This window comes from Peromyscus californicus, unplaced genomic scaffold (genome assembly GCF_007827085.1).
Source record: "Peromyscus californicus insignis strain IS unplaced genomic scaffold, ASM782708v3 Scaffold_17__1_contigs__length_78620276, whole genome shotgun sequence".
NCBI classification, from domain to species: domain Eukaryota; kingdom Metazoa; phylum Chordata; class Mammalia; order Rodentia; family Cricetidae; genus Peromyscus; species Peromyscus californicus.
In genome coordinates this window covers 32,961,153-33,249,510 of record NW_026294469.1, presented here as the reverse complement: position 1 = coordinate 33,249,510, position 288,358 = coordinate 32,961,153, and the positions used below count along the sequence as shown (strand labels likewise).

At 40.4% G+C, this 288,358-nt stretch overlaps 4 protein-coding genes across 5 annotated transcripts; 3 read left to right on the top strand and 1 right to left on the bottom strand.

The window, feature by feature from the left end:
* The first annotated feature begins 42,973 nt into the window (after window positions 1–42,973).
* CUNH5orf46 (chromosome unknown C5orf46 homolog) lies at window positions 42,974–60,014 on the top strand. Its single transcript, XM_052741445.1, has 4 exons — window positions 42,974–43,055; window positions 50,341–50,506; window positions 55,323–55,381; window positions 58,977–60,014. Exons 1-3 carry the CDS (start codon window positions 42,986–42,988, stop codon window positions 55,378–55,380), a joined length of 294 nt encoding a protein of 97 aa, XP_052597405.1. The 5' UTR covers window positions 42,974–42,985; the 3' UTR covers window position 55,381; window positions 58,977–60,014.
* An 8,427-nt stretch (window positions 60,015–68,441) lies between these two features.
* Scgb3a2 (secretoglobin family 3A member 2) lies at window positions 68,442–71,711 on the bottom strand. Its single transcript, XM_052741444.1, has 3 exons — window positions 71,657–71,711; window positions 68,830–69,029; window positions 68,442–68,465 (listed from the first exon to the last, which is right to left on the bottom strand). The coding sequence occupies exons 1-3, from the start codon at window positions 71,709–71,711 to the stop codon at window positions 68,442–68,444; spliced, it is 279 nt and encodes a 92-aa protein (XP_052597404.1).
* Window positions 71,712–97,426: 25,715 nt separating this feature from the next.
* Spink1 (serine peptidase inhibitor Kazal type 1) lies at window positions 97,427–103,141 on the top strand. The gene is made up of 4 exons (XM_052741443.1): window positions 97,427–97,478; window positions 99,216–99,247; window positions 100,040–100,146; window positions 103,096–103,141. Exons 1-4 carry the CDS (start codon window positions 97,427–97,429, stop codon window positions 103,139–103,141), a joined length of 237 nt encoding a protein of 78 aa, XP_052597403.1.
* Window positions 103,142–136,326: 33,185 nt separating this feature from the next.
* Jakmip2 (janus kinase and microtubule interacting protein 2) lies at window positions 136,327–284,929 on the top strand. Of its 2 annotated transcripts, XM_052742117.1 has the most exons (21): window positions 136,327–136,612; window positions 232,476–232,751; window positions 241,118–241,615; window positions 245,221–245,430; window positions 247,224–247,322; window positions 250,858–251,004; window positions 251,553–251,693; window positions 253,733–253,789; window positions 254,668–254,787; window positions 256,026–256,154; window positions 257,955–258,038; window positions 258,743–258,805; window positions 262,243–262,341; window positions 263,250–263,348; window positions 264,205–264,258; window positions 265,061–265,126; window positions 269,627–269,695; window positions 272,196–272,273; window positions 274,102–274,305; window positions 281,038–281,103; window positions 284,859–284,929. In XM_052742117.1, exons 2-21 carry the CDS (start codon window positions 232,623–232,625, stop codon window positions 284,907–284,909), a joined length of 2,463 nt encoding a protein of 820 aa, XP_052598077.1. In that variant the 5' UTR covers window positions 136,327–136,612; window positions 232,476–232,622; the 3' UTR covers window positions 284,910–284,929. The 2 variants fall into 2 exon arrangements, with proteins under 2 accessions (XP_052598077.1, XP_052598078.1); XM_052742118.1 differs by lacking the exon at window positions 258,743–258,805.
* Window positions 284,930–288,358: the final 3,429 nt, after the last annotated feature.

Below are 288,358 nucleotides of genomic sequence, written 5' to 3'. Positions count from 1 at the left end.
TAAGGATGTTGAGCAATTCCTTAAATGTCTTTCGCCATTTGAGATTATTCTGTTGAGAATTCTCTATTTAGATCTGTAGCCCATTTTTAATTGGATTGTTCATTATTTTGATTTGAATTCTTTATGTATTTTGGAGATCATCCCTCTGTCAGATGTGGGGTAGGTCAAGATCTTTTTCCATTCTGTAAGCTGTTGTTTTTGTCTTATTTACTGTGTCCTTTGCCTTACAGAAGCTTCTCAGTTTCAGGAGGTCCCATTTATTAATTGTTGCTCTCAGTGTCTGTGCTACTGCTGTTATATTTAGGAAGTGGTCTCCTGTGCAAATGTATTCAAGGTTATTTCCTATTTTCTTTTCTGTCAGGTTCAGTGTAACTGGTTTTGTATTGAGGCCTTTCATCCACTTGGACTTGAGTTTTGTGCATCATGATAGATACAGATCTATTTACAATCTTCTACATGTTGATGTCCAGTAATGCCAGCATCATTTGTTGAAGATGCTTTTTTTTTCATTATGCAGAGTTGGGTTCTTTGTCTAAAATCAAGTGTTCATAGGTGTGTAGGTTAATGTCAGGGTCTTCAATTTGATTTCATTGGTCCACGTGTGGGTTTTTGTTCCAATATCAAGCTGTTTTTATTACTATAGCTCTATGGTAGAGCTTGAACTCAGGGATGGTGATGTCTCCAGAAACTGTTTTATTGTACAGGTTTGTTTTAACTATCCTGGGTCTTTTGTTTTTCTATATGAAGTTGAGTATTGTTCTTTTGAGGTCTGTGAAGAATTGTGTTGGGATTTTGATGGGGATTGCATTGAATTTGTAGATTGCTTTTGGTAAGATTGACATTTTTACTGTGTTAATCCTACCTATCCATGAGCATGGGCAATCTTTCCATTTTCTGATGTCTTCTTCAATTTCTTTCTTTGAGAACTTAAAGTTCTTGTAATATAGATCTTTCTCAGGTTTTATGTGGATGTAGGTACTGGACATTTAGGTGCCATATGTAGTCAGAGTTTCTCTGTGTCCCAGCAGCAGCTCCCAGATAACTATTCAGAAACTTATTATTAATTACAAATGCCTAGCTGTAGCCAGAAAGTTTCTCCAGTCCCACCCGAACCTGCGGTCCTACAGCCACTTATAAAATAATCACTCAGAGGCTTAATAATATTTACAAACTGTATGGCCTATGGCAGGCTTCTTGCTAGCTAGCCTTTTCATCTTAAATTAACCCATCTCTATTAATCTATATTTTGCTGCATGGCCATGGCATTACCAGTCTGCTGGCATCTTGCTTCTCCTTCAGCCATAGGCCAATGCAGCTTTATTTATTAACCAATCAGAGCAACAAATATTCACAGCATGCAGAAAGGCATCCCATAGCACCTAGCCAAAAGCTCAGGCTTGTTACCAGCTAACTCTTACATTTTAAATTAACACATATTTCTTATCTATGCTCTGCCATGTAGCTCGATACTTTTTCTCAGTATGACAAGTTCATTTCCTTCTCTCTGCATCTCCTTCTGATTCTGAGAGACTCCTCCTCTACTTCCTCCCACTCTCTTTTTTCTGCAAGTCCCACCTAACTTCTATCTGTCCAGCTATTGGTCAGTCAGCTTCTTTATTAATCCAATCACAGTGGCACATATACACGCAGTCTAAAGGAATATTCCATAGATAAGTCTCTGTGTCTTTATTTGGGAGATGGTTGGCGGCCTATGGTGATATTTTATTTGTGCTAAAATGTGATTTTATTTGTATGTTAATAAATAAAGTTGCTTGGGGGTCAGAGCAGTGGTAGCACACACCCTTAATCCTGATCACATGGCAGGCAGAGTCTGTGTGTTCAAGGACATAACCAGCTTGGTGACACACGCCTTTAATCCAAGTACCAACCATAGAGACCTGGAGGTCTGTATAGACAAGCAGTGACAAAGAAGTCATGTGGTTGGGTTTAGAACCAATGAGAAGGCAGAACAGAAAGTCAATAAAAAATACAGACACACAGGAAGTAGTTCTCTTTTCTCAGGGGAAGGACAGCAGCGGCTGGTAAGCTAAAGGCTATTTGCTAGTGCCCTGACCTCTTGGGCTTTTAACTCTTTATTTGGCTCTGTGTTTCTTATTTAATAAGACTGTTTAGAATTACATCTACAGTGGCCCAAAGAAAATTCCAACTACAATCACCCTTTTTGCTTTTCCTTAAGTCACCATAATTACAATTTATTTGCATAGTCAGAACAGTTAATATAGAAGGATTTAACGTAAGACATAAGTTTGAGTCTTGGCATTGTTTTGCCTTGAGTCTGTATCTCCAGGTGTATTAATTAATCTTCTAAGAACTCATACATGCAGTCATTTATCAAAGAATAGGCACCACTCACATAAGCACATTCTAGGTCACTTTGCTTTGGAAGTTACAACTGGAGGGTCAAGGACGAAAGAAAAGAATAGACAATTTGGACTTCATCAAAGTTGAAGGTGTGTGTGTGTGTGTGTGTGTGTGTGTGTGTGTGTGTGTGTGTGTGTATGTGTGTGTGTGTCTGTGTGTCTGTCTGTCTGTGTGAAAGAACACTATAGAGAAAGTTAAAAGACTACTCAGGGTACATATTTGCAAACCATTAACAGTATTCTCTTCTTATTGATAATATTCTAAGTGCTTAGGTTTTAAATGTCTCTATAAACACCAAATTGATAAAGCCTGAAACACTGCCAATATGTGTATAGTGGGGGGCAGGAAAGAATATGCATATATTGTGCCGATTCACAACATATAATGACTGTAGTTTCTAAATTTGTGATGGTTTAAAGTGATTCTATTCAGTAGAATGTATACTTTAATATTTTAGATTATGATCATTTCTTGGGATAATCAGATGCTGTACAGTGTTCTCACAGGGCTGGCAGTGGGAATGAATCATAGATTCCAATGAACTGTGTTTCATTTCATTCACAACTAAAATTCTAGTAGTGGTGGTCAGTCAGTTGGGCATATTAAATGCATTTTCAATTCAGGACGTTTTTAACCAGCTGTGGTTTTCTCAGAACATAATCTCATAAATTAAGGAATACACACACACACACACACACACACACACACACACACACACACACACACACATATATATATATATATATATATATATATATATATATATATATATATTACTAAATTCTCAAAACAGCCCAGGGTCTTGGTATGTTCTTTTGTAAATGTGAATTTTACAGTTCATATACCATGAATTTCACTCCCAACAAATCAATTATTCAACCAAATCTGCAACATGATTGAGAGCATCAAATTCAGAAATAATACAAATGCCTATCAGCACATGAGTAGATAAACAAAATGTGCTTTATTTATACTCTGGACTAATCAGCCATAAAAATGAGGTACAGGCATCACTCCATATTCCAAGGAATTGATGCCAGGGTGCTCAGTGAATACCAAATTCCTCAGGCCTTAAGAGTCCTTCACATGGGAAGATACATTGTTTACATATCACTTTTATTCAATAAATTCCTGATTTTCATAGCATCCATTCCAGTGCAATTGTTATGCAAATAGCTATATGACCATATCACTTAGGTAATAATTGTAAGAAAAAGTTTGTACATACTTGGTACAGATCCATTATAATAAATAAATATATAATTATTAGTTGAATCCAAGGAAGCAAAGTTTAGGGACATGGAGGACCAAATGACATCCTGCAAGCCCAGACCATTGTGCTAAAGGAAAGAAACTCCTTATGAACAGCCACTTACTGTGTACATCTATGCATGTGAAATATTCAGAACAGGTAAATCTAGTAGAAAAAAGTGTAATAGTGACTCCAGGTACTATGAGGAAAGTGAGGACCTACTTAACAGAGAAATAGTCTCATTTGGAGGTGATGAAAAAATTGGAATGAAATAGAAATGAAGAATCTTCAGACTCTTGCCGAAATACTAAATGCCATGGGATGAGCAGACTAAAGTGACAGACACTAAGGTGTGTGTCTTTTGTAATAAATATGGACTACCAAATGTTGAGACTGAAAGCAAGGGAAAGATGGTCTTCATTCTCCAGGTGCCAGCATCTGTGACATGACAGTTTAGAAGTAATCCAACAGGATCTATTGCCTGCCGAGCGGACAAGGGGGAACAAAGGAAGACATGCCACAGACAGGAGAGAACTGAAATCCATGGCAGAAACATTCATTCTGGATGGGAAGGAGCTACTGTATTTTAATGGCTGTAATTTCTGAATTCTTACCTGTATATTTTTTCAGATACATTCTACTTCTCATGATGCTTATTTTGCCTTTCTTTCGGTGAGTTTTTATCTTGCAACTTGTGATCAAAGGCATCCACTTACAGCATGCTCCAGCTGAAGAATTCCGTGGACCATGGAGCCTACTGAGCCAAGGATTCCATTTTGAAATTTAATGTAGAAATTGTATCCTCTATGGGCTTTTCTGAAAGGATGTGAATGGAACCACTCAACAGATCATAAGCCAAGAACTCTTACTACCAAGTTATCAATTCACACTAAATAACTGTTATTAATAATGAGGAATTCATAGTCTCCATGGACAGATTAGTCCATATTTTAGCAACTGCAGCTAATGGAAAGTTACAGTGTATAAATGGGCATAAACCTAGTCATCCAAAACTGCTACTATATATATATATATATATATATATATATATATATATATATATATATATATATATATATATTGAATATATATATTCATTTGGGAAGAAAATATTTGTGTTTCTATAACAGATGTTTATTCATTTAGAGACCATGGACATGTGTCCCATATTCTGCCCTGTCACATGAACACACGCACACATGAACACCTATATGCACAATCTTCTTTCTACAAAATGATGATTCCACACCTGCAATGGAGAAGTAGAATGGAGGAAAAACCAGAGGGAAAGAAGGAACGAGTGGAAGGTGAGGAGGGAGTACCAGAGGGAGCAGGGGGGGAGAAAGACAAAGCAAAGAGACACAAATATGAAGAGGCCATGATGAAACTCATTACTTCATATGCTAACCTAAAACTTAATTTTAAAATGATGTTTCCAACCTAACCCTCTCACAAGCACCTCAGGGCAGTCTAGACTCCAACGCTGTTTATGTGACAAGTCACACAGAGCTGAGGTCTGTCTCAAGTCTTGTCAGTAAAGCCAATGTTTCCGATTTGTGAATTTCAAAGAAATTACACTATTAGTTTTTCAGTGAAAATCAGGTGTGGTGGTATACATACTTCATCATAGCAGGCATCTGTGGTAAGAGGATTGTGAGTTCCAGGCCAATGTGGACTTAGTTAGATTCTGTCAAAACAACAACAAATACTTAAAATAAAAGAAAAAATGCATCCATAAGAAAGATTTTTGTGAGCTCTAAATGAAATACTTCACATAAAGAATATAGCATTCAAGGTAAACAGTTAGTAAATCCTGGCCTTTAGTGTGCTTTATTGTTACTGCTCGTATTAGTTACTATGGTTACTCTTCTCTAGCAACCTATTATTTCTGTCAGTGTATTTCAAATTGAGATACATAAAGCTATCCTGCCAGTAGCTCTGTGTGCTTACCATAAAATCAGGTGACATGGGGTTGGTGAGTGTCCTCAGATGTATGAAAAAGCTGAGGTTAAAAAAAAAAAAAGTCCAAAGTAACCAGTAAATTTCAACACATGACCGCGCTGCTCATACTTATCCACAAGATGGCGCTCAACAACCGAGTGGCTTGTCCTGTTAAGCCCTCTCTCTGCAACAACTCAGAGCGTGAGTCCTACTTACCTTTACTAACAAAGGATCTTTCTTTTAAGAGAAAGACCTTTAACATTTGAGGAGGATATGTGTCTGTTCTTTTTTTAAAGCTAAATCAAAGTATTTAATCCAGGTTTGAAGAGAGTCTCAGATTGGGTGTCTATTGCTGTGATGAAACACCATGACCAAAGCAAGTTGGGGAGTAAAAGGTTTATTTGGCTTATGCTTCCACATCGCTTTTCATCACTGAGGGAAGTCAGGACAGGAACTCAAGGTCAGGAATCTGAAGGCAGGAGCTGATGCAGAGGCCATGGAGGGGTTGCTTACTGACTTGTTCCCCATGTCTTGCTTAGTCTGCTTTCTTATAGCACCGAGGATCACCAGCCCAGGGATCGCACCACACACAGTGGGCTGGGTCCTCCCCATCAATCAATCACTAATTTTTAAAATTTCTATAGACTTGTGTACAGCCCAATCTTATAAAATGCATTTTCTCGATTGAGGTTCCTTCCTCTCAGGTGACTTTATGTCAAGTTGAAATAAAACTAGCCAGCACAAGGAGGTTTGTCAGTAGAAAAGGTATTTATTTATTTAGGAAGGATATATATTTATTATATGTATGTAATCGATATTTGAAGACAGCATAAAAGAAAAAGAGTGATTATTCATCAAATGATGAGTAATTTGGTACAACTAACCCATATATGTCCCCATAATACAAGCTTTACACGAAGACATCCACATTCAATCATTCTTTGGGAGAGATGGAAATAAGCCACAAGAACTACAGCTGTGTCTGCACTGATTTGTACTTATTAACTCTGCTCCTCACAACACGCTAGGGTCAATTCCGCATGCTCTTTATTTTGTAAGTCTCTTTCCTTCTTCAACCTCAACCAACGGATTCAGAACACTCTCGGATTTGTTTCTGCCCTGTTTTTGAAGTAGAACTAGTAAATGAGAAGAGATGAAGACAGAATTGAAGAGAGAAAAATTTCACCAGGAAGGCAAGTACTTACAAAAGTAAAAGCATAAAGTTTAGGAACTGAAAGAAGAGAAATAACAAGAAAGGGTCAGTCAGGCTCAGTTTCACTATTGTTGCTGTGATGGAAACAAACGGAGACTTGTGTGATCATGAAGGTTCAAATAAATAAAGGAAAGACTTGGAATCACCACAAATAGAATGAGATGCCAGGACTGCGAGGTCTGGAGAAAGGTATGGTAAGATGATTTTAGTTACGTGCTGTATATGTGTTGTCCTTTACCAAAAGACTAATGGAAAGATCTGAATGATTTTCAGTTACTTTGAATGCTGGACTTACTTGGAGTCAAATAAATACATTCCTGCACCTGAGTTCACACAGCAACACTGTTGGAGGAACCCATCTTCACATCTGACTGATATGAACCAGTAGTTACCTCTTCCGTTCTTTTGGATTCCAAAGCAGAACCTATCAAGTACATCATTTTCAATATACTCATAAGCCAGATCTGAGAGAGGCCTCAGAGGTTAAGAGCAATGGCTGCCCCTGTAGAGGACTCAGGTTCAATTCCCAGCACCCACATAATGGCTCACAACTGTCTGTCATTTCAGTTTCAGGAGATCCAATACTCTCTTATGGTTTCTCTGAGTACCAGGCATGCATGTGATATACAGACACACATGCAGGCAAAACATTTATATACAAAAAATAAAAAAATAAATAAAGCTTAAAAAATACTAATAAGCCAATATTAGACAAGTGTGCTCCTTCACCACATTAAAGCATGTACTAAACACAAATCTTTGGTACATCTGCTGCTTCTTACATTGTTTTTATCGTCTGTTTCTGATCATCCGAACCTCACCAAATAGGTTGACAGCAAACAAGGGCACTGCTACCATTGGACAAGAGGCGGGAAAGCAGACTCAGAGGGTGCATGGCTTTCATGAGGCCACCCACAGCTTGCACAAGGTCATCCAGTCTGTAAGTGGGATAGCCAGCTTTTAACCTTGTTTTCTCATTGCAAGATGTTAATACTGAGGGGGAAGAGGAGTGGGTGGGGAGGAAGTGAAGAGGAGAGAGACGGGGAGGGTGGCTGTTGGAGGAGTCATTCATGAGTTGCTTTTATTAGGTACTTTGTCACAGAAATGAGAAAAATAATTAACACTGGATATATCACATTTTCTTTATCTATTCACCTGTTGATGAACTAAGACTGGATATTACGAATAGAGCTGTAATAAACATGAGTTTTCAGGTATTAACTCAGTGCCTCCTTGCCCATGCTCCCTTCTGAGCTGCCTAAACTCCTACATTAGTCTTTTGCTGTATGTATCACCAACTGTTTTTCATTTGTGTGGCAAACTTGTCAGCACACTGTCCATCTATTCGCACACAGGAAAATTAACCTCTGGTATCAGAACACGATAGCAGATGGGCTTTATTTGCCTCACCGAGAGGGCTTGTGAACTTTGCATGAGAGAATGTAAAACTCCAACACCTGTTGAGACAAGATGACCTCCATTCTAGATCATGTTTTGTTTCTGAAACACATGGTAAGCAAGTAGGACAGGTTTGGGCACTTAATCAAAGTCTGTGGGCCCTTGTCAAACCAAATGTAGGCCACCCCACCCTTACACTGGCAGAGGAAGTCCAGCTTTCACTGGGGAAAAACTGCTTCCGAGGTGACAGGAAGAAGAGCACCAGACATCGTCTTTGCCTTTTGCAGGCACCCATGCATGGCCTTTCGTTTACACCCAGGCAGGGAGGGGTCCTCAGCACTGATTTTTAAACAGCTCAGACAGAGACCTGGCCTCTTAGCTGAGAGGATGTTTCCACACCCTCTCACACCCTCTCACAGACACAGAAGCTGAAGACCAGAGACTTGCTTAATGTGAGACAAGTCATGAAGTGCTCACTCCGAATCCCTGCCCTTCTGCTAAGCCCAGTGCTTAATCTCAGTTATTTCTTCCTGTAGAGAAGAAGTGTGATCCTTGCTTGGAAAAGTTCTTTCTTCCTCACTAGCTAACAGAGTCTCAAACTACCATGTGTACAAATGGTCATAGAGAAGCAGTCCCACATAGCCACAACTTACTGTGACAAACAGGAGGAGGAGGGCAAACAGATAGAGAAAAGGACAGAGAGAGAGACAGAGAGAAAGACAGAAAGAGAGAGAGACAGACAGAAAGAGAGAATAGGGGATCAAAGGAGGGCTCTATCAATACTCTATTAATAAGTGACAGGAATGTTGGATTGCACTGTTTAAAACTATGCTTTACTTGATAGCTCCTGGGGCCTTTAATATGATTTAAAAGATATCATGACTCCCTGGTAGAGGATTAAACTCCCAAGCTTTTTAATCACAGTTGTTTTTCTGGCCCCGTCCTTGAAGAAGCTCATAAAGGCAGTGTTCTAGGAATGCTAATGTAGGCTTCTAATCTGGACGAATACCTGTAGTGATCACCGAGCTGAAGTAACTTGGTTGAACTTCCTCAGCATGCTTTTTAAATGATGCCCACCATCCACACCACGCGTCCTCCCCTCTGAGGTCAATATCAGGTCTACTACACCGTTCCATAAAACTTTAGTCCGTGAGACTGAAACCCAGCTTCAACTTCGCGAGGTCAGGAGCCTTGCCAGCCTTCTTAGCCCTTGAACCCACTGCATAGTTGCTGGCACAGTCAATGTCTGTATAATTTGAAAGAAAAACTTGGGTTGAAATTTCACACAGTTGACTTAGTAAGAATGACTCACGAGTCAGTCAGAGCTTGGAACCAGTGGAGGTGCAGAAAGCTGTGTTCTTCAGCCTGAGCAGCAGACTTCCACAGACAGAATACAAAGGCAGAGCAGAGGCATTAGATTGGATACAGGTGGGCGTTTGCCTTATTCATGCATAATCCAGGGGAGAGTCTCTAATTAGAAATTAGTTGGTAGTTTCTGGTTGTTTAGGCTTCTCTTTTGCTTTATTGTTCATATCGAGTTGGGTTTTGATTTGCTTGTGTGGGAGCACCGCTCACAGAGACAACTGTAGGCTAAAGTCTCCTTAATTGTTTTAACAGTGTTTGATTAGTGAATAATCGCTGCGTGACAATACAGAAATACATTGTCATCTTGACTCTTTGTGGTAACCTTGATATCATTGTAGTTGTCATATAGAAATTTGACATTTATAAGGAGGCTGTAACTTTATATATTTATATACAGCTGATAAGGACACACGCTAAAAAAAAAAAAAAAAGAGTCAACCTCAGTCCCACTAGGCATGCCATATCTATGTCTGCAAACGAACTCACTATTTCCCAAATTCTGGGTATCTTTTCTAGTGTAGATTCCAACACAATAAGTTCAGTGGTGTCTGAAATGGCATTTCTTCTAGTTACCAGAAGTTGATTTTTTCGTTTCCATACATTGCTCTTTATACATTCTGTATTCAGAGAATGGAAGAGTTTTAAAGTCATACTTAGGCAAATAAATCATGTGACACCTGATATTAAAAGTTGTCTCTCGCCGGGCGGTGGTGGCGCACGCCTTTAATCCCAGCACTCGGGAGGCAGAGGCAGGCGGATCTCTGTGAGTTCGAGGCCAGCCTGGGCTACCAAGTGAGTTCCAGGAAAAGGCGCAAAGCTACACAGAGAAACCCTGTCTCGAAAAAACCAAAAAAAAAAAAAAAATAAAATAAAAAAAAATAAAAGTTGTCTCTCTTTTGTCATTTATTGATACACATACTGCCACAGTAAGCTATAACTAGCCCGAATTCCATTGAGCCCTCCTACAGACAAGGCACTGTGGAGGGATACAGCCGCACATGATAACAGAACAAGCAACAAATTGAGAAAAGATAACCCACAATGCTTTGCTGCTGCCAATCAGTCACACTGAACAAATACAACAGGAAAACAGGATAAGAGGAAACCCATTGATAAAACCAACTAAATCGGCTTCATTGATCAAAGAACAGTGTAAGTATGGGTGGTAGATGGCTCTGGATGAGCAAACAGATGCTATCTGATGGGCTTTGGTCCTCTAGAGCAAGACCAGGTGATTTGTATCTCTTTGACTTAGAGTGGAGCCAATTTAAAAAAAAAAAGGAGTGTGGATAGGGAGTGTACTTTTTATTGTGTGTCAGTGGATTTTACCCACAACTGGACCATACTCCTGTTTGGGAAAGAAATACAACTTTTCATTTGGAACCTTTTTCGTCTTCCTAGCACCATCACAAAAACTCCCCTTATCCTTGAAACTCTCGGTTTGCTCCTTCAGAGAATCAACTCTTAAGTGTCTCCTACAGATAATCTTAGCACTTCTTCACAAATTTGTTGGTCATTATCTGTCCTTGATTTGCAGTGATTAAAAAAAATGCTACCTTGGCCGGGCGGTGGTGGCGCACGCCTTTAATCCCAGCACTCGGGAGGCAGAGCCAGGCGGATCTCTGTGAGTTCGAGGCCAGTCTGGGCTACCAAGTGAGTTCCAGGAGAGGCGCAAAGCTACACAGAGAAACCCTGTCTCGAAAAACCAAAAAAAAAAAAAAAAAAATGCTACCAATTCAAATTCACACTTTTTGTTTTCCTAAAGCTTTAACCATTCCATCTTTGGTGTACCAGTCTCAACACCATTCTTTTAGTTCCATCTGCCGAAAGAAAAATACCCAGATGTTTAAGAAAACACTAATCTCAACTCATATGACCCCCTGGAATATGCCCTAATTCCTCTGATTTCCCTCGCCTACTTCTTTTTCCTGATAAAGTCATTGCCATAGTCTTGATGACCAAGAACGATCAAGTCAGGCCTGAAAAACTCCAGTGCACATGCCACTGTTATCTGTATCCTCTACTTAATCTGCACAGTGAAGCCTGTTGATTAATTGCCTTTTCCCACTTTGTCTGAGCTCATGACATAATTTTAACTTATTTCACAGCTTCTTGCTGATTTTCTTCCTAGTCCAATTTTTCTACCCCATAATATTCCAATATATAATCTGATCACATTACATTTAAAAGATGTTGCAAGCCTCTGGACAGCTGTGGAAGGGAAAGGAACTGTGGATACGTGTGAACATGGAGGAAGGAAAGGCCGAGGTCTCTTCTCACTACTTTGGACTCTCAGATACTCTGCTGCTTTTCTCCCACACTGTTCTGTGGTTGGTGAATGGTGTATTTGTATTCCTTTTCTTGTTTTTTTTTTTTTCAAATCAGAGTTGCCACAGGATGGATGAAGGGATAAGTGAAATGAGAGATAAAAGAGAAGAAGGAAGAGATTCTGGCTGTTTATGGAGGTTGGTTGTAAGAGGACAAATGAAGGGATATTGATCACTGTAAAGAACCAAGGCTCCTCAGTATGACTGAAGTGAACTAACTGTGTCTACATGGAGTCAGAGGGACAATGTTGTTTCTGAGTCTGAAGCCTGGGGAGGAAATACCTAAACGCTAACTATTTCAGTCTTAGTGGAAACAAAGTCAAGATCTTTGCTTATTGGATGTTCTTTGGACACTTAAAAACAGTAACATATCACCTTACTAATTCCAAGGGGTGTCAATCCTAAAAGTTAGTGAGAAAGTATTTTAACTGCCAGCGTAGAGCACAGAGGGCTTTGGTAAGCAGCAGTGTGAACATTAACTCTAGAGCCAGGCATTTTTGTGAAAACAGCAAGTTTCTCTCTTACTAATGATTGTGTAACACTCCATGGTGTATTTGTACCACAAAAAATTTCTTTGATATTCTTCTGTTGATGGACATCTATGCTGATTCAATAGCTTGACTCAATGGTTGTGAGTGGTGCCACAATAAACATGCATAGGCGGACAAGTCTATGCCTATTTGGTTTCTCCATGTATATGCTCAGGAGTGGAATAGCTAGAGCTATGTAATATGGCTGTACTAAGTTTAATTAACTGCCATACTGATTTCCATAGCACTCATTTATATCACACTAACATTGTATATGGATCCCTTTCCTCTATATCCTAATCAACATTTGTGGTTCTTACATATTTTTATTTATATTTTATTTTAATGATAACCATTCTGACTGTGGTGAGGTAGATATCAACGTAGCTTTGGTTCACATTTCACTGATAGCTAAAATGTTGAGCGTTTTATTTCGTGCATTTATTGGCTATTTGTATGTTTTCATTCTTTTTTTACATTGTCCCAGTGAATTTGTCCATTTACTAACTGGAATATCTAGAGGTTTGATGTTTAATATTTTATCTTACTAATATCTCCTGTATAATAATCTCCTGCCAGATAACTAACTGGAAATGACTCCTGATCTGTAGCTTGCCTCTCCGTAGACATGGAGGCTTTTTTCTTTTTTGTTTTTGGCTTTTTAAAAATTTATTTTTAAAAAGTTTTTTTTTTCATTTTACATATCAATCCCATTTCTCTCTCCCTCCCCTTCTCCTGCACCCCACCTCCCCCAATCCCACCCCCCCATGCACTCCTCAGAGAGTGTAAGGCCTCCCTTGGGGAGTCAACAAACTCTAGCATACTAAGTTGAGGCAGGACCAAGCTCCTCCCCGCTGTGTCAAGGCTGAGCAAGGTATCCCACCCTAGGGAATGTGTTCCACAAAGCCATTATATGCACCTGGTCCCACTGCCAGGGGCTCCCCAAACAGATCTAGCCATATAACTGTCACCCACATTTAGAGGGCCTAGTTTGGTCCCATGCTTGTTCCCCAGCTGACAGGCCAGAGTCCACAGGCTCCCACTAGCTCGGGTCAGCTGTCTCTATGGTTTTCCATATCATGATTTTGACCTCACTTGCTCCTCTGATCCCTCTTCCCTCTCTTCAGCTGAAGTCTGGGAGCTCAGCCCAGTGCTTGGCTATGGATCACTGCATCTGCTTCCATTAGTTACCGGATGTAGGTTTTATGATGACAATTAGGTTAGTCACTAATCTGACTAGGTAAGTTCAGTCCCTCTCCATTATTGCTAGGAGTCTTAGATGATGTCATCCTTGTGGCTTCCTGGAGATTTCCGTAGCACCACGTTTCTCCCTAACCACCTAATGGTTCCCTCTACCAAGGTATCTCTTTCATTGCTCTCTCTGTCCATCCCTCCCTCCACTCAGCCATTTCAGTCCCTCCTGTTCCCATTCTTCATCCCTTCCCTTCTACCCTCTCTCCCAGTTTACCCAGGAGATCTTAACTGTTTTCCCTTCCTGAGGCCCTCCATGTGTCTCCCTTTTAGGATCCGCATGGAGACTTCTTATTGAGGATGAATGCTTGGCCTTAGATTATACTTGTTCCAACTAGCTCATAAAACTTAACCCATTTATATTAATCTATGTTCTACCACGTGGCTCGTTACCGCTCCTCAGCACTGTAAGTCTGACTTCCTCTGTGTCTGACTGGTGCATCTCTTGCCTCATATTCTTTCCCGGAGTTCCTTTCTTTACCCAGAAGTCCTGCCTATCCTTTCCTGACTAGCTACTAGCAAGTCAGCACTTTATTAAACCAATAAGAAAGTGCCTTACCAGGTGAGGTAAAACAAAAACACAGCTTCATTCACACGGTGCAAAAAAGATTATCTCAACACTATGAGATCTTTTCAGTTTGATGAAATTCTACTTGTCAAGCATGAAGAGGAAGAAGACGAAGATGGAAATCAAGTTAACAAAATTGAGGTGAAGGATGACTTGTTCCTCCTAGGTAAAGAAGAGGAAGACAACAGGACCACCACAGAGCCATCTCAGAGCTGGGGAAAAAGAAAAGAATAGTTAAGGGATAAAAGAGAAATAGGTGGTAGGGATAATAGCGAGAAAGAAATAACACAATAAATAACACATTTAAAGCCAGACTCCCCAGTGCTACTGGTTGTCAACTGCTTCTGTGCAAAGTAACATAGAACATTTCACAGAAAATCTGTTCTACATTTTATGATACTATGATTTTTTACAATAAGTTTTATTAGTCTTTTATATTAATGATGATGTTGCACATAGAGAAAAAGTTTCACTGATCCCATTATAAAATTCCATAGAAATGTATTCTGAATTCTATTTTCTTAATAGTGAAGAACAGAAAATGGAGACGTGTTTTTAAATGCAGCCAGTTTGAAAAGAGGGACAAAGGGATCCAGGGACCCTTCCAAGTCCATCTTGTGGGTTCTGACATGAGCCTAAGGTTTATGCAGAGGGCCAGAGCAATGCACAGCCAAGTATTCCTGGCCACAGTTCAGTCCAGCCCCTTGCTGTTCACTCATTGTCTCTCCAGTAAGGTTCTTTGGAAAGGTGTAAATCTCTTTCTGGGAGAATTTCCCCCTCTTCTCTAAGTATGAGATCCTGGAAGAATTCCAATTTCTTGGGATATAGTGTTTTCAAAATCCACAAAATAAATGGTGGACATAGTGTCTCTTTAGAAGATCTTCACCTAGAACAGGCTGATTGCATTTCTCTGCCTTCTCTTTCCATATTTCACTCTTGAGGTGGAACATGTCTATGTCTGAAGCAATACTATAAGCAGAATGCAAGTAGGGGCCAAAGTTGGAACACAATCAGTTAGTGCCAAGTAGCCCTGCTTGAGAGCTATTTCTGAATAACTTTTTGACTAGTGTAAGTAATTCCATCTCATTGGTTTGAGACAGGACAGGATCTTATCATAATGTCTAGGCTGGACTCAAACTTGTGATACTCCCGCTTCAGATTCCCAAGTAGGTGCTAGGATTCATCATTGCCAACACTAAGTGTCTTTGATTAGCTAGTTATGATAGGTCCCCAAAGCATGGCTGGTTTTACATGAGTTTCCCATGATTCATTGCATTAAGAATATGTTTGAGTTATCTTTCACAAAATGGAAAAAAGTTGCTACAGCATGCATGCAATAACAGTAGCTCCTCTCTTGAGTGACAACGCCATCATTTTCACTGCTGAACTGAAAATCTCCATTTGGAAGTTACTGCTGTTGTTGACTTACTTGGCAGGAATTTTAAATGATTTTTTAAGCACATTTTTTCAGTTTTCTTTGTCTTGAAGGGAAGCAGTAAAATAGTAACTGTTCTTTTTGGCCAGCAGTTTACAGGTTCTCATAGTGTTCCTATGGCAGTAGATATTTTATGTAGAAAGTTCCTGGAGAATCACACCTTAAAACATTGAATTTACTTTGTGTGTGTGTGTGTGTGTGTGTGTGTGTGTGTGTGTGTGTGTGTGTGTGTGTGAAATCTTGTTCTAAATAAAACTATATAGCATTTTAAAAACAACATAGCAACTCTGGTTGTTGTTTTTAGTGCAAAAAATTACCTTTTTTCTTTGTATTATACCTTAAAATTTTAGAAATGGAATCAATTCTCATAAACTCTGTGTGTGTGTGTGTGTGTGTGTGTGTGTGTGTGTGTGTGTGTGTGTGATTTGTTTGTTTTGTTTTCTGAAATAAGAGCCATACAGTGGTTTCATATCCTGAATTGCATTGCTAATTGCTTCCCAATGCCCCATTCAATTCCCACACAGCCTGGGTGATGGCCAGAAGGCTGATGGATGGGACCAGCTCCACCCTCCCAGCAGAGATTGGGTCTGCCAGCCTAAGCCTATTTACACTCCCTGTCATGTGTGCCATGCTAGATTTGTCAGGCACCCGTCAGCAAATGGCACTCCCTTAGCCATAGGAAAATCACACAGGAGTGGGCAGGCACATGAAAGGGCAAGTCTGGGAAAGAGCAGGAATTTTCTTTACTGTGGGTGGGAGGACGATATGCTGTCTCTGTCTGAACTGGGCCTTTTGTGAACTTAAGACTTACCCTGTGGGCTGGAGAGAAGGTGGTTAAGAACACTTGCTGTGCTTGCACAGGGCCCAAATTCTATTCTCAGTACTTACTAGAAGCTCAGAAACCATTTGTAGCTCCAATTCTAGGGTACTAGATGCCCTCTTCTGGCCTCTCCAGTCTCCTGCACATGCATGGTGCACATAAACTCATGTGTATAGTACACAAGCACACATTCATATAAAATCCACGAAAATTCTTCCTGCCCCCCAGACAATACAATTCAGCCATTTTTCTGTGGTAGAAAGTCAGGCCAAGGGTGAATGGAAAATGACAGTAAATAAATAAGAAGAAAAAAGCCCTTGAATGAAAGTTTTGAGAGAATTGTTTCTATAGCCTTTTAGATACCTGAAAGTTCTTTTGCTGTTCGTGTCAGATTGAATTGAGCATCCTATATTTTTCATTACCAAAAACATTTTGCTTCATCTAACAACACAGTGAAGTTTAAACTTTAAAAATCATGTGTGTGTGTGTGTGTGTGTGTGTGTCCTCTGATCACAAGCAATCTTTACAATTTCTCTGTGTGTTTCACCACTCCCAGGACAGCAGCAACAACTGAACTCCCTGAGATGTGTTACATGAGCAGCTGGGTTCTAATAAGCAAGCTGCTAGCCCTGTCTGGCTATTGAATGCAGAAGGGTGACAAGCATGGATGAAGAACTGTACTTTTAATTTGTGTGAAATAATTTTAATGCAAATGGTCACATGTATCTGGTGGCCACAGCATTCGACAGCCCAGCTTTCCCCTAGGGACATTTCCCTTGATTATTGCTATTTCCCACCTTCTTTTTCTATCTAGTTCTTTCCAACTGACCATAATCTTTGTGTGCTGAAATGTCACATAGGTGTAGCTCCCTTGTAAGTCAAGTCCAAATACAGAAATGTTAACACCCACAATACAGTGATTTATTGGTAATTTCCTGTCATTTATAAAGTTGTATAAAAGTGTTAATAAGCATGTTACTTCAAGAAAATTTTAAAAATGCATCCATTCCAAATATTCTAGGAAAAGAAAAGTCACAGTCAGCCCTGACCACACCTGCCACTGGTCCCTTTCTGCCAAATCACACTACTTACAATGGATTTCATTATAAGACCATTACCCTTTTTTTCTCTGTTTTTCTTTATGTAACACCTGTTATATTTCTATAATATGCAAAAATGTCTGAGATCATTCACCAGGAACAACAAGGAATTTAGTGGTCAAGTGAATAGAATTAGCTCCTCAAGAAGGTCTAAAATGGTCTTCTCATGGAGTCTTAAACATTTCTTTTGTTTGTTTGTTTGTTTGTTTGTTTCGAGACAGGGTTTCTCTGTGTAGCTTTGAGCCTTTCCTGGAACTCACTCTGTAGCCCAGGCTGGACTCGAATTCACAGAGATCCTCCTGCCTCTGCCTCCCAAGTGCTGGGATTAAAGGCTTGCGCCACCACCACCCAGCCAATCTTAAACATTTCTAATCCCAGAGCCTCATCTTCGCTTGCCTTGTCTCCGTAACATCTCTAAACAACTCAGAGCAAGTTTTTCCATCCTTCAGTTATGAGATCATCTGCATCATCTCCGTTCTGAATGGATAGGGATGCTCTAGAGCACATTTAAAAATAGCAGGAATGTTGTAAATGAACCTTAATGCTCATCTTTTGAGGAACGTTATAGGCATTGGAGTGAGAAGACTTAATGGTAGGAGAGCTGCTGTGGAGAATATTGTGTCCATTGCTCAGAACTGAGAGCAAGAGCTAAGGCCGGGAGATAGAAGAAAAACTCTTGAAACGAAAATAACCAAAGAATATTTGACCAGAAAATTGAAACAAAAAGTGCCCCTCGCAACATGATCTCTGTGCCAAAGCTTATGATGTTTGTTTTACATGTATTATCTAGTCTGTGTCTCTTAGTGAGTCTCAAGCAAGAGGCAGGTGTTTTAATTCCTATTTTATAGACAGTAAAATTAAAGCTTAGAAAGCTTCAATAACCTGCCAAAGATATCTTGGCTGATGTTTGGATGAAGCAGCATCCAAACTTTATTCTTTCTGACTTCCAAGTCTGTGCCATATGCTCTCAGTGAGTTTTCCTGGGAACCGCATTTATGGGGTGACTGCAAGTATTCCTGGGGAGCCAAAAAAGATCTGGACAGATGACTGGGAGTTACGGTCTCAACACTCTAGCCTTCCCAGTTGCCATGGGACCTGATAGCTTGAATAGGTTTTGAACATACAGAAATGCATTCAATGGGATATTGTGGATATTGAATAGGTAAGCTCCCATAGACACATATGTTTGAATGCTTGGCCCATAGGTAGTGACACTATTAGGTGGTGTGGCCTCATTGGAGTAGGTGTGGCCTTACTGGAGGAAGTGTGTCACTGTGGGGGTAGGCTTTGAGGTCTAAGAAGCTCAAGTCAGTCTCTCCTTGCTGCCTGCAGAACAAGATGTAGGACTCTCAGCCCTATCTCCAGCACAATGTCTGCCTGCATGCTGCCATGTTTCCTGCCAGGGTGATAATGGACTAAACCTCTGAACTGTAAGCCAACTCCAATTAAATGTTTTCTTTTGTAGGAGTAGCTATGATCATGGTGTCTCTTCCCAGCAATAGAAACCCTAAGACAGAGATTTCGTGTAGAAACAACAGAATCAGCACAAACAAACTTCTCCTGTTCTCTTCTGTGTGTCAAGGTTAAAATTCATCATATTCTGCCCAACATTAAGTCCTTCTCATCCCATAAGCTTCAGAAGAGGAAAGCAACTGTCAGGGCTGTGTTTCACAGACTCGAAAACTAATCTTCAAGGAAATGTTAACCCTGATGAAATCTGTCTTCTTGTTTCCTACAGACACTTCCCACTACCTTGATGACAGGAGGCTCACTGCACCACCACCTGACACTCCTGTGGGTGAGCAAAAATCTTGTACAACTTGGGAAATAGACCAGAGGATCAAGAGTTTACATTCTCCTCTGTATAGTGTGTTTGAGGCTAGGTTACATGAGACCCTGTCTTAAAAAACAAAACAAAATAAAAAATTTACAAAAACAAAACAACAACAACAACAAAAATGAACAAAAACCAACAGCACAACAGAAAAAGTATCGAAGTGAAAAGACTCCCAAAACAGGCTCCAGTCTACCTGTTCCTCTGTATCATCCCTACTCCAGTTCTATCTCACATTACTATTGTCCTCAGTACTGTTATGGTGACAGTTTATTACAATGAAAATCTTCTGTACAGTCCTGTTGCACTCAGTCTAGCTTACTGTCAGCTTCTGCTACAGGCGAACAATCTGAAGAATGCAATCGGGGCCACAGCACTTCTCCACTTAAATCCCTTTTACATTGTCCTGAACAGGAATCCCAGCTATAGAAACTAGCGTGCAGAATTCCAGACGCATGGAGGCCTGGATATTTTCTAGTGTGCACGCTACCCTATGACACTATGCTGAACTCCTTGGATCTCTTATCGACTTTCCTTTTCCTGCCGATAAATCTTGGTCTGCTTGACACTCCCCTTGGAACGTTCCCTGGCCTTCCTTTATATGCTTGTAGCAAGCTATTCAGCGATGATCTTGTTGAGATAGAATTCCCTCATCAGTTTGTGTACATCCCCAGCAGGTTCCATGACTGCTGGAACTGTGCTTGGCTGGGCCATGTCTGTCTTTCTTGAATATAGTGTGGCTTTTGGCACCTTATAGGTTAGTATCTGGGGAGAAAGAGAGAGCGAGACAGAGAGACAGAGAGACAGACAGAGACAGAGAAACAGAGAGACAGAAAGAGACAGACAGAGAAGTTAAGTCTAGGCATGGTGGCTTGAATGAAAATGATCCTATAGGCTCACAGGGAGTGGCACTATCAGGAGGTGTGGCCTCCTTGGAGTAGGAATGGTATTGTTGGAGGAGGTGTGTCACTGGGGGTGGTCTTCAAGATCTCAGAAGCTCAAGCCAGGCCCAGTGTTGTCTCCTTCTTCCTGCTGCCTGTAGATCCAGATATAGAACTCTTGGCACCTCCTCCAGCACCATGTCTGCCTGTGTGTCCCCATGCTTTCTGCCATGATGATAATGGACTAAACCTCTGAACCTGAAAGCCAGTCCCAGTTAAATGTTTTCCTTATACACATTGCCATGGTCATGGTGTTTCTTCACAGCAATAGAAACACTAATTAAAGCACCAGGTTTGTACAATCCAGGTTATATACCAGTTATCTGACTTTCCTTAACTGGTTTTAGTAACACACAGCAACAAGTGCACATCCTACCTCTGCCTGTTAGCAGTGGTGAGGCTGATTTGTGCATTAAAATGTCCACACCTTTAATCCCAGCACCCAGGAGGCAGAGCCAGGCAGATCTCTGTGAATTTGAGGCCAGCCTGGTCTACATAGCGAGATCCAGGATAGGCACCAAAACTACACAGAGAAACTTTGTCTCAAAAAAAAAAAAATGTCCACACCTCAATTTATTTTACCATTGTTGGTGTTAGATTTTTTTTTCAGTAATTACAAAATGAGGATAATTATACTCAACCTGACCTATATTTCAGGGTAGGGTAATTGTGAGGAATGCATGAGTTCCCAATGGGAGTGGGCCTAAAGAATGGAAATTATTCTTACTAAATTATTCGAGCTATTCAATCAAGAGAGGCAGAGAAAACAGAACACCTCATGTGCAAGATAATTGCTTGAGATTTGTTTTTGTTGTGTGTGTGTTTTTTTTTATTCATTCCCGGGCTCTGGATTGCTGATGACAATGTATGTTCAGAACTCAGTCATACACATCTTGCCCAGTCATCGATAACATACACCTACTTGCAATGTATGGTAATATGCCAGGACATAAACCCAGCCCAGACTCCAGCAAAAACATCAGTTCTCAAAGATTGGGGGAAAACAAAGACAACCTAAGAAATCACTTCATTTGCCATCAGAGGATGCCAAGGCAAGAGAGAATGCCAGTCATTATTCTTTCTACCCTCCTCTTTGGAAAACTGTAGACATTTGGACCCAAGAACAGAAAAAAAGACAAGTTCGAGTTCACACAACGAGTTAATTGCATAATTGGCACATAACATACCACCAGCCCACAATTATCCTAAACATTCCCACTATCCTCAATGTTATTACAAGTATCATTTTCTTTTCTTTTGTTAGTGTATAGTTTGTATGGAATAAAAAATTTGTGCATATTTTACACACATTTTTAAATTGTTAAGGTATAAATCCCAATGGAGTTTTCCAAACCCAGCAAATTTTGTACCTGTGTTCATACTCATGACACATTATGTCTCAGAGAAACCATTTCATGCTCACATGTACTCCCGTATCCTCCTCTCTCCCTACCAATCACTCACCTGTTTCCTCTAGCTACAATATTTTCCTTCTTTGGAGAAGGTTATACAAGTGGAATTCTTCATGCAAAGTTTTGCATTTAGATCCTATCATTTACAATGATGCTTTGAAATCCATTCGTACTGTCACATATGTAAGTAGTTCATTCTTGAGGCTGCATCAGCATCTACTTCAAGGAGCTATCTAAGCTTTATTATTCATTTACCTGTGAAGGATATTTGCATTCATTTCAGTTTGGGGTTATTAACAAAGTCACCGTAACTATTTATGGGTGTGTGCATCTGTATATAAAGTAATACACAGGAAAATATTATATATATACATTCAGGAAACTGTTTAATGGGTCAATATGGCCAAGGATATGCTAAGATACATATGTATATGTATGCATAGATATATATGCATAAAATGGCAGAAACAGGGCACCAGAGAATACGTTCCTATTTTACACTCTACCAACAATGCATATGAGTTTCTATTTTTTAATTTTCTGTTGCTTTTTGTGTTTGATTTATTTTAATTTAATCCAGTTTGATAGGTGGATGGAAAGAGACACCTTTGGTTTTAGTTTTAGTCTTCTAGGACTAAGGGAGCATGCTATCATTTCATATATGTTTTTATGTCCATGTTTGTACGAGACATTTGATCAGATCTTTTGTCCACATTTTAAAATTGGGAAATTTTCTAATTATTTCACTTTGAAAATAATGTGTATAGTCTGACTTTAAATTTTACAAAGAAATATGAGTTTTTCTAGTGATGGGATATTTTCTTTTCTAAACAGTGTCCCTGAGTATGTGTGTTTATCTTGTATTTAGGGTTATATCTAGGAAACTTTTGTCTAGACTATAAGTAAAAGATTTTCCATTGTAATTTTATTCCTGAAATTTTAAAGTTTTTGTCTTTAAGCAATGTGAACCTGTTTGAATTAATTTATACATAGAACAGAGTATAGCCCCAAATTGCTTTTCCTTTTTCCTTTTTCCTTTTAAGAATACCCACATATTTAACTTGTGCTAAAAGGAGTCTTTTCTCCGTTTGGTTATCTGTCTACATTCAATGTATACAGTTGACCACAAAAACAAAAACGTTGACATACTCCTGGACAGTATTCTATCCCATAAATAAGCTTAGCATATACACCACACACGCACATGCACGCACGCACACGCACACACACACACACATGCACGCACGCACGCACGCCCCCCCCCACACGAGCGCGCACACACACACATGCACATGCACACGCACGCACACACACATGCACGCGCACACACACGCACGCACAAGCACATGCACACACACACACATGCACATGCACACACACACACACACACACACACACACACACACACACACACACACATTCTGGTTGCACTGGTTCTTTACCTTTCTATTCAAACAGCAAGTGAAAAGTGTCTTCAGTGACCTGGCAATCCCACTCTTAAAATCACTTTACCAGCTTCTGTACAACATCCTCTTAGAATTATGAGTTACATTTAATTTATGGATAATTTGAGGAAGACTTTTTTTTATAACACATTAAATTTATTTGCTTATTTTTATTTATTTCAATAGAATAATATAAGTTTATGCATCCACGATATACTTATTTTCTTAGATGTATATTTAAATATATTGCATTTGGTATTAGGGAGACTGGTACAATTCAATTTCAGTTTCTAAGTAGTCCATGCATATAAATGCTGTTGGTTTTCAGGTGTTAATCTCCCTTTTCCCACTTGGTTGACGACACATTCATTCTGTGTTGCTGGCTCTTCTGCTGCATCGGTCAGACTTTCTACAAAGTCAGTGTTTCCATGAATAGAGTTAGTCTCAGTTCTTCCTACTTGTTAGGCACAGTTGCTTAGCTCACTGCTCTGGGGATGACTTCCAGCACAGCACCTTAAGGAGAAGTGAGAAAGGATATCTACACCTGGTTTGTAATGTTAGGGGAGAGGCTGTCATCATGACTAAGCATGTCAGCCGAGGGTGTTTCATAGACTTTCGTTAAGAAATTTCCTTCCTGTTTCTTGTTTACTAGCAAGTATACACACACACACACACACACACACACACACACACACACACACACACACCATATTGTATGTTTTACCTCTACATACATCTAACAAATATTAAACTGTCAAATGACTGTCACTATTATATTAATTACATGGATTTTTTCCTGTTTTAATAGGTCCATATTGTAACTATTGACCTCTAATTTTCTTGCCATTTCTTTCTCTTATTTTGGTATCAAGATAATGTTGGCCTCAAAAAATGACTTGGCTAATAATCACAATGAAATAGACTCAATGTCATTTTCTACCAGGATGCAAATCAAGATCAAACTCACATAGCACTTCACATCAGTTACTAAAGCCAGAACAAAAAGAATTAGAGCGACTGGGTTATAATGTAGAGGAGACTGTAGCTCTCAAAAAAAAAAAAATGCCTCTAAGAATGTAAAATGGTTCAGTTTTTAAGTTCTAGTCCTCAGACCACAAAACCTCCCCCTCTGAACCATATCCTCTTCACTGTCTCAATACATTCATTGACCTGTTACAAGCAACTGAAGAGGTTGAAAGTCTTCTTAAGGCTAAGGTGAGTCATGAGATGAGCAGGTAATTCTATTGCCATGTGTGATCTGTGGAAACTGAAACTGCATGTCCCCTAAAAGACTCACACGAACGCCCATCTCCTTGAAGGTTAACACTCAAACAGCATAAACAATATCTGCTAAAGTGTGACTTGATGATTAAAGTTTAGTATATTCATACAATTCAGGAATACTATTCAGGAATAAAAGGAAATGGCATATAGTTATATAAAATAACATCCAAGAACCTTGATAACAATGTAATAAGTGAAAGAAGCTGGATGCAAAAGCCATATATGGCATTATTCCTATATAAAAAAGACAGCAACAGGCCAGTCTGTACAGATCATAAGTTGTCGTTGCCAGGGTGAGGAAGGGAAAAGTTCAGAGGGAGAGGAGTCACAACTGCTAGTATGTATGGGTTTCATTTGTAATTGATGAGAGTTCCTAAAAGTGCCTGTAACAGGTCAATAACTGTATTGAAATAGTAAAGAGGATACTTCAGAGGGGTAGGTTTTGTGTTCTGAAAACTCTTAAAATTGGTTGGAAATTGTTTTATCCTCTTACATATTGTGAATGAGTTGTAGCTCTTTTATTATTTGCTTGTTCGATGTTGAAACATTTTATTGCTGAAGTCCTCCTGCATGCTAGGGAAGTGCCTCACCATTGTGCCCTATCACAGGCCCTTAGGGTGTTGTTCTTCTTGCTTTGGGTTTTTTATTTTTCAATTATTTGAGACAGAGTCTCACTAAGTAGCTCACATTGATTTTGAACTTACCAACAGGCTAATGTGGCCTCAAACCCATGAAATTTATGCCTTGTCCTTTCAAGTGCTGGAATTATAGGCATGTACCACCATGGATGAAGTTTTCAAGTATATGTTTAATTTCTTAATAGACACAGAAAACTCAGTATATTTCTGTGCCACAGAGCACGTGTGGTGGTCAGAGGACAATGAATAGGAGTCAGTTCTCTCTTTCTGTCATGTGTGGCCTGGGGGCAGCAGGTGACTTTACCTTCTAAGTCACCTCACTGGCCCAATCATTAAAGTTAAACCACACTTCATTCTGAGTACCATGATGGTGAAATCTCACATCATGCTACAACCCACTTGGAATGAGAATGGATGGGTTACAACCTTTCAGTCATTTTAGCTGACTGTATTATCAGATCAAGTGCCACTTGGTCACAGCACTTCTGTTCAAGTAAACTTTACTTTACTTTATAATGGTCCAGAGGGCAAGAGAAGCATGCTGTCAGTTCAGCTGAACTACAGAGAAGCCACCTTTAAGTGTAAAGACTCAATAAGGAAGGAAACTGTATGCTGAGATCATTATATTTCATTAACATTATCATGCATGTTGTTAGAAATTGTCTCTATCATTAGTTATCAGGAGTTACATGCCTCTTACTATGTTTGATTGGTGAATTAAACTTTATCATAGAAATGTATGGATGTTAGAACGTTATGTATAGACTGTGATACTATCTGCAGTTTTGTATATCCATTGGGGTCATGCAAACTATAGAAAAAGAGTATGGCTTTAGTAACTCTTCTGCATTCTTCTTGATGTTATGATCTGTGAATCACTGGGAAACTTGAGCTGTCATTGACTATTGGGTTTTGCCTCACAGATGTTGTAAATCTGTTATCATTTGTATAAACCAATCATATAATGTTTTCTTAGTTAATTAACTCTGTAGTTTTGTAATGCCTCTCCATGCCTTTGAATACTATTTGTTCTGAATACTATGTATTTTGATACTAATATAAAAAATATGGGTTTCTTTTAATTAGTGTCTGAAGCTACATCTTTTTATATTTTTAAAAACTTTTAGCATTCATTTATTTATTGGAGGTATGTGTGAATTGCACAGGGCATGTGAAGGTCTGAAGGTATTATATGGGAGTTATTTCATCATGTGGGTACTGGGGATTGAACTTAGGTCATTATGCTTGGTAGCAAGTTTCCTTATCCACTTAACCATCTTATTGACTTTTCTTGCTTTTACTTAATGTAATTAGTAATATATTTTCTTTTGTTTTCACATCCTTTTTTACCTACTTTCATATTGAACATTTTTGTAATGGTAATTTAGTGCTCTGGTTTTCAATATTTAAGAAAAAAATCACTATTTTCTGTAATTAATTTGGCAAATACATATATATATTCACACATACATGTGGAGAGAGTGGAGAAAGAGACAGAGAGACAGAGACAGATAGAGGACACACTGGAGAGGAGACTAAGGGGGTAGCTCTCTGATAGAATTAGTGTTCATTGTGCCTGAGGTCCTGAGTTCAGTTCCTAGAAAGATGATAGATATATATGCATGTACATTTGTCTCTCTCATTCCATCCCATTTGTCCAAGTGAACTATGACAAAATTCGTCTTCTGGAATGTCACCTCCACCCTCTGCCATGTTTTAGCTACTAGCAAAACAAAACCCACTGAACATCTAACCACCTTGCTTGTTTACACTGGAACCTTTAGCTCAAGCCTTGAATCTCATTCCAATGGGCGTCTGAAACCAGCTCTGGACTTAATTGTTATTCACACATTTAACAGGCACTCACTGGACACTCAATGCATTTATTCAACAGTCTTAACTTGCCAGTCATTGCCGAGTATTCAAGACAAAGGGTACTCAAGGATAAATAAAGCATGGCTCATTCTTGAGGCACCTGTAGCTTAATTGGTGTGGCAAATATATAAGCAATAACTCATGATTCAATACAGTATATGTTATCATGAAGGTGTGTGCAGAGTGAGCTGACAGAAGAAGTGATTGATTTGTCATGGATTAGATCAGTGACGTGATCACAATTTCTTTAAGAAGGATGCAATATTTAAACAATGAGTTGGTGGGAACTGGTTATTTCTAAGCCGAATATACAGAATGATAAACATGTAAAGCCACCTGGGGAAGGTGCTTCTGGTAAGATAATAGAGGAAGTGACATGGCTGGAAGAGATCAAAAGGTAATAATCATGATCAGAGAGTGCTGAAGTGTTAATAGCATTTATTAGAAACACACCATGCCAAGGTCTTCATTAGCATAATCTCACTTATACTTATAAAATTTGTATGAAGCTGATACTCCGATTGCTTTCATGCTGGAAATAGAGACATGAAGTTAGAGATCATAAGCTACTTGCCAAATCAAAACTCAGGAACTCAGAGAATGCTAAGTGATTTAGGAAGTAGGGTATGGACACCAACCCAGAATGTACACTGGATGTAAACAACCAGTGTGTACATTCCAGTACATACCAGACAAATTCTCCCTCTGGTGAAGTCACAAACTGATTGGTGGCCCTCTGGCTGTGCTTTAGGAATTATTCTACTATATTTCTGAGAGGAAGCCTCAAAAAGCAAATGTGGATGATACATTGAGAGGTCTTATCTGCATGTAAGGATCCACAGTATTAGGTGAGGGGGGTGACAGAGGATGTAAATGTAATTATTGTTTTAGAAATTTAAAAAATTGCACCAATGTGGAGGGCAACTTGCAATGGGGACTATCACAAAATAGAAACCTTAGGCTGCTCTCACTGTGTAACTGGATAAAGTTCCAGGGGTAACATTTACTGTGGAGGTAGGAGAAACAAATTTTAAGGATATCTGGAAAGAGAATCCACAGGACTTTGTTCAGAAAAATTGGTTCTTTGGTGATAAAGAGCTCAAGGAATTTCGCATTTCTAAGTAGTAATGGGGTGGTTGACAGTGTGCTTTTTAAAATTCTGGTTGGGAAAACACAGCAGGACACTAACAATGGGGTGGGGTTTTAATATTTAGTGAACTTTTTTATTCCCTACCTGGAAACATTGCTCTCTACTTCCTCCCCCCTCCTCTTTCTTCTCCCTTTCTTTTTTTCTTTCACCTATGCAGAGTAACTGAAGCACATTTGAGATTTTAGTCAGCTCCCTTTAATTGTTTCTAACGTGATCACTCCAGAAGCTGAGAGCTAATTCCTAGAATCAGGCTCTATTCCTCCAGGAACCTCTGCCTGTGTATGCTTCATTCCTTCTGCCTAGAGTGTCTTCTCTATACCTTGCTTGCATAGCCAACACTCATATAATTACCTTTCAACACCCAAATGACCCTCCATAACCCTTCACACACCCTGCTGATGTCCTGTAGGAATCTGTCACAACTCCATTAACATCTGTCTCTGCTGTAGCTATTGGAACTATTTGATTATGAGTTTGTCTCCTTAAGCAAAACAAGATTAGTGTTACGTATTTTCCAGTGCTAAGCAGAATACAAGGCAAATAGTACAAGCTCAAAACTGTACACTGAATGAAGAATTAATAAATGCATCTATGTCATGAGAATTAGCTATGTGACAAGTTGCAGACAGAAAGGTCTTTCAGTGACAGAGTGCTGGCACTCCTCAGCAACTGAGAATGACAGTCTCCCCTGCACTGTAAACATTCCTTCCAGGCCAGGTCTTGAACCTCAGCTGAATTGGAGCTGGGATAAGAGAGGGTCCTTGTGACTTCTAGATGAAGAATAGGGAGGCAAATATATTCCAGGGAAGATTCTCTTAGGGAATGCTCAGAGGAAAACACACTCCAGTTATTCTATTAAAGAGCATCTAGTGCCATGCATGATTTGGGCTTCACACACACTATTTATTTTTTATGTACTATTCCTTCGACATGTACTTGACTCCCTTTTGTCTTCAATGTAACTCCACGATATAAATTTTTATGTATGAAAACATTTTTTAGGGCATAGCCAAGCATAGTTACTAGATTTCACAAATGAGTATAAGAGTTCCCTATTAAATTTCAGTGTTGGCTAAAAGAATAAAGTCAGTTTTAGCTCAAACAATTAAGTAATTTTAATATAGCTATATTCTGTGAAATATCTGAGATATACTTCCTATTGCTCATTTGAACTTCAGTGGAATTAGCTATCTTGTGTGATCTTCAAGCTTTGTCTTCTGTTTGCCTTCTGCCAAGAATTAAGAAGGCATTATGGGCATTGAACATGCAGTATATCAAACTGAGATCAAGCTATCATGGGTGCAGAAGACCAACAATTCCTTCAGAGGCCAATAAGTACTGAAGAGGTCAATGCAAGGAACAGAGCAGATGCAAATAAACTAGTAAACTAGGCTGTGGACTACGGTGCCCTTTGCTTGATCTAGGCACTTTAACAGGGCAGCGGCTCAGTGGCCGCCAATGTAATATAATGTTCTGTTTACTAGCAGATTCTTGGGAGTCACACAACCTTGGGTCCAATCCCCTGCTCTGTCTCACAAAGAATTTGTAGCCTTTGACAAACTACCTAATCTTTCTAAACTTGTATTCCATTATATCAAACAAAGATAATAATGGCAGCTAAAAGCTGCTCTGTTTATGTGTTGTATCTCATTTACCATGTGACCAGAGTATTCTATTAGCAACAGTAGTCTTAATCTCAATGTTTCTTGCATGGTTAAGTGTCACATCTTTTGTGGGACAATCCAAGTGAACAGAATGAGAAAGGGTGGGATGGGATTACATGAAGTGGAATATAAGGGAAGGGAACACAGAAGAGAAGAAACAAGGGTAGAGAGGAGAGGAGAGAAGGGGTGATAAGAGGAGGTTGAGGGGAGAGAAGACAGAGAGAGGAAAGAGAAGAATATGCCCATCATTTATTTGCCCCTAGTGTGTACAAGGCAGTGTGCCACCTGCTCACATATATTTTCCTGTTGAGTCTACAAACAATCACAAGAAAATTAAATATTCTTATTTTTTAGACACTTGGATCCAAGGTACAGAGAAATTGAGGAATATGTCAATGTTCGTAGGAGCTAAAGTATAGTTCTTTCATTTGCATACTTGCTAACCAAGTTAGGATATGTTCTAGAAAAAAATCCACTGCTTCCTTTTACCAGCATGGGTAAAACTCTTTCATTTTCTCTTTATCTAAGTCAAGTTCATTTGCTTATGTCTGTGACTGACAAGGTATAGCCGGTTAATTGCTATTAGCCTGACATGCATGAAAGGCTCCGTACTGACTATCAGACATTTCATCATTGCTATTTAATGTACTGTGGAAACATAGGCCAGAAAACATTATGTTCTGATTCTACAGATAAAGAACCTGGAGCTCAGAGTGGCACCAGATACTGTCATACAGATACTGCTTGACAGAGCTACCTGAGGCAACCAGTTTAGGTTTCTGTTCTCAAAAATATCCACTACTGGAGTGCCCTTCCTTGCCCCGGACCCCATCCCTGGGCACCAGCCACTCCAGGGAAGACCTGCCCAACTTGGCCCCAGGTTCTGGCCACCGGGCAGGTTCCCTGCTAGCCCCACCGGGAAGGATCCCCTTCTCCAAGACCCCTGGCAGACCCTGCAGTCTCCACGCCCTGCCCTCACGCCCATCTGCCTGAGCCCCAAGCCTCTTCCTGAGACTTAGAGGCAGGCCCCCAGCTCCCATCTTGCTCCGGACTTCCCTTTTGGAAAACTGGTGAGTACCCTTCCTTGCCCCAGACCCCGTCCCTGGGCACCAGCCACTCCAGGGAAGACCTGCCCAACTTGGCCCCAGGTTCTGGCCACCGGGCAGGTTCCCTGCTAGCCCCACCGGGAAGGATCCCCTTCTCCAAGACCCCTGGCAGACCCTGCAGTCTCCACGCCCTGCCCCCACGCCCATCAGCCTGAGCCCCAAGCCTCTTCCTGAGACTTAGAGGCTGGCCCCCAGCTCCCATCTTGCTCCGGACTTCCCTTTTGGAAAACTGGTGAGTACCCTTCCTTGCCCCAGACCCCGTCCCTGGGCACCAGCCACTCCAGGGAAGACCTGCCCAACTTGGCCCCAGGTTCTGGCCACCGGGCAGGTTCCCTGCTAGCCCCACCGGGAAGGATCCCCTTCTCCAAGAACCCTGGCAGACCCTGCAGTCTCCACGCCCTGCCCCCACTCCCATCCCCCTGAGCCCCAAGCCTCTTCCTGAGACTTAGAGGCTGGCCCCCAGCTCCCATCTTGCTCCGGACTTCCCTTTTGGAAAACTGGTGAGTGCCCTTCCTTGCCCCGGACCCCATCCCTGGGCACCAGCCACTCCAGGGAAGACCTGCCCAACTTGGCCCCAGGTTCTGGCCACCGGGCAGGTTCCCTGCTAGCCCCACCGGGAAGGATCCCCTTCTCCAAGACCCCTGGCAGACCCTGCAGTCTCCACGCCCTGCCCCCACGCCCATCAGCCTGAGCCCCAAGCCTCTTCCTGAGACTTAGAGGCCGGCCCCCAGCTCCCATCTTGCTCCGGACTTCCCTTTTGGAAAACTGGTGAGTACCCTTCCTTGCCCCAGACCCCGTCCCTGGGCACCAGCCACTCCAGGGAAGACCTGCCCAACTTGGCCCCAGGTTCTGGCCACCGGGCAGGTTCCCTGCTAGCCCCACCGGGAAGGATCCCCTTCTCCAAGAACCCTGGCAGACCCTGCAGTCTCCACGCCCTGCCCCCACTCCCATCCCCCTGAGCCCCAAGCCTCTTCCTGAGACTTAGAGGCTGGCCCCCAGCTCCCATCTTGCTCCGGACTTCCCTTTTGGAAAACTGGTGAGTGCCCTTCCTTGCCCCGGACCCCATCCCTGGGCACCAGCCACTCCAGGGAAGACCTGCCCAACTTGGCCCCAGGTTCTGGCCACCGGGCAGGTTCCCTGCTAGCCCCACCGGGAAGGATCCCCTTCTCCAAGACCCCTGGCAGACCCTGCAGTCTCCACGCCCTGCCCCCACGCCCATCAGCCTGAGCCCCAAGCCTCTTCCTGAGACTTAGAGGCCGGCCCCCAGCTCCCATCTTGCTCCGGACTTCCCTTTTGGAAAACTGGTGAGTACCCTTCCTTGCCCCAGACCCCGTCCCTGGGCACCAGCCACTCCAGGGAAGACCTGCCCAACTTGGCCCCAGGTTCTGGCCACCGGGCAGGTTCCCTGCTAGCCCCACCGGGAAGGATCCCCTTCTCCAAGAACCCTGGCAGACCCTGCAGTCTCCACGCCCTGCCCCCACTCCCATCCCCCTGAGCCCCAAGCCTCTTCCTGAGACTTAGAGGCTGGCCCCCAGCTCCCATCTTGCTCCGGACTTCCCTTTTGGAAAACTGGTGAGTGCCCTTCCTTGCCCCGGACCCCATCCCTGGGCACCAGCCACTCCAGGGAAGACCTGCCCAACTTGGCCCCAGGTTCTGGCCACCGGGCAGGTTCCCTGCTAGCCCCACCGGGAAGGATCCCCTTCTCCAAGACCCCTGGCAGACCCTGCAGTCTCCACGCCCTGCCCTCACGCCCATCTGCCTGAGCCCCAAGCCTCTTCCTGAGACTTAGAGGCAGGCCCCCAGCTCCCATCTTGCTCCGGACTTCCCTTTTGGAAAACTGGTGAGTACCCTTCCTTGCCCCAGACCCCGTCCCTGGGCACCAGCCACTCCAGGGAAGACCTGCCCAACTTGGCCCCAGGTTCTGGCCACCGGGCAGGTTCCCTGCTAGCCCCACCGGGAAGGATCCCCTTCTCCAAGAACCCTGGCAGACCCTGCAGTCTCCACGCCCTGCCCCCACTCCCATCCCCCTGAGCCCCAAGCCTCTTCCTGAGACTTAGAGGCTGGCCCCCAGCTCCCATCTTGCTCCGGACTTCCCTTTTGGAAAACTGGTGAGTGCCCTTCCTTGCCCCGGACCCCATCCCTGGGCACCAGCCACTCCAGGGAAGACCTGCCCAACTTGGCCCCAGGTTCTGGCCACCGGGCAGGTTCCCTGCTAGCCCCACCGGGAAGGATCCCCTTCTCCAAGACCCCTGGCAGACCCTGCAGTCTCCACGCCCTGCCCTCACGCCCATCTGCCTGAGCCCCAAGCCTCTTCCTGAGACTTAGAGGCAGGCCCCCAGCTCCCATCTTGCTCCGGACTTCCCTTTTGGAAAACTGGTGAGTACCCTTCCTTGCCCCAGACCCCGTCCCTGGGCACCAGCCACTCCAGGGAAGACCTGCCCAACTTGGCCCCAGGTTCTGGCCACCGGGCAGGTTCCCTGCTAGCCCCACCGGGAAGGATCCCCTTCTCCAAGAACCCTGGCAGACCCTGCAGTCTCCACCCCCTGCCCCCTCTCCCATCCCCCTGAGCCCCAAGCCTCTTCCTGAGACTTAGAGGCTGGCCCCCAGCTCCCATCTTGCTCCGGACTTCCCTTTTGGAAAACTGGTGAGTGCCCTTCCTTGCCCCGGACCCCATCTCTGGGCACCAGCCACTCCAGGGAAGACCTGCCCAACTTGGCCCCAGGTTCTGGCCACCGGGCAGGTTCCCTGCTAGCCCCACCGGGAAGGATCCCCTTCTCCAAGACCCCTGGCAGACCCTGCAGTCTCCACGCCCTGCCCCCACGCCCATCCGCCTGAGCCCCAAGCCTCTTCCTGAGACTTAGAGGCCGGCCCCCAGCTCCCATCTTGCTCCGGACTTCCCTTTTGGAAAACTGGTTCTGGCCACCGGGCAGGTTCCCTGCTAGCCCCACCGGGAAGGATCCCCTTCTCCAAGACCCCTGGCAGGCCCTGCAGTCTCCACGCCCTGCCCCCACGCCCATCCGCCTGAGCCCCAAGCCTCTTCCTGAGACTTAGAGGCAGGCCCTCAGCTCCCATCTTGCTCCGGACTTCCCTTTTGGAATACTGGTCTGGCTGAACCAAGTGTGCTGATAAGGCCAGTAAGGAAGCACAAGGAGATGGGCAGACGTCAAGGCAGAAACATATACAACAAAATGAATAGCAATACAGCATCACCAGGCCCTAGCCCTCCTCCAACACCTAGACCTGAACATCAGAAATTGGAAGAAGCAGAAGAAAACAGCCTTATGAATGACATCATGAAGAAGCTAGAGGCTTGTGTAGAGGAAAAGACAAAAAAATGTGAAGAACGCTGTAAACAACTAGAGGAAAGGGCAAACAAATTAGAAGAAATCAATAAAGTCCTGGAAGAAAACAATAAAATACTGAGAGAAAATCAAGAAAAATCAATGAAACAAATGAAGGAAACAGTCCAAGACCTGAAAAGCGAAATAGAAAAAATGAAGAAGACACAAACAGAGGGAATGCTGGAAATAGAAAATCTGAGAAAACGATTGGGAACTTCAGATGCAAGTATAATCAACAGAATGCAAGAGATGGAAGAGAGGATCTCTAGCGTTGAAGATACAGTAGAAGAAATACATTCATCAATCAAAGAAAACACTAAAGCCAACAAAGTCATGAACCAAAATGTCCAAGAAATTTGGGACACCATGAAAAGACCAAACCTAAGAATAATAGGGGTCGAAGAAGGAGAAGAATACCAACTCAAGGGCACAGAAAATATATTCAACAAGATCATAGAAGAAAACTTTCCCAACTTAAAGAAGGAAATGCCTATGAAGATACAAGAAGCCTATAGAACACCAAACAGACTAGACCCCCAAAAAAAGTCCCCTCGCCACATAATAGTTAAACAACTAAACGTACAGAATAAAGAAAGAATATTAAGAGCAGCAAAGGAAAAAGGCCAAGTGACATATAAAGGCAAACCCATCAGAATAACACCCGATTTCTCAATGGAGACTTTGAAAGCCAGAAGAACCTGGACAGATGTAATGCAGACACTAAGAGACCATGGATGTCAGCCTAGACTAATATACCCAGCAAAACTTTCAATCACCATAGATGGAGTGAACAAGACATTCCATGACAAAGCCAGATTTAAACAATACTTATCCACAAACCCAGCCCTACAGAAAGCACTAGAAGGAAAATTCCAACCTAAGGAAGTCAGATACACCCTCGAAAACACAGGCAACAGATAAAGCCACAGCAGTAAACCCCAACGTATAGAAGTACCCACACATCACCACCAAAAAATAACAGGAATGAACAATCACTGGTCATTAATTTCCCTCAATATCAATGGACTTAATTCACCTATAAAAAGACATAGGCTTACAGAATGGATACGAAAGCAGGACCCATCTTTCTGCTGCATACAAGAAACACATCTCAAATTCGAAGATAGACACTACCTAAAAATAAAAGGCTGGGAAAAGACTTTCCAATCAAACGGTCTTAAGAAACAAGCGGGTGTAGCCATCCTGATATCCAGCAAAATAGACTTCAAACTAAAATCAATCAAAAGAGATCAAGAAGGGCATTACATACTCATCACAGGAAAGATCCACCAAGATGAAGTCTCAATTCTGAATATTTATGCCCCAAACACAAGGGCACCCACATATGTAAAAGAAACATTACTAAAGCTTAAATCACATATAAAACCCCACACATTAATAGTGGGAGACCTCAACACCCCACTTTCACCACTGGACAGATCTCCCAAATTGAAACTTAACAGAGAAATAAAGGACTTAACTGATGTCATGACTCAAATGGACTTAATCGATATCTACAGAACATTCCATCCTAACAAAAAAGAATATAGCTTCTTCTCAGCACCCCATGGAACCTTCTCTAAAATTGACCACATACTTGGCCACAAAACAAATCTAAACAGATACAAAAGAATTGGAATAACCTCCTGTGTTCTATCAGACCACCATGGTCTAAAGTTGGATTTCAACAACAACAAAAACTACAGAAAACCTGCAATCTCATGGAAACTGAATAATACCCAACTGAATCACCAATGGGTTAAGGAAGAAATAAAGAAAGAAATTAAAGACTTCCTAGAGATCAATGAAAATGAAGACACCACATATCCAAATTTATGGGACACTATGAAAGCAGTACTAAGAGGGAAATTCATAGCACTAAATGCCCACATAAATAAGTTGGAGAAATCTCACACTAGAGACTTAACAGCATACCTGAAAGCTCTAGAACAAGAAGAAGCACAGTCTCCCAGGAAAAATAGACGCCAGGAAATTATCAAAGTGAGAGCTGAAATCAATAAAATAGAAACAAAGAGAACAATACAAAAAATTAATGAAACAAAGAGTTGGTTCTTTGAGAAAATCAACAAGATAGACAAGCCCTTATCCAAACTAACCAAAAGACAGAGAGAGAGCATCCAAATCAACAAAATCAGAAATGAAAAGGGGGACATAACAACAGACATTGAGGAAATCCAGAGAATCATCAGGTCATACTTCAAAAACCTCTATTCGACAAAACTGGAAAACCTAAAAGAAATGGATAACTTTCTGGATAGGTACCACATACCTAAGTTAAATCAAGACCAGATAAACTATTTAAATAGTCCAATAACCCCTAACGAAATAGAAACAGTCATTAAAAGTCTCCCAACCAAAAAAAGCCCAGGACCAGATGGTTTCAGCGCAGAATTCTACCAGATCTTCAAAGAAGAGTTAATACCAATACTCTCTAAATTGTTCCACACAATAGAAACAGAAGGAACATTACCAAACTCCTTCTACGAGGCTACAATTACCCTAATTCCTAAACCAAACAAGGATACAACAAAGAAAGAGAACTACAGACCGATCTCCCTCATGAACATTGATGCAAAAATACTCAATAAAATACTGGCAAACAGACTCCAAGAACACATCAAAACAATTATCCACCATGATCAAGTAGGATTCATTCCAGGGATGCAAGGGTGGTTCAACATACGAAAGTCCGTCAATATAATACACCATATAAACAAACTCAAAGAAAAAAACCATATGATCATCTCACTGGATGCAGAAAAGGCATTTGACAAAATCCAACACCCCTTCATGATAAAGGTATTAGAGCGATCAGGAATACAGGGAACATACCTAAACATAATAAAGGCAATTTACAGCAAGCCAACAGCCAACATCAAATTAAATGGAGAGAAACTCAAAGCAATTCCACTAAAATCAGGAACGAGGCAAGGCTGTCCACTCTCCCCATACTTATTCAATATAGTACTTGAAGTTCTAGCCAGAGCAATAAGACAACATAAGGAGATTAAAGGGATACAAATTGGAAAGGAAGAAGTCAAGCTTTCCCTATTTGCAGATGACATGATAGTATACTTGAGCGACCCCAAAGATTCCACCAAGGAACTGATACAGCTTATAAACACCTTCAGCAACATAGCAGGATACAAGATCAACTCAAAAAAATCAGTAGCCCTCCTATATACAATGGACAAAGAAGTGGAGAAGGAAATCAGAGATACATCTCCCTTTACTATAGCCACAAATGGCATAAAATACCTTGGGGTAACACTAACCAAGCAAGTGAAGGACCTATATGACAAGAACTTTAAGTCCCTGAAAAAAGAAATTGAAGAAGATGTCAGAAAATGGAAAGATCTCCCATGCTCATGGATAGGCAGGACTAACATAGTAAAAATGGCAATCTTACCAAAAGCAATCTACAGATTCAATGCAATCCCCATCAAAATACCAACACAATTCTTCACAGACCTGGAAAGAATAATACTCAACTTCATATGGAAAAACAAAAAACCCAGGATAGCCAAAGGAATCCTGTACAATAACACAACTTCTGGAGGCATCACGATCCCTGACTTCAAGCTCTACTATAGAGCTACAGTAATAAAAACAGCTTGGTACTGGCATAGAAACCGACATGTGGACCAATGGAATCGAATTGAAGACCCTGACATTAATCCGCACACCTATGAACATATAATTTTTGACAAAGAAGCCAAAAGTGCACAATGGAAAAAAGAAAGCATCTTCAACAAATGGTGCTGGCAAAACTGGATATCAACATGTAGAAGGCTGCAAATAGATCCATATCTATCACCGTGCACAAAACTTAAGTCCAAGTGGATCAAGGACCTCAACATAAATCCAGCTACTCTGAACCTGCTAGAAGAGAAAGTAGGAAGTAGTCTTGAACGAATTGGCATTGGAGACTACTTCCTAAATAGAACACCAGTAGCACAGACTCTGAGAGAAACAATCAATCAATGGGACCTTTTGAAACTGAGAAGCTTTTGTAGAGCAAAGGATACGGTCAACAAGGCAAAGCGACAGCCTACAGAATGGGAAAAGATCTTCACCAACCCCACATCTGACAGAGGACTGATATCCAGAATATATAAGGAACTCAAGAAATTAGACATCAAAATGCCCAACAGTCCAATTAAGAAATGGGCTATAGAACTAAACAGAGAATTCTCAACAGAGGAAACTCAAATGGCCGAAAGACATTTAAGGAATTGCTCAACATCCCTAATCATCAGGGAAATGCAAATCAAAACAACTCTGAGATACCACCTTACGCCTGTCAGAATGGCTAAGATCAAAAACACTGAAGACACCTTATGCTGGAGAGGATGTGGAGCTAGGGGAACTCTCCTCCACTGCTGGTGGGAATGCAAGCTTGTACAACCACTTTGGAAATCAATATGGCGCTTTCTTAGAAAATTGGGAATCAATCTCCCCCAAGATCCAGCTATACCACTCTTGGGCATATACCCAAGAAATGCTCAACCACACCATAAGAGCACTTGTTCAGCTATGTTCATATCAGCATTGTTTGTAATAGCCAGAACATGGAAACAACCCAGATGCCCTTCAACTGAAGAATGGATAAACAAAATGTGGTACATATACACAATGGAATACTACTCAGCAGAAAAAAACAATGGCATCATGAGGTTTGCAGACAAATGGATGGATCTAGAAAAAATCATCCTGAGTGAGGTAACCCAGACTCAGAAAGACAAACATGGTATGTACTCACTCATAGCAGGATACTAGACATGAAACAAGGATGAATTGTCTGCTACTCACATCACCAGGGAGGCTACCCGGAAAACAGGACCACAAGAAAGACACAGGGATCGCCCAATGACAGAGAAATGGAATGAGATCTACATGAACAGCCTGGACATGAGTGGGGATAATGAAGGGTGAGGGTCGAGGGAAAGAGAGCTTGGGGGAGCGGGAGATCCCAGCTGGATCAACAACAGAGAGGGAGAACAAGGAATAGGAGACCATGGTAAATGAAGACCACATGAGAACAGGAAGAAACAAAGTGCTAGAGAGGCCCACAGAAATCCACAAAGATACCCACACAACAGACTGCTGGCAATGGTCGAGAGACAGCCCGAACTGACCTACTCTGGTGATGGGATGGCCAAACACCCTAATTGTTGTGCTAGAAACCTCATCCAACTACTGAGGGATCTGGATGCAGAGATCCATGACTAGGCCCTGGGTGGATCTCTGGGAGTCCAATTAACGAGAATGAGGAGGGTTTATATGAGCGAGAATTGTTGAGACCAAGGTTGGATAAAGCACAGGGACAAATAGCCAAATGAATGGAAACACATGAACTATGAACCAATGGCTGAGGGGTCCACACTGGATCAGGCCCTCCGAATGGGTGAGACAGTTGATTGGCTTGATCTGTTTGGGAGGCATCCAGGCAGTGGGACCAGATCTTGTGCTCATTGCATGAGTTGGCTGTTTGAAACCTGGGGCCTATGCAGGATTGTTTGCCTCGGCCTGGGAGGAGGGGACTAGACCTACCTGGACTGAGTCTACCAGATTGACCTCAGTCTGTGGGGAAGGCTTTGCCCTGGAGGAGATGGGAATGGGGGGGGGGGGGCGTTGGGGGGAAGGTGAGGGGGACGGGAGGGGGGAGAACAAGGGAATCCGTGACTGATATGTAGAACTGAATTGTATTGCAAAATAAATTAAAAAAAAAAAAAAAAAAAAAAAAAAAAAGAAACAAAAAAAAAAAAAAAATATCCACTACTTCATTTATTCATTACATATTTATTAGTTATCTTCTACACATAGACATGGTGCTAGCAATGTGATACTTATGACAATGCCATTTTCTTGCTACCCAACCAATAAAAGCAGTCCACTCAGGGTTTTTGCCTGATCCATGTCATTGAACTCCCAAGAAGCCAGCAGAATTCTATCATAAATCAAACTGTCTAAAGCTTTTGCTTTCCTGTAGTGCATTAGAAAAACATGCCCTTCTGGAATGCTCTCAAAAATTATTGTTTTTCCAGCAAACAGCAACATGCCAGAATCCATGACATGGTTTATGGACTATTCAAAAGGTAGTCACTGGACTGTCTTTTCTCCAATGACCCACAATACAAGCACAGTACCACATCATAAGCAGTGTACCAGATGGCATAAAACTAGCTTGATGAATTTTCTGATGAGTGAGACTTTCTGAAGACCAACCTTTCTTCAAGGAGATCAATGTCAGGTCTTTGGAAGAAATGGATTGTAAAACTTTGACAGTATGTATTTATTTTTATTGAAAATTTTATTTGTAGATAGATAATTAGAAAAAGACAGAAGATAGATAACAGATTAGATAGATAGATAGATAGATAGATAGATAGATAGATAGATAGATAGATAGATTAGATAGATAGATCAATCCATGGAATGAAGGAAGATAATTAATTAAAGTCATTAACTCTTGGGCAATGAAATTAAGGGTTCTAAGGGCAATTAATGAAGGAAGAAGTTCCAGCAGAAGTAAGGTACGATAGATATCATAGCAATTACATAGAATGTGGGCATTCAGACTTAAGCTTGCAGAATAAATTGCAATGCCCCAGGGAGAGAAGATGGAGAAGTTATCCCATCAACAAGAAAGAGTATGAGCAAAGGAACATGATCTGAGAAGGCATGACCACCTGTGAATAAGAAGTCAACTCCAAGCATGGAGAGAGATATTGATCTATATGTTTATTTTTGTGCCAGTAGGAGGCTGAATTCATCAGCTATTTAATATAACTTGAAGTCTGATACTGTGATAATTACAGCAATATTCATTCTTCTTAATAGAAGCTGTTTGTAATTGATAGCTTCTGGGAATGGGAAAATTCGTTTTCTTCAGTAGAGTGACAGTGGGTATATCAACCACACTCCAGGGCCAACCTCCTTGCTCAGGAGCAATCAGCCAGCAAAAATTGGACATCATGCTTTTTTTATCTCATTGTTTCTCTTTATTCAAGAAGGAGAAAGACAATGAAATTGGATGGGTATGGATGTGGGGGAGGATCTGAGAGCAGTTTGGATGGGGGGAAAGAATGTGATCAAAATATATCATATGACATTCTCAAATAAATAAAATCATTACTTAAAAAATAAACAATAAATTTAAAATACACTGTCTTTGCATGGTCTTTTCTATTTCCAAATAAATTTTTGCATTGTTTTCGTCTAGTTCTGTGAGGAAACTCATTGGAATTTTGGAGGGAACCGAGTCGTATCTTTAGCATCTGTTCAACAAACAGTACTGGGAAAACCAGCTATCTACAAACTTAGATCCACATCACTCACCCTGTACAAAAAAAAAAAATCAATTAAAATGGATCAAGTACATGAATTTAAAACCCCAAATGCTGATGCTCCCAGCCGAAAATACAGGGAACATACTTGAAGTTATAGATACAGGCAAGAACTTTCTGAACTAGACTTCAATAGCATAGAAAATATCCCTAAGTATCGACAATGGGACTAGGTGAGATTAAAATGTTTCTGCACAGCAAGGAAACTACGGTCAACCATTTTACCAGCGACATCTCAGAGATGAAACTGGTGTCCAGAACAAATAAAGAATAGCAAAAATTAAACACCTGAACCACAAACTGTCATTTAGTAAGTGTGCTGATGAACAGACAGTCCTGAAAAGATGAAACACAAAAGCCAACAAATACATATTTCAAATGTTCAATGCTCTTAACAATAAGGCAATATAAATTAAAATATCTTTGATATTCCATCTCACCCCAATCAATTTCGCTATGATCAGGACAACAACTGACAGCAAAGATCAATAAGAATATGGAGAAAGAGGAAACCTTTACTCACTGTTGGTGGGAGTGTAAACTAATGCAGCCAATATGGAGGTTCCTTCGAAATAATTCAAAGTAGAACTACTGTATGGCCTAGCTGTACTATTCTTGGGTATATACTCAAAAGACTATATATGCTACCACAGAAGTATGTGTACATTCTTGTTCACTGCTGCTGCACTATTCACAATATCTAGGAAACAGATGTCCATCCACAGAAGCCTGAATATTGAAATGTAGCCTGCTAAGAAAAAAATGAAATTGTGAGGTTTCTGGATGGTGGAAGGAGAATATTATATCAATAAGGTACTCTAGTCTCAGAAAGACAAAATTCACATGTTCTGTCTCATAAGAAAATCTAAACTTTTAATGCTTACATAAATGTAAAGCAGCAGTTGTGGGGAGGGGGGGGTAAACTATGAAACTAGACAGGAGCCCTGAGAAAGAAACAAAAAGTAACAAGAAAGTGGGATAAAGGCAAAAGTCACATATGACCTGAAAATTGATAGAAGGCTATTAGGCTAGAACAAGGGAGAATGGAGGCATAGAGAAGAGGTCAAAAGAAATGACGAAGGCAAATTTTGTTTGAAAAATGCCTAAATGAAACCCAATTCTTTGTAAGCTATTGAAAATTTTTAAAAAAAGAAAGAAATTGCTCTGATTTTGAAAGATAGGGCAGAGCCTATTGTTGGAGATCTCAGAGCAAGCTGTTCAGACATCTTGTGCAACAGCCTAAATTCCACAGCAGATGACGTCACCACAACTGTCCTATAAATGGAGCAAAGATTCAGGTGCATCTAAGCAATTTATCTGCACCAATACCCAGGTCAGCAGGAATGGCTGTCTCGGCTCTTCGGCTGATGGTTGTCCTGGGACTGTGTGCCCTAATCCTGACAAGCCAGGCAGGTAAGTGTTTCGGATCACAGCCCAGAAACTTTGCCATAGTTAGCAGTAATGGGTGGAAGCTGGCACAGAATATGAAGGGGAGGGGCATTTTGGCATTGCAGAAAGAACATTTGGCAGGGAGGTTGGAAACACATCTAATACAAAGAGCAGTTGTATTAAGATTGATTTGGGTTGTATCCTGCATCCTCAGTAAATTATGAGGTTTGGAATGAATCCTTTCTTATATTCTTAAATGATGAAGTGACACTATTACATTATAAATTCACTGAGAGGTGTCAGTGGGGTGATTTGATGATTATAACTAATAATGTTTAATGATGATGAAGATATAATTTTCAATAACACCCTATCGTGGTTCTACCACTAAAGAGAAATGTATATTTGGGCATGACATTTGAAACCTCTAGATGTGATACAAATAAGGGACATTAATTACTAACAGTCTCACAAATGTATCATGAAATTTAAACAAAAGAGGCAACAGTCTGGAATAGTGCCTGCTCAATAAAAATCACTAAATAAATATTAACTGTTATTGATATTATATATAAATTATTTTTAAGTTTGAGGACAGTTTTATTAGAGTTTAAAAGAAAAACATCCCAGGTAGTTTGTATATCTCAGCATATATATGTGTGGTGTGGTGTGGTGTGTGTGTGTGTGTGTGTGTGTGTGTGTGTGTGTGTGTGTGTGTGTGTATAAATATCTCAGTTTGTATATCTTAGGTAAGGAAAAATAAGTAATGCTATTTATGTTACCAGTGTGGAGATCAGACTCGTGGTGACTGGCAGACACAGTGCAGGGAGGCATCTTAAGGAGAGAAGTTAAGAAGGCCCAAAGTATCAGAAAAACCCAAAGACACAGAAAGGTGCATGCTTAATATAGAGACAGAAGAAGATGAAAAGTTACACTTCCTGAGTACTTCAGACAAACTGGCCGACTCACCAAGCTGCCTGCCTGTAACCTGCTGGGGGTGGGAATTCTGGGAGGAAAAAGTACAGTGTCATTAAAGTGTAGGAGAGTAGGAGAGAAAAATAAGACACTTAATCATCCTATCTCTTGGCATGGACTAAGGTGAACTCACCTTCCTTCTTTGGAAGGGGTGGTCCCTTAGCCAGGTGATTGACGTGGCACAAGTGGAAATGTTGGGTCTCCACCCAGGCCAGAAATTCTGTTCTCTTAACCAAAAGTGTCTCACATTAATGGACCTTTATTGCTACTCCAGCGCTCCCCACTAACCTAAGAATCATTGGGAACCATATCAGGGACCAGAGACTCCCAAACACTTCTGGCATCTTTGGCCTCTGCTAAAGATGAGGTTGCTAAGAAACCCAAATACATTGCTTGCTTTTAGCAGAGAAAGAACTGAGTACTTCTAGGTTTTTGTGTTGTTGTTTCTTGTTGTTGTTTAACCTTAAATTACTTAGCCAGTTTCTACCCCCTGTTCTCATTATTCATGCTATAGAAGACCTCTAACTCTAAATTGCTTTATGGAAGTATGGCAATGACCAATCTGGCTTCCTACAGCTGAAAGAGGTTGTTGGGCATAGCAGTTGGGATACCACTTCAGTGGGTCTATTTAAAAGACCCCAAGCGAGCATTGGTAATTTCAATAAAGCCATGTTTAGAGAGGGAAGTCCTTGATTAGTGCCCAGAAAGACCTCTGTGAGGGAGAAGATAAGAGGAATTAGCATTGCAAACCCTAGACAAAGACTCAGGAGAAGCCAATACTTTTAAAATACTCAAATCAAAACCCATTATAATATCTTCATGGTCTCACCAGAGCATGCATCCATTGGTCTGGTCCTTGTTTTCCCTTTTTTCTTTTGGCCTCTGGATTGGACTAAAGTGTAATGAACTCAGGATATGCTTTCAAGTGCTTCAGTTAACTGAGTGGCTAGAAGGACAGTGCGAAGTTCCTCCCAGATAGTTTCTAGAGTAGGAGAGAAGAATAAGACACTTAATCATCCTATGTTTTTCAGTTGAAGACAACAGTGGCGTGATCCCACCTCTCTTGGCTGCAAGTAGACAGTTCAGTGTTAAAATTGAGCCAACATCCTGATATCTTCTATCTTGGGTGACGTTTTCCTTACCAAGAAGAAAAACATTAGAGAGACCTGATTGTCTAAGTAGTGTCTCATGTACACTAAAGCATAATGTCCTTGAGTATGATTCCACGGACAGTCAACCAACATGCATCTTAACTTTGGCCGTACTTTTTTGTCAGGTGTATAAAACCAAGCAGATATTCAAAATTAATCATTTTCATTTTGTTTCAAGGCCAGTCAAGGTTCTGATCCTCAGGGGTCTCTGAGGATGGTAAGGAATCCCTGACTCCCTTGGCCTCCCCTTTATCATTTGTCCCACCTTCTGAGAAAAAGTCAAAGGCCTTGATTGTCCTTGCCTTCACTTGGAGTCACTAAGGTCATTTTTCCTTCTGTGTTGATCCTTCTATTTGTAGACTAGACAGGCCCATCCAATGTTGTCTCCATGGCCTCCTTGAACAAGAAGACAAGTGGCTCATCAGAGCTACAGGTCATTTGTAGAGACGGGCCAGGGGCCTAGTTGACCTGGGAGGGCAAGTGGCAAAATATTGTCTCTTTAAATCCCTCTGTCCACATGACTGCCACACTACATCATTGAACATGCAGAAGGTCAGTTACACCAGCTTGGTATTTTTAATCACTGTGTAATGTTTAGATAAAATATAACCAAAAACAAAACATTTAAATATACCTTCATTAGACATATGTTTTTGTTCTTTTAAGCCAGTATTTGTAACTAATACCAAGAAAGAAGATTAATAAGAGAACCCCACTAATTTAAATAGAAGTTTGACATCAACTAAATATATATATATTCTAAGTTTTATCCTTTACATACCTTAAATGATTTACCCAGATCCTCCATAACTTATTTAGTCTTTATGGTTTTCTTTCTTATTCTGGAATCATATATAATTGTAATAGACTCTCATAATAGCCCTACTAAGTAAACATGCCATTCTCTCATTTTTTTTGATTGGTGCAAATCCAAGATTTGCAGGAGGAAGTTTTTTTCTTTGTTTTGTTTTTCAGTATAGGCACAAGTGAAAGTTCTCTGTGAAATCTGAGTTTCTAGGTTCTTCCCCTTGCAACTAAGCATGTGTTTCTTTTGTATCCCATGCAAGCACACAGGACTGCAAGCAGCATGCAGCATTCTCACTTAGGAATTTATCATTTTGTCTGCAGAAGTTGTGAATCCTTGAATTGTCTCTGTTCAGGGTGACACAGAAAGCAGAGTGGGTAACCACTTAGCAACATGTCCCTTTGCTGGTAAGCCAGCAGATCTCACAGCCCCAGGTGACTGATGACATCACCAATAGAAAACACAGGTGATAGATGCAAAAGAACTATGCCAGAGGGGACATGGAATGTCTGTGCCCACTCTGCTTCTAAAGTCACCAACACAGGGATATGAAGGGTGAGATTTGCATTCTAAAAACAATTCTCATTCATCTCACAAACTGTGGAACTGGTTAAATAATCCAGTTTTGTGTTAATTTCCTTAACTGTAAAATTAAATAACTATTGATGTTACAAGATAAAATGAACATGCTTTTATAATAACTTTGTAAAATGTAGAAATCTATATAAATTAAAATGTTGTGTTTTTCAGAATTTTATAATCACATTCAATTAAGAAATTCAGCTGAACACTTAATATAAATAAAGGCTACTCTATTATATTCTAAAAGAGGAAATAATTTAATTATGGAGCTTGATGATTTGAGATTTCTGGATATTCCAATAGCATTTAAATTTTCATAATATTCTAAAATTCTAGAGGAAACTGGAGCTACTTATCATTGTGTTGCTGTTTTTGATAATAATGCTAATAATAACACAAATCAATTACTGTGAGCTTATCCTGAGTCTGAGTCTGTGATGAGTAGTATATACACTACGGATATATATCTATATACACATTATAAACATGAACAATATATACAATACTTTTCATCCTAGCAATATCACAATGAAAAAATTAAAAGACAGTGGTTAAATATGATTTGCAAAAGTACGTGACTAATATTTTGATGAAAACAAAATCAGATTGTAGGACCTTAAACCATGGGGCATACCACTCACTAACACCTATGTCTATGCATATGGACCAAAGACTGAGACTAATTCCCAATTTCCCATATTCTAATCCCCAGCTCCTCTGATATTGAAAAGCTAGTATTTAGTATTACATTAAAAGTGAATAAAACTGTTATATGTTGCAAAAGAGGACTCTTGTTTTGTTCAGGGACTTTCTGCACTACACTTGGCTGGTATCCTCATAGAACCAACTTATGGGGGTAGTGTAATACAACCTGAAGACCATATTCCCTGGAGTTAGACAGAGTTCAGCGTCATACACTGTCTCAGCTGAGTTTTACAGAGTGACTTTAGGTGAATTGTTAAATTCCCCAGAGCATCTGTGTTCTCCTCCAGAAACTGTGACTCCATCACTGAGTTGGATAAGGATACAGGTCTGTGAGGATGTACTAGTCCAGCACTGCATGGTAGGTACTCCACAAAGGCATCTGTTTCTTCTCACAATGAAAATAAGCCCATTCTGGAAACTTTGGTCACACAGACTTGTATGTGAGGGTCACCATCTTTAGTTTAACTCAAGTCAAAAGGTTCTGTACATGCTCTACTCTGAAAGAAACCAAACCAAAGCAAAATGTGTTCTAAATGAAAAACTCAACTGTTGGGTGGATGCATATTTGATTATTGTCTTTTATAAACCCCAGACTAAAAAGCCTGTCAAATATTTGATTATGACATAGTAAATAATAGACGCTTATGGAATTTAATGCCATTTTTTCTAATAGTTTCTATTTTAGAATATAACATAGATCACACATTTTTTCATCATTTAGTAGACTTAAAAGAGATGTGGCTACATGACCTTCAACTGAGTCTAGGGAAAATAGTATTATGCAGTTGAGACTTTATGAGTTAAAACTGTGTATCTTAAAAATCATTTTTATGCAAACAATGTTTAATATTGATCTTAAAAGCTGGGCAGTGTGGCACACACCTTCAATCCCAGTACTCAGGAGGCAGAGTCAGGCGGATCTCTGTGAGTTTGAGGCAAGTCTGGTCTGCAGAGTGAGATCCAGGACAGGCACCAAAACTACACAGAGAAACCCTGTCTCGAAAACCAAAAAAAAAAAAAAAAAAAAAAAATTGATCTTAAATTTCATAAACTTCCAGAGTCAGGAGGAAGATAAATTCTTCAATTCTTAAACATCACTTAAATGGACTTTTCTATAATTCTTATTGGGTGCCTCAATAAAATACTTAAAATTGACTTGCTTATAAATTTGAATTTTTAAATAAACAATGAATTATTGTTATTTTGATACTGTCCTAGATATCACATTTATCAGTTTTATCCTAAAAAAATACCTGATGTTCAACTGAAATTGAATAAGGAATCCAGTATTTTTTATAGAGTCTGGCAACATCATGGTTCTGTTAATAAAATGCAAAAATAAAGGTCCTACATCATCTTATTATCAAGATTCAGAGAGAAGGCAGGACACTGTGGTTTATATCACTCTCCCAGACCTTTTCATCTCATGAAAATGAAGAACATTAACACCCAAGAGACACATCTGAGTCCTATAGTCCCCATGCTTTCTTCTCTTGGATTTGCACAACCTTCTGGCCCTCAAATATTATCAGTTCCTCCAACTAATAAGCTAAAAATTGCATATCTTAAAGCATTACCCAGGGAGAAAAATTATACAGCATTTGTAAAATCATTGTTCATAAAATTAATAGGTGATATAAAAATGACAGAAATTATTTATCATTTATCTTCTGTTCATTCTCATAAATAAAGTGCAGGTTATATACTTTTCGTGCAAAGAGCACACAGTTTTATCACAGAATACTGTAAACATCTAGATTTTGTTATCAGACAAACATGACCTTGGATTATATTTCTATCATCTGGTAATTCTTTCTCTTTGAAACAGTTTTGAAATCTCTGTCCAACTCCATTTCTTCAACTTTGGATTGGCTTAGTAATTTTCTTACTTCATAGAATTGTGAGGAAAAAATGACAGTACATGTGAACTACCTGTTAACGGTATTGCACAACAAAACTACTATGAAGATTTTTATCTTCCTTATTTATATTACCATTGACACGAAAATCATGTGGAAACACCAGTGTTCTATATTATGTGGACAGCTAGGTTTTCTGTATTTTGAACCAGACACTAACATTAGTGTAATGTAATGTAACAGCTTATTGTTGTACCTGTACATAAGAGCATCTCTCGGTCCTCATCAGAGAAGCCTCTACTTGTAGTAGATGACAATTAACATAGAGACACACCCCACTACACACACACACACACACACACACACACACACACACACACACAACTTGTCAATCTGCAGAGAACAAAAGACTGTGGAGTGATCAGCCCCAAATAGAACATTCCTATCACAACATTCTTCCCTAAGGCTCAGGGAATCTTCATGGAAAAGGGCTTGGAAAGATTATAAAAGCATGAAGTGGTTGATAACATCAAGAAAACACTGTTTTCCAGACACACCAGGGCAGATACACATATAAACCCACAACAATTGTGACAGCATGCACAAGACCTTCACAAGTCCAGCAAAATGAAATCTCAGCCTAGAAGGGGGAGGCTGGACACGAAACACCACTGGCTGAGGAACTGACAGCTACTGAGAGAAGTCAGTTTTCTTCAACACCTCACCTTGATAGGTTGACCAGACACCAGGGAAAGTCCAAGTCCCAAAACTAGCTAGGAAACATAAACTGGACTTGATGGGGGAGAGAATAAAAAGAATCTCAATGTTGGATGGGAAGGGGTGGGAGAGTGCAAAGGATGGTAAGCAGGGGAGCTGGAGTAAAGACGCTTAAAATACATTGCCTGAAACTCCCAAGGGATGAATAAAAAAATTTTCCAAAAAGAAAAATAAAGGTACCTCTGTGGGTTTTGTTTTCTTGGTAACCAAATACAGCCATTGTCTACCAAAATACTTATGTCTGGTACTCATTTGTTTTTAGAAATAATGAGATAATGTTGTAAAGGATTCAACCAGACAAGCACAGGCTGCTCAGGGCCAGGAAGATGTAACTAATGAGTTGGTACCAGGTGGATACCCAGGAGCTCAACAGTTCCTGTATGAGAAACGGATTTTCCTTTTTGGTTACTAAGAATCACATCTGAGAATTTTTTCTGTTTATTTTTTGTTTTCAGATGACAACCCAAAGGAAGATGAGAACCCAGATGAGAAATCAGATAACAATCCAGATGACTCCAGTAAAAAGCCAGAGACAGAGTTCCCCAAATTCTTAAGCCTCCTGGGTTCAGAGATCATTGAGAATGCAGTGGATTTCATCCTTCGCTCCATGTCCAGAGGATCGTAAGTACTGAGATAAACCGATCTTGCCAGCATCACTGTAGATAATGAGCACACTCATGAAATGGAACAAATGCATTCACTTTTCCTTGAAAAAAACAAAACGTTTCCCTACCTTCCGGTGCGTTTACCCACCAACCTCACAGTTTCCCAGAGTTTTCTTGAGTGCAAGCAGCAGGAAATATTAGATAGAAGGATTTAGATTGTGGAGATAAACAGATAGAAAATAAAGGACAGCCTCGAGAAGGCCTGGAACCTATTCCAATGAGCCCTGACTGTCTCTGCCCCAGAGTATTCATAGAGAGGCCAAAGGGTGGAGCAAAAGACCCTTCTCCAGCACAGCCAAGTGCAGACCATCTCAGACACCTGCACTTAGGCCCATGGTCCTAATCATCCTCTCTATGCAGACCTTCTGGGTAAAGCCATGAGGAACCTGAAAACAGGGTCCCACACTACTTTAAGTTACATTTTACATATGAATGAATTGCCCTGAATTCTAGAGTGAGAGTGCTCCCTCCAGATCCTTCACACAGTATTTTAAAATCTCAGGGTCATAATAGAAGGGCAAAAGGATGCAGAACCAAAAAATGGAAAACAAGGCAAGGTCTCCCCTGGGGAGTCAGCCCAGCCTGGTAGACTCAGGCGAGGCAGGTCTAGTCCCCTCCTCCCTACACCAAGGCTGAGCAAAGTGTCCCAGCATAGGCCCCAGGCTCCAAAAAGGAGGTGGGAATGGGTGGTGGGAGGAGGGTGGATGGAGGAACCCGTGGCTGGTATGTGAAATTAAGTTAATTATAAAATAAAAATGTTTTTTAAAAAAGAATTTGTACTGTATCAAGCTGATAATCGAAAAAAATAAAATAAAATAATAAAAAAGTAGTCATGTTCAGCATTAAAAAAAAAGAAATGGAAAACAGGTTGTGGTCTTGATAATGAATGCGATAAGTCCTGCATTTGGTTTCTAGTTTGTGTAGCTCAAGAGGCCTGGCTGCAGTAGCTGATAACTCTCTTTAGACATAATGTGCAGAACTCTGAGGAGCAGTGCATTGACTGCCATGGAGGATGACCCAGCCCAGTCTTTCTAATGTTCTCAGCCTGCTTCTTAATACTCCTTAGATTTGACATATTTTGGATTTGACATGACCTCTCCTTATTCTTCAGAGTTCTTTCAGTCTGCACCCCTGCAAGTTACTGTTTTTAATTCGTTTTCATCTAGAAACCTAAGCATAGTTTGACAGAACTCTGATTTATTACCTACCAGTTTCACAATACAGCGGATAATTATGTTTGAATTAGTCTTCCTGCATTCCGTAGTAGAGTCACGCAAAGGCAAGGCTAAGAATGCAGGTTTTAACAAGCTTTCTGGGTAATTCTGATATGAAAGGCACACATAGCCAGGTGTTCAGCTACAGAGCAGGGCCCTAAAGTTCTACTGAACGTTGAAATTCTGTTTATATTCTATTTAAACATGAATTCTCAGGTTTCCCTGGGGTAAGTATACACAGCTTCTTAAACTCAACCAACAACAAATGAAGAGCCATTTTTATAAAGGAGTTGTTGGTTCTCTTCTTGTAGACTTTGATATGCTTAAAATCTATGTTTCGTTGTATAGGATTCTGTATCTGAGCCTTCTCCACACATTGTTAAAACTCAAAGATGATTCTATTTTATTGTTTCATTTCCTTTTGTGGAAATTTTATTTGCATATGTTGCCTCCTCATGATTATTAATAGAAAAAAGAAAAGTTATAAGAAATAGTAAATAAAACATTTGATATGTGCAAAATACAAAATAGCTAATAGTGTCACCTACAAAGCATAGCAAAGCAAGGAGGCAAAATAATTACTTCTCCTTCACTAGGAAAGTCTCCTTATGCAAAATGTCAAACATGCTATTCATTGTATTGCCCTGAAACTTTACTATCAGTTCCATTAAGGACTTAGAGGTTCTGAGCTCAGAAATGTTAACTCTGTGCCTATACTTCTCATCATATTTAGAATAGATTCCTGCTTTGTGATACTAGAGCCTTTAATGAGGTCAGGCGTGCTACCTTAGAGTTCCCTTCTGCCTGAAATGCTCTTTGTATTTCTCACTGCTTGCTCCTATAGCTCATCTTCAAGCTCCTCCTTAGAAAACAATTCTGTTATTCTTTTATTACTATTCTCTCCCTCCCTGATTACTGTTCTCTGTCACTTTGCTTTGAGATGGTATAATATTACTTACAACAGTCTAAAATTATTTCTTTGTACTCATGTAGCTTAATGGAACACAGAAACCAGATAGGTCTATCTAGTACAATATAATATCATAGCATATTTCCCATGGTGTCAATCAGTAAATAATTATTCATTTGATGAAATAGTTAAGAAAAAAGATCTTAGAGACTATACTTAAAACCCACCTATTTCAAATCAGCTATGGAAACCTAAAGGGTCTTTGTTCAAAGACAAAATATTCCTTGTTCAAGTGATCAGATGTACTTGAGGATGAAGTCAGGATGCAAAACATATCACAGAGTTCCTGTACAAAGGAAGAACACCACAGGTGTTATGGAGATGCTTCATAGAAGGAGGCTTCCAAAAAATCAATTCTAGGGTCTTAATATATAAAAAATTGGGATAAAAATTATGAAGAATAAGATCTAGTCTATAAATTCCTTCTTAAAAAAACCTTCAGTCTTTAAGGTTAGATAACATGAACTGATACAAAGACAACTATAGATGCCTAGCAAGATAAATTCTATCTGAATATCAAAGATTACTTCCAGAGTAGGCAATGGGGAAAATGCCCATAGAAAAGTGTTTGGGGGAAAAGTGAACTATAATTTAGACAGTAAAATTAGATAGCTAATAAATTTAGATATTTAATAAGAATAGATAAATATAGATTTGCACAAATTTCTCATGTCATCATCAAAAATAAAAAACCCACAAATTTGCTCATTCATTATCATTCCTGAAACTCTTCCATGAATTTCTATTGCCTACCCAGTGAAGCATAAGCCTAGGTTTACTGAGGTGGTGAAGGTCTATTCGTGATGTCCTTGTCTTTCCTGTTAATTCCAGCATCCATCTCAGCAGACACCTAAGCCTGAACCACTGATAATATGTGTATGAACCCTCAATGTCTTTGCATGAGCTTTTCCTTTCTCTGCCATCAGTTCAGCCTGAAATCTACCATTCTTTATTTATTCAACAAACCGAATCACTTTCTAAAGCCCAACTCAAAAACAAGCTCTGAGAAGAAGTTACAGACTCCTACAACTACAAAATTCAGGATTTTGTTTTGTTTTGTTTTGCAATTTGGAATTCACAATACTTTGTGTTGTGGGTGCAAAGTGGCTGCTTTCATCTTCAAGGGAGTAAGGAACCATTTATCCTGGAGCCATTTTGAGTGACCATGGCCTGGGAGCACAGATTTAGGTTACCCCAAATTCCATGTTCCAACCTGAAGGCAGATTTATAAAGTTTTTATAATTTTACAGAGCAGAAAAAGTCATAAATCAAGGCAAGTTTAAAATGTTGATGTGTATATCACAGAGGCAGCTACATTGAGATGGGAGAATATTCTGTAGGCTCAAGATGCTATCTGATGACATTCTTAGCTTTTGGATTGGTAGAAACTAGTGGTCTTCTAAATTAACAGATTCCAAAAGGATTTAGTATACTGTCACAAGATAATAGTTCACATACAGGGTGGGGGTGGGGGAGTGGGGGGGTAATAAGTAATGGCTGTTCTGGAAGGCTAGAACTAGCTCAAGATAAAGTAATTCGCCTCTGGAACTGCAATATTCCAATCTCTCCACACTACTGAAATTCTCATTAACCAGTCAGTCTCTGCAGACACAGACTCCTCTCGGGAGTTTTCGTTCACAGCCAATTGCAGCTTCTTGTCAGGAGCTGTCATTCTCAATATGGATCTGTATGACAGTATTCCCATGTTTGTTGTAAAGACTGGTTCCTGAGTGTGTCCCTGTTCTCCACTAGACTACAGTCTATTCAAAAATCATGTTTGCATCATCTTTCATCTTCTCAAAGACTACCCTGGTTTCCACCCAGCCTGTGAACTATAGAGGGCAGTATGCCTGGCATGTAGTCATCACTCTAGAGAATTCACTTTTGAACTTTGCAGTCTATCAGCCATGTGTTGTGAAAAGGTGGTTTCATCTTCTTTTTTTTTTTCTGCTTGTAAAAGAATTATAAAAATTAGTAAAACAAATACACTCAAATTCATACTGGATGTTAGATCCCATTTCAAATGCTAGCATAATACATATGTGTGTATGCATAGCTAACACACATATATGCATAGCTAGCACTATATATACATATATATAAGCACACACACACACACACACACACACACATATATATATATATATACACACACAATGCATACTACGTATGAAGTTTTGTTTATTAAAGGACCGCTAATAGGTTTGTTACTGAGTTCAGAGAAAATCATGTCTAAATACTTTGACAACTATAAACTATTGCAGAAATCTTGGGTCTTACTTCACTTTCATATAGGAAAATCTGGAACAGAAAATTATGCCTCCACTATGAGAAAGCTTAGTTCTAGGCACAGCAGCACAGGCCTGTAGCCCAGACGACTTCAGACGCTGAGGCTGGAGGATCACAAGTGTGAGGCTAGCCTAGGGAACAAGTGAGACTCAATTTAAAAAAAAAATAATAACAAAATTAAAATTTTAAGTTTAAGAAAATTAAGTGAGAAAAGGGAAAATGAGACAGTGTGTAGTGTGCTCCTGCTAACAATCCCAGAAGTCTGCAAAGCTCCTGATTTTTTTCTTCTCTTTTTCAAGAAGTTTTATGGAACTCGATGAGGACCCTGGACAGCCATCTTCAAAAGTGACCTCCTAAGGTGATTTTAACTTATACTTTACAGGTAAAACAATAGCATTTTAGAGACAGGAAGCAGAGGTTTGGGTAACCATATTCATAGATTTTCGGGAACTCATGCATAGTTATAACCATTAGATAGGGCTTTTTGGTTCCTTCTTTGTCCTAATTGTAGTTTGTTTCTAAAATTACGTTGACATGTCTGTTATCATCTTACTTGTCAGCTTACCAAGAGGCTCTTAAGGGAGGAAGCCAAAAGTGGCATGAAAGAATGAACAATGGGAACAAAGAGGTCGGGTCCCTGCTACAGTCCTCCTAAGAGCCTGCTGTTAGATTTCTGTCCCCTTAACAAATGCCGGACACAATCAGGTTATACAAAGAAATTATTTATTTTGGCCCTCAGTTTTCAAGGTTTCATTCTCCAATGGACTGGTGCCATTGGGCCAATGGTGAGGGCCTCATTACTGCAGGGGCCTGTGAACCCTTCAGCTCACGGCCTGGAAGAGAAAGAGGAGCAAACTAGAGTCTTATAATCACCTTCTGGTCACACTCTCAAGGCTGCGGACTTTTCACCACTCCCAATAGCACTGAACTAGTGATCAAGTCTTCCACGCCTGGGCCTGTGGGGGAGTATTACACATACAAACTCTAGCTTGCTTTGTACAAGTCCACCTGTGAAATAAGAGGGCCATGCACACTTAAAAAATATAAGACTCATGCAATCATAGAGTTAGTCTGTCATGGCAAGAATGGAATATGCTGTGTTTAATCCATGGAAAAAGCACCAGCGATTTCTCTGTCACACACACATATCTTGTTTATGTGCAGACCATATGGTTTGAGTTCCCAGAACTCCCATTCTTTCTTTACTCAATTATCTCCTCAGAACTTAGGTTGAGATATAAAAACAAACATTTTAGAGAAGGCAAACTTGTATCAGTGCCTGACTTGAAATGAGTTACTGCTCCATTTAAGTGCTGGATATATGCCTAATTTATAGTCTCTCTGAAGACAAACATCATTATCTTACATTTCACAAATGAAGAGATGAAGGCATGGGAAAAATTGCTGATATGGTCATATTAATTAGGAAGGAGGAAAAGACTGGAAATGAGTCCCATGCCAGAATATGCGTCCAATAGCTAAGCCATATATCACTGCTAGAGAGCAGAAAATGGCATAGGAGGATGCAGCAGAGGGTAATGATTAAGCCATGATGCATGCTAAAATGAAACACTTCCCTCTTGGTTTGTTGATTTGCCTTATGTACACCTCCAGAAATCATGGCCTTTCCCAACTTCTGTTATTATCTAAGCTGGGAAAGTTCCTTTTCTCTACTGGTTTCATTTCATAATTTAGGTGTGGCCAATGTGAGTTCAGAAAGCTACTCTTACATTACCCTAGAACATAGCCTACTCTTTCATGAGCTTTGATGGATGGAAATAAGGCTTGGGCATCATAATCAAGATATGCCTGACACACATAATCCCGACTCTTGCTCAAAGCTAGATAAGCTTCTAAAAACACTCACTTGCGTGTTCATGTTTCCATTTCCTCCTCAGGGAAGAACTTTCCTGTTTCAAGTGCCCAGTACTTTGTTTTCCTTCAAACTGCTACAGTACATCTGGAATCATTTGTGCCCATATCCCAAATCCTTGAGGGCCAACCTGGGCTTCAGTGTAGGAGGAATAATGTAGATGAGGCATTATGGAGGAGTCAAAAATCAGTTGGCATCATGATAATACAAGTTCAACCTATACTGTGGACACCTGCTGTCTGTACCTCCATGGGTAGATAAGTGGCTTCACCTCCTGAAACCTCATTTCTCTCCTTTTGAACTTGAAACACTAGAGGAATGAAATGGTTTCAGATTGTGATGGAATGATTTCTTTTTCAGCTACCCAAAAAATCTTCAGATAGATTTCTGAATGAACTCTAGATAATTTAATGACCCATGAGGAATGGTTCAATATGGAAGTGTAAAAAAAAAATAAGCAAAGGAGTTTTAATAAGTGTACAACATGGTCACTTATGGGTAGCCCTTCATGGGTAGTTGAAAAGTTTTGGTTCTATGGTAATTGTCTTATCTAATCAAAAACACGTCATCACTTTACAATTAAGTGATTCACAGCAATGTCTGTTTCTCCAGCTCAGAAAATTTGGCCAAATTTCTATTTGTTTCTTAAATTAAGATATATAGACTAATATATATCTTTAAAATGAGCTGGAGAAGTAGCTCAGCAATTTGAGTGTTTACTGATCTTCAAAGGACTTGTTTGGTTCCCAGCTCCCATGTGGGACCTCTCTCACAAGTGCCTGACTCCAGTTCCAGGGCAGCCAAGAATTCTGGACTCCCTAAACACATGCAAGCACACACAGAGAGACATACGTCTACAAATAAGTAATAAAATAAATCTTTTAAAAAGATACACAATTAAAGGTAATTGACAGAGGATCAGTAGGTTCCTATGTTTCTCTTCGTAGTGTGTTTAGCACCATTTTTACACCATTTACCATCTTTATTACACACTCCTTTAAAGAGTATTTATTCCACTCCAATTAGGTGTTAAACTTTGTCAGTGTTACCATTAGGAAGCTCATCATCTGTGCGAGCACTGTGCTCAGTGGACCCTGAGCGCATGCATGTAACTGATAGGTACCTGTGGGAAGGCTTGGGGAATGTCTTGGGACAGGGCAACAAGGAACCCCTGGAGGAGGGGTGAGTGTGACGAGGGCTTTACAAAGAAGGTGAGCTGTCTACACCCAGTATCAGGGGATGGAGAGAAAGCAGTATAGAGATCAGAAAAAGGATGATGCTCCAGCAATTGAACACCTGATTAAGCTGAGATCCCCTCAACCTCGGCTCCTCCACACTGATGTGACTTCTGCTAGACACAAGGTTTCCAAAAACTTGTAACTCTTATTGCCCCGAATTACTTGAAGCCACTTAGAATCAATTTGTCCCCTCTTATATCTTAAGTCATTGGACATAATTGGCTATAAACTGCAGTTTCTCAAAAACAAATGATAAACCTCATTAGATAATTAAGATCTTCAGATGAAGTAGTGGATGAGAATGTCCTTTATTAATTTTTAATTTTTATGCACATTACTTGGGTTAAGAAAAATACATATTTTGGACACACAAAGTCTTGTGCTTAGATTTACTATATCATGCCTAAAAATAACAAAATTAAATGGAACATTCTGATGCAACTAATTAAATTAGCTAGTTTAATAATTAAAGTTGGGCACACTATCGCCTCTTCTCAGGTCAGCTTGCTCTCCTCCAATCATAAGATGTATGTGATGGCTGTGTCTTTTCCATCTGCCAAGCATGCAGGTCACAGAGACAGTGATGTCTCTGTTCATCCTGAAGTTTATTCTGCATGCATCCCATCCTCACCCTTGGTGCTGAGCTTTTGCTTATCTACCTTGAGGGGTTTTTTCTTTGTTTGTTTGTTTCTGTTATCGTGCTTAATTATTTTCTCAAAACTGTTTGACAGTTGATTTTATCGTAAGTCCTCTCTTGCTTTAACATGAGATGTAGAAAGTCGTCACTCTATTTGTAAAATTGGAATGCCAATTGCTCACTTCTCTCTATCTGTGTTTTGAAGGGCACACCCATCTGGCAGCAGGACAAAGCAAGGACAGCCAGATCCTGAACATCCAGTTCTGTTTCCCAAAGTCGTCCAGAACCAGAGACCTCAAGGCAGCTCCCAGCAAGTTACTGGGAACGTATCCCCGTTTTCAAATATAATTCGAGCTTTTTGACCTTTCATTCCTCTTTCCACAAAGCCGGGAAACGGCGTCCTCTTAGAGTTATAGAATTACATACTTGACTTTACAGAGATTTTTGTTGTTCCTGGCAATTTTCCCTGGCATCTTCAATTTTGTAATGAAGCAAAAAATGAGATTACATATTACATATATAAATGTACATAAGCAAATTCAAGGCTTCTTTATATATACAATATACATGTATGGGAACATATTCTAAAAGATAAAGTAACACATTTAACATTAAAAAGCCAGTATGTAGTAAAAAGAGAATTTAATTCTTGCTCCAAAAACTAAGTTCTTAATTTCTAAACATATGTGAGGTTTCAATATTTTACACATTATTTTTAAGTTTTCCATTCAAAATATCTGAGCCTCATGCCCTGTGTTTGTGAACTCAAAACTGATCGACTGGTCTCCCTCTTTTCATTCAAATGTCTGGTTCTCATCCGTGGTCATTGTTCTGCTAGAATAACAGAGTGTTGAGGAGGGAAGAGTGCCAAGACTGAAGAGTGCAGCCCTTTCCCACTACCACCTCAGTGCACAGAGCTGAGTCCTCAGCAGCCATCGCAGCCCACTTGACAGACATATTCTCCCAAAACTACCTAATACGTTCAGGAGGACAAGACTGAAGTTGTGGAGCAAGGTGACCATGACAGGTCTAGAATACAAAGCCATTCTGTTTCCACTGTTCAGTCCACCAGATTTGCCCCTGGGTCCTGTCTTTCTCCAGCATTGCTGCTAATCCAGTCCCACCCTGAACGCAGCCATTGTATTTTCAATAACCAGTACTTGTCTGTCTTGATGGTTTTATTTATCAGTGGAAAATGAAAATCAATGTTGCATTTTACAGTGAATTGGGATGGCCCACTCTTTGCACTTTTTGGAGAAAGATGTAATTTTTCAAATACCCCATCCTTCCTAACCAAGTAACCTAAGATATCTATTAAACTCAGCATCTGACAATTAGAATGGTTTCTATACCAATTGTGCTCTTAAAATCTCTTTCAGGGTTTTTTTTTGGGGGGGTGGGGGGGGTGGGGGGGTGGGGGCGGGTGTTGTTTGTAGTACTGTGAATTAAACACAGTCTTTCACACTCTAGGCAAGTATTCTTCCACTGTGTGTGTGTGTGTGTGTGTGTGTGTGTGTGTGTAAAAGAGAGAGAGAGAGACAAAGACACAGAGGGGGAAAGGGGGGAAGGGAGGGAAGCGGGGTATGGAGAACAGGAGCAAAGTGAGAGCCAGAGTACATATACACCTCTGTGGGCACCAAGAGCCGCCCGTTGCATGGAGACCAGAAGAGTATGCATCAGTCTTCCCAATTTTTAGCATTCTCTGCTTTATTTCTTTGAGACAGGATGTCTCCTTGAACCTGGAATTTGAGTGTTTTGGCTGCTTGACAATCAACAAGCCCATATGAACCTTTTGTGTTTCCCTCCAAATGCTGGGGTTACAGGCCTGGGCAAGACCACACCCAGCTTGCTACTTGGGTGCTGGGCTCCAAACTCAGGTCCTTACCATTGCGCACCAAGCACTCATAGCCACTGAGGTGTATCCTTAGCCCCTTTTAGACTTTAATTCACTAATTTGTACCTGTGCAGTAATTTTACTACAACAATCAATGACGTACCCATGCAAGCCACTCACTTCTGTCATCCATCTTGAAGTGACTCTTTCAGGGTAGGACTGGAAATGGGAACAGGTACAATGTCAACACTGGATGGGGAGTAGGGCTAAGCAGGTCCTGCTCAAGAACTCTGGAAATTCTCAGTTCTTTACAGAACATTTTCTCTTTTCTGCCTCTGGTGTTATCTACCCCACTCTCCAATAAGATCCACATATTCAGGCAGCAAATATATTCATTTTGAAAAACAAAGCTTTCTTTCATATGAATAGTGCTTTGCTTTTATAATCTTGTGGCCTCAATGAAACTTCATAATCCAGTGTGATGGAAGAGAGGTAAGAGACTCCCTGTGCTCACCTGGGTTCAAGCACAGGATGCCAAAAAGCAGGAAGAGAGACTGAGTGAACCCCAAAGAAGCATGTGTAACTCCAAGCATAGCATCTGTGACACTGGTGGGCATGGTTCACACCACTGCTATTCTGACCTCACAAGTTCCTACCTTGACTCCACAGTTTGTGGGGATCAGCACCATGCCCTTCATGGAAGTGCTGGGCAGAGGAAGGAGGGCTTCTACTTAAATAGAATTCAAATTGTATCAATTCCTTTGACCACTGCCCATCTTTTCTTCTGAGAAAAAGCTATATTTTAGTTACCTTATGGTGGTGGTTAATCCCACCGAAGCTGCTCACCTGCCACCCCTTCTGCTATATCTCAACCTTTCATTTTTTTTCTCTCCAAGCATATTGAGGCAACCTTCAAGTATTTCTAGAATGTTCTTTTTCAGGCTTGGAATTTCTTTTTCCCTTATTTAACATTTTCCCATACAACATAGCCATGTAGTTGTGCTTTCCTTTCATTAAATCCTTTCTCCAATATAACCTTCTCAGAAAGATAGCCATAGGTTCTTGGATTTAAAATCCCATCTCCTGGAGAGTATTTCCCATTTGGGATTATTCATTTCATTCCATCATGTCCATCTCTTAACATGCTGTTTTAACTCAATTTATTTCATTTCTTCATTAGAATGTTGAATATTTATATTTATGAATATATATGTATATATGCACACATACATGAATGTAACAATCTTTAATGAAAAAAGGTCATGAATTTTCAAGAAAGCAAGGATGGGTAGATGGGAGGTTTGGATGGAGGAAATGGGAGGGGAAATCATGTAAATGCAATATAATCTCAAAAAAAATAAAAGAAATCATTTTTAAAATAAAAGAAATAAATCCAAAAACATTTTAAAAATAGAAATTTAATCTCATGAGATAGGAATTGTGATTACTTTGGTCAGTGTTCCTGGCCCAGTTGTGAGCAATAAAAACAGACTCTACTAGCAAATACTTCTCCAGTAACTGCTTCTCACATCCATCATTAAGGAAAAAATGGAAACCATAGAAACTTTCCTTAAGGTAAATGCATTACGAGTGCAAAGCAAATATCACTTCAAGTTCAATGTTGTTTTCAAGTGGCTCAGTCTCCACACAAAGGCTAAGTGAGTATCTTACCAACCGGTCACACACAGCACAGTGTAATCATGAGGCCATTCATGGCAATATGAGAGATGGAAGAACATTCCTTGTGCTCCCTGGAGAGATCTGGGAGGTCTTCTCAGAGGCAACAGTATTGGAGCCATATCCTGATAGAAAGTAAAGGAGAAGGAAAGGCAATTCAATTGAGGCCAGGCAGGTGAGTAGTTAGACATGAGAGAAACAAGGAAACAGCAGCTTATTGGTGGCTGTGTCTCAGTCAGAGGGCCTGTTTGAAACTGATATCTTCCTATACATCAGAGAGCAAGCACTGAGGTAAATTCCAGTTGTCATACATGTGCATTAATGGGGGATCTACATCTATTACCTTAAAAGACCCAGGCTTCATTACAGCATCATTTCCAATTTGCCTTTGACTACCCCTTATGGGATTTTCCTGAGGGACATTGGTGGTGCTTCATGGGTAAGTGCCCATTTTCAAAAGCTAATGAATATTGTGAGAAAGACTTGGAGGTACAGCCAATACCTTATTGGTTCAAATTGACACTACAGTTAAATGGTAGATTAAATCTGTATCTCATGGTGAAAAAGTAATTTTATGTTTATTGGATCAAGACTGATGTATTATAACCATAAAAATTTGAAGTATGCATTTGAGGAATTTTAATAAGTGTCTACCCACAAAACTTGTCATGTAAGATACTGAACATATTCATTGTGCCTAAAAGTTTTCTCTTGTCACTTGTAATCCATTTGCTTTTGCTATAGATTGGCTTGCACTTTGTAGAGTCATAAGATTGATTTTAAAGTACTATATAGGTAATTCTGTCTTAAGCACTAAGACAACACTTGACAGCATCTTGGGCTTAGTTGGCTTATATGAGTCCTAGGCTACCTTGGGAAATCCAAATCCATTGTTAGCCCACTTCCAGATTCAGATAAAGTGAAAGGGAAGCCATCTATCTGGCTTTTCCTATTGTCAATATAGTTTGGCAACATGGGTGGAGAACGCATTAACCTAAATATAAATCACTAGAAACAAAATTGAGAATAATTCATCTCCTACAATGTCTTCAAAGTAAATGTTTGGTAGAATGTCTAAAGTGTGGATCATTCAGAGTTTTATCATGTTATCCATTCATTAATAAATTTCATGATGAGTATTTTCATGCTCCATAGGCAGTGGTGGATGCTATATTCTGCTCATTTTGAACTTCCCCAAAGTGGAAAACAAATCACAACCAATCATTTATGAATACAACGTTCTGTTTCAAAAGAAATGTTCAGAAAGGAAAAACAGTGATTCTTTTTTATAACCTATTACAATTGTATCTTGCCAGCACAAGTGACCAAGGATATTTTAAAAGAAGTAATACTTGTGCTGATATGTGGCAGGTAAAAGAAAGAACTTGGCAGAATGGGGCAAAAATCTCAAAGATGATGAAGAGGAGACATTTAAAGCTGAGTGTGTGACATTTGTAATAGTGCTACCATGCTCTGGCCACAGAGGAAAGCCAAAGTAGCTGTAAGTGAGAATCCATAGAAGTCCAGGAGAAAAGTAATCTTACAGGATCTCACAGGTTATCCTAAAACTTTGCTTCCCAAACCTGAATCAAAGTGCTTAAGCAGTAGAATGAAAGTGAACACTGTTTTACATTTTAAACCTCCGACAGGTTGATGGAGAGGCCAGAGGAAAGTGAAAGCCTGCACAGGAGCACTTGCAAGAGATAAACAAACCAGGGCAAAATAGTGTCGGTGAAGAAGCTGTGATGTGGAGGAGCTCAAGAAAATAGGAGATGACTCCATGCAGATGTGGTGATGAGTCAGATGGGATCTGTCAGGGAGAGGGAAGTATCGATAATGACTGACTTATGTCTCAGTATGCATGGGACGTAGAAGACACTGGACACAAAACTACTCAAAGCTTTCCTAGGTTGTTAGAGAAAAAAGTGGCCATGATTCTGATACCCAGCTCTTGGTTTCTACTCTTCTATCTATACAGCCTCTGTTCATGTTCACTGCATCTGCTCAAATGACTTCAGGCACACAGATGTGGCTTCATTTCTTTGAAGAAGCCATGTTCTCTGCATTATGAGCACATTCACTCCCTTAGTAGCTTTCCTGAACATGATTTGGCTAAGATGTCACAATGTAAGACCTTTAGATGAGTAGGCCTTGTTGGTTAAACTTGTCACAGTATGTTCAGTATCAATCAAAAATACAGCAATCAATGTCCATTTATTGAACAGAATACACAAATAAAATAACAAATGACTAATAATTATTACTTTTAGTAACACAACACAGTAGACAAGTTTACAACTGAATGAACTACACATCTGGTGAGGGGTATTGCAAAGAGTGATCTTTGACATAAGTATGAAACTAAGGAGCGTCTATGTCTGTGTTATGAATAAGCTTTAAAATACTGAAAAACTCTTGAAGAATTTGAAGTTTGACTTACTTTACTGTATAAAAATATCTTTCTTGTTGTATAGCTGATGGATTGAAATGGAATCTTTGGGAATACAGAGAATTGGGAGATTAATACAGCAGCCTGGTAGCACTATTAAGGTTTAAAAAGAGTAGTTAGTACAACAAAAAATAGGATAAACAGGAAAAATTATTATTGACAGAATTTACTTGCTATCTAGAAGGGGACGTTGACAAAAGAAAATATTTAGCATAGTTCCAACCTTCTGTCTGAGTAAGCCATGAGAATTACTCTGTTATTAAACTGAGACAGGAAATTAGAAAAGAGGGTTATTTATTATTTAAAAAAAAGAAATAGGATTCACAGAAAAATCACAACAAACTCCAGAAGCCAATGAACAAAATAAAGCCTCTAAATATGTATGTGTGTGGTTTTTAAATACGATTGTCAACAGTTTTAAATTTTTATTTAAAAAATTTTTACATAAAACATATTTTGATCATATTGTCCCATCCCTCAACACCTCCCAAATCCTCCCCCACCTCTCTATGCACCCAATTCTGTGTTCTTTCTCTCCTCCAGACTCCAAAAAGAAACTAAGAACAAAGATCAAAACAAATAAAGAAAACAAACAAAAAACCCAGTAAGACAAAAAATACCAAAACAAAACAAAACATACACACAAGAAACATATCAATCCAACAACAAAATAAACAAACAAAAAACAAGCAATTAACCAAACAACAACAAAAACCTCAACAACATGGAGTCAATTTTTGTGTTGGTAAACTACTCATGATCTTGTCTCCTGGGATCCTGGGCATGAAGGCTGTGTTGGAATGTGGTTGATGTACCACAGATACTCCACTGGTGAAAATTTATTTTCCCTTTACCATCATGAATCAATCACAAGTAGATTCTTGGTTTGGAGTGGGACTTTGTGTTCACTTCATCTTCTCTATATTAGGATTTTTTTCTGATTTGAATGCATGCCGGTCTTTTGCATGCTGTCACAGTTTGTGTGAGTTCCTAGGTGTGTTAGCCCTGTGTTTTGAAAGAGAGAAAGTTTAAATGCAGGCCTATTGAGTTGAACCTTAGAAGGATCATCTGTTGGAGTTAGTTGTCAGACAAGTAACTAAATCTCTTCTCAAAAAAAGAGATAAAGACCAATGATAGATTTCAAAGTTTAGAACAAGGAGAGTCTAGGCATACTAAGACTTCATACAACATGAAATGAGAATACTCAAGTTTAGAATCCTAGGAAAATTGTGGGGAAAATCAGAAAATAAGGGCCATTTAAAGAAATTAGAATTTAATAATCAAATAAAAGTAAAGTAGATATGAAAGAAAAGATGAAAAATAAATAGAGCACAAAACTTTAAATATAATAGAATTGTGTCAGATAACAATTATCTTGAAGTGTGATTAAATATGTTATATTGATGCATATGTGTATGATACTTTTACTTCTTATTGAGGAACTATATACTATATCCCTTCCAAAGTATGTCAGCAGTGATCATTCATGACTAGCTTTGGACAATAAAAAGAATAGTTGGAAATGATATGTATCACCTTCAGGTAGAAGTTTTTAAAAACTAAGCATACTTTTAAATTTTCATCTATGCATACTGTATTTTACGTCATCCCCTGATCCTCCCTCCAACCTTCCCATATTCTCTCATCTACCCCCTCTTAAATTCATAGTCCTTTCCCTCATTAAGAATCCAACCATGATTTCACCAGTTTGTCTTTCACTGTGGCTATTTTAGTCTAAATTGCTGGAGAAAGAATTTGATAATATGTGGTAGACTATTGTCAACCAAACTCGGTCATATACTGTGAGTCAAATGTTGTGTATATACAACACTAGGATTTGAGGCTGCTTATTACTGCAGCTGGAAACTAATCTGTTATTACACATTTGGATAAAATGAGAAAATGAAACAGGAAGTTTCACCAGGTGCAACTACAAATTGTCCTGACTTCATGATTTTTCTACTTTACAATAGTATAAAAGCATTCTGTAGAAATGACACTTCAAATTTTGAATTTGAGAGGTCAACATTAACAATAAGATTCTCTCTGATCATCCTGGGAAATGGTCTCAAGCCACAGCTATGAGGTGATAATGGTACATATTAGCATTCCACACTGTCCTGTGAGGCCAAGCTATAATGTTCAGTAAGCTGGGAGTATTGAGTGCTCTTTTTGCTTACAATGGATGTATTATGATATAAACCCATACTAAGTCAAGAAATAATCCGTACTTCTGTACTTCAGTTAAAAAAAAAAGAAAGAAAGAAAGAAAAAAGAAAAGAAAAATGGCCAAGAAATGGCAGGAAATCAAGATTTGTTTTATTATTTTATTAGTCAAAATCCAACCAGGAAATAGAAGTACTCTTATGTGCTTAGACTACATAAAACGTAATGCAAGGAGTTGATTCGGATGTTAGAATTGACTGAGTGATGATAGAAGAGCTTCAAATCATGTCAGTATTAGGAAGACAATCTAGAAACTGACAAGAGGAAAAGCCACAGCCACATCATGCTCGCTGGAGAACGAAAATGCATATGCAATCAGATAATCAGAGTTCAGAGACTGGAGTCTCCTGGCAAAATCTGGGTTCATTGCAGTCCTAAACATCAGAACCTAGAACCTTGGACATGGTGCTCTCACTTCCAGAGACTTCCATCAATGAGAAGCAAAGAGATCCACTCCCACAATAGGTTCCTCTTCCTTCAACTCCTGTCTGAGTCTCTCAATGTCCGCTGACCTGGGACCCACAGAAACTCTATCTGTGGCAATCAACGTGCTATTTTCTCTCTTCCTTCAACAGAAACCAGAGTAGAGGAAGGACAAAGAAATATGTCTGATGGCAAACGTTTCTACGACTGTGATAGGCCCAATAGTGCAAAGAGAGTAACACTCTCCATAGGAACAAACTTAATTTTTCATGAAGGTCTGCTAGCACGAAAGGGGTTCAGTTATATGTTTCATGTGTCTGGGACTGGAGTACACATATAAAAATGATATTAATGAGATCAGATATTTGAACAAAAACCAGATCATTAAGAGCCCTGTGTGTCATGCACAGTAGGTTGAAATCTATTCTGCAGGTGATCATAACATAAGCAAAAATTCTGTCATGAAAAGGTAAGTTCAACATTGTTGAAGATGCTAGATTTAGCAGAAGAAATAGATAATTTATAAATGCTTTGCCCAAGGATTCTGTAGTAAAGGCTTGACTTAAGAGAAGACACAGTAAAGCTATTGAATGGTCTTAATGTAGCTACAAACTTAGTGGAAATTAGCATCATGGGGTTGCAATGGTATCAGCATGGTCTTAGTCTTATTTAACATTACTTGATCTTTTTTCATTTTTAAATGCAACTTTTTTAATGGGAGAATAGGAAGTTGATGAATCTAGAAACACCAGCAGATAAAGAATGGCAGGGAATGGAGATATTTGACATATAGGAAAGAGAAAGTAATGAGTATATCCTTCATATGCTAGACTATCTAATAACAGAGTCTCTAGAGACTGTGGACCGAGAAGAAAAGTGTCTACTTAGGTTCCAGAATGAACACAGGCTGAGCCCCCAGATCTTTTCATTGCTTTATTCATTCTTTTCTAGACTCACTATGCTTTAGGACATAGTCTCCGAATGGTAGAATGAGATTCGGCCAACCAGGATGTGCACATCCTTCTCTTTCCACTCCCACCTTCATTCTCTTTATGCAGATGTTACACTAGGTGTGATAGGGCCTCCTGGAAAACAGAAGCACAGAGATAAAGATGCCGGCCTATGTTACATGTAATTAGCAAGTTTCAAAAATATTCACTTTCACTCTCCTATTTGACAACGTTTGCTAATGTTGAAGTAAAGACTCAGTGTGCCTTATCAAGGATTTCAAAGCTGTGCAGTTAGATGAAGTCACACCTTGGACTGTTCAAATGTTCTTTGTATAAATGCAGATATTTTGCTTCTTGGAGTCACTGGGATATTATTCACATATTTCATGAGTATAATCAATGGAGAAGAAATAATACACTTATAAGCAATGAAAGGGCATTCGGGTAGCTAAGGCTTCTCCCCTGGAAACAAGACCTCCCCAATCCAAGTTGTGATTACCAGAAGCTTCTTCACAGCCTCTGAAGCCTCTGGCCCCAGTTCATCCACACACTTCTTCAGCCCTGCCACCAGATGTTCTACAGAGATTCCCAGAGTTTTCAGAAGCATCTTCAAAGGATCAAATAAGGGAAGAACATTGTCCAAAGGTAAAGGTAGGTTTCCAACAGGAAGAGGGGCACTGTTGATGAGGAAGGCAGTGGCTGCAGAGCAAAAGAGAACAGATTGAAACACAGTACTCCCATCCCTGTCTAAGACCCCATTTCCTTCATCTCTGTCCATCACAGTCTCTACCCTCCATCCATTCATTGGGATTTCCCGTGAATATCTATGCTTTTGGGAGTTTGCATGTGGCAACCCATCTCCCTAGAACTTTCTCCCTCCTGGTAACTGTAGTCATTTCTTCCTCTTGTGGTCTGGTTTCTTTTTACATGTTACGCCTTACAGAAGCCTATAGCAGCCACTACACTTGAATGTCATCTTCTGTTACTCTTTTCTCATATTTTTCTTATCACTACCTACAATATTATGTGTGTGTTATTTTACTACCTTCATCCTCTCATTGGAATAGAAACTTCGTGAGAGTAATGTATTTACTTTTGTTGCTGTGCCTGATGCTCAGAACTGACTGTGGCATGTAGTAAGAGAAAGTGCTAAAAATGAATTCAGTAAATACTAACGAGTGATATTGAATAAGAAAGTACTTTGTATATAGGCTGTCTATAGCCACAGCCTTCCAGCCAAAGGAGAGGTGCCATAAAGCTTCTCCATTCAAGGCCAAGCATAGATGCACTAGATAATGTCCATGAAATCATGTCAGTTCAGTGTAACACCATAATTGCCACCAGTTAGAGCAGGAACAGTTCTGAGACTAAGGAGAGAGAAAGCATTTAGACACAAGATCAATAAATCATTGAGATGTTAAAATGAATATATATATATATGGACACACACATATATATGTATATATGAATATATGTGTCTATGCACATACAAGATCAATAAATCATTAGGATGTTAAAATGAATATATACATATACACATAATACATGTATGTATGTATGCATGTATGTGTCTATACACACACAAGATCAATAAATCATTAGGATGTTAAAATGAATATATATATATATACACACACACACACACATATATATATATGCATGTATGTGTCTATACACACACACACACACACACACACACACACACACACATATTTAGTCTGGCCATCTATCCAGAGAGGAAGACCAGAGTGTGAATTTCAGTGAGTATGGTCAATAGGTAGATGATAGGATGGTGCTGTAAAAATTCATTAAAATCAGGTTTTTTTAAATGTCTTCAATGCCATACCCACAATTATGGAACTTTTTCCAGAGGACAGTAAGGATTTATCAAAGTTTTTTCATGGGGCAATTGCATTTTACATCTTTGGTTTAAGTCACTAGCAATAGGAAGTGGCAGGGAGGATGAAGGATAGAAAGAAATCAGAAAGGACATTTAGAGGCTGAGCAAGGTACTTATAGAAGGAGCAGGTAGAGATAAGGGAAACTGCTCATGATTAATTCATGATGTATGAATATGTGCACATATCATGTAAAGCCTATTAATTTGTACAATCGACAAGTTAATAAATTACAATTTAAAATAATGGTTTTTAATTATCCAGCTTAAAAAGGAGGGAAATTACTTAGCATAGAAAATAAACAGAATAGAAAAATATGTGATGTACTTTTTTTTTGGAAAACCAGTGCAGATACATAAATACATGCATGCATGTAAGCATTCACATAAGAATCTATACCTTACCAGCTAAGACTTTCCATAGTTCATTTTTTTCTTTGAAAAACGTCTTGATTCCTGATTCAAAGCATGAAACTGAGCCTGTCCCACACCCTGCCTCCATCTTCTATCACCTATTTCCCTCTCAAACATTCTCCACATAGGGTGATAGTTATTTTGATCCATGCTCCTTTCTGCTGCCATATTTGTCTACAAAACTTTCTTTGCATACCAAGGGACAATGAAACATTCACAACTGTCCAAATTTCTCAAAAAAAAAAAAATACAAAGAATGATCTTAGGTCAGGATCTTAATTGCAGGTAGCACTCAGCATCTCATGGTTAATCCACATACCATTCACATTAAAGTTTTCCATGAGTTTCTGTATCTTTCTGGGGGACATTCTTTGAATCTTTTGGCCTTGGTGAACAATGGCTACCATCAAGCATTTTTCTCAGGGATCCAAACATCTCATTCTGGTAGTTACAGTGGTTCCCTGTAAAAGGAGTGGCTCAGGTTCTGAGAAGCCAACTTCTGTACCTTATTAGAAAATTAAACACTTCAGGTTTCAGTACACCCACTGAACTCTGCCTGTGTATCTCACTGGATGGTGCAGTCCAATAATCTCTGCAGAAGTTTCATCCCATGCCCAACTGTAAGAACTTTTGCAACAGTTTTTATAGCCAATAAATGAAATTTTTTCAAGGGAATCTGCCTAGCAGTCTGACTAATTGGAGATAAGAGCAAGAATAACTTTAAAACACTGTTAAAAAAATTAAGGGAAACTGTGATGTCCATAGTCCAACAGCAGAATGGGCTTTGTAGACCCTCAGTAGGAGCTGGCTAATTTACTGTGTATTGGAGATAGTCCTTACATTGGGTTAGCTTGCCTGATAGAGGATCCCCACTATCTTCTAACAGTTACCAACATTTTCTGTGACTCTGAAATTTCTTTTATCGTGCTTCACTGCCAGTATGCCAGGCTTAGTTGTGTTATTACAATAGAAACAGAAAAGTAGAGAACTATTGATGCTCCAGATGGTAACTTACCAGTATAACCACAAATGCTGATGATCACCAGCAGAAAGATTGATATCACCTTCATAGCTGGTGTCTGTGATGGTTTCCTGGACTTTGAACAATCGGAAAGCCCAACGAATCCACAGGGATGTCTGCTTTGCCACACATGCACTAATATATGCACTGAAGACCTGAATTTCAACCATTGTCTTTTGACTCACCCCACAAAGAAGAGCATAAAGGGCATGCTTCCTAACCAAACACAGTGGAGAGCTTTCCACTTTTCATCACATTCTCATGAGGACCAAAGCCACACACGGAAGTAGTCTCAAGTAGTTCTTTCCCAAGCCCTCACATAGAAATGATGGCAGACTGCAAAGAATTCTTCTCCTGGAAGAACACTTAAGAAGAAGAAAAGGCTTTATGTCAGGATAAAGGCATATTTTCCTCCAGTTTGTTCTCTATTTATTTAAAGTTTAGAGATTTGCATTACCTGCTAGACTTCCTCGATTTAGCTTAATGACACTGCCATGTTTCTCTTGAATTTGCTCATTGATCAATATTAACATACTGACTATGACAAGGTCACCAGATCTCTGTTATCTTTCCTAGTGTCCTCCAGTAATCCAAGGACAATTCAGGGTATGTTTATCTATCATCATCTAATACATATCTGTGTCATCTATAACATTCAGTGCATTCTGAGAATCAATCTACATTCGGAGAACCAATCCATTTTCAAGGCTGTCTTCCAAGGATCCAGGGCTCAGCCATGGGACATCAGAATGACCACATCAGTAAACAACATTTACTGGAGTTCGTTAGGGGCATTGGCTAAGCACTGAATACAAAAAAAAAACAGGTCATAAGAGAACATTCAATAGGAGAAACAGAACAGAGTCCATGTGGTTCATGGAATGAGTTGAGAACCCATTGGTCATGTTTTACTGCCTATTTCCAATACCAGAAAATGCGAAGAAGACATGTGTTGTCAGTCTCTTAATATGTGAGATCAAACTTGCCCTAACTTTCCCCCATGTGAAGGTAAGGTATTACTATGAAGACTTAATAAATAGTACAAAGGCATATGTGTGTCAAATAAAGGTTAATATGTAGGTCATCTGTTACTAATTTCTATACATTGTTAAATTGTACTGTTTTACTGCCATTAATTTCAGCTACTTGATAAACTAAATGAAAAGACTATAGTTTGCTTCTGTGCAAAGTGAGTGCTGCTTTCTCTATGTACTGTTTCTAGTTCTCAGACATATTAATACCTATAATAATAACATGAGGTGGCTATGCTGCCTCCCATAAGTTTTATGTCATCATTTCTTTTGGCATACTAAACACCCACTGTCTTATACCAGGGCTGCCATGCCTAGTGTGATTTAAAAATCATCTTAATAGTGGTTTCTAGAGTTTCCCTCTCTGCTTCAGGAGACTTGCTGGCAGACACTGTGCTTTCTCCATGCCTCTAGCTCCTTCCCGCCAAGGCCTCATCTGTGCTTCTAATGTTCTGAACTCTTGTGTGAATTGCCTTTTTTATTCCATATTTCTGTTATTTAGGACATGTAGAATCCCTGCTGACCCTGAAGACAATGGCTTCACCCAATTTCCTAATTCCTAGAGGTTAGGAGCAACTCAACTGTGAGTTCATTTTTTTTTTTTCATGTGCAAAACAATTCAGAGTCCAAACATTTTCCTTGGGCAAGAGCTCTGTTTGTCAAGACACTCTGAATCTCTGTTTCCCCTGCCCTTATCACTGCAGTCATGTACTAGCTGACTAAAGACAGTTCAGCAGGACTGGAGCCCATTGAAACTGTTCAAACTAGTCATTCTTTAGTTCATTACTCTATTATTCTTATCATTTCCCTTGGAAACAGCAATAAGAGCTCTTGGCCACATTTTACCTACTCATCTCTCTCCCCAGGACCTTGTCGCTCCTGTGAATTCCTAGGCCCTTTGTCATGCCATGTTCCTGTACCAGATACCAAATTCTGTTGACACTGACGATCATCTCCTGATCTGCTGGTAAGAATATTTATAAAATAAAATCTTTTATTTTTAATTTGTTCTTTGAGAATTCTCAAACCCTTTCTTGCATGTTTTTTTTCTGACACTGCTAATGACTTTCTTTGCATCATGGATTGAAGTCTTCTTTCTAAGGTTTAGTTGTGAGTATCTTGAGAAGGTTGTTTCCTCATTTTGGATCCTAATACAGAGCCCAGCAAAGTTTATAATTATGAGGAGTCTCAATGCCAGATCCCATGTGCAATCATTTCAGTCTTATAATATACCCTCTATTGATAAGTTTTCATGGCATTTTTAAACAAATGACATGAAACCAGAAGCACTGAGTTAATTGTTGAGGTCACTTAATCAAAGACAGGATTCACATTATCACCTCAATAGATACAGATAAGCTTTTGACAAATTTCAGTCATTCCTTCTTGGAAAAAGCCCTAAAGAAACTAGGAATAGAATAAAAATGTCCCAACATAGTAAAAGTCTATATCCTATTAACCTTCAGCCAACATCACACTTAATGGTTAAAACCTCATTGAATTTCCATTACAATCAAGAAGGGGACAAGGGCCTGGCGGTGGTGGCACATGCCTGTAACCCCAGCACTCGGGAGGCAGAGCCAGGCAAGATCCAGGACAGTCACCAAAACTACACAGAGAAACCCTGTCCAAAAAAAGAAGGGGACAAGGGGACAAGGGCTCCTACTTGCTCTGCTTTAGCTAGAGCAATAAGACAAGAGAAAGAGAAGGTGTACAAATAGGAAAAGTAGAAGGCTAGCCCTTATTTGCAAATGATATGATCCTGTACATACAACATTATAAAGATTCTACCAGAAAGTTCTAATAACAAACACTTTCAGCAAAGTAGTACACTACAAATTCAACATCGGAAGACCAGTAGCTTTTCTATATACTGATAGCAAACATGTTGATAAAGAAATCACAAAACCAATGACATTCACAGTGGCTTCGAACAATCTTAAATACCTAAGAATAAGTCTAACTAAGGAACTTAATGACTTCTCTGACAAAAATGATAACACACTGAAGATAAATAAAAGACACCAGACTTCCTAGATCCATGAGTTAGCTGAATTAATAGAACGAAATACCTGTATTACTAAAAGTGATCTACACACCAAATACAATCAAATTTTATTAAAATTTCAATGACTTTTGTTTGTACCTGCAAACTCATGAATAAAAGCTAAACGAATTTAAACAAAAAAAAATTTTGTTCAATGCCTGGGACCCACCTAGGCCCTCTGAATGCAGGTGACAGTTATGTGGCTTGGGACAGATGTTATAGCCACATTGCCCTCATATCCAGGTAAGGACTTTCTTAAAATGACTCTAATCACTCGGGAAGTATGACAAATGAGATTATTCTATGAAATTCAAAAACTTCTGCATAGTATGAGAAACATACAAAAACCAAAGTAAGAATAAGTCCAGGCTGGCGGGCTGACCAACTCTACAACTACCCAGACCCAGAACCAGGGTTGTGTGTTGGCCCACCCCAACATCCATCTCAACTTTAATCTGTTGGAATGAGGGTCAGGAGGATCAGTCCTGAGGATCCCAGGGCAGGAACTCCAAGGCACAGGGAAGCATCAAGATGTCTGGGCGGGGGGTTTCGGGGGAGTGTGGGGGGTGCAAGAAGTCCCAGTGAGGGCCCAGTGTTGATGTTGTGGCAGAGGTCAGGGGCCTCAAATCAGACCAATGATTCTTTGGGATGAACGCCTGCATGTAAAAATATATGGATAAAGGGGTTTACTGTGTGACTCACTGTATTATACTGCAACTTCCATGAGGAGATTTTCCCTTTCTTCCTTTTTTTTCCTTTTTTCTCTTTAATTTTATTTTGTTTTATTTGGGTGGAGGAGGGAGATGGGTGGGATCAGGAGGCATAATATGAAAGATACAAAGAAATAAAAAGAAAGTTAAAAAAATTAAGTCTATAGAATGAGGGAAAATCATTACTAGCAGTTCTGAGAGAGAAGTAATATCCAGAATAAACAATGGACTCAAAAACACTAGATGCCAGAAAGTCGAACAACTCATTCAATAAATGAGTTAGTGAAATAAATAGAGTTTGTAAGAGATGAAATATAAATGGTCAAGAGATTCATTTTTAAATATTCAACATCTTTAGATACTAAAGAAAAGCAAAAATAAAACCATAGTGACATTCTATCTCACACTGGCCAGAAGTCCTATCAAAAAAAAAATTGCAAAGGCTATTAAGAAGGTAAATTAGTCTAACCACTATGGAAATGAATGTGGAGATTTCTCAAAATACCCAAAATAGAACTACCACTGAACCCAGTTATACCACTTCTGGTTATGTACAAACGACTCCAAGTCAACATATCACAGAGACATTACAGCATCGATGTTTACTGTTCACAAGATCTGAGTCTAAATGTCTATCAACAGATGGATAAAGAAAATGTGCTGTTGATATACAATGGAATTTTATTCCTCCATAAAACAATAAAATGATGTCATTGGCTATAAAATTGATGAAACTGGAGATTGCCATATTCAGTGAAATAAGCCAATCTCAGAAAGACAAGTATGTTTTCCGTAATTTGTGGATCTGGGGGATTCACATATGTATGTGAGTACATGTTAGGGGGGAATACATGTGAAGACCAGAGGACAACCCCAGACAGCACTCCTCAGATGTGATCCACCTTGCTTTTTGAGACAACGTATCTCATTGGCTAGGCTTCCTGGCCAGTGAGCCTCTGGAATCTAGATTTGGTTTTAAGGGAACATAATGCTATGAATGCCTATAAATTGCATGATAATAGAAGGGAAATTAGGAGGAGAAGATTAGGTAGCAAGGGAAAATGAGGGTAAGGAAGACAATATAGCCAAAATACGTTACATATATGAAAGAAGTTGTCTTTATGAAACCCTACACTGTATACAGTGACAATATGCCAATAAATAAATTATAAAAATTAAAACGCATCCAGAATTTAAGGTCTTTCTATTCAGGTTTGCATTTTGCTATGTTTAAATGTTTAAGATGTATTTCCACATAGCATTTGTTAAACATATTGTCATAATTAGTCTTCACTGTCAACCTGACTGGATTAAGAATCAACTCAGAGCTAAGCCTCTGCATACACTTAGAGGATTGTGTTGATTGTATTAACTAATGTGGGAAGACCCTCCCCGTCCCAGAATGTAGATGGCTCCCTCTCCGGCAGCAGGCAGAATATGAAGAGGTCCAAGATTAAAGTTCTTTTCTTTTCTTTTTTTTTTTTGTCAGCTTGCCTTGGATGGAGCCATACATGTTTCTACATTATTGATACCTTGCTGATGAATTCAGCTGCGCTGTTACTACTGTCACTATGGCTATCCTTCTCAGACACAAGAATCTAGCTTCTTTGGCCTTCCAACACGGGGAAGAGATCAGTGACTCTTCCTCTATTGCAGACCAGCTCCAGGCTGCAGGCAGGGCTCAAAGAGAATGCCCCAGTGTCTCAAAACTAAGACATTTTTCTGTCTGAGGGGTTAGAAATAATACACATTTCCATCTATTTTCTTGGTGGTTACTTTTCTTTATTCTCTCATGTTTGCTCTGAATCCCTTTGTACACACACACACACACACACACACACACACACACACACACACACACGTGCGTGAATGTTGTATATAGGAGTTATATTTGAAGGTAACATTTTATTTGATAAGAAAGAGTCATCCTGACAACACACTTGTAATAAATCTCAACTTCTTAACTGGTAGGGCTGCAAAGTGCAGCTGCAGCTGCAAAGAAAGAACAAGTCATTAAGTTATCTACCTAAAGAGATAATCTTATAAAGGATTAAAAGAGTGATAAAGGCAAACTATTGAGGAGTCTAAAAAAATAAGGAACTCGTGCATATACCCTATATTTTTTAGTGTAACAAACATTTTAAACTAACATTTTTTTTTTTTTTTTTTTTTTTTTTTTTTTTGGTTTTTCGAGACAGGGTTTCTCTGTGTAGCTTTGTGCCTTTCCTGGAACTCGCTTTGGAGACCAGGCTGGCCTCGAACTCACAGAGATCCGCCTGGCTCTGTCTCCCGAGTGCTGGGATTAAAGGCGTGCGCCACCACCGCCCGGCTAAACTAACATTTTTGATTAACAAAAATTCCAGGCTTTCTAGAGCTGGAAGTGTTTACAAAGAGAGCTGTGTCTTAAATGCTTTGGTTGGAACTCAGGTTTACCTTAAATCTCCTAATATAAGCCCATGTGGCGCGTTCCAAGGCACAGTGACACTGAAAGCATTTTAAATCCTGAAATATATTTTTCTGTCTTGTATGTAACTTTAGAGCATAGAAAAGGGAACTTGTAACTCTTTTTCACCCGTGCAATTTCAGGCTCCAACAGAAAAAAAAACAGTGAGTTGGCTGAATTTTGAGTTTTGAGGTTATATGCCCATATCAGAAAACTGAGGTTAGGAATCTGTGCAGAGTTAATTGCTCTCATATGTTATCAGCCAGACTTAGCAAGAGAGACTGGAATAGTAATTAGGGTGCTTTGTGCCTTTAACCTTGGCTCAACAATTCAGACAGCTGGCTACTATATCTTTGTGAACTGGACAGCTTTTCCTAGGAATAGTTTATTCTAAAATCCACTAACAAGGCACCTGGCCTAATCTAAATCTACTTTGAAGTTTTAAATCAGCTAATAGTTATCTTGGCAGCTGGGGAGATTCAACTATTTTCCTGTGTCAACCTGAGCTGTGGTATAAAACAGCTTCTCGTGGAACTCAATTGGTCCTGACTGTGTCAAAATTATACAGCATCTTCCTGACAATCCACAGATGTGAATATGCCCAATAGATGGGATGTATTCAAGAGATAAACACACTACAATACAGGCAGTGGGAGACTCCTCACATCATATACATAGTAGCAGCGAGCATGCAGGGACACAACAGAAGTTAAATACATTCTGGAGTCTTTATTCTCACAAGCCTTTCTTGAGCAATGACAACCCATCAGAGAGTTCCTCTTCTGGTGGGCTGACATCTGAATTTCACTTGTCATCTGCTGCACCTCTGATATGGCTACAGCCACCAGCAACTCTCCAGGACTTCAGCACCAGATTGAAACTGATGAGGCACCACCCACATGGACTGAGCTGTTAAAGGTTCTCAGTATCTCCAGTATGAAGGCAGTCATGTTGCTTTAATACTGTTTAGGCAAATAGTGCCATGCTACCTCAGGCTTCCTGCCAGTGGCTTTCCAATACTTTACAGGGAAATACCAATAGAATGCAGACCTGGGAAGCAAAAGCAGAGAGAATAATAGATGAATTGAGAGAACCAAAGCAGAACAGGAGGTAAAGTGCCACAGCTGACTGGATGGTTTCAGTCAAGACTGCATGGCTTCAAGTGATTCTTGAGTTTAAAGATTTGGGTGAGAAGACAGAAGAGAAAACCTAGAATTTGCAATGGCGTATATTAGAAAGTAAACTGAAGTAATTAAGTAGATTGATAACAAAAATGGGTGGGTTAGAGTCTCTTAATTTTCTATTCTTTGCATTATTATTCTCTTTCACAATGCATGCCCAGCACAGAAATCAAACACATGCTACACATGTTCACTTTAAATCAAATAAGCACTACTTGTGTCTGATAAATTTTCTGGGAAGTGTGACACTAATCTAAACTATGACTAACTGAATGGGATTGGTATTTGATCTGGGTAGAGCCGACCTGGGGTTTTGAATGAGAGAAGAAACTCATTTAGAAACAAAAGGCAGTTAGACCTGCCTGTGTCCAGAAAGACTTCATGCTCATGCATTGCCCATGCAAGCAGCACATATAACTGGCTCTCCAGCAACAGGTACTCCCAAACCTACCCTGTAGTCACCACTTCTTTTATGTGATCCTGTCCAGTGTGGGGGGCAATACCAGGGTACTCATGTCTTTGTTTTATACTTTTGTATTCTAATCCATAACCTGGAAAAATCTAACCGTGACTTATTCCTTTAGCCTTAGGCTTTGGCCTTGGCCCTGTCTAGTACTGTACAAGGGTGCTATGTTCCCTCCCAGTAGGTGTCAAACTGAATGTGACCACACTCAGTGACCTTCAGCAATTCAGACTGCACCTGGCCAAAGCACGGGCTGGTTTCAGTGTCTTAGCTAGGAACCATTTCCTTTTTCTTAAATGTTTACACTCACTGTGGTTTTGATGACCAAGACCCAGCCCTGGAGAGTTGCAGGGGCTCCTGGCCAGCATGGTATTTGCATAACATTTCTCCAGCTTCTTGAGACCTCCCAAACATTGAGGGAGATCTTTTTTTTCCCTTAAGTTCCTTGTTTTGGGTTCTTAACTATTAAGGACAGAGGTCCCCAGTGCCACATAAGGCAGGTTTGGTGTGTGGGTCTGTATTCTCAGCAGCCAGGAGACAAAGGCAAGAAGATCAAGGATTCAAGGTCATCCACCCATACAGATTGAGTTTAAGCCAGCCTAGGCTACATGAGACCTTATTTTTATTTTTTTGTTTTGTTTTAAAGTGGGAACGGAGGAAAAAGTAAAAGTCGAAACTACGGGACATCCTTAGAATTTCTGAAATTTGAAACTGTACAGGAATTACTTTCAAATTGGTGGTACAAGTGTGCTCTCTTGTGGCTAAATTTGAGATTACACTACAGTTTGCCTACAAAGCAAAGCCTTTTAAGAAGTAGTTGTCTTGTAGTTAGGAGAAAATAATTGATTATAAAGCTTAAAGTCGAAAAGGAACAATTTGAAATGGAAGACTATTGAGTTCTCTCTGATGTGTTTGTCTTGGCTTTAGACTTTACTGAAATGATAAGCCCATGAAAAAGAGACATCTGAAGCAAACCAGAAAGTCTGGAAGCTTTCTTACTGAGTTTAGTGATATGTGGGAGTGAGGGATGCTAGTGAAGAGAGTGTTCAAATTGGCTGTTGTTCTTATTGTACCAATTTAAAGTGCCTCTAAATAGTTGACAGTGTGGATACCATCAGAATCATTCTATCATGCCAAGACCTTAATAAATATGCAGACATTCTAGTGAACACAGGTTGTAATAGTACTTAGTCTCCTTTTTCATTCTCTGATCTGTAAATCATAGTTCTAAAACTTCAAGATACTGAAATTGTGGGGAATACTTTGAAAGAATATTATATATACAATGTGTGTGTGTGTGTGTGTGTGTGTCTTGGACAGGAACTTAGAAAGTAGCACTAGTAAGAGTGAAGAATCAAAGCACCTCCATTTTAAACAAGCCCCTAACCCCAGTTTGAAAAAGGTCTGTGTTTTGAATCCTCAGAACTGCTGACATAAATTCTATGAACCAGAACCTACAAAAGTCAGGGTGTCAGGAACAGCCATCTGGCCATCGGGTGACAACTGATTAACCACAGAATGTCCCAACCTGGAGACAGCTCAGGAAAAAAGGGTTTAACAAAGAGTTAAACTGGACATGAGATAACAGCAGAATTCTGGAAAGTCCCTAGGCACAAGCCAATCAGGATTGTACCTGTACTGAAATCCCCCTGATATGGTAACCTTGTGGTTTTGCCTTTAAAAACTGTGCATCCTCAGGGAGGGGCACCTCCTCTAGCCTCCACTCCATCAGTGTGCTCAACGAGGTCCCTGCTGTGGCTTGAACTGCTCCAATAAACCTTGCTTTTGCATTTCGGTGAGTTCGTGTCTCTGGTGGTCTCTTTGGGGTCTTGAGACTTGGACATAACAAAGAGAGAGTCACAGACCACATTCACATACCTATGAACAAACATTAGCATCCCCCATCACATGATGGTGAGTGTTCCAAAGGACAAACTTTAGACAAAGAATACCACAGTACAACATGGCACTTTATTCAGTTGGTCTTGATTATGTATATCATCTTGTTGAACTCGTATTCTTTAAGAGTACTTTGATACTAATAAACACCTACCTTTTTGAATGGTTAGTATAATCCAAGTATACGGTATGTAACAATAATAAAAACACTGATAAAAATGATAATGACCAGAATGCTGAATTTTTGCTCTATTAGATATATTTTTAAACATTTCTAAGAATTATCTCCTTAAATCCTGACAACAATTATTTATCTTTGTAGAGATGTGTTGGGCCCTGTCCCCAGCCCCCCATTTCTTGAGTAGCAGTTGCCCTGCTTGCTGACTTTGACCAATGTCCTCCATATGTTAATTTCCTGCCAGTTTCCTTCCTCCTGAACACTTACTGGAGGTTCTTTGTTTGTGTATCCTGCATTCGGTGTAAACAGCTAGGATGCTAGTATGTAAACATCTATAGCGAACTTCTGCCCTCTGGGGTTCTCCCATTGTGCTGTAAGCCTGTATTTAAGGCCTCCTCCCTCCTTCAATAAACAGCATTTGGCATTCTGCTGAGATGAATGACCCACTGTTCTTGTCTCTTCTCTTGATCCTCAGCCCCTCGCTCGGACATGGTGAACGGGTAGTGGTAGCGTTAGCATGGGCGTTACTGCTACAGAGATGAGGGTCTTGGAGTTCAGAGAGGATAGATTTCCCTCTTAGAGGATGGTGTTAAAATAAGATGATGCAAGTGATGCCTGACAAGGACATCAAGACACCAATTTCTAAAACCCAGACCCCGCTGTTAGATTCGAGCCACCAGGGGTAGTACATGTGCACTAAAATTCACCCACCGGAAAGTGTGGAAGGGGAGGCATCCCAGGCATCTCAGAACCTCACCAAAACAATGGAGGCATTGATAGGTTTGAAAACTGTCCCATCCTTGAAAGATTTAAAAATCAAAATGAGAGAATAGAACAGAACCAGATGGCAATGCCAGCACCGTGAAATGAAAATTACTAAGATTTCCATAGAAACAGAGAAAGCAGTAATAGCCTAGTCTGACCCTTACACCCAGATCCTAAGTGCAGCCAATGTGACCATCCTTCTCTAAGAGAGTGCGGAGGCTCACTGGGAGAGCTTATCCCGTTTAGGATATAGGCTTCAGGACACCTTTTTCCCATAACAGGAGAGCATGGTAGTGATGGGGACAAGTCAGGGTTTGTCCTAGAAAGAGCTGGCTCAAGACACGGTTGTGCTAGTAGTGAGGTGAGTTATGAAAACAACCCATCTGGCCAGAAGGAACTCAATAGTAAAACATGGTTTGCCTGAGCAGCATGAGATTCTGAGAAATGTTAGTGTGAAGCCCAGGAAAGCTCTTTGGAAACCAAATTGGGAATATAAGTAGGAATTTCTTTCATGTCATTCAGAAAGTGATATGCAGAGGGAACCAAATTGCAGACATCAAATGTGAATTTTAAATAATCAGAACTAAGCTCAAAATCCACTTCTATGACATTCTGTAACTTATTAACCTCTCTGAACCTGGGTTTTATCATCTGTAACTAATTCTACTCTGCAGATTTGTAGACAGGAGGAATTAAATGTGATACATGCACAAGGTGCTAGATAGGCAATGTTTGCTTAATTTATGATATACAATGTGAGTAAGTAATATTATAGCTGGCATAGAATAACAGTGCAGCCAGGAGGCGGTGGTGCATGCACCTTTCATCCCAGCACTCGGGAGGCAGAGCCCGGCAGATCTCTGTGAGTTCGAGGCCAGCCTGATCTACAGAGTGAGTTCCAGGACAGGCACCAAAACTACACAGAGAAACCCTGTCTCAAAAAACCAAAAAAATAACAAAAACAAACAAACAAAAAAGATTAACAGTGCAGCCAAGAAGATGGGTATAAACAAATAGGCAAAGGAGAAAGGAAATAGGAATGGTAGTGGGTCAGGAAGGGGGCACTTCATCAATGAGAATGGAGCAAGAAAGCCATCTTGGATTTTCGTAACACAATATAAGGTGAGAATTTAAACAGGGCACAGTTACAGGAGCTTGAGCCTAATAAAACCTGGGCTATATATATATATATGGTGCCATAGAAAATATGTGTGTTGATAGGTATCCTAGTTCCTTTTCCATTGGTGTGATAAAATATCCTGGCAACAAGAAATTTAGGGAAGAAAATGTTTTATTCAGCTTGAAATTCTAGGTTACTGACCATCAGAAAACTCACAGAAACACATCATGTCCATAATTAATTACTCTGTGGTATATATTTTTTTAAATCTTTCTATAAATTTAAAATTATTCTGAAGTAGAACACCTACTTTTAATGGCAAAATGTAGATCAGCTGATAGTGGTCTGAACTAGGGAATTGCCAGTAAAAAATATAACTAGTCAAAATTTTGGAAATTGGTTCATCATGGCTTGGTTAACTTGGTTTATTGTAAGAAGATGACCTTTGAGAGAAAGAGGCAGAACAACGATTAGCAGGAACAAGACACATACTAAGGTCCTCTGCCTCTCTGGGCCATTAGAACCATAGCCTCTCATCTGTCAGAGAGACCATCCTAACTCACTTGCAGGGATAATCCTGGAACGGGGCACAGTGGTAGAAAAGGAACCAGAAGGATGGAGACAAAACATACATTTGGAAAGCAATGACTGGTTTTGTAAAAATCCTTGCAAGGTCTGGGAGGAAGGGTGACTCCATGGGGTAAAAATGAGGCTTTCCACAGGGACAAATAGCCAAAGGAATGGAAACACATGAACTATGAACCAATGGCTGAGGGGTCCCCATTGGATCAGGCCCTCCGAATGGGTGAGACAGTTGATTGGCTTGATCTGTTTGGGAGGCATCCAGGCAGTGGGACCAGATCTTGTGCTCATTGCATGAGTTGGCTGTTTGAAACCTGGGGCTTATGCAGGATTGTTTGGCTCGGCCTGGGAGGAGGGGACTAGACCTACCTGGACTGAGTCTACCAGGTTGACCTCAGTCTGTGGGGAAGGCTTTGCCCTGGAGGAGATGGGAATGGGGGGGGGGCGTTGGGGGGAAGGTGAGGGGGACGGGAGGGGGGAGAACAAGGAAATCCGTGACCGATATGTAGAACTGAATTGTATTGCAAAATAAATTAAAATAAATTAAAAAAAAAATGAGGCTTTCAAAGGAAGTGGGGACATTCAGAAAAGGAGAGTTGACAATAAGGTTAGACAGACTTGCACTAAGTAGTACCAGTGAAGTGATTTCGGGACACCTAGTAGAAATGCTCACAGTAGAGCAAAGCCAGGTAGAGTCTGGAAACACACACTGCGCGTCAAGGATGTGAGAAAGATCCCGGGATTCACTGGTAAAGTGCAAGAGGTTGGTCAGGAGTGGCAGGGCCTGAGGGGGATCTCCTCCAACTGTTGGCAGTTACTTCTCATATTTACGCTCTAGCTGTACTTGCTCCCTGCCCCTCCTATGTTTTCTTATTTAAAATTTAGTAACTTAGTGGTTGATCTTTGCCCCTAGATATACATTATAATCTTTAACTTTTGAATTTTTTGGCATCTAGATAGCATATGAATTCCTTTCTTTCCAATAAGCGTTTGTGTTTCACAATTGGAATGCTTTCCCTTCTTCCTGCTGAGAACTTAGTTAATTATTGCTGAAGAGGATCCATGACTGGCGAGGGAACAGAGCATCTGGAATAAGAGACTGAGGCGCTACAGTGAAGAGCTGGGTGGAAGGCACTCACAGGTGATGTGTGTCTGATGCAGCTGGCTTCCACCTGTGCCATTCGGAAAAAACTGAGATAAGAGAAGTTTCTGGAGATTCACTTAAATTAAATTTACAAGAGAGAAAGACTACCCACAAAAAGAAAACAGGCAGGAGATTGATTGCAAATTCAATAAGAGTGGCCCAGTAGCAGCAGTAGTAACCATTTATTAAGCTTATGTTGATGTTTGTCATAATGAAATTTACATGCAATATCCTATTTATTTCCTGTGATAATTCATTAAATAGGTACAAGTTCACAGTCCTGATTTCAGTGTTCCAAAGCCCACAGAAATCTGAAAAATAAGTTTTTATTTTATGTTGTAGTTCAGATATAATAAAATCTATCAAGACATTTAGGATATTTATTTTCTTTGTAGACAATGCCCAACTTAAAATGGTTTGACTTGCTCATTTAACAATGCTATGATATTATCAAAGCATTCCCATATAGTCATTCTATCTTCCACTTTTATTACATAACTCTCTCTCTCTCTCTCTCTCTCTCTCTCTCTCTCTCTCTCTCTCTCTCTCTCTCTCTCTCTTCCTCTCTCTCCATATACATCTTAAGAATAAAATAGGCCTGCCGGGCGGTGGTGGCACACGCCTTTAATCCCAGCACTCGGGAGGCAGAGCCAGGCGGAACTCTGTGAGTTCGAGACCAGCCTGGTCTCCAAAGCGAGTTCCAGGAAAGGTGCAAAGCTACACAGAGAAACCCTGTCTCGAAAAAAAAAAAGAATAGTACAAATTGATACTGTTAGGGCTCAAACCCAGGACCAACTGCAGAGGTGCCTACTTAACATATCAAAGCAGACCTGGCCTCCAGGTTCTCCCAGCATTCCTCATTCCATTCCTGTTACAGGGTAGGGCTGGCATACCCCACCCACTACCCTGAACTCTCCAGCCTAGGGGCTGGGCTGCCCTTCCCCGAGAGGCTCTTCCCCTATAATCCAGACATTTCTGTTACCAGCCCCATTCTGTACCTTTGGCCTCCTGGCTGCTACACCTCCTTTCCTCTCTTCCCTTCTCCGTCCCCTCCCCATCTCCCTATCCCATAAGACCCAGCTCAACCTGGTCATGCCCACCCTGGACACTCCCAGATATCTCTGCCTCTGACTATGCTCTCCCACATGTCTATAGTAAACTTTCTACTCCACCATACCTAGTAGCAGGCATGTTCTTTCCTTTCCTTTTTGCTTCTTTTTTCATTCAGATAACTTAGACTAATATGCGTACTGTAGGCATGCTGAGAGCAGCTAGGCTCAGACAGAATGTTCTGTAGGTTAAGTAGCATACTGAATGCATTTTCTATATCAAGATTTTACCAAAACTGTGACTTTTTGGTCTGTGTTTTGCTGCAGGGTCACTGGCCTGTTTGATAAGAAGAGTCTCTGGTATTTTGATTAGATGCCACAGACAGATACACTTGAACTTTCTGTAATGTGCAGAGTAACTAATAAAATGTAGATAGATAGATAGATAGATAGATAGATAGATAGATAGATAGATAGATAGATAGATGGATGGATGGATAGATAGATAGATAGATAGATAGATAGATAGATAGATAGATAGATAGTAGATAGATATACAGACACACAGGTGTATGTGAGAGTGTACATGTATGTACATGTATATACATGTATGTTTCTGTATTTTCTTGTGTGTGTGTGAATTCTAACACTTGTCTGGTCCCAGGGATTTTTGCAGAAAGTCTTCGGAAGCTGAGTCCTGAGTGTGAAGCTTAGTTCACAGCCATGTAGACAGGCTTTGAGTTGTTGACTATCCTCCCCACAAATTGGACTTGGGGTCATCTTGTAGTACACTGGGAGCATTCATCTCTCAAAGGCTGGTAACACAATTCATCTGGTTACACAATAAATAAATAAATAAATAAATAAATAAAAGAGCTGTCTTTATAGGATGAGAGTCTGAAAAGCACCTGCTGGCATTACCTCATCAGGGCTGAGATGTTGTGGGGTTCTTCTGTAGACAAGAAACAAAGAACAGAGTAATCAAAAATGTGTGTTTGACTACTGCTTGTGTGGAAATGACCAAAGATTTCCAGGGAGGAGCACATAAGAGACTCCTGGGTTTTTTCATGCATTTTGTTGTCCAGTGTGTGATATTATCCCCTCAATTACATTTTTGCAAACTTATAAAATATTCTGTGCCAGAAAGTGATTAGATTTTGTGAATGGATAATGCCACCCCACAACACACACACACACAAATAATGTTGTTATTTCACGACATTGGCTAATGTGCTTGATTCTGGAGATAAAAGTCTTCACATCCAGGAGTTTAGTCTCCATTTAATGTTTTCTCATGGAGGCATGCATAAGGAGAGTGTGAATGTATGAAGACGTAATTGAGACTGACGGTTGACACTTGTTTCCCATCTCAAAACCCTTTTTAATCATGTCTCCTTCCAACAACGCCAAGTTTCCTATTCCTTTAGAGCTCCACTTCAGATGGATGCTATTCCTTATCTGATCTCTCTGGTTTCATGAAGATGAAATTTATGTATTCTATCTGCCAACACACCTAATGTACATTAGGTACAGATAAAACTTGTTGAATGAAAGGAAAACTCACTTTGAGTTATTGTTTCCACATGCTAAGGAAGTAGGAAAGTTGAGGTTCTTCTCCTTATATGGGGTGTGAGCAAAAGGACAGAATTAAGAGCAAAAGCAAGCTGCCATTCATGAAGAGCATGAAAATCAAAGAAATAGAGGCTCTGCCTATGCATAAAGCAAGTAAAAAGTATGACTAACAGGAGAGAATTAGTGCAATTTAGACACCATTATCAGAGTTCCAGGGGTGATGTGTAAACATTGCATTGTTCTAGAATAGCATTCCTCTTCAAAAATCACAAAAGTAAAACAACACCTTACAGATGAAAAGCTTTAAATAATGTCAAATGAGGAGTGCTTGCTACCCTAGCTCTTCTCAAAGAAGAGTTTAGGATGGACCTCAGACATTATTAACAAATATCTGAAGGCGTATCATGGAGACAAGTAGAATTGCTCTGATGTCAAAGATTAGATAAATGGCAATTTCAAAAGAACAAAGGAGAAGAGATAAGGCTATATCTTAAATAGAGTGTAAGTAAACAGACACCTTTGAGAATAAGGGACCCTAGTTCCTTGTACATTTCATTGAAGAGATGAAAAATTGCCAACCAACACACAAGTATTTAGCCTTAATACTGTTTGTTTTAACTTGAAGGTCACTAAGAGTTGCTATGAGTGTCCTCCAACTGAGGACATGTGTAGATGGAATAACAACTAGCTTCATTTACTATAATCAGTTTGCTTTCTTGTTTTTTGTTTTGGTTTTTTGGTTTTTTGTTTGTTTGCTTGCTTGCTTGGGATCAGGTCACATAAACAAGAGCATCTGTTGCTGTCAGCTTGTGCCAGGCCCTGCCATTGGTTCATCTAACCTTGCAGTTAGTTACACGCCTAGTGAACTCTATCACTCCCAGAGGTGTCGGCTCTGTGTCGGGATCCACTGTTTCCTATCATCTGAAGTAATACATTTTGGTTGATGACCAGTAGTAGATGGACAGTGCTTAAACCTCAGTCTGAGAGCCAGAAGCATGACTATTATCCTGCCCAATGCCATGGGAGGAACAGTTACATATATTCTAGGGAAAGCTGCAGACCCTGGAAAAACAGGTTGAAATTGCCAGCTAACCTGTGTTTGATCTTACAATGATAGTGTTAAAATATTTTTTAAAAGTCTTTGCATCCCCCTAAATGTGGCAGTAGATGTTTTTGTTGTGTTTTGTTTTTGGTAATAGCTTGTCCTGAAAATACCACTTGCCTTCAAAGAGACTGAAGTTTCGTCAGGTGTTGTAATCAAGCTAATAAATGCCCTGGGATCATTTAAAACAACGTACTCAATCTCTTGTCCTATTGTGTGCTCCATCTGTTGAAGTTTAACTTGCCTTTGAGAAAACAATGGAAGCAACCTGACTTTGCCATGCGCATCCAATGGAATCAGCTTTCCAATCTAAGTTAAATGCTGAGCTTTAATTTTAAACTATGTACTACTCTTCCACTCCCCTGGGCCAAAATAATATATGTATGTGTTTTTTTGTGGTAATCACTTATGGAAAGCAACCAGGTTGAAAACAACCACAAAACAAATGTCTGATAAATAACAGCAACAATCTGTGGCTGTATCTCAGTACATCCACCCCTCCTTGATGTCTGCACACTGATAGGCTCATCTCACTCTCTTCCACATTCATTGTCTCTCTAAAAGTGAGCCAAGGAAGGAGGAAAAACACCTCAACTCCAGTTAGCATGATGCTTAGATAAGTTCAGCTTACCTAAGGGTAGGTTGCGGTCTATTTTCCATACTGTTAAGCAATCTTTACAGAGTCAAAAACATCCTGGCAATAGCAAAGAAAGACATAGTAAAAGGATAACTGCCACCTGATGTGCATGATATTATGAAAGGTGGGGCAGTTGTGAGGGACAAAATGATGACAGAAGGGCTAGAAAGCATTATAGAAAAAGAAAGTCCCATGGACATGAGGTCCCATGTGGTACTGTAACCAGGGCATATGGGTCCTCCAGCAGGTTCTTCGGTCTGCAGATTAAGAAAATTTAAAACAGTCTCAAAAGGAAACACAATGATAATTTTATTGAAAACTGGGTATGCTGTGGTTCTTGGCAGCTGCCAGGAGGAGAAAATGATAAAAAGAGATGAGGGGAACCTAGAAATTAGGCAGGCAAGGCACAGAAGTTCTTGAGCAGCTGTGGAGTTGAGTCATCAGAGATACAGAGAATACCTGGAGTGGCAGGGCAAGCAGGCTTAGATATCTCACTAGTATTTGAGGAAAGGAGATAAAAGAAGAGGAAGAAAAAAAAAAGTTAAAGCTTTAATAGACTGTAAGTAAAAAGACATCTGCCTAGACAAGGTGGGAACATTGGAGAACTGGGTGCCCAGAGTATTTTTTTCCCTTGTTTTTATTGAGAGGATGAAAATTGTCCTTCTCTCTGGCTGATGTGGCCCTTAGGTATGAAAACAGTACGCCCCCATCTGGGGCCAACCAAGGAGGACATATTTAGTTAGCATTTGTCCTTCACCTTCCAGTTTAGTTAGCTTTAATTCAGGAATGAATAATTAACATCTATTGTTGTTGTTTCCTTTTGATTTGGTTAACTTTGGTCCAGTTTAAAGCCCCTATCATTGGCTCACCCATAACCTTATGATTAGTGACAATGGCTTAGGGCTCCTTATCACTTCCTGAAAAGCTGTTGTTGACTTGTTTCCAGTCTAGCCACTGAAGACCAGCAACTTAGAAGACAGTGCCACCAGCTTAGAAGCTGTCCCTCTGAAAACCCGTCTCCCTTGTAAAAACCTTTCACTCTCTGTGTATCAGGATGTTACTGATTCCTGATCACGACATTTGACTCAAAGGAGGCTGACATATTGATAGTCATATTTTCCAAAACATGACCCAGAAGTAGATGTCTGCAGGGGCCATTAATTCCCTTTCTTCCTGGCTAGCATCCTGTTCTAGTATCTCAGCAAAGATAGAAAATATTCACCCACACATGTAGCATGAATCTTAAAAGTTCTTATTAATAAAAAGAAACCTGAAGCCAGGTATTGGAGTCAATGCTGGAAGATCGGAGAAGCAGAACAAGCCACAGCTTCCTTACCTCGCCAATTCCTCAGCTGATCCTGTTTCCTCAGACTGGAAGCTTCTCAGTCCTCATCCAGAATGAATCTCGGCCGAACTATTGCTCAAAAGCCTAAAAGCTTAACCAGCTCTAGTTCCTGGTCCTCATGCTTTATATACCTTTATGCTTACTGACATCACTTCCTGGGATTAAAGGCGTGAGTCACTATGCCTGGCTGTTTCCAGTGTGGCCTTGAACTCACAGAGATCCAGGTGGATCTCTGCCTCTAGAATGCTAGGATTAAAGGCATGTGTGCCACCATTTTCTGGCCTCTGTATCTAGTGACTGTTCTGTTCTCTGACCCCAGATAAGTTTATTAGGGTGTACAATATTTTGGGGAACACAATATCACCACACACACACACACACACATATGACCAAATGGATTCTACCAAGAGTAACATTGCATTGCATTTGGAGAAAAGTTGTGATTTTAGTCATTAAAAAATGACCCCCAAATCCATGTTTTAAAAGTTCCACTGTAACTTTCATTGACATCAGTCACTATAATTAATTGATTTCCTTCATGATGGGTAAACTGTTTAGCAATATTTTCATTTATTAAAAAACTAAGAATAAGTGAAAATATTGGTAAACATAACTCAATATTAAAAACTGTCATGGAGCCTGTGAAAATTTAAGCATCTCATTAGAAGGTGCTTAAAACAGATATAATCGGGAAAGTGGGGGTGGTAGAATAATGTGAACCTATAAAACATAGAACATGTTGGGGTTGGAGAGATGCCTCAGTCATTAAGAATACTTCGTGCTCTTGCAGAGGACCCTGGTTCTATCCCCAGCATTCACAAAGCAGTTCAGAGCTGTTTATAACTCCAGTTCCAGGGGATCTGACTCCCTCTTCTGGACTTTAAGTACAACAGACATATACATACATATATATAATGTATGTATATATATGTATATATATATATATGCAGTCAAAGCACTCATACACGTAAAAATAATTTTTTTAATCAGACAGATTGTCAATGACAATAAAAGATTAGGAAACTTGGTTCCTAAAATCTAAGTCAGTGTTCTAATCATGTCATTAAGTTCAATTTTATATAAGTTCAGCTTGATCTCTGTGGCCAGAAATGAGAGAATCGAAATGCCTTGTGCCTCGGTTTCCTTCCTTATAACATGGGAATAAAAGTGTCATAGGGATTAAGATACGGAAATGAAGTACCACAGAGTGGTTGAATTTTCAGAAGTAGTAATTATATTTGTAAGGATGATGAGAATAATGCAGTGGATATAAATATCACAAAGCAATAACTTTATAAAGTGCTATAAGAGACCAGGAAGTCAAAAAAAAAAAAAAAAAAAAAAAAAACCATTACTGATCCAATCAACTGCCCAGATATCCTTCTAAGATTTAGAAGACAGGCCTATTAAAAATCTCTGGGGCTAGTTCCAGAGCATGGAGGGAGACAAAACCAAGTACATTTAATAAAAATGATGAGGTGGGGGATATGTTTCAAAGGGCAGGAGAGCTCACCTCATAAATATGAGACCTTAGATAAGATCCCCTGAACTCGCACGCCTTTAATCCCAGCACTCGGGAGACAGAGCCAGGTGGATCTCTGTGAGTTCGAGGCCAGCCTGGGCTACCAAGTGAGTTCCAGGAAAAGGCGCAAAGCTACACAGAGCAACCCTGTCTCGAAAAACCAAAAAAAAAAAAAAAAAAAAAAAAAAAGTGGGGTGTGATTATACAACTTCATTACATCCATCACTGGTGTTGCAGGGTTGGAGGGTGTGGGGGTATGGGCAGAGATAGGACAGTTGCTGAGGTTTACTGGTCAACCAGCCTAGATGTAAAGGGTGAAACTGCAGGGCAGAAACTGATAGAGCAGGGCACCTGAGGTTCGCCTCTGAACTCTACAGGTATATGCATGGACATTCATTCCTCTGTGTGTGTGTGTGTGTGTGTGTGTGTGTGTGTGTGTGTGTGTGTGAGAGAGAGAGAGAGAGAGAGAGAGAGAGAGAGAGAGAGAGAGAGTCTAAACAGTTATGAAGTTCCTTGAATAAAAAAAAAAGAAAACTAAGTTGTGTTACAGGAGATCCTGTTTCAAAAAACAAGCATGAAAAAGACTTGGCTATGTCAAGGGCATCGTCAAATATGAGATCAAACACCTTAGGCTTGATGTCTCTCTTTTCCTTACATGGGAAACCTTTGTACAGGATGTGAAAATCAACAGGTACCTTCCCAACACCATCATTCCAGGAAGTTTTGTCAGCATCCATTAAACAGTTCTCCTAAGTGTTGTTATCATTTTCTGTTTAGGTACATAATCAGTCCTTGCATCAGTGGGGAATAGGTCATGACATATTTGAGTTCCCAATGTACACCAAGAGGTAAGAAAGGGGAAAAGATTTCTACAAGGCTAGACAATGTAAGCATTCTAAACATGATCAAGATTGAACACAAGAGTATCAATTAGGGTTATTCCAGTCAAAGCCTGTACCATCCTCCAAGATAAACAACTGTTACTCTGTCCAGACAATGAGCATAGGAAGATGAAATACATTGCTCCAACTCATGGAAGAAGGATCATATTACTACCAGTCAGCAATTGTAATTTCAGAATAAATATCATTGTGCAATACTTATATACACATTCTAAGTCTATTCTCCTACCAAATAAATACATTTTGATGTATGTTTTTGTCCCTGAGGGAAGAATGTCACCCCACAGGTAAAATAGTAGACTTAGTCTTGAAACCATGCCTGCCTTGACTTCTGTGCAGACTTTCTTCACAGCCTTCAACATGATGCCACTAAAAGGACATTCCCATCCCAATTTCATGGCCAATTTCTAACCAGAACTGTGTCCCATATTGTACCATTCAGAATCACAAGATTACTTGGAAATCACTGCAATGAAGTGTTTCCCAAGGCACAGGTGGGGACTGGTGAGTTATGAGTCAGAATAAAATCAAAATACAAAGTCATAATGAAATTGATCTTTCTTTCTTCATGACTTTACTTATCAATCCTTCATAACACGATTTTTTTTTTTTTGCTTTGGGTTCAGAGTCAAAGAGTGTCAAAATCATTGTCAAGACTCTAGAATCAGCAAGCCTAAATCAGAATGCTGTTACTATTGCTAGTATTGCTTAAAGGATGCCTAGGACAAGATCCTAAAGGACTCCCTTTCCCACAGTATAAGACCTTCCCTTACTTTGTTGGATCAAAAGAAATAATCCTTTTCTGGAGGGCAAACTCTCCTTAACAGTGGCTATTGAAACTTTCTTGCTAGCAATATGGCACTACACAGTGGATGACAAGAGATGAAACGCAAGAATTTTACTGATTCAAATACTTCACAGTGGCAGAAAACACATCCATGTCCTAAACATGCAGATGAGAGTTTACAGACAGAAGAAAACAATATTTTATTCTATCAAGACTTGAATGAATAAACTGTTAAATGAACCAAGAACGGAACACCATATGGAAAAGACCGAAAACACACAAATGAACAAGACATAAACTTTGGTCTTTGGAAAAATCAGAATATTTACATTTTACTGAATGCGTATTTTCAGCAAATATTTATTTAATACCCAACATTTTGCAGGTACTTTGCTAGGTGCTAAACCAAAACAACCATATTTCTCCCCTAAAAGTAAAAAAAAAAATTTCTAGCAGTCATATGAGATATAGATTTTAAATTATTTTTAAATTGTTATGTATGTGAGTTTTTTTCTGCCTGCACACATGTCTGTACACCACATGCATGCCTGAGGCATGCAAGACCAGAAGAAAGCTTCAGATTCACTAAAACTGGAGTTACTGATGTTTATGTGGAGCAATATGGGTTCTGGGAAACTAATCTAGGCCCTTTGGAAGAGCAACAAGTACTCTTAAATTCTTAAATTCACCTCTCAAGCCCATAGAATTAAAATTATTTTAAGTGACATAAAGAATACCATGACCATTAATGTAAATGAAGGATAAAATTAAGGAGGATTCAGGAAAAGAGAAAAGGGAACATTTCATTAGAAAATATTTATTAACACATCTTAAAGTTTGAATGAAGGAGTTTATGTTTTACTTCTCATCCAGGAAGAACACAGAAATGACCAACATGGCTGGGAATATTAAAAAGGATGCCATCCAGAGGTAAAGCAAGAGAAGTAGAAAGAAGTCTAAATCCATTCCAAGGATCTTGAAGAATGAAAAACTGGAAAGAAGTATGGTCATAGTTGCATTCCACAGAGACTGTTGCATGGACAGAGCACTGAAGAAAGAAGACATGAGAAAACACCTAGAGGAATTGGGGGCAAGCCAAACTGGATGTAGTAATGTCATCTAAGATGCTATAGTGGACATGATTGGAAGTGTGTATAAGTTTTGGACATAGAACCAAGAGAGAGAGAGAGAGGGGGAGAGAGAGAGAGAGAGAGAGAGAGAGAGAGAGAGAGAGAGAGAGAGAGAGAGAGAGAGAGAGAGAGAGAGAGACAGAGAGAGAGACAGAGAGAGAGACAGAGAGAGAGACAGAGAGACAGAGAGAGAGACAGAGAGAGAGACAGAGAGAGAGAGACAGAGAGAGAGAAAGACAGACAGACAGACAGACAGACAGAGAGAGAATGAGAAAAAAATTGCAGACTTTTTTTGGCAATTGGTAAAGGAATCATCAAGATGAATAGTAAGGTTTTGGTTTGAGCAATCAATTTGAAATAAAAAAGAAACAGTGAGGAAAATGAAGAAAAATTCTAAGTGATTAAAGTAATAGCACAGGGCATGCTACATTTGAGATGCCTATAGGATGTCCTGAGAAAGATATCAATCTTCATATCCCCAAATTTTCCCATTCATAAAAATCAATATCCTCACAATGTCCTGCATGCCCCTTTGTGACTCAGGCCCTTACTGTTTTCTTAGAATTATGCCCCACATTTCACTCTCATTTCCCTCAAAGTGGGCTGTCATGCTCAATGATGGCAAACACATCAACTGGTTCTTGCCTCAGAGCCTAACCCTGAACTTTCTCTCTGCCTGGGATGGATATTCATAGCTTTACCCATAGTTCAATTCCTTACTTCCTTCTGTTTGGATGCCACCTGGTCATCAATGCATTTTCTTACCACTTTGTCATGAGTATCCCCACCTTCCATTGACATCTCCCTACTCCTCTCCATAAATTTGTCTTAATCTTATTTTTATAACCTTTTATTATTGCCTATTGTCTGTCTCCCTCAACTAAAATGTATGGAAGCTCCATGAGATATAGAGTTCCATGTCATTTGTATCCAGTGATATATACCAAAAGATGGGTAGTGATTAACAATTCTGAAGACTTGAAGAAGGTCTGAGAATTTACCCTACTGGTTAGCTGAAACATTAGCCAGTCACCATTTGGGGATGTTGAAATAAGCCAGGCACCAAGGTCAGGCAAATGACTTAATTATTTTGTAACAATAGCTAGTGTGTCAATATTTGTATCAAAGTCCAATTTCCCAAAGATGATGTAAGGCGGGCCATATGACATCTATGCAGAAAGTGTCCTGTGCTGTGAGTAAAGGACACCAAACTTAAAAAAAAAAAGTAAGTCTAAGTCGTTTTAAGGAACAGTAACTCCACCTTAGTGCTGCTCTGAAATATGTTCTTTATTATTCTAGACAGTAAAAGAAAAAACTTACCTTTCGTGACAAAGGAACACATTACTTCATATGTCAAGGCTGTTTGCTATACAAACATCCTGGAAAAGATAGTATGAAACAAAGTAATGAGTATCTCTACTCACAAGACAAGCAGAAACTTGAAATAGAGAAGTACCATCATGCATGGTGGATACTCAGAACATATCAGTTAATGAAGGGTCAATCCTGTGAGTTACTTATTACTGTTACATCAATTTTCAAATGCATAAATTGAAGCAATCAGAAAGTGAATCAATTTTCTAGAGGCGTGCAGCTACTCTAGTAAGCACACACAGCCCCAAGACAGGGAACTGAGGAGACCAGGAGACAGGGAACTGAATCCTCTTTATCTTTTACCCCACCCTGCAATCAACCTGTCAAGCATTAAGGAACACATGGAGACTAAAGAGAGAAATGGGAAAAAAACAAAAAACAGGAATGGAAGAAAAGGAAAGAATGGAGAGTGCCTTTGAACTCTCCACTTTTGCTCATCCGTTCAGAACTACAGAGGAGACAGGACTTTTGATCTCACCTACAGACAAGAAAACCAGGCTCAGGAAAGCAGAGAGCATTTCTCAAAACCTGAAAGGATGTCAGGAATCAAGTTAACTAGCTTTTCCTGGAGAATTTGGGTCCAGCCTCTCCTGCCCTGTTTACTACTCAGATAACGTTTCCCCAGCCTGACAGCCGCACAGAGTCAATCAATAACCAAGGATACCTATTATACAGCACAGTGGGTGGAGCCTATGCTACCATCTGTCTACAAGACCACTCCTCAGTTTCTGAGGAGAAGTACAGTGCAGAGCTCCTGACCTTTGCGCCTGGATCTGCAACCATGAAGGTGGCAGCTATCTTTCTTGGTGTCTTGGTCCTGCTCAGTTTAGCAGGTAGGTGTGTTTGCATATTCTTCAAAAATTAGTAAAAAAAAAAACTTTGATCTATTGCTTTACTGAATATATCTCCTGGAAATTTAGATAGTCTAGTGTTAGCTCATTGGTGCCAGTGAATTGAAATGAAGTCAATGGAGTGAATACCAAGAAGAAGTATTTCTGGCGTGAATTACAAAAAGAAGTCATTTCTAACATAAATGAGGAAAGCATTTCCGTAAGACGTGCCCAGAGATAGTCATGGCCTGCTCTAAAACAAGGCTGCTACTCCATTAGGGATGTGGTAGAGACGAAAGGGTTTCAATCTAAAATACCCTTCTAACTCTAGAAATGGTTACTAGACTAAGGCCAACTTACAAAATTGAAATTCTTATGAACTTGCATAAAATAGGTAACAATGACTGCCATTTAGTTTGCATAAAAGTCACATTTTGAGTGATTAGAAGTTTGATGTTTGATCTGTAGGATGTTTAGAAAGAAAACATCCTGTTTAAACCGGTGAAGGAATGCTCGAACTTACCATGAGACTGTTGGGAGGCAATTCTGGTTGAGATGGGTTTGACTTTTGTAAATGGCATTGATGGACACTTTCCCCTCCTGCGGCTCAGGCAGAACTTTGACGAGAGCCATATCTGTGCTGAGCTAAGAAGGGGAAGGCTACTGTTTGTTGTTTTAGATAAATATTTATAGAAGAAAAGGGCCCTTTGTCCCACCTCAAGCCTAATAATTAATATAACTAGATGCCTGTAATAAGCCCCTGCTCATCAATTTTTAGACTTGTTTACATTCTGGATCCAAAGGGACCCTAGCAGCCTCATCTTCTCTGATGAATCCCCGTGTTCTTTTTCATTTCTTCAGAGATCATTGACTGAAAATTAAGTTTCAGGAACATTCTCCTTTGGGGGCTATCAGATTAGATTCCTTTCCCTGGTAAACTCATCTACATTCACAGTTGCCATCTGCTCTTTTTTTTAAAAAAAATAGTAACTTTTTGATAGTATAACATAATTACATCATTTCCCCCTTCCCTTTTCTCCTTCCAAACCTTCCCATATACCTCCTTGCTCTCTTTCAAATTCAATTTTCTTTAATTGTTGTTACATATAAGCATATGTATCATATGCTTTGATGTCAGCAAGACTTGTTTTCTGAAGAATGGAATCTTTTTTGAACTGCATAAATACCCAAAAGACAACACGGACCTTTAGTCAGTCAGTGTAATGCACCTGTGGGAAAAAGTTCTTTGGGAACCGATGGTGAGCTGGCAGAAAAGCCCCATTTTTAACACTATTTACAAAAGGAACTTAATTACATCCCAAGACCCGATGGCTATTTCCCATACTGCCACCCACACCCTGAGGTACAGATATTTCTAAGTCACTGACTGAGATGAAAATTCTATGGACATCCAGAAGTTGTCTGAATAATTAGTGCCTATACATTTCAAACTCTGAGTACATAATTTTTATTCTCAAGGAAGTGGATCAAATTTTCTGAAATGCCAAATTGAAATGCTCAGTAACAGTCAAATTTTTACTTAATCCTTTTCAAGATCTTAGCAGGCAGGGAATGGAGAAAACCTATCCAGTGTCCTTGAAAGTCTGTGGAAATAAGAAGTGGGAAGTGGATAGTGAAAGCAGAGAAGCCACTGTAAAAACTGCGTTCTTTTGTAAGTAAGAATAGATCTGGCTTCTTTATTTGGGATTCTAGTTGGCATGTCTGATTTATGTTTTCTAGGTAACACTACGGCTGACTTCGCGGGCAAAAAGGTAAAGAGAATTGTATAATTTTTCTTGTTTCTTATAATTTATAATTTCTTAATTCTCTAATTTCCTATGTGAGCTGTTAGAGAGGTGAAGGAAGGTTCCCCAAGTATTGATCCATGAGGAATGAATAAGTGTCAGCAAAACAGAGCTGGTGGTCGACGTCCTGGAACGGAGGGGTGATGACGCAACACCCAGGAACTGGAATTCAGGGTCCAAGAATGACTAGCTATGTGACTTTAACTCAATTCATCACTTTGTGACTCTTCCATCGTGGAAGAGTGGAATGATAACCTTACAAGATAGCTATTGGGTAGATCAATGAATGGATAATTGACAGTTTCGATTCTGGGGTGAGACTTTTCCACTAGAACAATGCATAAAAATAAGACAGTGCCCTATGAAAGGTGTTTAATAATAATCAGCAAGGAAGACTACCCTGTTAGCAGCTTTCCTTCAGGAAGACAGCATACCAGGAAATGTGAGCTTGAGAGTTATCTTCTTCTTCTTCTTACCAAACCTCACCATAGCATCATGATGTAAGTTGGGAACTGATGTTTTCCCAATTTGCAGATGAAGTGACTGAGATCAAGGGCGGAATTAGTAGACAGCCATAACTTGACTTTAAATCAGATTTTCTGATTCCAGGGCAGATTTCTTTTGTTGTTGTTATTGCTTTCTTATACAACATCCAGTGTCATTATCCTAATTGAAAAAAATTAATTTAAATTTTTAAAAATATTTTAAGATCAAACATTGAAAATGATAGAAAGTGACTGTTTTTAATTCTGTGTTTAGGCTGATTGCAATTATGGAGTTACAGGATGTCCCAGGATTTATGACCCTGTGTGTGGGATGGATGGAATTACTTACTCCAATGAATGCACCCTGTGCTCTGAAAACAGGTGAGGATAAAATCCAATTTATAAGTACTTATTTTAACTTACTTACCATTAGAATTTTACATATGTTATCCTATTGAAACCTAGGTCAATAAATAAACCTTTCTTTTCATAAATTTGGTATGATAATAAGATTTAAAAATCGCTTGGATGATAAAAGCCCTAATTTTCTTAGCAATATGGTTAATAGTCTAGATTTTCAAAACGCCTATACATACAAAATAACTTTAATCTGAAAAAAAATGATGCTCGACAATAGCTAAAATGGTATTTTCTAATGCTCCCCCAAATTAGCAAATGTGAGTTATATAGGTTTTAGTGAACAGAAGTATATTTTATAACATGTATTCATGGGAATGAAATCTAGGCTCAATGTAGTTTAATCTTCTGACGTGTTTAAAGTTGGGGAACAGGAATCACTCAGGACACTGGGACAAATAGACGTATCGGTTTTTCTCTTGCACTATGACCGAGCAGTCAACCACGTGCCAGTTATTATGCTTGTGTCCCATGTGTTTGTGACAGAAACAAACAAAACAAACACCAACAACACAGCCCACCTCATGAGCATGTGTAAGAGCTTCTTATACGTGATGGAAATTAACAGCAAAAAAAAGTATAAAGGGTTATGTGACCAAGCAAAAATGGCAATATCTTCTAACTGAAAGGGCAAAAAAAAGTTTAATGGAAAAAAATGCCATTTAAATGAGACTGAGTTTCAACTAAACAACAGGGATCCCACATGGGACGGGAACAACTTAGATTTTCTAGAATTGACTCCATGTTAAAGACTTCAGCTCAGGCTCAAGTGACTATAAATTGTCACTATTCCTCTGCATGAATCTCCTCCCTGTAATACAAATTCTCTTCTGGGATGGCTTTAAAAGAGTTCATTAAAGTCTCAGAGTTTATCCAGGATTGTAGACATTTTAGTCCCCAAACACTAGGCATTCAGCTTTACGGTGAGGATGCTGCCAGTGTGTAAAATATGCCAGGCATGATAGCACATGCCTGCTAACCCCACACTGCAGGCCAAGACAGAAAAAAACCTGAGCTCTAAGCCAGTCTGTTCTTTCACCTGTCAGCCAGGGCTACAGGCTGAGCTCCTGGCTCAGGCGTTTGGGGAGGAACAGGGGAAACTTGTAGAAAGAATACATTTGAAACCACTTGTTAATTTTCTCATGACCTATGTTGTTGACATTAAGGTCAAGCATCATTATTTCCATCCACAGGGAGGAGGAAAGCCCCATAGCACCCTTGAGACTTGTGAAATCTCCAAGTGTAAGCTCTGAAGTCTGAAGGCCTCTATTTAGAGCAAAGCATTCGGAAAATATGAGCAAAATGCTGAACACGCTCTCCTTTGACCTTTTAACCTACTGGTTGCAATTAGCTCTTTGTATTCTTTCAAATACGTGTAAATGTAAGAGGCACATTCCACTGCCTGAAAGTGCAATGTTTTCCCCTGTGTTCTGAAATAACATTTATGTCTCGAGATAGGTTTGTCTTTCTCAAACGTAAGAGGATGATCTGAGGTTTCTATAGTGCCTTTGTTTCGATTGCCCATTAAAAGTCACACATACAAACAACAAAAAATGGACTCAGCGGGTTGTATCTGTCTATTTGTACACACACACACACAATAATAATCAAAGAAAAAGAGGCTACCAATTTGAAAGTGAATGGGTAATGAGGGTTTGGACAGAGGGAACTTGAGAGTCGTTAGAGAGGAAAAGGAATTATATTTTAATTAAAAATGTCATCTTTTGAAGTTGCACAAAAATGACCTGTGTGGTAACTATTACTCGAGCCAGGCTCTGGGTCTAACGACTGGGATTTGAAACACCAAACAGGCCTTTCCTATGAGAGGTCCCATGTGTATCAGGCGCCTGCCAGGCTTGTTAAGTCAGGACATCATATGTCTTCTACGCTTTGTCGGAGAAGCTCTTAACAATTCTTTTAAATAGGAAAGCAGTGACTGACAGAACTTTCTGTGGCACTAGAAGTGTTTTCTGTCTGTGTGGGCCAATACAGAGCCACTGGCCAATTGTGCTAGTCACTGACTCTGAAGCACAGATAGTATACTGAGAAACTGAAGTGTTGATGTTGTTAAACTTTTAAGTGTAAGTAACCCAACGTGGCTAACGAGCAGTGTGAACCAAAGTGAACAGCACAGCTGCGGATAACAGACTTATATAAGTGACTTTGAAATCGGCATTATTATAAGTTAATGTTAATGTTAAAGTGAAGAAACAATGGATCCAGAAAATGTACATGTGAAAATAGATGAGTATCACATCTTCTCCAATAACAGAAAAAAATTGTTGCATTCCAGTCTGTTCAAGGAAACATTAACTAGAAAGATAACGCTAGAAGCTGTCTTAGAACTAAGGAACAATTACAGAATTAAAGGACATTTAGATTTTGTGAGAGAAACTGGTTTGGTAAAGGAAACATGGGAAGGACAGAGAAGATTTTATCTAAAGAGGCCTCAGTATTGGCTGCTGTTATGAGACTCAAGATGACGTGACAAGTTCAAGCCCCCATCTTCTAAGATGAAATGTTAAACAGTGAGCAGGCCCTGCTGTAACCTGGGCACCAGCTAAGATTTCCATATTGTTAGTAAGTTTGCAGCATCTGCAGTAAAAGAAACAGTGTTGAATTTGAGATTAATTTCAAAGTAATACCCCATTAGATCTGTAAATAGTAATGATAGAAACGTTTACTGTTCTGTCGTATCCCATGTAAACACAATAGAAAGCAACAAATACTCAGTAAATAAGTGAATGAATGAATGTATTGGAAAAAGGGAAAACTGGGAATAAAACATAAGCCTCTCTTTTTTTAAAAGGGGAAATTATTTTTTTAACTTTCATTGTCATTCTCCCATAGTCACTTATTTGTGCCAATGAAGTTCAAGCTGACTATTATTTGTTTTCTTCAACTCTTCTACAGGGAACGCCAGGTTCCTGTCCTCATTAGAAAATACGGACCTTGCTGAAAGTCAAGATTTTGAACTCTTTTAAGACTACCACGATGCTTGGCTAGCCTGTTTGTTGAATAAATGCATCTGAATAGACCTTGTTCTTCCCAAAGCTTTCTGATCAAAGGCGTGGGTGAATATCTTGGGGATAGGGAACTTGGGAAAGATCCAGACTAGACTGAGCTCCACCAGTTACTTCCTCACACCTGTAAAATCAGCCATCAGAGAAAATGACAACGCACAGCTGAGCACAAACCTGTGCAATGAATAGAGTGAAGAATATATCCCATGCCATGCCCAGGAAGTCATCTGGCAAGGAGAAAGGGGCCCATCTACCCAAGGAACTGAGTGTGAGCGTTTTGTGTGGCTTGCTTCGTTTGTGAGCCACCAGAACTCTGCAGGGTTCCTCTTGTCTTGTGAGTAAACTTGGAAAAGTAAAATCACTTGACTAACACCACAGCCAACAAGCTGCAGGGATGCTCTTTTAGATCGGGCCTGGCCTGAAGGTCAGTACTCCTGCCTTGAGCCACAGTCACCTCATGTGGATTATGCCTTGACTTTCTGCAATAGGAATTCTAGATCATGTCCCCTATTTTAAGATCTTCTGTGTCTAAATTCAATAATAATAAATAAGATAGAAACAAGGAAATATTCCCAAGGGGGGAAATATCTACACCTACTTAACAAAAATAAAAGGAGAAGCAGCTTGAGATTCTGAGTCTCTAAAAAATTAGTCTAAGACGGAGAGGGAGTAGAGAGCTAACGCAAGCGGGACTGTGTCAGAATCTATAGTACAGTGGGGAATCGGTCAGCCATTGAGCTGAAAATAATCAAGGCAAAGTTTTCTACACTAGGGAAGCTGAGTTGTCTAGTCACCCACTTCTGAGGATATGCCAATATTCCTGTCTTGAAATTGAACTCTGACCACTAGAGGGTGATGTAGTCTAGCAACTGACTCAACTGAAGCAGCCTGCCGGCTCTCACTAAATGCCTCGCTAACTCAAGTTATGGATGCAAGATGGCTTCCAGCATCTTATCTGTGATGCTAGAGGACACTTGAAGGACACCAAACATTAAAGAAGTCTGTGATGGTAAAATCAGTTTAATCATTGAATGTTTTAAGTTGTCACGTGTAGTTAGACCAGTCTGCAAGTCCACAAGGAAAAAAAAGATCTGTGTTTTTTAAAAATATATATATAATTTTATAAGTTAATCTCAAATCATATATCTTCAATGGCTTTGCTTCCTGGGCCTATCAGAAGGCACGTGGATTCTATGTCCATGTCTGGTGGTTACACTTCAAAAGGGTGGATTCATGAACCAGAACATGCTTAAAAGAGACTATGAGCATTGATATCAATATAAAACTTCAACCTATGCAGAGCAAACCAAATAAAATTGGCTAACAGGAAAACCCCTTAGTACCAGGAGGGTCCTTCCAAACAATTCAAGGGTTAAAAATATCGAACAGCGCAACTCTAAACATCTGTATAATACACACACACACACAAACACACACACACACACACACACACACACACACACACACACACACACACACACACCAGAGTTCAGAGAACATTGAGGAAGAAGTAGAAATAATATAAAAATCAGAGAAAGAGGAGTTGTGTGAAATGCTATCTGTAGTTACCTATACAAGACCCGTACAAAGTTGCATCCATCAATATTCCATTATTCATGGGGAAGGGGCTCATGAGGTCACATCCCTCTCTGAGAAGCTATTGACAGCTAATGAGTGTGAAAGGAAAGTCAACAACACTCATTAAACTTAGGTCATATTTTTAAAAGTATAATAGAGGTGTTTTGATATCTGTGCTTTAAAATATAATATATTTCTTGATTCTCTGAGAACGTTATATGTAAGCAATATATTCTGATCATATTTACACATCCTCAGCTCCTCCCTTCCAGCTCCTTCTGAGTTTCCCTTTCCTAAGTGTCCCCTTCCAACTTTATGCCCTGTTTTTAAAATAACTCACTGAGTCCAATTAGTGCTGCTTATATATTCATAAATGTAGCACTATCCACTGGTACTGCCAGTCTACCAAAGACTACACCCCTAAAGAAAATTGATTCTCCCTCCCCTAGGAGCCTTCAGCCATCAATAGCTCCTCATTTAGGAGTAGGTACTTCTGTGGTCCTTCCATATTTATGATGGAATGTTGATTGGTTTGATCTTGTATAGGTAATCACAGGTGCTGTGGGTTCCTGAGGGCAAGAAACCTGTCATGTCCAGAGAACAGTTTCCCCTAAGTCCTTCCTGACCTCTGGCTCTTAAGATATTTCCACTCTCTGCTAGAAGAGGGAATATCCATTTTCTTCAATGAAGTGATATGGGGTGTATCAACCTCATTCTAGGGCAGGACCCATGCTCAGGAGCAGTTGCCCATACATACAGAACTTCACGTTTTATGGTGACTTTTTTCTTTTGATTTTTGTTTCAGTTCTAATTTTTAAGAGAAAGAAAAAAACATGAAGTTGGGAGAGGGTAGAAGTAGGGGAGAATCTGGGAGGAGTAAGAATGTAATAAATATATACTGTATGAAATTCTGCAAGAATAAATAAAAATAAAACTATCCACCCACCCTTTTATGTTTTCTGAGCCCGGGGGAGGGAGGTGCAACATTCATCTATGGCAGAGCACTCCACACAGACTTGTTCTCTGTACCTTCACCAGTTGGGAGTCTCTGTATCAACTACACAAAGATGCTTCTTTGATAAGGACTGAGAGCAGCACTATTTATGGATATAGATATATGTTTTTGAAATCAATTTGATACTATGTCCACTTAGCAGAATAATACTAGCAGGTTTACCTCCAGGGCTTATAGGTCCACAAGTTTGGGTTTTGGGCAAGATTTACAGTACTAAGACTAAGTTTCCTCGTGTGGAACAGGCTTCAAATTCACTCTGAAGGTTGATTACCCCAGTAGCATGCAAGCCACTACTGCTTCCTGTCATATCTAGTCAGAACAGTCAATTAAATAAGATGCACTAAAGAAACAAGAACACTATGTATGGAGTAAGATGAGTGCAGGGAAGAAAAGGCAACATAGGGACAGGAGGTGAAGCAGGAGAGTAAGAGGGGCAGTATCATATAGAGCATGGTAGACTGTGGTCTCAACATTGGATTTCATCCTAGATAAAGCAAAAGGTTCATGAGAGATTTTAGGAGTAAAGAATACAGTACTTTAACAAATAAATATTATCTTCAAGAACAGATCACAGAAATGATAAATAAGACCAGTTAAAAGGCAGTTGAGTTATTCCAAACTACAGACTGAATATAATGACTTTGCATGGTACTGACTTTGAAAATGAAGGAAATACTTAGATTGTATTTTAGGTGTAAAAGCTATAGGGCTAACATGATTTGGATGAACTGAATGGCTGAGGAGAGAGCATAATCAAGAATGCCTCTAGGTTTGAGCCAAAATTAGATGGATGAATCACAGAGAAATACACTGACAGCAAAAAAGGAGGCAACAGAGATTAAATTTTGATGATGTTTCATTACCTGGTGTGGAGATGCAGAGAAGGTAATTGGCTATCTGTCTGGATACAGGGTAGAATACACAGAGAAATGAATTTGTAATTCTTTAGCATGTCCATTGTATTTAAAGCCATGGATAAACATAACTACTAAGTGTGGATGAATAAAAAGATTTGCTCACATAAAGATGAGATTTAAAAAAAAAAGAGTGACCTGTTAAATGCATAAAAATAACCATACGAAATCATGAAGGACACACTACAGAACATCAGGTTTTTAAAAGAATGGGACCTAATGCTACCGAGAAGTTTAATGATGGTCTGGAGGAAGGTCTGGTGGACATTTTCACAGAGAAGTCACCAGTGACAAAGTCAAGAACAATTTCGAAGAAATAATAATTAAACTAGGAGGCTACCATGGAATGAATTGGAGAATGAACGGGAAAGAAAGAATGGAGTAAAGATAGCTATTTGAATAAATTTTGCTGATAAGGAGGAGATAATTAGGGCTGTCTATGGAGTAAAATGAAGTCAATGGAGGCTCATAAGTGTTTTCAAAGCATGTTTGAGTCTCCCATACCTGCAGCTGTATCCTAACATTGATCTCTTGAGCACATAGTCAATACAAAAAATGGAATCTTCTATTCCATGTTGAACATTGTTAGCCATTTTATTTAGTATCTACTCAGCTGTTGACTCCTGAGATCAATCATCTCCAGATTACAATGGTGGTTGATGGACCTTCAAAGATTTTGCCTACCTTTGCAAAAAGGCTTCATGTAATACATATGATGCTTATCTCATTCTGTTTCACAGAGTTAGAATAGTAACTGAAAAACATGCAAGCTTTCCTAAAGGGGTAAGGATGGAAAATTCATCCACACATAGTACAAGGGTCAGGCACAGCTAGGAAGGTTTTGGGTAAGTCACAGAAGATATATACAATAAAGTGAATGAAAACAATCTTCCAACAGATCTTAAATGATAGTTATTGCTTGAGTGAAAATAGCTTGCATTAGTGGGAAATACACTCCTAGAGATCAAGTCATAAATTTATTAAAGAAAAATCACAGTGCCAGGATTAGGCTACCTACCTAGGAATTACGAACTATAGAGGACCTTTAGCTGCCCAAAACAATAAAGACCATTGTCACTGTTGTTGGTTGCCCATCAGATGGTAAGGTCCTACTGCTGAAAACTGCTGCAAAGAACATGGAGATATTAAGTTGAGGCTGAACTGGAATTTTCCCACTGCTTTCCAGATTTCAGTGCCAAAAGTTGCTTTGCAGGTTCCTGGGGGAGGGGGTCATGGAATGAGAAGCAGAAGAAGGAAATAAGAGTATCACTATAAGTCTCATGAACTGTTAACAACATCATGAAAATGATGATGGTGACTTTTACACATGATTTATCTTGCCTTTTCTGTTCCATTTGTATGTGTTAATCAGTTGTTTCTTATTTATTCTCTTCCTTTTTCTACTCTACATTATACCAGAAATGGGAAGTAGGCAATTTTACAACTTAGTATTTAAACTATAGAATATTTACAGTGAGATCATTTTGGCTTATATGCAAATTTGTCCATTTCATTACATAATAGTATGACATCATTGTTATTATCATTGAATAAAGTTTAAATCAGAATAGATAGAAGATGGATGGCTGAACACCGCACCACCAAAGAGTGAGCTTTGTTGATTATCTGTCTAATAGTTGTCAGTCCTAGACTCTTTCTTTAGTATGGTTGTGGTTTTTGTTCGGTTGGTTGGTTGGGGGATTTTTTTTGTTGTTGTTGTTTTCCTACTGTGAAATTGGCAGGAAAAGGAACCCGTAAACTGTATTTTCCAGGTTCCCTGGACAGTCAGTATTAAAATGACATAGAATGAAAGAAGGAAGAAGAAAGTTATTTCATTTCTGTTGTCTGCGGAACACCAAGAAATGACAGCAGCACCCATGGAGTGTCACCTAGATCCCAGTACAGCACTCGCAGTTGTGGAAAAATCATCATCATCATCATCACCACCAGCAGCAGCAGCAGCAGCAGCAGCAGCTCCTGCATCTCTGTTCAAATGCAAGGATGCAGTCTCGGCGCCTTCATCAGACAGCTGCCGAGAGCGGCTAGGCTTCAGTCCAGATTCAATAGGAGCTTCTGGTTTTGAGCTCCAGCCTTTCCCCTTTCGTTCTCCCTTTCTGAGCTTATTGTAACCGACTCTCTGCACTAAATCCCTTTTACTTGAAGTATCAAGAACGTTCTATAGTTTCTGGGGTTGACACCAGCTGATACAGATATGAATGCCAGTTTTACAAAATATGTAAGAAAATAGTTTTCCAAAGCTGGGACCTCTTTCTGGTAAGTCTTACCTATCTGAGACTTCAATTGTTTGGGAAATTAGGCTTCCCACCCATCCAGGGAGAATGGGGCCTAGTGAAGGAGCAATTATGTGATCTTAGGCAAGTTAAATTATTTTTCAAAGCAGGTCTTCTTAAAAATGGAATAAAAATGTAAGTTTGATAAAAGAATAGATGCAATTATAGAAACCATAAATACAATTACAATTACTTGTTTCTGTGAAATTTTGAATGATTTCAGAAAATGTAAAATCAATAGGACAGGTGAAGTTCCCTGACTACTATGAACGTTTAGAAGTTTCTATCTGTTAGATACCTTATTCTCTACCCTCCCTTTCTCTCTTGCCATTTCTATCTCTGTCTCCACCTCTCTACATTATTTTTCATCATTTTAAAAATTAACATGAAAGTATAGGTTCTATTATGATATCTTCCTATCATGTGCTTTGCTCACATTCACCCTCCAGTACCAGCTCTTGTTCATTTTTCTTCTATTGTATCTTTCTTTTCTCCTACCAGATATACACCTCTGATTTCATGTCACACACACACACACACACACACACACACACACACACACGGGGCGGGGGGAGCCCACAAAAGCTTCCTAGTGAGATCTGAGCTTGCTTTACACAGCATAGCTGCATTAGGGGGATGGCTTGATCATGTGTAGGGTCACCAGGTGTCTGGGATGGTCTTCACTTGGCTGTGCTGGGGAGAGTCTTTTGATCCATCCCTTGGCATTCCTTTAAAAGTCCTTTAGTAGAGACAGAAGGGGCTGGTGGGTTTTGACCCAGGTCCTCCAGAGCTATCCTATGTTTCTGTTTCTCTTCTTTATCCTTCTATTACATATTTATCACGTCACCCTCCTCAAGCGTACCCTGGGGGAAAAAGAAGGAGCTGGTCTCCCTCAAGAGAAAGGGAGAGAGAGAGGGAGGGAGAGGGGGAGGGAGAGGGAGAGGGAGAGGGAGAGGGAGAGGGAGGGAGGGAGAGAGGGAGAGAGAGAGAGAGAGAGAGAAACGTATATGCCGTATGTTTCAAACCCTTCAGAACTGATATTCAAATATCACTTCATTAACTGGAGATTATATTATACCAGAATAGATTCTTGACAGATCTGGGAACTTCTGAAGAACATGACTAAGGAAAAACTTGCTCATACTAAAGGTAAAGCCAATTGAAGATGAAGCTCTTGTGGTGATGGACCCCCAAACAGGCAAAAGCCATTGTTCCGTCTATTGAATCAGAATCCTTTTAAGTAAAGATAAAAAGGATGAAAATTAAAGGACATGGTGGGTCTGTGAGATAGTGTAGGGAGGGAGATGCAAACCCCAAGAAAAGAGAAAAACACAGATTATACTTTCCCACCATGCAGAAATGCCCCATGCCCACATGCTGCTAACAGGGAGTCTTGTGAGTCTTACGGTATATGTGTTATATATGATACAGATTCTGCATATGACAGCAAGCATGCAAACTGAATTTTTCTGAGTCTGACCCAGATATTCAGCCCCTCCAGTCTCATCTAGGACAACTTCTGATAACTGCAGTCAAACAACATGTCCTGCGCACCTATGGCTGAGACTGCTTATTCATTACAAAGTGAAGAATTTTGAGCTGGATGAAAGGACCGCTATCAAGGGCACAGGGTGGGGACACAGCAAATCAAAGGAGGAAAAGGGGAGGGACTGGGGACTGGTGCCTTTTGGTACCTTCTACTTCCAGCATAAGAAGTCAATGTAAATAGAACTTCTTAAGAGTCAGTTTAAAATCCTAGGCATGAAGAAGCCCAGCTAAGCATCAGGGCAAGTTATCTTCAAAGGAAAGATTACCATTGTTCTACTGTGATTTATGAACCACTTCTCACAGATCCACCATCCTCTCTACCCTTACCACATTTGACTGCACTTCTACTGCAAGAGAATGAAGCATGTCTCTGCCAACTGTGTCTCTAAAAACTACCATGGTTATTCTGCCTTTCTGACTAGGAAAGATATACTTGCCAATGTATGGTTTTAGAAAATTATAGAGACTTCCCTCTCAGGCATAAAATATCAGAAATTTTGCCTTTTATTAAATATTCCCTTTTTATTTTTGAGTAGGTGTTTTAATGGAGTGAAATGATTTACATAGAATCAGAGCATCCATGTTTGTTTTGTAGCTTTGCTCATTGTCAGTATAGATAACACCGGGCCAACATAAACAATACTCTACAGATTAATCAATAAAAACTAATAAATTATGAGACACAATTATGTTTACATGATTTCGTTTCACAATTCACACCTAAGTGTAGCACGAATTTTAAAGGGTCTCATTAATAAAATCAAACCTGATGGCAGGTACTGGGGTCAATGCTGGAAAATCAGAGAAGCAGAACAAGCCACAGCCACTTCATCTTGCCAATTCCTCAGCTGATCCTGTTTCCTCAGACTGGATGCCTCTCAGCTGAACTGTGCTGCTCAAAAACCTAAAAGCTTAACCAGCTTTAGTTCCTGGTCCTCATGCCTTATTTACCTTTCTGCTTTCTGCCGTCACTTTCTGGGATTAAAGGCGTAGTGAGTCACCATGCCTAGCTGTTTCCAGTGTGGCCTTGAACTCACAGAGATCTGCCTGGATTTCTGCATCCCAAGTAATAGGATTAAAGGCTTGTGTGCCACCATTTTCTGGCCTCTATATCTAGTGGCTATTCTGTTCTCTGACCCCAGATAAATTTATTAGGGTGCACGATATATTGGGGAATACATTATCACCATACCTAAGTAAATTTGTTTTAATATTTCAGATTATGTTGATGAAAAAGAAAACATAAAATTATTTAATCCCATGATTTCTTTTATCTTGTATATATCACTCAAATGCTAAATTCTAATTTGCGTTGATGTTAGAATTGCCTCTAACAGTTGATATGACAAGTTGATATGATATTTTCCACTGGTATAACAGTGCCACAAATGTTATGGCAGTAACCAACTACTTTCTGGTTGGATTTAAGGCTCACTTCATGAGATGGAACTACAATGGAACTAAAATGGTCATAGGCCCTAGGAGAGAATCCAATATTATGGACATAGTATCAAAACAGTTCCTGGAGACTTACTGTTATACCCACAAATAAATACATTCCTCAACCCTCATTAGGGAAGCTTCTCCTTGCAGTATATGACAATTAATAGGGACCACCAACTGGTCAATGTGCTGAGAACAAGAGCCTGCAGGGTGTTTATTTCTAAAGGGTATGTGCACATCACACACCTCCCTGACAAGGCTCAGCATCTTCATGGAAGAAGGAACAGAAAGATTGTAAGACCCAGAGGTGATGGGTAACTTCAAGGAATAGTGTTTACCAGACACAAGACAGTTGAATATATGAATTCACAGTGATTGTAACAGCGTGACTGAGACCTGTACAAGTTTAAGTCAGGAAAAAAAACAAAAAAACCCTCCCAGCATGCCCAGCATGGAGAGGGTAGGCAAAAATGTAGTGTATTTTCCGTGATATTGTTGAGTGATTCGTACCAAGAATGTTCAGTTCTAACAGAGATAGAGAAATAAGTGCTCCCTTTGAACATCACTAAGGCAGGGGAGACAGGGACTAGGACAGAGGGAAGACTCCTAAACATCCATTCAGCACTTGATTTCTGGAGAAGCCAGTAATCAGCCTCCAGGAACAAACAAGGGTAAGGAAGAGTTTTCACTGTGGAAAGATCCATTTATCAGTGAGGACAGTTCTGAGGGTGCATTAGTCGCTTCTCATCACTGTGACAAAACACCTGGGAAAAGAAATCCAAAGGAGGAAAGACTGATTTGGACTCATGACTTCAGAGATTTGAGCCCATGTGGGTAGCTCCATGGCAGAGGTGAGGCAAAAATCAAGCAGCAGCAATTTGAGATAAAGGAGCTGTTCATCTCACAGTGACCAGGAAGCAGACAGACAGAGAAAGGAAGAGATTAGAAGAAAATTATACTCATTAGAAGTATCCTCCCAGAAACCTATCTCCTCCAATCAAGCCCCACCTTCTACAGTATATAACACTCCCCAATAGTTCACTCAATTACAAGCTCATCAATGGATATTTTTCCATTAATTGTGACAGTAACCTCATGGTTTGATCACTTTCCAAATGTCCAACCTCTGAATCTCGCATTTGGAATCAAACCCTCAACATAAGAGTTTTGGAGGGATGTTTCATATGTAAAACATGAGAGGCAATTTTCATTGACCTACAAGGGGTGAACTGACTTAGCAAAACACATATCTAGTTAGTGTAACCCTGGAAGCCCTTAATTGTTCCAGTGGAGCTTCTCTTGGAATTCAGAAGTCCTCAGGGTGTACCTTGGGGTTCTTTGTGATGCTCCAAAAGACCTTGACAACAACCAATCAAGTTTCCATATAACTTTCTACTCATCCTTTCAAATGAAGGGAAGTTCCTGGATCTCTTGTTTTTTCCTTCCCATAAGTGGAGGACAGAGGGTTAAGCATCATATAGAAATATCTGTTATTCTCAACTTTTTATTTCTACCTTTTGGAAGTCATCAAACCCTTAGATGTTTGAATTCTTTATGAAAAAAATGAGATATAGAGGAATACCTATTTAATTTTATCTCCTATTATGCCTTCACAGACAGAAGCCAGTTGGTCATACTCTAATATAACTACCTTCAGGTTGTCAAAGTTCACTAGGATCAATTGTTCACCCTGAAGTAAGAGAGATTACTTTACACGTGAGAAACAAGCAGGTGTAAAGGCATTAGGACAAGACTAACCGAAATATATACATATGAAGAAAGTCACAAAACAAACACAAATTAAGTACTATGATTCCTTGGGCTTAGACCACATGCTAGATTCCAGGTTAACCTAAGTACTCACCTGACTCAGTTTCTAAACCCCATCTTTACTTATTTTCCTTCTGTTTTCTCTCTTTCTTTGGGTGGAAATATCTCTTGCTTAAGTAGAGGAGGAAGGTAGTTATAGATATTTACATCTCTCTTCAGATCAACTTAAATTTAATAGATATGTGCCCCTTGCGGCACATCGATAATTTTTTTTTTTCGAGACAGCATTTCTCTTTCCTGAAACTTGCTTTGTAGCCCAGGCTGGCCTCGAACTCACAGAGATCCACCTGCCTCTGCCTCCCGAGTGCTGGGATTAAAGGCATGCACCACCACCGCCCAGCTGATAAATTTTTATTACTGCTTCAAGAAAACTGTACTGGCCCAGTTGTTGGAATTGGTCAGGAGAACCCAGAGCACCCAAACAATGCAAGCTTTAACCAGTTTTCTTTGTCACCTACCAGAACTAGAGGCTCTATTGATGAAGACAGCATCCATGCTACTATTATTTAACTAAATTGACATGATCCAATTGCCTTCTAAACATCAATGTTTATATGCATAGACAAAAATCTACTCTCATAAAAGGCTTTCTCTGAAGAAAATGGTAGTATGAGATACAGGGAAACATACTGGAATTGAGCTATAAAGTTCTACAATACTGGCTAGATTTCAAAGTGGTGGAAAGTATCATTCTGGCTCCTGGAGGAGAAAAGACATCAATATTCTTACCCAGCTATGACTCCTGTGAACCACAGAACCAACCTGCCAGGTAAGATGTTCCCACCTGTAAAATAATTTCATGACTGTTATAGAGGTAAACAACTATTCCAATTGGATTCGAGTCTTGCTCTCCAGGAGAGGGCCCATTCCTAGTATTGCAAGCCCAATTAACAGCCCATGCCTAACATCCTAGGCCCAAGGAAACAACTTATTACTGTTGTTTTAACTAAGTGATATGGCATCAGACTACATTATAAATATGTATAGATGAAATATATAGATGAAAATAGACGAAAGTTATTCTTGGTTTTAATCAGAGAAGCTTCTTTTCATAGTGAATCACGGTGAATATAGAGAATCAAGGCTCCTCAAGATGCTGAGAATGACTGATGGGTGAGGGCCTAGTACCAAACAAGACATCTAAAGCACACCCTCTAAAGCATGAGAAACTTTATGAAAGAGAGGGAAGGATGTAAGAGACACAATAGAGGGTGAAGGGTTATGAAATGCCATCCTCTACTTAATTTATTTAATATAATTTTAATTTAATTATATTTATTTAATATAATGTCTACAACTAGGAATTAATTGACAACTTCAGCTACTTACAATGGATCTGCAGAAAACTGACCCTGTGAACAGTCTTGTGTAGGGATGAGCTTATGGAACACTACCTTTCACTCTTGGACTATTGGTTATTGATAGATTCTTGGAGATAAAGAATTATTGTCATCAGTCATATACCAATTGCTGAGCCCAGCAGGCTCCAAAGGATAGCTCCAAACTGATGGCCACACAGACAGCCCTGGTTAAGCTCAGTTGGTCATAACAAAACAAAACTAATAGACATGAATGTGTGGAAGAGATTTGTAGGGATGGGGGGGGTAAACACGAGATGAAAGAGGGTCAGATGTGGGGGTGATCAGTATCCTTTATGTATACGTACGACAAGGTCAAAGAAAAAAAATTAACTGATAAGACATTTGGAAGTTGAAATATAGAAAACTGACTGTAGTCACTTCTAAGACAGAGTTGTATGTTTATTTGCCCACAATCATTAAGAAAGGGCAATTGATCAACCAGAGTTTTCATTTCCTCAGACCTCAGCCTGAAGAGTTTTACATTGCATGTTATTATGTCTGTGTGTAGAAAATGAAGAAGACAATTGATCAGATCAAGAGACACTTGTTTAAGGGACCTTGTCTATTTTCCTGCTAATATTAGCTCACAAATGAATTCAGTTTCCTAGTTTCGAAAAGGGTGACATTTATTCAACTATAAAGTAAATGCAGTATTGTTAACTTTCAATACTTAAACTAGGGATATCTAAGTACAGTGAAGCATATGAAGATTTACTTTCCATTACTAATACTAATGAGCAGGTCTGTGAGATGACTACACACATGAAACGGGGACTCAGATTAAGTTTTCTTTGAAAGGATTTGCATAAAATTAAATTTTTTCTTATTCATTGGTAATTTAACACATGAATACAATGTATGCAGATCACTTCCGCTATCACCCTCTGCTTTCTCCCTCCAGCTCTTCCCAGTACCCCCTTACTCCTTTCCTGATTTCATGTCTTCCTCTCTTTCTCTCTATGCTTGCCACTCTTATTTGATAACTCATTGAGTCCAATTAATGATGCCTACAGACACATAGGTATAGGGTACCACCCACTGGAGAACAGGAAAGGACCATGGGCCACACCTCTGAAGGAAACTGACTTTCTATCTTCCAAAGGCACCATCAACTGCCAATAGTTCTTCAGTAAGGAGTGGGTCCTAGTGAGTACCTTCCCTGTCTATGCTGGAGTGCCAACTGGCTTGATCTTGTGCAGGTCTTGTGTCAGCAAGCACAGCTGCTGTGAGTTCAGGAGTGCAATGGCTCTGTCATATCCAGAAGGCTTTATTTTACAGCCATCTTCTTCAACCATTCACTCTTGCAATCTTCCCTCCCCACATTGCACAGTGCTCCCTGTGCCTTGTTGGCTATGGGATGTGTTAGAGGTGGCTCATTTAGGACTGAGGAATCCAGAGTCACTTATTCTCTGAACTTTTACCAGTTGTAAGTCTCTGTATTAACCACCACCCACTGTATAAAGATGCTGCTCTGATGAAGGCGAGAGTGGCACTAGTCAATGGGTATAGGAATAAATATATAAAAGGCAGTCTGACACTATATCTCTTTAGAAAAATAATAGTAGTAGGGGCTGTGCACAACATTTCCTGTGTGACATTGTGTAATTAGCATCCTGCAGCAAGCCTGTCCTCAGCTTTCACTTGCTCCCACCTTTACTGTGGGATGTTCTGTATGTCAAATATGTTGCTCTGGTTAGTTAACAAATAAAACACTGATTGGCCAGTAGCCAGGCAGGAAGCATAGGCGGGACAAGCAGAGAAGTGAATTCTGGGAAGTGGAAGGCTGAGTCAGAGAGATGCTGCCAGCCGCCGCCATGACAAGCAACATGTGAAGATGCCGGTAAGCCACAAGCCATGTGGCAACTTATAGATTAATAGAAATGGGTTAATTTAAGATAGAAGAAGTAGATAACAAGAAGCCTGCCATGGCCATACAGTCTGTAAGCAATATAAGTCTCTGTCTGTTTACTTGGTTGGGTCTGAGGGCTGTGGGACTGGCGGGTGAGAGAGATTTGTCCTGACTGAGCCAGGCAGGAAAACTCTAGCTACACACCTTGTCTGCTTACCTTAGCTTCAATGTTAACAGTCATTGAGAATATCCTTCTGAAATTCTTAATTGCAGGGAACTCTCTTTTCTATTTAAAGAAACATGTTCCTAATATTCTCATACTTAGGATATTTCCCTTACAAAGTGGACTAACAGGAAATTACATCAATGTCACTGTAGTGAGACTTGTGAGTGGATAAGAAAAGCAGAGTGAACCTATTTTTTAAAATTCTCTTACATAAGAATAAGTCATGCAGAACATTTGAATTGTACATTCTTGAAGAATAATTACATTATAAAATTAATCAACAATGACATGACAGTTATTCCTGGACCATGAGTGTTAAGATATATCATAGTCATTCAAAATTTCAGCTTAGCTCACTTGTGTGAGATCCACAACCTGAGAATTACGTAAGCAGGGAGATTTCTCATTCCCTACCTCTTCTGGATCTTGCTTTCAGTTTCTTGGAACTAAGCGTCTTTTCCATTTGTGCTGCAGCAGCAAAATACCACAGGCTAAGTAATTTCTTTATAAACAGCAGAATTTGCTTCTCATGGTTCTGGAGACTTGGAAAGCCAAGGTTACAGTATAAACATGTTTGATATGTGGTGAGGGCCCCTTATCTCCTTCCAAGGTGGTATCCAACTGCCCTTACATGGCAGAAGACAGAAGGGCAAGAAGAAGCCCCGATAAAGGTCACCAATCCCATTCATAAGAGAAGCTGCATGACCTAATCATCTGCTAGAACAATGCCTACTACTATTGATTATGCCTAATACTATACAATTAATGATGGCTTAGTCTAAGCACCTGCATTTCAGTCAAGCACTTGATCACTTCACTAACTGTGTTAGTGAATTTTATTTTATTCACTAATTTATTAATTTTATTCACGAATTTATTGGATGGCTTCATTATCTCTGAGAGGTCAAAAGAATCAAAGGACTGAAATACTGAACAGGTGACTGCTCAGTGGTGTCTAGGCCTATATATTGCAGGGGCTTTGAGAGGCAAAGAAAGGGGCCATCAACTATCATGGCAAACATCTTGTATTTTAATCAAGATAAATAGTCACATCTAATACAAAGCATCAACATATTTAAAAGTAACTCAGTCTCTATTCTGGGAAGGGGATAATAGATGTCTGTGAGACAACCACTAACCACTGTTTTTTTTTTTATGTTGTTGTTGTTTTGTTTTGTTTTCTGTGTAGCTTTGGAGTCTGTCCTGGAACTCACTCTGCAGACCAGGCCTTAAACTCACAGAGATCCGCCTGCCTCTGCTTCCTGAGTGCTGGGATTAAAGCCATGCACCACAACCACTGTTTTAAATGTTATCATTTGATATAGATTGTATTCTTTAGCACAACCAGGAATATCAGTAAAAGTTATTAGATAACTAGAAGCCAAAGTTGGCCCACAGAGTCAAATCTGAATAGTTCACTGAGAATTGCAAAGGAAATATGGTTTATAGCATATGCGAAAATTCAAGGAAAGACAAGACTAGAATACTAGGGACCAGAGGAAGGAAGGAAGGAGATAGGAAGGGCTTTAAAATTGTGATGAATTAAATGAGTTTTGAATGTCTGATTTTAGAATATGCATGCCATGAAAGATCATTTTCTTAGAAAGAACAAAAGTCAGTGTATCCCAAATATTTTTCTAAAATTAATTTCTGGGATTCACTTTGCCACCTGGCAGACCTACTGAAGGGTGTATTTGCTTTACCTGGGAGGTGGTAAAAGCCTCTAGTTCCACATTTAGCCAAGTTTCTAGTAGATCACTTGTAAAGGTTATGGACTAGGGAATATCCAATAGATACAACTGATTATAGACTGAATTTCAGGTGTATATGTTTTGCTTTGTTTTGTGCCTAGCATGTGGTATGCTCTCCCCAAATTTAATGAGGAATAACTAAGTATAAGATGTGTTATTTGGGGAATACTAGGAAAACTTCCAAAGAGGGACTCAAACGTGTTCTCTAGTGAGTTTTGACTTTTTATATAGGCTTTGAGCCCCAAAAACAGTATCAGTGCAATGCTCAGGAGTTCTAAAGGGGTCTAATAAAATAATACCTTGCTTTCTTTGCTTAACCTTATCTATATCACGTCTGGACCACAAAGCAGAGATAGAAATAGTAGAGGAAGTGTCTGAAATAAAATAGAGCCTTTTGCTCTACCTAGCAATGATATTATCTATACTGAGTTTTAAAACCAAGGACCAACTGGAAGCATGTATGTTCATCACATTCTTCTTAACTAAATTTGTTGCCCATCCTCAGCTGTGACTCATGGGCACTGGCAAGTTGTTGAAGCTCTCAGACGGGACAACAGAAAAAATATCACATATATTTGAGGATGCAAAGAAAAGAGATGAAGACCTCTTTGTAGTATCATTTCTTTAGCTGGACCACAAAGATCTTTCTGAGTGAGCTCTACAGGCAAGCAAAGGCTGCATAAAATCATCCTTTGTTGGGATTCTTTAGTCCCTGTGTGAGTCCTTTTCCATGAATCTGAGGACAGGGAAACAGTAGAAGATGAGAATGACTTTTCCGTTTGTTCTTCCCTGGTTCACAGTGGGTGGATAACTTGAACTAGGATGAAGTTATTTGAAAGAATGCATAGAAGTTTAGTGCACATAACATTCATCTTCACTTCTTCAAATTTCAGCGAAACTCTTCTTGTGATCCCGACAGTTAAAATACTATCTGTGTTCTCCTTGGAAAAACTAAGCATCAAATCTAAGATGTTAGCTATCAACCACCTCAAAGAAAATGATAGAATCAAATAAACTTTAAATTTCTTTGTTTAACTTACAAAACTGATTTGCTGTGGTTGCCATACCAGAGAGCTGGAACTCAAATGGGAAATTGTTAGACAAGGATGTTTTTGTTTTATCTTCTTTTTATTTGTCATAACGGTGCTCTGAGAGGCTCCCACTCTGACAGAAAAATTTGTTTCCCTAAGATTCAACAATAGGGGCTGGGAAGTGACTCAGCAGTTAAAAGTGTTTGCTGTTGGGGCTGGAGAGATGGCTCAGTGGTTAAGAGAACTGGCTGCCCTGCCAGAGGATTGGAGTTCAATTCCCAGCACTCACATGGCAGCTTGCAACTCCAGCTTCATGGGATCTGATACCCTCACACTTATGTACATATAGTGAAATTAATTACTTTAAAAAAATAGTACTTGTTGCTCTTCTAAAGGACACAACTTGAGTTCCCTTACACATTATTTAGCCCACAACTGCCTATAACTACAGTTCCAGGGGGAAGAGGTACCCTCTTCTAACCTTAGGGGACAACCCCAGACACGTGACATACCTTTAGACAAACACACACACAAATAAAAATAAATCTAACAATTTTTTAATTAGACAATAGAAAACTTGGGCATGCCCAAGTTGTAATGGATTCTTCCAAGAGAACCTGCCATTCTGAGGACTGACTTGCAAAGGCACCTCCTAAGTAGTTGTGATACACTTAAAGGAGGTTTCAAGAGTAAAATGTTTTCTTATTTCTCATCCTCTTCATCCCACGGTCGTTAAACATGATTGCTGGGTCCACAGAAATGGCAAGAAGTAAGATGATTCTGTTTTGTTTTTTTTCTAGGTATCTAAATACATCAGGGCTTGGTGAAATTGGGGAAAAATAAAGAGACACATTTGAGATTACAATGTGCAGTTGTAGTTTTCCTAATTCCATTTCCCTGAACTGTCCTTGTTAAAGCTTGCCTCTAATTCCACAAGTAAAACAAAGAGCATGCCTTATTAACAATGTTATGATGTTTTTCCAGAAGACAGACTCTGTAAAAAGTAAAACTCTTTTCTTAAGGTCTGTGTCTGAGAGATTTGGTTATGCTCTTAGGAAGGGATGGCATTCCTGTAACGGAAGCATCTAGCATCTAATAAAGTCTGCAGGTAATAATCAAATGTTATTTAATATTCTTCCTTGGAGAAGGTCATATTTGTTTGCATATAGTAGATCCCATAACTATTGACTTGAAAAACTTTCTGAATATTTTATAGTAATTTTTAACTGTAAGAATACAACATAATGTATTCCCTATGGGATGGAATGGGATCCTAGAAAGTTGGAGTTTTGCTTACCTTGGAAATAACATGAAGCTTGTTCTGCAAGGTTGAGTGTCATGCTGGAAGAGACACCAGGAAGGTTCCTGTACAAATGTGAAAGAGAGAGAGAGACAGAGACAGAGAGAGACAGAGACAGAGAGAGATAGACACACACACACACACACAGAGAGAGAGAGAGAGAGAGAGAGAGAGAGAGAGAGAGAGAGAGAGAGAGAGAGAGAGAGAGAGAGAGCATCTCTCTACTCCAAAGCCACTAATACTCTGACCTGTGATACTAGGATAGAGAGAATATAAACCTACCTCACTGCTGCTTTGCAGACAGCCTACTCTGCTGATAAAGAACACTAAGAGTGACTCATTGTTATTTGCTTTTGTTTGAAGGTTCTTCTAAGCATCTCTGAGCATCTTCTTTACCAGGTCACAGGCAGTTTCTTCAACAGTAGTAGATGGTTCACACCACACTATACAGAATCAGGCTTATCCTTACTGTGACAGACAGTCACACCAACTATTGAGAGTTTTCCTCACAGGCTCAAGTCAATGACATTGTGAACAAATGAGAAGCTCACCTTCCTAAGAGGTCTGAGTTTAATTCCAAGCCATTCCTTCAAGAATCTATGTTTTAACAATTCCAGCTCTTCCCATATTCCACCAGTCTTCTGGAGATAGTTTCTGATTTCTCCCTTTTACGTTACACACAGCCCTCTTCTTGTCCTAATTGTAAAACAGCTGTGACAAACTTTATTTTAAATTCTTTGCTGAAACAATCATGGTATTTGTTCCCAAATGGACCTATTATTACATGCTCTGCTCCTCATGTTTCCTCCACAAAGACAGGCTGGAAAGGATATAGGAAAGCTAGAGCAAAAAAGTATCCCTGGGAAATAAAGAATACTTACTACCTTCTAAGCACCTATAGCATGAAGTATAAGCAGACACCTATGTATGAAAACATCATAACATCAATTAATTTTGGAAGGTAAAAAAAATTGATAATGAAAAAGATTTGGGAAAAGAAGCAAATCATTTGTAGAGAAGCATATGACATTAACTCTACTCTCTATTCAAATCCAAAATTCAATTTATAAATCTCTTAGCTTAATCTTTGAGTAGAAGAAAAATAGCCTTTCTCCTTAGCTATTTCTTAAAAGATCCTTCTGTTTGGTTTTGTTGTTGTTTTTTTTTTTTTCATTTAACAAAGTGTGATATTTGGAATTAATGGTCTGGAGACTCATGTACCACCATTTATTCTTTCTCTCTCTCTTGCATCTCACCAACACAATTTATATGTATTTATTGTTCTGTGACTTCATCACTAGAAGCTGGGTCTTTTACAGTCAGAATCTGATTGTGTAGCATCTCAAGCCAGTCTTACTCAGATCTGGGTAGTTGGGAGACACAGGGTGATCAGAAGTTAGGAAAATGCTTTCTCTAGTGAGACAGACTATGACTGAAGCTCTGCTTTGCGGCTTTCACTGCAAGGCAAGGTGAGTGTTTCTGCAAACACTGTCCTTATATTCTGTTGCCTACAGAAGACCAAAGAAGAAGTGGCACAAATTACAAAAGGCACATGAAGCCCTGCCTCCAAGGCTAGTGTTTGAAATTAGATATTGGAGTATTAAGACTCCTGCTAATCATTATGGCATGTTCAAGGGTAACTCAACGAAAAGACATCATCATCTCCCTTCTCCTAGAAACTACATACAAAATTTTAACTTGAACACAATTTAAAGAAAGCTGGAATCTTGAAAAGGTGGGTGTGTGACATGAAGGAATTACATTATTGTTCTTTGTTTTTTCCTCAACTTTGAAATCTTGGCCAGAAGAAAAATGAGAAAGAGGGTAAAAGGGTTAGGATCAAGCTCCAGCCTACCTAATACTGCCATAGCAATTTGTTGACCAAATTATATGTGTTAAAACCCATCCCAGACACCTTAACATTAAAAGATGCAAAATTATACATATATGTGTGTATGTGTATGTGTGTGTATGATTTAATAAGATATATCAAACATAAGATGACTTAATAAGATATATATTATATATAATTGTATATACATGATTTAATAAGATATAAAACATAAGATTATATTATATATAATATATATATAGAACATATGATATAAATAAGATATATATCTTATTAAATCATCTTATGCTGAAATAATAACAGTTTTCTCACATCTGAGAGGATGAGAACCCCATAGATTTTTTCAGTTCTTAGGTACCAGGCAAGAAAGGTCCACAGTGGTTGTCTCACACAGGAGAGCTGACAACATGGCAGTTGCTAAGACCATGAGGCTCGATGCCTCAGAAGCCCCAATCTGTCATTGGAAACATAGAGGGTTCCTGAAGAGCTGCTGGTTGTTGGTCAGTGATGGAATCCTGGAGACCAGGGTTCTATAACAGTAGCAGCAGAATAAATCAAGAAGGCATCAAGAGGGAAGGCCAAGTGAGCCAAAGGCCAGTAGTCTTCCTTCTACTATGCCCTTTTACATCTGGGCAACTACCAGAAGGTTCCACCCACCATTGGGGTGTCTTCTCCCAGAAGTTAAGGCAATCAGTGTAATTTTTCAATTGAGGATCCCTATTCAGTTGATTTTACTCTATGGAAAGTGACATTAAAACCAACTATAACAAGAATAGTTGTGAAGAATATGTGATGGCCAAAGACAAAGAAATAAGGTAGGTTAGCTAAATCCTAAGAAATAGGAGAAAGTGCAGGCCTGTATGTCCAGCTACGTAGGGGCCTGAGGTGAGAGAATCGTAAGTTGACTAGACTTGAAAATTTAGCAAAATATCACAAAGTAAGTCAAGGGCTAGGTAATTCAGCTAATGGTAGAGCTCTTCTTTGGCACGTATGAGAGGTCCTAAGTTCAATCTCCATTGTGAGAGAAGAAAAAGAAAGAAGAGAGAAGGAGGAAGAGGAGATAAAGTAACAAAAGGTAGTAGTGTTCCATGCATGAGGTTAATTTTTTTTTCCATCTCAAACTATTTGCTCCTACAGTCCTACATATAGGGTCTTACTTAGATTGATCTGAGGGACTGAGAGTGAAAAATAAAAATTAAATTTTATCCTGTTTTTGGTCTAAGCCAAGACTATCTATATATAACTTTAATTTAAATTAAATTTAAATTTAAAAGGTCAGGCTTTTGACATAGTGTAATTTAGGTTAAAGAGGTCACAATTAGGCATAAAATATTCAATGTCCTAGGCACAGTTCTGGAACATGAAGATGTCCATTCAGAGAAGAACCATGAAATAAATCTCTTATTTCTTGTATATCACTACATGCAGCAGTTTGGTAGAAAATTGCCCCCAAAGGAGTGGCATTAGTAGGAAGCATGGTCTTATTGGAGAAAGTGTGTCACTGTGGAGGTGGGCTTTGAGGTCTCATATATGCTCAAGTCACGCCCAGTGAGACAGACCACTTCCTGTGAAATAAGATGTAGGACTCTTAGTTACTTCTTCAGCACCATATCTGCCTGCACACCACCATGTCCCACCATGATGATAATGAACTAAACCTCTGAAAATAAGCCACCCCATTAAATGTTTTCCTTTATAAGACTTGCCATGGTCATGGTGTCTCTTCACAGCAATAGAAACCCTAACTAAGACACTATATAGCCAGATGTAGGCAACTTTTCAGAAAATTATATGAAACTGGGACATTGTATGATACAAAGCACTTTTATCTCTTGACATCATCATGATATAATGTCTTTGGGGACAAATGATCTTTATAATGGAAAATTCCAGACATTGTAATTTATATCTAAGATCCCAGTTCTTGGAAAACACAGACAGGAGTATAGTAGATGGGTTCAAAGCCAGCCTTGGCTACATAGCAAGTTCCAGAGCAGTTTTAACTAGATAGTGGGACCCTGTCTTAAATAACAGAATATAGAGTACCCAGGAAGGCAGAGTGCTACAATATGTGGGAGATGCCACAGACATAAGAAGGGGGGCAGACTTGACTGAGAGTAAGATTCACGGGTGGGTAGAGTCCCACAGTATGTGGAGGATGTTGTAGAAGTGAGGATGAGGCCAGAGCTGACCCTGGGTAGGGTGCTTAGGCACAGCCACATCAGACAGCAGCAGATGCTAACCCCTGCCAGGGTTATGATGACCTTTGGTCATGGACTATCATTGCAGACAGTAGCTGACTCCTGGTAGAAGATTACTGATAGAACCAGTAGTCCTGTATACCAATTCCCAGGAAAAAAAATGTCCACTCAATCCTAATACTATTTAGCCCTCTCCTTAATATTGTAAAAACCTCTGCTGAAGAAAGAAAGCTATCTTAAACTGAACAAGGACAACAACAATGGACATGCTAAATGTGCTGAGGGAAAGCCTACATGGCCTCAACTCTCTTCAAAGAACTATAGGGAACCAAGGAATACTGAAAGTGGGAGAAATAGTCTTCCCTAGAGAAAAGAACACCAACTGGTTATTCAATACCAGAAGAAGAGGAAGAGGGAAAGGAGGAAGCTGTCACTGGCAGAAAAAAGTTTGCAATAAAATCATAGAAGAAAATAAGTATTTGTATTGTAACCATAATATGGCAAACCCTCATTGATTTAGCAATGAATGAACTCTGATCTACTCATATGGATTGGTCACTTGACTCCTCAATCTATCCCATGACTTCCTTTTACATCTTCAGGTCCAGTATTTCCTTAAAAGTCCCCAAGAGGTTATTGTAGGAGACCAAGAGAAAGTACAGCAGTTACTCTCTCTACCATGCTTCTAGATGCACCTCACAGAGGTCTGCATCTCCTGCCACCCTGCAAGAAGGCTAATCTTCAGGGCATATCAGTTGACTAGTTGACCTCAGCTACCAAATGTTCTTAACACTGGCAGAAATGCTTAGCTATCTCTTTCAAGGTGGAAATAACTCAGTTAGACCTCTTCTTTGTGCTCTTTTTGGATATATAAGAACTTTGCCTTCTATGTAAAACCTTTTTAGAGAAGAGAGAACAATTCCCTTTGAGCAGTATTTCTTGGGCTTCAATGTATTGAGTATCATCAACTTTCCAGTTTTCTCACAGTTAAGCACAGTGTCTTAGTTAGGGTTTCTATTGCTGTAAAGAGACACCATGACCATGACAACTCTTATAAAGGAAAACACTTAATTGTGGTGGCTTGCTTACAGCTCAGAAGTTTAGTTCATTATCATCATAGCAGGACATGGCAGCATGTGGGCAGACATGGTGCTAGAGAAGGAGCTAAGAACTCTTACATCTTGACTCACAGGCAACAAGAAGTGGTCTGTCTCACTGGGAGTGGCTTGAGCATATATGAGACCTCAAAGCCTGCCTCCACAGTGACTCACTTCCTCCCACAAGACCACACCTAATCCAACAAGGCCATACCTCCTAATAGTGTCACTTTCTTTGAAGGCCATTTTTTCTTTTTCAAACCACCATACACAGCATGCTTGACACCACCATTCTGACTGGGTGAAAACTGGCACAGGTTCACAGCATCCTAGTCAGTGTAGGGGAAAAGTTTTCATCTATTATTTTCTTGTCTTCAATTTTTAGTTATTTATCTCTCTATCATACATATAAATTGGGAAAACACCATGAGAAATAAGGCACAGATAAAGCACTCATCCTAATATTTGTCTTTGGGCATGGTGTGAGTCACAAGTTGATGCTAAAGCCATGTGGTAAGATCCAACGAAAGTTTTGATAAAAGGTAGATTTCATTTCTCTGACTTTAATATCAGATCATTGTGGTCTTAATACTCTGTGTACAATGTCTCTTAGGAAGAAGAAAATAGGTTGATATTCACTCAGTCTGTTGATGGAGGTGATAGAAGAACTGGCTTTTGTGACCAACAAAAGGCAACCACTGATTTAGCTCAATCAAGGTCACAAAGGTCATTTTGCACATAACATTTTGACTTAGGGTTTCAGAATCAACTGAGATTTCAAAACCAAAGTTAATAGTTGTCCTCTTCTGCATAGGCACTTCAAAATAACTTGATTCTCTAATGTTATTTTGGATAGTTGTAACACCTAACTAATTAACTCTTTGACATATTTATTTAGCATTTGTCCAAGAGTCTTGATTTCGTCAGCTTTTAAAAGGATACTTCAAGAAGAACTAAGAGGTGATCTATCTGTTACCTCTCTATCATCTATCTATCTATCTATCTATCTATCTATCTATCTATCTATCTATCATCTATCATCCACTATCATCTATCTATTTATCTATCATCATCATTATCTACCTATCAATCATCTATGTATCTAATTATTAAATATTGAAAACTTATTAAAAGGAGAACTGAACAGAGAAAAAAGAAGAATTTTTAATTTGGAGTAAAAGAAGTTTTAAAGTTAAAATGTGGGAAGCTTCCTTTCTAAACTACCTTCTCTAGATTTGGCTCTGTGTTTCCTTCACTATTTTTATTGAGATCCAAATCCACCAGTCCAGGAAAGGCATTTCTAACATCTCAGTTAGGTCCTTTAGCTTGTAAGAAGTAACTGGGACCAAGGGCATGTTAACCATGTTAACCTCCAAGCTCTAGGAGGAGACAGTGGGGCAGAGGGTATGCAGGTTTCTTCCAAAGACTTGTCCTCAGTGATGAAAGTTAAAGGAAAACACCCCCACCTCAAACCCTTCCGTTGTACATTTTTCTAATACTGAATTATGGGCAAGTGCCAGCTTCCCAATTTCATACTTCAGATCAACAGTAAGAAACAAATCAAATAGTAATAAAAAATAAATTCAGGATGTAAATATTTAAAGAAAGCTGGCTCATAAATATAAGAGACAGAGCATGAAATCTGGGAGCTTCATGCTCTGAGAGCCCTTTCTGTTCACGTCCTACACACAACTTGTTTCTTAAAGGAATATAAGCACTCAACTCTTAAGGACCCTAAGGGATAGTTTTGGAATCTTTAGGTGGACAATATAAGGAACATTTTTCACAAACATGGATGGGGGGGAACTGAAGGAAAAGGCTAGACTTCCAAACGTTTCACAGCAAAGTCAGAAACTAAAGGGAGAGTGATTACAGGGTACCGAATCTGGGGTTCACAGTATCTCATGTGCCAGACATTTGCTCAGATTTTTTTGTTTGTTTATTTTTACACTGGTTTACTTACGTGTGCATGCATGCACGTGTGTGCATGCCACACAGTGGAGATAAGAAGACAACTTGCAGGGTTGGTTCTTTCCTTCTACTATGTAGGTTCTGGAGATTGAGCACAGGTTGTCAGGCTTAGCGGCCATCCCAGTGAGACTGAGACACGTATTAGTTTATGTCCCCTTACTGTGACAAAATGCCTGACCAAAGCAGCTTAGGGGAGAAAAGGTTTGTTTTGGATTACAGTTCCAGAAGGAAGGTGTTCATCATAGAGAGGAAGACATGGCGACAACAGAGCGGTCACAGCAGCGGTAGCAGGAAGCTGGCTGGTCACATTTCATCTGCATACAGGAAGAGGGAGGATGGGAAGTGGGGTATAAGACTTCAAAGTCTGCTTCCAGCAAGGTTCCACCTTCTAACTGTCCCATAATCTTCCCAGATAGCAACAGCAGTTGATGGCTACGTAGTCAAACCTATGAGTCCATAGGGGAAAAAACAGAAGATATACTTACCAAGTCTCATAGTTATGGAGTGAGAGTAAGTCCTACAGAGGAGGAAGGCAGGCTAGTTACAGTGGGGGGTGGAATTTAGAGTGTTTGGAGACCCTGAGGAGAGGAAGGCATTTTCTTCTTTGCAACTCACTTTTCAAGGACCTTGGAATTTTCAGAATGAAGAGAATCTAAGACCAGGGCCTCTTTATATATTGTCTTCTCAGCCACATCATTCTCACTGCGGCAGCAGGAGCTCAGTGCTCATGTTCCTTAGTGCTGAGCTCAGAGAAGCTCTAGGCCCGGGGACTTGAGCACAGGAACCTTGGAAGTCAAGTACTTAAAACCCCTGGACTTCCACCCACTTCCTAACTTCCCAAAGCCAGCACTCTGAGCCTTCTACTGACTGTAAAATGCAAAGAAACTAAGGCTTAACAGTGCATCCCTCTGAAAGAAGACATTGACTAGCAAAAATCTTTCAACCTGGAGAGCTAATCCATGAGCAATGCCTCATAATTCTACCTGTAAAATATCCATGAAACAGTTCAGTTTTCCTCACCTGCACTGCCACCACACTGACCTAGCCATCACCATGCAGATGCAGCCACTGGACTCATCACTAGTGAATTTTCCATGAGGTCTTTAGTCAAATCTAAACTTCACACCAGGCTACATGGTACTGAATATTCATCCCTGCTCACTTCCCCAAATACCTCTCATAATTAGTTTGCATTTTATCACTATACCCTATCTACACCATGCTTTTGAATATGTTTCTCATTCTTGTATTTTTCTTACCCCAGAGTTCATCTTTCAAACCAGATCTCTTTTGTCAGCTGCTATATGACAAATACAAGCCAAATTTCACATTTTGGCTCCACAGTGGATGCCATGGCATCATTATCATTTTACCATGTTATTGGTTATTTTTTCCTTATACCCACACCTAGACTGAAAACTCCACAAGAGCGAGAAGTATGCCTGCTTTGCTCCCTGTGAGATGTAAGTACTCATTGTACATCAAAGGTCTTGATCTTATGTCTTATATTGAAAAATGATTTTGAAAGTCTCTAGACAATGTTATATCTCTACAAATACTATGGAAAGATCAGCACTTCCTATAGATAACTAAAAGATGAAGTAAAACTTGCATGTGTGCTGGAATTGACCTAGACTGTTTACAGGTTTTATGGTTGCATATCTTAGAAACGGCCATTGAGACAGAACTGTTCTTATGGCTTTGGTGTCTCTTTTGGGGTTTTTATTGCTGCAATGGAACAGCACGACCCAAAAGCAAGTTGTGGAGGAAAGGGTTTATTGGACTTACACTTCTACATTGTAGTTCATCACTGAAGGGAGCCAGGACAGGAACTCAAACAGGGTAGACACCTGGAGGCTGGGGCTGATACTGAGGCCATGGAAGTTAGCTCCTCATGGCTTGCTCAGTCTGCTTTCTTACAGAACCCAGTACTATTAGCCCAGGGATGACACTACCCACCATGGGCTTGGCCTTTCCCTATTGATCACTGATTGAGAAAATGTTTTACACCTGGATCTCATGGAGGTCTTTCTTCAACTAAGGCTTCTTCCTCTCTGATGACTCTAGCTTGTGTCAAGTTGTCACACAAAACTAGCCAGTGCAGTGTCTGTGCTGGCTTTATAACTAATTGACATAGGATAGACTCATTTGGGAAGACAGAATCCCTGTTGAAAAAAAAAAAACCCAGTAGCTGGCCTGTGGCTAGCCTATAGGGCTTTCTTGATTAATGATTGATGTAAGCAGGACCTTCTTACAAGGGGTGGTACCATCCATGGGTCCACTGTCTAGAATGGTATAAGAAAGAAGGCTGACCAAGCTGTAGGCAACAGGCCAGTAAGCATGTATTCCTCCATGGTTTCTGCATCAGTTTCTTCCTTGAATTCCTTAGATGATAGACTGGAAGGTATAAGATGAAATAAACCCTCTCTTCAAGTTGTCATGGTCATAGTCTTTTATCACAGCAGTAGAAACCCCAACTAAGCCAGAGTCCCTGGTTTGCTGGTGTTTTAAACCCAAGTGTTATCTACCACTAACTCCTCTGCAATTGCCCAGGACTTGAAAAGGAAACCTGCTTTTTGTTTCCACATCAGAGCAAAGGTTTGTATTGCTAGATGCATTTTAAATCTATAATGGGACAGCTGTCATTGTCCAGGGCCCAGGTGTCTTTTTGTATTGTAAGAAAACTAATCCTTTGATTGCTTTTCTTCCTTTTTATCCTGACAACTTCACAGATTCTTAGATATTGATAATTCTTTATCTTCCAAACAAATTGACCCAAGAAACAGAGGAAAGAAGTTGTATCTTTCAACAAAATGCAATTGGTGCACAAGCATGTGTCGAGAACGAGGATGATTAAAGATTAAATGAAGATTGAGTAACAAGTGATGTTTTATCCTACAGAATCTGCACAGACACACACACACACACACACACACACACACACACACACACACACACACACACATCTTTTCCTTTCTCTGAAACAGCCTGCTTCCAACCCATCCCACAATCCCTCCAATAATAAAGTATTCCCTACTCTCCCAATGGAGATTATATCCTTTCCTTATCCATTAGTGGAGCTCCCTGCTCTGAGCATTGTTTTTTTTTTTTTTTTTTTTTAACTTGCTCATATAATTATCTTTAGACTTTAAGCTTAGTGAAGTATTCATATTACGATTTGTGGGTAGATCCCTGGATCTTAGTGCCAATACTCAGCATCAGCTAGCAGTAACACTTGCTAAAGCAATGCATCAGTAAACAAGTGAGCATTATCCTGATCTCAGTGCTAGCAGCAAAGTGGGAGAGAATAACCAAGCAAGGAAACATACCATCCACTATCATGAATACATTTTTTTAAAATGTCACAGATGATGACTTAAGCTTCTGTCAGACTGTGTATGCGTGTGTCCTCCTCTGTGTAGGGGAGGACAAAACCTGTCCATTTGACCACCTGTAGAGCAATATAAACTTGCCCTCACCATGTCTTTCCTTTGCTACTTTGTCTTATTTTCTGAGGATAGGACTTTTACTGACCCTAGAACTAACTGCTAAAGCTAGACTAGTTGGAAAGCAAGGCCCTGGAACCTGAAGTTCTCTGTAGCATCAACTCCCGCTCTCGGGTTACAGACACGTGACACCTGTTCTAGCTTTTCTGTGGTTACTGAGGATCAAATGGAAGTCCTCACACATATGCAGCGAGGACTTGACGCAGTGAGTGAGTCACCTCCATCTCCTGTTGTCAAAGATTCCATTGCCATTATCTTCTTGCTGTTGTCACTTTAAGATGTATTTGGGTTTTGAATTGTGTTATTCTGGCTCAGGATGATTTGTGTGTGACCATGCGCATGTGTGTGTGTTCTCCATGTGTGTAGTATACATGGGCATGCACGTGTACGTGAGGGTTTGCTTATCCATACAAGCATGTTCGAAGGTCAGAGGCTGATATTGAGATGTCCTCTTCTGCTCTTCGTCTTATTGTCTTATTTTTTTTTTTTTTTTTTTTTGAGATAGGATCTCTTGCTGAACCTGGAGGTTGCCATTTCAGCTAGGATGGCAGCCAGTGAATTCCCATGATCTGGCTATCTCTGCCCCCTGATACTGCGGTTAGAGGTGACTTCTGTCACATCCAGCTTTTATGTAGGTGCTGGAATCTGAACTCGGTTCTCATGCTTGTTCAGCAAGTATGTTACCCACAGAGCCATTTCTCTAGCTACATTGTTACTCATACACTAGTTTGTTTATTTTGTGTAAGGTGAGTTGTGGTTATGGTGTGTGTGTGTGTGTGTGTGTGTGTGTGTGTGTGTGTGTGTGTGTGTGTGTGTGTGTTTTCCTTGCTATGCCAATGTTATGATGCACATGAGAAGACCAGAGGGCAACTTGCAGTTGTAGGAGTTGGTTCTCTCCTTTCACCACGTAGTCCTAGAGATCAAACTCACTTTATCAGGCCCGGTGGCTGCAGTGATTTAAATGAAAATGGCCCCCAATAGGCTTATAGGGAGTGGCTCTATTAGGAGGTCTGGCCTTGTTGGAGTAGGTGTGGCCTTGTTGGAGGAAGTGTGTGTCATGGGGGTGGAGCTGGCTTTGAGGTTTCAGATGCTCAAGCCAGGTCCCCTCAGTTTCATTCTCTCTTCCTGCTGACAATGGACTAAACTTCTGAAACTGTAAGCCAGCCCCAATTAAATGTTTTCATTTGTAAGAGTTGCTGTGATCATGGTTATTTTCACAGTAATAGAGACCCTAACTAAGACAAAAGTATGTTACTGAAATCACATGGCACCTTATATGTGCTATTATGGAATATACTGTAGTAACTATATTAAACCATATAATATTTTGCAACTTATTATAGCATGCTATGCTATAATTATAACACATTGGTATGATATAAGTTAAAGTACACTAAAGTAAAGTAGTAGCAGGAAGGAGTGAAATTTAACTTTTTTTTTTCTTACTTAAAACGATTATATGTTTAGTTGAGGTATTTTATTAAGAATTGGCCTTTGGATTCATTCTAAGGTGTCATTACTTTCTTCACATTTTGTTTGCTTGTGTGGTGTTCTTGTTTGTTTCTTACAGTTAGTTTGGCTCTGAACTAATAATCCTCCTGTGTGAACATCTTTTTGATGAGTTTGTTGGCCCCAGGGCCAATCTCTTTAGCTTTTTAAAAATTTCTCAGGTTCTGTTGAGTCAGAAACGAATTTCACTAAAAAGAAAAACTAATAGAAACAGTAAATCAAAAGTAACTAAAAAATATTTAAAGCAAACTACTAACAAATACTGATAGTGCAGTATAGGCATAGTGGGAAAGAGGGAGGGGGAGAAGGAGGGGTCTTAAAGTGGTTAAGGTGGAAAGTTGTTCAAACACCAAATGTCTCCCAAAGAAGCCAGACTCTCTGGCCTACATGGTCAGGGTCATCACGGTGAGATGGTGATGAGATGCTTGTCCCTGGTTGGGATCTGCCATCCCTGTGATCTTGGCATTATAGCCAGCAGCTTCTTTATTTCCTTTCTCTTTGAGCCCACCTCTGAGGGGATGGAAAAAAATGAAATACAGAGAAATTGAAAAAACAAAAAAAAGCAAGATGTGTGCAACCATTCCCTTCTGTGGTACGATACTTACATGTGGATGTTGGGAAATGTGAGCAGGCCATGTGTGACTGCTGAGGCTCTAGCAGGAGCTAAGGGCTGCTATCTGCCCAAATCAGGAGACAAGCTTTCCTTGGAAGGGACTCAGATAACAAAGGCTAAGAATGAGCTGTGCCGCTCCCTTGGCCTCCTGGTCATCTTTAAGTCAGCATTGTCAGAACATACTTGTGGCAGCAAGGTCTATCCAGGAAAATAAAATCCTCTCATGTGTTCAAATTTATTGCCTATGAATAAGTAGCAATAATTATAAACAATATTTAACCCACAGGTACCATGCATTGGGCATTGTGCTAATGTTTTTTGCATACATTGACTTACTTAGTTCTCACAATGACTCATGAGGGGTTGTAGTATTTCCATTATTTAAATGGAGAAGCAAACATAGGTTCAGGAAAGTTAAACTTGCCTTAAAACATAGTTTTAGTAAATAGTAGAAATGGTGTCTGGAGGCCGGGCGGTGGTGGCGCACGCCTTTAATCCCAGCACTCGGGAGGCAGAGCCAGGCGGATCTCTGTGAGTTCGAGGCCAGCCTGGGCTACCAAGTGAGTTCCAGGAAAGGCGCAAAGCTACACAGAGAAACCCTGTCTCGAAAAACCAAAAAAAAAAGAAATGGTGTCTGGACTATTAATATCTCTGAGATCTGTGTCAATCCACTTGAACCTGCATGAATCAGCATGAAGGTTAGTTTTGTTCTGTGGAGGAAAGGAAGAAAGGTGAACACTAGAACAAACTGAAATGTTCGAAGACTAGTTTAATTACAGTGTTGCCATTTATTTTATTTGTATGTCAACTTAAAAAAAAAAATTAGCTTGGGGCTAGAGAGGTGACTCAGTGGTTAAGAGCACTGGCTGTTCTTCAGAGATCCTGAGTTCAATTCCCAGCAACCACATGGTGGCTCACAACCATCTGTAATGAGATCTGGCGCCCTCTTCTGGCCTTTGTAGATAATAAATAAAATAAATTTTTTTAAAAAATTAGCTTCACTCTCCAAGATTTACAGTGTTCTAATTTGTCAAATTTAAGAGACTATGCCACCTCTTAGAACACTCATGCATTGGCCACCTCCGCCACCACCATCACCACCACCACCACCATCATCAGCCATTGCAGCTATCATATATTTAGTATCTTCTCCCCTACCTGGAATTATTATATCCTTTCCTTAAAGCTTTTAGATTAAGTGGTGTCTGCAGCGTACCGCTCCACAACTCTCACTAATAATAGTAAATATTTACTGTATGCTTACTACACGCCAAGAGCTTTTAGTGCATTATCTCAATCAATCTTTACAACTACTGCCTGAGACAAATTCTAGTGTCATCTATAATTTATGGTTAGAAACAGAACACAACACTGCAAATTCCCTTGCTTTTCTCCTACCTACTACCCTGACTGCCAGCTGGCTTCTAAACTCCTAAAGGGCACCCATGAAAATAGCACGAATTGCTTGCCTATAATGTTCGCTCAAGGAGTCTGAAGCCAGATAGGTTTGGAACTGTCCAGTGTCTAGTGCTGCCGAGAACCTCGGTTGTTCAAAGGTATTTCCGGTTTGTTTTGCTCTAACTTCCTTTTTTTCGGGGGGGAGGGGGGGAGGCGGTCAATATCGCCAGGTCCTTTTCAGGAGACAAGTTGGAAAAACGGCGAAACCAAGTGACCTGAGAACAAACTGGAACGCAAGTAAAAGAATGTAACGGGCACCTGGTTTATTGCAAGGTCCAGCAGCTTTGTTTTGCTTTAACAACCTTGAGTGGCATTGAGCAAAGGATGCTACCAAGGATGCAGAACTTTGGCGTGATAACAGTCTCCCATCACCCCACATAATCTTCTCATTTATTTTTTTTCCAATAGAAAAATGTAATATATTTCATCTAAAACGTATAGACAATACAAACGCAAGCTAAACTATTTGGTGTATTTCAATGTATAACTTAGATTCAACTTTAGCTGTTCTTTCCCGGTGCCTTTTCTACCTTTGGCGCCTCTCAGACTACCTGAAGCTTACGTTAGGAGAGACCAAGAGCATCTCAGAGACAGAGACCGAGTTTTACTCCAGCCCCTGCAGCTTGCCTAGCTCCTCTCCCCTCCCCCTTAGCTTGCCACTTGCAATTGGCCATTGCCATGGCAACCAGCAGCTGCCAGGCCGGCTGCCTCTACCGCAGCAGGGGTGGGGCTGTGGGGGTGGGGGAGGATAGGAGGAGCCTGAGGAGGTGTCTGCTGCAAGTTCCTGGCTGATTCTGAGCTCACACCATCCTCCGAGAGGGAGGAGGCTCAAGTGATGCTGCTGCTGCTGCTGCCGCCGCCTCCTCTACTGCTGGTACTCTAGTGGAGCTGGAAAGGGTGGTTCCTATCGTACCATCGCCAACCAGAGAGGGAGGGGGAAAAAAAAATCCCAGCAGCGGCTGCTGATGTTGGCTTCCAAGGCTGCATCCGACGCGGTCACAAGGAAAATGGATTCAGTTTGCAGCCCTCCCTCCTTCCAGCATCTTCTCCTGGTCTCAGCATGGTGAGTAGGAGGCCGAGGGGCTACCTTCCTCATCTATCTGGTTATTAAATGACTTGTGTATATATTTGTGGCCTAGACTTAAACAATGACTCGCGTCTCTCAGACTAGGGGGGGGTTGGGGGTGTGGAGACAGAGATGAGGATGGAGAGAGAGCAAGGTTGCTGGGGGAGAGAAGTGAGAGGCATCCTCTTGTGTTTTAGGGGGAAAAAAATGCTGTTTTGATTTTTTATCACAAACTGGTTCCGAATACCAGCTGAACCACCAGATTCCTTTCCTCTCAAGCTTAGCAACAAAATCAGGGGGTGGAAAGGAGCTAGCAAGAGGAGAATGGAGTTGAAAGCAACCCTTTCCCTTGCAGGTCTCACAAACAGGGTTGGGCCTTCCCTCAAAAACACATTTGGTTTCTCAACCTTGTTGGCCTAATTATAAGGTGATTTTTGCTTATTTGCCCCAGTGCTAAGGTAGTCCCAGAATTAGGAATTCTCTGATTCACAGTTTAACATATTCTCGTTGAAAAGCCATTTCTGAGATCCAGAGTTCCTTTTTCAGGATGTATATTTATGTATATGTGAACATACACATCTACATACATGGTGCACATGTTACTTTGCAGGTGTGTAGCATTTATGGAGTGTATTTATATGCACAGCATGCTTGATTTACTATCGTTTTTTTATGGGTTATTTATGCCTTTGCATTCTTGGAAGTAATGGCATGTTTTAGGAACCATGCTTCTGGTTTGTATTATTATTCATTGGCTTCATTTGGATTAATTTGACATTTATTCTTGTTATTGTCCCTTAGGTTCGTTGTGGCCAATTAGGACAGATGCCTATCGTTTGCTCTGTGTTAGAGAACTAGATGCCAATTTATAGTCTGGCTATTTTTAATTGGGTTTGTGAGCCTATGTTGAGGGCCCCGAATTAACAATAATGGGAAAGGGAGGTGGCTTGGAATATTATTTAGCATATTGCTTCTTCTCAAATAAATGTTGAATTGGCTTTCTTGACATCTTGACCTATCCTTTTCAAATCTGTATGGTGTGCCCAGCGAGCACAGCTGAGCTGGCAGGTGAGAGGCATTCGTTCTATTTAATTGTGTTGATATTTGTTGCTCATTCCTTCAGTATCCACCACCATTTTACAGCTCTCTCTAATGTTCTGTCCTTGTATGGCTCCTATAAGTGATTAAGTAGGGAAGTAGCATGGTTTTAAAAACCTAAGTGTTCTCAAGGACCCCAGGCTAGCCATTTCCGAATTAACTTGCTCATACAATGAAATGGATGAGAGCAGGCAAAGCTTGGCAGGAAGATGTGGCTTGTAACTGAAATGGGGGCAATTGTAGTTTATAAATGCTTACTGGTATCTGCTTGACCTTTTACTATGCTAAGGATTTAAGGCAGCTCAGGAGACTACAGATGCCTGAGACTGGAACATACAGGGCTCCATTACCACCTAGGATAATGGATTTCATTGAACTAAAGCCAGAAAAATCCTTTCAGGTAAAAGTGTATTAGTAATATTACATTCATCAAATACATGTATTGTATCTACCAACCTTCCCACCATCACTGCCATTGAGAATGTATCTTACAATGCAAAATAATAGATTCTTTTCATCTTAATCTTTCATTTTATTTTGTACACTTACCTCTAATTTATAATTTTTATGTCATTGGGATTTTAGTTTTATTTTCCTGAGAATTGTTTTATTTGGTTTATAAATAGGAAAGATGCTAGTGACTCAATTTAATATGCTCACGTATTATGTGTATTCACAAGTCTAAACTCTTGCTACCATGTGCCTAATTATAAGAACTATATAAAGTAGGTCAAGGAAGGCGGTACTGGGCTTGTATGTCATTGCAAAAAAAAATTATAGCACATTTTACAGGGTGTTATTAAAGAGAAATTTTGAGTTCCTAAAATAAAATTTCAAATGTCTACAGTAAACTTATAAAAGTTAAAACATGTAATAGCTGGACCTGTTTCATAAATGGAAAGCAGGTATCCTGGTGCTTTTGGTTTATTTCACTTCTACCGAATTTGGATGTCGTTTATGGATAAAGTTGGTACAGTTTTAACAGAAGTACATCACTGTAGGTCATGGTTTAGAAAACTCACTGTTGGTAGACCCAGTTATAGGGCCAGACCCTGTCTCTCTGTAGAAGGGCAAATGGACTAGAATTATCTAGTCTGGAGGAGAAGAAATTGAGACATGGCCATCAATTGTTTCATATAAGCTTCTGCTTTTATGTATGACGTTGACAATTGCTGTATTTTGGAACCTAGAATATAATCAGTGGGCTTCAACTTCACAGAAAGTTCTTCACAATAAGTGTGGATAGCCATGTGTGCTCTTCAGTCATCAAGGCTACCAGTTTATGGTGTAGATATGCACTTCTCTGGGATGGACTAGACTTCTTCCTAAAAGAATGCCTAGCTTACTAGAGTAAATTGTCATTTGAATAATTCAGATTAGCTGTTTGACATTGGATACTTTGACATTTGTGGCTGTAGACTCCATTTTGTAATGTGTTTCTAATTGCCAAATCTGGATACTTTAAAAGAAAGTGATTGGTCATCTATCTGGAAGTTTTTTTATGTGGTCTTGACAGGATGCAGGGATTCGCCTGTGTCTTTGCTTACCAGCAACTTCACGGAGAGTAATGCCAAATGATTGTATTAAATTGATTCTCCGTTGTATTGCTGATTTTGAAGACTGTATATTTCTTAGTGGGGTCTAGATACAAAATAATTAAAGACTATCAAGTTGGTGTTAGAAAAAAAATTATATGAACACTATGTCCAGTTTATTGTTTCAAGGTGTGTTTAAAGGGAGTATGTAAAAGTTAATTGACTTTTGCTCAAAAAGTATCTTGAAATTACCACTCTTGTTGAAATATTAGAGTTAAATATTTTTATTGTCATTAAGCCTTTATTAAAACTTGATATAAAACTGAAATACACATTTGGTTTACTGCTTTATCAGGTGATGTATCCAGTCTCTTCTAATGACCTCAGAACATTCTGTAATTTTGATTTCACACTGTGAGTCTCCTTCTGGGTGGCTGAAAGTTCATATTTGGATAGTAAAAACTACTTCCTGTTTTCATTAATTCATAAAAAGTTTAATGCTCTTTATTTTCTCAAAATAAGAGTCTAAAATAAAATCAAATTTATCTTGGAGGTTTCGGTATTAGTTAGCGCTGAAATAAATAGATTTATACTTGGTTTTCATTCAGAGAGATTATTTAGTCCCCCATTTACATATGCCTTTATTTTTTCCATTAATTAAAACATTTTTTTCAAACATAGTGAATTAATCAATTTACTAACAACTATTTGTAGAGCTCTTATCTGATTAGCAGAATTTGCATATACTAGCAACATAGAATTTCCTTGGAGGATATAAGATACACACACACACGTGAAGCAGTTAATGATGAAACAGTACAGTTACTATTCAAATTACCAATACACCTTAAGTGTGTATAATCTTTTATACTTCTCAAAGTCACTTTAATTTTAAATGTCAATAGTTTATTGTGTCGGCAAAGGTTCTTTTTGTTGTCCTTTTGATTGTTTTTAATAAGTGAAAATGATTCAGGGAAGCTAAACTTGTCCAAGTTTGTGTTTAGGAAATTATCAAACAGGGGTTACATGCCAAATCTTATGAGCCAGAATCTTTCAGTTTACAAAATTTAATAAATTCACTTGAAGATTTGACTTATAATATAAAATACACTAAATCTGCACTGTGTGGTTCATTTTATTTGGATTTAGATTTGAATATTCCAGGCACTCTAATTTACTTTTGATCATACTGGTTCTACAAACAGGTTGAGTGTATATAGGGAATTTTCTAAAAGAACAAAAGATGCCACTAACATATTTTGGAGAAAAATCTGAGCTTCTTGATAAGTCACAGAAACACAGAGGCATTTGCCAAGAGGAAGTCAGACTTTCACTAGACTAATATGCATTTATTTTATGACAAAGTGTTGTTTTGGTTTCTAACGACATAGAGATTGGGAAGTAGCATTGTTTTCATTGCGCTTGGGACCAAATTAAGATTCCCATGGGTCCTGGATCTTAAAAGCAATTGTGCCATTTTGCCTATGTTTCTTTCTACCTACTTGTTCTTAAAATAAAAAATGGTAATCTATTATAAAAATAAGTGATCCTAAGTTTGATAACTCTGGCATTTTATTAGACAAACACTTTTATACATTTCAAAAATATCCAATGTCCAAAATTCACCTTAAAATATTTTGTAAACATAAGTATATATGAATATATGTGTATATACATCTATGCATTTTTTTGTGAGATGGGTTCTTGCTACACACTGCATGTTCATATAGAACTTGCTATACAATCCAGGCTAGCTTTGAAATTGCTACCCTGAATGCAGGGCTGAATGCAGGTAATGGGGAAGAGTAATGAACGAGGATTCAAAGCTGGATGTTTCCCATCTCTGTCATGGGTATTTTGTTTTTGATAATAGGTGAGTGCATAAAGCATATTTGATACCGAAAGTATAAAATTTAATGTAAATCTCCACAGCTGGTGTTCCAAAAGCCTATTTTAACTGCATAGAAGTTTATTGAGTTATATAGATTTCCAATCTCATTAACTGTGGTGTGTGATATTTTTATTTGTAAGATTTTTTTTAACAAAGTTTATAATCTTTTTTAAAGTAAGAAATTGCTATCATCCTGGCTCAGTAATCTGGGTTTTAGAATTATAGAAATCTGCCATGTGGCTGACTTTTCTATTATTATTGTTGTTATTATTACTAATAATATGACATGCATTTTATGTGACTGTTGTAATTCAGCTGTAGCGAAGTAGCAAATGGTGCTTCTTAAACTACCATTCCTCTTTGGGAAAAGTACCCTTTGTAATGAATTAGCTGTAATAAAGCTGAGATCATTGCAATGAAGATATTCTATTTAAGACACATTTTACTAATACAATTAATTTTGTCTTTCAGTTATTTTGTTCACTTTAAAATTATATATCCTTGTTGTGGGTGAGGGAAATACAGGAACATATAAAAGGAAAATGAAAAAAACATCTGTAATCTTACTATTAAGAAATAATTACTTTTAACATATGAGGATATTCACTTTCCATTTTTTTCAATATGTGTATAGACACACATTCAGATGTACAATTTCACAAGTGAACCATACTCTAAGCATTGTTTTATGTTTCTTTTACTTTATATATGGTGACCATCTTTTCATGTCACTAAGTCTCTGTTAAATTTTCTATTTCTGCACTTTTTGATAACTGAAATCTGCCCCCCTTCTCCCCCACCACTTAGGAGTCATTACGCTTTGCTTTGAAATACTTCTTGTATAGGTAGATCCTGCTTGATTTACAGCAGCTGTGAGGCAAGCATTATTCTAGGAAATACTAGCTCTATATCCTACCTGCCACTGGATCTTACAGTGGTGTTAAATTAACCTTAGTCATCTCTTGTCTTCTGCTAATGAATGAATGTTAAACCCAAGTCAGCGAAATAAATCCCTGCCTGAATCACTAGGAGATTCACAAAGTACAGGCAACAGCACTAATTAAAGAACAAAATATAGAAGAAATCTCTTTCAGAGTTAATTTCTTCAGTGTACTAGTGCTACATACCTAAGCTTTAACCTCTGTGGCCAGTTCAAATGTTCCTTGGAAATAGATTCAAACAACATCCATCAGTTGTCACACAGTTTCCAAACTAAACCAGGTCTCATAGTCATCATTTGGTTTTCACTGTGCTCGTGAAGTGTATCTAAGTTTTCCAATGAAAGCTTGGTCATCTGACTGCCATCTTCACCAAAAAAAAAAAAAAAGAGAGTGATTGAATCTTCCTACACTCAGAATTGAAATGTCAATGGTCATTCCTCCCCCTATACTTTGAGTCCTAATTGTATGAAGAACTGTTTGGACTTTTCCTGGGTATACACTGGGTTGGTCCCTGCACACTGCTTCCTTTATAGTATAGAACAACCATTATAATTTTAGAAACAGTTGCTTTCCATTCATGAGAGTATAAGCTTTCTGAGGGCAAAGGATTAAAATATCACGTTTCCTGTTTAATAGCGTACTCTCTATCACTTATGTGTTCAGTAATGACTGGTAGATTAGATGAAGAAGCTGACAGACCAGTGGACTGACAGACTGGAGAGTGTCCTGAAAGGTCTTAGGCCTCTTATTTTAGAAGAAATCTCTACTATGAAATCTTCAGAGCCTCATCTTGTTAATGTGACCTCTAGTGTTTGGGATACTGCCCAGTGGAAAGCATTTGCTCAGCATGCGACAGGCCCTGGATTCATTCTCCAGTATTACAAATAAATAATCTGTAAAAACAGAATAGGTTGTGTTCATATGAGTAATAGTCTCAGGTTTCTGTTAAGACTTTGAAAGAGAAAATCAAACTTGTTAAAACTACAAAGCAGAACGTTTAGAAATCCACCATGAAAGATTCTTTGCTATGTGATGTGACATAACAAAGCCCGTGAATACTTCGGTGGCTCCTTTTAGTTCCCTTTGAAAACTGAATATTAAGTTGAACATGACAGCATTAAGGCTATGCCTTTCAAATTGCTATCATTGATTAAAATAAGCTAGTAATTTAATTATTATTAGCAGCATCTACTTGTGTGATACACATTCACATTTCTTCAACTACTCTAGAAAGCCACTGAACTAAATTCACTAATTACAAACAAATTATTCTTTCATATCTATATTCAAAAAGGAGGTCAAGACAGAAATGTATGTTACAACATACATCTATAAAAGTAACATGTGAAGTGAAATATAATGAGAGTGACCTGGAAGAGATGGCTATAGTTGGCAGACATGGAGACAGCCCATCCAGCCATTGGAACCACCCATCTATACTGGTGGAAACCTGTCAGTGCAGCAAACCTTAAGGAAAAAGGTAGGGTCCTTTTTGCTTTTCTCAACATTTAAGGGTCACGATATTTACTGTCATCTTTGTAACTCTGGAATTGAATTGTAGTTAAAATATAAACAAAAAAAAATAAAATCGAACCAAGTTTAGCTGACACTATCTGGTCAGAAAACTACTCATTGCTATTATTTTTAAGAACAAAATTTTACTGAGAGTATTATGTCTAACGAAGCCTGTAAGCATGTGCCTAAGGGAAAAAAGGTGATATTTTCGTCCTGCCTTCTGCTTCAAACTGGAAATATTCCCCCTGGAAACTACTTCTCAGCATAACCACATTACAAATGTAAACCCAGCAAATGTTTCTCACCCACGATCCTTATCTAGTTTTGCTGTGCAGCGTTTCATAGAGAGAAACACCTTCCAAAAAAAATGGAATTCTTATTCTGTCGTCATCACTGATCTGTACTCATGGCCATAAAATGAGTGTTAAGGTCAAAGATAACCAATTTGAGCATATTATCCAAGACAGAAGAGTGCCAGGATTTTAATGTTAGAATACTGATGTAAACATTTAAACTTTAAAAATGAGTGTGACTCTGCAAAACCTAGGCTATGATGTCATTGTACTAGTGAGTCCTTTCAAAACAAACCAATCAACAATTGTGTGTGTGTGTGTGTGTGTGTGTGTGTGTGTATGTGTGTGTGAGTCAGGGTGTGTTTGAGCCCAGTACCTTATATATGGGAGATCAGTACCTAACCACTGAGCTGCATCCATCCTTGGCCTTTGACAATTACTTTATATATAATGACAACAAATGGGGAATTTATTAAAAGTCTGTTCAGTGAGTTCCCATGGGAATTCACAACTTGTGGATTTAGCTAGCCAGCACTGACAAGAAAGAGAAAGGATTTAGATATTTTAAAAATGAATATGATAGACTCCAACCTATACTACTCATGGAGCACCTAAATAATTCTACTTATGAAAACGGATACTCTGAAATTACTGTTATTTCGCCAACATCTGTCTTGATGTAGTGACCCACCAATAAAAGGCCCAAAACCACTCAACTCTGCTGACTTCTGTATCTACTTAGCATAGTTTAAATGATAATTAATAAGCCACAAAGTGGATTTTGTATGTTCGAGGATACTTGGGTATCCTCTCTATTCGAGGAGACTTTTGATTTTTGACTTTTATTTGGTTTCTTTCTCTTTTGTAATGCTTGGTGTCAAGGAAACTCCCTTTCAACTGTTAAACTATATTCTACTACTGAGCATTATTTTAAGCCTTGGCCTCCTCTTACTTTGAAAGAACTTCATTTAAGAAGATCATCTGTAACATTTAGCAATTACAGTGTTTGGATTCAGATGGCCAAACAAATTAAAAAACAAAACCTGGATTTTAAACATGGAGTTAGCAAAGCTCTCCCCCTAATTAATTTTCCATAGACGGAATGATTGCCTCCTGCTGTCTTCTTAGCTAGATGGTCTGCATTTTACATCTACATGCAATGCTGCACTCAGAAATGAGAAGGAGAGCATCACCATGCAGCAGAGGATATAGATCCTTTATGACCTTCATGTTTTATCCTGTTTAGAGTTGGAAGGGCTCATTGTCCAAAGTCACGTTAGATACACACCTGGTTTGCTCTAAGGTGCGTACGTATATTGTTGAGTACACATACACTGTTCCCTTTTTCTGGATGGTGGCATATACTTTTCTGTTTTTCTATTTATAGAGTAGGACACCAAGCCTAGATGACTTAGCCAAAGACCCTGAAAGGCAGTGAGGAGGTAAGGTGTGTGTGTCTCCAGTCAGCCGCTGGTCTTCTGCTTCTTAAACTTTCACTCCTATCTGTACAGTTTGAAACCTTGGCTATCTCGATTTATTTTGTATGATCCTCTTGCTTTGGAACAGTCTTTGACTATATAGCCAGCTGTAATCTAAGTGGAATTGATCCACCCTTGGTCCACGTGGTACCACTGCAAACCACATCCTCAATGTGCTTAGATGTCCTGTGACTATAGAAAGGACATTTTGATGTCACTGGTGAGAGCAGAGAGTGCATTGTTGAGGAGATGGGCTTCTTACAAAGATGACCTCTCCCCGGCTCTCTCTCAAGATTGTTTCAGACTTGTTGTTTCAGTATTGACTCAACTTCTCTCTCTGGAAGAAGGAAGAGATCCGCATTTTAGAAAACTCTGGATAATTCAAGTAAATCAATTCACTGCAATAGCAGGTGAGGGTAGCTATGGCCCTCTTATTAACAAACATAGTGGGCATGCTCTAACTATAATAAATACTAACAGGAAAAGTACTTCTTTCCAATAAATTACTCAAATTGGGAGGAAAGGCCTTAAATTTGTTGAGTATTTGCTTCTTTTTGACTTTATGCAGAATGTTTGTTTTCATTTTCTTTTTTTTTTTTTTTTTTTTGGTTTTTCGAGACAGGGTTTCTCTGTGTAGCTTTGCGCCTTTCCTGGATCTCGCGCTGTAGACCAGGCTGGCCTCGAACTCACAGAGATCCGCCTGCCTCTGCCTCCCGAGTGCTGGGATTAAAGGCGTGCGCCACCACCGCCCGGCTCTGTTTTCATTTTTTAAAACTTATTTGCAATATATACTAATCAGGTCTACAGGTCTACAGGTCTACAGGGCAAATTAATTGTGACCTATAACAATAGCAATTCAGTTGAGCTATCTAAATATCATGTTGTACAAAAATGACAATGCTTAAGGATATTTAGGAAAACATGTAAAACATAACTTTTAAGCTTAAAATTTAATTAAAAAAATCAAAAGGTAGAATTTAATCCCAATTTTGTAAAGGAGAAATTTACAAAATTTATACACACACACACACACACACACACACACACACACACACACACACACACCACACACAATAAAAACCAAATAATATAAATAAAAATGTTAACAGGAATTAATTGTTGGTGATAAGTTAATAAGAATTTTTTCACTTGTGTTTTCTATGATTTTTGAATATTATAAAGGAAAGATTCTATCACTAAAGTGTATAAAGTTTGTAAAAAAAATTTGCCTATATAGAGCAACTTTTCAGGAATTGTGGAAGATGAACGTTTCCACTCTTCCTAGATCACAGGTTTCCAACCTGGTCCCCAAAGAAAGCCACGGTGTCCTAATGAGCCATAGAGAACAGAAGGCGGGATCCAGATCCCCATGGTGTCACCCACATGGTGTCATCCTACAGTTTTGAGGAAAAAGATCCTATCTCCAACAAAGTTTCAATCCCAGTGATAATTCCATGTGTCAAAATATTAAACTTCTTCAAAACTGAAGCTCTGATTTTTGTTCAGCTTTCAGTCTCTTTTTTATTAGTGTCAGGGTCATGATTTTTTGTTTGCAATAGTTATTAGAACCCTGGGAATAAAAATCTTAGTGTAACTCAGTAAGGCTGTTAAAACCCAATTTTATGGGTTTTTAAAAACATGTATTTTCATTATGTGCATGCCTCTCCCCCCGTCTCTCTCTCTCTCTCTCTCTCTCTCTCTCTCTCTCTCTCTCTCTCTCTCTCTCTCTCTCTCTCTCTCTGTGTGTGTGTGTGTGTGTGTGTGTGTGTGTGTGTGTGTGTGTGTATGTGTGTGCATTCAAATCATTTGTGCATTTAACATGTTTTTAATCTGGGAAACTAGAAATGGACTGCTGGTAAAGGGTGAGGGGAAACATATTGGAAGGGGGAATAGTAGAATGTAGGTGAAACCTAAGTAGAGATGGGGTGTACTGAGGGCAGCAGGCTCAAACACATAGCAGAGTGAGGAAGATGGAGAAATGAGCCAGGAAAAGGCTCAGCAAAAACGAGGTGTGCATGAAGAGGTTACTTGGAAGCCTGCGATCTTGCAATCTGAGGAAAATATTTAAGACGATTTGGTAGAACAGAACGTGACCTGAAAGAACAGGGAGAGAATATTAGTTAAGTGGGTATGGGAGAGGGAGAGGGCTGACGAAAGGGGTAAGGGATGGGTATCCAAAACTAAGGATATATGAAGAAGCCATATAAGGCTTTACTCGTTCTTAAGCTAATTACAAAATCATACAGGAGTTTGAACAGAAGTATCACACATCGGTGAATCATGCTGCTCCCAAAAGACATGAGTTGATTAAATGAAAATCTCAGCAACAGTCGTGGGTTACCTCCCTAGGAGTCATTGGCCGGAGAGGCCACAGAGGCATCCAAAATAATGCAGGCTATTGTCATTGCTCTAGGTTATGCCCCACGGTTAGATGGTAAGACCTTGTAGCCAGAGACCACATATTTTGTTTGCAAGACACAGAGAAATCAACCTTTAGCTGACCAGGAACCCATTCCGTTTGTTCAGACTTTATAGTGCTGGAAGGTACCATGCAGGCAGAAGTAGGAGAAAAGACATCAGTGCTCTTATCCATCGGCTCCATCCCACATGCTGTAATTTCCACCTGCCAGGCAGGAGGTACTCACTGCTGCAACTGTAGCAAGACTTTATGGGCTCAACCCACCACTTTTTTTTTTCTAATTGGATTTAAGGTTTCTTCCACAGGAGTGAATTCATGCCTGGTACTATAAATATTGTCAAAAACCATGGCTAGGTAAGCCATATGCCCTAAGGAAGAACCTATTGGTATTGGTTTTCTAGACAGGCACGTTTTCAAACTAAATATCTGTGTTTATATCCATGGACTTGGGCTGTTCTTAATGTGGGCCAGAGAAGCTTACAGACAGGGGTAAATGCAGGGATGCAGCACTATGTAAGGCATGGTGAAGAAGTGGTTGGGAGTTCCCAGCGCTAGCAGGAACATCTCTACCAACCCACCTCCACACAACTCATGCACAAGCAGGGGCAGGAAGAATGCAAGCGTGCTGTGATAGAATCAGCGTCTTTTTACTCTGCACTCGCCTAGTAAACCTGTTCAGTTATGAACAAGGCACATATTTGAACACTTTCAACTCACAGAATTTAATAATATTCTTTCAACTAATTTCAAATGGGTGTTCTCTAGACCTCCGCTCCTGGTTTATAACACATACAGAAATGGAATCTAAAAATGATCCTAGCACCTAGCAATGCGTTCTCAGCTAGGTGCACTTGTGGGGGAGTAAGGAATGAATGGGGAACCTGCAAGGATGATTCAGTCTCCAGCATCCAAGTACAACAAGCAGAAAGCATTTAGGCACCAAAATGAAGAGACCTGGATGCCTTTATCAGAACACGGGCATATCTGCAAATTAGTCATGGAGAATGAAAACATAACACAAGGAAGAGTGCTGAGGAGCAACCACCAAGGCCTGTGAATAAAGGCAACATGAATTTGTGAAGGTTCTGTTTACTGGCCTACATGGGGAGAGGGATTGTAAACTACCTTGCCTTAACATTAACATAGGATGGGACAGCTACCCAGAATCAAGTCACAAATGGCCATTATTCAGGAAACCAATGCAGAATGTGGCGTTTAAAATAAAGCAGAATGACACCACACAAACAGAGCTCTTGGCAGCCTCGGTGGCTTTCCATGTTCTGAATCTCAGTATATGTAAAGCACTGTCACATGACTGTGCTGGGAAACACTCTGTAAGATTGAGTTAAGCTTGACTCTCACACCCTGCAAGGGAAACTACGGGATGGCTCTCTCTAAAGTTACTTCCCATTTGAACCCTGACTTGAATATGGATCTAGTGAGAACACATGAACAGTAAATATCAGAAAGTACATTGAATACATCGATTCCAGTCACAGCCAAGGGACTCTCTCATTATTATTTGTTTTCTTCATTTAACACAGAAAGCATGACCCAGAAAGTGAGAGAAAATGGAAACCCAGAGGGAAAAAGGTCACTGAGTATTTAATAAGAATATTGATCCTGACTCTTGCTCTACCTTACTGATTTTTCTTCTTTGAGTTATGACTGTCAGCTCCCCAACCTCAGTTTTAAATAATATGTACCTCTTTTTCTATCTTTCTCTAAATATACACGAAGCAGAAGTCTGTAAAACCAAATTAAATTTCTTTTTTTTTTATTAATTTATTTTGCAATACAATTCAGTTCTACATATCAGCCACGGATTCCCTTGTTCTCCCCCCTCCCGTCCCCCTCACCTTCCCCCCAACCCCCCCCATTCCCATCTCCAAATTAAATTTCTTAAACTCCTTATTTCTGCTTAAACTAAAAAGTAAATGTTGAGTTAGAGTATGTACACGCTTCTTCGCTTCTAATTGTAAAGGTCTGTTTGTAGCTTTATAACTGTCCAGCACAATTTCTGACTGTCCTTTGTCTTAAATAGATCATTCTCATGATAATCAAATAGCACTAGATTTTTATCTTTCAAAATGTGTGTGTGTGTGTGTGTGTGTGTGTGTGTGTGTGTGTGTGTGTATGTGTGTGTGTGTGTTAGGGTGGGGGAAGAGACAGACAGCAGGGGGAGGAAGGAGAAAAAGTGGGGGGAAAAGGGAAGAGGGACAAATGGAGGAGAGAGAGAGAGGGAGAGAGAGAGGGAGAGGAAGAAAGAGAGAGAGAGAGGAAGAGGGAAGGGAAGAGGGGAGAGAGAAGGAAGCAGAGACAGACAAAAAGAGACAGAAGAGGCAGAAAGAGAGGATATTGCCATTCAGTTGAGAAAACAAGATATTAACCACACCCAACAATGCAGATCCCAGACTAATTAGTCAATGCAATGCTTCAAAGGAACTGAGCTTCTTTCTCTCCCTTAACAGATACCACATCCTCGCACAAGGTAAATGACATGTTGGCAGAAACACGGATGTCTTATCAAGCTTACTTAAGAGTTTACAGGAGACCATATTGAAGGATTCTTTGCACTCAACCTTGTGTACCTGTCATAGATGCAGCCCCAAAGGAAAGTGCATCCCCTGCCCTGCAGAATATTTGTGCTTGCACCTTCAAAGAATTGTGGCCCAGCTTTCTCTTTTTAGAAGCCAGGTGGGAAGTCAGCTTAGCCATATGTGTGATATTTTAATCAAAGTATGGGCATCGCTCTGCCTGCATGAACACATTAAAGGGTATGTTTATCTCCCTCCTTCTCTCACTTCTCTGGACATGCATTAAGGTCATACTCAGAAGTAGAATGTCTTTTAGAACCAGAGTCCCTTGACTTGACAAGGGTCCTGTTCCTGTGGATGTGGCTGAAGTACCAAGTTCTGTTCAGGTGATATTTTCCACCTGGAGCAATGTGATGGTACAAGGGCACCACAGGGATTCCTCGATCCTGGGAAGCTAGCTGGGTGACATGAGCAGACATCCTATCCATTCTGCTTGTTGTTTTTGTTTTGTTTGTTTTGCCTCTTTTTAGTTGTGAAAAGACAGAAATAAAAAACACTGCTTCTTCTTTTTTTTAAGCATTTTATTCTGAGAAGCAAAGAAAAGATTTAAAATTGTGCATGGAGGATCTCCTGATTCGTTGCTTTCAAACATGTGGACAGATTGGCTAAGGGACTGAAAAATCTCTAGTTCTTCTATAATAATTTGCCCTATTATTTTCCTGCTTTTTCTCCAGCAACTGTGATTTCCTGTGGGGCAGACTTATTTTCCCATTAGCCTACAGTCTCCTTGAAGGATCTGAGGTGGGAGGGTGCAGAAGAAAAGAAAAGGGAAACGTAGTTCCGAGGAACTGATCAGAGCCTGAAGATGGTTCAGAATACACACTAATTTACTCCCTCCATTTGTAATGTGCGGCTGGACACGCTACAGCGCTTGTGTCGGTGAGACAGCATCACTGAGGGGTGTGTGCTGTGGATGTCCTAAAGACTATCACAATGCAAACGTTGGTGACTGATGGAAATGCTTAGAATGCCTTGAGTACAAGAGTAGGTTTGAAAACACTGTGCTCACTTAAAATGCACTTATCTGGGCAAGGAGAAGAAACACAGAAAAGAAAAGAAAAAACATTCAGGTGGTGGGAATACATTTGAATTTTGTTTTTTGAGGTTATTTTTCCTTATGACCCATGCTTCTGAAATTGCTCCCAGTGTTTGTATATTACATGGTTATTAAGGGAAAGAACAGACCAGGAAGAACTTTTAAAGATGGCTTTAACTGAGCATCCTTGAAAGGTCTGTGTGGATACTGGGAACATTAAGTTGAATGGTATTTTTTGTTGTTATTTCTGTTCCTTCAGCCCTTTAAAATTAGGTGTGAATTAGGATAATGATCATTCATAAATGTACCAGCCAAATGAGGTCCAGCAGCAGCGTTGCCCTCTCAGAATTAAAGGTGTGAAAATTCTGAAGGAAAAGCCCTGGGGTGAGACCAAGGGGACCACAGAGATTATGTCATCGAAATCAATAGAAAAGAGCAGGCTTTCTTGATGCTCTCCTTGTGAATTATCACGCAGATTAATATTAGGGTCACTTTTTTTTTATTAAAAGGTGACTAGTTGGCTTATGTTCATATCTTTTTCTTCATTTCCAAATGAATTCTGATAAGCCATTATTGTTGTCTCTTAGCGCATACTCACACTGCGGTCTTTCTTAGTCACTCTGGCTATTTTCTGGTGCTTCTATTATGAGCACAAATCGCTTTCCCAATAAAGGCCTATTTGAATGTCTACTTAAAATGTGTCTGCATATGCAGAGAGAAGAGGAGGTGAGTAATTTCACTTTTTTCTTTTGTATCATTCACTATCAGGGCCATTTTTGAATATTGGCTCCATTATCCTGCCCTCACCCTGCCCATTTTCAACTTCTCCTCACTTCCACCACCTTCTTCTGAGTCACTTATCTCAGACACCTGGTATCTGCGACCACACAATTAGATGAACGCCTCCCTGGCAGAGCAGTCTAGCTCACTCAGATGTCCTCTGGTCTGAATTCCTGTGATATTCAGTGCACACTTGTTCTTCTCATCTGTACTGAAAGGCTCCTGAGGAATGGACATTTCTCTTCCTGCTTCCCAGAGTGGACGGAAACCCATCTGAGGAGTGGACCCTGTGTGCTACACACTCTGCTCTGTGTTTTGTGTGTTTTTTCTTTCAAGGTGGCTGGGACGTATCAGAGGGGCTTGATACATTCCCTCTACTGCACAGCTGGTTACAACCGACATTTCTGTCTCCTTTTCATCCTTCGGTGGTATCTGGTGGCTCTGTAACAATTTTATCTAACTTTCTACACTCCCTTGCTCTTGTGTTGTTTCCCATAACTGTGGTGACAACTCAGTGTATTAAATATGAAATCCAAGCAAACCTTGCTTTGGAGTGCCCTTCCTTGTTCAGGCTAAGAGATCCTCCTTCTCTTGATACCTTTCCTGTGCTATTTTCCCGCTCATCAAAGGGTCTGATACACTAATCTTGCCCTGCCCCAGGAACCATGCTAAGTTCTCTTCATTTCTTAAGGACGAATATACTTTTTCTCTATTTCAATTGGAGATTACCATCTACTTTGAAATTAAAATATGCACCCAGTGTTGGATTCTGAATTCCAGCACAAAGCTAGCCGTGGAGCAAGCAGTGATGGTGTATTTAATTTCCTGCAGTGCCTCTAGGCTATAAAGCAACCTAACCTCAGCAGGAGACAGCACCAGGGGACCGGTTTGCAGGGGTCAGAGGGATGCTGGGTAGGAAAGGGACCTTATTCATCTGTGTTAGCTTGGAAGAAAGAAGACCCCTGGAGTCCCCAGATTAACCTGCCTGTTCCTCCCAGCCCTTGGTGCTGCCATATTTCTGCTTGTCAGTGGAATGAACTGGATTTCATTTTCAGATGGAGTCACCTGGATTTCAGATAACGCAGTGATACAGTGTGATCAACTGAAAGAGAGTAACTCAAGAGTGCAGATAGCGAAAATGTGCATTACCTGAGCTAGTCACCCTGTGCCTTCTTCTCAGAGCTCTTGTTTGCTCTGTGGATTCACATGGAACTTAAGAGCAAACAAACCAGCTGCTATAGCCAGAGGCCTGAAATATGTATGCTCCCTTGTCATTGGCAGCTAAGAAGTAACAGTCACAGCTAAGGAGGAATTTCAGCTTAGAGAGAATTTCTCCATTTGTCTCTCTGTGTCTGTGTCTGTGTCTGTCTGTCTCTCTCTCTCTCTCTCTCTCTCTCTCTCTCTCTCTCTCTCTCTCTCTCTCTCTCACACACACACACACACACACACACACACACACACACACACACACACACACACCATGCCTTAAAAATGTCTGTGTCTTCATTTTCACATGCTATGTACTAGCAGTTTATATCTTCGGACTGGCTGTGGATATGAACTTGTTTGTTGTTTTCAAAAGGCTTACAGCGACACACTTCCTTGGCCTAGGAATTACCCTCTTAGGACTGCACTCCAAGAAAATAGTTGAGTGAAATTCACTTTATGATTATCGCCCATATGATCTCTAGGATCAGAAGGCTGCAAAGATATTGAGGCTCTCATGCCCAGTGTGACTTTTTATTTGGAGATGGAGTCCTGGGAGAAATAGTTAAGCCTCACTGAGGGCATAAAGTATTCATCTAATGTGGCAGGCATCATTTCAAGAAGGGGCCCCAGAGATAAGCACACACATAGTAGGGGCCCCATAGGAACTCAGTGAGAAGGATGACTTCTGAAAGTCCAGGATGAAGACCATAGGAGAAACCTGCTGTCACTTTCATCTTGCATTTAAATTGTTATATAAGTGTTCATAAATGAACACACAAACCAATCATCGGAAGAAAAAGCATAGATTAGAATGCAATCTCATGATGGAATTATAGGACCCAAGGATCTATATTAGTCAAAGTTTGCTACGTTACACAAGGAGATGTATAATGTACATCTTACATGATAAAGGCACAGTAGTCTGACAGTGGCCACCAACACACTGGAGAGACAAAGAACTGGTTCCAAATCCAGAAAGTGGAATGTCTTTGCCATCCAAACCCAGTGCCCAAAGCGTGGAGGTGCCATGCTGTTGACTTCCCACTGAAGAGCTGAGGGAAAAGCTGGAAGCAGCAGCAATAGAACAGCTAGGTGGTGCTTCCAAATAGAGAGACCCCTGCCTGTCCCTCTGCTGCAGGCACACTTCACTCTTCATCCCGTCACCTTGCCCATTTGTGAGCCTCCACCACCCCCCCTGCCTCTAGCCCTACATGTCAGTCCTCTCTGGAAACACCCCCAGATACAGAGTGTGACACCTGTCCTAGGCATCCTTAAATGAAATCAAGTTATACCTGAGTTCAGCTCTCACAGGCTCTGTACAATGCTTATTGATATATAGAAAGTAATCCCAACAGGCTTCAGATGCAGAATGAGAAAATGCAAAAGAACTAATTTTTTTTAAATCAAACTCTGTGTGTCTATGTATGCAGTGCTAAGTATTGCATTTCAAAACTTTCTTGATCTGATTTTATTGTTGTCTCTCTCTCTCTCTCTCTCTCTCTCTCTCTCTCTCTCTCTCTCTCTCTCTGTGTGTGTGTGTGTGTGTGTGTGTGTGGTGCATGTTGGCTAGCATGGAAGCCAGAGATTGATGTTTTGACATCCTTCATCAGTGTCAGGTACCTCTCTGCCTTTGTTTTTGGTTCTGAAGCAGGGTTTTTCACTGAACTTGGAATGCCCCATATCAGCAAAACTGCCTGGCTAGCAACAGCCACATTCACCTCCCAGCAGAGGTTACAAGCAGGCACCACAATATTTGCAACGGGCATTTATGTAGGTGCTGGAATCTGAATTCAAGTCTTCATGCTCACCCAGAAAATTTGGATGTTCCTTCCTTTCTTTATAAGTTTGTCTGTAAAGCTTTTTTTTTTTTAAATGAACATGAGTTATTTTGGGAAATATCCATATGATACGTGTATTTTAATCTCATGCTTTAAAATGCATTTGAAATAGAATAACACTTATCCAGATTATGACCTTTTAAAAGTCTGCAGCTACTAGTATCTTAAAACTCATACCTATAATGTCATTAAGTAAAGCATTTTAATTATCCTTATAGCTTAATCTATATTCATTCTCACAGTGGAAAATTTCCCTTTTGATACCACTTGGTGCATGGAACATGCAACTTCTTTACTGTTTCTAAAACCTTTCTTCTTAAAAAAAGATTTAATTTTTGTTATTTGTTTTTTGGCTCTTTTGGGGGGCCCTCCACCCAGCTCCCAAATAAATCACACATGGAGGCTTAGTCTTAATTATGAATGCCCAGCCTTAGCTTGGCTTGTTTCTTGCCAGCTTTCCTTAACTTAAATGATCTCATCTACCTTTTGCCTCTGGGCTTTTTCTGTTCTCTTACTTCTGTAAATCTTACTCTTACTCCATGGCTTGCTGTGTAGCTGGGTGGCTGGCCCCTGATGTCCTCCTCCTTCTCTGGCTCCTCTATCTCTTTCCCCCTGATTTCTCCTTTTCTAAATTCTGTCTGCCAGCCCCACCTACCCATTCTTTTGTCTTGCTATTGGCTATTCAGTTCTTTATTGGACCACCAGGTGTTTTAGACAGACACAGTAACACAGCTTCACAGAGTTAAACAAATCAAATGTAAACAAAAGTAACATACCTTAAAATAATATTCTGTAACAAATTTTTATTACTTTTAACTACGTGCATGTATGTGTGTCTCGGGCAGTAGTTCTCAAACTGTGAGATGTGACTCCTTTGACAAATCTCTATCTCCAAAAATATTGACATTAAGATTCATAACAGTAGCAAAATTACAGTTATGAAGTATAGCAATAAAAGTAATTTTACCATTGGGGGTCGCCACAACATAAGGAATTGTATTGAAGGGTATCAATTACAGAAAGTTGTAAGCCTCTTGTCACAGGTGCTAGACAATGAACTAGGGTCCCCTGTAAGAGCTGTAAGTACTCTTAACCTTTGTATCATCTCTGCAGTGATGAGAATGTACATTTGCACATAAGAAATTCCAGATTTCAGTACTTCAGAGTCACTGAAATATTGTGACTCTGAGAGAAAGCTGCTTAACTCTCCTAAGTCTCACTGTCCTTAGCTTAAGTACAGAAGCATTGTACTCTTTTTGTAAGGCTGTAGTTAAGATGAAGTTAACCAGCAGCAGAGAGATTAGAGACAAGATTCTGGGATCAGAGTGCCCAGTTTCAACTTTAGCTTTCAGATCTGTTCTTTGTGTGACCAGACACACATGCTTAACCTCTGTACCTCAGATTCCTTAGGAATTAAATGAGAATAGTATTACACAAAGTAATCTTGTGTAATCTTAAATATCTTAATATTTATAAAATTATCATAACAATATTGACACATGGCAAGTCTGAGTGTTTAAGAATATAAGGATATAATACAATAAATATATAATATTTACCATCAGGAGTGCCACATTTTCATAACTATTTGCTCAGAATTTTTGCATACAAATTACTGTATATTTGCGAGCTTTTCTCTTGCTGCATTGGTGGAAAAGCCCTGATTTCGGAGATTTTCTGAAAATATGTAACTTCAAAAATGTATTTTAAGAACAGGCAGTAATGAATTTTAAAAGAAGAAATATTCACCTATGTTCTCATATAACTCTTTAGTAACTCATATTTCCTTACAGCTTGCCTATGATAGCTAAAATATACACACCTGTGTAGATAAACCTCATATTTTCACCATGGGAACATCCCAGGCCTGTGAAGAGCCTGTGGGTTCTGTCCCTTCATTCTTATCTCAAGTGCTCCTCCCCTGAAATTGCATTTCTCATTTCCCTGAATCACTTCTTTTTCCCTTGCATCTGGATTATTCACATCATCTAATAAATATGTACTTGTACCTTATATCTTTATTAACAGCCCCAATGTGGGCAAGGACCTGAGTTCAGTCTTTGGTACTGGGTTAAAAAAACAAAAAACAAAAAAAAAAACCACACACACACACAATTCAAATCAACACACATACACATTCATGAAGGGGGGGGGTACTTTAAATCAGACCCAAATTTCTCTCTCAAATCATCTAGTAAGTACAAAATTCTTGCCAAAATTATGAAGCCTTAATAGTTTACTTCATACACCCCTCTATTGTTACCTAACTTTTATCTTCAGTTCTTGTCTTCTCTATTGAATTTAGCTAAGAGTTTAAGCAAAGCAAATTGATGAGAGAAAGGAAAAGAGAAAGAAATGGATTGATTTTAGAGTGGACAGACCTGACACAAAAGGAGTGGCAGCCCATTCAGTTCTGTGTTCTAGATTTTAAAGAAGTGTGTATGAGTATTTGTGAGATGGATAGCATAATCATGAGGGTCAAGTTACCCTTTTATGGTATCAAATCATGAAACGGATCTCCCTTTTAGGATCTTCCCATGATCCTCTTAAAAAAGGAGAGGTAAAAACCATGATACACATGATAACATAATGAACCTGGGGACTTTTGAGGATGCAGAGTTTCCTTCGTTCTGTGTGGCAGCTGAGAAGAGCCATGGCATCTTAAGTTTCTGCTATGGTGGAGCAAGCCTACCTGCAGCTTCAAGGAGGCTTAACCACGAAGCTGTACTCTGACCATTAGGAGATACAGTGGCAGAGTCCTTGTTCCCTCACGTCTAACTCCTGCCAATTCGGTCCCTGTGTGCTCCTCTTGTGTGTACTGCTCTTCAGACACGCTTCTCTCTTGCCTTACATGGCTGCCTTCTTGTTGTCATTCAGCTCACAGCATGTGTGACCTTTTTTAAAACTCCCCTCAGCGCATCCATTCTAGAGAAGCCACTGCCACCTTTTCCCACTTCACGCCATCTGATGCTTCTCAAGCTTTCGCTGCCAGTGCCCTAGTCTCCCTAAATCTTAGAACTATGTCCTAGGAGTAGGCACACATGTCACTTTAAATTACTTCTCATTTGACTGCATAGTCCACAAAACTCACTTTAAATATAATGCTGTCATTGATGGACATCTGCTCTGTTAGTCATTCTGGAAAATTCCTTCTTTCTTCATTTTCTCTCTTGCTTCCATGCTCCCCATGGAAGTAAGTACCTTCTTCCCTTCCCTCCCTCCCTCCCTCCCTCCCTCCCTCCCTCCCCCCTCCCTTCCTTCTTTCCTTCTTTCCTTTCTTTTTTCCTTCTTTCCTTTCTTCCTTCCTTCATCTTTTATCAATGTTAAATAATGTTGAAAAGAACATCTTTATCTATGCATTAAAAAATAACCTTCTTGTTAATTGTCTTCCTGGGATTATTTACCCAGTGATGGAAGACAGATCAAACAGGGTTATAAGACCCCCTGTAACTCTTAAAATGTGTTGCTTTTCTCCTCATCTTTAGAGACCTGTATCACTGAAAATGCAAGGAAGAGGTGTAAAGAGAGAGAGCTTTCCAAGAGCAATGGAGCAGACTGTATACTTTTCAGTAAGTCAGAAGAGACAAGTGTCTGTTACCATGTAGGCCAGTGGTAGAGTCATTACCATGGCAACTTAAACAGTGTATCAGAGCTGAAGATGTAGCTCGGTGATATAGTACTTGCCTAGCTTTTACAGAGCCCTAAATTTGACGTTCAGCACCACCTAAAAGAACACACACACATACACACACACACACACAAAAAAAAATGAAATACACACCCCATAGATTATTGGGACCTTTGTTCTGTCATGTTTTTAGTTTTTGCATATATAGACTTTTGCTATGTTCTAATGAGGTTGCTATCACATAAAATTCTAACATATTCGGATTCTATTATGTTGAAATTTTCTTTGTGTTGTAGTTTGCTTCCTATTGCTGTGATAAAACACTGACTAAAACCAATCTGGGGAGGAAAGGGTTTATTCAGCTTGTATTTCCCCATCACAATCCATCTTTAAGGGAAGCCGGGCAGGAATTCAAGTCAGGAACACGGAGGCAGGAACTGAAGCAGAGATCATAGAGGAGTGTTCCTTACTGGCTTGCTCCTCAGGCTCCCTCAGCCTGCTTTCTTATACAACTCAAGGCCACCTGCCCAGGAGTGGCACTACCCACAGCAAGCTGTTGTCCCACATTGTCATCAATCAGAAAATGCCCCAGAGACATGCCAATCTGATGGGGACAATTTCCCCATTGAGATCCCCTCTTTCTAGATGACTCTAGCTTCTGTCAAGCTGATAAAAAACAACAACAAACAATCAAACAAACTAACCAGCAATTATTTACTGTTTCTATAATTTCAATGTTTGAAAGTTATTGTCCCTTCAAAGATCTGGTAGTCCATTACAACCTGGAGCCTCTTTTGACATACAGCACATACTAAAGGTTACTTAAGTTTTTCAGAATATTTTTCTTTGCTTCATCTCATATTAAATTTATACTGTCGAAGAAGTTATTTTTACCTCTCCTTAAATTAGATTTCATTTACATCTTAGCAATTACTCACTGCGCCTGGCATTATAGATAGAAATTAGCTAAATAGTTTAATTGTTATGCTGCCATGAACTTTTCTATAATGACTTAGATAAAGTTGTAAAATTGGAAACCAGTGGGTGACGGTCTGATTATCCCAGCACTTCCTTGCTCTCATTAGTGGTCTAGTAGCATCGATGTTGGAGGGAGTAAGTCTCAGGACCTTTATTCTTTTTGAAACCTATAAAGCTGTTTGCTAATATACCTATTTTACCTAAATTCCATGATCAACAATTTTAATGGATAAATTTGCTTTTCTTTTAAATTAAAAAAAAGCATATGGTATAGTTTATCTTTGATTTTTAAAAATTCTGGGTGATATTTCCTACCTAAGAACAAATTAATATTTGTATTTGTACTTGATATATTTGTAAAAACAAACAAACAAAAGCAGACCCTTTGGATTGAAGCAAATCCCATTTTTTTTTTCAAAATCTCCAATGAGTCTTTATTAAAAGTAATTAGAATAAATCAATGCATTTGTGGGCTAGTGCTGAGCCTCGGATACAAGTCTACTACCACCATGGGATTCTAAAAAAATTGCTACCAACGTAAATTAATATGTTGAATTCTTACTGTAGGCCCAGCACACTACTAAATGCCCCCAATTATTATCTCTCTTGGTTTCTACGGTTTCTCTGGCAGGCAGATATTCTAGATATTATTCTAATCAGTCACTTCCCTGTAGGCAAAATTTTTCTGTCCCATCAGCCAGTTCCCAAATAAGCACACAGATATCTGTGACTGATAGCTCAGGTTGTCACTAACTAGCTCTTATAACTTAAATTAACCCATATTTCTTATCTACACTCTACCACACGACGCAGTACCTTTTCTCAGTAAGGTAAGTTCACCTCCTTCTTCCTTTGCATCTCCTCATCACTAAGACTCTTCCTCTTCTTTTTGTGCTCTTTTGGTCTGCTGATCCCACCTAATCTCTGCCTGTCCAGCTATTGGCCAGTCAGCTTCTTTATTAAACCAATCACAGTGACATATATTCACACAGTGTACAGGAATACTCTACACTTTCCAGCTGAGCAGTCAGGGTCTGGGGAGCACACAGCTAGGTTCAGGTTAAGGGGCAGAGCCAGGATTCACACCCAGGCCCATGTGATTCAGTCTGGATACTAACTATCCCCACGGAGCTGATTTGAACAGATCTCTTACTTTGAAAAAAGCTAGAGTTTCTCAAAGGTTTTTCTCTAGATTTGTGTGCAAAAATCAGAACTAACTTCAATCCTCTGGGTGAAAAGGTGGTCTCCTAATGCAACACAGATGTTGTTCCATTCCTCCCAAGGTGATGGAAGGAGCTACATTTGTGAAAAATTCCTCCCTCAATAGTACACCTCACCAGAGAAAAGGTCCATGGAGAGTTACCACTGTTTGTCACAGGTGCACCTCTGGCTTCTGGGTTCTGCATTTGTGGTAGATTAGTTTCTTTCATGGTGAATAAGCATCCATTCACAGGAACTCTCTTAGTCCAGAAGACCCAGTCTCCTTTAAACAAACAATGTAAATTATGTGAAAGGGTGGAAACAAAACCAAAAAACTTCAAAGCATTTATTGAGCACCTACTGAAAAATATGATGGTTCTAGCCGCTTCTGGGACACAGGAAGTGCAGTGCTCTGTAACCATCTGTTTCCTTGACTGCCGCCCCCCACCTCCTCTCCACGTGTCTGTTGTTTTGTTCACTGTTGCTCACCTGTGTTAACAGATGGTCAATCCAGAGACAGTGACTGCACTCTGGGAGGATAGCGCCCGACTATTTATATTCAGTCCTGTCTGCAGACAAGTGTGCTCAGCCCTGCGGGTCCCTGTTTGGACAGCAGACCATAGGAGACCAAACAATGGTTACTTGTTCTCTTTTTCTCCTCCCAGTCTCTTTTCTATTGGCCTGTCTCCTTCTCCCTCCCATTGACATGAGTTCCCACAAACACCTGTCTTACGGAGATTTATTGCACCTTGTTCACAAAGCTATTTCAAATCCTAAGACAAAGAATAAATACAACGTATCATGCTGAGCAGGTTATTTTCTGTTAAATGTTTGGACAGGACAACTTTTTATGAACAAAGCCCTGTTTTTAATAGCTCAGAAGATAAATATGAAGAGATATGCACACGTAAATATGTGTGCACAAGGGTAAGGAACCACAGTGGGTAGTTCCCTGCCAGGTTTCCTTGATTTTTACTGACTTGATTGATTTTTTTTCTCTAACAAGAATGAAATGTGTCTTTGATATAACTTGTTTTCTCCCTGATAATTCAGTGACTGTGAAATATAAAAATGATTTTTCAAAGTAGTGTATTTTGCATGGGGAGGTGCTTAGTCTTATTGCAACTTGATATGTCATGTTTTGTTGATACTCATGGAAGACCTATACTTTCCTAAACAAAAATGGAGAAGGAGTGGATAGTGGTAGAGAGGGCAAGGCAGGGCGGGGGGGACTGGGAGGAGAGGAGTGAGGGGAAAATGTAGCCAGAATGTAAAATAAATAAATAAAGAAATTTTTTATTAAAGAATTTTTTATTCATCTTACATACCAACCACAGATCCCCCTCTCTTCCCTCCTTCTGCCCCTCCAGGCTTCCCCCTCCAACCCATCCCCCATTCCCTCCTTCAACAAGATATGGCCTCCCATGGGGAGTCCAAAGTAGTGCGTTTTGAAAAGTGATCATTTCTAACTAGTATAGTTCAATCTAATTCACAACAGTCAAATGGTAATCACAGAGACTGTCCTTGATATTAAAAACTCATTGGAGCAGGTATATTGGTCTTTTCACACTGGTAAACTCGCTCTTTATCAGACTTCCACGTGGATATCTATGAGCTCACTGAAAAGTAGCCCATATGCCTTTTGTTAGCACACAGGGTGCACACACACACACACACACACACACACACACACACACACACTCAGGTTAAGTTAAACGATCTCAGTTTTCTTTGTGAGTTAAGTAAGTTCAATTTCCTGGTGTTCTCATATCGGTCAATACATTAACTCCTATAGATGCACCGGTTGTGAACACAATTATTGTCTGGATTCAACCAAAGACCAAAGACACCGCAGAGCACTGGGGAGAGTGCTGAATACCAGGCTAACCATTCCTGTTACAGTCCATGCCCAAGTGTTAACCATTCCTGTTACCGTCCATGCCCAAGTGTTAAACATTCCTGTTACCGTCCATACCCAAGTGTTATACATTCCTGTTACCGTCCATGCCCAAGTGTTAAACATTGCTGTTACCATCCATGCCCAAGTGTTAACCATTGCTGTTACCGTCCATGCCCAAGTGTTAACCATTGCTGTTACCGTCCATGCCCAAGTGTTAACCATTCCTGTTACCATCCATGCCCAAGTGTTAACCATTGCTGTTATCATCCATGCACAAATGTTAACCATTGCTGTTACTATTGTCCATGCCCAAGTGTAACTCTTACAGCTGTTGCTGCTACGTCTTAGGTTTTCAACTCCACACATTTTACCTGAGTATAGACAACTTTCCAGTCATGTCTCCGTATCTCCAATTATTATTATTTTTTATTTACCTGTTCATAGGCCTTTCACTTACATTGTGAATTTGCAGCACTCAACCCAACCAGTCATTCAAGCTCTAATCTCCGGTGTCACTGTGATATCCCACCTGCCTTATGCATTCTTTTGGTTTGGTTTGGTTTTTGAGAGGGTGTCTCACTATGTAAGCCTAGCTGGCTTGAAATGTTTTATGCAGACCAGGCTGGCCTTGAACTTAAAGTGATCCTCCTGCCTCAACCTCCCAAGTATGGGGATTACAGACATGCTTAACTTATTGGATCATTGTGAGAATGTGTTATATGTCCATGTTTAATAATTTCTTGTGATAAACTTTGTGGCTTTTAGCTTCTGTCAGCTACAATGTACTTTGCCACACACCTCGATTCTACAGCAACTCCAGTCAGCCTTAGAGTAGGAGCAATCTTCTCAGTATCTCTTCCCTAGGCCTAGACTTCTTCCAGCTCTGAGTCCACAAACTCATTATTAATCATCCTTTTTTTTTTTTAGCTAATTCCCAGCACATCCTGTAACCTTTCTATTACAGCATGTGTCTCTCTATATTTATTTATGAGTTATCTCTCTAAATGGACAACTAGTGCTGAAGGGTGGGGACAATGGCTTATTCCCAGAACAGGGCATGGAATCTGGCATGTACTTGGCATTGAGTAATCATTCATCTGACTGGGTGGTTTGCAATTTGAGGATCTTAATTTTTCCCTTCACCACACTATTTAGAGGTTGTTGTGATAAAAATCAAATCAATAGACCAGTTGATAGTGCTTTCTAATCTTCAATGTTTATGAAATTAATTTAAATTGAAGTTATCAATATTATCTCCAGCCCCCCCCCCAAAAAAAAAAACAACATAGTGGCAAGAATTGAATTGTATAAAGCAAAAATGGGCCAGTGAGAGAGCAGAGCAGTTGCAACAGTCACAACACAAGCCTGGAGACCTGAGTTCAACCCCCTGAGACCCACGTAAAGGAGGAAGGAAAGAAAAACCCCCACGAAGCTGTCTTCTGACCACGCCATACACGCTGTGACAAGTGTGCTCACATACCTTTTTTTCACAGGAGCCTTTAAATAACCCCCAAAAAATTAAAAAATAAAATAAATAAAGTAAAAAGGAAGATGGGAGGAACAGTCAATGTTCTTAGCTCCCAACTGTTTGACAACCCAGTGGCATCAGTGTGGCAGCATCCTTGTGTCAGAACTGCAGGCATCCATGAACCACTTAGACAATACGATTTGACGCTTCACTGCAGCCATTAGGCAGATCTTCAGCCTCCGAGAATGGCTACAGTGTTCTGGACACAAAAGGCAAGCGCTTGCCACTCTTGACTATTATGAGAAACATCCTCAGCAAAAGATACATTTGGCAGAGCATACAGGGCAGTGACTTCTACCAGATGCATGAGTTTTTTTTACTAAAGTTGATTCAATTTTCTCCCACTAGAAAGTAGTCAGTATACACAAAGACACACACACACACACACACACACACACACACACACACACACACACACACACACAGAGTATGAGGAAAGACTGCTTGGATTAGATCTTTAAATCTCTAAAGCTTGCTCTAGAATACCTTCTTGTTTATTTTTTTATTTATTTAAGAAACTTTATAGTTAGCAAACTAGACGGAAGTTTCTCTTGGAAAATCAAAGCTGGCAATTCTGTCCGACACCGCATTCACAAAGAGCAGTGCTCGGTGGCCGCAAGGGAGCAATTACCTGCACAGGAAGGCTACACCACTTCCCTTAGCCAGTACCTGGTCTCCTTCACTATTTATACATCCTGATTTGACCTTGTAGAGTAAGCATTTGATTCCTTCCTCTAAGCCCAGGTTTCTAAATCGGTCAATTATCGTATGGTGACTGCAACTGGCATGAGGGACCTTTGTAAGAATGAAGTCATGTAATTTAAATGCCTCACCCAATGTCTGATGCTGTAAGTTTTCTGGAAGTGTTTGCAGTTTGGGTCAAACCCAGCATTTATTGGGCATCTACTGTATGCCAGATGCTGGAATAGGCATGAAGATATGCTGTTGAGAACAAGCATGGTCCCCAACTTTAGAGAGGTTGTGGATTATCATCTAGAAAAATGCTACTCATGATGCTCATGCTCATGCGGCCTTTATTGATGTTGTGAAGTGAGAAGGTTGATGAAGCCATTGGATTGCTTTGGGGATTGCTGTGCCGGAGTGTAAAGACAAAAACAGAGAGGCCCTACTATGGAAAGGTGATCTGAGATGAATATTCTCCCAGAGTTCCCCATGCCCACCCTTCCCACAGCTCCGCTCCTCCCCCAGAGCTCCCCATCTCAGCAGATGGCTTTGCTATCTGCTCAGTTGTTCTAGCCCAAAATACTCTGACTCCTTTCTCTCTTCCCTTCTATCCCCCACCACATTTAATTCATTAGCAGATTCCATCATCCCCTTCATGCAAAGCATGTCCTAGATCTGTCCACCTCCCCACATCTGTGCTGCCACCAACTACAGTGGCACAAACCACCACATTTCTACTGGATACCCAACAACAAGGCCTTCTGACGGCTTCCACTCAACAAGCTTGCTCTGTGAAGGGCCAGACTGTAAACATTTTAGATTTGTGGGCCTCTGTATCACACCACTGAAATATCTCCTTATGGTCCCAAAACAACTATAGGCAGTTCTTAAAGGGTCGAGCATGGCTATGTCCCAGTGTTTATGAAAACAGACTGCAGGCTGGGTTCATGACGACAATCTGTATGAAGATAGATTTCACACCCAAATCTCAGGAGTGGCTTCTCCAGCACTGAGGATGCATCCCAACCTTCCTGACCTTCTCATTTGGGGCCCCTTTCTACCCCAACCATTTTATCCTTTATCTTGAGGTTTGGACCAAACAAGCTAATTCCCCATTCAAGGCCTCTATACTAATTACCCTGAGTTCTCCTTCCCATGTTGGCATGGCCAATCGCTTCCCTGAATATGTCTCTCCTGAGAGGAATTCCTCACCACAACCTGGGCTCCCTCCAATTCACAATTGAAAGCCACACATCTCTCTATCTTATGCTCTTTTCTGTGCCTACTTCTATCAGAAATGTCCTCATTGTTAATGGTTTATTTTGTGCTGTGATCTGTGAGTGATCAGTTGTGAGCTGAGGGCAAGGTCAGAGGCTGCTGTTCTGTAACACACCTACCGGGGCCTCTCCCAGCACCAGACCCAGAACGTAACTCCCAAAGCACTTTAAGAAAGGAGAAAAATTGAGCACTGCCCATCAAACCAGATGCTACTTCAAAATCAGTCTTCAAAGGGTCATAGAACCCCAGCTATCACACAGGACCGGTCTTTACTCTGCTCTCCTTATCCAAAAATTGCCAAATGTGACTTACCTAAGAATAATCAATGGGACAAGCCACTGGGCCAAAAATAATTTGAATTTCAGAAGAAAAGGGGGTATTGTCCAGCTAACAAAGAACCTGTTTTACTGCTAAGTACGCTGCTGGCTATGTGGCTGTTCTGTCTCCTATGGCTCTTATCCAAGCATGATGCCTAGAGGCAGGTACTTAAGAAAGACACTGCTAATAAGGAGAAACTATAAAAGGACGGTTATATTCAGTGTGTTAATTGGCTTTTCTTCTTATCTACAGTATTAAATTATAAAGACCCAAATGGCATCTTCCGTACAGGATCCTGGACTTTAAGAGATCTGGTGGAAGATCTTTCTCTTAAGAGCTAACTGGGTTCTTTACTGGAAAATATAACTGTTTATTTTTAGGATGGAGAGTAGTTCACTGACTGCTGTGTGCTGGTCTGCTCAGGCTGCTGTAATGCAATTTCATAATGAGTAGCTGCAGCAGCAGAAATGTGTTTTCTCACCCTTGTGAAGGCTGCAAGTGTCATACCAGCACGATAGCAGGGGTAGATCTTAGCGAGAGCTGGCTGGCTGCAGATGGCAGCCTTCTCGATTAGTCCTTCTGTGGCCTCTTCTCTGTGGATTGGGGGGGGGGGCGGATCTCAGATGTGACTTCCTCTCCTTATAAGAACATCATCTTATCAGATGTCGGCACCAAACATTGTTCTCACTTCAAAAGTACTAACGGCTATTCTGAAGCCAAATATGAGTGGCCATGGCCAAAGAACACGGATCCAAGTTATTTCACATACTTTATTCCAAGTCGGTAAGAGTTTCATGAAGCTTTATAGTGCATCAGAACACTTTTTGAACACAGCTGTGGAACTATACATCAGGCAGGTTGTAGCAAAGGCAGGGAAACCCCTGCCATAGGCCTCAGGTGTTCTCTGATGACGCCCTTGGCCTTTGCCTGGGGGACACTAGTTGTCTGTTAGTACACTTAAAAACAATTTGCCTAAGAGTCACAAGGATGGATGTTAGGTTAAACCCAGGGGTAGACAGTGGAGGTGAGGCAAAAGATATCTCAAGATAATTTGTCTCTGGACCTGCACATTTCAGCTTTCCACAATAATTGAAGTTGGAATCAGTCAAGTGGCCTTTTAGAATCTTCAAAACAGCTGAAGAGGTGTTCTTCAGGGAACCCCAGTTCACAAGGTTGGGGTCTCATGGTTGTGACCTCCATGTGATCTTAAACTATTTGGCTTTTAAAAATGGCTTCTTTTAGCATACCAAACAATGGGTTTTGTTGTATCCTTGGTTACATCCTTGAAAGACTTGTTTCCAAATGCAGTCACATTGGAGATCAGAGATTCACATACAAATCTGGTGGGAGCACAGTCCAGTCTATCAGGGGAGCAACTTTTAAATGCTGCAGCTTAATGCATTACAGATTTCTTTATTGATGGAGGGGTGGGGGAGAGAGAGAGAGAGAGAGAGAGAGAGAGAGAGAGAGAGAGAGAGAGAGAGAGAGAGAGAGAGAGAGAGACTTGACTCTTTCTTGGGGGAATATCTGTTGTCTGTGCTTACTTTTTTATATTTTTTATTGACTCTCCTTTTTCACAAGTTCTAAACCTGTAGCTTTTTCCAAATTGGAGACAGAAATTTCTACAGAGATGATTGCCATATCAGCAATCCACTCTCCCTGGGAGGTGAGAATGAAGGACAGTCTCACTGTGAGGCCTTTGCCTGCCTTTCTTACGCTTCTTAACAACACAAAGGTATCCACTGAGGATTGAGTCCCTTAGGGTAAGAAGGAAGCTGTTTACCACAAGATGGCTGTGCTCCTACTAACTCCTCACAAACTTGGCCCTTTCAGGGCATTTTATGTTCCCTTGTCATCACTTATGTCTATTTTTATAATATTTGTTATGCACCTAGAGGAAGATATTAGATGTAGGCTAGAAGATTACTAGAATCATTTTTTTAAAAGTTTTAAATTATTTGACCTGAAATTAATGTTTTCATTTATGAGCTCAATACTACTGACTCCTCACTGTGGATGTGTCACAGTTCTAAATGGTATTCATAAACACTTTCGCGGAATCCCATCAACAATCCGATGAAGGAGGTTTTATTAGTGTGTGTGTGTGTATGTGTGTGTATGTGTGTGTGTGTATGTGTGTGTGTGTGTGTGTGTTTATTTGAATGTATGCCACACATGTTCAGTGCCCTCAGAGGCCAGAAGAGGGCATCATATCCTCTGGAACTGGAGTTGCAGGCAGCTGTGAACCACCTTATGTGGGTACCAGGACTTGAACTAGGGTCCTTTACAAGAGCAGCTAGTATAAACTACTGAGCCATCTCTCCAGCTTATGAGGTATTATTGTTATCTTGTATTTACATATGGAGAGGCCGAGATTTGTAATGGTAGCAAAATAAACAGAAGTGATTATTAAGCCTTATGCATGGTACCAACTTAAGTCCAACTTCACTTTACTTAATGTAAAAGTTTCATTTAACTTATTAGTTACCCAGCGGAAAAATTGAGCTTAAGGCTGTTGTCTCAGTTTAGCATGAGTATAGATGCTAAGCATTGTTGAAGCATCGCTTGATGTCCCATGATCTGACTTCTGACATGAAGTTCGTCCATCCAACCTTGAATAGGTGTTTAATGTGTAAAGCAGTCAGGTAGGAAGTGGTGAGTTGGGCAGACTCCTGCTCCAAGATCTCTGGCAGGTTGGCAAGTTGGTCTGATCCACACAAAACTAAAGAAGTCCTCAGTAAGACTGGAATTGCTACCACTCAGAACTCTAGAAGAGAGCAAGTCATTTCACCTGGGCAGTACATGAGTCAGGTTAAGTCTGTCACTGTGGACTAGTTCTGCCATACGAGAGAAGCTATTAAACATGTCTGAAGTGAGATTTCCTCCTCTTGTGATTGGTGACAGTGGTTCCTGCTTGGTAACACAGCTATGAGATGTGGGGTAATGCACTATTAGTGTTGAGTGCTACGTCCATCACACAGGAAAAACTCAGCAAATGTTAGGCTACTATGATTGTTGATCCCATTGTTTGACACTCAAGAAAATCAGTAGTTCTAAAGCAAAGACTCCAGTGAACCCACATTACAGAAAATACAACCCAGGCTTCAGAGCTCACAGCCTTATCATTGTGCATGTTGCACAGCTGCTGTGTCCATGCGAACATGTTTCCAACCTTCCTAAGCCTCAGTGGTTCCATGTCTTGCATGGGAATAATGGTGTCTACCACACAGCATTCAGTGAGGTGTAACAACACCAGTGTTTATGGTATACTTGCACCATACTGAGAATCCTTCTAAGGCATCCATGGAATTGTTTCAGATAATCCTCATAGTAATGTTATCAAGTATTCATCCTGTTACGTCACATGTAAGTCACCAGCTTTATTAGGTTTTAGCCATCTTATCCCCATTCATGGGAGAACACAAAAGCCCACAGAACATAGATATCTATGTAGTTAGAGCTAATCTGTGGTGGAACCAGGATTTGAATCGCGGCATCCTGCAGTCTGGACATTATGCTGTACTTTCTTACTTTCTAAGTAAATCTATGCTATCTACAGCAGAGTGCTCAGGAAAATGCCTGCATTTAGCAAGTGCTCCCAATTATTGCTATACACAAGAAAGTATGGGAAAAAAGTTCCCCAGATGAGGTAACATAGCTGCACCTTGGGAAAATATAAGTATATAGTTATAGAAGCCCATGTGTGAAGAATGTTTTCACATGTAGGTGTTCTAGACAGAGCAAATAGTATATGTAAAGACACAGAGGCAGGATAGCAGAGGGCGTCTGTGGAGAACCGTGAGAACTGAGTGTGTTTGGAACACATCACGAGAAAAGAATTTGAGACAATAGGCCTGGGAAAGATAGGCTGGCATTTGACTTGGGATTTCACTTAAATCAAATGGAAGTGGTCTGGCAAGAAGTCCCATTCTGACTTGGGACAGAGTTCTCAGACAGTAACTGTCATGGCACCTGAAGCTGGGGTGAGGGACATGGAGTCTGCCAAAGGGGAGGCTAGTCAAGATCTACTATTAGTTTTGGGAGAGATGATGAATTCCCAAGACAGATTCAGCAGCCCCGGGACTATTTCAAACAGAAAGCTGCCTTCTGTTTACATCTACTTTTTGTAATTGTAAGTTGTACTTTTAATTGTAATTGTCCATGCTAGATCCCTGAGTTCCCAGGCCAGTTGTGTCCAGTGTTGTAATTATCTTCTTTAAAATGTTTAATCTACCCTCAGAAGACAAACTATGCATATCTCCTTGCAAGTGATGTTTGAAGTATTTTTTCTTGTGGAAATGTTTAAATGTGTTTCACTTATAGCTTTTATCTCAGTGAGAATGTCCCTCTGCTTTGCTTGGTCAGCCTTTATCTTGGTTCTAGAATGACATTGTCATAGCATACAAGGACTCTTAGTCCCTCTGTGGGGCACAAAACATATGCATGGTGACATATGGGCAACAAAGAGGCATTCACGCTTACATGGTCTTCCTCTTGTCCTATGAATCCATGCTGCCTGCCTAGCCTTCAGGGAGGCCTGGATGGGTAGATCACCTTTTCTGCATGGGATGCTGGTCCTGCTGAAGACTGTGAGGAGACCAATTCCATCTCTTGCTTTGATGTACTCACAGAGATGTAGAACTAATCCTAATGGGTCTTAATAATAAAAACCTGGCATCAGATATCAGGATGAAAGCTGAAAGATCAGAGAAGCAGAACAGCCTGCCACTAGAAAGGACTTCTTGCCTCTAGGAATCCTCAGACTGAAAGGGGACTGAGCTCCTGTCTCCTCCCCTTATATTCCTTTCTCCGCCCAGCCTTATCACTCTTCCCGTCTCCACCTCCCTAGTGCTAGGATTAAAGGTATGTGCCACCATTGCCTGGCCTCTGTGGTTATCTAGTGGCTAGCTCCACCCTCTGATCTTCAGGCAAGCTTTATTTGTTAAAGCACAAACAAAATATCACCACACAGAGAGATACATGCTTACTTGCTGACGTAACTTTTCAACATACTCTTTTGTGTGTTTATATGTATGTGCACGTGCATATCTGTGTATGTTTGTGTATAAACACACCACCACACCTTTAGGTTTAAATGTTTGGAGCTATAGCACTCACTACACAAATTATGGTAAAGCAGACTGTTCTAGCAGGTGACCAATCATAAAAAAATAATATATGAAGAACATAATTTTCAGTCAATTTTTATGGGCATTTCAGAGTGCTAACCATTTTCAGAGAAAAGAGAGTGGATTTAAAATGTTTTTGAATGTGTACATGGGTGTGGGTTTGGTGTCTGTGTGTGTAGGCTCATGTATGTGGAGGCCAGAGGCTATTCTTAAAGTTGTTCTTAGGAAAAGACTGTATGTCCTTGAAGCTTGGTCAGGCCCTGCTATACTATAACATAGAACATAGGCACCTTTCTTTTTTTTTGGTTTCTTGAGACAGGGTTTCTCTCTGGTTTTCTGGTTTTCTTTTCAAGACAGGTAGTCCTGGAACTTCTCACTCTGTACACCAGGCTAGCCTTGAGCTCATGGAAATCTGCCTGTTCCTGCCTCCCAAGTGCTGGGATTAAAGGCGTGCACCACCACGGCCTGGCCTTCCCTTTTTTTCAAGACAGGGTTTCTCTGTTTAGTCCTTGCTGTTCTAGAACTCACTTTGTAGACCAGGTTGGCCTCAAAATTAGAGAGCCACCCCCCTCTGCCTCCTGAGTGCTGAGATGAAAGGAGTGAGACACACCCCCCCCCACACACACACACACCACCACCACCACCTGGTGCAAAAATTTAAGAATGAAAATCAGGAGCATTTTAAGGCTCGGGGAGTGTCTGATGGAGCAAAAATACAAAAGTAAGTTCATCAAAGGCTGTCAATAATAATGTAATAACATGGCCCTGTGGCTGTTGGGTCTTTCTCTAAAGCACATAACTAGCCAAGTTACTTCTTTAAAACTCTTGGCAAATAAAAGTGCAGATTGGAGAATGTCTATTATTTTCAAGTTCAAAAGCAGATATCAGAAAATACAGCCACTAAAAATTGAAGGAAAAATGACTAAAGGCCATAAAAACCCCAAACAAACAAACTAACAGACAAACAAAAAAACAGAAGTTGAAACCTGCCCAAATGCTGCAGCATTTCAGGAGTGACAGAAAAGAACAGATGTCCTGTGCTGTGGGGGATCCCTCATATATAACTTGGTCTCAGCAAGTGGAGATCAAGTCGTAGGCCATTATCATGATGATACAGAGGTGTCGAAGATTTCTCCTTTTGACATTCTCTATGAATAAAACAAAAAGGGGGACATCAAAGCAAAATCCAACAGAACTTGAAAATGAGAAGCATGAAACAGGTCTTGAGGGGCTGGGGAGCTGGTTCAGTGGTTAAGACAGTAGTCTATTATTTCAGGGTATCTGACACCTTCTTCTGGCCTCTGTGAGCATGAGGCACATACATGGTGTTCATATACATACATGTAACAAAAGCTAGTTAACACATGTAAAAAAAAATGAAAAGAAAAGATCTGTCTTGAGTTTTCTAATCATTTAAAGGTAGTTTTGACTTTATTTTCTACAGCATTTGTCCTCTGGGCTTTCCCCTCAGGTCACTGGTGTTAACATAAATCTAACTTTTTCCTCATGGTTTGTCTCCGTTGTGTCCTAACATTTATACGTAGGAAGTTGCTTACAAAGGGGCTGAGGACCTATTTTCCATAGAAAAACCTCACATTTGAACTGGTGCTGTGTCCTGATAAGGAAGCTACAACCATAGAGCTTTTGTGACAGGGTTTGAAGACATCGGCTGTTCTGAATCTTTAAATATTGATACCATTGTAAGGCTCTACCACCTACAATGAACTATAATAAGTTCTGTATAATAAATGCAGTGACTGTCCTGGTAAGGAATATACCCTGATATTGCTCTTCAGAGTTTATATAAAATCTCTAACAACATTTAGGTAATTATTTAGGCTCTTTTTCAATTTTAATATAACTAGAGTTTCATAAATGAAAGTGTCTCAGGATTCTCTTTGAGCACCTATACATTTATTAACATCTAAATCCAGTGACTACATTTTAGGATATTGACATATGCTTAATGATGCCATATAAAAGGTCAAGTTCAAAACTGGTGGTTCCTTATAGATACAGGATCCCTGTCATTATAACGTCTGACATGACATGTTAGAGAAGACACCTTTTTCTCCTGCCTGGTATGCACAGTTTTGTAAAAGAATTCACTAGTCATTCTACATGCTCTTTATCCACCGTTCACAAACAGGCCAATTTATTACATTAGTTCACTTATTTGTTTTATATACTACATCCAAAGAGGACCTGCTTCTTCTTCACCAGCTCTGTGTTTACAAGTGCACATGACCACCCCAATTTTATTTTATATTTTTAGTATGGGTTTGAGGGAACCAAACTCAGATCCTCCCGTTTTCAAGGCAAACTGTTCATTGAGCTATTTCCCCAGTCCTTGTGCCAAGTCCTGTAGTACGAACACAGTGGCTAGACCCTGGACAGAGTGTCGTGGGGGAGCACTTGGCCAGCACACCACACTTCGGTCACTGAGAGAGCAGCGTGCCTTGGTCCAGGCAGGCAGGCTCCCCAGCAATTATTTTGTAGGATAACTGAGAGATAATAAGAATTATGATGAAAACTAATCCAGGATTCTGTCTCATCCTGTCAGTTGTACAGAAGACCAAAAAGATACCAGGGCCATAAGTTTCTTTTGAACCCAAACTCTAACGCCTGCATTTTATGGTGAAGGACACACAGGTTTGATTCTCCCACACCTACCCACTGAAGCTCCAGTATTCCAGCACCATCAGCAAGTTTCAAAATATTTGGTAAGTTAGGTTTCGTCCACATACAAGTCACTTCCAGTTAAATATACAGCATCAGGTTACTTTAGAATGCTTGAGAGTGTTGAAGACCATCAGCTTGTGTCAGATCTCATTGCCGGGCTCTAAGCCTATCACACATCCACAGGCTATGTGATTCGGAGCAGGTCAGACAACCTGGCTAGGCATGTTTCCTTATCTAAACTAACAGCCTGGAGGCCTGCTTCCCACAGTGTCAGTACAAGGATTCATACAAATGCCATATGCAAGACTAGCGTGGTAACTTATGTATTTGGCACACACGGACTATAATTGATCACCATCCTCACTTGAAAGGTTTCTCTAGGGAGAAGGCAAAATATTAAAAGATAAGGTAGGAAATGGCCTGTGAAATTCTTGAGAATGAATGAAAATTTAGTCCTATTTCAGATGCACAATGCTGTGGGTCAAATCTTCAAAAATATGACTATGTGTCAAGCATTGTACTAGGCATTTTCCTAAGCCATTAACACATGCATTTCAATGATTAATTTGTTTCTGACACTCAAATAGTATAGGAAGAATATGCAACTAGATGGATTAACAAGAAAACACATGAGAGGTGATTCAAGTCATCATTTTCCCGAGTAAACAATGAAATCAGCAGCCTGGGACTCTCTGCAGCCGCTCTCATACAAGGTCATGGTGGACATTTGTGGAGCACCCGCATCCTGCCTTCTTGAACATGCTGCATAAATTAAATCCCCCAACTTTCTATTCCCCTATTGTATCACCTTTCTTTTAAAAATAAATTGTACTCCAAATCCTACTTTATTTTTTACATTAAAAAAATTGAGGGGGGGGGTGTGGGCATGTGTCTCTTCACACATGTGTAGAGGTTAGAGGACAACTTGCGGGAATTGGTTTTCCCCTTCTACCATATAAATCCTGAAGACTGAACTTGGGTCAAACCCAGGTCATGGGGCTTGGAGACATTTATCTGCTGAGCCTTCTTGCTAGCCCTGTTTTACCCTCTTAATACATATCATCTATTCTACCGCATACTTAACTTATTGCTGTTATAGTCTTCACTCAAAAGATTGTAAGCTCCATAAAATCCCAAATTTTATAAGTTATTCTTCCTAGACCTAGCTCATAATGAATACTTAATGAATATTTACTGAATTTTTAGGGTGGAGGAAAAAAAACACTCTTACTTCTTGCTGTACAAGAGCTCAAAAACCAGTTAAAATATGAGATGGCATGATCTTTGGAGGCCAGGTTGAGAGGAGGCTCCTCTACTTCTAGTTATACTGCTATCTAGGGACCAATTGTTTTTATTTGTTGTTTGGTGTGTGTTGGGGAGGAGGTATTATTGTATGCACACCTGCTTGAATTTAAGTGCACCAGGAGAATGCAAGAGCCTGCTTGAATTTAAGTGCAGCTTGAGAATGCAAGAGCCCTTGGTGGCCAGAGGGTATCAGATCCTCTGGAATTGTACTTGTAAGTTGTTATATACCTATTGATATGGGTGCTGGGAACTAAACCTATGTCATCTGCAAGAGCAGTAAGCACTCTTAACTGCCGAGACATCTCTCTAGACCCCTTGATTTCATCTTTAGACCTGTGATTAGTGTCTCTCACATTCTTATTCTGTAATTAGACATTAGATCTTAGTGTCTCCAGGACAGTTCCAAGATGAGATGGTCTATCATACTATACTTCTAACCAGAATCTCAGACAACCTTACCCATTACTCTGAGACTGGCTGCAGACTACAGCTGGTCCTATCAAGACCTAAATATCTAAACTTTCTTACAAGACCCCAGAGAGATACTGTCACCCCATGAACAGCAGGAAGCAATTCTAAGAAAGCAACACCCCTTCTCCCTAAAGTTTCATTTTTCTCAGGGTTATAGATAAATAGTTATAGGGTTGGGGGTGGAACAATAAAATTCAGACTCAGTATTCTCCCTAAGAAAAGAAAAATGGAAATGGACAGGTATAGGGTATTAAGGTAGATTAATATATATACTAGTAAATAAATTTAGTAAAATATCAGCCTTAAATAATTTGCACTGTTAGGATTCTTGTATATTGATACAAATGCAAACTATTTTTATATTCATATTAAAGATAATTTGTATATTGATACAAACATAAAACTATATTCGTCATATTGTACATATATTCCTACTCCTATTTGAAATATTTTATATGTTGACACAAATATAAAATTATATTTGTCATACTGTATGTATGTTCTACCTCTGTTTAGGATGTTTTGTATACTGATACATATTAAGGACATTGTTGTCATATTACATATTGCACTATATGTAATATACATTTCTTCCTCTGTTTAAGACATTTTATGTATTATCAGAATTTTGAGGTCATTGTCCTTTTACTGTACATCTGTTTACAGACTGTTTACCTTGTTAATGTGAAGCCTTAGTCCTTAGGTTATTTAGGTAGATAAGACTTACAGATTTATAGTCATCCATGCTTGTCATTTCTATAGTTATGTTAGATAGGTTGTCCAGATTTACAGAAACATAGGTCAGATGGATAGGTAATCTTCAAACTTTTCATAGACCTAGAGAATATGGCATTTAAATGTTTTGATAACTTAGAATTCTGGTGACATAAGACACAATTGCTTCTGATAGCACCGATCTGATCACAAGATAATGTTGAGCTTCCAAGACACTCCATTTGGAAGTTGTGTTCTTAGCACAAAATGGCCTGCTGGGCAAAGAACTGCCCTTGCCCCAACTGCTGACAGTATGAATGCTGTCCTTTCCAGACAAGCAGGACACAAGGAAAAGCGACTACTGAACCTTGCCAAGACAGGGTAAGATGGTCTTTCAAAATTCCTGCTTGTAGCCGGGCAATAGTGGAACATGTCTTTAATCCCAGAACTCAGGAGGCAGAGGAAGGCAGATCTCTGTGAGTTCGAGGCCAACCTGGTCCACAGAGCGAGATCCAGAACAGGACAGACATCAAAATTACACAGAGAAACTCTGTCTTGAAAAAAAAAAAAAATCCTGCTTCTAAAAATGGTCTCTCAGATGTTCTAGGCCTGTAGCCAAATTGGATACCCCAATGGTGCTAAGAAACTTTAGGTGACTATCCAGGCTGCCAGCTGTCTCTGTCTATTCTCACAAAAATTTTCAAAAATTGTTTGCATACATTTCCCATTTTCTCAGATATTATTATGTTCCTTCTCAGGTCTTTAATGAGGTTGAAGACTAATAGTTACAGTTACAATCTTCTTGTATCTTAGCTAGAACATATTAAATAGTAGATTCAGATTCATCAGGATAGAATAATCTCTGTAACATGTCATTTACCCATGTTCTGGACATCTCTAGATTTTAGTATGTTTCTTACTCGATGTTGTTCTTGTTGGTTGTAGTTCTATTTTATTTAGGTCATTACCCTTTATCTCTCCTGGACAATACTTGACAATCATTCCTATCATATATAATTTTATATTAGGGTAGAACTTTCTTATTTAGCCAAAAAAGGGTGATGTAGTGGGATGCACATATGCGGCATTTTTCACTCCCTCATGGTTTAGATGCTGAGATGGAACAGGCAGATCTTGCACAAGGCAGAAGATCAGTGTTGACCACAGCTCAGTTTTTCAGGCTGTAGTGAGCTTTATCTTCTAATAAATTCCTTAGCCTGTTATACAGACGCCGTGGATTTCTAGCTATAAATAAGTTCTGTTGTTCTATGGCACAATAGAGTAAATATAATTAACAATAATACATCATATGTAAAAATATTTAGAAGGTAGAAATATAAATATTTACCATAAATAAATAATGAAAGGGGTTTTGAATTTGAAACTAAAAGTTATATTATAGTGGAAACTAGAGAATACAGCACAGACTCTGACAGTCTCTAATAGATAATCAAGTAATAGGACTGTGGTGATACATTGTGTACCCTAATAAACTTATCTGGGGATCAGAGGACAGAGCCAGCCACTAGATTAAACATAGAGGCCAGCCAGTAGTGGCATACACCCTTAATCCTATCACTTGGGAGACAGAGATCCATCTGGATCTCTGTAAGTTCAAGATCACACTGGGAACAGAGTCAGGCAGTGGTGGCACATGCTTTAATCCCAGCACTTGAGATCTCATGCCTTTACTTGGAAAGCACACACACCTTTAATCCCAGGAAGTGACATGGCTAGGTGGAGAACAGTGTATAAGGCATGAGGAGACAGGAACTAAGCAGCAGTTCAACTGAGACCCTCAGGGGTGAGGACTCAGAGGCTTTCAGTCTGAGGATTTGTGGAAACAAGATTGGCTGAAGAGTTGGCAAGGTGAGATTGACTGTGGTTTGTTCTGTTTCTCTGATCTTTCAGCTTTTACCCCAATATCTAGCTCCTTTTGTTTTTAATAAGGCATTTTGAGATTCCTGTTACATAGGACCATTTAACTAATATTTTGATTAAGGGACCTCTAAAAGTCCCTAAGGCTTCATAGCTAACATTCTTTAAATTAAAGTGGATTCATATTACTAGAATGTTTTTAGCAATCTCTGAAATAAAATGATAATTTTAATTAAACAGAAAATTAAATTAAATGGAAAAATCCCATTTCTTAAAAACTATACATGAAAGTAGTTGTTGTATTTATTTTTAAGCCAGGTTAAGGGTGAATGATTTGAAAGAACATTGTTTATCAAGTATCATTTAACCTTCCAAGAGTGGTACGAAGTAAGCTCCATACTGAGAATAGAAATATCAAATTCCTTACTTCCAAACTAATACAAACTCTGGCCCACTTTGTTGACATTGTTATCTTCTAGAAATCAAATCAGCTCATAGAAGTATTCATGAGAAAGTACAACAGTTAAAAGACATATATTTGTACATATATGTTTATAAGATACTGAGATGACCAATTATTAACTAAGGCTAATTGTGAAGACATAATTAATCATTGTGTTCTTGGAGATTTTGGGGAGATAATGCCTATAATAATTAATAATAATAGCCGGGCGTTGGTGGCGCATGCCTTTAATCCCAGCACTCGGGAGGCAGAGCCAGGCGGATCTCTGTGAGTTCGAGGCCAGCCTGGGCTACCAAGTGAGTTCCAGGAAAGGCGCAAAGCTACACAGAGAAACCCTGTCTCGAAAAACAAAACAAAAAAAATAATAATAATTAATAATAAACAGCATGTGAAATGTCACTTATGATTTTTAAATCACTCTGCTTTTTGTGAAATTGTCTGAGTTTCATATCTCTCGCTTTCATCAGTTGAGGGATTAGAGCAGATGCAGTCATTTGACCGAGGTCACTGTTGGCAGAACCAATGATCAGAGCGAGGTCTGACTGCAGAAAACATGAAAAAATAGAGATAATGACTGGAAAGGTTCTGGGGGAGCCCATAGGAACACCCCTCTCATGTATGCCCACCCTGGCCCTCTGCATCACCTGATGATGGAGTGTTTGCTCTGCTTCCAACACAGCATAACTTTCTTCTTATACAGGCATCCACACTGGCCCTTAGGGTCCCCCCTCCACCACTCCCTTAATGCAGACTGTAAATGAGACTCTGTGTTCACACCCATTTGGAACATAGGGCAGTTTATTAGCAATTTGTTACGAGCTCAACGTAGTTAGTACAACCTACCCCCAAATCAATATCTGTTGTTCTTCTTGGAAAGCAACTGGTTTTGTCGATAACTGCATATGAAGATGCTGAGACAGCAGTGATAGGTGGGGGAGTGGGAAGAAGACACATAGCCACACTAGACAGACCCAGCAAGTTGTCTGTATATATTCATGCATTTATATAATATGCATATAGCAACAATAAAAAAAAGAATTCATAATTTGAGATCTAGCAAGGGAAGGAACATGGGAGGGCTTGGAGGGAAGATAGGGAAAGGGGGGAAGTGGTGTAGTTATATTTTAATTTCAAAAATTTTAATACAAATAAAACAAATGGGAGCTGGGTCATGTGGTCCTTGCCTGTAATCCTAGCATTTGGCAGAGGTACGAGGATAAGAACTTTAAAGTCGTCTTTAGCTACATAGTTAGTTTAGGGTTAGTCTGGGCTACATGAGACCCTGTCCCTAAAAGAAAGAAAGGAAGGAAGGAGGGAAGAAAGGAAAGAAGGAAGAAAAAGAAAGAGAGAGAGAGAGAGGGAAGGAGGGAGGGAGGGAGGGAGGGAGGTAGGAAGGAAGACAGAAAAAGGAAAAGTACATGAGAAAGCAAATGTAGGGAACACAGGGAAAATGGCCATATCAGAAGATCATCATTAGAAAAGAAGAGGAAGAAGTAGTGTAGTTGCGCCGGGCAGTGGTGGCGCATGCCTGTAATCCCAGCACTCGGGAGGCAGAGGCCGGTGGATCTCTGTGAGTTCGAGGCCAGCCTGGTCTACAGCGCGAGATCCATGACAGGCACCAAAGCTACACAGAGAAACCCTGTCTCGAAAAACCAAAAAAAAAAAAAAAAAAAAAAAAAAAAAAGAAAAAAGAAGAAGTAGTGTAGTTGCAGTAGACAGACGCTTTTCTTTATCCATCCTCTCTCTGGCAGGACACAGCCCAGCACACACACTTTAGGTTCCCTGTGTCTGAGCTAGCTACTTTGTACCTAAGTGAGTGATGTCATCAGGAGTGCTTAAAAAAAGATGTTATGCTCATTTATTACATAAGCATTGCTTGGTGTCAGCTCCCTGCCAGTCACTGAGCTCATCAATGGCAATGAGGTAATTGATGCCATCTCTACCTAAGAACCAGAGAGCTCAAAAGATTCTTTTTTTTTAATTTTTTTTTTAGAGTTTTATTTATTGTGTATACAGGGTTCTGTCTACATGTAGATTTGTAGGCTAGAAGAGGGAACCAGATCTCATTGTAGATGGTGGTGAGCCACCGTGAGGTTGCTGGGAATTGAACTCAGGACCTCTGGAAGAGCAGCCAGTGCTCTTAACCTCTGAGCCATCTCTCCAGCCCCTCAAAAGATTCTTAAGAAGTCCCCACCTAGCCCACGGTTTCACTACAAGTTCCCTTGTACAGCCGGCTCTTCTCAGTTTAAAACTGTAAGCACCATAGAGATATTAATCTTAGATATTTCCTGGAGGAGGCCACAAAGGTAGAAAAGTTCTAATATAGTGAAGTAAAATCAAATGGCAAGACAGTAGCAGGTGTGACATACTTCTAAAAGGAAACCTCAGAGCATGGCTGGTATTTCAAACATGATTTTATTGGAAAGTACCGGCTGGTGGCACTGGGTACTGGCAGACGTTGGTCTCCAGACTCAGACTACAGGCTTAACAGTACTTTCCTCCTTGAAGTTTTGTGAGGGTCAATGGTAAGAGGCAGGTATGATCCTAAGCACATGGCAAACCCTCAATATACAACTGTCACTGCCATTACTGTCATGTCCCCTCCCATTATCTGGAAGAACACAATAAGTGCTGTATTTTCTCCTACCACTGAGGCAAACAGGAAGAAATAATTATATGTAAATTTAACACACTTCTTACAAGAGATAGAGCCATCTCTATTTTCTGCATTTATAATTAGTACCTGTGACTAGAACATAGTAGCCCCAAGCCATGGGGAGGTAAGGATTAGCTCAGTAAGATGCGGGGAGAGAAATGGCACCAAATGAAGACACTTACCATTTTTTATAGTTGTTTTGGGATTTATGGGAAATAGAGCCATGTGAGCTGCTCTTTTAGATGTCATGTAAGCAAAGCTTTATACATACAATTGAATGTGCTAAGCATTATTCACTAACCATACTCTAGAAACCTAGTGTGGAAGGAATTTGAACGTGCACCAAGTTAACCACATCTCTTGGAAGAAAAATAAAGCACAAAGGTAAAGACTGTACAAATAAGCAGAATTTAACTTCAGACATTTAGTATTTAGAACCTGCATAATCCATTACCTTCCAAGATTTTTTTTCATAGTGATTTTTTTTTTTATATCTGCAATGTGCCGATCCTAATTGAAATGCTGAGTTGTTTGTTTCTCTGAGGCTCAAATGCTTGGTACATCTTCTGAATAGCAAATACCCAGAACAATGCATGATGCTGGGAACGTGCAGACCAATGTGTCATGAGAGGGTTTGCTGGGAAACCAAGAGCAGCTCGTTTCAAAGCCATCTTCCACCACAGATGGCTCAAAATAAAATAGCTTCGATATCTAGGTGACCTATTTCTCAAAACTATTGTTGTGGTTACCGTGTGTGTGTGTGTGTGTGTGTGTGTGTGTGTGTGTGTGTGTGTGTGTGGTGGGGAATGTGGCTATGCTCACTGGAACTTCCAATCGTCTTCCTGGCTGAACAGGACCACAGTTTTAAATGCCACTTTCCCAGCTTCTGGAATGAGCTCAGCTGGGTTCTCTTCAAATAATCACCCTCTGTTCCAAGGGCTCCAGAAGTGGGGACTGTGGGTGGTTCTGAACACTATTGAGTTACAGAGGTGTAGCAGGTGTGAAGCTAGCCCATCCAAAGCGAGCCAGATTATCATGATTGCTGTATTCAGGAGTCTAATTTACCTCATAGCCCTAAAGGATTTCCTCTGTCTTTAATAGTTTCTTTTCCTAAAAATGAAAGACAGTTATTTTGATGATAAAGGAGATATTTTTGGCCTCATTGGCTTTTCTTCTCTATTCCCAATGGTCCTAGGAAGTGTGTGTTTGGTATGTTTCCATGTCCCACCATTTAGGAGCACACAGCACATGGAATGGTAAAAGGACAGGACATTGCAGAATAAATAATAGGGTGTAAGACCATCTACCTTGTATCCTCAAGACTTGGTTCAGTGCTTTACAAATATTAGTAAAAAAAAGGAATATATTTAACTGGCTTCCTATATTTGTGCCTCTATCACCTTGCTGTATGTTTGGCACAAAGCAAGTCTTTAGTTACATGTCAGCTTGAGTTAATAGTCCTTTATAATAAACAGTATCTTCTGGATATTGAATTGAATCTGATTGATGTCTCTTCGGCAAAGGAAATTTTTTTTTTATTAAGAGATTTTCTATTTATTTTACATACCAACCACAGATTCCCCTGTCCTCCCTCCTCCTGTCCCCCAGCCTCTCCCCCCCGCAGTCTACCCCCCCCCCCATTCCCAACTCCTCCAGGGCAAGGTCTCCCAAGGGGAGTCAGTAGAGCCTGGTACATTCAGTTGAGGCAGGTCCATGCCCCTCCTCCCTGCACCAAGGCTGCACAAAGTGTCTCACCATAGGCACTAGACTCCAAAGAGCCAGCTCATGCACTGGGACAGGTCCCAATCCCACTGCGTGGGGCCACCTAAACAGTTCAAGCTAAACAACTGTCTCGCCTATCCAGAGGGCCCAGTCCAGTACCATGGGGGCTCCACAGCTATTGGTCCATAGTTCATGCGTTTCCACTAGTTTGGCTAGTTGTCTCTGTACTTTTTTCAGTCATGGTCTCGATATCCCTTGCTCATAGAATCCCTCCTCTCTCTCATCGATTGGATCTCTCATCCTGGAGCTTTGCCTGGGACCTGGCCACCGATCTCTGCATCTGCTTCCATCAGTCACTGGATGAGGGTTCTATGGTGACATTTAGGGTATTCAGCCATCCGATCACCAGAGTAGGCCAGCTCAGGCACTCTCTCGACTATTGCTAGTAGTCTAAGGTGTAGTCATCATCCTTGTGGATTCCTGGGAACCTCTCTAGCACTCTGCTTCTCCCTATTCCCATGGTGTCTTCATTTATTATGGTATCTCTTGCCTTGCTTTCCCACTCTGTTCCCATTCCAGCTCAAACCTCCCGCTCCCCTAAGCTCTCATCCCCTGTCCATTGCCCTCCATTACTCCCCCTCACCCTCAGTTTGCTCATGTAGATCTCATCCAGGAAATTCTTTTTTACTAGGGACTAAGGAAGTTCTTGGTCATTCAAACATTCCAGACACCTTGGACATCATTCCTTTGGGGATTCAGATTGTTCATCATATTCAGGTTTCTATGGATTTGCTTTCCTTGGAATCCTGAGGAAACAACTGCAGATGGACAAGACAGTGTTTTTCAAGCTCTGTAATGTTCCTTCCTGCATGTCACTTGGTTTATACAGACTGCATAATGAATGAGGGAGAATGCAGAGAAGTAATTGCTAAAAATAACTGTCAAAGACATAAAAATGTATGAGAGAATTATCCTATGAATATTAAGAAGTATCAGCTTTTCACTGTTTAACCAGTGATTTACCTGTTTTAGAAAAATTGCCTGTAACAGGACAGGTAAGACGGCTCAACACATAATAGTGTTTGCTGCCGTGCCTGATGACCTGAATTCAACCCCCTGGACCTACATGGCAGAAAAAGAAAAACTGCTACAAATTGTCCTCTGACCTGCCCACATGTACCTTGATACAAGCACACACATGCGCACGAATGCATGAATAAATACATAGATTCAAAATTGCCTATTATTAAACATAAAAAAGGAAAGAAAATGTCTTTGAAAGCTGATCAGCCTTTATACTGTTATATTACCCCAAACTGATGTTAATAACCCAAAGAAGAAACCATCATAGCACAAGCCTCCTGGAATGTGTTTGACTCTACCTATTCCATTAGAATATTTTTTTTAACCAGACAAATGTTTCTTATTTTTGTAAGAGTATTTTTACATGATCTCCATATTTGAAAAGCTTCCAGTTAATGCATGTGGGAGGTTACTGATTTGTAGAATTGAATTCTATTTTTTCTTTAAAGATGATTTTTTTTTCACAAATTAAGTGCAGGAAATTAAAACAATTTTTTTTTTCTTAAAGATGTGTACAAGCTAGAAAGTAGAGGTTAAAAATCACAGTATTATACCAGTTTATAAATTTTTGTAAGATGCTGGGATGCTAAATGCTATGTAAATCATCTCATTAACATCACATTACATACATAGGGATGCTGGTTCTATGTGGATGAACATGGAGTAGGGTGCATTTTTCTCTCTCTTGTCTGATGATGAGAGAAACAGGATACATGGCACAAATGGCTTAGAAAGACCAAGACCAGGGGCTGTAAAATGTGGTGACTATATATCCTAAAATTCTCAAGATCTCCTTTAATTGAAATAAAATAAAAATGCACCTTCCATGGTGGCATTTTTCTTTTATTAAATTCAAAAGTTTCATGAAGTGCATGGTGAGTGTATTTCACCCCTCCCCAAATGCCTCTCAGATAGCATGAAACTGTCTTACTTTTGTGAGAGTAGGGGAAGTTTTCCTAAATAACATGAAACAGAGCTGCAGATGAAAAAAGGAAAAGAAGGTACAAAATCAGACTAAACCACAGGTATTTACCTCTCTCTCTCTCTGTATGTGTATGAGTGCATGTGACAGTGTGTGTGTGTGTGTGCATGTGACTGTGTGTGTGTGTTAGTGTGTGTGCATGAGTGTGATTGTGCATGTGTGACTGTGTGGTATGACTGTGTTGTGTCAGTGTGTGTGTGTATGTGTGTGTGTGTGTGTGTGTGTGTGTGTGTGTGTGTGTGTGTGTGTGTGTAATCATGTGTACATGTATATTTGCATGTGGTGTGGAGGTGATGTGGGAGACAGAGGCTAACATCGGGAAGTTTTCTTCAATTATCTTCTACCTAATGCACTGAGATACGTTCTCTTAATTGAACCCAGAGCCCTCTGATGACCCGCCTAACTAGCCAGCTTGCCCTAAGATTCCGTCTCTGCCTCCCAAGCACTGGAATTACATACATTTGCATGTGTTTGGGTTCCCGTTTCCACCTGGAGTTTACATGAGTTCTGGAGCTCCAACTCTGGTCCTCACACTCACATGCAGTGCTCTGCTGACTAAGCCATCTCCCCAACCCTACCTCTTATTGTTAAAGTAGATTTTAGCGGTTATGAAGATAATCTTGCTTCTGTAGACAAAACCTGAAATGGGGATTATTTATATTATGTAGTTTTACTCTTCATTTTGCTTTCACTTTTTAAAAAAGATGTATTCATTTGTTCTGTATACAGCATGTATGACTGTAGGCCAGAAGAGGGCACTAGATCTCATTACAGATGGCTGTGAGCCACCATGTGGTTGCTGGGAATTGAACTCAGGACCTCTGGAAGAGCAGTCAGTGCTCTTAACCTCTGAGCCATCTCTCCAGCCCCTTACTTTCATTTTTAATGAGACCAAAATATTGTCTCCTTTCACCTATGACTGGTATTGCTCCCATGATAACCTTTCCTTTGCTATGATTTAATAGGACTGCCATTATATTTTAAAGCCTTGGGTCAAATACACTTTACTTAACTTGACAAAATGAAAGTAAACTAATGAATTCCCTAGTACAGAAGACACCATGAATCTCAAAAACACAAAGGATCCAAGGTAGATCTGAGCTGAAATGTCCTTCTTGGAGACTACCAACTCTTCTGGGATTACTTTCATAGTCCCAGAAGATGCTGTGCAAGCTGCCAAGGGAGAGAGGCAACCAATAGTCCTATCCAGCTGAGAAACCTGACCAGTATGATAAGATATCCTAAGAGTACAGTACTGCTACTCATGTCTTGGCAGTAAACCAACAATTCTCTGATTGAACAGAAGGCTTACTCAACAGGAAAGAAACAGATCCGGTATTGGAAACCTGTGACCACCCCAGTTGAGTGGTCGTAGATGTTAAAAGAGAACCTACCATTGCCACTTTTGTAAACAATCATAATTCCCAGGTGCATTCATGATGTGTCTTCTTATATTTTCATGCTTTTCTCTCTTGCATCCTTTCCCATCCTTGGTCACTCCATGCTTCAGACCTATCATTTTTCTTTTCTTTTTCTCTTGTAAGCTTCTAATGGACTTATCTATTGACATTTTGCATTTAGTTACTACTTGTGTAAGTTTCATAATTTTTACTTTGCTGTCCTCTTTGCCTTCTTTATCTTTTAAAAAAAAGTATGTCAAGTGGCCTTTCAAAGTTTTTGATGTTGGATTCTGTCTCCTTGAACTGACCGTGTGAGAGGGGAGCATTTTGCTGGCTAGTTTCTGAAGTCCTTGTTGGCTCTTGACTTTGCTGAGTCTCACTTTCACTGTCTCCTTCATGGGTTCCTTCTCTCTGACCCCACGCTGAACATGGTCTTTTCATGGAATATTTTGAGCTTCCCTAACTCCAATCACTTGCTTCTTGCCTCTTTCTGGCTAGTGAATTAGAGCAATCTGGAAACGTCATCTAAATTGAGGATCTGATGTTTTTCCCAAGGTCACCAAGGAGACTTATGGTCAGGCTACTTACTTTCCATGGTGGTTTGAATGAGAATCGTCCCCATAGGCTCATCTATTTGAATGCTTAGTTACCTGGGAGTGGAACTGTTTGAAAAGGATTAGATTAGGAGATTAGGAGGTGTTGTCTTGTTGGAATAGGTGTGGCTTTGCTGGAAGTAGTGTGTTACTGGGGTGGGTTCTAAGTTTACAAAATCCCATGCCAGGCCCAGTGTCTCTCTGTCTGCCTGCTGCCTGCAGATCAGGATGGTAAGCTCTCAGCTACTTCTCCAGCACCATGCCTGCCTTCCTACCACATGCTCCTCTGAAACTGCAAGCCCCAAATTAAATGATTTCTTTCATAAGAGTTGCTTTGATCACTGTGTCTCTTCAGAGCAATAAAACAGTAACTTAGACTCTTTCCTTTCCCCTTACTTTGGGATGTAGCATCCCTCTCCTAAACCAAGGATAGCTCATCTAGAGTTAGTCTCCTCCTATGTCACCCCCATTCATCTATCCAAAATTCATCTCATCTTTTTAGCTGCCTCTCCTAAATCAACAAATACCATAAAAGTAAACCCCGAAAGTCTTGTCTTCTTGGCTGAGAGCTTTTATCATCCCCAGATCTTAACCTGGACATATTTCATAATCTTGTTTGCTCTCTAATGATTTTGAAAATTGCAGGCTTTAATTTTTTTTCTATCCATTTAAATTGTCTTTATTGGATAGGATTGACCTGGATCATCCTATCCACTATTAAGTAGTGTCCTCAGTGCAGTTAGAATTCTTACTATTTTTCCCACTGTTCATTTCCTCTTATGTAAAAATGGTGATTACATGTTTGTTTGGACCATTTTAAGTAAATTGATGTACATACAACATTTCAAGAGGAATAACACTCATATCATGAATGTTCATCAAAATGTAATGTAGTTTTCTTAATATTTTTGTTTACTAAAACTACTTCATGTAAAAAATTAAAGCCTGGGTGGCTGCATCATCGAATTCCTTGCTAGAGATAGTAAATGTAAGATACAGCAACTTGGTTTTACATGGTGTGTTATTAATATGCAGGACTGCTGTCCAGCACAGATGAGTTTTTATAGTTTCCTTAACTCTCCCTCTTCCCTTACCATATGCATTTCCAAGTCATTAACTGTATTCCTTAAAAGAACCCTGCCTAAGTAGAATCTATTGGGTTTATGAGCTCCACATAAACTCAAGGAATTTGTTTCAATCCTTAGCATTCTTGGCAGGGTGACTGCTCAGAATTTTACTTGAAAAGGAAAATAGGATAGATCTGTCTTTGAAGGGAAGTGTGCATTCATCCTTATTTTCTTTTTACTTTCACGGGCATGACCATTATTTCCACCAGAGAAGGGGTGGTTGCTAGATGCTGTGTAGTTAAGCTGTCTAAATCAAGATGGATGAAGGGGCAACCAAGTGAAACATCCAATTCCTGGCTCTCCTTGCAGCTACCTCCTCCTCCCTCCACCTACTGATATTGGCAAGGCATTTTCTAATGTGAGGAAGACTCACAAAGAGAAGGGAATATACGAGCACTGAATAGAAGGACTCTGATATTTGTTCCTATTGTCTCAATAGATTTCATGTAATTTTAGAAGGGTGTCTATTAAAACTGTAATTACTTCCATACTAGAATTATTTTTAAAATTCAGATGCAGAAATTTACAACAATAAATTTTAAAAGGTAATATGTAATAGAATCTAGTCATGTAATGGATATAGACACCCAGATCCAAGAAACATAAACTGCTTTGTTGCTGACAGAAGTGACTGAATTGATTCCCTGAATTCTAGAACAAACTCAGAGAAAGCCTTGATTTAGTGGTCTGAGCAGCTATTTCCTGGAACAGGTAGGAAAAGTGACTTCTGTGTGTAGTAGTGACTTCTGTGAGGTGCAGCTGAGAGGTCAAACTGGAGCCTGAGAAGACAGTTCAGAGCGCGTGTCTGGTATGGGTGTGGCACTGAAGACAGACAGAAAGCCAAGATCAGAAGGGAAGCATCAAATCAGAAAGCAGTTCAATTTGCAAGATGAAATGTAATGTTCTGATTCTAAGTCATAGATAAAAACAAAGTTCCTGGGAAGATGTTCTAACATGACATAAACTCTACAAAATGTGTTTAACATCTGTGCAATATTTGAGTGTGTGTGTGTGTGTGTGTGTGTGTGTGTGTGTGTGTGTGTGTGTGTTGTGTTATGCCTTGTATGTAGTGGACACATATGTGGTGCATGTACATGAGTGTGAGGGTACACACGTGTGGAGGCCAGAACAGGATGTTGGATGTCAATGTCTTCCTTTGCCACCTTCTGCCTTATTGTTTTGAGACAGGGTCTGCTCCTGGACTGGAAGTTCACTGTTCTAGTTGGGCTGTCTGGTCAGCAGGTTTTATGGTTTCACCGCTCTCCACTTCCCAGTGCTGGAGTTACAAGCACTCACAAACATGAGCTCTCACAGACATTTTTCACTTTGGTGCTGGGGATCAAACCCAGGACCTCCTGCTTGCAGAGCAAGTGTTCTAACCCACTGACTCATTTCCCCACTCCTTTATAACTATAGAACAACTACCATTTATTAAAGCTTTTAGTAGTATCCAGTACAAGTTACACCCTTTGCCTCATTTAGTCTTCTCAGAGACCCTTGAGTTCACTATTCCTTTTTTGTCAACAAGGAAATTGAAACTTAAGAAAATTGGATTTTCCCCAAATCACGAAGATACCTGTTTCTTTAACCTGTCTGTACTTTACCAACATTCAGTCCTTCCCTTGTGCTCTTTAACATCCATTTTTTCTACCTATAGATATGTCTGAGAAGGAAGGAAATCTACCCCTCATATTCACTGCTGAGTCCTCAGTTTCAAGCAAAGTGCCCAATGCAAAAGTTATGACTTCTTGGATAAGAGTAAATTAAAAGGCCATTCTATCTTATCATAATCATCCCTATGCAGTGGCATCTGCTTTATTATGACTTTAAAAAAGTATAGGCTGAGTCTTGACTGTGTGTTTCCCTGGCCACCAGCACAAGCCTACACCTTCTTGGCCTTAATCATTGAATCTGAGTTTGCCATTGAGTTCATGGTCTTCAAGTCATTATAAATTTTTTAATGTTATTTTTCAAGCTAGATCCAATCATGTGCTACTGTTACTAGTTGCTATTTAACATTTTATCTTTTCAATATCAGTCAGTAATATTCAGAAAGATTTAAGAACCCATGACTTTGGCTTAACTAAGAAATAGCATAGAGGCTTTCTGTGACTCTGTTCAGAAGCATTCATTTGTTGCTGAGACACTTATAACTGCCTCGGAAATCTGCATCAAGATGTAAAATAATATTACTGTACATTTGCATAATGTAATTATGTTTTCAGAGCTGTTTTCCATCACATCTATAATTTTATTTTATGTTTCCCTTTGGCAGAGCCTCGGTGAGCTCTAAATTCATGTTGCCATAATAATATCTAACTGAATACCATTAAAACACTGGTGTGGGGATAAAAGTGCAGCCTTCATTTGTGCAATGCTACATGAGCTGCTTGCTCATATATTGTCTTATTGTACCTCACAACAGCATGAGAGAGATAGCACAGCTGTTATCATCACTGTTTTGCACAGCAGCAAATGGAACCTCAGAAACTGTTAATAATTGACTTTTCTCAAAGGTCATCCAGCTTGCATGTGAAAAGCCAAGACTGGATTTGGGTACTCTTGATTTTAATACTTGAGTTTTCAAATTTTTCTTCTTCCTGACATTTGGCTTTATATTACATCTGTACCTCTTGATCTTAAAGTATTTATTTGACTTTCCTTTTCTGGTAGCTCATGCATCTGTTCTAAGAGTCATAAAAGTATATGTTGTAGCAGGGTATCATGTCTCTGTAATATTATAATGTAGCCACAGTATGCTCAAGATTTATTTTCAGTAGTTTTGTTTATGTGTATATGTCTATGTACAGAAGAGTATGTCCCCGTGAGTGCAGATTTCCACAGAGGCCACAATTCCCTGGAGATGGAGTTACAGGTGCATGTGACCTGCCTCATGTGGGTGCTGTGAACTGAACTCTGGTCATTTGGTAGAGCAGTAAATGTGCTCTTAATTGCCAAACTGTCTCTCTAGCCCCAGTAATATCTTTTAAAGATATTGCAAATATCTATTATTTTAAAAATAAATAAAGGTTTATTTTAGTGTATGTGTGTGTGTGAATATGTATATCTTTGTGTGTGTGCACATGTGTGCATGCATGTGGAGGCCAGAGGAGTACACTGGATCCCTCAGAGATAATGATGTTGACATATGCAGGATACATAGTATCTTACTTTTTTTTTGTTTCTGTGATAAGACACCATGACCAAGGCAACGTGTAGAAAGAAAGCATTTAATTTGGAGCTTACAGTTTCAGAGGGTTGGAGACCATGATCATCATTGCAGGCATATGTCAGCATGCTGGCAGACATGGTTCTGGAGCAATAGCTGAGAGCCACATCTTGATTTATAAGCGCACATCAGAGTGCTAGCAGGAAATAGTGTGGGCTTATGAAAACCTCAAAGCCTGCCCCCCTGCGACACACCTCCTACAACAAGGCCACACCCCCCCCCAATTCTTCCCAAAAAGTTGCATCAACTGGGATCCAAGCATTCAAATAGATGAGATATGGGAGTCATTCTCATTGAAACCACCATACTGAGCTTGCTACACGTGTTCCTGTGTCTGAACTCCAGCCCTCATGATGGCATAGCAAGAGCTCCAAATCACTGAGCTATCTCTTCAGCCCTCTCCTGGCTTTAGATAAAGGGCAATTGTTGGTAACATCCTTACTTGGACTAGAGGAAGACTTTGCCATTTCTCTGAGCCTCATACATCACCGTTTCCACAGACCCGAGGCATTGCGTTCTTGATGTGGTCATGCTCATGTCAACAATACACATTCACTTCATCTGCTCTCCACACAGAAGTCTCAGGGAAAAGCCATCATCGTTTTTGGCTCTGTCTTTAATAAGTTAGCTATGTAACTTATTTCTATGAGACTTCCTTTTTAAAAATATTTTGGGGTTTTCCTGTATAACGTGAATTTTAAGTTTTTTGCCCATAACCACAGTACTCAATTAGAAATGTTGCCTCATAGATACTGACAGCTGGGGAACCCCCAGTGTTTGTCTATTAGAAAATACTGTAACGGTAGCTAGCCTTATTAGAAAATCATTCCCCACATGGGCTGTTACACCTATAGCATAAATTCCTAAAAGCACCATGTCCAAATCAGTTACGAAACGTTGGCAGATTTCTCTGTATAAACTTATACAAGTTCACACTCCCACCAGAAAGAAGATGTATTTCTTCACATCTGCACAAAAGCAGGACATTTTAAACACAAGATGCCTAATTCTGTGTAAAAATACACAATTGTAGTTTCAAAGTGTCAGTCTCCACAGTATGTGTATATAATATATATATATATATATATGTGGATGTATATTCTTTTATGTTTGATTACATATTCCTATATGTGCATGCATATGTACACTTAGCTCATCAATTTTATCTGAGTAACTTGTGAGTAAGCCTCCCTTTTCACCTTCCTAACCCTGGGATTGAAAGTACAAACCACCACACCTGTCACTTTAAAGCTAATTCTTTGAGAATTCCATACAGTGTATTTGGATCATATCCACCCCCTCACAAGCTGTTTTCAGATCTACTCCTACCCAACTTGATGGTTTCTTTTAAAAATATTTAAATTTTTATTTATTTTTAGTTTTAAGATTATAATATAATTACAACATTTCTCTCTTCCGTTCCCTCCCTCCAGACCTTCCCATATACCCTTCCTGGCTCTCCTTCAAAATCATGGCCTCATTTTTCACTAATTATTTCTCCATGCATGTATGTGTATGTATATACATATATATTCCTAAATATAGCCTATTCAGTCTGTGTGATGTTACTTAAATGCATGCTTCCAGGGATGGCCATTTGGCACTGGACAGAAAATGTGCATGCTCTTCCCTGGGGAGGACCACCTCTCCTGCTCCCAGCTTTCCTCAGTTGCCAATAGTTCTTTGTGTAGCATTGAGGCCTCATGGGCTTTTCTTTGTCCAGTTTGGCCTGTTCACTTGTGGCATCCTTATTCCACTCATGTTTGGCCAGTCACATCGATGAGACTTTATGGGTGTAACTTCTGATACTTTAAATACCATCCAATCTAATCTGTGTGGTCCAACTACTTAGGTTTGTGGCCCACCTTATAGTGTAGTTGACCTTCCAGGAGTTATGCCGTTACAGAAAACACTCTCTGCTTTTCCCAGAAGGTACCACATGGCAATAGCTCCTCAGGTAGAGATGGCACTTGATGTCCATCATCCCCTCTCCATGCTCGACATTTGTCTGTCCTGAGCTTGCTTAGGTCTTTTATGGATTATCACTATGTCTGTGAGTTCCTGTGCACAGCTTCCCTTTCGGATCCATAAAACACTGGTTTCCTTAAAACCATGTACTACCTTGACCATTGCAGTAGTTCTGCCCCTCTAAGATGAAGACCCGTGATCCTTGGGGAGAGGAGTGTGACGTGTGACACAGACGTGTGTCCTCTTTAGAGCTGAACCCTCTTCAGTCTCTTGTTCTCTACACATGGGCCAGTTGTGGTTCTCTGTGTTCATTGGCATTTACTGCAAGAAGAAGTTGATCTGCTAAGGGTTGAGCAATGCACTGATCTCTGGGTACAGCAATATGTCATTAGGAGTCCTTTTATACTATGTCTATTTAGCAACACAATAGTAAAAAGTTCTCTCTTAGGGCCTGTGTACTATACAGGCACCGATTCTCAGCCTGTTAATGGTTCCAGGTATTGTAGAACACAGGAGAAAATATGGGGAGGAATAGCTAATACTGTAGATGCAGCTCAGGTCCCTGTACTTGCAAGGCAAGCACAGTACAGACTGACATATCCCTTTTCCTATCTTTGTTTTTTATTTTTATTTTTATTTTTTTTATTTTGCAATACAATTCAGTTCTACATATCAGCCACGGATTCCCTTGTTCTCCCAGCTCCCACCCCCCCTCACCTTCCCCCCAGCCCACCCCCCCATTCCCACCTCCTCCAGGGCAAAGCCTCCCCCGCGGACTGAGATCACCCTGGTAGACTCAGTCCAGGCAGGTCCAGTCCCCTCCTCCCAGGCTGAGCCAAGCAACCCTGCACAGGCCCCAGGTTTCAAACAGCCAACTCATGCAATGAGCACAGGACCTGGTCCCACTGCCTGGATGCCTCCCAAACAGATCAAGCCAATCAACTGTCTCACCCATTCAGAGGGCCTGATCTAGTTGGGGACCCCTCAGTCATTGGTTCATAGTTCATGTGTTTCCATTTGTTTGGCTATTTGTCCCTGTGCTTTATCCAACCTTTGTCTCAACAATTCTCGCTCATATAAACCCTCCTCATTCTCGATAATTGGACTCCCAGAGATCCACCCAGGGCCTAGTCATGGATCTCTGCATCCAGATCCCTCAGTCGTTGGATGGGGTTTCTAGCACGACAATTAGGGTGTTTGGCCATCCCATCACCAGAGTAGGTCAGTTCGGGCTGTCTCTCGACCATCATGAGGTTTGCAAGCAAATGGATGGATCTAGAAAAAATCATCCTGAGTGAGGTAACCCAGACTCAGAAAGACAAGCATGGTATGTACTCACTCATAGGAGGATACTAGATGTGGAACAAGGATGACTGGACTGCTACTCACATCACCAGGGAGGCTACCTGGAAAACAGGACCCCAAGAAAGACACGGGGATTGCCCAATGACAGAGAAATGGAAGAGATCTACATGAACAGCCTGGACATGAGTGGGAGTAATGAAGGGCGAGGGTCAAGGGAAAGAGAGCTTGGGGGAGCGGGAGATCCCAGCTGAATCAACAACAGAGAGGGAGAACAAGGAATAGGAGACCATGGTAAATGAAGACCACATGAGAATAGGAGGAAGCAAAGTACTAGAGAGGCCCACAGAAATCCACAAAGATACCCCCACAATAGACTGCTGGCAATGGTCAAGAGACAGCCCGAACTGACCTATCTTTGTTTTTAACAGTGAACTTTTAAAATGCAAATTGCAACTTCTTAATAGCACACAAGCTTGAACCTCTCCTTTTTCTGTGCTCTGTGTAAAACTGAATGAGAACCCCCCAGAGCTACATTTTGTCCTTAGGTCAGCTGGTCGCGACACTTCTGTCCTGGTATTGAGCATAGATCCCACTTTGTCAAATTTTCTCACTTTGAATATCTCAAAGGTGAATGCAAAGGTTGGCAGGGTTCTGTCAAGGGTGACTGAAGGCCTTTAACACATTCTCTACTCATCAGGTTACAATTCCGTTTCAGAGTAAAGTGTTCTCTGAATTCCCAGCTAGCTCCAGGAAACTACCACTTAGGTGCAGAAACTTATAGAAACTTTGCAGTTCATATTCAGCTTGATCAATAGAAGTCATTTATGCATCTTAATAGGTTTATTGAGGAACCAAGAAATCAGAGGACAATCATCATTAAGAGTAGAGAAACAGTCTATCTTTCAGTACCAATGAGCATATTCCAAAGAGATGTTTGCACACATATCCTGAGCACAGCTGATGATGAGAGAAAATTATTCTGCTTGATTTGTGTGCAGATGTTTGCCGGCATCCTATCATTCTCACTCTGTAATAGCTCCATCAAGTAAATGCAGCACCCTTCTGAAACATGAAGAAAGCCAGCTCTCACAGGCCCCTGACTGACTCTGCATAGTCCTGTGAGGTATTAATTCACTGAAGGAGCTTCCTAACTCCACACTGCAGCCTGTACTCAAAGACACAATAAGCAATAATGTCAGCTACACACGATTACTGACAGTCACATTTAGAAGCCAGAGCAGTGAATCCTCTTGCAGGTGTCACTGTTGAGTAATGACTGGGCAGACTGATTAGCAAAGGGACTCCATGAAGAGGCCAATTGATTACCAGTATTTAATGAAGTCTATGAGAAAAGCGAATCATACCACTCATTGATTGACATCTCAGACCTTGTCTACTGGTAGTGCTGGAGATGCCCTCCCCCATTTATTTTCTTAACAACACAGGCCCAGTAGTGAAATGCTGTGGAAGAAATGGAAATAGGATGATGAATTGCTCAACATCTGGAGACTGGCAAGCCCATGATCATTGCACCGGAACATTTGTCTGGCGAGAGCACCTTCCCCTCAGATGACAACTTGCTGCACCTTCACTCACAAGACCCTTACATCACAGCAGCATTTGTGAGAGTGGCACACACTTATGACCTAACCACTACCCCTCAAGTCCTGATGTCTCAATTCCATTACTGTGGGGTTGGATTTCAGCATATGAATGGAGATGAGGGGACTCTAGCAATCACACCACAGCAGAATCCCATTAGGGTCACAGGAATCCACTCTTCACTAACCAGCAGGCTTATGTTCAAGTGTGCCTTTCTTGTTGTTTACACTAGCCTTGAGTGTGAGCGAAGGACTCAGCGTTGCTTTCCTCTTTAAAATGCACTGCCCATGTCTCTGCCGCAAACCAGTTTCTCTGATTGTGGAGTAAATGAACTTAGTCTTCGGCCGTCATCAAAGGTACACCCTGTTGCACCTGTCCCAACATCAAAGACAAGGCACCATCCTCAATTTCTACTTTCTCCTGAAATGAAATAGGTACTAACAGTTCTGTGCTTCCCTTCAAAGCAGTTAGAGAAGCCATATTTCTTACATCATCTTAGAAGATGAGAGAGCCACAGAAGCGAGAAGACAAGGGAGCTGAATCACAGAGGCAAGAGTTTGTCTGAATTCCCTTGGAGACTTGCTGATTCTTGGTTCTAGCTAGGGGTTAAAAGCCTGAGATTGGCCTTTGTCAGAAAGCGGTGGGGAAACACAGAAACTTTCAAAAGAAAGAAAGAAAAACAAACAAACAAACAAAAGACCAAGCTGGATTTCCTCACACAGACTGAATTCTAAAGCTGCTACTGTGTCCTCAACTATCATTTTCTTTACAGTTCCTGATTTTCTCCAAGAAATTCCATGTGGTGCACCTTAGACTTTCTCAACCTGATTTCTGTTTTAACCACTTACACTTATTTTTAAATCTCTGACTTTTAATTTATACTCTTGAGTCATTTCTTCAGCTCCGTCTTCCAGTTCTTTAGATGTCTATGCCTCTGGATCTTAGCAAACACTTACCTCCATGTGCTTTCAGTTAGGATTGTTTTGGCTTCTGAGAGTTTGCTTTGTTTTTAATGATCTCTGCCTCCTTGCTTATATAGTCAGTCCTTACTGAACTCTTACATCATTTTCCTGCCCTAATATAAAAATTCCATGCCTAATAATTTCCAAATATGAGCGTCCACGAGTCTAATTTTACTACCAGCTAGTTTTGTTCCTGTAACTTTTGAAATTTGTAAGGAAGAAGTTTTTGAGGCCTGTGTGAAAGCAGGGTTTAGAGCATTTTTTCCTCTCCGTTGCTGAAAGAAGTAGTCTTTCAAGGAAATATTTTCTACCAATATATGCATTCAGGCCAGCTCCACCATGAAGGAGGGCTTGTGACTCCTCATCAGGAAATGATATTCACACATTAAAGAGTTGGAAATAGGCATTTTGTCTTAGTGGTCTTATGGAGCAGGGTGGTTTTCATTTCTCATTGGGAACATAGTTTTACTCATCCTGCCCATAAGAAGTAAGTTCTGTTTTTAAAGAAACATTAGGGTTTGTTTCCCATCTCCAGAGGTCACTAGTCTGCACCTCTTGGTTCCTAACATAAAACCATGTGGGATGGTTAATCTTCCTTATGAGTTTGATGGGATTTAGAACCACTGTGGAAGCATCTCTCTGAGTTTCCAGAGAAGTTGATGTGTGGCCCAAGGCAGTTCTTTCTTCGTACAGTCCAGAGAAACTGAAAGGTTGGACGCGGACACATCTGATTTAACTGAAGAGTTAAAACCACCCTAAGTGTGGATGGCACTATCCCATGGACTGAGGCCCTGCACTGAATAAAAGGAGACCCCCTCCCCCCCTCCGTCCCTCTCCCATCCTTTCCTCCCCTCTCACTTCCCCCTTCCCTCCCCCCTTCCCTCCCCCTCCCCTTTTCCCTCCTCCCCTCCCTCCTTCCTGACTGTGGATGCCATGTGACTATTTGTCTTACTCTTCTGCTTCCTTGCCTCTCCACCACCGTGGACTGTACCCTTGATGTGTGAGCTGAAATAAACCCTTCCTTCATTAAACTGCTTTTTTTTTTTTTTTTTTTTTTTTTTTTTTGCATGGATTTTTGTCACAGAAATAAGGACAGCAACCAACACCCCATGTGTAAAATCTGTTTTTGTTTCTGGAATCCTATTCTGATTCTCTTACTGGCCTTTGCTGCTGTTGTTGGATGATTAAAGGTAAACTTTTTGAGGTGGATAAAGTGTTCAAGAACACTTTTTCTCAATGCCTCCCTATTCCACAAGCCACCCCTCCTACACCAACCCCGGTTACCTCTCTTCCGAACCTCTTTTCCTGTATCTATCTCCAACGTAAAGATGCCTTCTATCACCGTCCTCCCAGGAAATACAATAATTTCCAAGGATGTAGCCTGTAATTATCTTCTCTTTCCTTGGAAGTCTCTCTTCAGTTATCTTTCTCTGTTTTCACCTCAGGCTAGAGTCCGATTCTATCTTGTTGAACAGTTGTAGCAGGGCTCCGACTGCAGCCCAGCTTGCCTTGTTAGCACACCATCTGCACAGGTCACAGACACTGGCAACCCTACAGTCCATTAAGTGAATCCTTTACTTGGCTTAAACTACCTTTCTAGCTTTTTTTTTTTTTTAAACCTCAAGTCTCCCTTACCCTACAGTGAAACATGCTGTTCAATTGTGTTTCTCCTGCAATATGCAATGAGTGGCTACATGTTTTATGTGCTTTATTATATTAGGACCACGGCATGAACTGAGGCCTCTGGGAATAAGAGAGTGTAGGCCAATTACAGGAAAAGGTATGCAGTAACTAGATTCCATAGCATGAAATCTCATCAACAGAGACTGTGATAAATGTGGTTCAATCTACACTGTGAAGAGTGTGGTAGAGGAGGTATTGTTCTGTGGGCCACAGGGCGCCAATGACAGCACGTGTTGTATTAATGGTTTCACTACCACTTGTCTATAACTTTACGAAGCAGAAATGAGTGACAGTCCCCCGAAATGGGACAGCATGTCAGTTTCCATCATTTTTGTACTTGAGCTTTGCTGGTACTTGCTTTGTGCCTTGTGGCTTTGCCCAGTATCCCTACGGGATCATTTTCATACCATGTTTGTGGTCTCTTCACCTTTATTGAAGCAGGAATGTGAAGGATGACAGCATCATGTATAAGGGAAGGAACTCTGTGGAATATTGGGATGCTCTTGTCTCCTTTAAAATGGAAGCAAATGTCATAATATTACACTCCTATTTTTGTCACTGGATCTGCTGCAACTTTAAAATGTATAATGTAATACATAGAACTAAGGGTTATTCTGCATAATCTCTCCAGAAAAAAAAAAGTGTTTCAATTTATATATAACTTATGTCGCTATATAAATCAAGGAGGCATGCCAGCATTTAGACCTCAGCTTCTATAAATTTGTGTATAATAAAGTCTCTCAGTTTGTGCCTCTCTCTCTCTCTCTCTCTCTCTCTCTCTCTCTCTCTCTCTCTCTCTCTCCTCCATGTGTCCCTCTTCCCTTTTCCTCCCCCTTTTTCTCCTTCCTCTCACTGCTCTCTGTCTCTCCCCCTACCCTAACACACACACACACACACACACACACACACACACACATACACACACACACACACACACAATTCATCTGTGTAACAATAAGGAAACAAAAGAGAAAAACAAGCCTATCTCTGCTGCTCAGAAGTGGATAAGGAGCATAAATGTTGGGCCCAAAGCCCAGGCAAAGGACATTGTAATTGGAGCAGCGCCATTTCCATTGCATAGTGCCCTCACACAGAAGCCGATTCTTCTGGTGCTCTAGACAGCAAATGTGGGAACTGGTAAAAGCCAAACTGCAGACTAAAAGAAACCATTAACCTGAGGCCCATCATATGCGACAGCTATCTTTAGTCCAAGGAAATAGAGCCCACATCCTTGACAGTGTTCCATCTTGTGCACTGCTCATGGAAGGAAGCCAGACAATTTAGAGTCATTTTTCTTTTTCTTTTTTGTCCTGTCTACTACTAAATATTTTTTTTTTCCTTCTTTTAGCTGTTGTTAGAGAGCACATAATTTCCTTGGATCATTGGCAGCTCTCTGAACTGCCAAGCTCAATCCAGAAATCATTCCATAGGTATTCTGGGCATTATCACTCACTGTGTCTAGCCTGGATCACTAATAAGCATCCCTTATTTGAGAATGAGGAGAGAAAGGCCTCTGAACATGACATCTAAAAATGGTCACATATAAAATAAACAGGCCCTGCTTGCTTGGACGTTTACTGTGCCCCAAGTCAATTAGCCTGCAATGCAGCACCATAAACATGACAAATGCCACAATTCCACAAGTCTCCAATTCGTAGGTGCACATTTCGGTCAAAATCGACAGTAAGCATAAAATTTAATTTCTGTTCCTTAGGAAATGGTTTAGGTTCCCCCTTTCATCAGTTTTTGTTCGTTTGTTTATTTGTTTGCTTCCCTGTATCCTTCATCAGATTAACTCTGACTTTTCAAGAGTACTGAAGAGTCATTAGGCAATGCTAAGAAAGAAATGTTCGTGGAAGGCAGAGCTTCAGAAGGACAGTAGTGTGAAGGCCCGATTGGGGAGGCAGAATCATGAGGCCAAATTACATATTAAAACCATCTAGGTTGCAGATGGAAAGTGTCAGCCACTTGGAGAGATGGAGGGAGGCAGGCAGGAAGAACCGCAAACAGCAGCTTTGACAAACACAGCCTATCAATGCTGTGACAAACACAACCTATCAATTTCACCAGACAATTATGGGACCAGGAAGAATCTTGCTGGCAGCTCATTTTTCTACAGAGCCTCTCCAGCTCAGGAAGGCTTGGCCTGGCATAATGACGGCTTGTCGTGTGGAGGCGCCTTGAGGAGTCGGGCTTTTTTTTTTTTTATTTGTGCAGGATGTGAATGTCAGCCCATGATTAACCACACAGAATAAACGGAGGCATCCAAAATGGGATCAAGCTGCTGGCATCCCCCTGGTCCTCTTTAACCAAAATAGAATGTGGAAGGAATGTTTTAAATCCTGGTACTTCTCCAGCATGGGTAGCAGTGATTACCAGCAGAATATTCCACATTAAACCTTAGATTGGACAAGAATGATCATAATTTGACATTTAAAAAAAGAGTCAAATTCTAGCCTGGCTATTATGATCTTCAATATAAATATACTAATTGGCCCTAAGATTATTTAATCAACAAGAGTTTGCAACAGTTTTAGGAGAAGGCAATTATTAAGAAGGGCAAACATTCTTCTCAAATTTTGATTTTTCCAAATACAACTTATCTGATCAGAAATTCTATTCCTAAATTGATTTCAGTTCTGAGCCTTAAAACCCTTCAGCTAACTTGGGAGTTTTATGGTTCCTAGAAATGTTGACTTCACTGGTCTAGGATTGAAGTTATTTTTTATTTTTATTTTTTCCATTTCATTACATTTTATTGTTATCCCATTTATCTATCTATCTATCTATCTATCTATCTATCTATCTATCTATCATCTATTTATCTATCTATCGTGTGTGTGTGTGTGTGTGTGTGTGTGTGTGTGTGTGTGTGTGTGTGTGTGTGTATGTGTGTGTGTATGCATGTGTAGGTTATAGGACAACTTCCAGAAGTCAGTTCTCTCCTTCTACCACATCATCCCCAGGATCAAGCTCAGGTTGCCAGTCTCTGCAGCAAGGGCTTTTATCGCGACATGGCCACCTCACAGGCCCTAAAACTTGAATTTAATTATTCCCAAATGAAGTAAGGCCTTTGAAAGAATGAAAGCAAGTTGTGGGAAAGGTTCTGATTTTTCCTTTTTGATACTGAATTTCTTATTCCTTTCTTTATTGCCTAAACAAAAAAAAAAGTTAATTAAGAGCCCTATCTTTTTCCATTATAAAGCGATGTGCACAAAGGGTCTTTACCATTCATAGTCCCACATACCACCCACCTACTTTATTCATGAATTCAGATTCTTAAGGATGAGAAGGAAAAAATGACTTGTAAGTTGTAGCTCTGACACAGAGAGGTGGACGCCTCGGTGACTACTCACCGTGATGTTATCATGTCAGCCATCCAACTGTGATGGTGATAGCTAAAATGGATCGAGACAGTCACTTTTGCATGGCTTTGCATGTATTAGCCTAGTCCATCCAACAGCTCCCCAGCGGGCAGAAATTGAAAGCTGGGCTGAAGGGAGTTAAGGTGTTCAAGGTCACACAGTTAGTAGTTGCTCAGGGTTGGTCTTTCAATCTGGCTTCTGAGTCTAGTCATTTTTACGATACTAAAATCTGCAATTATGTTTATTGTTACCTAACTCTAGATGTAGATAAAATATGCAGGAAAGGCACAAAGCTACACAGTGAAACCCTGTCTCAAAAAAAAAAAAATGCAACTTTTACTAATTCTAGCAAATAAAATTTGTGTATAATTTTACTTGCTAAATGCAAATCAATGGCACAACTGTGTTCATACTCTTTATTCATTTTAAAATTAATGTACAAAGTAATGGCCCGAAGTAATGGCACTTTCACACATTTGTTCAATTTTGCCTCGTCTCCCTCTCGTCTCCCTTCCCCCCAATCCTGGTTGGTCCCATTTATCTCCCAGTAAGAATGCATTTGCTTTCGTGTCACATTTATTCTATTACCTCAATTTTCTCACTTATTTTTAATTAAAATACAATTACATCATTTCTGTCATCCCTCACCTTTCTCCTAGCCTTCCCGAATCAACCTTGCCCCTCCCAGCTGCCTCCTAAATTCATAGCCTTCTCTCCTTCAATCATTGTTGTTACATATTCATATAAAAATAATCCTATGAATACAGGCTGCTGATCCTCTTCAGTGTTGCCTGAATCTGTATGTCTCTGGGATTGACCACTTCATATTAGACACCCAATCAGGGTTCTCATCCCTGGAGAAAACTAATCCCCCCACTCCCAGCAGTTGTTAATTGTTTGTATCTTTTCATCTAGGGACGGGACCCAGTGATATTTCCCCCATCTACAGCAGGATGTCAATCAATTAGAATTATTCAGGTTTCATTTAGGCAGTCATGATGTGGAGGTTTTATGGGTGTAACTTCACTGTCAGAGTTAGAAAGCACAGTCTCACAGCAGACTTCCTGGTCCCTGGGATCTTACTACCTTCTCTTCCCTCTTCCTTGATGTTCCCTGAGCCTTGGGTATAAGGGTTGTCTTGTAGACCTACCACTTGGGGCTGGGCACCACACAATTTATCAGTTGTTCTCTGCATTTTGACTGGTTGTGGTTTCTGCAATAGTCTCCTGTCTGCTGTAAAGAGAAGCTTCTTTGATTGGGGATGATATCTATACTTATATGTGGGTGTAAAGATGATGTGTGTTTAAAATAAAGTGAGGAGCAATGCTGCTTTAGGAAAGTGGCATTGATAGGTTCTCTAAGACCAATGACATTACTAACCATGTGAAGCTGGCTAAATTGACAGTAGCAGGCATGATTACCCTCCTGTTAAGCAGGCCTTGAGTCCAGTTAGATAGATGTTGGTTGTCATCAAGATGTAAGTGCCACTATTGCACCTTTAGGGGTATCATGCCACGCTGGTCATTGTTGTGGTTCATAGGCATCACATCTGCATGCATAGGGCTACTGATTGCTTTCCTTCCCTAGCAGCTTGCCTAGCACTCTCTGATGCTATGAAAGGTAGTCTTGTGGGAGAAGGCTTTTAGGTCAGATCCAACTCAAATCCTTGGAATTCTGTAGTCAAGTACATGGTATCTTCAGCAATGGGTACTTAAGTTCAACCTCTAGAGCTAGGGCAACAACCTACACTGTTTGGGGAGTCTCTTGAACTGCCCTGACCAATAGCAACTCAAAAGGTTTCCCATGCCTTGTACTAGGACTTTTGTTAGATAGTCTATGGCTCTTTGGAGAAATATTATCATTCCAAGTGCTGTCACTTCATTAATATGTGTGTGTGTGTGTGTGTGTGTGTGTGTGTGTGTGTGTGTGTGTGTGTGTATGACATAAACTTATATGTAATTTTAGGTAAATACAGAATAAGGATTACTTATGCATTTTTCAAGAATCCTAATGTCATTTTTCCTTTCTCTTTCCCTCTCCTGCTGTATTGTATCCTCCCCTTTCCCCATTTCTTCCATCATATAACCTGTTTTCTGCCATTCACCTCTTCAGAGGTCCCCTCCCACAGTGTACTTTCCTGGTTTCTGTGGTTACTCCAGATTCTGTACTCACATCTGAGGATGTGGAGCTCAAACTGCTGATGAGAGAGAGCATGTGGCCTTTGTCTTTCTGGGTCCCACAGTATAATCTTTTCTAGTTCTATGCATTTACCTACAAATTTCATGATTCTCTTTATGGGTGAATGTTAGTCTGTTGTGCATATGTATGACATTTTCACTATCCATTCATCAGTTGAAGGACACTGGGGTTGCTTCCATTCATGAGCTATTGTGAATGGAGTGGAAAAGCTGAGCGAGTGTCCATTTCCTGCTTTCTTTTTCAGTCTCTTCCTTCAGAGACTTTAAGTGGTCATCGTACGGGTCCTTCATCTTCTTGACTAGGTTTCTCCCCAGATGTTTTATTTTCTTTGAGGCTATTGTTTCTTTTCTGATTGTTAGATTGGAAGAACTACCTAAGTATGAAAGTCAGATCCTTAACTATCACATTATAACTGTGTCCTCACCATGCCTTTTTTCGGTATCTGTTTTACGGAATTGGAAGCCTCTAGGTACACTACATAAATATTTATAATTATATTTATATTGCTTCTATATTTTCTTGATTAAATTTTCTCTTTATTAACATGTAGTGATGCTACTTAAATGCCCTTAGCTATTAAAAAATGTTTTGTTCCTGTGCCCCATTTGAGCCCTCTGTATGGTTATCGATAATTTCTAAAAGAAGGGTTCTGAACTCTTTTTCTGACATGTCGATATCCCAGGGTCTTGATTTCTGATATGGAGGAGTTGAAGACTGAGCATTGAAATGTCCTAATATTCTGTTATCTCATATGTGTGTGCTTTTTTGTCCCACTTTGCACATTTGTTGAGGTGAACGTTTCCTCCCATTTCAATGTTTCTCCTTTATGCCATTCTTTTTGTTTTTGCTGTTTTTTTTTTTTTTTTTTTTTTTTTTTTTTTTTTTTTTTTGGTTTTTCGAGACAGGGTTTCTCTGTGTAGCTTTGCGCCTCTCCTGGAACTCACTTGGTAGCCCAGGCTGGCCTCGAACTCACAGAGATCCGCCTGGCTCTGCCTCCCGAGTGCTGGGATTAAAGGCGTGCGCCACCACCGCCCGGCTGTTTTTGCTGTTTTATGGGAGTCCCCCTGGTGGGCTCTCTTCCTGTTTCCTGTCACTATTGTGAGAGGTGATTGCTGTAGCTCCTCTAACATTTTTTTTTAAAGATTTATTTATTTATTATGTAGACAGAAGAGGGTGCCAAATCTCATTACAGATGGTTATGAGCCACCATGTGGTTGCTGGGAATTGAACTCAAGTTCTCTGGAAGAACAGTCGGTGCTCTTAACCTCTGAGCCATCTCTCCAGCCCCTCCTCTAGCATTTAACAGTAGTCCTGCCATTGATTTGTGACAAGGGGCACGATGCATCTCATGTGTCCTGGATAAGGTGCGGGCCCAGTGGCATTAGCCAACTATCTGGGGATGTAGAAATGTCAAAAAGAAGATTTTTGTAAGTGTAGAAAAAGAAGAGAAACCCTAAAAGCTTTTCTGGCTAGATCAAAGTTAAACATAGTTGCTTAAAAATTGAAGTACAAAATTGAAATAATTAAAAAAATAAAAACAAAAGAAAGTAAATAAGTAAAAAATTATGCAAATGAAGAGAATCAATAACATGAAATGTTGGTCCTTAGTATTTTGTTCTCACTGGGGTAATATGGTTTCTCTACCCTCTTGGATTGCTATTTCCCTCAGTCTTACAGAAGGCTGATGAAGACTAATAGTCTACATAATTCAGATAAACCAAGTCAAGGTTCTCTGCCAGATGAGGAGGGTCTCTGTGAGCACAGACTGTTCTTCCAGAATTCCCAGTACTAAATCCCCCTGGCCCCTTCCCCCAGCCCCAAACAGGTTATAATCTTGTCTCTGGTGAGATAAATAATTATCCAGTGGCAGGGCTCCCTCCAACTCAGGCGTTTGGAAGGAATTTAGAAGGCCCACCTGCCTGCGTACATTGGTGTGCCACCAAAACACCTCGCTGGGTTCCACAGCACACTTTTGGTATAGCTTACCCTAACTAACCCTTGCAATGGCAGAGAAGGACTGTCAGTCTCTCAGGTTTGGGTCCCTTGGCTGCACTTCTGCTGTGCCCTCTCGTCCTTACCCTGTCCCTGTCTACTTCCTGTGTTTGCTTTTCAACCGTCCAGACCTTCTCTCCCTGAACCCTCCTGGTGCCGTTCTTGTGGACAGCTCACTGATGACGTCATTTAAAACTGGCTGGTGACATTGATGAGACAACCACACAGGTGCAGCATTCTAACCATGCTCCACCATCGGGCAGCCTGGGCACATTTGTGAGAGAGGTTCACTGCTCTGAATAATTAACACTGGTCAGCAAGTAGGGGAGTCTGTACAGGACTCAGTAGCTCACTCTTCTGGCTTCTAACGACCTTTGTCCACTAGCTCAAGTGATGCCTCTGAACTATGTTAGCAGTGAAGTAAGTTACTGGTGATGTCATTGGAAAGGTAGGAGGACTAGGAGAACCTAGTTTCTTTCTGTGTCTGTCCACAGCATTCTAAGGCATTGCCCTGTATCTCATGATCCCAACATGATGTCAGTAAGTACTTCTTAGAACTATTTCCAAATTTGTTTCTAGTAGTAAGTTTAAATTATTCTTTTGTTTTGGTTTTGTCTTTTGAGACGGTTTCTCTGTGTAGTTTTGGTGCCTGTCCTGGATCTCGCTCTATAAACCAGGCTGACCTCGAACTCACAGTGATCTGCCTGACTCTGCCTCCCAAGTGCTGGGATTAAAGGTGTGTGCCACCGCTTTGATAGAAATAGAAATATTTCCTGGACATTATTTATATTCTGGGTTTGAAATAAATTGTCCCATGCCTTTAGGGTTGATGATGAGAAATCTGATGTTATTTTGGTTTGGCGGTATGCTGGCTTTTCAATTCTTCATAAACCTAATTATATCTGGGCAAAGGAACCTCAGTTGGTAAAATACCTCCACCAGATTGCCTATAGGCAAGTCTATAGGATATTTTCTTAACTAATGATTGATGTGGTGGGTTCAGACCATGGGGTATGGTATAACCCCTGAGCAAGTGGTCCTGGGCAAACTGAGCAAACCATGAGGAGAAAGGAGAAAACCAGTAAGCAGTACTCCTCCACGGCCTCTGCTTCAGTCTCTGCCTCCAGGTTCCCGCCTTGTGTTCCTGCTCTGACTTTCCCTCAAGATAGGTTATGATCAGGAGATGTGAGCAGAAATAAACCTTTTCCTCCTCAAGAGGTCATGGTGTTTTGTTACAGCCGTAAAATCCTAAGGCAGTTAGTGATAGGCAATATTTTCCTTACAGCATTTAATATTATTTCTTTGTTTTGTATATTTTGGCCTGTTGACTATGTGTTGTAGAGAGATTGTTCTCTGTCACATCTGTTTGCAGTTCTCTATGCCTTTTGTGTTTAGATGTCCAGTTCTTGCTCATAGTTTGGATAATTTTCTGCTGTATTTTCATGGAGTAAGTTGACTATGACTTGTGTTTATTTCATCTCCTTCTTCTTTACCATTGATTCCGAGGATTCATTGCTTCATTTCTTGAGTATAACTCAGGGTTCTTAGAGGGTCATGCTCATCATTGTTTTCCTTTATGTAAGTCTGAAATATTATCTTAACCTTGTCTTCCATCCTTGAGATGTATTGTTCTGTTTGGTTTTCTTTTTTATTTTTCTTTTTATTTTTATTTTGCAATACAATTCAGTTCTACATATCAGCCACGGATTCCCTTGTTCTCCCCACTCCCGCCCCCCTCACCTTCCCCCCATCCCACCCCCCATTCCCACCTCCCCCAGGGCAAAGCCTTCCCCACAGACTGAGGTCAACCTGGTAGACTCAGTCCAGGTAGGTCCAGTCCCCTCTTCCCAGGCCAGGTCAAGCGATCCTGCATAGGCCCCAGGTTTCAAACAGCCAACTCATGCAGTGAGCACAGGACCTGGTCTCACTGCCTGGATGCCTCCCAAACAGATCAAGCCAATCAACTGTTGACTCAGAAAGACAAACATGGTATGTACTCACTCATAGGAGGATACTAGATGTGGAACAAGGATGACTGGACTGCTACTCACATCACCAGGGAGGCTACCTGGAGAACAGGACCCCAAGAAAGACACGGGGATCACCCAATGACAGAGAAATGGAATGAGATCTACATGAACAGCCTGGACATAAGTGGGGGTAGTGAAGGGCGAGGGTCGAGGGAAAGAGAGCTTGGGGGAGCGGGAGATCCCAGCTGGATCAACAACAGAGAGGGAGAACAAGGAATAGGAGACCACATGAGAATAGGAAGAAGCAAAGTGCTAGAGAGGCCCACAGAAATCCAAAAAGATACCCCCACAACAGACTGCTGGCAATGGTCGAGATACAGCCCGAACTGACCTACTCTGGTGATGGGATGGCCAAACACCCTAATTGTCGTGCTAGAAACCTCATCTGTTTGGTTTTCTTTATTGATAATGATTTCTACTGTGATTTTTTTTATTTCACTGATTAATTTTTTCATTTCCAGACTTTCTGTTTAGAGTTTCAATTACCATGCTGAATTTTTCCTCCATGTTTTTTTAATGTTGACCAATTATTGAACACTTCATCTACCTTCCCAACTTTCTTTTCAAAGTCTTCACTGATTTCCTTATTTCATTCTTATTTTAGACATCTTTGTGCTCAAGAGTACTTTTTTAACAAGGGCTCTGAAATATTTTTACTATTATTTGAGCTATCTCATTATTGTTATTTTCTCATATTGAGGGGTTGCGGGTTTTTGTTTATTTGTTTGGCTGTTTTTTTGCATGTGTTTATTGTGCTTGCACAGACATTGGAATGAATGTGTTCTCAAGATTTATGTTCCTCTTTTCCTTACTCTTTTTGCTTGTGTGTACTGTTTAACAGGGAAACAAACTACAACAGCAGAGGCAATGATTTGTGAGGAGTCCTGGTGTTAAATTGCAGTAGAAGACATTTGTGTATGCCAATTAATATTCAGAGACAATGGTACTACTGTACTCACTGGTGAATATGTAGTTTATAGTTTGTTTGTTTTTTCCTGTGTCCTGCCCAGTCCTGCAGCAGCTCAGACTCAAGTAAACACAGAGGCTTATATTATTTACAAACTGTATAGTGTATGGCAGGCCTCTTGCTAGCTAGCTCGTATATCTTAAATTAGCCCATAACAATTAATCTCTGTATTACCACATGCTCCGTAGCTTTACCTGTGTGCCATTACATGCTGCTTTCTGGATGGTGGAATGGTGTCTCTCTCTAGACCCTGCCTTTCCCTTTCCTGCCTGCCTCTAAGCTGCCTTGTCATAGGCCAAAGAGTTTATTTATTAACCAATGGGAACAACATATATTCACAGCATAAAGAATGATATCCCCCAGAACTAAGAGTGTCAATGATTAAATAGTAAAATGGGAAGCGAATGGGCAAAGGTAAAAGGAAGGATTGCATTATGGCTGAGAAAGTATATGGGTCAGAGATCTAAGATACATAAGAGAACATACTGGAAATGGGTTTAGAGGTAGAAAGTGGACACATAAACGCCTATTTAGGCAGCGCTAAAACAGCAGAACAATCAGAGTAGAAAAGAATAAATTAAAAATAATAGGGTTTAGAGATTTAGCTTACTGTCAGAGTGCTTTATCCGAGGCCCTAGCTTTGGTCCCCAACACTGAAAATAAAGATTAAAAAAAATACAACTTAAAAATAATAAATAAAAATAAAATAAATAAAACAAATAAATGAAACCATGAATATATTATAACCTCAGTGTTTTTTCTTGCTGAGCAATCTGGCTCCTGTTTCCCCTAAGCTGTCTCTTTTTTATCAGCCTCCACAGGTGGAAGAGAAGGCTGCTAGCCTCAGCAAATCAAACAAGTTAACCTATGTATCCTCTCTAATGAGAGGGATTTCTGTGGGGGAAGTCTACTTTCTCCCAGAATCCCCTGGTCTGAGGGCTCCATACCCGTCAATTGCATTTTGGTCTCTGGTATTTCGTGGATCATTCTTTCCACGCACAGGGCTTTATGTGACTGCGGCTTTCTGTAGAAGGCCCGCCCACCTCCTGACCTCTGTCATTTTCAAGTCTCTTCCTGGCCAGGCCAATCCAGACACTTTGGCATGCTCAACCACTCACTGTCCACGTTTGCCTGTAGTTCACTCCGGCAACAGTGGGGGTGATGCCTCTCAGTTAAGTCCGGGAGAAACTAGAAGACTCTCAGCTGCAGGGCTTCTGCATCAGGAGCCTTTGTCTGTCCCTGCTGCTTACCCTGGTTAGCCACCTCACTGTGCCTGCTGGATCTGCCTCCGGTTGCGTGTCCACAGCCAGGACAGTCTTGTTGGTGTCTAGGATGAGGAAGAGTACCTTGCAGACAGCTAGCTACTGCAGATGCCAGATGTGAGCCATGTGTACTGCTTCTTTGTGGAGAAAATCCCATCCCTGCTCCTCTCAGTTTTCTTTAGCTCTTCCCCTTCTAGGAATAGAGTCTGTTGTCTGTCATTTAAACTCACTCTTTCACTGAATCCCATAGGTGGCTTCTAGTCCTGTATTTTACCTGGAAACCCCTGTGGTGTTTTATCATGAGATCCAATGATGAAGGGCACTCAGTTCCTCTGCTTATAGAAAGAAGGGGTTTGTTTTATACTGAACCGTTTTATGGTATCTATCATCAGTGTTGACACTGTGATTACATTGACCAATGTTATCACTACACCCAGCCTTCTAAAACATCAGATACTCTGAATCAAACTAAATAAAAAGTCTACTGAGCCTGCTGAGACAGACATCTTTATTTTGCTTTCTAGTGAGCTCTTTCCTGTGTCTCCAGGCCCCAAATTATAAGTACTGTCCTCTCTGGTCACTTACAGACTCACTCATACCTTCAACTCTTTCTTTTATTGAGAAATATTTATTAACTACTGCACATCATTAATCCAGTGTGACCCCAGCTTCCACAGGCTTCTATCTTCCTGGCAGCCACAAAAAAAACCAAACATCTGCTTACAAGCTGTGACAAATAGTCACGCTATGTAAACATGCCCTGAGGAATAGGCCTGGATCTCAAAAACCAGGTGGACTTTTGGGTGAGTTTCTTACAGCTGCAGTAAGAAATGACCACAAACCAGGTGGCTTCAGATGACAAGCATGCATTCTCTCACAGCTCCAGAAGAAAGCAGCTTGAAATCAGATGTACAGAGCAGGAGTTCTTTCTGGACAGATGAGAGTCTGCTCCTTGGATTGTAGATAAGTCATTCCTATCTCAACTTCTTCTTGCCCGCTGTGTGTCTTTGCGTTTCTGTAAAAATTTTCCTCCTCTTAAGAGGAGACCAGTCATTGGATGAGGCCCACCCTAATCTAATATGCCTCATCTGAACTTTGCCACATGTGCAAAGCCGCTGTTTTCAAACAATGTGACGCTTCTGGGGAGCTGGGGATTAAACATGTCTTTTGAGGTCACAATTCCTCCTCTTAGATAAGCTTCCTTGAGTCCGTTACATCTGAGATGAGGTACTAGAAGCTAAAAAAGTAAAAAGAGTTCTCTGTGAAGTAGTGAGTCTGCACAGGCCGTGAGGCAGGATGGGGTGTCTTCCTTGACTATGTGAAGTCAAACACATGCTCCAGCGAACACAGAAGCAAAGTCTCAAACACAGGCTCTCTATACAGAATAACCTCCTGGGAGGTGTGAACATCACAAACAGGACTATCTTCATGCAACTCTGCTACCAACTAATGGAAAAGGAAAACCTTGACTCTTTTCTGGCTGGACTTTAGGAGAGAAAGCCCCAGAGGTATAGCCTTTTGCAGAGCCAAAGCTTGGATTGTGATGCATTGAACACCGGGTTTAGACACAGTGGTTCTCAACTTTCTTAATGCTGCAACCCTTTGATACAATTCCTCATGTTGTAGTGACCCTCAAGCATGAAAGTATCTTGATCCTACTTCATAACTATAATCTTGCTACTTTTATTAATCATAATGTAAATATCCAATATGTAAATCCTATGGGGGTCGCAACCCACAGGTTCAGAACCACTGGTTTAGAGGAAGCTGAATGTAGTCAGACTTAGCCTTATGGCAATTTGGGCCAGTGCCTGTTGCAAAATATTAGTTGGAAATATGTTATATTTATTTATGCTGTGGAATATTTGTTTAATGATGCAAAAATGTATAACATTCTTTTATGTTGCATTTGTTTAAATCTGTAATACTGCATTACTTTGTCTGTCTGAAACACCTGATTGGTCTAATAAAGAGTTGAATGGCCAATAGCAAGGCAGGAGAAAGGATAGGTGGGGCTAGCAGGAAGAGAGAATAAATAGGAGGAGAAGTCTGGGAGAAGATTGAGGGGGAGCAAAAGGAGAAGGAGAGGAGGATTCCAGGGGCCAGCCACCTAGCTACACAGCAAGCCACAGAGTAAGAAGTAAAGAAAGTTATACAGAAATAGAGAAAGATAAAAGCCCAGAGGCAAAAGGTAGATGGGATAATTTAAGAAAAGCTGGCTAGAAACAAGCCAAGCTAAGGCTGTGCATACGTAAGTAAGAATAAGACTCTGTGTATTTATTTGAGGGCTGGGGAGGAGGCCCCCAAAGAGTAAAAGAGTAAAAAACAACCAACTACAAGTGACCACAGATTCTAGGCCCTTACCTAACAACCTAATATTCACAACGACAAACCTATTATTCACAAAGTGAAGACAGCTATGTCTTCCTCAGGGTGTCATTGTGAATGTTAGGTTTGAAACAGCATATTCCAGCTTTCAAATGTTTAATATGAAAGAACAATGTGAATAAAGATTAAAAAAAAAATCCCCAGCTGCTCAAACTTGGCACAATTTAACCAAAACTAGTTCCTCAGTGAAAACAGAAGCTGGATTTGGGAGGAGAATTACAAATAACTTTCTCAATCTGTATACCATTGGAGGAAGTACTCATATTAGCATGTAATCTGGGTACAGTGGATGCTGTGGGGGAGCTTCCAGGAGTCATTTTAATGACTGACCACACACATGCTGGTTTATGGCAAACAGTCCTTTCTCGAAGTCTCAGGCAGTGCTTGAGTGTTCGAAACTTGTTTTAAAAATAAAACTCCTGCAGCCGGGGGAGGTTTTAGACACAAACCTTATTATAGGCGGGCACATTGGCACGGAGTGGTTTGTCACATTTACTGCCCTTGGGAAGGCTGGAGGGAGGAGGTGACAAGACAGTAATAAGCAGGGACAGGGAGAAAGCAGGTCAGGCTAGAGCTCCACCAACCAGCCCCGAGGCGGCCTGGACTGGAGAGGAGCTGGGCAGCTCTTACTCCCACTCAGAACCAATCCTGCGCATGCTGAAGAGATTCAGAAACCGGGCCACATATGTACCTGTCGCAGCTCTAGTCACATGGAGAACAGCCCAGAAGGATCTGTGGACTCACCTGAGGGGGTTGGAACAACATTCCTCAAAGACTTTCAGTCACGGAGCATGAGAAAGACCTTTTGACCCTGAGTGCCACAGAACACTTTGCACTTTACATTTTTCAAAATGTTTTTGTGTACTTATATAAACACACATATACATAGAAACATGCGTGTATGTGTTAACATTTATATAAGTGTGAATATAACTCATTTTTACATGAATGACTTCATACTTTGCATATCATTATTTGGGGACGTAATCATATACTTTGAAGTCCAGCTAGTCTGTTGGCCAGGATAGATGAACCTACATATTTTAAAGTCACTGCATAGTATCTTGTAGACTTTATACAGATGTTCTCTCTTACATGGAAATGGGTTCATGCCTAATATTAACTTCTAGAGTAGTTTGGCTACCATGAAGTCTCTCTTTATCACCTTTAGTATGCTATAAAATATACACATTTGTCTCGTTCTACTGAATATAAACTCCATGTGGACAAGGACCTTTATACATTGTTTTCAAAGATCTCCTCCCTTCAGCCCCTAAAACTGTCTACCAACACAAGTATTCACTGAGTACATGTTCTGTGATCGTACACTGACTCCACATGCAGTAAGGTGCACCCCTGTTGCCCTTTCCACAGTCAGGCAGCTCGGTGAGGACAAGGACAGTCACTTCGGTCCCTTCGCCTCCCCTAGCTGCAGCGGAGCCACAATGCCTTGCACAGGGGACAAGCTCAGTAGCTTTCAGAGGGGAACAGTACAGTGCACAGTTTAATCCTCAGTCAGCTCGATGGGACTCAGTGCAGTCCACCAACTTAGGACCCCGTCGTTCTGGTGCAGAGTGGCCTAATGAGCATTCCTCCCAGCTGCCTTCTGCTCCCTCTCTGCTCTAAGGTGTTAGATTTTTGCAGAAGCCTCTAAACCTAGCTCCTTGCTTCCACCCTCATGCTATTTCTTTTTCTATTCTAACTAGTACAGGCAGAGTAAAATGCTAAGGACTCAGTCAGATCAGGACATCTCTCTTAGCACCCCCGGGGGCTCCCCCATCCTCTTTGAGTAGAAGCCATAATCGATTAAAAGAAGTCTAAAAGGTGCAGCGTGGTCTACAGTGCTGTTCTTCCATTAATGCCAGCCCTCAGCTTGGCTGCTGTCTTGGCTCTCTCCCTCACTCCAGCCTCCTGGCTTTCTACAGTTCCAGGACTTGGACATTTCATCCTACTCTGGAGTCTTGTACTAGCTTCCCCCTTCGGCACCCACTTGGACTACCCACTCCCTTCCAGCCTTCCAATATATCCCAGTAGCAGAATTCACTCTCTGACCTACATAGGTTTCTTTGGTTAAAAAAAAAATTAACATGTATCCATTGGGCTAAATAACATACACTAGAATGACTAGATTTCATATCATCTTCATACATGTAGATAAAATACTCCTATTTACTCCATGTTACTCCCTCTTCCCCTCCCCTCATCAACTTTATTTCCCATTTACTTTCTCTTATGTATGTCTATTGTGTGTTCTCTCAAGTAATGTTAATTCCATGGGCCAATGAAGTATGATTGATGACCAATGATTGACTGACTGATTTCTGTGCCTTTATGGCCCTTTTATGCCCAGAACAGTGCTTGGCAGCTGTCTTAGTTAGGTTTCTATTGCTGTGAAAAGACACCATGACCATGGCAACTCTTATAAAGGAAACTATTTAACTGGGGCTGGCTTACAGTTCAGAGGTTCAGTCCATTACCATCATGGTGTGACATGGTGGCGTGCAAGCAGGTATGCTGCTGGAGAAGTAGTCCAGTGTCCTATATCTTGCAGGCAACAGGAAGTGGTGTGTCTCACTGGGCGGTATCTTGAGCATATATGAGACCTCAGAGCCCACCTCCACAGGGACACACTTTCTCCAACAAAGCTATACCTACTCCAACAAAGCCACACCTCCTAATAGTGCCACTCCTTATGACCTTATGGGGGCCAATTAAATTCAAACTACCACATCCCACTCCCTGGCCTCCTTGTAACAATATCATAATGCAAAAATGAATTTAGTCCAACTTCAAAAGTCCCCATAGTTTATCACAGTCGCAACAATGTTTAAAAGTCCAAAGTTCAAAGTCTTTTCTGAGAGTCATGCAGTCTCTTAACTGTAATCCCCTATAAAATAAAAATAAAAAAGATTACATACTTCCAACATATAATAGCACATTACCATTTGAAAATGCAGAGAAGAGAGTATAGTGAGGAAATAGTGGACCAAAGCAAGACCAAAAACCAGCTGAGCAAACTCCAGACTCTGCATCTCCATGTCTGATGTCAAAGCACTCTTCAGATCTCCAACTACATTCAGCTTTGTTGACTGTAACACACTTCTTTCTCCTGGGTTGGTTTTACTCCCTGTTAGCAGCTTTCCTAGGCAGGTATCCCAGGACTCTGACATTTCTAACATCTTGGGTTCTCTGAGGCAATCCTTGACAGCTTCATGCAATGGCCTCACTACTAGGCCTCCATTCACGACACCCCTTATACATGCCTGGCCTCAGCAGCTTTCAGCTTTCCTTTGTCTTGGGGACAAATTCCATAGCCCCTTTCTTCTACCCTTAACTATAGAACCATGTGGCCAAAGCTGCCAAGTTCTACTGCTTACTGGGGCTGGAAATGACCCTCTTGTTCAATTACGTCTTTACCAGCTTTCTGTCTTTTACTGCCTAAGCTTGGCTGTCCTGAAACTGGATCAAGCTGTCCTCAAACTCAGAGATCTGCAACTCTCTGCTTTCCAAGTACTTGGATTAAAGATGTACACCACCACACCTATCTCTAAGCGTTTCTTTAGTTCCTTTTCACAAACTGGAAAACTTCTCTGGGTGGGATCTTGCCCTGAGGTCACCCACTCCCTTTATTCCATTTCTTAATCTGTTTATCTCCTTGAACACAGGACTTAGTTTCATTCTACCTTTTGGTGTTCCTTTTCTCCTTAAATTTTACATTTTGTAATTTACCCTGCTTGACTTGCTCCTTTTCATTATAAATTTTCATTAGAGTTACCACTAATAACCACTGTTAGTCTATACTAGGCTGTTCTGAGATTTCCTCTGCCAATGGAATTAATCCAAAACTCTTCACTTTAGCCTCAGGCAGACTCTTCGGACAAGGGCAAAAAGCAGCCACATTCTTCACCAAAATAGCGCAAAAATGATTTCTAGGCAGCACACTAAAATTCTTTTCCTCTGAAGCCTCTTGATCCAAGCACCCACAGGTCAATGAGTCATACTCAGCACTACTGTTTTCCACGCTCCTACAGCATGGCGCATTAAGCAGCACTTAAAACATTCAACTGCTTTTCTAACACAAGTACTAAAGTCCATACTACTCCAAATAAAAACATGGTCTGGCCTATCACAGCAATACTCCATTCCTGGTACCAACTTTTGTCTTAGTTAGGTTTCTGTTGCTGTGAAAAGACATGACCATGGCAACTCTTATAAAGGAAAACATTTCATTGGAGTGGCTCACTTAGAGTTCTGAGGTTCAATCCATTATCATCATTGTGTGACATGGTATCCTGCAGGCAGGCATACTGCTGGAGAAGTAGCCCAGTGTCCTATATCTTGCAGGCAACAGAAAGTGGTGTGTCTCACTGGGCAGTACCTTGAGCATATATGTGACCTCAAAGCCCACCTCCTCAGTCACACACTTTCTCCAACAAGGCCATACCTACTTCAACAAAGCCACACCTCCTAATAGTACGACTCCCTATGAGCTTATGGAGACCAATTACATTCAAACTACCACCGCAGCTATGAATTCAGAACCTTAATAGTGGTCAAGCTGGCTTTAATTTGGAGCATTTGCTCAGTGACACATTCGGTGGTGTTCTCTAAGAGATGTTCTGCATGTCTAAGACTCTATAACCAAATGCTTTGGATTCAATCCTTGCTCCATTGCTCTGGGCAGAATTTCTATTATACTTATATTCACCCGGTCTCTTGTTATTCCATCTGCACAGATAAAATGGAATATTTATAATCGTTATGTGCTACGACTTGTTACATTTTATCAGACTTAGTCTGAACTAACCATTTCAACAGTGTAAGATATCTATGAACCACATCCCTAGATTCTGGCATCTGAACCTGTCTTGTTTAATCATCTCTTGTGATCATTTTGGATAATGTGGCTGTTCTCTTTCTACTGTTTATAGGAGTAATGGATGCCCTTGTCTGAACCCTGTTTTGCATAATAAAATATTAACCGAGAGGTTATAAGTACTCCGAATAGAAGAATTTTCAGTTGAACTGCCCTAAACCACCAAGCCCATTAGGACTCTGAACATTAGTAATTGAGTGTGATGTGCAGCCATTTCTTAACTACTTAAAATAATCAGCTGCCAAGAAACTTGGATTGAGTCGATGAGTGGCTCACAGACATACGAACTGTATGATGTTGGGCAAAGAGCAAATAATAACAATAATAATAATAATAATAATAATAATTTCCTTATTTGAATAGTAGAATGTATCTTCCTCACAAATCTGTTTTGGTGAAATATTTGGGCAGTGGTAAAAACAGTGGGAGAGTGCCCAGAGCATCACAGTGATGAATAATGCACAACCAAATGTAAATATTCCCAATACTCTCAATAAGAAATGTGTATCCTAGCTGGGCATATGGCTTATATCTGTAATCCCAACATGTGTAAGGGTGAAGCAGGAGGATTACCATAAATCTGAGGTCAGCTTAGATGTCATAGTAATTTCCAGGCCAACCTGAGCTATTAAGTGAGACCCTGTCTCAAAAAAAAAAATGAAATAAAATGAGACAAAAGAAAGATATGTGTATCGATTGTAGTAGAGTTGGTGTGGAATGTTTTTCGGCTGGGGGTCAAACAGAAGGCCTCCTCCATGCAACTCTCACAGTCCCTCAACATTCACAGATCAGAAAATGGAACCCTCTTCCCCCATATTAAATATCTCACTTGAGGTGTAATAATACTGACAAATTTAATATCATACAGAAAAAAAGAGCCCTTTCAAGGTTCTCTCTTTCTCCCCCATTTTACTTCCATGCCCAAGTCAGGCAACAGCCTTGATTCATCCCTAGGTCCCACTGATTCTTCTTGCATAATTTTCCTTCGATCCTTCCCTATTCTCCAGATCTCAGGACAGCTCCTCTGTCATCTTCCAAGACTCGGTTTGGCCATCCTTTCTGCCAGGAGTGTGCTGTCCTCCCCAGGGAGCAGATCCCCTCCACTGTGCACCTCTGTGTCGGGGGTGTGCAGCTCTTCTGGCTCTCATTACATCTGCAGACTACAGTTCATTATTTACATGTTGGCCTCCCCTGTGGGGGGAGAGTTGTAGAAAGGCTTCATAAATCATACACTCAGGGGTGACTAAATGACTTTTCCCTCCCCCATCCGAGCACTGAGCAGATAATGCATGTCAATAGCTCAGCACAGTGACCAGCAGTAATGCGTGGTCAATGGCCATGATGATGATGATGACAAGCAGCCTGGGAACACTCATCCTTCACAGTATGAGGTGAGTCAGCAGACAACGAGGGGTAAAATTATCTTTACCAAAGCTATTGCGGTCAAGGATATTACAGGCCAGGACTCCAGCACTTTGTAACATAGAAAATTGCTTACTACACACACACACCCAGGAAATTCTTGAACCCTCTGACATTCTGAGCTGTGGAGGAAAACAGCCCTGGGGCTTCATTTTTCCTAACAAAGCTGTCTAGAGAAATAGATTAAAACTGAAAATGAAAAAGTGCCATTCCTGCTTTATGTGCCAGAAGGTAATAAATCAAAGAAAATACTGAGGGAGAATGTATTTCTCAAATACAGATTGCTAACATTTGAAAATATCTTGCTTAATTTTCTCGGGAATCACATACTATCTGTGCATTGCAACATTTAATGAGGGGAAAGCAAGCCTTTGCTGAGCATAAAAGGGACCTGTGTCCACTCTGTGGTTGTTCCTGTGTCTTGGAACAACCGTGTACCTGAGGAATGGCACTGAGACTATTGACAGAACTCACTATTCTTCCAACAGCGCTGCCCTTTGGGCTCCGTTCTTGTATGTTTTCAACAAACCCTTTGCTTTTGTATATCTGCTATGAGGCACCGTGCCCAACAATGAAAATAGAGTCACAGATAGGCCCAAGGAATTCTTGCCTCTTCAGGCCAGAAGAAATTGCGATACTGAAGGGAGGGAGGTGAAAAGTGTAGGGGATGCAGTTTATTTCATGAGAGGAGGCAGGAAGGCTTCTTCAAGAAAGGCAGGCTGAGAGAAAACAGTACCCCTGATGACTTACAAAATAGTATCTATTTAAGCTCTGATCTGGTCCACCTCTGACTATAGTTCCTGAGAGGGAGCCAACATGTACTTAGTGGTTAGTTCTACTTAGTTGATTCTTAGTAGGCCAGGTTTGCAGCAGGATGTAGCTCTCTGACTTTCTGTGATTAAGGTCTGTCTCTAGAATCCCCATCAGGTTTGGAACAATCTATCTACTTGCACTAATCTCAGCTCTCACTGAGTGATGTCTGTTGTGTTCCAGCCTCATTGCTGGCTTAAGCTGATGGTCTGCCTGTTTTTTTTTCCTCCTTCCATTTCCTTCACTGAATTCGTTTGTTTTGCTTTTTTTCTCCAGAAGCAATATTCAATTCCCATTATAGAAGTAACACAGTCATCATTGTAGATATCTTTGGAATGGGGAAGAAAGGCTTCAGGAAAGTTGTGATTTCTCACCATCTGGCATTAAGAAAGCTGATGTCTAACCGGGCGGTGGTGGCGCACGCCTTTAATCCCAGCACTCGGGAGGCAGAGGCAGGCGGATCTTTGTGAGTTTGAGGCCAGCCTGGTCTAGAGAGCGAGATCCAGGAAAGGCGCAAAGCTGCACAGAGAAACCTTGTCTCGAAAAACCTAAAAAAAAAAAAAAAAAAAAAAAGCTGATGTCTGACTTCTCGTTGAACACTTATCTTTACATGTATGTAACTGTGAGCTGTCTGGTTCTTATTTAGTGCCATGGATCCTCCTGTTACATTGAAATTTATTTCTGTAAAATGTGTTGATATTGATTTCAAATAAGGTATAGAAGAAAATTGTACTAGATGAATAAATAAACTGGTGATAAAAAGAAAGCACTGTTGTTCCTCAAATGTGAATTTTTAAAAAAAAGAAAACACTATTTCAGATACAGTATTTTGATAGTCGTTTTCATAAACTCTTGGAGCAAAGCTGTTCAAGCTATACGGACTTTGCTTCTCCATTACATGATCGAGCGTAAAGTCTTCATTTCTTTCTTGATATTTTCTCTTCAGTCTAGTATTTATTTATAATGTGGAGTAGTGGGGATGTGAACTTGCACTATTTAATTTAGTGCCTGACTTTTGTTTTAAAGTCCCTGAAAATATTAGTTTGGGTTATTTCTAAACCACAAGGGACTTGTTGTTGTTGTTGTTGTTGATGACATTTTCTGCATTCTTTGTTGTCCCACGTGCTGGAGTTTTGTGTCATTTGTAACCTTCACTAGCTCACTGCTGCCCAACAATCAGTGTATTATCTGGACTTCCACTCCATCACAGACTAGACAGAGAGAAAGAAGCAGCACTCAGAAGACTCCACCAAACGCGTCTTGATGATGCTCTCGACCTTACTCTTTGATTTTTAGTGAGGGAATTACCTCCTATCAACTGAATCCTTCTCTCTCTATAGAGTGTTATAACTGTGTGTATCTGTAACTTCATAGTTGTGTTTAAAGTCCAAAATAGGAGAATGTATGTAAGTACACAGGGCTCACCACCCAAATTCATAAACAGAACATGTCCTGGCATAATAAAGAAAAATATGAGAGTGGGATGAATTCCTTTTTGGACATTTTGCTGTGGTTTCTCTCTCTGTTCAGTTTGGTACTACACTGAATGTCAAAAATAGTCTTCCTTAAAGGCAAATGTAGGGGGATAGAAAGATGACTTATTCAGTACTTAAATGTTCTTACTGCTGAAGCATGAGGACCTCAGTTCAGATGCCAGTACCCACATAAAAAGCCAGGTATGACTGAATGTGTACCTGTAACCCCAGTGCAGTGGAGACAGGAGGGAGAAGAATGGGAGGAGACAGTCAGGCCATCAGGGTTGGTGCCAAAGCATACTTCCTTGCTGAGCCATCTCTCCAGCCCTCACAATTGAAAATTCAATTATATTAAAAGTAAGAATTGCCAGTGTTTACTGACCAAGAGTCTAGCTCCAGGTGCAGTGAGAGACCCTGTGTCCAAGGCATATGGCTGAGAGTGATAAAGCAGCATACTTGAAGTCTTCCTCTGGTCTCTACGCAGGTATACACAGGTCCATGCACCACCTGCACATGTATACATGTATACACACACACACAAACACACAAGCACACACACAGAAATAGCAATTTTCCTATTAATTTCTCCTTAATCTTGAGAATTTCATACATGTATACAATGGTATATGATCATAACCACCGCTTATTTCGTCTTGCCAGCTCCCTCCAAATCACCCCAACACCAACACACTCCTTTTCTGACTTCACATCCTTTACTGATAACCCATCAAATCTAATTAGTACTGCTTATATGAATAATGGGTGGGGCATCCCCTGGAGCATAGGAAATCTACCAATGTCAACACATTGAATGATTCTCCCTCCCCATCTACTGCCAACAGCTATTCAGAAGGGGATGGGACCTGGAGAGCAGGGCCCTTCTAACATCTATACTGGATTTTTGCTGACTGGGTCTTGTACAGGTCATGTACAGGAAACCACAATTGGTGTGGAGAAATGAGTGCAGTAGCCAGGCGAAGTTCAGAGGTTTGCATTTCCCAGTGCTCTTCCTCATTGCCCTGCTCTTAAATTTTGTCTGCTGCCTCTTCCTGGATATTCCCAGAGCCTTTCTGAGGGAAGGACTGAGAAAGACATATCATTTAGGGCTGGGCACCTCCTTCTCTTATTCTAAGCACTTTGTGTCTCTCCACTGACTGCTGCCCTCTACAAGAAGGAAACTTCTGTTGCGTGCAGCTCGGGTCTACAAGTATTAACACCAAGGTTTGGAATGAAATCTGACAGCAGAATCATTCCACAGAATAACAATACCAAGTTCTACCTTAGGAACAAGGACCTCCCTAGCCACGGGCTATAAAATATTATGTGTAAACCCCTTCTTTTTAAAACATCAGAGTCCCAGTAAAGATTAAACAAGACGCAAATCATCAGGACTTGCTCTTTTTCCTCACCTCTTTCCTTTTTCTTTTTTATTTTTGTTTCTTGGGTTTTGTACTGTTGTTTGTTTGCTTATTTTTGAGAAAATGTCTCTCGATGCAGTATAGTTGACATCAAACACACAAAAACTCTCTTTCTATGAGTGTTGTGATTACAGGTGTGTTCCACCACTCCAGCCTGAATCACATATATCGAGTGCCTAGAAAGAACCATTCATATCAAACACAAATCCATAAATTATTCCTGTCCATGTGTCTTCTTTCTGGGTTTTCATGTCCCTTCCATGTTAGCCTTTAGGTTCTAGCTTTACAAAGTCCTTCTGTTTTGGTAAAGTCATCGATTAACTCTGAAGTATTTATTCAGAATTACTTTGTGCCCACTGTTCTAAGCAGTAGGACTCAACAAAGTGCTAGGTATCAAGTGGACAGAATCTTAGCCTCAGGTACAATCCTTCTCCGTGTGTGTGTGTGTGCGTGTGCGTGTGCGTGTGCGTGTGCGTGTGCGTATGTGTGTGTGTGTGTGTGTGTTGTGCACCTGAAATCATCATGATGTAGAATATGAAGCTTCATTTAGTACATACATATTGTATTATGTTCAACTGTAACCTAAGGTTTTATATATAATTATATTTCAGAGATGGTATCTGAACTGACTTTTATTTTTTTCCTATGGAGAATAGTCTATAGAGTTAGATAACCACTTCAGTAAACAATAAAACTTTTCTTTCAAGAGACTATCATTTGGGACACACACACACATAAACACACACACACACACACACACACACACACACACACACACACACACACAAGCCCACTGGTACACACATGCATTGTCTTCTGTAAGGAAAAAACTTTCAACACAGAATTTTATTTTGTAGTTTTGTAACATTTTATTTATTTAATTCAGTGGTGTGTGTGTGTGTGTGTGTGTGTGTGTGTGTGTGTGTGTGTGTGTGTAGGTGTACAGCGTACAGGTGAGGGTCAGAGGACAATCTGTGAGGGTTAGTTCTATGCATTTACCATGTGGGTGGGTCCTGGGGATCAAATTCAGGTTGTCAGGCTTTTCTCAGCTAAGCCGTTTCTCTGACCTTCCTATTTTTTTTAATGACCCACATTACTTTGTAGTTTATTACTATATTATAGCACAACACAAGCAAAATGTTGTTAGTTACTATTCCATGGAGCACAGAAAATTAAATAGAGCTTTCATAATAGGACTATGTACACCTATCTATGAATACTCCAAGCTATTTTATTCAAATTTATGTGTTTTTGCCTAAGAAGCATTACACTAGTCATTATAAAATTTTGCATTAAAATTATTCTGCCTTTTTGTAAAACAGCTGACATACTTGGGTCACCTTCTGTTTATAGAAGTCTCTGTTTGTGTTTGGTACTTCACAAAGGTGTCTTCTCGATGGGTTTTCTTTTGCTAAATTCAAACTCATTGGAAACTGTTACCAAGGAAACAGCTGGATAAGTTATCTATATTTCACTTACACCTAAAATAGAAAAGCTTGCTCTGGGTTATAAATACAATTCTATAAAACTTCTTCCAATAATCTGTGTGCTTTTCTGTTCACACCATCTTCTCTTTAGAACAGTGCACATGTACAGCAATGCCTGCCTCAGGCAGAGGCTCTGAGCTTGTATGTTCCTTGCTCTGTCTAACCTTAATCACTTCCTGATGAGTCTGGGAGTTCTTCCTGTGTCCAGGTGTTGATATTTGTCACCCCACAACAGCTGTGAGGCACTTTGAATCAAGAGAGAGAATGAAGTAAAAATACTTGCCACACAGAGACTTCCCTTTCCTCATGAGACTCAACCCATCCTGGTGAAGCCCTTCTAAATCCAGACAAAAGAATATGATGCAAGGCAAACCCTGCACCAAGGAGTGAAAGTAAGCTTGGAACTGTGATGGGCAGTGACAACAACTGAGAACCCTTAGTGAATGAATGCACTTTGTAGCACACCCAAGTATTTCCAGCACTCAGAAGGCAGAGATGAGAGTGTAGAGTTTGAGGCCAGCCTGGGCTGTATGATGAAAGCGTGTCTCAGAAAACCAAAACAAGTCAAGAAACAAGCAAACATAGTTTAAGATCCACATAAATGCCTTTCATTTTATTCTTTCTTTAACTCTTGCATGAAACTTTAACTTTTGCCTAAAATATAAACAACTATTCAAGAGTTCCCACAAGGCAGTAGCAATTTTTCACAATAAATCTTAATATCTTAATATAGGTATCTGTAGAACTGATACCTTGTGTTCCCTGGTCTTGGCATTTTCTATGGGTAGAGACCAAAGCTTAGTAAATTGTGTTTTGTGGTATATGTTGTGGGTAGGTACTTTGTGTACAAAGACAAGCAAGATGCTGTTTTACTCTTCAATGACAGCAACTGCCTACTGAAGAGTAACTGTAGTGCAAATGGGACCGACGATGTAGCTCAGTGGTAGAGAGCTTGTCTAATGTGGGCAAGGCCCTGGATATCTAATGTTGGAAAAGCACAAAACAGAAATAAAACGAGTAGTTACATAATCATGGACATGGCCACACTCGCCTAACTCCTTGACCTGGACTCACATGTCATTCTTCAATGACAGGGTCCTAAAGGGGATGATGACCAGAAGGAATGAGAAGATAAAGAAGAATATAGGAAAGTTTGGGATGAAAAGGTCTTAAACAACTGATGACTCCTGCAAACAAGTTTATTTAAAAAAAAAACAAAAACACAGTATCTTGTATACATTTTGCTGGGGACAATGGGCCAGAGTGAGCAGAAAGCTATCACACAATGGGATGAGGTCAGTAGGAAGCTAACCAAGCAATACTGCACGAAGGGAATACAGGGTATCTCAAGAAGATCACAGATGAAGTGACTGACGACCACAGTGCAGGTATGATGAATTGGGTTCTCAGGATCTGAAGTCTCAGTTCCCCCAAGGCCCTGGTCCACGCCATTACTGGCTGTCAAGCCTGTTCCTGGTTATAGAGAAGAAGCTATGTTCCTTCTCTACATATCAAGGTGTCAGGGAAAGCCTCAGGTTGATCTATCCTTTAACAGCCCCTGAAGCCCATTCTGTCCCTAGTTTTCAGAGGATTATTATGAAAATCCAACTCCATTGGGTCCTTTTTACCTGAAACCCTATGGTAACAACTTTAGTGTCTAGTCCCTGCCAGCTTCTCCAAGCTCATCGTTTGCTGTTTGTCTGGTTACTATTTTTTTTTTCTTCACCATCTTTCATATTCCTTTTTACCTGGAGAACTTCATATTCAATACTGCTATCTAGAATGTTCCTTCCCATTCTAATAATTAGATGGCCAATTCTCTTTTGCTTGTCTATCTCACCTTCCCTAAGCAATCTCTTCCGGCCCACCTGAATCTGTGCTATGATTCTCATCTGGTATTATCTGAGCAAAGGCCACAGTTATTAAAATTTATTATTATCATTTTCTTTCTTAGTCCATTTATGTCCGGTACCAGGTACCTCATTAGTTATTCATAAATGAATGAGTACATAGTGAATAAGCATATAATGAATGAATGACAACCGCTATGAAACATTCCTTCACAGTGAAGCCAGGAAGCCAGGCTTGGGAGCGATTCATGTCACATCAGGGTAGAGTGAAAAGGTGTGAAGGAAAGTGACAAGAAGTGACATTTGATCTGGTTTTCAAAGAGGAAGCTGAAGGGATGTCACCAGGGAGTTGAGGGAAGAAAGAGGGGGAGTCAAACAAAGAACTACATGTCCCAATTCAAAAGTTTACAGTAGATGAATGTCACCTGCTTAGGCCTTCACCTCCCACCAGATGCTACTACCATTGGGTATCCCTGGAAATCCCCCTTAGAGAGAATAGATGTTTCTCACACGTGTGGCAAGAGCTCTTTACCTCCCTACAGTTTATAAATGTGATTCGAAAATGAAATTTTGACAGGACATCTTTAAAAAAAAAACAACCCACCAAGAATGCTGAATTTGAGTTGTATTGATGGCATTAAACTTTAACTAATTCTTAATATTTGCTATTTTCACGTGAAAAAAAAGGCAATTTGGTGAGAGACTAGAGCTTAAAAATTGTAAACCTACAAGCCCGACAGCTTACCACCCTGTGACGGTGCATATTTACTATTATACTGAATATCAACACCTCACATAGGTGCAGTGGATTGGAGAGCTGCCCCCATCTCCAGGCACACAACAGCAGTCCCTCCATATAGGGAAACTAGATCTCCAGAGTTAAAATGACTTAAGCAGCAGGCCTGTATATTGCATTTTTGTGCCACACTCATGAGCATACAATGAAGCGCTTCTGCATTTGGGGAGGGGTTGAGAGGCTGTAGCATGCCTCTGCTGGCTGGCAGGGATAATGTACTCAAGTGTAATTCAGACATGTTAAACACTGACAGCCTCTCACTCAAAAGCATCAACTTTGGGAAGTAGAGAGGCTGAGACAAGCTCTCAAAGCTTCCTTTGGATGGACATTTTCCAGTATCAATTATGCAGAACTGCTGGAGCATTTGGCTCCATGCATGTGAACCCTAGCTATTTCATATTACGTTGCTTTCAAATCGTAACTCAGCGGCAACAGCCTTAGTGGAAAGCTTGAGGTTAATTACGACTTTATTCAGCTTCTAGCTTGAGGCAGAAGCAGCCACAAAGCCAAAGACCCCTGGGAGTACTTATCCTGTCAATGACAGCCTCACTGCCCTGCAAGCATAAGCATGCATTTCTTTGCTCTTTTCCAGGGTCTCTGCACCTTTCCTGTCCCTTCTTTTTAAACAAAGGAGTGATAAATTTGTTAGTTCTGCCCTTTATGTTTTAGCTGCTGTTTAGCAGAGTGTTAAGTCCTTGAAGAACTGTAAATATGATAATAAGAGCAATATTTGCTAATGTTTTCATCACACACTTCAATGCATTTATTCTTTGAAAGAGCCCAGTATGGTAAGCTCATTATAGTCCAAATTTTACAGCAAGAGTGTAGAAGCTTAGAGAATTTAATTGCTCAAGAATATACAATAAGGAAATGTAATTAATAGCCAGGTTTTTTTTTTTTTCAGATTTCAAATTCCAGTGTCTTGACCACCTCCTACCATTCCATTTCATTAAGCCTCAGATGTAACTTGTATCCTGTGCCCTCTCTGTAGCCTGCTGGCAGCTGGATCTGAATCTTTAAGAAAGTATTGCTATAACTAAAAAGCTTCATAGACTGACAGATGTGCATTTGAGTGTAGGCTCTGCCATTTCATAGCTGAACAACACTTTTCAGGTTAACTAACCTCTTTTCTTCTTAGTCTAAAACATAATGAGTAAATGCCAAAAAGGGTTTGACTGGAGTAGCTCGGTGACTCGTGTGTGGTACTGTGCCAGGCACTTAGGAAGAGGCAGTGTGATGGGGGGTTGGCTCCCACACCAGCTGTTTGAGAAAGCGTTCATGCCTGCTTAATCTGCTCCGACTTTCTCCTGTGCTTTGACCATTCACCCATTCATTGCTTCCTGGAATGTGTTTTGTCTCTGTCGATGTAAGCCCCATCATAAAAGCTAGAAGCCACCACTGGATAAGAGTGACATGGATGCTTCTTAACATCTTTTAAAAGTCAGCCTCAGTAAATGTAGATTATACACTCTTCACATAATATTTTTTTTATTAAAGCTTGAGAATTTCATAAAAATGTATTTTGGTTGTACACCCCCAACTCCCTTCAGATCCATCCCCACCTCTATCTACACTCAACTTTGTGTCCTTGTTTTTTTTTTTTAACCCTATTAAAGCCAGTTTGTGCTGCCTGTATAGCCATCCACTGAAACATTGCTCACCTCCTGGGGGCTATGCCCTTAAGGAAAATTAATTTTCCTTTCCTAGCAGTTATGAATTACCTATAGCCCCTCAGCTAGCAGTGTTACTTTGTGCCCACCCTCCCCTCTCCTTGCTGTGATTTTGTCTGGCATAAGCTCGTGCAGGTCTTGGCATGCTGCCACAACCTCTATGAGTTCGTATATGTGTCCTAACGAGGGTTGTCATTGCTGTGATGAAATGCTATGACCAAAGTAAACTTGGGGAGGAAAGGGTTTATTTGACTTGCAGTTCAAAATCCCTGTTGATCATCGAAGGAAGTCAGGACAAAAACTCAAACAGGGCAGGGTCTTGAAGGCAGGAGCTGATGCAGAGGCTATGGAGGGGTGCTGCTTATTAGCTTGCTCCCCATGGCTTGCTCAGCCTATATTCTTATAGAATCCAGCACTACTAGCCGATGGGTGGACCCACACACAATGGGCTGAGCCCTCATCCAATAATCACTAATTGATAAAAATGCCCTACAAGCTTGCTGTACAGCCAAATCTTATGGAGGCATTTCCTCAATTGAGGTTCCCTCCTCTCAGATGATTTTAGCTTGTGTCAAGTTGAAAGAAAACTATCCAGCACTAAATGTAATTACCTTGTTGTATCCTGAATACACTGTTTTGTTAGTGCAGTAGAGATGTCTCATTTAGGGCTGAGCACTCCACAGTCTCTTATTGTACACTCCTGGACTAGTTGTGGGTCTCTATGTCAATCACCATCTCCTGCGAAAACAGGCTTCCCTAATGAGATCTGAGAAATGCTCTAATCTCTGTGGATAACAACAAATAACCAGGAGTCAGTTTAATATTATGCCCATCTATCAGAGCAACAGTAGTTGATTGTCTTCAGGGGCCTATAACCTGCGTAGCCTCAGATTCTTAGCTCTGATAACAATGCCAGGGTGGAACATGCTGTGTCATTCCATGATTTGTGTAGACAAGTTTGCTCTCCCTTGCCCCAAGCTCATCTTCTCCCCATGCCCCCGGCCCCTGGGGACACTCCAAAGGGCACAGCTACAGTGTTTGTGAAAGGTGGCACCCAGCCCAGGATCCCAATCCTTGAAACCAAATACCAGGGCCTATAGAGAGCAGCAGCTGCTGGAACACATGGATGATCAGCAGGAGTCTCTTAGTTCTCATCAACAGTATCTCAGTGCGCCACCACCCAGTCTCTGGAAATATACATGAGAACTCTGGTATGTTCATAGTTTTCTCCACTTTCCCCTTTGTTCCAATGCGGTATTTAAGGACCTGTAGTTAAGATGCACCTCCTTTCTCTCCTCTTGTCAGGATTCTGGTTTGGCCTCCGTTACCTGAACAAATTGAGGAACCTCCTCTCCAGTGTCTATGTCTCCATTCTCTCCCAACTCTATCACCAGAATAACCTCATGTAAACTCTTCCCTGCTAGATGCTTGCCAGTCAGGAACTTCAGCATCCCCTTCACTGCTTACTGGAAGATGACTCCTACACTCTGGGATTGGAATTATTCTGAGTCTCCTACCAGCTGCCATTTCCAGCATTAGTGGTTACTAGCCAGATTAGAGCCATGCTTAATTGGATCTTATTCCTCCCCAAAATGGTCTCTGTGACTCTTCTCTCTTGTGTCACAGCACCTGCCATTTTTCTTGACCCAGGATGTGTAGCTGGAAGATTTCCTGTGTCCTGGCCGGCCCACAACAAGGATGCTTCACCTGTGTTGACATCTGTTAGCACCATCCTCTCCTCATGTACCAGGCCAAGGATGCTATCTTCTGGCACACTTCCTTATGTGTAAGGAAGGTAGAAAGAAAGGTCCTTGTCTATACTTGTAAAATACTTTGTTTTATAAAAACACATTAACATATTAGAGTTAGTTATGATGCCACACACCATTAATACTAGCAGTAACGTTTGGGAGGCAAAGGCAGGCAGGTCTCTGTGAGTTTGCATCCAGCCTGGTCTACAAAGCAAGTTTCAGGCCAGCCAGAGATACATAGTGAGACCTTGTGTCAAAAGAAAAAAATAAAGCAATCAAAATGCCTATCAGAGAAATAAGATAGATAACAGTGCCAATAATAAACAGAGGTAGGTGTACATCAGATAGATAGACAGACAGGAAGACAGGCAGACAAGCAGACAGACAGGCAGGCAGACAGACAGACAGAGATAGACAGATGTTAGGTAGATAAGTGACATATAGTAGGTAGATGGGCAGCTTGACTTTTTTGGTCATAGAACTCTGACTTAAAAAAAGTAACATATTGTTACTTTTTTAAAGTACATTTAAAAGTAACTGTAACAATATTAACTAAGTGAATGACTCCATTAATCCAGGATTCCACTTAGTTACTCCTCACTGTTCAAATCTTAACCATTGAAGAATATCCAGCTACATACATAGTATTTTCATATTTTTGAGGTATGAATACTAGGACATCTCCATATGTGTGCCTTCCTTTAAGGACTTTAATGATCAGAGTATCAATGAATGCCGTGGAAAAAAGACAGAAGAATGGGTGGGTGCTCTCAAAAGAGGGCACTAGGCAATGTGAAGGACATATGCTTCAGGTAACAGCTCCAAAGCAGATGTCAACGTAATTGGAAGTATCACTGTGAGTTAGACACAAAATATAGTATAGAGGAGGTTCTGGAGACAGGAGAGCCTCAGAGAGGGCATGTACAGACCACTCTGGCTGGGAGTGGATGGACTGACACAAACTCATTTCTTCAGCAGTCACTGTTGTCTCTCTTTCTCCCTAGGGCTTCTGGGGCAGCGGTTGAGAAGGCCTTAGCAAGGAGCACCACGCAGTAGTTGCTGAAACATCTCACTCCAGGAAATGAAACAGTAACATGGCAGTACCTGTTTGAGAGGATTAAAATCCATAAGACTCCATTTAGCAAGGAACAATGTCCAAGAAAGGGCGAAATAAGGGCGAGAAGCCCGAGGCACTCATTGTCGCCCTCCAAGCTGCCAACGAAGACCTCAGGACCAAGCTGACAGACATTCAGATAGAACTGCATCAAGAGAAGTCCAAGGTGAGTAGGGGCTACCTGGGGTCATGGCTCCAGCCAGCTCTGACTGTCTTCATGTGCAGCAAACTCAGCAACTCCTTTGAATCCTGGCCTTTGATTCCTGCACCCAGAGACAACCATATCAATGTAAAATTGCATCATTTAGATAACTGTTACTACAAAAACATTCTTGATCACAAAGTAGCAAATGTCTTATTTCATTGTTTCAGCATCCTTTTCTAATTACTGTAAAAATTTAATTTTACCCCAACCTAATTTACCCCATTTCAATGAAAATAATAAATGAGATCAGAATCAGTTGGAGGCTATTTCTTCCTATGTCAGCTAAGTTTGGCCTTTATTAGTAAACTCCAATATAAAGTTTATGAAGAAAATGTCTATATCTCCATGAAACAAAGAGAAACATGTTCTCACATTTAAAAGGCATTCATTTGTGAGTCAGAAACATGTTCTCACATTTAAAAGGCATTCATTTGTGAATCAGAAACATGTTCTCACATTTAAAAGGCATTCATTTGTGAATCAGAAATTTTAGGCATTGTTTTTTTTTTCTTCTTCTTCTTAGAAACAGACTTGGGTGTCTTAGTTTCTCTAGCTGTAATTTCGATGACTGATTCTGTTCCTGCACATCCATTTCTCACACATCGCTCTGCAAGAGAATAACCTGGGAAAGCCCAGGAGAAATGGAAGTTCCTGAACCCACAAGTCAAAGATTTTGGTTACACATGTGATGTAAGGAAACAGCCTAGGAGAGGCCGGTGAGAGGGACTCAGTCTTGAGGATTAGTTTTTCACTGTACAATCTTTCCCAGGTCTTGCCACCCACCAGTGTCCAGTTCATTCAGTTTCCTTTTCCCCAGGGCAAAGTAACATCTGAAGGGAGGCGGGCTCCTTTTAGTAAAGACAGCATGAGAAATGATGGTTACAAGAATTCTTAGGAGAGGAAAAAAAAAAAAAAAACCCTACAAGATTCCGAAAGAGATCCCACCAGTGCCAGTATTCCACACATCGAAGCTTTTCAAAATGGACAGCTCTTGAATTTTATGAAACGGCCTGTCTTCCAGTGCCAGGGATAGCATCCACAATGGCGCACATGTGTCATCCCGTCTTCCTCTGACAAGGCAGGAGGGCTCTTAATCAAGACCACAGCCTTCTCATCCCCTCTCCGTGGTATCCCTGCCTTCCTCCCTTTCCCTCACAGTTAGTTACAACCTCAACACAGGAGTCACAGCAAAGCCTCTCTGCACGTCAACAGCAAAGGGACGGTGGAGGGCAAACGAATCATAAAGCAATTTCATTATAGATAAATACAATTGTGTTTTCAAAGGAGCAGGCTCTAGGGGAGAAAATGATCAAAGCCAAGGTATGAATTTGCACTCTCGGTTTAACCCTGAGGCTCTTATGATAAAAATGACAGTTCAGCTACTTGGAGGGAATAGAGTAAAGCCTGAAAACCTTTGGGGGTGATGGGCCATTACTCACTTTCCCAGCAAATCACATCATGCTATTGGCATTTACAGAATGCCCAGTGTGCAGAGAACAGAGTCCATCGGGAATGCTTTGGTTGGTGTTATAAATAGCTAGCTACAACTTGCACCAGTGTACACTACCCATCACACACTCTCACATGCACACTTCATCTTGTCACAGTCCCAGCTCTTCCACTCAGCACCTGACTCACCCTGAGCAGGTCTTGGAGTCCAACTTTGCTTTCTTTCCCTCATCTGTCAAGTGGAACTGCAGAGACGCCTGCTTCTGCTGCGTGTGAGCGAGAGTGAAGGCAGGCGGGAGGAGGTAGTTGGTGTCAAACGTGGAAAGTGTGCTGTGCCATTATCTCTTCTGACCCTCAGTTCCCACCTCTCAGGCAGGCATTGTTGCTATTTCCGTTTGTATGAAGAAAGTACCTACCTGGTGTGCAGGTGGTGTTCAAAACTACTTACTAAATGAACCTGCATGACTTTTTAAACCTTCTCCTGACATCTCTATATTAACATTACTATTATAGTATTTGGATAGGAAAGCTCAGGCCTGAGTGAAAAAAGGCCTGTCTTTTCTCTGAATCAGCACTCCGAGGCCACTAAGTACGTGGATATTTTCCTGTCTGTGGATACCATGAGGCCACAATCCCGCGCTCACCGTGGATTGCTATGGGATAAGAAATTCACCCACTCACTGGCTTCTCCAGGGAATGTGCCTCCCCTCAGAGCTGGAATACAGTTTTAATGAGCAGTATGGGCCAGGTGACAGACAGAAGGGAAGAAGGGATGGGAGTAGAGAACAGGGTTCTGAGCTACAGGCTGCAGCCAGCCACCCTAAGGTGCAGGGCCTAGGAAGCAGTGGCTGCAAATAGAAACAGCCAGTGGAAGCAGCCCCGTAGGCTGCTAAGCAGCTGACACCCTCTTGGCCTCTTGGTCTTCATAGCATATCTGGGACAAAGGCAGCCTGTGGTTAACATTCTGCTTCCACTGGGGGAAGAACATGAGCTTCAACAAGCTTAACTCACTTGTTCTCTGGTGGCAGCAAGTGGGGGGGGGGGGGCTCCAAAATGTTGATTCCCTTCTAGGAAATAGAAGAGACCAGGAGAGCACTTGAACACCTAACCTCTGCCCACCCCTTAAAAAAAAGCACCCAACTTCTCTATCTTCAGGTCTCAGAACCTCTGGCTGGAGGCTCAAATTTGGAGTGTGGTATTCTTTCCTTTCTGCACCTTTGCTTCTGTTTTCAAGAAGCATAACTGTCTGAAAGGAGATTCTAGAGAAGAGGGAAGGGAGGAGGAAGGGTGGGCAGAGGGGTGGGGGGGAAGGAAGGAGAAGGGGAGAGGGCATGGGAGGGAAGGGAGAAGGGGAAGGGAGAGAAAGGATCGCTCTTCGGGGTATTAAAAGGTTTCCCATAATAGAAGCCTGCTTGCTGCTGTCTCCCCTCTCAGCCCTTGTGTCTGGAAGTTCCTAGGCTCCAGTGACAATCCCTGCTGGTTGACTGTGAATTTACTCTCCAGGAACACGCAAAGCAGATAATCCAAGCCACAGCTTCTGATAGCTTGACCTGTCTAGATAACCCCACAGCCCTTTCCTCACGCTTAACTCTGCTGCGATTTTTAATCCCTGCCTTCTAAGAGTACATTAAAACTCCAGTCACCGCCAAGTGTATCTTGGCAGAGTTTGTGCGGGCATTTCAGAAGGCCAGACTAGAATTGCAGACAGAAAACACAGCGTGAACCCTACTTAAACGGGTCGTGCTGCCTCTCCCTTGTGCCCCACTGAGACCTCTAAAACCAGGATTAGTTTTTCTTAGTGATCTCTTTCTCCCATAGAATCTCGAGGGCAGGAAGGATTTGAAAGTTCATCTTCGTAGCCTTGTTCAGTGTCCCAAGTCCTTGCCGTCCCACCCCCTCCCCTACCCCTTATGGCTATGCGCATTCCCGATGTCTTCCAAATCAAGACCCTATGCCACCAACACCAGGGAACTCAGGGCACCCAAGGAAACCCAGGTTTCCCTTTGGACATTTCTTTCTATTTGGGAAACAGTTGCTACAGTCTTAATGTGGTATAGCAATGTTAGTCATACATTATGGGCATTTGCATTTTTGTTGGTGGTGGTGGCTTGATAGAACACTGTATAATACATTACCATGTGCAACAATATTTTCAAAATGAACATGATAGTATCTACTGTTGCTTAGTCACTCACTTTTGATACGTTGAGTCATCTTCACCACAGCCAGATGAGAAAGAGAGCATCATCCCAGTACGCCAGTGGGAACGAACAAAGACTGACAGAGGTAGAGGAGTTTGCCGAAAGTTTGAGCGGAGTCAGGCCAGGGCTGTAGGCCAGACTTGGCTCTTGGCCACACTGGTCTAGTTTATTTGTTCAGGTAGAGAGTGTTCCTTACTTTCTCCCCTGAAATTGTGGAGAAACAAATACCACAGGGCCGGCCTGGTGGCTAGATGTACTAACATGTACAATGCCTGTTTAGAAAGGTGTCAATTAGTAAAACACACAGGAACACAGCACACCCATGGCTGAGCTTGTTATCACTGCAAAACATCCTCACTGTGTTCAAAATGATTTTCGTTTACTAAATACTTTTCTCCACTTCAAAATATTATCATGTGTTCGCATTTACATTTCTACTCAGCATTAGCTCTTCTGTGTCATCATACATCTCAAGATTTATATTGGGATATTTAAACCTTCTGCCTTAATGCCTAAATCTGTACAAATGAGTTCAGAAAGAGACTTGGCCACACAACTGCTATGGCCTCTCACGTCCGTCCGTCCGTCCCCCAAATTCCATCCTTTGGCTCTTCCTCAAAGTGAAACACTTTCCCGGAGGAAAACGAATCATGTCAAGAAATCCGGCAAATAACGGCAGTTTCCATGGCAACTGAAACAAATGTGAACCGTTTCTTTGTTTTGTGAATTCTCCCGAGTGACTGGCACCATGACCAGCTTCTGTTTATGTTACTTTTCTCTTTGGATTGGAATATGTTCTCCACACAGCTGTGTTTTCGTGGTCTAACTTTTTTCTTCCTTTAATCTGCCTTCCTGCGGACACACATGAGAGATTACTATTTATAATCTGAAAGAAACAGCACGATCACAGACAGAATCACAAGGAGATGCTACGTTAAGTACCTCCAGAGAATTTAACATAAGTCATTTAGGATGGAGCGTCTCCTGTCATTTCTAATATTGCTTTATATACCACAATGCTTTACAGTTCAAGTTATTTTCCCATGCATTTTAAACTGAGTCCTGGAAATACCTATCACAGGCATTTTTGAACACTTTTCTTAGATAGTGAAACAGAAATGGAAACCCACAACACTTTACCCACTGTCCATTGTCATTACAGTTTGTCACTGTCCTATGGAGTGCCGCTTGCCTTGTACTTTTTGACCCAGTACCCTTGTGGTCATGATGCTCTTCCTAATGCTACTACAAACACTTACTGTTGAGACTGAGTAGAACCAAGTTCCCATCACTCAACTTAAAGGCATATTTCTAATGTCTTAGGAAACTACACAGTGTTTTTAGATTAGAAAAAAAAAGCCCTTCCTCTAAAAATAAATACATTATCTAGGATAGAAATCAACAAACCTTCCGACAAAGTGGAAGACACTAAATATTTTAGGGTTGTGGGCCAGGCAGTCTCTGAAAATACTCAATCACTGTATCGTGAAAACAGCCCTAAGTGATGTGTGAATGGATGGGCATGGCTGTATTCCAATAGATCTTTAGCCACAAAGACAGAGACAGTTTGGCTTATGGGCTCTAGTTTCCTCATCTCATTCCTGGAAGATATCGTCTTCTGTTTAGTCTGGAAAGATGAGAATAAGATCTAGATTGTCCAGAACAGAGAAGCAGCCAGATGATGGTGGTGCATGCCTCGAATCGCATTGCTTGGGAGGCAAAGGCAGGCAGATCTCTGTGAGTTTGAGACCAACCTGGTCTACAGATTGAGTTCTAGCACAGCCAGAGTTAACAACAAACAAAACAAACAAATAAAAAGCACACAGAAACCCTGTCTTGAAATAACCTAAAAAAAGGGGGGGCGGGGCAAGGGAGGCATTCAGAACAGAAGTAGGTATTCTTATCTATTAGAGATTCTGTGTTTTACAAGGGATGAGTGGATGCATCGTTACCCAGGTAACTCCCTAAGCCTATGTTCTCTAAACTGTATGACAGCGCTTATTATTCATGACTCTGCCTATGGGGCTAGCTAGGAAACAATGGCATATGGCCTTTAATTGCACCTGTGCCTTCTTGCTCCTTATTGTGCTGTGCCAGCAATCAGTTGTTATACAGTGGTAGTCTCTTAGGAGTTTCCACCCGGGGGAAGGATAAGAGGAGGTGGGGATGAGAGAGAATCATGCACAAAACCTGTAACATAAAGAAAAATGTATTAAGGACCAACAAAGTGCACAGAGAAGACAGTAGTTATGATCTTAATCCTAAGCAGTCAGGTCACATGACAGGAAAGAATGCTATGTAGCTGGGCCAGGAGGAATGTGAGAATCCCAAAGAGACAAAGGAGGAGCCATCAGGGAGAAGAAACTGTAAGCAGACAGGTACAACTTTATACCGTGTGCAGAAGATAGCATATTCCCTTTTATCTGGAGCAGGGGCAGATGAGGAGAAGGAGGAAGGAAGTCCTCCAGCCTAGGCTGCACAGGGGCTTGATTGGCAAGGCTGAAGTGTGGGGATTCTGCCCTCAGTGTGGAGGAGCTGCTATAGCTTAGGAGCAACTACAGTAGTAATTCCAGGACCAGGGTTTCCTAAGAGAACATCACTAGCAGTGTGAAGGAAGTCAAGTGCGCCAAATGAACCCCAAGGAACTTTGGAGTAACACTGGAAAAAGACATAGAGTGTGCACTACAAATGTGTGCCAGATATGTGATCATTAATACATTTCCTTATGGCTGAAAATATAAAAAGTGGAAGGGATCAATTACTTTCCCTAATAGAGTCTGTTTAATATAATTCATACAAAATAGTATCATTTCAACACATAGATATTATAAAAGGACTAACAAGAAACTTGGTCTTGTGATAAATCTTCAAAATCTAGAGTGTATTTTGCAAATCGCAAGCTTGCAGCATTACAAGTGTTCAGTGTAGCCAGTGGTCACTGTGCTGGACAGTAAGCTGAGGAGGGATCAGAAGACAGTCATTTGAACACACCTCAGTGCCGCTCTCCCAAGTCCTCTTGGGTTCTCCACCCTTGTAGGATAACTGTTGTGAGATTAATTGTTGTATGTTAAAAAAAAATATGTTCTCCAAACATTACTTCACTTAGAAAATACTGCTATAGCCGACGAGAGGTAAGTGACTGAAGTAAGTGAAAATCCCAGACAGGCTATATTGTAATTACAATGATTTTAAAAGGAACTTTGACTCTTCAAACATTTTTAGGTTGAAAAGCTCTCAAATTTTGGGAGAGGGGAAACCACCATCAGAATATATTGTATGGGGGGGAGGGCTATTTTCAATAAACATTAAAAATATATATTATTATTAAAGCTTTCCAACTAGAGAAATGGCAGAGACTCTCTGTCACTCAACTAGGTAATACCCCTGGGACTCCCAAATTGTCTTCACTTTTTCAAACTCGTGTGTGTGTGTGTGTGTGTGTGTGTGTGTGTGTGTGTGTGTGTATCCACCAAAGCAAAGAAATGGAGAAGACATACACAGGTAACAGAACTGAGTGGGGGAGGGAATAGCACAGGATCACAAAGGGACCTTTTCATGCTACTGAGGTGACCCGCTGCCACATCATAGTGACCTGTTAAATCAGAGATTTAAAGTGCACAAACCGGCAAGAAGATCTAATACTGTCACTGTAACAAATGTAGTGCAACAAAACTCAGAAGATGATTTTCAGCAGAATTCTTGAAAGGTGGGAAGATCAGAAGAAATTCTTGGAGTGTTTGCCTTGGGTGGCACTAAGGTCAAGGGATAGGAGTGAGACTAGAGAAAGATACAAAGAGACCTCCTGCAGCATGCAGAATTAGAAACCCCTAAAGCCTTGTAATTAGAGCAGAACTTAACAGACTATAGGCTTTGGGGGTGCTATCTAATTGGCTGCCTCGTGTGCACGTATGTGGATATATACAAGTTGGGAAGCGGAACATAGTTATTATACAAAGAAAGATAAAGTCATTGTTATTATAACTATCTTCATTTTTCCCTTCTCCATTACCAGAAGGCTGTTCTCCACCTGCATGCCCCTTCCTATATGATAACGAGGGGTATTATATAATAACACATTAGGCATCTATTTATTTACCTTATTGCAGTATATATAGCAAGTATATATAACAAACTTTGAGCTATCCAGAGATGTCCACATGTATGGATTTGGGTGGAGCCAGAGTTGTGCAGCTGGTAATCATAGACTCTTCCCTGCCAATGGAAGAACTACCCCACTACCCCAGCAAAGCTTCCCAGTTGGATTGGATAAACCAGTCCCCTGCGGAGTTGTTAAAAGGCACATTCTGATGTATGGGTTTGGTGGGGAACCCGGGATTCTGCAGTTCTAACAAGCTTCTGGGTGTCTCTGGAGCTGCTAATCTGTGGACCACAGAGCTGATATAGAAGGCCCCAGAATATCAAGTATCTGTCTGAACACTCTAAGATAAATATCTTAGAGGTTTCCGCCTTTTACACAACATAGCAGCCTCTTCTTAAGGCCTGTGCTTTCTTTTCCTCTGAGCATATAGTAGCTTCGACTTTTTTTTTTTTTTTTTTTTTTTTAATAAATAAGGTATTAAGAGATCACAGCAGCCTAAGCTGCAAGATCCTGCCTGGGAGCACGAGTTCTCTTTGAGGCTCATGCTTTTTCTCATCCTTTCACCTCTCTGCCTCCAGGTATCAAAGCTTGAAAGAGAGAAGACGCAAGAAGCAAAGAGGATTCGTGAGTTGGAGCAGCGCAAACACACGGTCCTGGTGACAGAGCTCAAAGCCAAGCTCCATGAGGAGAAGATGAAGGAGCTGCAGGCCGTGCGGGAGAATCTCATCAAGCAGCATGAGCAGGAAATGTCAAGGACAGTGAAGGTGCGGGATGGGGAGATCCAGAGACTCAAGTCTGCTCTGTGTGCTCTCCGGGATGGCAGCGGCGATAAAGTAAGGACAGCACTCACCATTGAGGCCCGGGAGGAGGCCCGGAAACAGTTCGATGCAGAGCGCCTGAAGCTCTTGCAGGAAATTACAGACCTGAAAACTGCCAAGAAGCAGGTGGATGAGGCTCTGAGCAATATGATCCAGGCGGATAAAATCAAGGCTGGGGACCTTAGGAGTGAGCATCAGTCCCACCAGGAAGCCATCTCGAAGATCAAGTGGGAGTCAGAACGGGACATTCGGAGGCTGGTCAGTAATAATGAGAGCAGGGCGGAAACCGGTCTCTGCCAGAGCTCCCTGTGATTTGCTTTGCTGGGTGTTCGCTTGTCAGTTACTACGCTAAACAAACACCCTTGCTTTTGCGGGCTGCGCTGTCCGAAACGCAAGGTAGATTGATAGGTAGTTTGGTCGGAATTGTAGAATGTAAGAGGTTTTCCAGTCCTCATTTTCACAGTAAGTGCATTCTCCGGGGCGCACAGGTGTTCATGCACCGACCTGTATTCTTGGTTAGTCCATGAAAAGATTGTAAATTACAAGCCATTCCAACCTTAGCTTGTTTTTGTGGGCTTCCCAGTTGTAAAAACTCCACTGGGTATTACAGGACAAAGAGGTGTTTCCACAATTTGTCTGAAAATGGCCTCTGTTGAAAACATCCTGAGTGATTCATCAATGCAAACATTGAACTATAAAATTCCTGGTCATTTTAAAAATGGGTTCCTTTCCTCAAAATAATCAAGGGATATTTGTTATGAGCCATTCTATTTTTTAATTGGGTGTCATTCACAAATAGCTTCCTTGCTGTTTGCAATTTTCTTTAGTTCAATCCACACAGAACTGACTTTTGTTTTGTTTTGTTTGGTTTGGTTTTTGGTTTTTAACATGAAAAACCAACAGCCATACAGATATCTCATAATGCTAAAATGAATAAACTAATGCATGTTCTAAGAGCTATAACATCCTATGATCTTAGAAGGAAAATTTGTACTCATCTATGTCCAACAGTTGAGGATTAGCTTAAACCTTTTAGAATGTATTTAATACTATGTTTCTCTAAGTCAGTGGTTCTCAACCTTCCCAAGGCTTCGGCCCTTTAATACAGTTCCTCATGTTATGGTGAACCCCAACCATAAAAATCATCTCATTGCTATTTTATAACTGTAATTTTGCTACTGTAATGAATCATAATGTAAATATCTGATATGCAGGATATCTGATATGCAACCCCTGTGAAAGGGTTCCTCAGTCCCCCCCCCCAAGGTGTCGTGACCCACAGGTTGAGAACCACCTCTCCAAGCAGGGTGCTATTCAGGAAAGCCATGCTTCCCCTCTTATGTGTACCAATCCTCAATAACCGTTTCCTAGGAATTCTACTTTGGTGCTTTGGATGATGTCTCTAGAATTTCCACTTTGAGCAAAATGTGGTTCCCCTAGACCATTTTACAAGTTAAGCATGCGTCATTTTCTTAGTAATGTGGTATGCTGTGACTGTAAAATGCTGCCTCTGCCATGCTTCCTGAGGTATTTACTGCAGTTCATTCTGCTGTGCTGTTTGACAATGGAGGCCAAAGGCAGCGCAGAAATAGTGGTCTCTGCCCTGCTCTTGGTTTCTGAAATGACCGTGGTTGATGAAGAAGGATTCAAGACTGTGAACTGTGGAGCAATCAGGTAGGTGAGTTAACAGAAAGCCTTGAATTAAATATTGTTGCTTGCCTTTCAGTGTGAAATCTACAAATTAGTCCTAAGTTCTCCCAGTACTTCTTTCCAAGAACACTGCTGACCTAGGCATGGGATTCTCCCAAACAACCACCTGAAATCTAAACCATCCAAAGAGCGGCTCAAACACTGGGTGCAGACAGACTAAGATGGGGGAGTGTTTCTCTAATGTATGTGTCCCTGTCTTCACTTTCCCAGTTTCCTTTCCTACCCCTCCCCTCATGCTCCTGTGTACTTTTGGACCTGGAGGGAAAGAAATGAGATCTGCTCTTTCTAGAAAATGTTACCAAAGAATTCTGCAACATATTCCTTCCCATCCATGAACCGGAGCACTGGTTAATTTTGCAACAGTCTGAGAATCAGATTATGTGTTCACAACCACTGTATAATAGAGCCCCCTCTATTGCTAGATATTCTACAGGGACCCACTTCGGAAAATTCTGGGAAGAAGTGAATAATCTTGGAGCCAGTATAACACAGTGCTTGATAAATGGGCTCTGGCCTCAGAAGCAAAGTTAAAATACCAAGATTTCATCACTCACAAGGCAGGGAACAATGACCAAATACTTAACCTCATCTGGTACATGGTGATCATGGAACCTACTAAACAGGACATTATTAGAAAGTGAGATAACTTGCATAACTATAGTGCTTCCAATACTATAAAAGATGAGAAGTTTTCATGTGTAATACTAGAGAGGGTAAGGATGACTTCACTAGGGTGTTAATGAGCTGATAGTCTAGCATCTGCCTTTAACTAGAAGACATCACAAGCAACCAGGAACATGCAGTTTACGAGCTGCATTAAGCTGCCGTGAACACTGTGCATATCAACTCCAACAAATGAATGAGCACTCAGCTTAACACGACTCAGCCTTCTTGAAGGAGTAAGGAAATGCAGCAGATAGTCTCTCCCAAATCATCAGGACACTGTTTCAATCCTCGTCAGTTATCAGGTGATGTTACAGGACATTGCAGACTTCAGTCCAGTGGTCTCCTGATGTTGACCTAAAATTTAGTCATGTAACCTAGAATTAATAGGCAGGCATTTGTGTGTGGGAAATGAGGGACTTTGCAAGCAGATGATTTTATGCACTCTAACTCAACTAAAAAGCGCAGCACAGAAGCACACTAAGTGAGTCATTAAATATGAGAAAGGAGAAAGTGCTAAATGTCTTTCCATTTTAAGTAATCACATAGAATATATAGAAATGGGACAAAAGGTTCTACCCAGTGTCTATAATCTCTTGAAAAATTGTTACAGACATTCATTTCATTTATCAGATATTCCTCATCTAAGGACAGCAAACTGGTTCCAGTCCAGTGGAACTCTAATCCACTGGTACCTGATACCTGTGCCTTAAGTTGAAAATTAACATATTTGAGGCCACATCCAAGCTCAGCACAAATGAGTGCTGAAATCAGTAACTATATGCCACAGATATACAAAGAAACATTTTGACTGACATTAACACACATTTTTAATCCCTCTTCTAGTCCCAGTGATGTTTTTCTGACAGTAGAATGATGGCTAAGGCTGACTGCTTTGAAGTGTGGGAAGGAAAGGAAAGGCCACACAGCAGGAATGGCTGGAAGAGCCCCTCCAGATGCCACCAGAATTGACATTTCTGGAAAATCAGAAGACCAGGACTGGGAAGCCTGCGGTTCCTCCAGTTGCAAATGACTGGCTGATAGTATCAGTTAGTATTAGGATCAAGACCAAATGCTCGTTCCCCGAAAAAGACAGTAGTAATTTATTTGTCCCAAGAAACATCATAATGGAATATTCCAGATTTATTTTTATTAAAGCTACTGGTACATTTTAAATTTTGTCTTTCCTAGCCAACCCAGATCATTTCAAACACTATATGGAAGGACAACACCATACAGGAGATATCAGAGAGAAAGAAACAGAGAGAGAGAGAGAGAGAGAGAGAGAGAGAGAGAGAGAGAGAGAGAGAGAGAGAGCCTTTTATTACTCAGTGTTTGCTTCATGTTATTCATGAGTTCCAGTACACATGCCAGATTCCTGAAGACTGTTTTTCCTGAATCATCACAAGAAGAGGTGGACTTCCCATAGTGAAAATGGGATTTATTTATAGCATATTTAAATTAATTGTCCTGGGTCTCATTTAATTCAGATGGATGAAATCAAAGCCAAGGACAGGATCATCTTTTCCCTGGAAAAGGAACTGGAGACCCAGACAGGCTATGTACAGAAACTCCAGCTGCAGAAGGAGGCTTTGGATGAGCAGCTCTTCCTGGTCAAGGAGGCCGAGTGTAACATGAGCAGCCCGAAGAGAGAGATTCCAGGAAGGGCAGGAGATGGCTCTGAACACTGTAGCAGCCCGGTGAGTTCATTCGAGTTGAGGTCTAACAACTCCGGAGTGATCTTTTATTTAGCTCTCAAGTTCTGCTTTTCACGTAAGCTATTCTCCTATTTATAAGAGCAAAGAAATCAATTCTCCCTCCTACTATAAAATCAGCGTGTATCTTGGGAACAGGCTTCCCTAGACTTGCAGACAACAAAGTGGGCTGTGCTTCATCAGCAGGTCACGTGAGAGCTGTAGGTGTCTTTGAATCTTTCACAGAATTTTTCTAGCCCTGTGACATCTATCAAAACTTGAGTCTATTATAAGAATCACAAGTTAAGTGAAAATATTTGCCTGTTGCCAAAACTGGTAATTTCCCTATGTGTGAACAATTGGATTAGAAATTGACAAAGACAGTTATCCTCTACAGAGGTTGGAGTGTGTGCCTATAAGGCTGAATCATCTATAGCCATAGCACGAAAGCTTCCAGTCTGAATGAACTTGCCACTTACTTCACTGGAGTATCATCGTCTCATATGAGAAATTGTTTTCAGAGGTACAATGACAGACATAAGCTTGCATGTAGTGGGCTATCAAATGATTTATCTGCAAAAAAAAAAAGATGCAAATGTATCATTTAGGAACAAAACAAATAGTTCCAAAGTATGACGTAGAACAAAGTAATGAATTGGTTTACAGGACACACACACACACACACACACACACACACACACACACACACACACACGTAGGCAGTGGGAAATATATACTGATCTAAGATGCAGCACATGGAAATTTTAGTTCTTCTGTTAATAATTATATGTGATTTAACATAATCACCCCCCAGATAGACTTTAGAGTTAGACACCTTGGTTCAAGTTCATTAGCTGAGTGGCCTTATGCAAACCACTTCCCTGTTCAGTATCCTTATCCATAAAATGAAGAGGGTGTTGGTTTCTGCGAGGCTGATCTATGCACTAGAAGACATGATACAGAGAATATAGAGCCTTGTGTTTGGGACCGTTAGCCTTCGTAACTCTGATTACTGTTATCCTCCACAAGACCTGGGTTAACATAGAACCACCCTCAGTTTAACCTATTCTGCTGAATCCTTGAGAATATGATGACTCTGGGGAGTCAATACATGTGAAACTGCTCCATCAACAGAGAACCACTAGCAAAATGAAAAACAGTAATATAATCACAAGCATGTAGTCAGAGTGGGCCTATACTACAGAATTAAGCTGTAACTGCTGTGTGTAAGTGAGGTAATTCACACAATTGGTATACTGTACAAAATGTTTTATTCTAGATTATATTGTGTACCCTGCTTTTGCACATGAAGGTAATATGTGTTTCCTCATGTGACTTTTTTCTTTGGGAGTATAGAAAAATTCACAAAGTCCCATGTCTACTTCCTAATCTGCCTCCTCTTTGGTTAAGTATAATGGCAGACAGTTATCTGTGTCATAGCAAGTAATGGGCATGTGTGACAAAAAAATGTTCCCTGAACTTCACACATCACCTTGGTCACAGGGCAAACAGTTCTGTTAAACTGCTTCAACCTTCTGTCACTTTCCATACCGCAAGTCTGGGCTCCAGGGTCTGTCTGCCACATGGAATTCATCTGTGGTTTTAACCAGGCTTGATCTTCAGTCCAGCAGTAAATGTTAGGAGTTAGAAAGGGTAACTAGTCTTCTCTTAGTAAAAGAACATCCACCTGTCACTTCATGGGTCACATTGGAAGAAAAGAGCCTATTATTTTCATGAATGGTGTTCCAGGCTTTGAAAAGTCTTATTGAAGGGATACTTGTTTTAATTCTCACGTGTAGGATTTGCGAAGAAATCAAAAGAGAATAGCTGAACTGAATGCTACTATAAGAAAGCTAGAAGATAGGAATACCTTGCTTGGAGATGAGCGAAACGAGTTGGTAAGTTGTAACCAAACTCTTTTTTATTGTGTGTTTTGTTAGATGTAGGCTATAAAAGTATGCATTAAGTTGTGTAGTTTATCATGAGAGAAACATAAGCAAGTAATAACAGTCCATCATGATAAATCCTCACAAAGTGGCTGCCCCACAAAACTACCTTCCAAGTGAGTAAGTGGAAAATGACCGAGACCTCTCCCTCCAATCAACATCCACCTAATGATGGCACCACTCTGATTTCTCTATAGGTATCTACCATAATTAATTTTAAAAACATAATTGCATCTTATGCCTGTGTGCCTGGCTGCTTTGGCTTAGTCAGTGTTGCCTATGAAGATCTCCCTTGAACTGTGTGTGAAACTGTTCTCTTTCGTTCCTCTATAGCATCCAGTTAACATATTGCAATATATGCAGCCATTCTGAGGGAGTATTTATGGAGCTTCTAAGCACGTTTAAGCTGTTAAGACTGTGGCTGTTCAGGTGGATCTCTGTGAGTTTGAGGCCAGCCTGGTCTGCAGAGTGAGTTTTAGGAAAGGCACAAAGCTACACAGAGAAACCCTGTCTCAAAAAAACAAAAACAAAAACAAAACAAAAAGACTGCGGCTGTGAGGTATCTGTGATGAGAAAAAGTGCCTGTTGTCTCTGAGCACAGGGATTTGGATCCTGAGATGTGGTCAGGTAGTTCCTGAAGTTGCTCTGACACTTTAGACTCCCAGTGCCAATGTGTGAGGGCCTCAGTGTTTCCACATCTTTACCAACATGCACAGATGATCATGCACTTTAGCCATTTTCGTGGCCATGAGGTGAACTCTTTTTCTGATTTGATTTTTGTTTTGATTTGTATCTTTTCTAATGAGGCTGGGGGAGCTGTCAAGTATCTTCTGGCTTACTGGGCTTCCTTTACAATCTGTCCTCTGCATTTTGTTCTTTCTCTGTTCTGCTTTATTTTCTTATTAACATTAAGACATTTTGAAATTAGACATTCAGACATACTGCTCTGTAGTTTATATTGTGATGCAGTTGTTTATGAAAAAGTGATTTTAGCCTTTCCCTTAAATTTAGGCCATTGTTTCTCTCTAGACCTTACTCTCAGCACCTCTCACAAGTTTTGAGTGTTATAATGTAATTGCTATTTCATTTTATTTTTTAAGTAATATCATGCAACTTCTTCCAGAAAGTGTGGCTCAATTTCTAAACATCTAGAGATTGTTAATTATCTTCTGTTACTGGTTACTCTTTAACATTCATCATACTTTGCACATTTTGTTCCCTTGGGATTATTATGATTTTCTTTAGAGCATAGCATAGGGTCAGTGTCTTCATTTGCTATAGTGCTATGAGGAAACAACATGATCGAAAGCAATTTGAGGAGAAAAGGGTTTATTTGTCTTACATGTTCTGATCGCAGCCCATCATAAAGGGAAGTCAAGGTAGGAATTGAAACAGGGACTCTGGAAGAATGGTGATGACCTGCTTGCTGACCCTGTCTCACTCAGTTTGCTCTCTTAGACACCCCAGGACCATTTATCAGGGGTCAGTACTGCTCACAGTGTGCTGGGCCCTCCCACATGAATCATTAATCAAGAGAACGCCTCATGGGCTTGTCTACAGGCCAATATCCAGGGGACATTTCTCAATTGAGGTTCCCTCTTCTCAGTTGACCCTAGTTTGTGTTGAGTTGGCAAAAAACCAACCAGTACAGTCACTTTTAGAAATATCTCATATTCTCAGGAAAGAAAGGTGTGTTCTATAATCTTTACTTATAGTTTCATTTAAGTTTGTTGCCTTGTTTTAAGTTTTTTCTATATACTTCTAATTTTTTTGTCTATTTATTATCTCAACAAATTTGTCTATGTCTCTTCTTAGCTCTGTTCAGTTTTCTTTATATATATTTGAAGTTATGTTACTTGATAGGTATAAATTAATATTCGCTAATGGTTTTAAAATATCAGCCCTTTCATGATTATAAAATACTTTCTTTCCTTGACCTCAGATCAATCTGTTATTAATTAAACTATAGCAGGACTTCTTAGTGTTTACATGAACCTCTGTTTATTAATATATGTGCATCATATGTGTATAATTTCAGTCTCTTCATATATTAAGGTCTGTCTTTCTGAAGAAGCATTCTGTTGGGTGCTTTGGAACTGTCGTGATTGAATGCTGGGCTAAAATTGGACAGTTCTTTCTCCTCATACTTATGTGCATTTTCTATGAATAGTATTCACCAAGCAGACTTAAATATATAAAACATGGGGCATTAACCTTCAGAAGAGATCAAGATTGCAATAATAAACCCAGTGAATAATCTGTCTTTATATGTACTCAAAATCTGATATTAACAATTCAGACATCAAAACTCAAAAGGTCTTGCACAAGATTATTTATGAAAAGTAAATCCCACACTTTTGTCATTGCCGTGAAATTGTAGTTTTCAAACTGATTAGGATGGGATTGGAGAAGTGCTAAGAATCACAAACAGAGTCTTTTTTTTTTTTTTTCTCAATCATGGTTGCTTTCTCCTCCCTCAGTATCTCTCCAAATCATAGATTGCCATAAGAGGAGTGATGAGTTTTGAAATATTCTGATATCCCTTTTCCTTGTGATAGGAAAAGAATAAGCTAACTATTAGAAATTCAACATGAAAATCTAATCTGTCTATATAGCTTGGCCTATAATACATCAACTAAACAGAAATGTTTTGAAAAATGAAAGGAAGGGCTGCTGATGATTACAGAAAACATTCGTACATTTAGCTTCTAAACTAAAGGCAGTTTGGGCAACATATGTAGTCATCACAGCAGGCAGGGTATCACTGTCATTAACAAGCCAAGGGCAGGGATGCCATTCAACATCCTGTGAAATATAGGGCAGGCCCCAAGACAACAGTAACAGAAAAGCATAAACTGCCTTACTGAGAGTAAGGAGATTTCAGCAAGACCTTTTAAGGAGGTAATGCAGTTGGAGAGGATGAGGCTTGGAACCATGAGGTTCAAATGTGCGTCTCTATGTTCCTGAGCCAATGAGTGGTCATTCCTAGTCCAGGGAATGGGTTTGGACATGCATGAGTGAGTGAGGTGATGAAAGTAAGCCGCATCATGTGTCATCATCCAACCGCAGCATCTGTGGCACCTCTGTTAAGGTAACAGACAGGACAGGATGTGAAGACTGTGTTGAAAAGTCACTAGAGCAGGGCACCATGGCTTATGGTCTTTAATCACAGCCCTGGGGAGGCAGAAACAAGAGGATTCCTGTTTATGCCATGCTCGTTAGTTTTACATAGTAAGTTCTGAGCCTACTAGCACTCCACAGAAAAATCCTATTAAAAAGAAGGAAGGGAGGGAGGAAGGGAGGGAAAGAGAATATCCATTAGAGGAAACTAAAAAAGATGAATTGGTTAAATGGAGGACAGAAATGTAGTGTTGATCCTGGGACACGCTGGGTGGCTGCAGGGGCACTTGCCCTCTTTCACACTTGACCCTTCCTGCCCTCCTCCCCTCAAGATACCAAAAATAAATCTTGATTCATTTATTTCCAGTTAAAACGTGTGCGGGAAACCGAAAAACAATGCAAACCTCTCCTGGAAAGGAACAAGTGCCTCGCCAAGAGAAACGATGAACTGATGGTGTCCTTGCAGCGCATGGAGGAGAAACTAAAAGCCGTAACCAAGGAAAACTCAGAAATGGTGTGTATCACGGAGTCCTCCTCCTCGGAAGCTGCAGCCTCCTCCTCTGGGGCCCCGTGACCTACTGGTTTTTCCTGAGGTTGTATTTTATACGCTGGTTAGACTTTCCCTTGAGTAAGCAAGGAAACGTGAAGAAGAAAGCAAGAGAAGGGCCTGCCTCTGGATTGTCTGGGGTTTTTAACTTTGTGGAACTGGAGGTAGTCTTCCAGGGATGCACTCACCCTTCAAACACTTGAAAAAAAAAAAAAAGCAAAGCCTCAGCATGGTTCCTGAGTCACAGAAATGTGGATCGAGCCCATGCCTGCCTTCTAATTTGATTGATAGTTGGGAAATCAATATCATGGCTAGTATTCTGCATGGATGACTGATGTGATTGTACATTCCTAAAAAAACTTCTGAGGTAAGATAGCTATAGAAATGTCCAAAACGTTGCCAAGGACTTCAGTGTAATATAGCAGATAAAATGTACTTAAGGGTAAAAATTTACCAGTGACTAAAATTGGGGATTTTTAAGGTTTCCACTTGTAATGTCTTCTTCTCCAATTTAGAGAGAGAAAATAACATCTCACCCGCCCTTAAAGAAACTGAAGTCTCTGAATGACCTTGACCAAGCTAATGAAGAACAAGAGACGGAGTTTCTCAAACTGCAGGTCATTGAGCAGCAGAACATCATTGACGAGCTCACAAGGGTAGGTGAACCCACTACAAACTCCTAGATATTCTCAAGGATGAGTAGCCAACAGCCAATGTGTAAGGAAGCACTTAATAATTTTGGATTAACTCCAAATGCCCACATTTATGTGCTCAGCATGTAACTATATACAAGGAACTCTATCCTAAAATGTTTTATATTATTAAGCTTATTTATACCTTTCAGTTATAACCATTTGCTAACTAGTTTAGAAGCAAAAATATAAGCCACATTAAAGGAATTTTCAGATGCATTGTTATACAATTACGTTATGTATGTAAGGGCAGATCTATATATCTTGTAATTGTTTTCCACTGTCGGGCTTGTAAGGCTCAGCAATTCAATTTGCCTTCAAAACCAAGACCATATACTCCTTGTTTCTACCACCTAATCAGTGCATAGCACATAGATACAGTCCATTAGAAAGGCTTTGGGAGTGAAGAGCAGCATCATAGTTCTGTAATAGACTGGGAATTCCAGTCCACACTTGATTGACAGATACTTTGGTACCTGCTGAGGATCACTGCCACCCCATTCGCATCTGGTTGAAGTCCTGTGACCAGTATGGTGGAATAAGACCTCTTGAAGCCTGCAGGCTTTCTCCTTCATCTCTCTGCCTTTACTCTGTGAACGGCATCTTTATTTCTTCTTATTTCAAAAATAAGCCAAAGCCTGTAGACTTGAACTAATCATGGGGGCAGGAGGGCTGTTACACAATAGTCTTTAGAGTAGGTGAACTTTGATTCACTGCCATTGGGAGCAAAGGAGTCTACTTCTGTCTGTAATTAATTACTACTCACCCTTTAAAAATTGTCCATTGTTGCGGGTAGTGGTGCTGCATGCCTTTAATCCCAGCACTCAGGAGGCAGAGGCAGGCAGAGATATCTCTGTGAGTTCCAGGCCAACCTGGTCTACAAATTGAGTTGCAGGACAGCCAGGGCTCTCCCACAGAAGAACTCTGTCTTGAAAAAAAAATTGTCCATTGTTCATATATGCTATAATGTGCACCCCCTAGATTAAGAGCATAATTTAAGTATACAGTGTATAAATTTTTAAAGTTTCAGCTATATGGAGGATACATGATCAAAATATTTTGTATATAAAGGCAAAAAATAAAGTCTAAATGCCAATGTTTTGAATTATATTCAAATATAGTGTGAAGCCTCATTCCCACCTTGATGACTCCTAAATCTCACAAAGTCACTAGTCTAGGGATATACCTGGCTTTGAACACCCTCAAATTAAGCTATAAGTTTACCATTGATCAGGGAGTTCCATATAGCCCATATTTGCAGTAAAAAACACAGAGTACTTAATGATTAAATCCCAAGTTGTCCCAGTATCTATGCTCACAGCATGCGAGTCACGAAGTTGAACACAGTTTGTAGGTATTCACCTAGTTTCTCAGAAAACCACCGCCATCTCTCCCCAAAATAAAACAAGCAAAACTAGGTGACTCCAACAGAGTAGATGCCGTGCTTCCTGTCCCATCCTTACCAGCTGCAGACTAGAAACAAGGTTCCAAAAATAGTCAAGGGACACCTGCCTATGCTATGAAATGACACAATGTAAAAAAATAAAAGTGAATTTTAATTAGAAATAATTTTTTTCTCACCACAAACGCAAAGTAAATTTGGGCATTGGAAAGCATAGCAACTGCTCTTTGTGGGACTCTGTTTTCAGGCATAAAATGAAGGAACACAGCATACTTCCTGATCAAATGGCAGGGAAATTACAAAATACATCCTCTGAAAATATTGGTACATCATATCCAAATGTTACCAAATTGGTCAAATAAAATCGTATTTCAAAATAAAAAGACATCACCTCTCAGGGGAGAACAAATGTCTCTTTGAAAAACAAAACCAGGGGCAACAGAGGTAGCTCAGCAGGTGAGGTCTAGTCCCTGAACCCACTGTTAGAGGCGCTCTGGGATCCAATGTCCTCTTCCAGCCCCTGGGCAGAAGAAAGTGACAGCAAAACTATTGGGAGATGTGCAGCTACTTTCGATCTGAAAAGTCCTCGTTTGTTTTCTAGGATCGAGAAAAACTCATCCGTAGGAGAAAGCACAGGAGAAGCTCGAAGCCAATCAAGGTAAGGAGGAAAATTTTATGGAGCATTTGCCACAAAGAGCCAGGACGGGGACTCCTGCCAAGGAACCTTCCTGCAAAGATGTGATAAATCAGATGCTCTTGAACTGCCACAAACCATGAGCACTACTTGTTTTTTTTTAAAAAAATCTCTTAACGTTTCTCAGTCTGAAAATGGCTGTGCTGTTGTGCCCTAACCATAAGGCTATGACTTCCTCTAATAGGAAAGCCAGTGGGTTTAGTGTTAGAAGGTCTTTCTGACAAGTGGGTGTGTTACATTCTAAGAACGTGTAAGAGACATACGTGATCAATATCTTCCATTGAATCATATTAATTTCTGATATCTGTCCTATAACTGATTAATGAGTTTATTAAATTATTAAATTATCATCATTTGGGAAGTGTTATTGATAATGACATTCAGTCCACCATTGTTTTTATAGCCCCATACAGTGCACAACATCTCATTGTTTTGATTTCCGTGTTTGCTTTTTACCATGTATGTCACTTGGTTTGGATGTGGGATTGGAGGACTAGAGTTAAGACCCCATGACCTCCTTTTACAAGGAAGCCTTTATTTTCAAAGCCCCTTAGGCCAAACTAAACAGAGAAAGATGCATTGACTCATCATGCCATTGAAGGTACTGTGAACAGATTATGATGGCTGTAGAAGACAGCCAAATATTCATACATTTCCTTTGAGTATGTCAGAAGTGAAAAAAACCTTTGAGAACAGATGGATCGGCATTGTGCTCCTACCTAGTGTTTGTATTTCACCAAAGAACCATTAGAGACCCCGTGACCTCCTTGCTCATCTGTATCTGATATTCTTCACCAGTTTGGGTCATATTATTAGTAAGTTTATACTTTCTCTCCACTTAGAGGCCTGTTTTGGATCCATTCATTGGCTATGATGAGGACTCCATGGATTCAGAAACATCATCCATGGCCTCCTTTAGAACGGACCGGACACCCGCCACTCCCGATGATGACTTAGATGAAGTAAGTTTTTTCTTTCCTCTGGTCCTGTATGACACTGTCACCAAATCTTTCCTCTAAGGGGAAGGAAAAGCACAAAATGATCTTGTAACAGTGACCAACCTTGAGATCACGATCCACTTTGATAACTCTGGGAAGTAAGCATCACGTATGTCATGGAATCTCTCTAGAGACTTCTCAAACCTTCTGTGTGGTTCTATAATTTTATTACTCATCTCAAAATAAAAGTGACTTCCCAAAAATCTTCATCTGTGGAAGGTGTGAAAGGCAGAACAAGCCCAAGAGGCTTCTAGATTCAATCTAAGGCAGCGTTAAAGTAAACTCCATCTTCTGTGGTCCACCTTCATCAGAATGATCTAGGGGCTTCAGCTACACTGAACACAGCTACTAAGTCAGGGTTAGGGGAGTGAAAACTGTCAGTCCACACTGTTTTTTTATAAGCAGGGATCCATGTAATGCTAGCTGCCCCAAGCCCTTTAAACAGCTAAAGGAGAGCATAAACTTCTGATCCTCCTGCCTCTACCTGCCAAGTTCTGAGATTTCAGGTTACCACAACTCCTCCACATATATGTATAAATCCTCCACATATACATAATATATAACTCCTCTCTATATATATATATGCATATATACATATATACACTCATATATATATATATATATATATATATATATATGTATTTTTATGATGCTGGGGAGTGAATCAGGGCTTAGTGCATGCTAGACAAGCATTTTAACAACTAAATTTCATCCCCAGTTCCTCATTCCACATTTTTTACCAAATTCTCTGGTGATGATTGAATTATGCCCCAAATCTAAGTTCTGAGACTGAGCTTTATGATTTATTAGGGATGAATTATAACCACAAACTAATGATTTATTTATGTATCTGAATGCATGGGAAGAAATAAGAGTAAAGCTTTAAGTATCTGCCTCAAATTTAGATCCAAACTTTGGGTATGACTTCTAAAATTGGGTATTATTTGAGGCCAAATGGGAAGTAATCATTAATGTAAAAATAAATAATTGTTTCTTCCATTAAAACAATGTCTTACATATTTTTCCAACATCTACACTGAACATATTCCAATTCGCATTCTTACTGACAATTCAGAATTAAAAATAAAATAAAATAAATTATAACTTCTTTATAAAAGTGGGCAAATGTCACTTTTCACACAGAACACAGGACATGAACATAACATAATTACTTTGGGACTTTTTGCATTTCAAACCCCCAGAGTCTAGCTGCTGAAGAATCTGAGCTACGATTTCGACAATTAACAAAAGAATATCAAGCCCTCCAAAGAGCATATGCCCTCCTGCAGGAGCAGACTGGAGGCATCATAGACGCTGAAAGAGAAGCCAAGGTGAGTCTGGACATGCAAGAGGGCCTGGAATTAGATTGCAGAAGCTGCATTCCAAATCACTAAGGACATTAAGATGTCAGCAGCACAGCTTTCTCTGTGCCCTTTCATCATCTGAGGCGTTTGAACTGTTTTCTATTTAATTCTAACAAACTGCAGATCTAAACACGTAAGAACCAGTACAGATCAATGCTTTTAAGATAGTTGGGTGTGTGTTTCTTATTTTTGCTACTTGAAAACTTACATTTTCTAACTCATATTGGATTTTGATGATCCATTTTTTAAGTTCCTTGCTTGAAATTGGGATTATTTTATTTTTTCAAAAGTAATGATTAAGCCACATTCTCTTCTTAATTAACAAGTGCAAAACATTACATTTACAACTCACTAAGAATTTCACAGATAATGTTTGAATGAACCTTTGTGTCAGATCTCTAAGGCAGATGTTTTTATAAGAGAATTTAAGACCCAGAAAGATTAATGGACTTGCCCAAGGTCACACAGCTAGTATGTGGTAAAACTTGGATTACTGCTCCAATATTGGCTCTACTTTCTTTCTAGAATGTTGTAATTGTTACTCAAAAGCCTTTCTCCAAAAGAAGGAAGGACAGAGGAGAGAAAGAAGGAAGGAAGAAAGGGAGGGAGGGAGGGAGGGAGGGAGGGAGGGAGAGAAGGAGGGAGGGAGGGAGAGAAGGAGGGAGAGAGGGAAAGAGGAAGGACAGAGGAGAGAAAGAAGGAAGGATGGAAGGAAGGAAGGAAGGAAGGAAGGAAGGAAGGAAGGAAGGAAGGAAGGAAGGAAGGAAGGAAGGAAATTATTTATTCATTCATTCAGTCAAAGCTAAATTACTTACCTGGGGTCCTGATTCGAGGACCTGAACCCAGCCCTTAAGCTGCAGAGTCGGAACCACCTAAAGAACCTGCCTTGTGGACTTTGGCAAGAGACAAGAAGGAGCATGTCTCTGCTGTGCTGTTGCCCCACTTTTCTTTTTGAAGGGACCACAGCATGCTGGGAGGTGCCACAGCAACTACCTGTAGCCATTTAGAAGGTAGATAGGTACTACAAGTCTCTATTTTTAAGTGGTAGCACACACACACACACACACACACACACACACACACACACACACACACACACACATGCACACACACGCAAGGGGATAAATGCTAAAGACTAAACTTTGATTTGAACAAACATGCAGGCCATCATCAGAAAGAGATGTTCTCTTATGCTCATGTATTTTCCTCAATACTATTATATTTGAGGTTTTCACTGTCAGTATTTTTAACCCTTCATACTGCATAAAATAGTATATAATATGGATTATATATGTGTGTATATATATACATATATATCCTATAATGAATAGTAAAATAAAATGTTTTTAATTTAGATTTAGGTACCAGAGCACAAAGTTGGCTCTGAAAGAAACAATGAAACTTAAAAAAGTAAATAAGACTTATTTCCCTCTCAGAAAGGAAGTTCCTTTAAATAGAGAGAGCAGCAGTGAGTTGCCATCAAGGGTCTGGAAAACAAGCGATGACATCTCAGGTCAGAAGTGATGTCTAGGTGGAGTCTGCAGTGTGACAGTCTTTTCAATGCTGGCTAGAGAGCGTGACTGTTGCTGTGATAACCAATGAGACCACGGGAAGTTTATTCAAGACTCTAGATCTTCTTCGATCATGAAGGCAACTTCGAATACTTTTGTTTTTGAAGACCCTTCCCCTACACAAATGACCTGGCTGAGCCCTAGGAATGGCCGTGGCCATATTACTCACTAAACTCTGGAATTTTGCTCTCACCAGGCACAAGAGCAGCTCCAAGCGGAGGTACAGAGATACAAGGCCAAAATCGAAGACCTGGAGGCAACCCTAGCTCAGAAAGGGCAGGTAGGTGCCTGGTTGCCAGCCTTTCTGCAGATGCCGCTGGTTCAGGCTGCCTCTCCTCTATCTGGCTCACCCCATGCATGGGCCACACCCGGGACACGGCTTGGCTCACCACAGTGACCTTTCTCAAACTGTGTCAGAATGTAAACTATTCCTGTCCCTGGTGTTACCCTCCCAGAGTGCAAATCCAGCCACAGCGGTGAGTGAAGTTGGGCAAGAGAGAGGCCAGAGGAAGGGGTGCCTAGTGGGACAAGGCCTAGGAGCTGTCACAAACTGCTAGGGCAGTACTCTCCCCCCCCCCCTCCCCACCAGCTGCATTCTTTGCCTCTGTGCTCCATATATGGTTCTGCATTTTAATGTTTTCCATCCATATGTATCGAGCCTGTGTGCATTCTGACCTGTTTCACTTTTTTTGCCTGTGTGGTCACTTCTGAGTCCCCAGAAGGCTGGTCCTGGATTATTCAGACTGGAAAAGGTAGAGCTAGTAAGTGACAATGATACAAGGGTTACTTTGTCCTGGCGACTTCGGCCCCAGAATCCTTGAAAAAGTAGCTGGCGAGGGTGGGTGTCATTTACCAGAACCAGTTAACTCTGTGCAGGCAAACTGGGTGGAAAGAGCATGGCCCTGGCCGACTGGTTTGAGGACACATACTCCTTCCTTCGTGGCACTCTGAAATGCTGACTGCGCGATATTCTTTGTCAAACAGGATTCACACTGGGTAGAAGATAAACAACTTTTCATTAGGAGAAACCAGGAGCTTTTAGAAAAGGTATGTTGGGCACACCACCCCAGTGGGGCAGAGGAGGAAATGATGATCCAGGAGCAGCAGGGGGTGCTCTCAGGAGTGGCACAGGGGACCAGGGAAGGGGAGGCTTTCCCACCACCGCTCTGTCCTCTGCTGCGTGCTCAGCTGCATCCCATCACCGCCATCACCATCAGCTAAGTGGCACCCGTGCATGGCTGCAGCCCTGTGAGGACGTGATCCCTGTGCCCCGCCGATTTGTTAACCATATGTGTGTGCTGTAGATACTCTATGTGTGTGTGTATATATATATGTGTGTGCACACACACGCACATGAGCATCTCCTGTGTGGTTGTTCACCTGCCCTCCCCCTAAAAAAAAAAAAAAGCAATCTCACTGCACATGTTGTTTTGTGTAAGAAAGTGACAGAATATATCTGTGCTCCGACTGTCACAGACTATATTCTCACTTTTAGACCTATTTGCTAAGCTTGGCTGTTTCTTTTCTTTTACTTTTTAAAGGGAGGGATCGGTTTGTTTTTTAGAAGCATCCAAAACAAAACAAAACAAAAACATCATGTCCAGGAAACTGGTCAACAAGCTAAGATATGCTTCTAAGCAATAGATATAATTAACCACAGGCTTTTGATCTGAGGCAACTTAACATCATAGAACAGTTCAAGGTTAAAGGTTCAAGGTTCCTTCAGTGCATTCTTTCTACAGTTGAATGAAAGATTTAAAGCATAATAATCTTATACTTGACAGAATCAGAATTTAAAGCTTTTGAATATACAAAAATTTTCTGTTGGTCAATTGGAAATTATGTAGAAATTATTTTAGCATTATTCTCCCCAGTCTTTTCTATTACTGATAACTGGTAAAAACTGACCACTGTTCCATGTCCAAGTGGGAGGGAAAAGCTGTCCTCTTACCTCTAGTTTGGCAAGGATAATACATCCTGTCTTTCTCCAGATTTGGCAGGACTGAAGTATGAAGGTGGCCAGTACCCAAAATTCAGACCTTAAGTCTTCTATAAAGAAATGCAGTTAGGTGGGCATGGTAGCACAAGCGACTAGCTACTCAAGCGGCTGAGGCAGAAGGATCAGAAGTTGAAGGTCTCCCAAGAGTATACAGTGAGTTCAAAGCTAGCCTGGGTAACTTAGTGAGATTGTTTTGGAAGAAAAAAAAAAATAAAAAAGAGGATTCAGTGGTAGAGCACTTGCCTGGCACTCCTAAGGCTCTGTGTTCAATCCCTGTTAGAAAACAAATAAAAAGTTAAACAGAAACATAGGAGAGACAAGAAAAAAAGTCAGTCCTATCAATGAATTAAAATCTGTAAACAACTGTTCTAATTGTATCAGTAGCCACCAGATCCAGTGATCTCCCCCAATACCCCATCACAGATCCAGTGATAAGATTCTAAGAAGGATAATCTCCTCTATAACCTGAGCCAATTCATAAAAATAAAACCTGAAATTTCATTAGACTACAGGTGTTTATGATGAGGTGCTGGAGAGATGGCTCAGCAGTTAAGAGCACTGGCTGTTCTTCCAGAGGACCAGAGTTCAATTCTAGCATCTACAGCAAGTGGCTAACAGTGCTTGCAACTCCAGTTCCAATGGATACAACACCCTCTTCTGGCCTCCTGGGGTACTCACAGCCATATTTGTGTGCACATGTACACATACACACACACACACACACACACACACACACACACACACACACACAGACAGATGGAGGGAGGGAGAGATGGAGAGAGAGAAAAAGAGAGACAGACACAGAGAGAGAGACAGAAAGACAGAGAGAGGTTGACAAGATGCATGGCGAAAAACAAAAAAAAAACCCTTGTTGATCATATTAATAAATGTCACATGTCAGATTTTTATGTCTCATCATTGCTCTGCTGCTCTTGTCCTACTAATCTCAGAGATGTCCCATGACGTGTTGTTATAATCCTTTATCACGCAATTGATTCCAGGATGCTTTCTGATTTCCTTTAGTCTCCTGATTTTTTTTTTGTCAAAGGGAAATATTTGAGCTATGTCTTCTAAATCGAAAACAGAAACACACAAACACACAGAAAACAGAAAAAGCTAAATATTTTATTTTCAGTTATATATTTTGGAAAATAAGATCCAACTCTACAATTAAAGCCCCTGTGTTTGTGTTCTACATTTAAACTTTTAAACTGCCATGTGTATGATGATTCCTTCACAGATAATGACAAAGAAAGCAATACATGAAGACTATCAGTTTCCTGAAAATCCACAGGGGTCTTAGACATGATCCCTGCCTGAGGGGAAGGCACATGGTACACATCTGACTTAACTCCTTGTCTCATGCTTCATCAGGTCGTACAGGATGCCTTTGAGAAAGTCACATAGAACAATAGTGTGGTGCTGTGTAACTAATTATAGTCCCGACAGAAACACTATGGCAGAAAGATCACTGGAGGCCAGGAGTTTGAAGCCAGCCTGATCCACATAGAGAGACCCTGTCTTAGAAAACCAACCAGTCAGTAGCAAATAAGAAACAACAGGAAACAGTTCCACAGGACAACAGAGAAAAAGGTGCCATTTCTGAGTCTTTGGACTAGCAGAGGTTCATGCGGAATTCAGAGCTTAGCATTCAGGGAAGAGAATGATTTCCTCTGTAATAAAAAAGATAGAGGAGTGTTTTCCAGGTAGATGAGGACAGAGAAAGCTCCTGGAATCACAGGGTTGATTGGGGCTGCTAGGAGTGTGTGTGGTGTGTGTGTGTGTGTGTGTGTGTGTGTGTGTGTGTGTGTGTGTCTGCATGATCACATATGCCTGTGCAGAGATGACACTGATAGCATTTAATTCTGAATGATCAAGTGGTGAGCAGCTTTCTAAGGTTTGGAATTCCATATTATGGAGTCTCAAAACACTCTATTCAGCAATTGACATTTTGTATGTATGAGCAGTTTAAAGCAATTACTATGTATTTCCCAATTCCTGCAAATGTATACAGCAAATCTTATCACCATACAAAAGGTTGTTTGAGGTGATGGGCATGACTTGATTAGATTGTATCTATAAACTTCTGTAATTGTAAGCTGTAAATTAATGGTCATATTATTCCTGTGACAACTGGTATCTTCAGAGATAAGCATGTCAATTGCCCTCATAAACATCCTTAAATCTGTTCCCATCACACTGTGTCTGACCTGTATGGGATATATGTCTCAAATTCACTGTCTACAGAAGCTCTAGCCCTCATGCTCAGAGAAAGGTTCTTCCTGACATGTGTCTCTGTGCCTCCCCAACTTAGCTGAAAGATGGCTACAAGGAAAGCCAAGCCTACCTTAAGCACATCTCCTTGGGGATTGTTGTCACGGTCCAGAGCAAACCCTACTCACTGAGTGGATGAAGGCTCTCCATGCTTGCCTTGCCCACGGCGCCCTTTGCTGTGCTCACCTAACTCCAGGGTTTACTTTACCAGATAGAGAAACAGGAAGCAGAGAATCACCGTCTGCAGCAGGAACTACAAGACGCCAGAGACCAGAACGAGCTGCTGGAGTTTCGCAACCTAGAACTAGAAGTAAGAAAATGCTGATGCTGATGATGTCAGGATCATGACATGCGCAGAGCATGTTAGGGCCTGGGGCCTGAATTAGGCATTCAGAGTCATCTTCTCATTGGGACCTCAGAGTTAGGTCTGGAATTTCTAGCTGCGACAACTGAGACTAAATACCTTAAAAGTGTTGCCCACATCATGTGAGTGGTAATGATTAATCAAGAGGAAGCTTGGAACTGTCCTGACAGGGATTGTGCTCTCCCAACAGCTGGGTGACTGGTTTTTAGGAAATACCTAGATTAATCAGGCCAAACTTGAGGTGATTGTTTTGAAGGATTTATTGTTTTAAATAAAACATGTATCATGCCACACTTTCATTGTATTCTACAAAATCTGACTGAGGCTCTGGGGGATGAGAAGTTCCTGTTTGAATTTTCTGTTATTTTCCTAGTGATATTTGTCTTCAGTTTATTTCAGATTAGGTCTGGAGGTAAAGTTAGTAATCAGTGTGCTCCAGTAGAGAAGGGTAAATGATCCATGCAACCTACATATCTTGCTCATGAAGAATGAGAGGACCCAATGTACAGAGACTGTTTGCCACCATAACCCTTCAGAGCCAGCCCACCCTAGGATATCTAAAGGGAATAAATATTCACACTGTTTAAATTGCATCTCCACTTTCCATATTTCCCTGAACAAGAATCTTCAAGGATGGATGACCCTGTCCATAAATTTTCTCCCATATTTTCAGCTGATGGACTGCTTAATTCTTTACTACTCATTTAAGCATGTACATCTTGAAGTTTTTGTTTTTTCTTTTTCTTTTTTGGCCAAATGACACATTGATAAACTGCTGAAACAGTATAAAGAGACAACTGGGTTAGTGTTTAATCAGTTAACTGCTTCTTTTCTCCTCTTATGTTTTTTTCAAGGAAAGAGAGAGGAGATCCCCTCCATTTAATCTACAAATTCACCCCTTCTCAGATGGTGTGAGTGCTCTGCAGATCTACTGCATGAAAGAAGGTGTCAAGGTAGGCAGACATTGGATCATCTGTGTGTGTGTGTGTGTGTGTGTGTGTGTGTGTGTGTGTGTGTGTGTGTGCAGATGTTAGGAAAACAGGGGACTGGGAAAGGAATGGCTGCTCATGGCCACTCCGTATACCAGTACCTAGATAGCAGGACAGAAATAGTCACACATCTGTTGGAAAGTCAATAGGACATAAAATAAATAGTTATTGGACAGAGGTGTAAAAGGGAAAGGCAAAAAAGAGAGGCGGGTCATTTAGATCAGAGTAACATAAAGAATGCTGTAGGATCAAACGTGCATTAAAATAAATGGTATTAATTACCTCAGGGAAATATAAATAAACTATGTGCTTCAAGAAACGTATTTCAAGATGGCCATATAGAACACGTCATCTGGGTCCCTTTATTGTGGCTTCCTAGGTGCTGCGGAATTCATTGTCCTGGGATTTTTGAGTGAGATGAGACTTCTGAAGTTATCCAGTTCTTGTTGTTTTTGATGGATTTAATTGAAGGAGGATTTTAGCCCTTTAGGAGGGGCTTAGCCTTTATAACATGGTGCTTACTAGATCAAATGTGACTCTTCCTTTAGTGCTTAGTGGAACACATTTTACATATTAAGGTTGAGATGACGTGGCTCTGTTCCCCACAAAATAGACTGCCCAGCAGTCCTCATGAAAGGCATGAGGACTTGCCCTTTGAGGTACAGCTGGGGTGCCTCCTGTTGTTTCTGGTGGGTCCTGTTACCTTCTGCATGGCTCCTCCTGCTTCCACTCTGAGCTAGCTGCTGCCCAGTGTACCTGCTTCGGCACCCTTCTCTGCCACGTCTGTGCCTGACTCGAACACGTCTCCTTGATTTTACAGGATGTCAACATCCCTGACCTCATAAAGCAGCTTGATATCCTGGGTGATAACGGGGTAAGTGGTGCACGGATGACGTGTGACGAAGGTGTGGACTGGCCTGAACAGAGTTGAGAAATACTAGGCAGTGTGCCAAGTATAAGACACCAGCAAGCCAGACAGCATCTCTCCCTAAGCGTGTACCTCCCCACAGAGAATCACACATGCCGAAGCAGCCACAGGCATGACCGGAAGGTAGCCACAGAAAGGAGGCGTGGTAGAGGGCTTTTCATAGGAAGGGTTCAGGTTGGAATGCAGACCACATCTGCAGTGATTAAAGCTAATTACCGTCTGACTGCTGCTCACAGGCATCCAGCGTAAAATTAATCAGCCAGGCGGTCGGAAAGACTGCTCAACACTAGAGTTGTTGGCAGCCCTATAAAATGAAGCAGGAGGCTGTGTTCTTTCTTTCCTTTTCACAGCTCCCTCTGAGCGGGGCCAAGGGCTATTAATTCAGGGGCAGCACCACTCGTAGCAGCATAAGGGGAATGGCACACCTAGTCTGTGGAGCAATGTACAAGGAAAATGGCGCCATGTTCCCCTTGAAAAGGAGAACCAATGAAATCTCATCAGAACTGCTGTGAGGAGACAGCTCCTCCTTTATTCAGGGATTCTTAGCATGACTGCTAATGAAGTGTGCGTACAGTCACACAAAGCAGTAGACTTCGCACGGGATTCTTTGGGGGGGGGGGGGAGTTATTAGGAGCCAGAATGTGCAGCGGCTACTTGTACACATGCTGTGTTCACAGCACACGTGTTTTCCATGGTGCAAATGTCATGAGCGTCCTCACCTGATTGTCTTTTCTTTTGTCTTTCACAGAACTTAAGGAATGAAGAACAGGTGGCCATAATTCAGGCCAGCACTGTGCTGTCCTTGGCAGAGAAGGTAATGAATAAAGCTGGCATTTCTAGTCATCCAGTGTCGAGCTTGGTGTCTGAGAGCAGACGAGTGAAATACCAGCCCTGTGCACCCCATTTTGCATTATTGAATGTGTGATAAATGTGATTCGACCCAGGGGAGTGAGAACAGACCGAAGTCTCTATAGCCACTTTGGGATGGATGGATGTTTTTTACATTAAAGTCACTTGCAAAATATATCATTTATCAAAATGGAGAATCTTTTCAGTTTAGAAGCCAGTAAGAAGGGTTTTGTTGAGAATTGGTGAAACTAGAGTTGTTCTAGTCTCAGACTGTCCCTTCAGTGTGTGTGTAGGCGCACACCTATTGTTCCCCATAGATTCTGTGACTTGGTCCTGACTGACTGCAGCCTCAGCCCGAAAGCCCAGCAATAGTATACTGACCTCTTGTGTCTAAACCTGGTAAATGACATGACAGAAGAGAACCAACACAGGGAAGCCAGATTCTTGGTTGCATCCAAGTCTATGAATCCATAGTCAGGTTTGGTGGTACACACTTTTAATCATGGCACTTTGGAAACAGAGAGGCGAGTTCAAGGCCATCCTGGTTTAGATAGTGAAAATCTGTCTCAAAAAAAATGTGAATTAAAAAAAAAAGAATCTGCACATAGCAGAGAGTCATGTGCACATGCTTAAGTAACATGAAAGTTTTATTGTATATATTCATTAAGATGCTGTCTTAATTCTGAATGGCATAGCAATGATGTTAAAAGTTATATGAAACCCTGAGCAATAATCAGCTCTTTTGTGTTTGAAATGATCAAATTCTACAGGTCAAATAGCAATGTTCTATTTCCCAAAATAATAGCATAAAGATGAAGGGGAGGGAAAGAAAGAAGTGTTGTTACAGAATTAAAAATACAAAATATTGACAGGATCCATTTACTGATATTAATTTAAACAAACCAATTTTACGTATTTTTACTAAACGCATTTTTCTGATCACTTAGAAAATTTTAATATGGACCAAGTATCAAATGATAAGAGAAACAAATGTCAGTTCTGCAAAACGTGAAAATAGATGTTTTGTTTACTTTGAGGTTTAGAAAGGCCTTCCTTATCTGTCTGAAATACATACTGAGGTGGTTGCATTTGCTTGCTCTTTTAGCACCGGTTTCCCTCAGAATTCAGTTACAAGCCCGATCACTTGTTCTTCCCTCCCCCCAGCACATTAATAACATCCTATTTTCCCTACAGAAGGTACAGAATCCAAAATTTGCCAAAAGGGTCCTTGGGATTTAAGCTTTGCCTGCTTATTTCTCCATCAACCCTCTCCTCCAACCTCTCTCTTTCTATATTGTCCCTTCCTCCTTGTTTTCTTCCTCCCTCCTCCTTTTCTTTCTTGCCCGCTTCCTTCCCTCCATCTTTCCCTGTCTTCCTCTTTCTTTCTCCCCCTCCCTGCCCCTCTTCACCTTCCCTCCTTCCCTCTCTGTACTCTGCTCTTCCTCCTCTCATCATCTTGTCATCTCATCTTGTCCCAAAGTCTTTGCCAAGATGCCTATGTCTTCCCTTTCCACCTTTGCCTGGCTGTCATAACTGCTCTGCTTCCTCATATGCAGGGAAGCCTTCCTAGTACACCAGGCCCAGACAGCCTTTAGATGCTTCTACAGTGACTGTGTTTTGCTCCTTGGTTTTGGCAATTGCATTTAAGTTGTCAAACTTCTGTTTTCCGCCCCACCCACCTATCTTACTTACTTACTGTTCTATTACTGTGATAAAGCACTGTGACCAAGACAACTTACAAAAAAGGAAGCATTTAATTGGGAGCTTGCTTGCAGTTTGAGAGGGTTAGTTCATGACCCTCATGGTGGGGAGTGTAACAGCGAACGGGTAGGCATGGCTCTGGAGCAGTAGCTAAGAGCTTACATCCTGATTTTCAGGTAACAGGCAGAAGGTGGGACTAGACCTGGCTTGGGATTTTGAAACTTCCAAGCCCATCCCCAGGGATACACCTTCTCCAACAAGGCCACACCTTCTAATCCTTCCCAAACATTTCCACTAACTGGAGACCAAGCACTCAACCCTAGGAGCCTGGAGAGGAGGGGGTCATTTTCATTCAAACCACCACACATCCTCTTAGACTCCAAACTCCAAAGGAGTGACCATGATCTTTGTCCCTCCTCTCCTTATTTCCCCTATTTCCGTCTGAGCAGCTAGAGAAGAAATGATCAGTAAGTGCTACTGAAGAAGTAAGTGAGTAAATAAATCCATTGACACCCCAAGAAATAGCACACTTTGTATCAGCCATTCTAGGTGTGTCTTTGATGACAATGGTCAGAACGTCTTATTCAATTGAAGACCTGAGAGGTAGCAGTCCTTTAATGTGGTGTAAAATTGCCTTGATTTAGGACTGTGACAAAAATGTAGACTGACTCTGTGAAAGGTGTAGACTAGGGAGGTAAAGAATAAGAACTAGGCTTGTGTGCCTCATTAGATCCATCAGTCTCACCCTGGTCCCTGTGTGAGTGTGCTGCAGTCTGTTAAAGCACAGGGGACGCTTGTGGAGTGCTTCTTTTGAACTGACCCCTTCTAACCACTGAATCTAGGTATCATTATCACATTTTCCAGAAGGAATCAGAAGCACAGAGAAGGTGGGTGCTCTGCCCAAGGTTGCACAGACAGTGATTGAGTTAGTTAGGACCCAGAGTCCATCTCTTTCATCTTTTCACCAGATGCTTGTGCAGCTCAAGAAACACCTAAGTAAGCTGTGCAGATCATCAAGGAGCTAGGTCATTGGATCTGTGGTGGTCTAGTACATGCCTTGCCTTGTGTCTTTCTTGCATGGCAGCATCTAGATGAGCAAGCACCGGTTAATAGCTGTTAACACTGTGGTAGAAAGTGAGGGGCTGGATGAATAAGATACACATTTAACCTAGGAGTTTATAATATGTGTGATTGATTTTTTTTTTTTTTTTTTTTTTTTTTTTTTTTTTTTTTTTTTTGCCAAGATGCAGACCTTTGCGAATCAACTTAGAGTCATCTTCTCCATTAGGGACTCCTTTGGTTCGATTCCCAGGTTATTCTAAATGTCCTCTTTGATCTTAAGACTATAAATCTAGATAACAGTTACTAATTAGGAGTATGATCTTCTGCCAAAGTGTATACCTAGACAAAATTCCAACAGTGGCGTCCTATATGTCTTTATATAAAAAGGTAACTAACTGTAGTGGTTTTAGGTGCAGTGTTTTAGAACTGCATCACACACTGTATATATCATCATTGTGTCTCACATCTAGTTTACAGATAACTTACAGTCCTTTTACAAATGGTAACTTGCTTTAGCCACACAAATTCAAGCAAGAGTCAGCATACAGGTCTGAAGGTCATAATGGAATACTTGAGGTTTGCAGTACCTGTAAATGCACAATCTGAAATAGAATCTATTTCTTAATAAAAAGGGGGAAACAGGAAGAGGTAGCCAAAATAATATGTGCAAAACCATAGCTGTTGACTGAAATGTCCTTGAAGAAGTTGCCATATATATGGATAGAAACATGAGAGATTCACAGTTCTGCTGCCATAGCATGGTCTCAGGAGCTAAGGCGAGCTGGTCATGATGTCTCTCCAAAGGCTCTAGAACGTAGAGTTGCTTGATGTGCCATACCATGTGTCCACACTGAAGAGAAATAAAATCTGACAGTGGGACATTTTAGTTCATGCAATATACAGTGACTGTCACCTCACACAAATTTATTTTTTTTAATTTTTTTATTGATATTTAGATCATTTGACATTTAAAATTTTGTGTTTCAGGGGACATCAGGTTGCCTTTCAAAGGCACATAGCAAAGAAAAGCTAAAACTGAATAGGAGCCGAGGAAGCTCCCTCCAGTACTCTCACAGTTATGCCCAGTCACCTCCCTAAGGTCTAAGCTGGCATCACCTTAATGGACACCATTCTGACCATTGGTTCTATTAAGCTATGTATAGGGTATGCTCACATAATAAGACCCAGAGACGGTGGGGTTATTAATACCACATCAAAATGGTGCATTCCGAGTATTAAGGAATACCTTCTTATTGTGTGGTTTGTTTAAAATGCCTTCACCACATTAGAGAAATCATTTTCATATATCCAAATTTTACTCTTACTCATAACGCTCCTTCCACACCTCCAACCTTGAACTACTGGGCAGGCTGTGCCTCGGAATTTCCTTCCCTCACTTGTCCTTTAGACTTCATCTCCCAAAGAAATCCTCCCATGGGTGCAACGGCTTTGCTACTCTTAGTCAGCACTGAAGCCTTAGCAGCTGACACGTAGTAGACATCAGAGGACATTGGATGCGTGGAAGATGGCAGCATTTTGTTTAAACTCCAGGAGAAAAAAAAATGCATTAAGAGTTCATATAAGGGTTCAATCAAAATCCAGAGACATAAGGGGAAAGACCAAGCACTCCAGTGAACAGCCCACAGAATTCATGCCACGTCCAACAGTCATGCCAAACGTTTCTATCTTCTTAACCCTTTAGTGGATCCAACAGATTGAAGGAGCAGAGGCTGCCCTGCACCAGAAAATGATGGAACTGGAAAGTGACATGGTAAGCATAAAGAGGAAAGTATTATACCATAATGGAAAGCGAACATCACTTCTACCTTTTTTATCTGGCACTAGTGGAAGTTTGTAACTGCCCTATTGATCTGTGTACAGACTGTGGGGCATATTTCACAGAAGTAGCTGATAACTTTAAGCTCTAGTCTCCCCCAAAGCATGCCATACATTGGCAACATTTATAAAACTAGTGTTGAAAGAACTTAAATTAGGTATTTTCTCTCAGGCTGAATTTTTTTTTTTCTGCTATGGATAATTACCAAGTTAAAAAAATTACAGACTTGATGGGTATGTCTGGTTTTAAGAATCCACAAGCTATTTCACATCCATTGGGATAACTACTGTCAAAAACAAAGAGAAAGTGACAGTTGTTGGCAAAGAAGTGTAGAAGCTAGAACCCAGGGCACTACTGAAGTAAGCATGAGTACAAATATGGAAAACAGCATGGGGATTGCTTTTAAAATCCATTAAAATTATCATATGACCCTGCAATACCAAAAAAAAAAAAAAAAAAACAAAGGAATTGGGCTGTCGCAGGTTACTGTACACCTACTCTCATAATGACATTATTCACAACATTGAATGTAGCCAAAGTACCTATTGCTAATTGAAGGGATGAGCAAAGTACGGTATGCGCATGTGTTGGTTCAGTCTGAGATACCTGCTGGACACAGCACCTCTTTTGCCTGCAGCTCCCTCCTCATCCTCTTCCCAAACATCTCACTCTAACTGCAGCCAACATTGCCAAACATGCATCCCTAGTGTCTAGTGAAGGGTACAATGTAGATGAACAGTGAGGACACGAGCTGTCACAAAGCAACAAACACTGTCATTCCACGCATGTGAGCTAGTGTCATGAAACTCATAGGAAAAGAAGGCACAGTATGGCTGTCCAGGGTTGAGAGAAAGAAAAAACATAGGGTTGTTAAAGGGGAGTAGTTTCTCTTTTGCAAAATTAACAAGTTACGGACGTTGATGTCAAAAGAGTATGGATGTATTTCACACTACAAATATGTACTTTAATGACTTAAGTGTTCATTTTATTTCATGTGTATTTTAACACAATTTAAAATAACATATCTCCAAACATAGGAATTAATAGGTTGTTAACTTACAGCATTATATATAATCTTATAAGAAGATGTCATTTAAATGATCATTGTTAAAACAAATGTAGTAGGTTCCTATCAAGTCATGAAACTCTATGATAACAATAATTTGTATTTTATAGAACTTAACAGTTTTGGGGATCATAATATCTTGTACATAGTTCATACTTTACCAAGAAATTAAGATCTATAGTGAAATCACATAAGAACTTTTTGTGTTCAAAGTGGCCATCAGAAGCCCGTTCAATACACGACTACTTATGCAGCAGTCAGCCTTTACAGGGTACTTTGGGCACTGGTACCTAGCAATGGTCAAGAAAGCCCAAGCAGCTTTACTGCATACTCTCAGAAGTGAGTACAGCTGGGTTTTTAACCTTCCAATCAGCTGGAAGAGTTCTTTACTCTTCACTTAAGCACCCAAAGAAATGATTGACTTGCATGTGGGAATATGTTGTACCCAAAAACAAAGCTCTAATTAATAATGGCAAGATGGGCATGCAGTGAGAGATGTACAAGAACTGAGGATGTGTGAAGAAACTTCAGATTTATATCCCCTGGCTCACACAAGCTTTGCAACAGGGGCCAATAAATACTCATAAATGGCATTGTGTGTGGAATCACCCTGGCTCTCTAAAATGCCCTTCATCTTTGTGTTTATTAATTTGAATAAGTTAAGTTTGTTTATTTTATAACATCCCTGTGTTAAATTTCATAACATTCTTAGAAAAACATACTAGAACAATACACAATATACAGCTGTCTTCTGTGCCCTTAGGGAACTGGTTCCAAGACTCCCTGGAAATACCAAAGTCCACAGATGCCCAAGTTCTTTCTATGGCACAGCTTTGCATATAACCTACACACACCCTCTTATGTACCTTAAATCATCCCTAGATTGTGATTATGTATTATTACCATTTATAATGTAACTACTTTATAAGTACTTACTATATTCCATGTTTCTAAGGTATGATGAAAGCAAATGCCATAGTCAACAGATGTTTCTCTCAAATATTTTCATTCCAAAGATACTGGAGTCTCTATGTGCAAAACCAGAAGAAACAGAAAGCCAAGTGTACTCACACAGATAGATTTATTACTTAACAACAACCATGTCAAAATCTGTCCTTAATTACCTACTCTCAGACTGGCTTAAAAATCTTTAAGAGTGTTTCACGTGATTCCTTGTTATGCCTTTTATGCTTCTTGCTATTGTTTTTCACTGTGAAGGCTAAACTAATTTTCTTCAAAGAGAACTACAGTTCTACAAATACTAGTGATTTGTGTACTAGAGAAAACATTCATCTGTATAGCTTTCATGTATCACTTTCTAATTAATGGAACTCGCTCTCAATTTGTCAATGTTACTCCTTTTTATAGGAACAATTCTGCAAAATCAAAGGCTACCTGGAGGAAGAACTGGACTACAGGAAACAAGCTCTTGACCAGGCATATATGGTAGGTACCATTAGTGGCCAACACTCTGTTCATCACTCTGTACAACTGAGCTAAAATGTCCTGTCTAATTTGTCATTCTGTGCAGTAGAATACACACAGGATGCATGCAGTCATTAGTCGCTGCTTCAGTTTTGGAACAGAAACCCCAAGATTGCTGCTGCTATATAATATTTTTATATTTTATGTATAATTCTAATCCATTCTTAAATCAAATGTATGCTTGTAGGTAATATTTAGATGAAGGTCATACTGAATGCCAGGGTAGATCCAAGAGGATTTTATTAAATCAAGTAACATCATTTGGGACTCTAACAGAGTAATAGAATAATAATGGATTTAAAATATGTTACACGTATTTTAATTCATTTATTTTTTAAAATGACCATAGAAATCACAGATAATCTTGTTATTCCTAATTTACATATGAGGAAAACAAGGCTTATAGAGCAAAACCTTTGCTCACGTTTGTAGAAGGGCAAGCTGTAATGTAGCTTTTACTCCAGAAACTACAGTCTAATTTAGACCCATAATGCAGCCACCACAAGCGAGGCTATGGTTGTGAGTGGACTGTGCCTTTTTCTCCCCATGGATGATTGTGCTTACAGATGCTCATGACTGATTCCTTCCTTCTACAAAATGCATAGTACAAAATGGTTGGCATTGGACTGCAGCTCTTCTTCTCTCCTTGTGCCCCATCCTCACTGGTTCATGGTCATGAACCAGAAGACAAAGAACAAACTAGCGGAATATTGCAAAACTTGCTCATAGAGGTTTTTATAATGCCCTTGTAACTCTGGGCGAAAGTGAAACTCTGAACCCCTGTTTGTATCAAAGATAGTTTAGTCTGGCCTCTCCCAAATGTGTGAAAGATTCTGATACCGTTTAATGGGGAAGCAAGAGAATGAGAATTGGTCACTGCTTAGAAAATAAAACACTAATTTATTTTTCTCCATGCCTTATACTTTTACCCTTGTCTCTCCTGCCTTGAAAAAGCAAAGTTAAGCTAGACTCCTGAAAGAAACGGATGAGACCTCATTCAGAAAGCCATATTTAATTTTCAAACAATGAAATACACTTGGTCCAGGAGCAGTAATAGAAAAACATCTCCTGTCAGGACTTGGAAATTGACTTCTGTCAGAATTATGGGGAATAAGACTGTAGATTTAGGCAACTACATTTGACATGGGTCACACACACACACACACACACACACACACACACACACACACACACACCACACCGCCAGGGAAACTCCAATATTCTAGGCTATTTTTGAATCATATTTCCATTTTTTCTCAAGGGCAAAGAATGGAAACCATAAGACATCTTCAAGTACAGAGAATTGTCATGTGAATAAGAGATGGTGTTTTATGTTTGAAATATCTCTCCAATTTCAAGTACTTTTTCCTACTTAAACTTGTTGCTAATACTACAGCCACTGTGGCATATGATTTCAACCAGCTGCAGGGTTGTCAAGTAGGAAGGAGAATAAGCCCAATCTCAGCTCCACTTGAAAAGAGAAGAGGGTGTGATGACATAGTTATAATGTAGTCATTATAACACAGGGACTCCTAAAAACAAGTGCCTAAATGAACAGGATCCCAAGAAAGAAAATGAGTTTACTTACAAAGCGTTGTGTGGGTGGCATTTGTGGCATCTCACAAAGGGAAGGTCTGGAGGAGAGCCAGGCAGGAGATACTCAGAATCTCTAAGATCCCCTGAGACCGAGGTACCAAGTTCCTGTCTCACCCATCCACACACACACTCTCCCAGTATCACACCCGAGTGCTTGGTCCCGAAGTTAGACTTTTCTGATTCTATTTGCCAGCGAATCCAGGAACTAGAGGCTACCTTGTACAATGCTCTGCAGCAAGAGACTGTGATCAAGTTTGGTGAACTGTTAAGTGACAAACAGCAGGAGGAGCTGAGGACGGCTGTCGAAAAATTACGGCGGCAAATGCTGAGGAAGAGCAGGGAGTACGACTGTCAGATCCTCCAGGAGAGGATGGAACTCTTACAGCAAGCCCACCAGGTGAGGACCAAGCCCCACACCTCTGTCGGTCAAGCCTAAGCACGTGGGACTTAGTAAAAAGCACTTGATGTAAGCACGGAACCGCTCCCGAGATTGTCGGCGAGGGAAGTGAGTAACTCTTTCCCACTATCACTCAATATAAGGTGACAGGTTGATAATAAAACTTGGTCTTGAGGAAAATGGCATTTCAGAGGTGCTGCATGTGCCTATCATTTTCTGGAACGACTTTGTCACGGGCTCCAAATCTATTGGAACCTGATTACTCACCTGTGTGAGGAAACAGGGTACTGGCTCAGCTTTACATGTTCCTGCCAATAACTGAGCCTGAGGCAGCCATCTGGAAAGAGTAAAGGGGAGCAGGGCCTGTCTCTTCACTCTCAGAACAAGCAGCAATAATAGCAAAGCCTGGAGGCTGCTGTGTGCTGCCTGGCATTTGCTCAGTCAGGATCTGAAGGTTATATTTGGGGCTGGAGAGGTGCTCAGTGGCTGCTTTTCCAAAGGACCCAGGTTCTATTTTCAACACTCACATGATGGCTCATAACTGTCTATAACTCCAGCTCCAAGGGATCTGATGCCCCCTCTGATATCCTGAGACACCAGGTATGCACATGATATATAGACATACATACAGGCAAATCACTCAGACACATAAAAAGAAATTGTTAAGAATGTAAAAGTTATACTTGCATCATTTCACATCGTCTTCACAGAAGCTCTAAGAGGTAAGTGTTCTCATTATCTCAATTTGGAAATAAAAGTATTCAAATGATTTATTCAAGATAGCAAGTGGCAGAGAAAAATTACAGACCAGGTATGCCATCCCCTGAGACCCCGGTGCTAACCACTGCACGCTGCTGTCATATCCACCTTAGGGCATTTGTGACTTACATGATCCATCTAGAGTGGCAAGCCAAACAGTAGGCACCCCTGACCAACTTGCAGTCACAATTCTTTGTAATTCTTCATTTGTGTTGTAACTTGACCAGTGAGCAGCAGTAGAGGCCTGTCCAGAGAGCAAATTCAAAAGAATTGTAGAATTCATATTGCCAGGTTGCAGGATTTGGTATTCCGAGCTGTGACAACCCAATGGAATATGAGAAGGTACAAAGCATGTGTTGAAGTTAAAGGAGCAGAAGAGGAATCGTGCTTATTTTAGGGCACCAGGAAGAGCAAACCATGGAAGCCCGGCTGTAGCTTGAGTTTTCTTGCCTGGCCCACAGTCAGGACAAATCTCTCTCACCTGCCAGTCCCACAGTCATCAGACCCGACCAAGTAAACACAGAGACTTATATTGGTTACAAACTGTATGGCCGTGGCAGGCTTCTTGCTAACTGTTCTTACAGCTTAAATTAATCCATTTCTATAAATCTATACCTTGCCATGTGGCTTGTGGCTTACCGGTACTTTACATCTTCCTTGTCCTGATGGCAGCTGGCAGTGTCTCCCTCATCCAGCTTCCTGTTCTCTCAATTCTCCTCTCTGTTAGTCCCGCCTATACTTCCTGCCTGGCCACTGCCAATCAGTGATTTATTCATTGACCAATCAGCAACACATTTGACATATAGATCATCCCACAGCACCCGGCAGCACAGAGAGGCAGGGGCTCTGTGTCCTCCACGCCAGCAGAGCACTCAAGCCGTTTGCCCCAAAGATGACAGGCACACGCACATTTCTGTCAGGAAGCCTTCAGGATTACAAAGATTTGACCAGTGGAAAGTCTTGGAAGCTCTTGACAATGGAGTATCTCATGGCCTTTTGTTTGTTTGCTTTTCTCTTCTACTGGGGGGTAAAGGTGTCTTCTGCACAAATTCCTTACATGGCAAAAGCATCGAATTGGGTTTAACAAATTGAGAGCTTTGTCTTGCAAATGCATGTATTTTTGCTTTAACATGGACTGATAGTTATCTAAATTGGCTTGTGATAAATATCCTGGCATCCCAGTTTGAGTCTCTTTAATCTGTTAGCTAAGGTTCCTCTCTCTTGAAAGAACTCTACCTTTTATGTTACTTAGAATGAGTTGAGAGAGTTCCCTGACATTTCCGAGAGGGAAATGTTCACATTAAATGTCCCTGTTATAATTACTTCTTACTCGTCTCTTCCCTTTTAATCAATAAAGTAGCTTAATAGCAGAGTTATTCCAGAAGGCATTGGCCAGGATGTGTCAAAGACAACTATGATGTGTAAATTTTAGAGGCCATTGCTAGCTATTTGCTAGACATTTATGCTTCGATATCCCAAGATGAAAACAGTATGCGTTCTTGTCCTTATCTTTCCTCTCTATTGTTTGGGTCAGTAGAATGACCTTATCTAAAATTACTCAGGCCTCAACACTTATGCCTTCTCTGTCCTCTGCCTCAGTGAACTTAGGTAGGACCACATCCAACTGACGTTGGCCCCCAAGTGCTTTGAAGCTTTCCTATTTTGCTCACACTGTTACAGGCATTTGCAGGATCTTTCATTATTATAGTGGCTTCCAGGTGCCTGACTCTATCATCTACACATGCACTCAGACATTTCAATGTATTTCCTAGTGGTAGATTCCATGTGCTGGATATCTAGAATAATCACCGTGGACACTGCCCTCCTGTGTATTTGAAGACAAAGGTGATCAGCATGAAGAAAATAATTATGGTGTATTTTGTTAAATGGCATTAACAAAGGACTGTGGAAATCACATTGTAGGAACTTCCCTCTTCTCCCTTCAGTTTGTTGCATAAGTCAGTCCTGGTTTTTATCAACTTCCCTGCGGCAATTTCTTGCTCAAGGGCATCTGTGGTCTCCCTTTCGAAGTGAGTCAAGTCCTGTGTAGGTTTTTTAAGGTCCTTCATTAGCTGGTCATCTCTCCCTTAAGATGTTCTTTCCAGTCCATCTCCTGAGTTCTTTCCAGTGCAAAGCCTAGTGCCACTTATTCGTGGTTTCCTATTCCAAAGCCTTTGCTTGCCCAGTTTTCCACCAAAAATGACATTCAAAAATTCTCATTTTTTCAAGTCCCTATTAGAGGTTCACCTCTTCCAGAATCCTCTGCTGGATGAACAAAATGTACAAAACACTCTTTAAAAAATATGTTTAAAGCCTTGTCTTATAATCAGTAAAAGCCATGTATTCAGAGCCAACTGTGTACCAAATGCTGTGAATATGGCAGTTACTTTAGACATCTGATCTGCCATACAGAATGAGAAAGGACAAAACCATGCCACAAATGAACCACAGCGTGAACTATCTCTAAGGGAGCTACTAAGTGCTGGGAATAAGCTTGGACAACATATATTGGTGTGCGTGTGAGTCAGAAAGGATTAAGTATGTTAGGACAGGTAGTCAGAGGACACCTCTGAAGATCCATGCAAACCAGGGAACCAGTCACACAAAGGTCTCAGAAAAAGGAGCAAGCACTAAGTCCCGCTGTACATTCAAGAGCCACAGAAGAAGTCAGTATGGCTGGTGTGCACAGAGTTGGGCTAAGAGGTGAAGCTGGAGACCATGAAGAGTCAAGATCAGTGTGGGGCCTTGCAAGAATCCGGTATCAGTTTTAATGCAACTCAGCTAACTTTTCCTTTCCCCACCTCTTAGACTCAGGACTACTGTGATCTTTTTAACCTTTTCACCCTTATGAAGCTGAGAATAGTACTGGGGGTCTTATGCATGCTAGGCAGATGCTATACCATACCCCAACCTGATTATTTCACATTTCATGTTCAGATTAGCTATATTAGTTCATGTAGGAAGGACAGATTTTAATATGATGAGGATGGACCAGATAAGAAGCAGGAACAACTAAAAATAAGCTGTCTCATCAGATCCAATAAGGGATGAAGATGAGTTCATGTACTTGATAGTGAGAGAGGGAGAGAGGGAGAGAGGGAGAGAAGGAGAGAGGGGAGATGGAGAAAGAGAATATGAGAATCTATTTGGGACTCACAATGTTTCCTCTTGGTCAGATGGCAAGTGTCTGGGAAAGAGAAACAAGCTTATAACATGTAATGAAGAATAATGGACTCATCTACCGTGTGGATCGGTCTGTCTACAGACTGACACAGCCCTAGGAACTGGAGATGGGTGACAGCGTTTTACATCTTGGCCGTTTTTCACCTTTGCTATTTAATTCTGTTATTCTCGGTTTTACATTCTATCTTGTCAAAGAACATCGTAGCTCCCTGGGACGAGGAATTAGCTGGTGCCTTAGCTGTGTTCTTCAGTACAGATGCTACAGTCACAGACATGTCAGGAAATGGTCAGCAAGCGCAGAGTTCATGGCTGAGTAAGCCCTTCAGTAGTTGCATGGATGGATGGTTCTCTGAATCAATATGGATGTCTCTATGCAGACACAAGCAAGGAATTGTGTGCATAAACAAGAAGGAAATGCCTAGCACATTTATTGTTTTGTTGTATAGCCTTAGAGCATATGCGGTACCCCTGAAGTACACACCAGCATACACATCACACATAGGTAGGTGCTACCATATTCCAGGCTCACCTGCATCTCCATCATTCATCAACATGTCAGAATGACAACCAGAGCACAAGCCTCACCTCCTTCCTTTGACAGCGGCATTTGTCAATCTTGGCGGGACTAAGACAGATCATCTAGATCACTATTAATTCTTTGAGGTGGGAGGATATCTCCTGCATTGTGGGATGGAATGGCGTCTGCTGGCCCTAAGCCAGAAGAGCTGTTAAATATCCTACAATGCAGTTGTGACAATAAGAAATATTAACACAGTTAAGTACTGGTGATAGGTACACAAATTTGCTACTATACTAAAATATGAAATAATTATGCATTATAAAATGAGCATACCAACCAACTTGAGAAGTCCTCAGACATTGCCAATGTCTCCGTCCAGGAGAGGGTAAAAATCACCTCTAGTTGACACTTACATTTCAGAGAGGAGACTTGATTCCCATGTTGAAATTTTTTTTCTGTTAGCTTCCCTATTTTTTCTCCCCACACTGCATTATAAAAACCTCTCTGTATGTTACCACCCTCATAGGCTTCTAGCTGAAGGGCTAGTTCACTGTTTTAATTTCTGCAAACAGTGGTCATTCAGCAACAAGCTTGCTATGCATCACGATGCCCATGGGTACCAAAAGCCTTTGGGATATCAAGGGGAATTGTGAAGACTTCTTTTGCTCCCCAGCAGTTGTCTGTGTAATGCCATTATCCAACCTGTGACGTCTCCGTGTGTGGAATGTGGTTACAAAGGCTTTTCTGCATTCCTAACTGACTGCTGTGATATTTTGTTACGATTGCTTCATCCCCAGCTTATCAGCTTACTTCTGAGAAGTTGTATTAAAGTGTACTCTCTACTGGCTTTTGAGAATTCATCAGTCATGTTTTGTGAGGAAATACCATCCCCGAAGACGGCTGAAGCAGGAAGACAAGAAAGGCCAACAGTGGTCTGCTATTTCACAGTCAGCTTCAGCCATTTTTTACTGTACAAATAAGCAACCAGAATGTCAATCCATAGAGTTGACGAGGGCATTCACTTGACGCCCGCTCGTTCTAAGACTTGCTGCTCTCTTACAAGGGTATGGCATTCCTACATTTCATTTAAGCTCACATTCCCCAGGGCAAAAAGCAATGTGGCCAAATCCAGTGGCACTGTGGTGGAATACACACCTCCCACCTGGGTCAGGCCTCTGCAGTTGGTAAGAATGAGGGGGTTTGTCAGTAGCCCGAGAAAGCCAGTGAAGTCAGAGGTAAGGTTCATTTGCGCTCATGCTTTCAGAACTTCCTGTCCACGATCACAGCTGGCTCCTTGCTTTGTGGCAGTTCATCTTGGAAGAAGCACGAGTGAACAAAGTTGCTTACCCTGTGGCAGTTGGAAAGCAAAGAGGGAAACGAGATTGAGGTCCCAATATCCTCTTCAAGGGAATGCCCCAATGACCTAACTGCCTTCCCCAAAACCCTACCTCCCATCAGCCATACAGGCTGATGACCATGTTAGTAGTGTGTGTTGTTTGGGAAGGTTTTTAAGCTCCAAACTAAAGCAGGTATAAAATACTCTGCTCAAAAAATATTACCGGTGACCACGGACAGTAGTGGTGCACAAGTTTTATCCCAGCACTCGGGAGGCACAGACAGGTGGATCTCTGTTAGTTCGGGGCCAGCCTGGTCTACAGAGTGAGTTTCAGGACAGCCAGGACTGTTTCACAGAGAAATCCTGTCTCAATATATATATATTTAAGAATATTTTCCCGCCGGGCGGTGGTGGCGCACGCCTTTAATCCCAGCACTCCGGAGGCAGAGCCAGGCGGATCTCTGTGAGTTCGAGGCCAGCCTGGGCTACCAAGTGAGTCCCAGGAAAGGCGCAAAGCTACACAGAGAAACCCTGTCTCGAAAAACCAAAAAAAAAAAAAAAAAAAAAAAGCCGGGCGGTGGTGGCGCACGCCTTTAATCCCAGCACTCGGGAGGCAGAGCCAGGCGGATCTCTGTGAGTTCGAGGCCAGCCTGGTCTACAGAGTGAGATCCAGGAAAGGCGCAAAGCTACACAGAGAAACCCTGTCTCGAAAAACAAAAAAACAAAAAACAAAAAACAAAAGAATATTTTCCCACCATGAGTCTGGATCAGCTTTGGGACATGCAGAAACTCTGCAGATAGGGAAAAGTATGTTTGTGCTATTTCCATCTGCTGGCACTAATATCAATGTTTTCATAGAAAGCATTATGATTTGTTTGGTGAACAATTTCCTCAACAACTTAGCACCTAACCGTGTTTTCCCTGTTTTACTCAGAGAATCCGTGACCTAGAGGATAAGACAGACATCCAAAAGCGGCAGATAAAGGACTTAGAAGAAAAGGTATGCGCTAACCTCCTTTGCTCAGCCTTAAAGTGCTGCTGACTTGGCCTCTGTGCTTTCTCCTCCGTCTTGGTTATCGTGCCTGGCACAGGCAGACATAGGTACAGGGGAAGTTGTGCCCACCTTCCGTAGGACGCCAGGGTTTGGGGTGATGCCATCCCATCAGCAGCCTTGGTGTTTGTGCCATGTGTAATTTTGATTCCCTTCTCTCTCCCCTCCTCATCTTCATTTCCAGTACTTTTTCTCCTCCAGTACTCTAATTTGCTTTTTCTTTCAAAGATATTTTCGTACTTAAAACAAAACAAAAACATTTTCCATTATTCATAAAAATCCCTTTCATCCCTGGGCTTCAGTTTCAATTCAACAATGAGTTCAGAAACCCAGGTTGATGGCAGTAAGTGCACCTCCCTGTCATTTCTCCAGTAGTTAGAAAGATTAAAGGCCACACGCCTTTAATCCCAGCACTGGGGAGGCAGAGGCAGGTGGGTCTCTGAGTTTGAGGCCAGCCTGGTCTACAGAGCGAGTTCCAGGACGGCCAGGGCTGTTGCACAGAGAAACCTTTGTCCCGAAATACACCTCCCATCTCCACCCCCCCATACCCCACCCCCCAAAAAAAGAAAGAGAAATTTCTTCAAAGAGATCCTGTGTTTAGGGGGAAAAAAGTAATGGTGTTCTAAAGAGGGCATGTGGAAATGATTGAGTGTTGATGGAAGAGAAATGCTTAGTCTGACGTAAAGGCCTGTCCTGCCTGACAGGCCAGGAGCACTCTGCTGAGGAATGCAGAACGAGAGCAGAGGGGTTCTCTCCCAAGCGTCTGTTTCCCTGACAGAAAGTAGCTCTACAAACCCTTGGGTTGAAGTAGGTTGTTTGGCTGTAATTTCCATGGAATTCAAGAAGACCATGGCAAACCATCTGCCATTCCTGAGACTATGGTTAGAATTGAGTTCCTCCAAAAAGGCATGTGTCATGGTCCGTATGTGTGAGGACAGAAGTCAGTGCAGTCTGGAAGGAAGCCATATCACTGGGCGCTCACATTCTTAGACTGGTGAACTTCAGATTCTGATATCACCTTGGGTCAGTGACTACAAATACACCTTTGTGCCTATAAAATGGGAATGACAACACCCACACTGACCTCCCGTCGTGGGTACCAATGAGGAATGAAATCACATATGAAAATTAGGAAACCTTAAGAAAATAAAGGTCAAATTTAAAAGTATTCTGAAATTTTCCCATCCTTGAAGTACATGTCCTCCTTAAAATTTTAAATCTATCTTCCCTCATTTCAGACCATTTGGTTCTTCAGCACTGAGTGAGGCATATGTAAATTACAGTGACCCAAGAACTACATTCAGTTACCTTGCAGTTGGTGGAAAGAGAAGGCAGAGGCTGCTCCCAGTTCCCTGGTTGTTGGAGGACACATATCATGCCTTCAGTTTCTGACATTTTGGAGAGGCCAGGTCTGGTCTGACTTGGTGTTTATCCCTAAACTCCCCTTGTTCTGACTCAAACAGAAAGATGCAGTTGAGGCAATTCTGTGCAGAAATTTTGGGCTGCTATTCAGCCCCCTTCAAGAGAGCTTCCAAAAGTGGAGCCATTTGGGTGGCCACCCCAGCTCCTATCCAGATGAATCCTGTGGAAGTTTGGGGAGAAGAGCAATTAAGACTATCAACAGGAGAACTTAATGACAATATCTCACCGTCATTTGGTCCCATAATATTTATAGACCTGAACTTCTTAGACATTTTCGATAATGAAGTAATACATGAATTTCTACTGAATATTGTCTTAAAACAGTGAATGGAGTTACTTAAATAACAACAAGCCGGTTGACTCTTGAGAGGCCGTAGAATGGGAGATGAGCTTCACACTAGGTGCTCTGCTCATGTGACCTCACTCCCACTTGTCCTCCAGCCTACTGAAGCAGCTAAGTGTCCTTTGTGTCAGCACACTCTTCATTCTCCCTGTTGGGATACTTGAAAGCCTACTCAGGGTGCACATGGTGTCCCTGCTGGGCTGGGGTGGCTCATTTTCATGCACACAGTTGGTGTAAAAAAGGGGATATCAACAAACCAAACCAAACAGCCTCAACCCCACACAGCAGTTCCCGTGGCCAATGCATTGTCGCTGTTGTTGTTTCCTTTACTTCTTATAATTATTCCACAAGGGAGACACAGCAGATGGTGTGGTCCCTCTTACGCATGTAATAAGTAATGCATCAAAGAAAGTAAACATCTTGCCCAAGATTATATAACCAGTCCATGAAAATCAAGATGAGAGGCCAGGGTGACTGACTTCAGGTCCCACCACACTGCAGAAGCTCAGTCTGTTGTAACAGACCAAGGTACTGGTCATCTCTTCATGCTCAACTCTTCTCCTTGAAGGAATAGTGGAAAGCCTTCCATTCTCCCTCATTCTCTAGTCCTTGATGGGTGTATCTTCAAGAAAGACTTTTTAAAAGCCCGGATTGATGGCACATGCCTTTAATCTCAGCACTCAGGAGGCAGAAGCAGGCAAATCTCCATGAGTTCAAGATCAGCCTGGTCTACAAAATGAGTTCCAGGACAGCCAGGGTTAGGGTTAGAGAAACCCTATCTCAAAAACCAAAAAGAAAACAAGGAATATTTTTTAAAAGAGTGTTTCCTTTAATAAAATAAGTCAAAACTTATAAATACAAAATATAAACATATGTTTTAAATATGTAATATTATAAACAAATAGAAAATAAATATAAAATAAAAAGTCGTCAACACATGGCTTTCAGCATGTTATGTTTATAACTTTGTTGCTATAATGTTGCAAGAACCTTATAAGCAGTGGCAACGAGAGAATTAGATGAATAGTATTTGCAATGTGTAAATGCCACCCAGGACCCTATTCCAACATGCTGCAATCATAGGATGTTCCTAGAGTGGCATAATGTAATTTAAACTACCAAGGGAATCCACATTCTAAAAACATACCTGGCCTGTGACATTTTATAATTAATACATAGTTGGTTTTATTCCAGTACTTCACAAGCATGCGTTAATTCATCTAATTTTTTGTTTCTCTAATGAAGGATTTTGGTAAAGAGATCAAATTAGGCTATTAATAAGTCAAATAATAAAGAGGTCTATCTCAAGGTGAGGACAGCTCAAATATAACTTATTCATTATTTGAAATGCCATTGGTATAAAAATATCTTCCATACCAGTAGGAGGAACACACATTTGAATTTGCACAGGACATGCCCAATTTATACTTTGTATTCCTAACAGTGTCCAATCTCCTCACAAGTGTCCCACTGCAGGTGATTATTACACTACACCTTAATATTCTTCCTGCTGGCTCTTGTCCCTAAAACCTGTCACATTAACTAAGCAGCAACAGCTTAATGAGCACAAATCTCTGATTACAGTTTTGAAATAATACCCTCACATCCCTGGAGAAGAGAGACAATGCCCACAAGAAAGCGCAGCTCACGATATCTGCGCTCTGGCTCGCATTGCGCCGCAAGATTCTATTTAGTGAGACACCACTTTACTACTCTGTGCTTAGTTTTTCTCATCTATGAAATTTGGAGCCTAAAGCCTAGAGCAACTGTATGTGAGAATGCCTTATTATTAATTCTAAAATGTATGCATCCATGTTAGAGGCAATAGGTAAACGAAAGCTTGTTTTTGTTTTTAATGAGGTAATGTGGAAAGCTTTTGTGCTACCTGAATGCTGATGGAAGTTCAGATTTACATAATCTCCTTCTTTTTCTTCTGCAGTTTCTGTTTCTATTCTTGTTCTTCTCTCTTGCCTTCATTCTATGGCCTTGATGTCAAGGTGCCTCTTAAAGGTAAGATTCCATTTAACTCAACGGTGCAGCTCTAAGAGGTAGCTGATAAGAAGCATGTTACACGTTGTTATTGCATCACAGGTTTTTTCCAAACCAAACAGTTTAGTTAGCCATAAAATAAGACATAGGTCCAATTCAGGTGGACTGTTTTTAAAACTTAAAGTTGTATGGTGTGGAAGTGATGTTTTCAGTTTAATTATACTGCCTTCAGAAGTTGCAAAGTCTGTAAATCTTAGTGTTCTCATTGTGGCTGTCCATCACCCAGTCGGCATTGTGTCTGTGTATCCACCAAGTGAAAAAACGTCATTGCGCCTTTAGTATTTCTCCAGCATGAAGATGCTGGTTCTAAGACTCAGAGAAACCAATTATGACCACTATTGCAATTCTGTCCCAACCTTTCCACAACAAAAGTCAGGAAAGCATGATTATCATATTAAGTGTACTTGGATTTTGTTTTAAAACAAGATACTTTTCGACATCAATTCAAGAAGAAAAAAATGAAGCCTTGTTATGGTCCTTACCAAGCCTGTGTCTGATGAGCACATGCATTAGTAATTCTAGCTTGTGGTTCTCAATGTTCTCAGTGCCGAAAATAACAGGCACAGAAGCCTTATCATGCACCCCATGAGCCAGACCACTTGAGCTTGATAGAGTTGATGGAAGGTGGGAAGGACAGAGAGCGGGGACTGGTCTGCGGCTCACAGCATAGCAGGTGGTTCTGATATCCAATCAGCAATGGAAACCACAAAGCTCAATATTACTGTTCAAATGGGGGGTTCCCCCTGACATTCTAAATATACTTCCTATGGACCACTTTGACTTTGATTATCCTGTGAAATTACATTGTGCAGAGTTCCCGTCTAGGCTTCATATTAGTTATTACTCTTCTAGCAAGCAGAAAGATAGGAAAGAACACTTTCCCTCTCCATGGATGTTAACCTCATTGTCTCCCTGTAAAACAAATAAGAAGGCTTTAACATGACCTGAAGTTGGGAGATGGAAACAAAAAGGCATAGAAAGTTTATGCCCTTTGAATAGCAATCCTATGTCCATATTTCTTCTTCCAAAAGATTTTCTTTATAGTCTGAAAACTATCCATTGTCTGGCGATAATTTTGCCATGCACTAAGAAGACTGAGCCTCATCAAGGGAGGGAGAGCATAGGGTCTAAAGGAGGAAGACACTAATTCAGCACTAACGGGGCCACAATGTCAGCAAACAGTTCCTCCTCAAAATAAACAGAGTAGATAAAGTTATTAAGGAGTCAATGCTACACGGTAATTTAGGATGGACAAACTAGATCTTGTAAATATCAGGTAGAAAGGCAAAAAACTTCAGTATCGCTAACACTCATGCTGTTATGTACCGGGAGTTATTCTGAGCTACAAGTGCTTTCAATCCTCGTCAATTACTCTCCAAGGTAAGTATCGCTTTTATTCCCATTTTACAGTTAGACATGACATCAAATGACTGTCCACTATTATGCAGCTGTGCTTGGCAGGAGCAGGGGCTGAACCCACAAGCCTCACGCCACAGTCAATTTTAGCCAGCAAATAGCAGGGCATCTCTACTGCATTCCAAAGGATGTTCACATCGTCGTGCAGGCGCAGCTTCTTCTGCTGTCTCATATGTCACTCAGACGTTGTCTTGTAAAATCACACTGTGTCATCTCCATGGTTTCTACTAAGTTGTGGGGGGTTCCTGAGGAATATTCAAGATTGGCTGTGTGCTTCAAAGCAGCACACAATTCATACTTAGTCACTTTCTCTCAAATGAAGGACTAATGTAAAAATATAATAGCAAATAAATGTGATAATGAATCTGGTCAGTATGAAATGTATGCAGGGAAAATGACAGTGGTTAAGAAATCAATTATAGTGTGAATTTCACCACAGACTAGAAGTATGATAGTAGACTATTTATTTAATCCAAGTGAGTCTCTAAGTATTTACCTGCAGCATGGTGATGTGTTGAGAGAATTAAATGATGCCATACATGAAAAATACTTACCAAATTGCCTGCAAAATACTTAAATAATTTGCAATTCCTAGCTAGCTACTATTATTTTTAAAGTTAGTTATTGCATTTGCTGATTTTTGTAATATAAATATGAAAACATAACTTTCAGTGTTTCCAAGCAGATTGTAACATAAATCCAAACAAGAAGTTGCCTCTTTTCAGAAAATAATCTTGCCTTGATTAGCTTATGGAAAGCCAACACTACTGAAAACTGAATGATGTTATTTGTGTCTGCAAAGCAATTTAGATAAAGGTGGAAAGAAGAAAAGTAATCAGATTGTTCACAGATAGTAAATCATACCACAGGTGATCTTGTATATACTAAGTCAATAATTGATTCTGTTCATAAGCCTAAAACTAACTTACATATGAAGATATACATTCTTTAAAGCAAAGTGATTCATAGTCATACATGCTTTCTTTGAGCAATACTGTAAGTGATCCCTGGTAGTTTTTAAAAATGCATCATCCTGACATTTACATTGCCCTGATTTCAATCTCTAGCCCCAGCCAAAAAGGTCATAACTATATTTTTATCTAACACTAGTAACAGCCCTGTTAAATAAATGCTGTTCTCTTATTATACTTTATTATTTTGTGGGTCTGCACCCCCATAAAAAAGCTACCCAGACGGGGTGATTTATAAATATTAAGGAGTTGTTTTTCACAGTTTGGAGGTTAAAAAGTCTACATCCAGCCATTGACAATCTATGTCTGGTGAAGGCTCAGTTTCTCTTTCCAAGGTGACACATTGCTATGTGTTCCGTAAGAGACACTATGTCCTCATATAAAAGAAGGAATAGAAGGGCAAAAAGAACCTATTTAATTCCCTCTGGCATTTTATGGGCTAATAATCCGATCCATGACAGTATCACCTCCTATGTCAATAGACAAGCCAAGGAAGCCTCTACCCTCTAGCCTCAATTAGTTCTCATTCAATATTATATGTTTTCACCCCCATACTTGCACAGATCAATTACTTAACAATTCTCAATGCCATTTTCTTTATCGGTAAGATAGAAATAACAATGGCTATCTTTTACTGAATTCAATATGAATTTATTGAATGATACATTGAATTTGAGTTCTGAAGGAATGAAAAGTGTGAGACCTATCCCCAAGTTTCCAAATGGTGTGACTGGGTGAATGGTCATGCCTTTAAGATACTACAGACTTTGGCTGCTGAGGGAGAGGCAATTTTCTTTGAGGGTGTGGTCCAGAGTAGGTCAACCGCAACCCCATTGGAGAGCCACCACCCAAGAGTAGAACAAATTGAACTCAGTGGGTTTAAAAAGCACTTGAGAACAAAAGTTAGGGAGGTAGGGATCAGAGATGGTATGGAAGGAGCTGGAGGATCAAAGTGAATATTATCAAAATATATTGTATGAAAATCTCAAATAACCAATAAAAG

Excerpts from the sequence above, each read along its gene's own strand:
- CUNH5orf46 (XM_052741445.1), top strand. The coding sequence starts at position 42,986 with ATGGCTGTCTCGGCTCTTCGGCTGATGGTTGTCCTGGGACTGTGTGCC. Across the intron at positions 43,056-50,340 it reads AATCCTGACAAGCCAGGCAG|ATGACAACCCAAAGGAAGAT; the intron begins GTAAGTGTTTCG and ends TTTTGTTTTCAG. Across the intron at positions 50,507-55,322 it reads CGCTCCATGTCCAGAGGATC|AAGTTTTATGGAACTCGATG; the intron begins GTAAGTACTGAG and ends CTCTTTTTCAAG.
- Spink1 (XM_052741443.1), top strand. The coding sequence starts at position 97,427 with ATGAAGGTGGCAGCTATCTTTCTTGGTGTCTTGGTCCTGCTCAGTTTA. Across the intron at positions 99,248-100,039 it reads CTGACTTCGCGGGCAAAAAG|GCTGATTGCAATTATGGAGT; the intron begins GTAAAGAGAATT and ends TTCTGTGTTTAG. Across the intron at positions 100,147-103,095 it reads ACCCTGTGCTCTGAAAACAG|GGAACGCCAGGTTCCTGTCC; the intron begins GTGAGGATAAAA and ends ACTCTTCTACAG.
- Jakmip2 (XM_052742117.1), top strand. The coding sequence starts at position 232,623 with ATGTCCAAGAAAGGGCGAAATAAGGGCGAGAAGCCCGAGGCACTCATT. Across the intron at positions 251,005-251,552 it reads CCAAGGAAAACTCAGAAATG|AGAGAGAAAATAACATCTCA; the intron begins GTGTGTATCACG and ends TCTCCAATTTAG. Across the intron at positions 272,274-274,101 it reads CTCTTGACCAGGCATATATG|CGAATCCAGGAACTAGAGGC; the intron begins GTAGGTACCATT and ends TCTATTTGCCAG.
- Scgb3a2 (XM_052741444.1), bottom strand. The coding sequence starts at position 71,711 with ATGAAGGTGATATCAATCTTTCTGCTGGTGATCATCAGCATTTGTGGT. Across the intron at positions 69,030-71,656 it reads CAGCATTTGTGGTTATACTG|CCACTGCCTTCCTCATCAAC; the intron begins GTAAGTTACCAT and ends TTTGCTCTGCAG. Across the intron at positions 68,466-68,829 it reads AGGCTGTGAAGAAGCTTCTG|GAGGCCCTATCACACCTAGT; the intron begins GTAATCACAACT and ends TCTGTTTTCCAG.